Here is a 288,358-nt window from a genome sequence, read left to right as displayed (position 1 = left end):
AGACTAGCTGAATGGATACCAAAAAAAGACCCATATATACGTTGTCTACAAGAGACCCACTTCAGACCTAGGGACACATACAGACTGAGTGAGTGGATGGAAAAAGATATTCCATACAAATGGAAATCAAAATAAAGCTGGAGTAGCGATACACATATCACATAAAATAAACTTTAAAATAAAGACTGTTGCAACAGAAAAGAAAGGACACTACATAATGATCAAGGATCAATCCAAGAAAAAGATATAACAATTATAAATATATACGCACCCAACATAGGAGCACCTCAGTACGTAAGGCAAAGGCTAACAGCCATAAAAGGGGAAATCGACAGGAACACAATAATAGTGGGGGACTTTACACCTCACTTACACCAATGGACAGATCATTCAGACAGAAAATTACTAAGAAAACACAGCTTTAAATGACACATTAAACCAGATAGATTTAATTGATATTTATAGTACATTCCATCCAAAATAAGCAGAATACACATTCTTTTCAAGTGCACAGGGAACATTCTCCAAGATAGACCACATCTTGGGTCACAAATCAAGCTCTGGTAAATTTAAGAAAATTGAAATCATATCAAGGATCTATTCCAACCCCAATGCTATGAGATTAGAAATCAATTACAGGAAAAAAACTGTAAAAATCATAAACACATGGAGGCTAAAAAATATGCTAATAAATAACCAAGACATCACTGAAGAAATCAAAGGGGAAATAAAAAAATACCTAGAGACAAGTGACAATGAAAACACAGTGACCAAAAACCTATGGGATGCAGCAAAATCAGTTCTAAGAGGGAAGTTTATAACAATACAATCCCAGCTCAAGAAACAAGAAAAATCCCAAATAAACAATCTAACATTACACCTAAATGAACTAGAGAAAGAAGAACAAACAAAACCCAAAGTTAGTAGAAGGAAAGAAATCATAAAGGTCAGATCAGAAATAAATTAAAAAGAAATGAAGGAAATGATAGCAAAGATCAATAAAACTAAAAGCTGGTTCTTTGAGAAGATAAAAAAAATTGATAAACCTTTAGCCAGACTCATCAAGAAAAAGAGGGAAAGAACTCAAATCCTTAAAATTAGAAATGAAAAAAGAGAAGTTACAATGGACACCGCAGAAATAAAAGCATCTACAAGCAACTCTATGCCAATAAAATGGACAACCTGGAAGAAATGCACAAATTCTTAGAAAAGCACAATCTTCCAACACTGAACCAGGAAGAAAAAGAAAATATGAACAGACCAGTTACAAGTAATGAAATTGAAACTGTGGTTAAAAATCTTCCAGCAGACAAAAGTCCAGGACCAAATGGCTTCACAGATGAATTTTATCAAACATTTAGAGAAGAGCTAATACCCATCTTTCTCAAAATCTTCCAAGAAATTGCAGAGGAAGGAACATTCCCAAACTCATTCTATGAGGCCACCATCACCCTGATACCAAAACCAGGCAAAGATATCAGACAAAAAAAGAAAATTACAGACCAATATCACTGATAAATATAGATGCAAAAATCCTCAACAAAATACTAGTAAACAGAATCCAACAACACATGAAAAGGATCATACACCCTGATCAAGTGGGATTTATCCCAGGGATGCAAGGATTCTTCAAAATATGCAAATCAATCAATGTGATACACCATATTAACAAATTGAAGAATAAAAACCATATGATCATCTCAACAGATGCAGAAAAAACTTTTGACAAAATTCAACACCCATTTAAGATAAAAACTCTCCAATAGTGGGCATAGAGAGGAGGGAACCTACCTCAACATAATAAAGGCCGTATATGACAAACCCACAGCAAACATCATTCTCAATGGTGAAAAACTGAAAACATTTCCTCTAAAATCAGGAACCAGACAAGGGTGCCCACTCTCACCACTATTATTCAACATAGTTTTGGAAGTCCTACCCACAGCAATCAGAGAAGAAAAAGAAATAAAAGGAATCCATACTGGAAAAGAAGAAGTAAAACTGTAACTGTTTGCAGATGACATGATACTGTACATAAAGAATCCTAAAGATGCCACCAGAAAACTCCTAGAACTAATCACTTAATTTGGTAAAGTAGCAGGATACAAAATTAATGCCAAGAAATCTCTTGCATTCCTATACACTAAGGATGAAAAATCTGAAAGAGAATTTAAGGAAACACTCCCATTTACCATTGCAACAAAAAGAATAAAATACCTAGGAATAAACCTAAGGAGACAAAAGACCTGTATGCAGAAAACTATAAGACACTGATGAAAGATATAAAAGATGATATAAACAGATGGAGAGATAAACCCTGTCCTTGGATTGGAAGAATCAATATTCTGAAAATGACTCTACTGCCCAAAGTAATCTACAGATTCAATGCAATCCCTATCAAATTACCAGTGGCATTTTTTACAAAACTAGAACAAAAAATCTTAAAATTTGCATGGAGGGAAAAAAAGACCCTGAATAACCAAAGCAGTCTTGAGGGAAAAAAATGGAGCAGGAGGAATCAGACTCCCTCACTTCAGACTATACTACAAATCTACAGTAATCAAGACAGTATGATACTGGCACAAAAATAGAAATACAGATCAATGGAACAGGATAGAAAGCCCAGAGATAAACCCACTCACATATGGTCACCTTATCTTTGATAAAGGAGGCAAGAATATACAATGGAGAAAAGACAGCCTCTTCAATAAGTGGTGCTGGGAAAACTGGACAGCTACATGTAAAAGAATGAAATTAGAACACTCCCTAACACCATACACAAAAATAACTTCAAAATGGATTAAAGACCTATATATAAGGCCAGACACTATAAAACTCTTAGAGGAAAACATAGGAAGAACACTCTTTGACATAAATTGCAGCAAGATCTTTTTTGACACACCTCCTAGATTAATGGAAATAGAAACAAAAATAAACAAATGGAACCTAATGAAAATAACTTTTGCACAGCAAAGGAAACCATAAACAAGATGAAAAATCAACCATCAGAATGGGAGAAATTATTTACAAATGAAGCAACAGGTAAAGGATTAATCTCCAATATATACAAACAGCTCATGCAGCTCAATACCAAAAAGCAAACAACCCAATCAAAAAATGGGCAGAAGACCTAAATAGACATTTCTCTGAAGAAGACATACAGATGGCCAAGAGGCACGTGAAAAGATGTTCAACATCACTAATTATTAGAGAAATGTAATTCAAAACTACAATGAGGTATCACCTCACACTGGTCAGAATGGCCATCATAAAAAAATCTACAAACAATAAATGCTAGAGAGGGTGTGGAGAAAAGGGAACCCTCTTGCACTGTTGGTGGGAATGTAAATTGATACAGCCACTATGGAGAACAATACGGAGGTTCCTTAAAAAACTAAAAATAGAATTACCATATGACCCAGCAATCTCACTACTGGACGTATACCCAGTGAAAACCATAATTCAAAAAGACACATGCACCCCAATGTTCATTGCAACACTATTTACAATAGCCAGGTCATTAAAACAACCTAAATGTCCATCAACAGAGAATGGGTAAAGACGATGTGGTAGATATATAAAATGGAATATTACTCAGCAATAAAAAGGAAGGAAATTGGGTCATTCGTAGAGATGTGGATGGACCTAGAGACAGTCATACAGAGTGAAGTAAGTCACAAAATAAAAACAAATATCGTATATTAAAACATATTTGTGGAATCTAGAAAAATGGTAGAGATGAACCATTTTGCAGGGCAGGAATACAGACTCAGACATAGCGATCAAACGTATGGACAACAAGGGGAGAAGGGGGGTGGGATGAATTAGGATTAACATATATACACTAATACATATAATATAGATAACTAATTAAAACCTGCTGTATACCACAGGGACCTCCACTTCACTGTACAGTAGAAACTAACACAACATTGTAAAACAACTATACCCCAATTAAAAAAAATTTTTTTAATTAAAAATAAAACTGGGTACATGGAAAAATTAAAATAAAAAGATTCATAATCTGCTTTAAACAAAAAAAGAAATGCAATTGATTTTTTGCCTATTGACCTTACATTCTAAAACATTGTTAATTCACCCATAAATTCTAGCAATTTTTCTGTTGACTCCTTAGGATTTTCTATATAAGAAATTGGGTGGAGCCGGGTCTTAGTGTTGAGATGGAGACCTGGGGGAGAACTCTCACCTATTAATGTTCCATGGGGCCAGGAGTTCTCTTGTTGTCGAACAACCTCAACTCGGCTCTCCCACCTCAGAAACTCGGTCCCAACTCCTGGCCTGAGCACCAAGACCCCACAAGCCGCATGGCACAGAAGAAAAGGGAAAAAAGAAAATGAACAGACAAACAAAACAAAAAAAGAGAAGAATGGTAAAAGCAAAACTAAACAGACAAAACACACAAAGAAACACACACACACACTCACAAAAAGAAAAAAAAAGGTGAAAACAAAAAAGAAGAGAGCAACCAAACCAATAAACGAACCCCAAAACGAAAACAAACCCTAAAAACTAAAGTAACAAAAACAAAAAGCAAAAGCAAATCAAACGCAGAAAGCAAACTAAAAAAAGGCAAAGAAAGCATAAAAACAAACACACAAAAATGATCCAAAAAAAAAGTAAAAACAAAAGGAGAAAAATACAAAACAACAAAGAAGTAAAGTAAAAATAGAAAATATAGTTAAAAATAAGATAAAAACAAAGCAAAACGAAGGAAAAAAACAAAAACAAGGAAAAAAACACAATATAATGAAAAAGTACAGTAGATATAGGAAAAAATAAGATAAAAATATATTAAAAAGAAAAGTAAATAAAAAATTAAAAAAGAATAATGAAAAAAGAACAACAATAGAACAAAATGGCAAAAAAAGAAAAATATATATAATATTAATGATAGTAATATTTTCCTGTGGCCTCAGCTGTTAGTGTCCTTGCCCCCACAGTGGGCCACTGATATTCCCTGCCTACCCAGGAAGTCCTCCAATACTTCTAGGTAGGTCTCTGGACCTGCTGTGGGCACTGTGGGGCCAGCTCAGACTGTGATCTGGCCTTACTCCCACGTGTACTTGCCTCCAAATTCCACAGTTGTCCCCAAAGTCCACAGCTTCGATTGTGGGAACATTCATTGTCTATTCATATATTTCACAGGTGCAGGGTTTACCAAGCCAATTACAGGGGTTTAATCCACTGCCCCTGTGACTGCATGGAGACACTTCCCTCCGCCTTCTTTGGTTGCACTGCCCCTGGAGTTCAGCTTTAGTTTTGGCCCTGCTCCTGCCTGTTGGCCACCCTCAGCCATCTGTTCCCAGCCCAGGCAAGAGGGGGTGAAAGCAGCGGCTGATTAGGTCTCACTTGCTCACTCAGGCTGGGGAGAGGGAGGGATACGGCAGCCACAATTGGGATGTGCGGGGAGTGCCTGTAGCAGCAGAGGCCGGCAGGAAATTGCTACAGTCTGAGGGGCACTGTGCATTCTTCTCAGGAATTTCCCCAGATCGTGAGACCCTTGGCAGTGGTGGGCTGCGCAGGCTCCCAGGAAGATGTGGGCAGTGACCTGCATTTGTACACAGGACCCTTGGGGGCAGTGGCGGCAGCCATTGTCCACCTCTGGGTTCCAAGATAACAGCAACAGTTCATGCCCATCTCTGGAGCTCACATAGATGGTGCTCTGCAGTCCATGAGTGCACAGAACTAGAAGCTCCTATGATGGGCCTGCCCCTCTCCTCGCACACCCTGCAACAGTGGTCTCTTATCTCTCTGGCAGGCCCAGGCTTTTTCCTGGACTCCCTCCTGGCTAGCTGTGGCATACTAGCCCCCTCAGGCTGTCTTAATGCAGCCAATACCAGTCCTCTTCCTGGGGTCTGACCTCCAAACCCAAGCCTCAGTATCCAGCCCCCACCCACCCTGGTGGGCGAGCCGACAAGCGTCTCAGGCTGGTGAGTGCTGGTTGGCACTGATCCTCTGTGTGGGATTCTCTCCACTTTGCCCTCCGAACCCCTGTGGCTGCCCTCTCCTCTGAGGCTCCGAAGCTCCCTACCTTTCCCACCAGTGAGGGAACTGCCTAGAATGCGGAAACTTTTCCTCCTTCACAGCTCCCACCCAGAGGCTCAGATCCCATTCCGATTCCTTTATCTCTTTTTTTTTTTTCTTTTTTCTTTTGCCCTACCCAGTTACATGGAGAATTTCTTGGCTTTTTGGAAGTCTGAGGTCTTCTGCCAGCGTTCAGTATGTGTTCTGGAGGAGTTGTTCCACATGTAGATGTATTTTTGATGTATTTGTTCAGAGGAAGCTGTTCTCCATGTCTTACTCCTCTGCCATCTTGAAGCTCTCCACAATTGCATTTCTATACGCTAGCAACAAGCAACTGGAATATAAATGTAAAACAATACAACTTGCAAAACTTCAAAAAACATAAAAGATGTAAGAATAAACTTAATCCAAAAATGTGCAAAATCTCTATTCTAAAAACTAGAAAACATTGCAGGGAGAAATTTAAAAGAAATTTAATAAATGAGAGATACACCATGTTTATGAATTGAAAACTCATGAACTAAGATATTAATTCTCCCAAAGTTGATCTATACATGCACAAGCCAAATCAAGATCCCAGAGGCATTTTTTTGTAGAAATAAGCAGGTTGATTACAAAATATTATACAGAAATGCAAAGAATCTGGAATAGCCAAAATAATCTTTTAGAAGAACAAAGCTGAAAGACACTACCTGATTTCAAGACATATTATAAAACTACAATAACCAAGATAGTGTGGTATTGTCACAAAGATGGGCATATAAATCAATATAATAGGATAGAGAGTCTAGAAATATATCCCTGTATTATCCAAATGTATATATGGACAATATATACTTATCCATATATGATTCATTGGCTTTTGAACTATTTTTTTAACAAATGGTGCTGAAACAATTGGTTACCCATATGAAAAAAATAGTGAACCTCAATCCCTGTCTCACACCATATAAAATTAATTTGAGATAAATCATAAATCTAAATTAAAAAGACCCATAAACCTTCTAGAAGAAAACAAAGGGGAATAACTCTGCAATCTTGAGAAAAGCAAATATTTTATAGGACACAAAAATCACTAACCATAAAAGAAAAAATAGTGATAAATTAAGGTCTAACAAAGTTTTTTAAAATATTTCTGCTTTTTAAAGAAATCATTAAGAAAGCAAAAAGCCAAACTATACATATACATGTATATATATGGCAAAGTACTTGTATCAACTTTTTATCCTACAAAACAAAAATTTTTTAATGGAAAATATGGACAACAGAATCTTTAAAAAAGAAGATGTATGCATAATCAACAAATATATGAAAATATGTCAACATCAGGAAATACAAGTTTAAAACCACCATGAAATACAATTTCAAACTCATGGGTAAAATTAAAAGCCTAATAATATTGGAAAGAATTTAAAGCAACTGGAACTCTCATACATTGCTGGTGAAAATATAAACTGATACAATCACTTGAAAACAGTTTAGCAGTTTCTTTATGAGGTTAAATTTGCATTTACATGATACAGTAATTCTACTCTCAGATGTTTAACCAAAAGAAATGAAAACACATGTGCACAAAGCACTTAGACAAGTCTATTCATAACAACTTTATTGATATGAGTTTAAAAGAAAAACAGAAACAACCCACATATTCTACCAACTCTAGAATGGACAGATTTTGGTGCATTCTTTCAATGGAAAACTACTCAACAGCAAAAATGAACAAACTACCAAAACACATGAGTGTATAAATCTCAAAAACATCATATTGAAATTAAGAAACAATATACAAAAGAGAAAGGATTGACTAGAAAGAGGAAAGAGGAAATTTTATAGAGGTGTTGAAAGTGTCTGTTATCTTAATTGGGGTGGTTTTGTTGCATGGGTGCTTACATTTATCAGAACATATTGAACTGAAGGCTTATAATTTATATACAATAAAATGAACAAATTTTAACTCAAAAAAAAAAAAAAACTGGCAGCTTTAAGACTACCATCATTTCACATGTATGTTTTGTACACAAAGAGATAAGCCACCCAGATTCCCCTTGGAAAAAGAAATTGCTACCTAGCTGTGGAGAGTACACCTTCAAACAGTCTCCCAGCCCTCAGCAACCAGCCAATGCCTGAAGGATCTAACTTGCCCAAAGTACTGTCCTTTCTGAGGCAGCCTACGTCCCCTGGCAGAGGCCAAATTATAAAGGCCCAATCATTTTGGCCTGACCTGAGCCTCATCCTACCCCCTCATACCCCACCACCACCACCCATGCACCCCCTCCCCTGTGTTGGCCACTGCTTTGCTAACTGTGATGCAGGCTTTACTTCTCCCTCCACCCAGTACTGCTTCTTCACCCTTCCTTTTGCAGATATCGATCTCTGATACCTATCTTATGCCCTAAACTCCATCTCCTATCTACTTCCAGAGAACCCAACTTGTGACAACTCATGACACCTTGGCATTGCATTCCTGTGGAGTTTCTCCAGGAAGTTTCTTGGCCACATACCTCAAAATCCTTACCTTGGGTACATTCCACCTAGCTTCCCTTAGCAGAATGTGAACAGTCCTACAAGAGGGACTTCCTAAAAACTGATGCATAACAATTTACCTTTTCTGATGGCACATTTGAATCTTTTCTGGCTGCTCTGCTTCTATTCAGTCAAGTCAAGATAGCAGGAAATACATAGCACACTCAAACTGGGTAATTGGGAAAAAGAAGGAAAAAAAGTTAATTTATAAAGGTTGGGCAGGCTGTAGGGAAATCAATGAGGGATAATTCAGTACCTTGAGCCTAACACTAACAGGATGTCATAAAAAACCCCCACTGGGCCTGAAAGTGTGGAAAAGAGGCATGGTAATTGAAACCAGAGACAAATAGATTTGTGTGAGAAGGGCTGCTGAGATAATTTTGCTGGGAATTACCACATTTTGTTAATAATAATTTATAATTATTACATAATTTCAGTAAAATAATGAAAATAATTTCTAAATTTAATTCTACATTAACACTCCTAAATAATTACTTGGCCAGCAGTTTTATGCCAATTATTTTATTCATTCATTCAACAAATATTTATTGAATACCTACTGTGCCAGGCATACATATAGCCAAAAATTTATATTTATATTCAAACTACATTGAGGCTGCATTTAAAGTTTCCATAAGGTATTCTGTAATTACTGGATATTTTTACCACTTGACACATCCATACTACCTATACACATCATAGAAAGAAGGCACATTTACCCAGTAAGAATTTATATCATAATTAATTCCTTTTGGAATTGTTATACTAGGTCATTATTGTTGACACACTCAAATATATTTTTGTGAATGATTTGTGTGAGTACTCAAGTACATTTCATATATAGGGTGAGAAAAAGTACTATGTAATAAAATACTCAATGCAAAGAGGCAAACAACAAGGAACAGAACTATTCAAACGTGTACTTTGAAAATCAAAGTCATTATTACAATAATGAAAAACTGAAAAACCTCTGCCATCTATTGGGTCCTCTGGGAAGCAGATGACCAGGAGAAGGCAGATAAGCAAAAGGCTTACTGGAGATAGTGTCCATGAAAATAAAGCGGAAAGGAAGCAGAAGTAGACAAGAAAAGTCTTCAGACTGTGATGCGGTTCTGAAACTTGTGAAGAGATGGAGAAGGACTGAGCAGTGAGTAGGAAAAGCCTCAGGCTGAGGTGCGGCTCTGCGGAAGTCTCACTTTGCCCACGAAGAGCTCTAGAGCAGAGATTGTTGGTAGAAGAGTCCCGTGTTGGGCAGAAAGGGTCAAGCCATGTCACCCCCACTGGGTTCAGCCATCACCTGGGGCTGCCTAGGAAGACGGAGTGGCTGCAGTTCAAATGCTGTGATAGATTCAGAAGGTGCTACAGTTGGAAACTGTCAGCTAACTACGCTCTTCACAACTGATCAGCACATTTTTTTCTTAAAGGAATATCTAAGCAGTGGAACTCCATGGCCACCGCTCTCTATTCCACTCATAGAGCAATTGGTAAATGGGTTTCATGCTATTGATCCCATCTGCAGCCACTTCCCTGCCCCCCAGGACCACTCTATTTCAGTTCAGGGTGACCAATGGCAAGGCTGGCTAACGTCAAAACATTTTATCTACTCTATTATTCATTGCCTCACCCATGATGGGTACTTGCTTCCTGGTGGGCATTATCTGTGGTATAAAATCTTCATACTTTATACCCACTCCCATATATCCATTCACAATTCTATCTCAAACTTCCTTGTATACAATCTTTCAGTTCTTTTCCTTTTGGGCTTTTGACCAACCAGCCAGATCATTCACCACTGTCCAGATTTTCCCTGCCACTGTCTTTCAAGTCCACCCTTCAGTGTGGCTATAGTGTACCAGGCATCCATTTTTGGATTGCACCCACATACCACACCAACCAATCCATAAACCAAGCTTGGGCTCCTTTAACTAGTTATACATGACTCCCAACATGGCCACAAGTGCAAGCTAACAAATGATGCTAACACTAACCTTGAAAGTGACATGGGGTCTGGGCTACTGTTGATTCACAAACTGGCCCGCATACATGAAGGGCAAAGAGAGACCAAAGAAAGAGGCAGCAATGCCAGATTGATAGGTGGCAGGGCTGTTTTTTTTTTTTTAAGATTTATTTCTTATTTATTTTATTTATTTTTGGCTGCATCGGGTCTTAGTTGTGGCACGCAGGATCTTCGTTGAGGCATGCGGGATCTTTTGTTGTGGTGCACAGGCTTCTCTCTAGTTGTGGCGCACAGGCTTCTCTCTAGTTGTGGCATGCGGGTTTTCTCTTCTCTAGTTGTGGCGCATGTGTTCCAGAGCATGTGGCCTCTGTAGTTTGTGGCATGCAGGCTCTCTAGTTGAGGCGCGCGAGCTCAGTTTTTAAAAATTTTTTGGCTGTGCCTCGAGGCATGTGGGATATTAGTTCCCCAACCAGGGATCAAACCCATGTCTCCTGCATTGGAAGCACAGAGTCTTAACTACTAGACCACCAGGGAAGTTCTGATAGGTGGCAGTTTTAATCAACAAAGGAACTAACATACGACGCTTGTCTTGGGCAGCCTCAAGATGAGTATATCTCCACACCTGCCTGCCAGAATCTTAAAAGTTTATATAGAGGCCTTAACTGGATTCAGTCATGTATTCTGTCCAGATAATCTCAACAACACCTAACTCTCTCAAGGCTATGTCCTTGAAAGAGTTGCTAGCATAGGAATAGTAGGAGGAACATACACTCTAAGGACAGGGGAAAGGGGTAAGGAACCTCTGATTTCCCAGGTCCAGCTCACAGGTCAACCAGTGGTCACGTCCTTTTGATAACCTCCTCCAAATGCTATCTGCAACTGACTCATGTGCTCTCCAGCTTAGGATCAATCCTGGATGTGCCATTTCCATTTTAAGATAAACTGCTGCTGGGCCCACTCAATATTAAGACTTGGTAGATCCAAGAAAATCCATTATAATGGTAGACCCATTACAATCTTACAATGGCCAGTTGTGGAAGTATGGTCATTTGATGAAAACAATAAAGTGTTTGTACTTTACCAGTGTCTAGTAATACACCAGGAGATGTTTCTTGAAAGGCGTAAAAATGTCTGCTGCAGAAGACATGGTCCTGCTCCAGAAACCCAGGGGCTTGCATTTTAATTATCATACTGGGTTTGCCATAAACTCCATACTGCATCTTTTCCCACAACTGACATCTCCAGTATCATGGTGTCAGCCAAATCATATGGCCTAGGCAGCAGAGCTAATTACACCAGAGGCTGGTCCTAATGCAGAAACAATTCCAGCCCAGGCCCTACTCAAATCTGGAAGCCTTCTGAGTCATTCAGTGCATGGTCTAGAATACAACTACTAAGTATGGAATGTGTTGCCCTCAAAACCCTAAGAGACTCAACAGATACTATGCTTCTTTCTTTGTGGTAGAGGATGCAAGATATTCTGTAGGATGTTCAGATGGTACAGATCTCTTTTGACTATATTATGACAGAGAGCCCTATGGCAAAACTCATGTAAATTTTTGCCCATTCCATGTGAATGCAAATAGTTTCTGATGCTTTTTCCTGACTGGGATAGAAAAGAACGCATTTGCCAAATCAGTGTCTACATACCATATGCGGGAGGCCTTATTAACATAATCTAGCAATGATTCCACCCCCAGCACAGCAGCCACAATAGGGACTAATACTTAGTTGAGTTTGTAGTAACCTATAATCTCTTTTGAAGATCCATCCAGCTGCTGCAGGAAAGAAACAGGTGAATTAAAGACATAGATGATGGGAACCACCATCCCTGCATCCTTACGATCCTTAGTGGTGGGAATAATCTCTGCTATATTTCCTGACATGTGAGATGTAATATTGTTTTTATTTACTATCTTGGCAGAAAGTAGAGGTCAGAGAGGAATGTATGCAGTTTTAGAGGCTCTCACTTGGCCTTCCCCACTACAGGCCAAGGCCTAGTATGGTAGTTACACCAGCTGCTATGTATATCAAGCCATTAATACACTCCTGAACCAAGGAAATGGTCATAAGATTCCTCAGTCTTGGACTCAGTAGACCTACTGCAAGCTGAAACTTGGCCACTACTCCATTTATTACCCAATAGGGAGCCACAGTGGTGCTTCTGGTCTCCAGGTATCAATGTCAACTCAAATTCTGTGTCCAAGATTCCTCAGAACATCTAGTGCACTGTCATCCAAGTAAATAGCCGTAGGTCCCTTCAGGAAAAGATCAATCAAACAAAGAATCAACATAGTGTATATTTTATTGTGGTATTGAAGGATCCTTTTCTGGGGGTAGGGTGGCCAGATTTAGCAAATAAAATATAGGGCACTCAATTAAATTTGAATTTCAGATAAACAATGAACAACATGTAGCCTAAGTATTTCCCAAGTATCGTATGGGACATACTTACACTAACGATACTATTCGTTGTTTATCTGAAATTCAAATTTAACTGGGCATCCACTATTTTAGCTAGCAACTCTGTCCTGACCACCTCTTCAGTCAACAGATTCCAGGTCTGAGAAATGGATTAGGTCCAGGTCTTGGGCAAGATATTTTGTTGGAGCAGGGGTGACTGACTTCAGTCTCTTGCTCATGTATTCTTGCCTTCTTCTGCTTTTAGCATGTAGGGCAAAACCTGTTTTGCCCTTGGTGACACCATGTTCTTTAATCATCTCCACAATTCCCTCAAGGTCAAGCAATTTTTATTACTGCTCTTCAACCTTACTGACCCTTATGGTAATTGTGACCACTCAGCTTCTGGAAGCTAGGCACCACCAACCTCTATTGCTTTATGGCCCCGTCATTTCCACTGCAATTAATAAGTCCAGCTCTATGACCACTTTTCCTACTGTCAACCCTGGCCTGCAGAGAAGTCACCGCAACTCTTTTACATGATGCTGATTTCCTCTCATCAGTAGCTTCCTGATTGTTAATGCATCCCTTGGGCCCTTCAGTGAGATAAAATAATTCCCTGTTGGATCTTCTGGCCTCACATGACATATCCATTTGAGCATGTCTCTTTTCCTGCATCTTTTAATGCTTTCCTACAGATTGTCAATTACAAAATTGGATATTATGTATTCTATTATAAAACTGGGTAAACAGGTACATATATTTGCACTTCAAAGTTACTTAGGGTATGTTACCAAAGGTTGGCACTGAACGATGAGATTATGGGCGACTTTTTTTCCTTTATGCTTTTACATATTTTATAAGATCTTTTTTCAGAATAAGAAAAAATTTTTTAACACTTAAGTTTACCAGTTTTTTATAAAGGATATTATAAAAGATACAAATGATCAGCTAGATGAAAAGGCACATAGAGTGAGGTCTAAAAGGGTCCTGAGCACAGAAACTTCTGTTCCTGTGGAGTTAGGGTGCACCAACCTCGCAGCATATGGGTGTATTCACCAACCCAGAAGCTCTATAGTTTAGAAATTTTTACAGAGGCTTTGTCACATGTAGGCATGATAGTTTACTAACTCACTCTCCAGCCCCTCTCCCCTCCCCTGAGGGTAGGGGTAGGGCTGAAAGTTCACACCTTGTGCTTGCCAGTGACCAGCCCTTTTGCTGACACTAACTAGGGGCCCCCAGTCACCGGTCATCTCATTAGCTTACAAAAAGACATTCTTATCACTATGGTGATAAGAAAAATAACTTTTAAACAATAAAGGTGATGACAAAATTAAGAGCATTGGAAAGGATACAGAATATCCTTGAGCAGCATGAAGCATTTCTTTCCATTGTCAGTTTCCATGACTATGCTGAGTTTCAGGTACTATATAGACTGAAGCAGTTTGATGGGCATAAATACAATAGATGTCCAAAAAATAAAAAAACCTAGGAGACCATTTGTGGCACTGTTGTATAGGAGCTAAAAAATTAAAAGCCCACCAAACTGAAGCAGTATTTTAAAAATTAGAGCCAGGCTATAATTCTCAGAAAATTCCATCATGCCTTCTCCCACTTTAACAGGACTAAATTGGACTATGCAAGTAAAAAGTAGGTAGAGCTTTTTCAATTTTATGCAATATGAACAGATTCCCTATTATTGATTTTTTTTTCAAATTGCAGCTCTAAATTCATGATTTGAAAACATACTGGCAGGCACAAGTATTGACTGCGTTCTTCTTAAAACACTGTATTTAATTGGTTCAGAAAAATGGAGGAGTCACAAGACTCACACACCAAATATCAGCAGAAGCTCTTTTTTTTCCAGCCACTCATCTTTATTTTATAATGTGCCCGAGCTACCAGAAAATTACTCTAAGAGAACCAGAAAAACAATGAGGGGACCTGCACCAGAATCATATATAGCCACTGGATTCTCCATATTTCTCCTGGGTCATTCTTCCTGGGAGTTTGTAACCAAGATCTCGCATAGCCAGACCCGATCACATCAGCCTTCACCACATAACGGAATTCATTATCACAGCTGACACCAAAATGCATATAATCATGGTAATGCTACACAATATTATTTCTTCCTGCCTCACCTGGTTTTCAGAAACCTGAATCAGTCACTGCAGTGAGGAGTTAGTTCTCCTCAAAATAAAAATGTCTCTGGGAGGGAGGGAGATGCAAGAGGGAAGAGATATGGGAACATATGTATATGTATAACTGATTCACTTTGTTATAAAGCAGAAACTAACACACCATTGTAAAGCAATTATACTTCAATAAAGATGGTTTAAAAAAATAAAAAAAAATAAAAATGTCTCCAGAACCTGCCCTTTTTGCTCCATCCCCATCATTACTATTACTGCAGTGTAAGACTTTGGAGTTGGACAGTTTGGGGTTCAAGTTCTAGTTCTCATGTCTGACTTTTGACAAGTTACTTAACCTCTTTGAGAAGGTACTTAGCCTGGATTTCATCATCTATAAAATGAGAATATCTCCTATATGGCATATTTATAAATATGAAAGATTATGTATAGTAAGTACTTAGCATTATAAGTAGTACAAAGTGGCTGCCCAATAAAACGGTGGTTAACTTTGTTTCCTACCTTAATGTCTAATCCAGCCTTTATTATATGATATCCTCCTAATGGGACCCTCTGTCTTCTGTCTTTTTCCTCTTCATCCTCATCCTCTCTGTTTTTGCCAAAACTTCTATATTTAAAAAAACCAATCACACCATACCCCTATTGAAAACTTATGTCACATTGTTTGTAAGATCAACTCTCAAATCCTTAGGTTACCATAAAATATCTTTATGGTTTGACTCTCATTTTTTCCACTCCTCTCATTCTTTGAGCCAAAGGCAACATTTGAACATTCACTATATGCTAGGTATAGTGGATGTGGTGGGAAGCAAGACCCACATTCACCCATATTCACAGAGCATATTTAACAGTCACTATCAAGTATTAACTCTTTCCTGAACAGAGTATTTATCCACCACAATTTTACCCCATTCAAGGAGGCATAAATATTCATGCCTTCAAGTATAAAATAGGAGATACCCGCATACAGTCAAAGATGAGGAAAGGGATCAAATCTGATTGAGGGAGAACTCAGAGGAAAGGAAGACAAAAATTAAAATGTTAAATTTAGCCTCTGGTTTTAGTTTTAATACTAGCAGGAGAGAAGAGGTGATACAGGAGCCAGTAGAGCTATGCACAGCTGGAGGAGAGTTCAAGTCCATTAGAGGTGATTATCAGACAGACCTTCTAGACAAATTGTCATTAGGGCAGAGTCTTAAATGTGGGTAGAATTTCTACAACTAGAGGAGGTGGAAGGACTTTTCAACCAGTGGGGAGAGCATCAAGCCAGGCCAATCACCTTGCCAGCCAAGTTTAAAATTACTATCAGAGAAACAGATTGTTCAAGTGATAATCTTTAGGATTATTCAGTTACAAAAATTCTGATTGTCTTAAAACAGCCATCCTCAAACTTTGTGTGAGTCAGCATCACCTGCGTTCATTGAAGTATACTAAGGTCTGAGCCTGTTTTTACCAATTTTCCCAGGTAATTCTGATACACACAAAATATTGAGAACTACTGTCTTTAAAGAGCTAAGCCAATTCTTTTCAAAGTGTGGTCTATGATCAGCAGCAGCATCACCTGGAGGCTGGTTATAAATGCAGGAAATGAGAACCCACTTCACGCCTACTGAATGAAAATTTGTGTATTAACAAGATCCTCATGTGATTCATATGAACATTTAACTTTAAGAAAAACCGGTCTAAACCAGTGACTCTTAACCCTAGCTTCACATGAGAAGTTCGCACTAGGAACTTTAAAAATTACTGATACCTGGATCTCACCCTCAGATTTTTATTTAATTTGTATGGATGTGACCTGGATGTGAGTTTTAGGTGCATCCTAGGTGATCTTAATAGGCAGTAAAATTTGCAAATCACTGATCTAAGCAATTTCCAGGTGTTCCTGATTCTTTGTAAGTATACTAAACTAACGTGGGCTCCTTGATAATTTTTATAATTAGTCCCATAAAACCAAAGGAAATCTAACTGAAGAAATTTTAGTTAAATTATAAAATATTAGAATAAATTAATCTTTTCACTAACCTCATTTTACGAATACATATACATGCTTAGTTTATATGCTATAGAAGGAAGCAATAGAATACAACCATGTATCATAAATGGAAGCTCTTCAAGTTATAGAAGTGTTCAGGTCCAAAATTTAGCAGCTCGTTGCAAAAGTTTCTGTTGCTTAATTGGTTGGGGGAATTGGGGAAAAAAAATAGAAGGGGTCCCCTAATCAATAAGGTTCTGACATTTAAAAGAGGGTATTTTGAACCTTAGAAGTCAATAATACTTGCGTATAGACCATGTCTAAATTGTCATAAAATTAGAACTAGCACATATAATTTAGTTTGATTTTACAATTAAAGACTCATTCTAATGATACAATATACTTAAAAAGTCATAAAACTTATCATTACAATATTGAGTCTATCATTGATTAACATGGTTTCTAATAGTTTAAGGTTTTTTAATGTATTTAAATAAAATTTTAAAATTTATTTTAAAAATAAAATAAAAGTCATAAAATTAATGACTTTTTATAGCTCTGAAATAGACATAAAAAGACCAAAGTAAAGTCTTGGTGCAAGAAAATTATATGGGTGAAATTGAATTTAATCTATGGGTTTAATATGCTATTTCCATCTTTTATAAATTATTTAATCACCTATGACCAGTAATATTTATGATTATATTGCCATCTGCTGGTGAATAATTTAAGCTTATCCTATAATGATGTAACGCTTATTTTGTTTTAAAGTAAACTTGACTTTTTGCTATTGTTTTCAGTGAATGTATGTTTCACATTCAAATTTGAAACTTCATAAGAGAAAATCTTTGAACCATCATATAAACCGGAGCATAGTTAAGGCATATTACAAAATACGCTTTGGGAAAATTCACAAACTGAGGATTTGTGAGGAGTATTGATTTACATGCAGGGTTTGGTCCACTGTCATCCTCAGTTCTAAGACTGCAGGATAGAGTGCGCCTGGGCCGTGGGGCCAGGGTCGCCCTGAGCAGGTTCCTGGGCTCACGCTACCGCGAGCTGGCCAGAAACTGGATTCCCATGGCGGGCACATGGAGCCCCTGGGCACCATGGGGTGGTGTGGGCCACCGACTGGCGTCTGATCCTGGACTGGGTGTTCTACATCAATGGCAAGTTCAAGGATGATTAATTAAATCAATCCCCCTGAAGCCCTTCTGGTATCTGGTGGTGCTGCCTCCTTCCATCTGCCTCTGGAACAGCCCAACCTCTCAGGATGGACCTTGATGAAACCCACAGCGTGACTTAGACTTTCGAGGTTTTTGACAATAGCTTTGGTTTGTGAATGCACACAGCATTAAACCTCGCTCTGAAACTTGAAAAAAAAAAAGAAAAGAAAAGAAAAGACTTCTGGATACTTAAGCATGTCACTAAAGCCAAGGTTAGGTTATCAACAATCAGGAATAGAGATGTGTTATTTGGCAAAGGCACTAAGATCAGAGAAAGCAGACACGTCCAGAATTCTTGGGAATCTTGAAAGTGCAATGCGCACATAATTACAACCGGTGGCAAAACAGAAAGAAGGCAGAGAGAAAAGGCATGTGATTACACATATGATACACCTATATTAAGAGGACTGTTAAGACGTGTAGAGAAAAATATAGGTCATTCTACCCCTCTGGATGTGGTTGGACTTCCGCTCCTAAAGAAATAAGTATGTGGAATCCCTTCCAGTCTATTGTGGCTCTGGTGAAGAGCAATCTAATGCTTGAAATGGGAACAGCTTTGGGAGTGTGCCCTGACTTTTCTCCCTGCAGAGACCTTGGGTGTTTCTCCAGTTTCTGCCCTAACCCACAGGGGAGAGAGAACCTTAGCCAAGTCTTTAGGCTCAGGGCAGGGGTGCTGGGCTCCAGCTGAGTGATGGCCCTTCTGCACCAGAAGATGGTTGCCTGCAGAGGGGACACTGCTGCCTCTCTCTCCCTCTCCATACTGCATCGAGAAAGCGCTGTACACTCTACGCCTTCTCCTTTACCTGCCTCTTCCTTCCTGACCAAAAAAAAACTGTATGTGGAACCCAAAGAAGGGGCCAACATGTGTCTCAGCTTCCTAAAAATAGGACCACTCTTTTGGACCTCCACTTATCTCTTAGACAAGGCACTTCCAGCATTGCTAGTGGTACAGAGACACCTACACAGACTACATTGCATACCAAGTGCCACCAGTGTAACATTATGAATAACGAATTATCTTTAGAAACAAAGCATGGGCAGCTGCTAGTGTTTATGACCAGTTTTTATACCAATAGTTTGCAGTATAGTCTGATGCAAGTCACTTCATCTCTGTTTTCTGTCTATGAAATTAAGGAGTTGACCAGACTAAGAAAGGCAACTAGGTTTCATGGTGTGATGGTTAATTTTATGTGTCAACTTGGCTAGGTCACAGTACCCAGATATTTGGTCAAACTTTATCCTAGATATTTGTGTGAAGGTATTTTTTAGATGATATTAACATTTAAATCATTCAAACATTTTGGATAAAGCTCATTACCCTCCATAATGTGGGTGGGCCTCATCCAATCAGTTGAAGGCCTTAATAGAAAGCGAGGGAGGTCTCCTAATGGCTCTGTTTCTCTGGGGAACCCTGAGTAATACACATGGTAATGGATTTATTTTAGCTTAAGTTATAAAGAATGTTCATTTATAGGTTAAAATGAGACTTATTATTCCCTAATACTATTCCCCCATCAAGGGGAAATGACAAGCCAAATTAGTCATCAGAAAGGTAGATTGATGGCTTTGAAGAATAAAATATTCTTGGCACTTGATATTATGCTGAGGTTATTCTGCTATATGGTACACATTTGCCCTTTTTTTGTTAGTTGATCAGCATCTGGGAGATTGTGGCCAAGAACCCTAAAAGTCACCTTAAAAGTCAGGTTCTTGTAGCCCTGCTATAGTCTTCACCTGCTGAGGGTAGGTGTGACTCACACTTTTTTTTTAAATTTAATTTAATTTTTTTATACAGCAGATTCTTATTAGTTATCTATTTTAAACATATTAGTGTATATATGCCAATCCCAAACTCCCAACTCATCCCACCACCACCACTGCCCCCCGCTTTCCCCCCCTGGTGTCCATACATTTGTTCTCTACATCTGTGTCTATTTCTGCCTTGCAAACCGGTACATGTGTAACATTTTTCTAGATTCCACATATATGCCTTAATATATGATATTTGTTTTTCTCTTTCTGACTTACTTCACTCTATATGATGGTCTCTAGGTCCATCCACGTCTCTACAAATGACCCAGTTTCGTTCCTTTTTATGGCTAATATTCCATTGTCTATATGTACCACGTCTTCTTTATCCATTTGTCTGTCAATGGACATTTAGGTTGCGTCCATGACCTGGCTATTGCAAATGGTGCTGCAATGAACATTGGGGTACATGTGCCTTTTTGAATTATGGTTTTCTCTGGTTATATGCCGAGTAGTAGGATTGCTGGGTGATATGATAATTCTATTTTTAGTTTTTTAAGGAACATCCATACTGTTCTCCATAGTGGCTGTATCAATTTTCATTCCCACCAACAGTGCAAGAGGGTTCCCTTTTCTCCACACCCTCTCCAGTATTTGTTGTTTGTAGATTTTCTGATGATGCCCATTCTAACTGGTGTGAGGTGATAGCTCATTGTAGTTTTGATTTGCATTTCTCTAATAATTAGTGATGTTGAGCAGCTTTTCATGTGCTTCTTGGCCATCTGTATGTCTTCTTTGTAGAAATGTCTATTTAGGTCTTCTGCCCGTTTTTTGATTGGGTTGTTTGTTTTTTAAATATTGAGCTGCATGAGCTGTTTGTATATTTTGGAGATCAATCCTTTGTCTGTTGATTCATTTGCAAATATTTTCTCCCATTCTGAGGGTTGTCTTTTTGTCTTGTTTATAGTTTCCTTAATTTCTCTTTCTGATCTTTTGTTATTAGTGTATAAGAATGCAAGGGGTTTCTATGCATTAATTTTCTATCCTGCAACTTTACCAAATTCATTAATTAGTTCTAGTAGTTTTCTGGTGGCATCTTTAGGATTTTCTATGTATGTGATCATGTCATCTACAAACAGTGACAGTTTTACTTCTTCTTTTCCAATTTGTATTCCTTTATTTCGTTTTCTTCTCTGATTGCCTTGGCTAAAACTTCCAAAACTATGTTGAAAAATAGTGGTGAGACTGACACCCTTGTCTTGTTCTGATCTTAGAAGAAATGCTTTCAGTTTTTCACAATTGAGAATGATGTTGGCTGTGGGTTTGTAATATATGGCCTTTATTATGTTGAGGTACGTTCCCTCTATGTCCACTTTCTGGAGACTTTTTATCATAAATGGGTGTTGAATTTTGTCAAAAGCTTTTTCTGCATCTGTTGAGACAATCATACGGTTTTTATTCTTCGATTTGTTAATATGGTGTATCACATTGATTGATTTGCATATATTGAAGAATTCTTGCAGCCCTGTGATAAATCCCACTTGATCATGGTGTATGATCTTTTTAATATGTTGTTGGATTTTGTTTGCTAGTATTTTGTTGAGGAATTTTGCGTCTATGTTCATCAGTGATATTGGCCTGTCTAGTTTTGGTATCAGGGTGATGGTGGCCTCATAGAATGAGTTTGGGAGTCTTCCTTCCTCTGCAAATTTTTGGAAGAGTTTGAGAAGGATGGGTGTTAGCTCCTCTCTAAATATTTGATAGAATTCACCGGGAAGCCATCTGGACCTGGACTTTTGTTTGTTGGAAGATTTTTAATCACAGTTTCAATTTCATTACTTGTGACTGGTCTGTTCATATTTTGTATTTTTTCCTGGTTCAGCCTTGGAAGCTTATACCTTTCTAAGAATTTGTCCATTTCTTCCAGGTAGTCCATTTTATTGGCACAGAGTTGCTTGTAGTAGTCTCTTATGATCCTTTGTATTTCTGCTGTGTCCGTTGTAACTTCTACTTTTCATTTCTAATTGTATTGATTTGAGTCCTCTCCCTCTTTTTCTTGATGAGTCTGGCTAAATGTTTATCATTTTGTTTGTCTTCTCAAAGAACCAGCTTTTAGTTTTATTTATCTTTGCTACTGTTTTCTTTGTTTCTATTTCATTTATTTCTGCTCTGATCTTTATGATTTCTTTCCTTCTTCTAACTTTGAGGTTTGTTTGTTCTTCTCTCTCTAGTTCCTTTAGGTATAAGGTTAGATTGCTTATTTGAGATTTTTCTTGTTTCTTGAGCTGGGATTGTATTGCTATAAACTTCCCTCTTAGAACTGCTTTTGCTGCATCCCATAGGTTTTGGATTGCTGCATTGTCATTGTCATTTGTCTCTAGGTATTTTTTTATTTCCTCTTTGATTTCTTCAGTGATCTCTTGGTTATTTAATAACGTATTATTTAGCCTCCATGTGTTTGTGTTTTTTACGTTTCTTTCCCTGTAATTGATTTCTAATCTCATAGCGTTGTGGTCAGAGAAGATGCTTGATATGATTTAAACTTTCTTAAATTTACCGAGGCTTGATTTGTGACCCAAGATGTGAGCTATCCTGGAGAATGTTCCATGTGCACTTGAGAAGAAAGTGTAATCTGCTGTTTCCAGATAGAATGTCCTATAAATATCAATTAAATCTATCTGGTCTATTGTGTCATTAAAGCTTGCATTTCCTAATTAATTTTCTGTCTGGATGATCTGTCCATTGTTGTAAGTGAGGTGTTAAAGTCCCCCACTATTATTGTGTTACTGTCAATTTCCTCTTTTATAGCTGTTAGCAGTTGCCTTATGTATTGAGGTGCTCCTATGCTGGGTGCATATAGATTTATAATTGTTATATCTTCTTCTTGGATTGATCCCTCGATCATTATGTAGTGTCCTTCCTTGTCTCTTGTAACATTCTTTTTTTAAAGTCTATTTTATCTAATATGAGTATTGCTCCTACAGCTTTCTTTTGATTTCCATTTGCATGGAATCTTTTTCCATCCCCTCAGTTTCAGTCTGTATGTGTCCCTAGGTCTGAAGTGGGTCTCTTGTAGACAGCATATATATGGGTCTTGTTTTTGTATCCATTCAGCGAGCCTGTATCTTTTGGTTGGAGCATTTAATCCATTTACATTTAAGGTAATTACTGATATGTTTGTTCCTATTGCCATTTTCTTAATTGTTTTGGGTTTGTTTTTGTAGGTCCTTTTCTTCTCTTGTGTCCCACTTAGAGAAGTTCCTTTGGCATTTGTTGTAGAGCTGGTTTGGTGGTGCTGAATTCTCTTAGCTTTTGCTTGTCTGTAAAACTTTTGATTTCTCCATTGAATCTGAATGAGATCCTTGCAGGGTAGAGTAATCTTGGTTGTAGGTTCTTCCCTTTCATCACTTTAAATATATCATGCCACTCCCTTCTGGCGTGTAGAGTTTCTGCTGAGAAATCAGCTGTAACCTTATGGGAGTTCCTTTGTATGTTATTTGTCATTTTTCCCTTGTTGCTTTCAATAATTTTTCTTTGTCTCTAATTTTTGTCAGTTTGATTACTGTGTGTCTCGGCATGTTTCTCCTTGAGTTTATCCTGCCTGGGACTCTCTGCGCTTCCTGGACTTGGGTGGCTCTTTCCATTCCCATCTTAGTGAAGTTTTCGACTATAATCTCTTCAAATCATTTCTCTGGTCCTTTCTCTTTCTCTTCTCCTTCTCAGACCCCTCTAATGCGAATGGTGGTGCACTTAATGTTGTCCCAGAGGTCTCTTAGGCTGTCTTCTTTTCATTCTTTTTTCTTTACTCTGTTCCACGGCAGTGAATTCCACCATTCTCTCTTCCAGATCACTTACTGTTCTTCTGCCTCAGTTATTCTGCTATTGATTCCTTCTAGTGTAGTTTTCATTTAAGTTATTGTATTGTTCATCTCTGTTTGTTTGTTCTTTAATTCTTCTAGGTCTTTGTTAAACATTTCTTGCATCATCTAGATCTTTGCCTCCATTCTTTTTCCGAGGTCCTGGATCATGTTCACTATCATTATTCTGAATTCTTTTTCTGGAAGGTTGCTTATCTCCACTTCATTTAATGGTTTTTCTAGGGTTTTATCTTGTTCCTTCATCTGGTATATAGTCATCTGCCTTTTCATTTTGTCTATCTTTCTGTGAATGTGGTTTTCGTTCCACAAGCGGCAGGATTGTAGTTCTTCTTGCTTCTGCTGTCTGCCCTCTGGCGGATGAGACTATCTCATGACTCACTCTTATACCAATAGAACATGGCAAAGGTGTTGGGAAGTCACTCTCTTGATTAGCTTAAATTATATAAGACTCAGAATCAGCAAACTGGAGAGATTCTGCAGCTGGCCTGAAAGAAGCACCTTATCCAGTCCAACACCTCTCAAACTTGATTATTCTGTGATTTAATAATGATAGGCCTACTGGCCAGGACAAGGGTTTGGGAGCAGGTTCTGAGGGGACATGTTACTGTGCAGCAGAAATGCCTACGTATTGTCTTTCAACACAAGAAGCCACTAGCTCATAATAAGAAGACATGGGCCATTTCTGCATATTCAGAAAATTCTGGGAAGCCAAAATTTAGGGGACATCTACCCAGATAGCCCCATCTCAAGTGTTAGGGGTCCAGATTCGCTCAACCAGGGCCCTCAACTTGATATAAAAGATCTACTTTGATTGGGCTCTTTAACCATCTTTCACATTCTATCACTCAGACAATTGGATCCTGTTTGGGGTCATCTTTTTCTGCCTTCCTGATGCAGGAAATAGGCATTTCTTCATATACAATTAAATAGGCCCTCTGGCTTTCACATCTAATTTCAATTGCCCATTCATTATCTTTCTGAAGCGGGAAGATGTTTAGCAATAACCATCCAATTCATTCATTCTTGTAGTTTCTATTTCCTCCATGTCTCAAACATCTGACACATTGCACCCACTAGTGCTATCCTTCCGTATGGTAGACCATCACCATACACCACCAGTGAAAGTTTGCATGTTCTCCTCTTACCAACAGTGATGGGGTCCTCATTACCTGTGGGGCAGTGAGTAACCCAGATCCAAAACCCCATCTTATCACCTATTTTTCAGTCCATACCACTTCTGGTACCAATTGTTGCAGGTTGGATTTTCCAGAAGTGAAATCTGAGACGGAATATGGGGTGCAAGCCCAGCAAATCTTCTAACAAAACAGGAGGGAAGCTCAAGAGTGAGTACTGCTCACCAGAGTTGTCCTGCTTCAAGCTACAATGCCCAGCCTTTTTACCCTGCCCGATTCAGTCACTGGACATGAGTTTCCCCAACAAGGGAGTGACCTTGAGTGAGGAAGGTGACCACTGAGGCAGACCCTGAGGTATCTGGCAGCTAGAAGCTGTCTGTGTCCTGAACTCCCCACACGGGCTGGAAACCCCTACATCAAGTGATCTGGGCAGCACATCTCTACGTCTACCACAGGGTGGCAGTAGAGGAAGAACTGGGCTGAGATTATGAAAGGAAAGCTTATCTGCCAAAACAATTGCAGAATATTGCTGCCTTAAGTTGGCTAAATATGGGGAACACATAACAGACTGGTTTGGAAAATTTGAAGCTGCTAGACCAAGCAAGTTCTAAATTTTACCTTGGGGTTTATTTAGTGATATGGATATAATTACCAGATTATGGATTTAACTATAAAAGCTGAAGTAGCCAGGAGTTGCTCTCTTGCTTCTGAACTAAGTCATAGAAATTTGAACTCAAAGGTGGTCCTAGCTAGGTTCTGGCTTCTATATTGTAAACAAAGAATTTCTGTCAATTAAGGACTTCACAAGATAGAAATCCTGTGTGGTTTATAATATATGAATTAGAGAATCACTCTCTATTCAATTATATCCTATTAAAGGATGCAGAAGGCATACCCTCTCCATCAAGACTTAGGAAAGGAGCATGCCAGGATCTTTAAAGTTCTAGAGTGGTGGTTCTCTGTAGATCAGTTATGCTGATGGAAGATGCTGTAAATTAAATGACCTCCCTAATTTCAATGTTAAGAAAGTCATTCTGAAGTGGCAAAATCAGGTAAAAACACTTCACCAGAGAGCCCTATAGTCCAAACCATTCTGTATCAGAAAATTCAGCTTTCTTTTATAAAAATTATGCTATTTTTGACTCTGCTAATTGTTATTTAAACATGAGATCAATAGGATCAAAATATATGGGCAGCTTAGTAATGTTCAACTTTATTTGTATAACAAAAATTCTATGTCTTGAGAACAAGGGTCTAATTTAAGCCTTCAGTGTGGAGAGCCATGGGCCTTCACCAAATTCCTAGAACTGTTAGTTCACAGACCAAGAACTTTTCGAATACAAGGCAGGCCAGCAGGAACCACCACATACAGTCAGACAAATTGTGCGTTGCACAACTTTAGAGGATACCATTCACAGTTATAATGATTTTGCAGCATAAGACAATAAGGTATCTTGAAGACCAAGTGCTGTTTTCCAACCTATCCAAAGTCAGTACTGAAAGAGAGATATGCCTGATAGCAAATTCTATCTCAACATCATAAACAGATATGATATTGCATCCTCCTAGCTCTCTCCAATGGAAACTGCTGAAATTTTCAAGGCTAAATTGCATTGGAGAAAGGAAAATACCCAAACCTTTGAGGAATTATTGCACATTGGTCCTGATGATTACTTCCTGGGAAACCAAAATGCTACTATGGTCTTCTTTCCATTATGGAGACTTATAGGGATAAAAATATAAGTGGATATTTGACCCAAGACTGCTCTATTATAAGCCCACTGGGACCCAAAGGCACCACATGGTTATTTCCCCAGTTCCCTAATGTTTTATTGAATAGATATCCTCAGCAACTAGCAGAATCTGCACAATAATTTAGTAGGAAAAGCCAAATAGAAGCCCATTTAGCTCTCCAACTCTATCAAGAATAAATCATAAGCAATGCTTCATCCATATTAGCACCTCTAAAATCTTGAAGAAATTCAGGGTAAGAATTCATACCACATTCCTACTTGGTTTCCTAGTTTGGCCACTGCTGAATGTAGATAATTCTTAGAAAATGAGAGAGAAATATTTTAAGCTTAATCAGGTCTAGACTCCCTTTACCATTCTTATGCATGAAAATCTGATTGAACTGCAAGTGTCTGCAACTCTTTGTCTAAGGCCTTTCTTGACTGAGTACAGAACAGACCAGAAGTACCAGGGAGTAGCCACCAATCAATGACTTATGGGAGCCCTTTGTTGGGTTAAGTCTTAGAGGATTTCTTCACTGCTTCCCAGAGTTTCCCAGAAGGATTAAGACTCAGTTGATCATAGAAGTAACCTGCTTAAAAACACACCGTATTTGGCTTCCATTCTTTTCCTGTATCATTCACATCTCTACTCCCTTATTGGTGCTTTCTGAGATTATCTCCTAAATAACCACTTATGTACAAGTCCTTGTCTCAGGGTTTTCTTCTGAGGGAACCCAGTGTAAGAGAAATCTATGTCAGGAACAATGGATTTTAAGTTAGTTCCTTTATAATTAAAGGGAACTTTATTTAGAAGGAGAACACTTAGGAAAATCCTCACGATTTCATTTACAAAATCAGTCTATGACAGAAATCCAAAAATACTGACATCAAGGAAAAAAGCATAGAAAGATATCCTCAGTTTGTGAGCCCTCATTCCCAATTTGTAGTCTCAGGACTGTTTTCAGCTTCCAATCCTCCCAGAACTATCACTGCTACCATGGTCCCTGGGGTCCACAGTATCTGAACCTTGTTCCCAGCTAATCTCAGGTTCTTATAGGACTATTCTTTCTGTCAGCTTCCCTTCCTGGACAAAAATGCTGACACACACCAAAGGTTGACTTCTACCAAAGTACTATGTGACACTTTCTGTCTCTTCCCCTTAATCACATCTGCTTCTCCTCTGTTCAAACCCAGACATCTTATGACACTAGTCACTCCATAACAGGCCCAAATTTCATTAGCCAGCTTGGGGAAGCTAGATGCTCTGATATTGAAGGTAATCTGAAAGTCTAGGAAAACCCATATATCCACTTCCTTATGGGGCAGGGAGATGGACATAATGTATATAGACCCTGAGCAACTAATAAAGGAAGCAAAAATTAAGCTGCAACATGGATTAGCTTTAATGGGATGTTAAGAACGACGACTGCATTTCATCAGCATCTACTATCTGAGCAAATTAATTGCTTGCTCTCTGCTCCACCAGGGCTCAGAAGTGTGGTACAGTGATATTGGGGGAGTGTTAAATAACCTTGTCCAACTATAGTAATGGGCTTAGAGGACACCAACATGAGGGGTAAAACTTGAATTCTTATTTAAAAGTAATAAAAACTCAAACTCATCTAAGCTAAATGGGGCATTTATTTTAATGATAGTTTCTATGAGCTCTGAAGGGAGATCAAGAATCTTGTGATAACTGAAATTTATGCTGCCCATCTTCAAGAGGAAAACTGAAAGCCTATGGTCTTTACATACACATGCTCCTGAAGGTCAGACTCCAGCAGTGCAGTCCTATCAAAGAGGATGGGTTCATTACAAAGAGATACAAATCTGTCCCTGGCCCTTAATGACATATTAAAATGGACTCTCCATCACAAGCTTGTACTTTAATGTTTGTAACTATGTCATCATAACTCCACCCCAACTGATAAAGCAGCCCTCTTAAAAGGAGTGAAGATATATAAAGCCTAGACAAGTATTAGAAACAACACTTTGAGCACAAGGAGAACTCATTAACCTCAACCTTTTTCTCTAAAACTCCAAATTCAGGATGCATTTCTATTACCTGAACAAGTTCCTAGGGAAAACATGGGGATGAGGAAGGACACAAGGCTAGCTGGAGGCTGCAAGAGAAAAGAAAATAAGCATTCTCCAGCCTGTGATGCAATTCCAAGCCAAACCACCTATGGACAGGAACCACTAAACAGGCTCTGGGGAAAATTTAGACTGTCAGAGGCAGATGTGACACAGGGTCCAGCCTGAAGAGAGCTGAGCCCAAGGTATCGTGGCCTCCAGGAAAAGAGCGCTTACATAGAACCATCATAATGGAAACTCAGGAAAAATAATAAAGAACAGAAAAGAAGAGACCTAGCAATACTGGGGATCAGAGCTCTTTCCCTCACTACAGTAGCAGAATATTGCTTCAATACAATGAGGCATTGGTTCCAGAGTTCATTACTGTTTGGTTCCCTGTTCTGTAAGAATATTTGATTGAGGGAATGAGACATGTGCCGTTCATCAGGGAGGATCAGGGAGTCTATCTTCAAGTAAACAAACTTGGAAGTCCCAGGAATGGTTTTGAAATCAAAAATCAATGGCTAGGAATGACCATCATTAAAAACTCTACAAATAATAAATGCTGATGAGGATGTAGACAAAATGGAACTCTTTTGCACTATTAGTGAGAATGTAAATTGGCAGAGTCACTATGGAAAACAGTGTGCATGTTCCTCAAAAAATTAAAAATAGATCATATGGTCCAGCAATCCCACTTCTGGGTATATATCAAAAGGAAATGAAATCACTATTTCAAAGAGATATCTGCACCCCATGTTCACTACAGCAACCTAAATGTCCATTGACAGATGAATGGATAAAGAGAAAGAAAAGAAATGTACATAATGGAATAATATTCAGCCATAAAAGAAAAGAAGGAAAAACTGCCACTTGCAACAACATGGATGAACCTGGAGGGCATTACGCTAAGTGAAATAAGTCAGAGAAAACAAAATACTGTATGATCTCACTGTGGAACCTAAAAAAAAACCAAACAAACAAACAAAAGAAGCCAAGCTCATAGAAACATAAAGTAGAATAGTGATTGCCAGGGGATGGGGACTGGGGGAAATGAGGACATGTTGGTCAAAGGTACAAACTTCCAGTTAGAATATGAATAAGTTCTGGGAATCTAATGCATAGCATCATGACTATAGTTAACAATACCGTATTGTATACTTGAAAGTTGCTAAAAGATTAGATCTTAAATTTCTCACAATAACCAGAAAAAAAGATAATTTTATGAGAAGAAGGATGTGCTAACTTACTTCATGGTGGTAATCATTTTGCAATGCATATATGTATCACATAATTATGTTGTACACCTTAAATTTGCACATTATATTTCAATTTTTTCTCAAAAACTGGAGAAAAAAAGAATCAATGGCTAGAGTGACATCAGCAAAATGATGGAGCAATAAGCCAAAAAAATTGATATAAAACTGAATTATAAAAAGGACTCAATTAATCCAAAAATGGAGAGGTAGAAAAAACAAAGAACACATGAGACAAATACAAAGAGCAAGATAACTAACTAATCATATCAATAATTACATTAAGTGTATATGGTTGAAAATCCTCAATTTAAAGGTGGAGATTTTAAGATTGGATAAGAAAGCAAAACTGAACTATACACTACCTACAATAAACACATTTTAAATATAAAGATACAAATACATATTTTAAGCATGGTATATCTTTTTCCATTCCAACACTAATCAAACAAAAGCTGGAGTGGCTACCTTAATAACCAACACAGTACCCTTCAGAGAAAAGAGTATTTTCAGAAATAAAGAGGGTCCTTTTTTTATAATAGAGTAGTTAATTTATCAAAGGACATAAGCCTTTATCTGTCTAATAATCTAGTTTATAAATTATCTCAGCAAAATAGAAGGGAATTTTTTCAACCTTATAAAGGGCATCCACAAAAACTTACAGCAAACATCATACTTAATGGTGAAAGATTGAAGGCTTTCCCTAAGATTATTGCCTAAGACTCCAAATTGGGAAGAAATAAAATTATCTTTATTCATAAACAATGTGATCATTGATGTAGGAAATCTAATCAAATATATTTAAAAATTACTAGAACTAATAAGTAAGTTTATCAAAGTTACAGGAAACAAGATCAATACAAAAATCAATTTTAGAATGGTGAAAGAAATGGTGATAGATCCAACCATGGAATACCACTTAGCAAGAAAGAGTAAGAAACGATTGGTATACACAACAATTTGGATGAAACTCAAGGAAATTATGATGAGTGAAAAAAGCCAACCTCAAAACTTCAAAACAATACACTGTACTGTTTCATTTATACAACATTCTTTAAATAACATAATTAAAGATGTGGAGAGCAGACTAGCAGTTGGGAAGAGAGAGAGAGCCTGCTGCAGGGAGCACAGTCAGGAAACCCACAGCCTTCAATGCCAATTCTTTCAGGATCCCTCAGTGTTTGACTTGAAGCCACAATCTTCCTGGGCAGCTCCTGCCAGTGATTGATCATGTGGGGAATAATAAGGCCTGGTAATTTCTGCCCAATATTGGAAACTTCTAACAGAGAATCTTTGCTCTAGAGTTCCCTGATAAGCTAGCCAAATCTTTCTCAAACCTAAGAAATCTGAACCACAATCTGAGCTTCTTCTTATCTAATCTTCCTTCTTTTCCTTTCATGGGTGTCAGACATATATCACATTCTTATTCCATTTCTATTCCTGCTCTGCTCCCATTCCCTTTACCTTCCACAAGTATTGCCCCCAATTAATTTATTACAGAAGACCCTTTCAGAGGTGACAAGGAGGAACTACTGCCCCTCAAATGCCAAAGAAAGACTTTGTTCAATAACAGAACCACAGGTCACTGTATAAGTATTACCTTATTTGATGAATTACATAGAAAAGTGTCCAGATATAATGGCTTGGCTACATGCCCAATTTATCATTGTATCATGTGCCCTAATGCCTGTAGACCATGTTTTTGTGGATGAAGGACAATAATCAAGGTAAAGAATGCTAGGCAAACAAACCAATGTCAGTTGAGGTGACTTGGTGGGCTTATATACCTACTACCAATAGCCCATTGTCTGCTAAAAGCATCTATGGGAAGCTCTTGGCATAATCACACTATATTTTGGCCCACTGCTACCCATGTGGCATTATTCTGTGAAACTGAACATTTTGGAGTCCAAACTATACAGTCAAAACTACCCAAGAAATAAGTACTCTATGGTAACAACACTTTGGGTGACTAAACCAACATTGGTCAAAACACCGTATAAGAGCCCTGGGTGAAAATGGTCTAGGAGTCCTAGAACAAGCCAAATTTATCTTTAAAGAAGAGAACCATACTGAGGAAAAAACGCATTGGCCCATGTTTTATGCTTAGCAGAGATGTTATTTCAGGAGGAATGGAAAGAGTGAAAGGAGCCTGGACAGGTAGTAGAGCTTTTCAGAAGTGAATAGGAGGCTCAACAGATAGAATGCTAAGGCTCACACTGACCCAAGATGGACGAGTAAGCATGTTCCTCCAGATGGAAGAAGAAAGAGGGGCATTTGTTGAAAACAATTAGAAGCAATTGTTTAACATTGCAGCTGTCTAAAGTAATAGATAAGAATTGGGAAACACAATAGATAAATCAGAAAATTTAAAAGGAAAAGCTGGCAAATAAAATGTCAATAGAGGCTTTAAAAAGCTGCATATCTTTCAGTATAAAGCATAGGAATCTTCCTGGGATTTTTCTAGATTCCTGAGAATCAAGAAGGCCATTTGAATGTGTAGAGCTGTGTGAACTCACAGGGCTATGTGCATGCTCAGGAAAGACCTAAGAAGGCCCTAAACTCTTGCCTCTGGCTGACCTTAAGTTTCTGCACAAGGAGAAAGTGAAGGCTAAGCCAGTGTTGTCAAATGCCTGACTGAGTGTTGAAGGCATGTCCCCAACACACATACAGAGGCCCTTAGTAGAGACTGGAAACCTTATTGATTCCAGACACTTAAGGAAATCTGTGTCCAACCATTAACTGACCACTAAGCTAACCAAGTAGACACTTCAGTGGTCATACATGAAAAAGAATAAGGACTTTACAAAATTAGTTCTGAAAACTCACTGAACAAAAATGCAAATAACAATAAAAGCATCAAAAACAAAAAGCCCCAAAGAATGGAGAAGAATCTGAATTCCAGAGTTGCCACATTATATTATTTTAAATATCCAGTTTTCAACAAAATATCATAAGACATGCAAAGAAACAAAAAAGTATGGCCAACACACAGGACAAAAACAGAATAAAACCAACAAATAAAAACAACCAATCAATAGAAACTGGCCCTGAGGAAGCCCAGATATTGGACTTAGTAAACAAAGACTTTAAATTCACTGTTTAAATAAAGAAAAATAACCATATCTAAAGACTCATAGTATAAGAATGATGCCTCATCAAATAGAGATTATCAATTTAAAAATAGAAATTATTTAAAAGAACCAAATATAAATTCTGGAGCTAAAGAATATAATAACTGGATTAAAAAACTCATTTGAGGAACACAACAGCAGATCTGAGCAGGCAGAAGAAAGAACTAGAAAACTTGAATATATGTCAATTGAGATTACCTAGTCTGAGGATAAAAAGAAAAGGGAATAAAGAAAAATGAATAGAGCCTCAGAGTCCTGTGGGACACTATCAACTGTACCAACATATTGCATAGTGCGAATCCAAGAAGGAGAGGAGAGAAAGAAAGAAGCATTAAAAAATCTGAAGAAATAATGACCAAAAACTTCCCAAATTTGATGAAAATCATTAATCTACATATTCAAGGATCTTAAGAAACTCTAAATAGGATACACTCAAAGATCGGATTAAAATGTTCTAACATTGATTATGGTGAGGGTTGTACAACTCTGGACATACTAAATGCCATTGAATTGTACTCTTTAAATGTGTAAATTTGGGTAGTATATGAATTATAGTTTCAATAAAACTGTTTTTTAAAAAGAAGGAAATGAGGTACTGATACATGTTACAACGTAGATGAAACTTGAAAATATTATGGTAAGTGAAAGAAGCCAGTTACAAAAAAGTCACGTATTGTCACATTTATATGAAATGTTCATAATAAGCAGTTCCATAGAGAGAGAAAGTAGATTCGTGGTTTTGCAGGGGCTTGGGGAGAAGGCAAATGAGGAATGACTGCTAATGCGTACAGGGTTTCTTTTGCGAATGATGAAAATTTTCTTCAATTACATAGAGGAAATGGTTACACAATTTTGTGAATATACTAAAAATACTGAACTATATACTTCTAAGGGGTGACATTTATGGTTTGTAAATTATGTCTCAATTCTTAAAAAAGCAACTCCCTCTCCTCCAAATATTTCAGTGGTGGAAGGAGATAAAATTATTGTTAAGTTTGTAGATGATTATGCTGGAAATCTGGCAAACTTGGTTTAAAAAGACATTTAAGCAATACCTATTTAAAACAATATTCATTGGGAAACTGTTATTATTTTGGAAAATGTCCTTTTTTGTTTTGTGTTCTGTAAATAGCCCAAGTTTCAGGGAAAAGAATAATATGCAATATACAATTTAAAAGGCATGACCAGTAGTCAGAGTGTTGATTATATAGGATACTTATGTTACACCTGGACCAGAACAACACTGCTTATCTCTGGGAATGCCTGGGATTCTGGCACTGACTCTTAGCCAAGATAAGGGCAGTGAGCTAATGATTTATGATGTGCTGTTTAAAGTTTGAACTCTCCTGGTGTCAACCAGGACCAGCTTTTTTATTGATTGCTTGTACCCAGTGTAACCAGTTGGACAGCCTGGTTTGGCTATGTGACCAAGAGACTCATAAAAGACCAAGATGGAAACTTAAATTCCTCTCCCAAAACAAAAATCTATCATCACACAATTCTTGGTAATTCAATCTGGAGACAAAATACATCCTTGTGCAAATAAGAACACTGGGGAGCTACACTGGGATGTTTCTTGGGCTCCAGATGCTTGCTTGCACTCTCTTTCTCCTGCTGTTCTATATCTTTTGCCTTTATTGATCATGATCTGTGAGGCCTTGTAAGTCTTTCAATTATCCAACCTAAGATACTCTGTACTAGTAATGCATTCCATAAGGCAAATCTTTTTTATAAAAAGTAAAGGAGGGCAAGCTTCAGAAATTCTATTCCAGTGAAGCTCTTACAGTGTGAACAAATATAAGCAGAGTGTAGTCCCATTCTTGGGGCAGTGCCAACATATCCAGCAGTTGTTCATGAAAAGAGATGCCAAAGAGAATGTAGCTCCTTCCATACCTCGAAACTCAAACCTGGTTGCCGAATTCAAACCACCAAAATTGGTGCATTTGATAGACACAGGTACAGGAGTTATATTTGTGAAAGAGGAGCTTATGCTGCTGAAGAATTTTCTCAGTGAGTCAAAGGACTAAGGGTCAGGCAACCAACCCCTGAATCTAAGAATCTACATTTAAGTACCAACCCACCTCATATCATCTAGCATCTAGAACATGGTCTAGGTCAAAGACTCTCATAACCTTCCAGAGTACTTCAGCAAACTTATTACAAACATCCTCTGATCGTGTCTAGGTTGGAAAAGGGTTGGGGTTAAAATTTACCAGAACAATCCTGGAACCCAAACATCCAGTTCAGGAGGACAAGATCCCCCAAAATCCCCCACACAATTCACTGTCAGGTCCTCTAGACTCACCAGAGCCTCCCTCACATACAATCCTATCTCTCTGGCACAGGTGTTCAAATTTCTCCAAATTCCACCATTGATAAAGTATCAGGGGTGCATGGTTCCTTATCCTCACAGCTTTGGAGTAAGCTTTAGATGCTTCCCTCTGCTTTTCCTGAGTTCACACTGTCAAGAAAGTACCCAGGGAAAGGCCTGACTCACCGATTCTAATTACCAGACCCACACCCTTTTGGTTGCTATTTAACCACTCTCATTCATTCTATCATGATGACCTGTCATCCTTTTCACCCAAAGTGTAACGAGCGGACAGCCTGACTTGCTGCCACCCCAGAGGATTTCAACAATTTGCTGGTTCTCAAGATACTGGCTTGCATTTGTCACTCACTCTCATGGCCATATCCTAGACCTCACCATCTGGAACCATATGGCTCTAAGATCTATGCATTCAGACAGAACCCTGGCCCCAGCAGCCAGTTCCTTCCACTTGCTTAGGTGATAAAAAGGACTCCCATGGCCTGCAAGAGCCCTAATGCAGGAATTCCTTCAAGAGAATAATCAAGGTCAGTGTAAACCCCTCTGAGCCATGGATTCACTTGTCCTCTTTGAGATACCTTTGAGTATTTCTTTGAAAGCTGACAGCACAGGGGAGGAAATGGGTTGTTTTTGTTTGTTAATTTTTGGGTGTGAAGGAAGCCAGTTAACCTTTCCTTCAGGACCCCCTATTTCCTAGGGGAGAGAGTGAACACTGAGGAACAATTCTCTAAAGACTCTCCCAGGAGAAGGCTCTGATCTTAGTCCTAGTTCCAAGGAGAATGACTCTACCTCCCAAGGCAAATTGAAAAACAGTGAAGGACTTTTTTTAAACACACACACACACACACACACACACACACACTACAAACTGCTGACTTTATTGTTCCTCACACATTTGCTTAAGGCAAACATAAATCATTATTCTGCCTAAACTGTTTCCATTTTAAGCTCAATGTTGGCTCTGTTAAGCCAGTGCATCACCAGCTGAGCACCTAAGAAGAAAAATGTGCAGCCTAAGCCATGAGGTGTCATCTGGCTGCTCTTATAAGTGTCTGCCCTCAGTGCCCAGAACACTTATAAACACCCATGGGACACAGACACCTAGCAGGGAACTGACTGAATTGGAAACATTTGACCTGAGACAAGACAATGGTTCACATATACAACAGTTGCACTATAAAGAAATTTATAACTTTATATTCATACTCATTTAGAATTAATAGTTAAGTTTAAGCACTGCTGTCCAGATGATAGACTTGTCAGATTATCAGCTGTTTTGATATTTTTAATTTAGGATACTAAGTCTGTTTACTTCTTGCATATCTGGCAGATTTTAGGTGTCTTATTTGAGATATTTATGAAGTTTTACCACCCCAAAAAATGTATTTTTGAATAAAATACTCCAAGTGTGAAATTATAGTATTGTTAAGATGTAAATTAATTGTGTTTTCAAACGTGTTTCTAAGAAATCTGTATAACTTATAAGAAATCAAAGTTCTCCTTAAACCATTTGTTTCAGTTTCGAAAGACTAGCCTTCCTGAAATACAAAATGCCTTGGGCATTAGTGGAAAATGAAATACTTTGTCTTATTCCAGGCTGTTTAATGCATTAGATTCTTAAATGCCACGTAACAAGTATTTGATTTCTTAAACTCTGCTTTTATAGAAAACAAAAAGCATGACTATATTAAATTATAATACTAGGAACCATAAAATGAAAATAGCCTTTTATATGCTTCAATATTACCAATATTTCTCATTTCTGTTTCTCAACATTTCTAGTTACGCTTGTTTATTTGAATTGAAAGCACAGGTCCTGTGAAGCTCTTACATCATTTCTTGGATTGTAAGCAACCACTATGAGACTGATGGCAAGCCTGGTTGTGGCTGATTTCAATAGAAAATATAGTTCTGTTTTTGTTTTCTCCTATCTACCTTCATATCTCCTATTACATCAACAAATGGCTTTCCAAATTTTTCTTTATAAATCACTGAAAATTTATTTCAGACTAGCAAAGGGATTGACTTTTCCTTAGTTATAAGAACATTCACTGCACAGTAGTACAATGTGGACAAGAAATATATTGGGGGCAGGGCTAGACGTATGTAATCCTCCATATGTCACTACATCCAGCTGTTTTGTCATGGTGGAAGGGGTTCAGAAGACCTGTGTTCAGGAGGGAGTGGCCAAGATAGTGGAGTAGAAAGACCCTGAGCTCACCTCTTCCTATAGACACATCAAAATTACAACTATTTAAAAGCAACTATTGATGAGAAAGCCTGGAAGACTAGCAGAAAAAATCTTCTATACATAAAGATATAAAGAAGGAACAACAACTAGATGGGTAGGAGGGGTAAAGACACAAAATAGTCAAGACCTATAACCCCAGGTAGGCAACCCACAAACTGAAAGATAATTACAATTACAGAGGCTTTTCCCAAAGAGTGAGAGGTCTGAGCCCCACATTGGGCTCTGTAACCCAGGACTCCTGCACTGGGAAGACAAGCCCCCAGAACATTTGGATTTGAAGGTCACAGGGCTTACTTTAGGGAGACCCTGAGTGCTGTGTGAAATAGAGACTCCACTCTTAAAATGTGCACACAAAAATCTCACATGCTCTGGGATCCAGAGCAGAAGCAGTAATTTGAAAGGAGCCTGGGTCAAACCCATCTGCTGATCTTGGAGACTCTTCAGGATAGGTAAGAAAAAACTGGAGCTCACCCTAGGGACATAAACACTGGAGACAGCCATCTGGGGGAGCTTGTTCTACCACAAGGACACTGGCACTGACAAGTGCCATTTTGGAATCCTCCCTCTAGCTTATTAGCACCAGAACCAGGCCCTACCAATGAGCCTATAGCATCAGTACTGGGATACCTCAGGCCAAGCAGCTAACCACAAGAGAATCCTATCCACCAGCAGGCCAGCTTCCTTAAGACCCCCTAAGGCCACAGCAGCCCCAGGACCCAGCCCTGCACACCAGTGCATCAGCACTAGCCCCAGGACCTGCAGGGCCCTGTGGCCAGAGACTCCGGGACCCAGATCCACTCACCAGTGGGCCAGCACTAGCCCTGAGACAAGCCTTATTCACCAGTGGGCATACACCTGCCCCAAGACACACTGGACCCCAGCCCCATCCACCAGCATGCTGACACACCAACTGTGGGACACCCAAGGCCGCACAGCCAGAGACCTTGGGACATGGCTCTGCCCACAAGTAGACCAGCACTATCCTCAGACCCCAGCTTCACTCACCAGTGGGCAGCCCCAGCCCTGAGATTCCTTGAGCATCAGTCCTGCCCAACAGTGGGCAGACATCAGCCCCAGGATCACTGCAGCCCCACAGACTACAACGTTAGGATGCAGCCCACCCACTAACAAGCCAACACCAGTTCAGGGACACCATAGGCCCCTCAGCCAGAAGCACAGGAAAGCAGCCCCATGCATGAGTGGGCTGACACACCAACTCTGGGACCATGAGGGCCCTATAGCCAGAGATCCCAGTACCTGGCTATGCCCACCAATGGGTTGCTACTAGACCTGGAACCCCAATTTGCCCTGACCCCACCCACAAACAGGCCAACAATAGCTCCCAGTTGCCTTGGCCCCTCAGCCTGCTGCCGTAAAATCCAGCTTCACTCACCAGTGGGCCAACATAAGCTTTGGAAAACCCCAGACACTATAGCCAGCCATGTCAGAAACTGGTCCCACCCACCAGCAGGCCAACACTAGGTCCAAGACCCCTGGCTTCACAATATTCACCCCAGAAACAGGCTCATCCAGCCAGTTGGCCAGCTCTAGCCCTGGGACACCCCCTCCAGGGCTCTGCAGCCAGCTGCCTCATGACCCAGCTTGACATATCAGTGGCTGGCAGCCTCCACACAAGGCAAGCCCTGACAACCAACCAGACTGAGGGCCAGCCATGCCTACCGGACCACACACAGTAAGAAGTAAGCATGCCACAACAGAGGAAAACACACAGCCCACATAAGGGGCACCTCTGGAGCATCTAGCTCTGGTGACTAGAGGAGAGTATGCTGCTGGGACACATTTGTAGGATGTCTCCTACAAATGGCCACTTCTCCAAGGTCAAGAAACCTAACCAACCAAATACATTAGAATAAAAACAGCAAATTAGGTAAAATTGCAGAGGAGTATGTTCCAAACAAAGGAACAAGATAAAACCCAAGAAGAAGGACTAAGTGAAGTAAAGATAGCAATCTGATAAAGAGTTTAAGGTAATGATCATAAAGACACTCAAAGATCTCAGGAGAAGAATGAATGAATGAACACAGTGAGAACTTAGAGTTTGCTAACAAACAGTTAGAATATATAAAGAAGAAACAATAAGAAATGAAGAATGTAATCACTGAAATAAAAAGAAAATACACTAAAGGGAATAAACAGTAGATTAGATAATACAGAGGAACAGATCAGTGTGCTGGAGGACAGAGTAGTGGAAATCATTGAAGCTGAATAGAAAAAAGAAAAAAGAATGAAAAGAAGTGAGGACAGTTTAAGAAACTTCTGGGACAACATCAAGCATACTAAGTCACATTATAGAGGTCCAAGAAAGAGAAGAGAGAGAAAATGGGACAGAGAACATATGTGAAGACAAAATAGCTGAAAACTTCCCTAACCTGGAAAAAGAAACAAACATCTAGATCAAGGAAGTACAGAGAGTACAAAACAGGATTAACCCAAAAAAGACCACACCAAGACATGCTGTAATTAAAATGGCAAAAAATTAAAGATAAAGAGAGTTGCATACCAGCGAATTCCCATAAGGCTATCAACTGACTTTTCAGCAGAAACTCTGCAGGTCAGAAAGGAGTGGCACATATATTTAAAGTGATGAAAGGGGAAAACCTACAACCAAGAATACTCTACCTGACAAGGCTTTCATTCAAATTTGAAAGAGAAACAAAAGTTTTATAGATAAGCAAAAGGAACAGGAGTTTGGCACCACCAAACCAGCTTTACAAGATATGTTAAAGGGACTTGTCTAAGCAAAAAAGAAAAGGTCACAATTATAAATATAAAAATTATGAAAGGAAAAAAATCTCATTAGTAAAAGCAAATATAAATTAAAGTTAGTAAATCAACCACATATAAAGCTAGTATGAAGGTTAAAAGACAAAAGTAGTAAAAAAAAAAAAATAGTGTATATCCACAATAAGTAGGTAAGGGACACAAAAACAAAAGATTGTAAAATATGATGTCACAAATAGTAAACGGAGTGGGAGGAGTAAAAATGCAGGGTTGTTAAAATGTATTCAAACTAAAGAAATCAACAACTTAAAATAATCATATATAGTATGTCTATATCTATAGATACAGAAATGATATTGATACATAGGCCTCATGGTAACCACCAACCAAAACTCTATAACAGATATACACACACAAAAGAGAAAGAAATCCAAACACAAAACTAAAGATAGTCATCAAATCACAATGGGTAAGAGCAAAAAAAGAAAAGAACAAAAAAGAACTACCAAAGCAATCCCCCCCAAATTAATAAAATGGCAATAAGTACATACCTATCAATAATTATTTTAAATGTAAATGGATGAAATGTTCCAATCATAAGACATAGACTGGCTGAATGGAAACAAAAACAAGACCCATATAAATGCTGCTTACAAGAGACTCACTTCACATATATGAGACAAAGTCTGATTGAAAGTGAGGAGATGGAAAAATGTATACCATGCAAATGCAAATGAAAAGCAAACCAGGGTATCAATACTTACATCAAACAAAATAGATTTAAAAACAAAGACTATAACAAGAGACAAAGAAGGACATTACATAATGATCAAGCGATCAATCCAAGAAGAAGATACAATAGAAATATATGTACCTATCATAAAAACACCTAAATACATAAAGCAAATATTAACAGACATAAAGGGAGAAATTGACAGTAAAATGATAATAATAAGAGACTTTAACACCCCACTTACTTCAATGGACACATCATCCAGATGGAAAACCAATAAGGAAACGCTGACCTTAAACAACACATTAGTTCAAATGAGTTTAATAGAAATATATATAGAACACCCCATCAAATGCAGCATACACATTCTCTTCAGGTGTTCATGGAACATCCTCCAAGATAGATAACATGCCAGACCACAAAATAAGTCTCAGTAAATTTAAGAATATTGAAATCATGTCAAGGAACTATTCCAAAAAAAATGGTATGAGACAAGAAATCAACTACAATATTAAAACTTCAAAAAACACAAAAACATGGAGGCTAAACAATATGCTACTGAACAACTAATGGGTCACTGAAGAAATCAAGAGAAAATTTTAAAATTCCTGGAGATAAAAGAAAACAGAAACACAATACTCCAAAATCTATAAGACACAACAAAATAGTTCTAAGAAGGTAGTTTATAACGATACAAGCCCACCGCAGGAAAGAAGAAAAATCTCAAATAAACAACCTAACCTTACACCTAAAGCAACTAGAAAAATAAGAATAAACAAAAGCCAAAGTTAGTAGAAGGAAAGAAATCATGAAGATCAGAGCAGAAATAAATTAAAAAGAGACTAAAAACACAATAGAAAAGATCAATGAAACTCAGATTCTGGTTCTTTGAAAAGAAAAACAAAACTGATAAAAATTTAGCCAGACTCATCAAGAACAAAAAAGAGAGCCCAAGTAAATAAAATGAGAAATGAAAAGGGAGAAATAGACGAGCCTCCCTGTCCCGGAGAGGGCGGGGAGGTGTCACCTTCGCCGCCTTCCTCCCTTCACCCCTTCCCCCTGTAGGGAGATGCTGAAGGACCCTTTTGTGCACTCCAAGCTCATCTCAACGCCTATCAACTTCAACCACCTGGTGCACGTGGGCTCTGCAGATGGAAGGCCCAGTGCCAGGTACCTGCCTCTGGTGAGTGTGAGTCCTCTGGAGCCAATCCCAAGCCTCCCTGGTGAGGCTGAGCCAATCACTGGCGTCTGTTTACCTGGGACCCGGGACCTCAGGGCATCCAGGCGGTATGCAGTTCATTTGACTTGGTTCCAGCCTTCCACACTGTCCCCAACAGGCCTCAGAAGAGAAAGGCCGAGGTGCCCGCAGCTCTGGCCCACAGTGGCCCCACAGCTTCTCTGAGGCCTCGCGGCGCCCAGCTTCCATGGGCAGTGACGGCCTTGCTGGAGATGCAGACCACAGTCTCAGAATGGCCCCGGAGCCTCCCCCCAGCCGCTGAATCTGAGAGCTCCCCTTGACACCCTCCAGTGGGGCCCAACCCCCAATCCCAGGACTGAGAGATGTGAGGGAGCAAAGAGCTTGAGGAATGTCCTATTCCAGCTGGTACAGGACGTGTGGAAATTCGGACTCAGGGAGGGTCTGGGCTGGGCAGCCATGCCTGGGTTGCCAGGACAGGGCCGGGGGGGTGGGGTCTGACTCCCAGCCCTCATCCCGCCCTTCGCTCTGCTCCCAGCCCCAGCCTGTGCTAGCCATGGGGAATAGGATGGCCCCCTTCTGCCCTGGGGGACCCTTGCGCCAGTGTCCAGGGGTGATTTTGCCAAAGCTCTCACTTCAAGGACCAAGCCCCAGGAGTCCTGTGAGCAAGAGTCCAGAAGAGGGACAGAGAGGGGCCGGGTTCCTGGGAGCAGTCTGGGGTCTTGGCTGTGGACGGTCTAACCCCCAAGGAGGTTGAGTTGGGACATATCTCAGTCTCTGCTCAGGGCCAGGGCAGGAAAGACAGTCTCTAATCCAGAGGAAGAGGTAGAGAAAGAGGGAGAGGATGTCTTTGAAGGAGGTGAGAGAAGCAAGGGGGAGGAAAGGAAGTGCAAGAAGAGGGGATAGTGATTGGAAGGAGCTGAAAGCCATCCAGAGGAGAAGGAGGCAAGGATAAAGGAAGAGCAATGGAGAAGAGAGAGGCCAGAGGAGAGGGGTGGAGGGAGAGGGAGCTGGGAGAACACACGCACAGGCACTTTCTGTCTGGGGGGAGCCGGTGGGGTTGGGAAGATGGAGGAGCTCCCTGAGCCAACTGACATTATCATCTAATCTGTCCAGGAGGAAGATAACTCCGAGCCAGGGATGGGATGGGGGGGTATTTATAAGGGCTGCTTGGTGGGAGATGGGCACCCTACGGGTTTCCAGGCACACTCTGGCCATTCACAGAAAGGCGGGGGGTCCTTTTTCTCAAAGCTTCAACCACCTGCGTATTAGGGGATCATAGGGGCGTTTTATTATTGATCACAGTCATTATTATTGTTATTATATTACTATTTTTATTAAACCTCCACCTACTGATGAGTAGGGAGCAAAATAAGTATTTATCTCCTCAAATGCCATTTTCCTGGGAGGGATAGACACTGACACTCTGTGAAGCAGTAAGAAACCAATAAAGACAACTTTGTAAGCTAAAAAAAAGAAAAAGAAAAAAAGAAAAGAAAAAGGAGGAACAACAACCAATACCACAGAAATAAAAAGAATCATACAATATGACTATGAACAATTATATACTCATAAAATGAATAACCTAGAAGAAATAGACAAATTCCTAGAAATGTACAAACTCCCAAGACAACCAGGAAGAAATAAAAAATATGAACAGACCAGTTACCAGTAGTGAAATTGAAACAGTAATAAAAACAACTCCCAAAAAACAAAAGTCCAGGATGAGACGGCTTCACAGATGAATTCTACTAAACATGTAGAGAAGAATTAACACTCAACTCAATACCAATAAAGTGGACAACCTGGAAGAAATGGACAAATTCGTAGAAAGTTATAACCTTCCAAAACAGAACCAGGAAGAAATAGAAAATATGAACAGACCAATCACAAGTAATGAAATTGAAACTGTGATTTAAAATCTTCCAACAAACAAAAATCCAGGACCAGATGGCTTCACAGATGAATTCTATCAAACATTTAGAGAAGAGATAATACTCATCTTTCTCAAATTTTCCAAAAACTTGCAGAGGAAGGAACACTCCCAAACTGATTCTACGAGGTCACCATCACCCTGATACCAAACACAGACAAAGATACTACAAAATAAGAAAATTACAGACCAATATCACTGATGAATATAGATGCAAAAATCCTCAACAAAATTCTACCAGACAGAATCCAACAACACATTAAAAGGATCATACACCATGATCAAATGAGATTTAACCCAGGTATGCAAGGATTCTTCAATATACGCAAATCAATCAATGTGATACACCATATTAACATACTGAAGAATAAAAACCATATGATCATCTCAATAGATGCAGAAAAAGCTTTTCACAAAATTCAACATCCATTTATGATAAAAACTCTCCAGAAAGTGGGCATAGAGGGAATATGCCCACTTTCAACATAATAAAGTCCATATATGAAAAACCCACAGCAAACATCATTCTCAATGGTGAAAAACTGAAGGCATTTGCTCTAAGATCAGGAACAAGACAAGGATGTCCACTCTCACCACTATTATTCAACATAGTTCTGGAACTCCTAGCCATGGCAATCAGAGAAGAAAAAGAAAAAAAAGGAATCCAAATTGGAAAAAAAGAAGTAAAACTATCACTGTTTGCAGATGACATAATACTATACATAGAGAATCCTAAAGATGCCACCAGAAAACTACTAGAGCTAATCAATGAATCTGGTAAAGTTGCAGGTTACAAAACTAATGCACACAAATCTCTTGCATTCCTATACACTAACAATGAAAGATCAGAAAGAGAAATTAAGGAAACAATCCCATTCACCATTGCAACAAAAAGAATAAAATACCTAGGAATAAACCTACCTAAGGAGGTAAAAGAACTGTACTCAGAAAACTATAAGACAGTGATGAAAGAAATCAAAGATGACACAAACAGATGGAGAGGTATACCATGTTCTTGGATTGGAAGAATCAATATTGTGAAAATGACTACACTGCCCAAAGTAATCTACAGATTCAATGCAATCCCTATCAAATTTCCAATGGCATTTTTTACAGAACTAGAACAAAAAATCTTGAAATTTGTATGGAGACACAAAAGACTCCGAATAGCCAAAGCAATCTTGAGGGGGAAAAATGGAGTGGAGGAATCAGACTCCCTGACTTCAGACTATACTACAAAGCTACAGTAATCAAGACAATATGGTACTGGTGCAAAAACAGAAATATAGATCAATGGAACAGGATAGAAAGCCCAGAGATAAACCCACGCAGCTGTGGTCAACTAATCTATGACAAAGGAGGCAAGGATATACAATGGAGAAAAGACAGTCTCTTCAATAAGTGGTGCTGGGAAAACTGGACAGCTACTTGTAAAAGAATGAAATTATAATACTCCCTAACACCATATACAAAAATAAACTCAAAATGGATTAAAGACCTAAATGTAAGACCAGACACTGTAAAACTCTTAGAGGAAAACATAGGCAGAACACTCTTTGACATAAACCACAGCAAAATCTTTTTTGATCCACCTCCTAAAGTAATGGAAATAAAAACAAAAATAAACAAATGGGACCTAATGAAACTTAAAAGCTTTTGCACAACAAAGGAAACCATAAACAAGACAAAAAGACAACCCTCCGAATGGGAGAAAATATTTGCAAATGAAGCAACTGACAAAGGATTAATCTCCAAAATATACAAACAGCTCATGCAGCTCAAATTAAAAAAACAAACAACCCAATCAAAAAACGGGCAGAAGACCTAAATAGACATTTCTCCAAAGAAGATATACAGATGGCCAAGAAGCACATGAAAAGCTGCTCAATATCACTAATTATTAGAGAAATGAAATCAAAACTACAATGAGGTATCACCTCACACCAGTTACAATGGGCATCATCAGAAAATCTACAAACAACAAATGCTGAAGAAGGTGTGTAGAAAAGGGAACCCTCTTGCACTGTTAGGTGGGAATGTAAATTGATACAGCCACTATGGAGAACAGTATGGAGGTGTCTTAAAAAACTAAAAATAGAATTACCTTATGACCCAGCAATCCCACTACTGATCATATACCCTGAGAAAACCATAATTTTAAAAGAGTCATGCACCCCAATGTTCATTGCAGCACTATATACAATAGCCAGGTCGTGGAAGCAACCTAAATGCCCATCGACAGATGAATGGATAAAGAAGATGTGGTACATATATACAGTGGAATATTACTCAGCCATAAAAAAGAACGAAATTGGGCCATTTGTAGAGACGTGGATTGATCTAGACAGAGTGAAGTAAGTCAGAAAAAGTAAAACAAATATCGTATATTAATGCATATATATGAAACCTAGAAATATGGTACAGATGAACCAGTTTGCAGGGCAGAAATAGAGACACAGATGTAGAGAACAAACATATGGACACCAAGGGGGGAAAGTGGCGGGGGTGGTGGGGGTGGCTGGGATGAATTGGGAGATTGGGATTGACATATATAAACTAATATGTATAAAATAGATAACTAATAAGAACCTGCTGTATAAAAAATAAATAAAATAAAATTCAAAAAAAAAAGAGTTAACACCTATCCTTTTCAAACAATTCCCAAAAATGGCAGATGAAGAAACACTTACACATTCATTCTGCCAAGCCAGCATCACACTGATACAAAAAAAAAAAAACAACAAAGATATTACAAAAAAAGAAATTTACATGCCAATATTACTGATGAATATGATGAGTATGGATGTAAAAATCCTCAACAAAATATTTGCAAACCAAATTCAACAACACATTAGAAGAATCATACACCATGATGAAGAGGGATTTATCCCAGAGAAGCAAGGATGGTTCAATATCCACATATCAATCAATGTGATACACCACATTAATAAACTGAAGAATAAAAATTATATGTCCATCTCAATAAATGTTTTAAAAAGCTTTTGATTAAATTTAATACTCATTTATGATAAAAACTCTCAACTAAATGGATATAGAAGTAACATACCTCAACATAATCAAGGTCATATATGACTAGCCCACAGCTAACATCGTATCAGCTGAAAGCAGTGAAGCTGAAAGCATTTCCTCTAAGATTAGGAACAAGACAAGAATGCTTATTCTCACCAATTTAGTCAACATAGTATAGTCCTAGCCACAGCAATCAGACAATAAAAAGAATTAAAAGAATCCAAATTGGAAAGGAAGAAGTAAAACTGTCACTGTTTGTAGATAACATACTATACATAGAAAATCCTAAAGATGCCACCAAAAACTATTAGAATTCATCAATGAATTCATTAAAGTTGCAGGATACAAAATTATTACAGAAATTTGTTGAATTCCTATACACTAACAATCAGAAAGATAAATTAAGAAAACAATCCCATTTACAATCACATCAAAAAGAAAGAAATACCTAAGAATAAATCTAACCGAGGTAAAAGACCTGTACTTGGAAAACTATAAGACATTGATGAAATGAATTGAAGAAGACACAAATGGATGGAAAAATATACCTTGTTCATTGATTGGAAAAATAAATATTGTTTAAATGACCATACTACCCAAAGCAATCTACAGATTCAATGTAATCTCTATCAAAATACCAATGATATTTTTCACAGAACTAGAATAAATAATTCTAAAATACGTATGGAAATACAAAAGACGCCAAATAACCAAAATAATCTTGATAAAGAAGAAAAAGCTGTAGGTATCATACTCCCTGATTTCAAACTATACTACAAAACTACAGTAATCAAAATAGTATGGTACTGGCACAAAATCAGACACATAGATCAATAGAACAGAATAGAAAGCTCAGAAATGAACCCACACTTATATGGGCAATTAATCTATGACAAAGAAGGCAAGAATAAACAATGGGAAAAACAGAGCTTCTTCAATAAATGGTGTTGAAAACTGGACAGCTACATGCAAAAGAATCAAACTGGACTACTATCTCACATCATGCACAAAAATAAATTAAAAATGGTTTAAAGACTTAAATGTAAGACCTGAAACCATAAGACTTCTAGAAGAAAACATAGACAATAGCTTTTTGACATTGGTCTTGTTAATATTTTTTTGGATATTGTTCCTCAGGCAAGGGAAACAAAAGCAAAAATAAACAAATGGGACTACATCAAATGAAAAAGCTGTTGCACAGCAAGGGAAACTATCAACAAAACGAAAAGGCCACCTAATGAATGGGAGAAGATATTTGCAAATGATATGTCTGATAAGGAGTTAATATCCAAAACACACAAAGAACTCATACAACTCAACATCAAAACACAAACAACATAATTAAAAACTGGGCAGAGGATCTGAATAGACATTTTTCTAAAGAAGACATACAGATGGCCAACAAGCACATGAAAAGATGCTCAACATCACTAATCATCAAGGAAATGCAAATCAAAACCACAATGAGATATCACCTCCCACCTGTCAGAATGACTATTATCAAAAAGACAACAAATAAGAAGTGTTGACAAGGATGTGGAGAAAAGGGAACCCTCATTCACTGTTGGTGGGAATGTAAATTGGTGCAGCCACTATGGAAAACAGCATGAAGATTTCTCAAAAAATTAAAAATAGAACTACCATATGATCTAGCAGTGCCACTTCTGGCTATTTATCTGTGAAAAACAAAAACACTAACTGGAAAAGATATATGCACCCCAATGTTCATTGCAGTATTATTTATAGTAGCCAAGATACGGAAGCAACCTAAGTGCCCATCAATAGGTGAATGGATAAAGATATATATGTAATGAAATTTATACTCAACCATAAAAAAATGAAATCTTGCCATTTGGGACAACATGAGTGGACCTAGAGGGCATTATGCTAAGTGAAACATCAGACAGAGAAAGACATACTGTGTAATTTCACTTATATGTGGAACCTAAAAAACAAACAAATGAACAAACATAACAATACAGAAACACAGTTATAGATAGAGAGAAGAAACAGGTGATTGCCAGAGGGGAGGGAGGTGGGCGAAGGAAAGAAATAGGTGAGGGAGATTAAAAGGTACAAACTTACAGTTGCAAAATAAATGAGTCACAGGTAAGAAATGTAGTGTGGGGAATATAGTCAATAACCATGTAATATCTTTGTATGGTGCCATAAATAGACAATCATGGTATAGAAATATTGAATCACTATGTTGTGTAACAGGAACTAACATAGTGTTGTTGATCAATTATACTTCAAAAACAAGCAAAAATTATACTTCAAAAACAAGCAAACAAACTCACAGAAAAAGAGAAAAAATTCGTGGTTATCAGAGGAGGAGGTTGGAGGGAGGGGGAATTGGATGAAGGCAGTCAAAAGGTACAAATTACCACTTATAAGACAAATAAGTAGTAGAGATATAATGTACAACATGATAAAGATAATTAACACTGCTGTACGTATATATGAAAGTTGTTAAGAGTAAATCTTAAGAGTTCTCAACACAAGGATAATTTTTTTTCTATTTCTTCAATTTTGTACCTATATGAGATGATGAATGTCCACTAATCTTATTGTAATAATCATTTCATGATGTATGTAAGTCAAATCATTATGCTGTATACCTTAAACCTATACAGTGCTGTAAGTCAATTATATTTCAATAAAACTGGAAGAAAAAAAAGAAACCCCCCACCCAAAATAAGACCTGCATTCAAATTCCAGTTCACCTACACATAAGTGGTATAGTTATGGGAGGTATATACTGGATTTAAATTTCTTCATCAGTAACTCATAGGATTTTTATAAGGACTAAATCAGATCTGTGAGTAAATACTAAATGTTAGCTATGACCGAATATTCATAACTGTGTATGTGGATATGTTATGGAATTGGGAAAAACTGGATCCTTCTGACTATTCCTCAGCTCTAGATGAGTATTATCAAAGATATGCTCCAACAAGTTTATGTCAATTTACACTAAAACAAAACATATGGTTAAGCCCATTTTCCAACTTCTGTACAAACACTGAGTAGTGCTACCTCATAAATGCTGACAGGTCCAATATTAGGTCTTAATTTTTATGATGATTCATGACATAATTTCATGTTTATTGACCATTTATATTCTGCGAATTGCTGTTCATGTCATTTGCCTATTCTATAAAGATTTCTTTTATTTTAGAATGCATCATACATAAGAAATAGAATTTTTCATTTGCTGAAATACTTTTTCTAGTTTTTCACTTGTCTCTAATTTTGCTTCTGGTGTTGGGGGTATATGGAACATTCAAGTAATCAAATGAAATATTTATGCCAAGCCTATAGAGAGACCTTCAAGATGGCAGAGGAGTAAGATGTGGAGATCACCTTCTTCCCCACAAATACATCAGAAATACATCTACATGTGGAACAACTCCTACAGAACACCAACTGAACGCTAACAGAATACCTCAGACTTCCCAAAAGTCAAGAAACACCCCACGTACCTGGGTAGGGCAAAAGAAAAAAGAAAAAACAGGGACAAAAGAATAGGGATGGGACCTGCACCTCTGGGAGGGAGCTGTGAAGGAGGAAAAGTTTCCACACACTAGGAAGCCCTTTCACTGGTGGAGTTGGGTGGTGGGCAGGGGGGAAGCTTTGAAGCCATGGAGGAGAGCACAGCAACAGGGATGCAGAGGGCAAAGCAGAGAGATTCCTGCACAGAGGATCAGTGCCGACCAGCACTCACCAGCCTGAGAGGCTTGACTGCTCACCCGCCGGGGCGGGCGGGGGCTGGGAGTGAGGTTCGGGCTTTGGTCGGATCGCAGGGAGAGGACTGGGGTTGGCTGTGTGAACACGGCCTGAAGGGGGCTAGTGCACCACAGCTAGCCAGGAGAGAGTCCAAGAAAAAGTCTGGAACTGCCTAAGGGGCAAGAGACCATTGTTTCGGGGTGCGCGAGGAGAGGGGATTCAGAGCACCGTCTAAACAAGCTCCAGAGACAGGCGCGAGTCACGGCTATCAGCACAGACATCAGAGACGGGCATGAAACACTAAGGTTGCTGCTGCAGCTACCAAGAAGCCTGTGTGCAAGCACATGTCACTATCCACAACTCCCCTCCTGGGAGCCTGTGCAGCCCGCCACTGCCAGGGTCCCATGATCCAGGGACAACTTCCCCAGGAGAACACATGGTGCACCTCAGGCTGTTGCAATGTCACGCCAGCCTCTGCCGCTGCAGCCTCGCCCCGCATTCCATACCCCACTCTCCCCCCAGCCTGAGTGAGCCAGAGCCCCCTAATCAGCTGTTCCTTTAACCCTTTTTTTCTAGGCAGGAACAGATGCCCTCAGGCAACCAACACGCAGAGGCGGGGCTAAATCCAAAGCTGAACCCCAGGAGCTGTGCGAACAAAGAAGAGAAAGGGAAATTTCTCCCAGCAGACTCAGAAGCAGCGGATTAAATCTCCACAATCAACCTGATGTCCCCTGCATCTCTGGAATACCTGAATAGACAACGAATCATCCGAAAATTGAGGCGGTGGACTTTGGGAGCAACTGTAGACTTGGGGTTTGCTTTCTGCAAATCTAATTTTTTCTGGTTTTATGTTTGCCTTAGTTTAATATTTAGAGTTTATTATCATTAGTAGATTTGTTTGCTGATTTGGTTGCTCTCTTCCTTTTTTTTTATATGTAGAGATATATATAGATTTTTTCCTTTTTCTCTTTTTGTGAGTGTGCATGTGTATGCATCTTTGTGTGATTTTGTCTGCATAGCTTTGCTTTTACCATTTGTCCCAAGGTTGTCTCTGTCCCTTTTTTTAATTAATTTTTTTACTTTTTTTATTTGTAATAATTTTTTATTTTTTATTTTAATAATGACTTTAATTTATTTATTTTTTCTTTCTCTCTTTTTTTCTCCCTTTTCTTCTGAGCCGTGTGGCTGACAGGGTCTTGGTGCTCTGGCTGGGTGTCAGGCCTGTGCCTCTGAGGTGGGAGAGCCAAGTTCAGGACATTGGTCCATCAGCAACCTCCTGGCTCCACGTAATATCAAATGGCAAAAGTTCTCACAGAGATCTCCATCTGAATGCTAAAACCCAGCTCCACTCAAAGACCAGCGAGCTCCAGTGCTGGACACCCTATGCCAAACAACTAGCAAGATAGGAACACAACCCAAACCATTAACAGAGAGGCTGCGTAAAATCATAACAAGGTCAGGGACACCCCAAAACACACCACCAGACACAGTCCTGCCCACCAGAGAGACAAGATCCAGCCTTATTCACCAGAACACAGGCACTAGTCCCCTCCAACAGGAAGCCTACACAACCCACTGAATCAAACTTACCCACTGGGGGCAGACACAAAAACAAGGGGAACTACTAATCTGCAGCCTGTGAAAAGGAGATTCCAAACAGAGTAAGTTAAGCAAAATTAGAAGACAGAGAAACAGACAGCAGATGAAGGAGCAAGGTAAAAACCCACCAGACCAAACAAATGAGGAGGAAATAGGCAGTCTACATGAAAAAAATCAGAGTAATGATAGTAAAGATGATCCAAAATCTTTGGAAAAGAATGGAGAAAATAAAAGAAACGTTTAACAAGGACCTAGAAAAACTAAAGAGCAAACAAACAATAATGAACAGCACAATAAATAAAATTAAAAATTCTCTAGAAGGAATCAATAGCACAGTAACTGAGGCAGAAGAACGAATAAGTGACCTGGAAGATAAAATACTGGAAATAATTACTGCAGAGCAGAATAAAGAAAAAAGAATGAAAAGAATTGAGGACAGCCTCAGAGACCTCTGGGACAACATTAAACACACCAACATTCAAATTATAGGGGTTCCAGAAGGAGAAGAGAAAAAGAAAGGGACTGAGAAAATATTTGAAGAGATTATAATTGAAAACTTCCCTAATATGGGAAAGGAAATAGCTAATCAAGCCCAGGAAGCACAGAGAGTCCGATACAGGATAAATCCAAGGAGAAACACGCCAAGACACATATTAATCAAACTATCAAAAATTAAATACAAAGAAAAAATATTAAAAGCAGCAAAGGAAAAACAACAAATAACATACAAGGGAATGCACATAAGGTTAACAGCTGATCTTTCAGCAGAAACTCTGCAAGCGAGAATGGAGTGGCAGGACATATTTAAAGTGATGAAAGGGAAAAACCTACAACCAAGATTACCCTACCCAGCAAGGATCTCATTCAGATTTGACAGGGAAATTAAAAACTTTACAGACAAGCAAAAGCTAAGAGAATTCAGCACCACCAAACCAGCTTTACAACAAATGCTAAAGGAACTTCTCTAGGCAGGAAACACAAGAGAAGGAAAAGACTTACAATAACAAACCCAAAACAATTAAGAAAATGAGAATAGGAATATACATATCTAATAACTACCTTAAATGTAAATGGATTAAATGCTCCAAACAAAAGACATAGACTGGCTGAATAGATAAAAACAAGACCCGTACATATGCTGTCTATGAAAGACCAACTTCAAACATAGGGGCACATACAGACTGAAAGTGAGGGGATGGAAAAAGATATTCCATGCAAATGGAAATCAAAAGAAAGCTGGAGTGGCAATACTCATATGAGATAAAATAGACTTTAAAATAAAGAATATTACAAGAGACAAGGAAGGACATTACATAATGATCAAGGGATCAATCCAAGAAGAAGATATAACAATTATAAATATATATGCACCCAACATAGGAGCACTTCAATACATAAGGCAACTGCTAACAACTATAAAAGAGGAAATCGACAGTAACACAATAATAGTGGGGGATTTTAAAACCCCACTTACACCAATGGACAGATCATCCAGACAGAAAGTTAATAAGGAAACATAAGCTTTAAATGACACAGTAGACCAATAGATTTAATTGATATTTATAGGATATTCCATCCAAAAACAGCAGATTACACTTTCTTCTCAAGTGCACATGGAACATTCTCCAGGACACATCGTATCTTGGGTCACAAATCAAGCCTTGGTAAATTTAAGAGAATTGAAATTGTATCAAGTATCTTTTCTGACCAAACGCTATAAGACTAGATATCAAATACAGCAAAAATCTGTAAATTATACAACACATGGAGGCTAAACAATCACTACTTAATAACCAAGAGATCACTAAAGAAATCAAAGAAGAAATCAAAAAATACCTAGAAACAAGTGACAGTGAAACATGACAACCCAAAACCTATGGGATGCAGCAAAAGCAGTTCTAAGAGGGAAGTTTATAGGAATACAATCTCAGCTCAAGAAACAAGAAACACCTCAAATAAACAAGTTAACGTTACACCTAAAGCAATTAGAGAAAGAAGAAGAAAAAAAAAAACCCAAAGTTAGCAGAAGGAAAGAAATCAAAAAGATCAGATCAGAAATAAAGGAAAGAGAAATGAAGGAAATGATAGCAAAGATCAATAAAACTAAAAGTTGGTTCTTTGAGAAGATAAACAAAATTGATAAAACATGAGCCAGACTCATCCAGAAAAAAAGGGAGAAGACTCAAATCAATAGAATTAGAAATGAAAAAGGAGAAACAACAACTGACACTGCAGAAATACAAAGGATCATGAGAGACTACTACAAGCAACTATATGCCAATAAAATAGACAACCTGGAAGAAATGGAAAAATTCTTAGAAAAGCACGACCTTCTGAGACTGAACCAGGAAGGAAGAGAAAATAAAAACAGACCAATCACAAAACTGAAATTGAAACTGTGATTAAAAATCTTCCAACAAACAAAAGTCCAGGACCAGATGGCTTCACAGGCGAATTCTATCAAATATTTGGAGAAGAGCTAACACCTATCCTTCTCAAACTCTTCCAAAATATAGCAGAGGGAGGAACACTCCCAACCTCATTCTATGAGTCTACCATCACCCTGATACCAAAACCAGACCAAGGTGTCACAAAGAAAGAAAACTACAGGCTAATATCACTGATGAACATAGATACAAAAATCCTCAACAAAATACTACCAAACAGAATCCAACAGCACATTAAAAGGATCCTGCACCATGATCAAGTGGGGTTTATCCCAGGAATGCAAGGATTCTTCACTATATGCAAATCAAACAATGTGATATAGCATATTAACAAATTGAAGGAGAAAAACCATATGATGATCTCAATAGATGCAGAAAAAGCTTTTGACAAAATTCATCACCCATTTATCTTAAAAACCAGAAAGTAGGCATAGATGGAACTTATCTCAACATAATAAAGGCCATATATGACAAACTCACAGCCAATTTCGTCCTCAATGATGAAAAACTGAAACCATTTCCTCTAAGATCAGGAACAAGACAAGGTTGTCCACTCTCACCACTATTATTCAACATAGTTTTGGAAGTTTTATCCACAGCAATCAGAGAAGAAAAAGAAATAAAAGAATCCAAATCAGAAAAGAAGAAGTAAAACTATCATTGTTTGCAGATGACATGATACTATACATAGAGAATCCTAAAGATGCTACCAGAAAACTACTAGAGCTAATCAATGAGTTTGTTATAGTAGCAGGATACAAAATTAATGCACAGAAATCTCTTGCATTCCTGTACACTAATGATGAAAAACCTGAAAGAAAAATTAAGGAAACACTCCCATTTACCATTGCAACAAAAAGAATAAAATACCTAGGAATAAACCTACCTAAGGAGACAAAAGACCTGTATGTAGAAAACTATAAGACACTGATGAAAGAAATTAAAAATGATACAAACAGATGGAGAGATATGCCATGTTCTTGGATTGGAAGAATCAACATTGTGAAAATGACTATACTACCGAAAGCAATCTACAGATTCAATGCAATCCCTATCAAACTACCAATGGCATTTTTCACAGAACTAGAACAAAACATTTCACAATTTGTATGGAAACACAAAAGACCCCGAATACCCAAAGCAATCTTGAGAAAGAAAAATGGAGCTGGAGGAATCAGGCTCCCTGACTTCAGACTATATTACAAAGCTACAGTAATCAAGACAGCATGGTACTGGCACAAAAACAGAAATATAGATCAATGGAACAGGATAGAAAGCACAGAGATAAACCCACGCACACATGGTCACCTTATTTTTGATAAAAGAGGCAAGAATATACAGTGGAGAAAAGACAGCCTCTTCATTAAGTGGTGCTGGGAAAACTGGACAGCTACATGTGAAAGAATGAAATTAGAACACTCCCTAACACCATACACAAAAGTAAACTCAAAATGGATTAAAGACCTAAATGTAAGGCTAGACACTATAAAACTCTTAGAGGAAAATTTAGGCAGAACACTCTATGACATAAATCACAGCAAGATCCTTTTTGCTCCACCTCCTAGAGAAATGGAAACAAAAACAAAAATAAACAAATGGGACCTAATGAAACTTCAAAGCTTTTTCACAGCAAAGGAAACCATAAACAAGATGAAAAGACAACCCTCAGATTGGGAGAAAATATTTGCAAATGAAGCAACTGACAAAGGATTAATCTCCAATATTTACAAGCAACTCATGCAGCTCAATATCAAAAAAACAAGCAACCCAATGCAAAAATGGGCAGAAGACCTGAACAGACATTTCTCCAAAGAAGATATACAGATTGCCAACAAACATTTGAAAGGATGCTCAACATCACTAATCATTAGAGAAATGCAAATCAAAACTACAATGAGGTATCACCAGTCAGAATCGCCATCATCAAAAAATCTACAAACAATAAATGCTGGAGAGGGTGTGGAGAAAAGGGAACACTCCTGCACTGCTGGTGGGAATGTAAATTGATACAGCCACTATGGAGAACAGTATCGAGGTTCCTTGAAAAACTAAAAATAGAACTACCATATGACCCAGCAGTCCCACTACTGGGCTGAGAAAACCATAATTCAAAAAGAGGAGTCATGTACCACAATTTTCATTACAGCTCTATTTACAATAGCCAGGACATGGAAGCAACCTAAGTGTCCATCGACAGATGAATGGATAAAGAAGATGTGGCACATATATACAATGGAATATTACGCAGCCATAAAAAGAAACAAAATTGAGTTATTTGTAGTGATGTGGATGGACCTAGAGTCTGTCATACAGAGCGAGGTAAGTCATAAAGAGAAAGACAAATACCTTATGCTAACACATATATATGATATCTAAAAAAAAAAAAAAAAAAAGATTCTGAAGAACCTAGGGGCAGGGTAGGAATAAAGATGCAGACGTAGAGAATGGACTTTAGGACACGGGGAGGGGGAAGGGTAAGCTGGGACGAAGTGAGAGAGTGACATGGATTTATATATACTACCAAATATAAAATAGATAGCAAGTGGGAATCAGCCACATTGCCCAGGGAGATCAGCTCGGTGCTTTGTGACCACCCAGAGTGGTGGGATAGGGAGGGTGGGAGGGAGACACAAGAGGGAGGGCATGTGGGGCTATATGTATATGTATACCTGATTCACTTTGTTATAAAGCAGAAACTAACACACCATTGTAAAGCAATTATACTCCAATAAAGATATTAAAAAATAAAACTATTTATGCCTTTGAAATAAAAGATTTACTGTTACCTTTGCCTTTTATCCAATAATTTGGGCTTTTTAATGTATTTAATGAATCTGTAATCAATTTTTGTACAATTAGATGTTCCTTTTTATTTTCAAACTGTGAGTAATTTTCCCTCTTTGCCATTTTTCAATCTGTCTCCTCCCCCACTAATATAAAACTCTACTTTTCCTGTATACTACATTATATATTTTTTAATAATTATAGAATTTGTACTCTACTGACCTTTCTGCTTTCCTCATAATAATTATTTTGTCACTTTATTGCAGTAGGCAGAGTTCTAAGATGGCCCCAAGGTTCCCAGGCTCTTTTTTACATATACCTTCTCCTAGTTATTCAATTAAACACTAATTTATTTACGGCTTCAAAAAGATTTTGCAGATGTAATTAAGGTCTCAAATCAATTAACCTGAAGATAAGATTATTCAGGTGTGTCTGACCTAATCACATGAGCTCTTTTTAAAGCAGTGAGTTTTCTGTGGCTGGTCTAGCTGGCTGCAGAGTAGGAAGTTAGAGAGCTGTTCTGGCTGCCTTGGAAGAAAACAAATATCCACCCTATACACTGCACCTCGGACCACATGGCAAGGAACTGCAGGCAGCCTCTATGAGCTGAGAGTGGTCCCAGCTCACAACTAGATGGACAACTGGGGCCTCAATCCTACAACCACAGGGAAATGAATTCTGCCAACAACCAATGAGTTTGGAAGAGGTTCCTGAACCCAGAGGAGATCTCAGCCTGGATGACATCTTGATTTGAGCATCATAATACCCTGAGCAGAAAGGTGAGCTGGTAAATGAGTGTCATTTAATTTAAAGTCACTAAGTTTGTGGTAAGTTGTCCCATAGTAATTTTTTAAAACTAATATATTTACAATATCAATTCTTTTTCAAACATTATCTGTTCTCATTCATTACACTTCCAGAAGCGCTTCAAATTTTCTCAAGTAAAAAAAATCGTATTGACAATTCATGGGGTCCTTATGTTAAATTTATGGATTACTTTGGTGACAGATCCAAATAGTCTCCCTCCCTTTGGTATGAAGGAACAGGCTCAGAGGATCTGCAGTGGCTCAATGGAAAGAACAAGCTGGTACCAGCTGCTGAGTGAGTGAGCTCCCCCTTTCAAGCAAAGCCACTTTCTCAACCATGAAATTGTACTGTTACAAAAATGCCCTCCCATAATGCACTATTCATTAGCATAAGTAGGCTCTCCTACCTGCCAGCCTGTACATTTTTTCCCAATAAACACTATTTCATATATGCCAGTGAAGCAGTGTGTCAGTGATCTCCTTGGCATGACCTAAGTCCTCCTCACATATTGTTCTTGCAGCTCCAAACTGCTCTTGGCTCTCAAACCCACTACTCCACTCATACATCTGGGGATATTTGCACCAAGTCCTCTATTCAAAGAACATGAGTGTGCTGCTATTTAGAGTCATTTATGTTTCTTGGTAATGTTTTATAATTATTTTTAAATAGATTATTAGCCTACTTCTATAGCTCTCAAAGCTATTATGAATGTTAACGTTTTTATTTACAACTAATATATGCTGGTATAGAGAGAAGCTTTTGGATCTGTATAGTTTAACTGGACACAGTTTCAATTTTGCTGATAATTAAATTGACAAAATAATAAATTATTTGTATTTTTAAATGAGACCATTTATCCAGAGAAGTCCTCAGATTCTGAAAGAATGAATCTACAATGATGTCATGCAGACCTTGGGTATGTTACTCCAATCTTTTATGCCTACTTCTAAGAGATGTAGGCATGGTGTTGGGATAATAGAGAGCAAAAAAGGAACCGTTGTCTTGATACCATAACTTCTCCCAAGGTTAAGGTCACTTCATTTCTGGAAGTCTGAAGCTCAGGATTATTAACCAAAATATACCTTCTCCTTTGCAGTGGGGGTTGAGGCCTCTTAATACTTTCACACCTTCTCATAAGGCATCCTGGGGGCCATTGTCTCTTACCCATTCAAAGTCAAATACATCTTCCTATTCCCAAACCCAGAGAAATTAAAATTTCTTGCTTTTGTCTGGGTCTGTCATTCCATTTGTTCCCATTCTGCTTTTACCCTCAGTATTTCCATTATCTCCATAACCTTTATGGTAGGGTAAACATTTGAAGCCCTTAGACCTTGCAGTACAATAAAGGAGATTCCCCTGTATAGCACCAAGAATTTCAAGGTCCAGAATCCACACATTAGAAGTAGCTTGCTGAGTAGCAAAATTATTTCCTTAATTGTATACAAATTTGTTTCTGGTACTCATATCACTGCAGGCAGTGAACCTACAGTTCTCTGCTCCTACAACCTAGTAGACATCTTACCTCACTGTCAAGACATAGAGCCTCAACTGCACCTTTATGAGATGGATGGGAAGCCATGGGGAACCATGCTCAACCATTTGCAACTGTATCCCATCTATATACTGTACATGGCTTATTCACTGCTTGGTGAGGAGATCAAAGTGAAAGCAATCTTGAAAGGTGACCATGTCATTTTTGCTCATCCCTGAACTCAGATCAGGTTCTATGTTCTGATGAAACTAAGCCCTCTGCTGTACTCAGATAACTCACCGTGATCTCTGTACCCTCATATGTATTTTTAATTCAGACCTCCTCCCACCTCACTTTTCAGCTACTTCTACCCATTGTATAACCCTAACTCTGGACAAAGTACTTTTCTGTTCAACCTTAATTTTCTTAATTAACTAAACATGGTCTAGCACATTCCTTGCTGTGTTTTCCCATGGAAGCCTTGCCACTCCAACTCCTTCCAACTTCCTAAAAAAAGCTTGCTCCTAGAGCCACCTCTAGACCACTGATTCATTGTTCTTTCTCCTTCAATTAAAGCTCATACCATTCCTATTGCCTTAAAAAGAGTTAGGATATAAATGTGTTTTAGAATGCAACTGATCAGTATGCAAACATATAGTAAGTTCATTACAAATAAGAATAAATTTATTAACCACAATAAAATAGGAAAACAAGAAGGACTTTATTTTTGCAGCAAACTCTTATTACCTGCAAAATATTATGGAATCACCTGGAAATAGTAAGGTTTTTAAACTATGTGAAGTTTATATACTAATCTGCACAAAATTATTCCTTGTAATTGTCTTCAATAGAAATTATCTGTAGATTATATATTTAGCCATTTCAAATAAATATAGAAATAAGTATAACACTTTCTTTAATTTTCCTAATAATGCACTATGGTTTATATGCTTTAAAGAAAAGGGAAAATTCTTTAAAAGGACAACAGACTCCAGGTAGACAGGTTGCAATACACTCAAAACAAATTTTATTATATATCGTTAATATAATTAGTAGTAAAAGCATACGTTGAACCATGTTTTCCTTTATAAAACTCTACAAAATTAAAGATTTCTATTTAGACTCATAATACCTAGGTGTCACCTACGGTTAAATTTTGGCTAATATGCTTGAAACACTCAGTAAAAAGAGAAACTATGTAAAATTGTTTATATATTATCAAAAACAACTGTGGAACACTCATTACAATTTAAAATGAGATTACTTAAAATATGGATTGTAAATTCTTCTAATTTTCATTGAAACAGATTTAATCTTGACAGGTGAGTTGTTTTTGGTCCATGTGCCCCATCGAATTCCAGTTGCAAGCAATTTTCCAGGGAAGTAATGAATGCCATTCAGATTTGCGAGACCACACTGGTTGAACCACCAGCCGGTATTGTTACTGAGGTGGCTGCAGCTCTTCACAGACTGACCATTGATGAAGCATGCAGGGCGACATCCATCATTATCAACATCTGATGTGCTAAAAGGCATTGCATTTTGATTATCTTCTTTTCTGAAACCCCGGAATGCATCACCTAGGTAAAATAGATTTTTTTAATGACGAAATTTAAAGGCATTTTTTGTAATTTTAATCAACATTTACCAACCCATTATGCAAAAGCATTACATCCCAGAACTAAGGTTTAAATTATATTTTACTAGGTGTTATATTAAAATCTCTCCTCCGGGTGCAATATGCCAAAATCTGGTAATGAATTCCTCAACATGATAGGCATGTTTAAGTAGACATTTGTTGGAACAAATTATGGTGGTCTGTGATGGCCCAGGAAAACTTTGCATATTATCAGTTAATAAATTGAAAACTATTAAATCGTTGCATAATTGTATGAAAGGACCAAACAGTAGCAGTATAAATTGAATAATAGTTTCCTTCGTATGTTTTAAAAACTAAATCCCATACCTTACCCCTGGTAACCACTAATGTGCTCTCCATTTCTACAATTTTGTCACTCCAATTATTTCATATAAATAGGCTCAGAATACGTAAAAAAGAATAAGTAGACATTCGATATAAAATCACAAATCACAAAATGGAAGCTTGGCTGTGTAGAGAGAAGCAGATAATTTAGGTCAAAAATATGGTGTATATACCTGTCATACTTTGGGGAAGAGTAATATGGTAATTGGTAATTTAGGAAAAGAAAATAATTTACACACAAATTTTTATACCAGTACCATTTTACATCACTTTAGATAGAGAGGTATGGATGAAGGTGAAACCTCTACCTTTAAGGAACAAATTTATAACTGCAAAAGTTGTTTGATTTTATTTAGGGGCCACCAATTTATATTAAATGCCCAATGCCCTCAAGAAAAAAATCAGCTATACCACTGAGGTATGCCTTTTCTTCATGGCTCTCCACATGATATGCATACTAATTGGATAGTAGTTAAGACACCACCATATTTTAAAGACTTACATTGGACATTCTATGTGTGGTATCCCTGATAGTCACAGTAATCTTCAAAGATTAAGTATCTTGGCAAGGCAACCTGGCTAACTAAGTAGCAGGGGTAGAAGTCATGTTTGTTTGTTTCTTTTAAACCACATAAATAAAAGATTCTAATTAGTCCCATTGTACTTAGATTTCACATATAGATAAAATTTGCTAAAATGTTTGAAACACTAAGTAAAAGTGAAGCTATGTAAAATCTTTGAAGAATTCAAAGCCCACGTTTGTTTCATTATGTTCCAAATGTTTGGCATCTTTTGAGATGTCTTTGAGGAACCTGGAGAACTTCACTAATGGTAGTGGCCTATCCTGTACCCCAGCCCTGTCTCTGACCATGTACTTCATAGGAACAAAATGTCAAAATTGCACATATTTGCAGGGAGAATATCATTTTCAATACCACATGGTGCAAAACCTTTCAGAAGTTCAAATGAGAAAGACAACACTTATGGAGCATTGCCTAAATTATATGATCCCTCCACAGATACTCTCCCTGGTTAAGTCCAACCATCAGAAGGATCATACATTATATGAGCTCCTCACTGGATTATATTTAATAATTTACTCTAAAAATATAATGCATAGGTCTATTTTTAAAGAAATGGCCCATTAAAACTCACTGTTACGTTTTCTGTCCGAGTGTAATTAGAAAACATGACACTTTGTTTTCTCTAAGAACCCAGAAAAATGTCTCTCAAGTTTTAAAACCAGGACAATGTGTCCTCATGGAACAACTGTGCTCCTGAAATGTTCAAATTTCTATTTTTGCTCTGAGCTCAAAGTCAAATGTCTGGCTCACCTCTACCAAATACCTGATCATACTTAACTATACTGCTATCTTTACATTCTTTTGACATCTTTTTCTTTATTTTGATTATATTATGTGGTTAACATTTGAAAGTTACTTAACAACTTTATTGGGAAAAGGCAGAATAGGGCATGACAAAATTTGAGGCTTCCAAGATGAAAAAATTCTTGCCATTATAAATTGTATCCTCTAATGAGATCCTAGTCATCTTCTAGAGAAATCCCACATAAACTTTTCCTATCATTGTATGTTCCATATTTAGATAGTTCTTTACTCTTTTAGAGATGAAGCCTCAAAAATTATATAACTCCTTAAAATTGTCCCTATATGTCAATATTTAAATTTCAGACTTTTACTTAATATCTTAAGTCTAAACCCCCTCAGATATCAGAGATTCCATCCATACCAGACAACTTCTCATGCCCAGTAATTTTCCTCCCTCTGTGCCTTGACTCAAGCTGCTCTGTTTGCCAACATTCATTTGCCAAAAGCCTATCCATTCCTCCAAGTACAGATCAGTGATTCTCAACTATAAGGATGCCAACATATCCATCTAGTGAATACAAATACCTGGGCCCAAACTTACTGAATCAGATTCTGCATGAGTATGTACTTTCAAAAAGCATCCCAGGTTGACTCTAACATTAATTCTTTGTTGAAAACTACCCTTCCATGAAGATTTTCTGGACGCAATCCATTGGAATCATTCTCTCTTTCTCTTTAGCCCCCAAAGCTCTATCGGTATTCTGTGTTTTCAGTTTCATTTAATCTCCCCCTCTATATTGTGATCAGTTAAAGAACTGGGAACATAACTCATTCATTTTTGGATTTCTAACACTAAACATACCTAATGAACAAGTACCATGATGAGCAATGAACAGGAGAGCTGAATTTAGTATTAACTCAAGTTTAAAATATCAGCATCAAAATATGAATTTAACATCAAGTATTTTGAAGTTCTAAAAATTTAACTTATTTGGAAATGAGTAGATGTACTGAGATATAGCCAAAAAAAAAAAAAAAAACCCACTAAACTAGTTGTTCTATCAGCCTGGCTCCTTGCCCTTGCTCAGATGTGATGAGCTGGGACTCTTGGGCAAGTCACTTAATCTTTCAGGTTTCTTCACTTGTAAAGTGAGAAGAGTGAAGATCAGCTCTAACATTCTATGACTTCTAAACACCAGCCTCTCAGTACATGAAAATGTAAATAATGCCTTCCCAGCCTGCCCCACAGATTCGCTATCTAAAGAATCAATTGTGATTACATATGGCAAAATTGTTTTAAAGTGTATAAAGCACTTCAAAAGCACGAGGTGATGCAACCATCATAGCGGAGTTTCAAAACTCAAGACTTAGCCAGTTTTCTCATTCCTAACCTATTCTGTTATCAGTTTTGTGTCATATACCAAAAGAAATGCATTACTTTTATCTTCATCTAATATTGAGTCAGCTATATTTAAATCTTTTGGATAATTTTAGGAATAAAAAACTTACCAGCATTTCCCGAATATCGTCCTAAGTGCATTTTAAAAAATCTTGTTTCATCCTCTAGCCAAAAATTATCATATGATGCATAAGCGAATGTGTCATCTTCAGATTCCAGTGCCACATACAGCATAAAACTGGTATTCTTCTGATTCACTATGTAAAAAATCTTTTTCAGCCCTAGCCAAAATTCACCTGTTTAAAAAAAATGCTTTTTAAAATATATTTTAATACCAGTTAGAATAACCCTTTGTTATTAAGTGTCTGATTTTGCTTAGTGTTTCAATAACTCCAAGATGGCACACATAAATTATTTGAGAGACTAGATTGCCCCTGGTTCAAATTATCAGTGTTTGCCTAATTTACCAAAACATATATATATGTGTATCTTCCCACTTCTACTTTACTAGACTTGGGATAACTAGTCTCTCTTTCATTTTTTTATCTCCCCAAATTAAATTCAAAAATTCATTTAAAGATCACGTAAAAAGTCAAGTTTTACCTTAAGGCATGTCAACAAAAAATGAGTTCATATATTATGGCAGATAACAAAACGATGTGTACCAGTAAATATAAGAGGTTTAACCTCCAAATCAGCAACTCCTAAAGAAATATTTTCTGAAAATGCTCAGTAGAAATTATTTTTTCTGTCTTTGAGAATAATGTTTTGTGAACAAATATTTCTTTGTTATAATGCAGCTCGTCAGTTACCTATGAATGAAGACATAAGGTAGCAACACTGGAGCATACCCAGGTTAAGGGTCAATATTTCCAAGATGATTATAGATCCAAGATGGATTATTGAGCTCCCTAATTCAGACTGCATTCTTCTCGCATGTTCTAGCCAATGGCTTTCTACCTCCCTCTCCCCACTGTGGCATAACCTAAATGTGGACACTCCTGCTCTGAAGTATATCCCTCTGCTTGAATCATGAAATTACTGAAGGAAGTAAGGATCTAGTCAGAGCAAACTTCAAGAATTGGGGGACAATGTGACAGCATTCAAATCTTAAAACTATAGCTAAGATACTAAGTCACTCTCCAGGCCTTACAGGGGCATTTTGGCTACATACCCACTTAGAACTGAAAAGTATTCTGAAGAAATACTGGAAGAAAGGGAGTATAGGAAGTAAAAAAGAAGTGCAAGAAGGAAGGTGGGCCTGCTTAGTTTCTCACAGTCTGACACTACAATTTAAGTGTCCTTGCCATCTTTCCCCTCTACCCCAACTTCAGATTTAACTGAACAATACATTTTCCTTAATCCCAAGTTTATTTTTTTAAATAGGCCAAGTACAAAGCAGTCTGCTTATGTGAAGTATACCTGCCTGAAGACATTTTTTGTCAAAACTCAGATAATTTTCCCATGGAAATAAGCATTAAGTAAGGAAGATAACAACTTAGAGCCTGCAGATCTATGACAGCTCAATTCAGAGGGCAGCCCTTACTGGAAAATTGGAGGTAATGCTGAGAAAACACAAGTATATCAACTGCATTCCATAGCATGGCAGCTATTTGGCCTTACTTATGACATTTTATTACATTTCATGTCCCTTCTAACATCATTGGCATGCTGTAGGGTTTTTAGCAGTAGGACAAACACCACCACTTATTAAATCCTTGGATGACATTATTATGGGATGTTAGAGACTTTAAATTATAACAACAGTAACTTAAAATAATAGCATAAAAATGATCAAAGTCACCTGCAAATGTTCCAATTAATGTAAAATTCTGCAGGGTTCAGAAATACTGGTGCTTCTATTCACCAGCAAAAGTTGATGCTGCCATGTGGTAATAACGTGAACAGATTTTACAGTTCACCTGGGGTTTACATTTTCCAAGTTTTGAGCATAGTGATTTTTACTGACATTTACATAATTTGAATTCCTACAGCCATGGACCTCAATTCTCTATTTCATTTGCTTGTGTAGACACAGCACAAATCTCAAGAATTTCAAGGTCCCTGCTCATTCAGGTTTTCATTCTACAAATAGTTATTGAGTATCTGCCAGAATTCTGCTGGGTGCATAGTCAATACTTAATAAATAACACAATTTAGAATTTTCACTCAAATCACATTTCAACTAAAAATAAAGATTTTCATATCTCAACTGAAGACCTATTTAAGTAATTTGGCATATAACCAGAGGGTAATTTGTCATATTTTTATATTCACAAGGATTTGCTATTTTTACTAACAGTTTGACCAATAGAGACAGAGTCCATAAGCATATTATCAAAAAGGAGAAAAAATAGGAGAAATAAATAAAATTTGACCTAAAAGGTCACCAAATCCATCCAGATAATCACACCATAACCTTTGGAAGTCAATTATCCCATCAATCCTTTTCTGTATCACAGTCCAACCACCTCCTCTGTAATCCATGTCACACATTACCTAAAATAAACCCAGAAAAGACAAAAATAACATAATATTATTTTCATTCTTTGATATAAAATTCATACTTCACTCTTAAAGCCTAGAGAAAGAGAAGATACTTCCACTGAAAGTTTCAATGCAACTGTATGTCATTAATGTATTCAGATATTTTTTAAATCTCTAGAAATAATACTGTTTATTATAAAACAAACCTAATTGCGGTCCCTGTATCAGTCATTTTTTTAACATATGTGTTTGTAGCATTTTAAGGTTACCCTCTTATTCCTCAACTCCATAAATATTTTTCAGTTGAGTAATAACTGTACCAATCTGATGTGGCAGAGTGATGTATTTCTTTATAAATTAACTTTTCCTTTTAATTAAAACACTGATTTTTTAAAAACAGCGTTAAATATGCCTGTGTGCCTGTCTTTGATTGCTTTTTTTCCTCCAAAAGCCTGGAAGACTGTGTTCAGACTGGGATTTTCAGACAGAAAGGCATGATTTGTGTCCCATCTCAGCAGGCACTCATAGGTGCATCTGTGGTGCTCTGTTAAATGCCTCTAAGAGGACAACCGTAGGGGACCCATAGAAGTGACACAGCAAGAAAATCAGAGCAGTCCTGCCCATCAGAAACTTCCCACACACAGACAGAAAAAAGCAGTGTGGAGGAAGTTAGGGAACCAGAACTTTCCCACCAAAGAGGTAATTATGCATCCCACTCTTCACAAAATTAGAAGCCTTCCCTTTCCACATCTGTTCAGGCCCATTTTTGAATCTGTAGGTGAAGTAATTTAGGTAATTTAAAATTATTTCCCACTTAATTCCCAATTTTTGACATCCTGTCAATAGATGTCAAAAAATAATGTTAGTAACTCTGAGATGAGAAACTGGTTTAGAAAAAAAAAATTTTAATAAAGACTATCAATAAGGTATGATATTGGTATTATAAATTTCTTATGCACAAAAAAGTAACCAGAAAATCATACATATATAATTTTATATATTATATAGACTATATGTAATATAGTAATATTATAATACATAATTTTAATAACACAATTTCTAGTAGAAATTTCTTCTAGAAATCATGGTATAGAACTACTAAGAATAAATATAAGAGTAATTTATTTTATTTGATTTAAGAAATGGATCAGCTTCTCAATCTGTCTCACAATTCAGTGAAAGGTTTTTTTAATTATTAATTTCTTATACAATCACAAAAAAATCACTTATCATCCAAAGAAAGTATAACCAAGTGTAGGAAGAGAAACTAAAGTATTTTTAGCAAGCCCCAAGGCAAAGCACACAATTATTTTTTAATATCCATAAGCTAATTCAAGCAAGTAAGTATTTATTTTGCATAGTTCTGCCTACTGTAAGGATAATATAAGATCTTGCACCAAATGGATTTACTTTAAAGAGTGTAACCATGAACACTCAAATAGAAAAGTGAAAGACCCTCTAGTTCTTTCATTGGTTTGTGGTTTGGGCAAAGAATTCCAGAAAACAAAAATTTTGAAACTGGAACTTATACTGATTTATTTTAAAATTTTTAAGAAAAAATAAAATATTAAAACAATTAAAATTCTAATATTATTTAAATAAATTAGATGCCTATCCTATTCCATATAATAAGGGAAAACTTTACCTCAAATGGGTAACTAGATCCTTCTGGGTGGATTATATACAAACCACTTGGTGTTTTAGTGACAGAACCAATGGTATCTTTAATATCAGTACAATCTAAACCTAGAAAAGTAAAATTAGTTATTTAGGATTATTTCCACATATACATTTAAGACAATCATTTTATAACAGAGAATTGACAGTGCTATCTGAAATTATTATTATTAAAATGTTCAGTAATGACGATGATTTTAACTTTTTGAAAATGAAAAATTATCTCAACTTTAGAAATAAGAAGAAACTAGATAGATAGATGTAGGAACTGGGATTGAATAAGTTATGCTGCAATAAACCTTCACTAATAACTAACTCACTGTTATTGATTAGTATTCCATTTGGTATCAACATTTATTTAATATATTTTATGATTATGCATTCTCTTGTCCAATAAATAATGCCCTTTCAGAAATCTAGGCTTATTTTGGGAACATAATGTGTAACAGAAATCTGTGTGAATGAGGAGGAGAAAATCCAAAGGAATAAGTAGATTAATTACTATTGACACATCCTTTCTCCACTATTTGAAATTTCAGAGATTCTGGTGTTTGGGGGCCCACCATTACAAACAGGCAAAGGGAGAGGAGGGGGAAATCACTTTCTTCACCAGAGAAAATGATGCTGAGGCTAGAGCCTGCTCTGTTGACAATAGCTAGAACTGTAGCAGTCTATAATCACCTTCTCTTAAGCACTCCCCTTTCTAGGGGATTGTAAATATATTATGTAGATACGATATTATAGTTTACTCTGATATACTTTACTTTGTGTTATCTTTTATAAATGTGATAAAACAAATTCAACCCTTACAGCATCAGTTACCAAGAGAACAAACACATGAAAGCCTGAGACTTCAGAGCCAGAAGCTTGGGTTAGATTCCTAGTTCTACTATTTACTAGCCAGAACCATTAGCTAAGTTACTTAACTACTTTTCTTCATGTGCAATATTGTTATAATAATAATACTATCTACTTCATAGTGTCATTCTGACGATTTACATAGTAAGACATTATATCAATATAAAGCACTTAGCACAGTGCCTAGCGCACAGTAAATATGCAGAAAATGTCATCTACAAAAAGTTAGCTATAAAAAATTGTTTGCTTTCCCCTTCACTTCTAGAAGATATAGATTTGTTACCTTTCTTCTGAATTGCTAAGAGACATTTTCATAATAACTTTATGCTCAGAGATATGATAATAGAAGTTTACAATGAAGGACTAATCTGAGTTGGAATATCTGCTTTGCCATCACCATCCAAATAAATATGAACAGGTTATTCAGATGTTTCTGGGCTCCATATTCCTTATCTGATGATGGTGATCATCATAGCAAACACTTATATTGTCTTACTATGCATCAAGCAATATTTTAGGAGCTTTTGGTGTATTTATTCATTTAATCCTCGTAAGAACCATATGAGGTAGGTACTATCAGTTTACTGATGAGGAAACTGATAGCAAGGAAACAGTGGATGAGGGATTTGAAGACAGGTGATCTGACACCAGAGTCCATGCTCATAACCACCATGTTACACTACCTACACTACTCACTTATGGGAAATAAATGAGATATAATAGAATAACAAAAAGTAACATGTGAAAGTGCCTGTCATAGTACCTGACACATAGGTGATTCTCAGTAACAGTTTATTTCCTTCTCTTTGTAAGGAAAAAAAGAAAGATCATTCATTAGGCTGTCAATAAATATTTACTTGCTTGGAACTTTTTGTTATTAATTCACAACTGTAAGATATATAGGGCACTTTTCTTAGAAACCCATGACTTTAGGAATTACTATACAGTGTTTTAGTATAAACAGTGCTAAATTCCAGTTTCTTTAAGTTTCTTTTTCTTTTCAAATTTTATGTCCCAATTTGAAACATCTCAAACACGTCAAAAATACTTTTTACAGGTGGGAGGAATTCTGAGACCTTCTTTTCTTCTAACTGAAGATTGATTATTAATATTAATATGTAAAAGGAGAGCCTGAATTCAGTTACATAAAACTATGCAATTTTCAACAGATTCAGAATATCTGTATACAGCCATAGCTTTCAAATGGTCAGAAAAGCTTCCCAATTCAGGAAAGTACACATTGTCTGGGTTGAAATTTGGCAGGTATTACTCCTCCAGTCTGTTAGATGATAATGAGCTGTATTTTTTAAACAAAAGTTCTAAATGCATCAACCTGTCCAGGAAATTTTTAAGCAATAAAAGACAAGTATGAAAAGGGTGAAATACCAAAGTTCTCACCATGTGACTGAACTGGTCTGTGAGGAAAAGTATCCAGCTGTTTTCTAAAAACTTCTGTAGTCAAAAGGAGAACTCGATTCATGAGCTCATTAACCTAAACACACATGCATACATTTAAGCAAATTTATATTTGAACAAAACTCTCTTAACTGAATTTTATAAGTGATATCTCTAAGCCTCTTATAAATCCAGCTTTGAAATATATATAATGCCCATTTTTCTTTTGAATTCCTTACTGCTCTAAGCAGTAAAGAAAGGCATTACTAAATAGCAATCATTAAATTGAGTACTGTTTTCCTCCTACACATTGCTTTCATCTGCCCAATTCTGCATTTGACTGCTCTTGCAGATCTGTTCTTTGTATCTTGCCTGCTCCTTTGCTGTAGTTTCTTATCTGATCTCCCTGTCTCCTCCCTCTGCTCTTCCTCAAGTCATCCTCCACACTAGCTGTCAATCTAATCATCGCATTTCCCTGCTCAGACACTTCGATGACTCCTTGGTGTGGCATGAGTTAGCTCCTATTTGTTTAAGTCCGTTTTCCTTATACACCTCAACCTCACCAGCCACTCCACCCCTGCACCACTTCAAGCAGTTCCCCAGAATGGAAGGTCCTACTCTTCTTACCCAACATTTGTGACCTTTGAAGCATTTATCCATCTTTCATGATTCAGTTCATAATCTCTGTCATCTGGGAACACTTCTCATAGCTCAGATATTGAATTTCTTTGGTGCATCTCTCTGACAGCATTCACAACATTTTCAATACATTTTTCTGCTCCCTTAGACTGTATAAGCTTTAAGTGAAGATCTTTTTTTGTTGTTATTGCTTTCTGTTTGCCTGAGGCTTACTGTGGTGCCTCTAACATAGTAGGCACTAAATAGATGTATGGACTTTAATGCATTAAAAAATTAAACAATTATACCTCTAGCTAAGTATGTCAATGTACACATACAATAACAACACAATTCTAAAAAATCCATACCTGATTAGATAAATAATCCAAGGAATCTTGCTGCTCATCCATCATATTTCTTAGTAGTTTTTTGGTACTTCGTGTATAAGAAACAATAGAATTTTGCAAATTTCCTTAAATCATAATAAAATGTGTTTGCTAAATATTATTTTGTTATAGAAAACAATTACAGTGAAAAATAATTTCAAAATGATTTTGGATAAATATGTAACAATAAAGCTCAATCTAATACATAGAATTGCATATTCTAGTTAGTACTTTTTTGTTCAACCCAGGATTATCCAAGAAAACAATTGTTTCAATACCTCCCAATGAAAGTATGCTTCCTAATAATTTAGATTACTCCCAAATAATTTAATCTGATATAAATGAGAGACAACATGCTGAATATCAATTCTCACTTTAAGATGAGAGGTACAGAAGCAGGAGGTCCAAGACTCATCAATTCTTACTACATAAGAAAGTAAAAGGCAATAATTCCATATCATGTAAGTTAATTTTAAAAGTAAATCTTTCTTTAAATTTTTTTCTATTAATGTTATATTTTTATATAAACAAATTACAAACACACATACATATATACCCATAATAAATCTTAGTCAAAAGTTTTAGCTGGTTGGTTTCTGGTTAAACTTGTACTATGTATTTTTGTTTTTATTTTAAAACAATCTTACTTATAGAATAGTTTCAAGAACAGTATGAAGAACTTTTTCTTAATTCTTTTGAGCATGCCACCATGATGCCCCTGGATACTTCAGTGTGTTTTTCTTACACCAAAGACATTCTCCCCAACACAGCCATCAAAATCAGGAAATAAACATTGACTACCATGTACTTCTCAGATTTTATCCAAGTTTATTCAGTTATACTGATGATGTCCTTTACAACAAAAGGAGTCACACATTATGGCATACATTATTTTTTTAAAAATTATTTATTTCTATGTTCCTAACTTTTACTCTAGCAGTAGAATCATATTAATAATTCGTGATATTTTAAAATCTACCTCACCCAGCTTCATCTCTCATTTTTACTTTCAGTCTCTCACTTTCTATTAGACACTCCCTGGATTTAGACATCTGTCTTAATGGATCTAAAGCCACACTCATAGGTGTGAGAAGCCTGAGATACCTGTGTTACACATAGAATTAAACACAATAAAGTGAGCTTTTTATACTTTCTGACCTAGGAGTTACAGTCCTATAAGAACTGGATCAGAACCTCCTCCATTTCTGATCCCCCGTCTCATTTCACCGCCTATGTACATATAAATAGATCATGAAAATTACTGCACTGTTACTAGTTTTAAACAAAAATGGAGATTTTAAAACTTTTTATTTTTTATGCTTTGCCACATAAATTCGCTGTGAATTTGTATTATATCTATTGTAGAATTTACTCAATATTAGTGAATTCCCCCTCAAAACTCAGGTGAAATTTGCCATTTGTTCAGACGGAAGTAAGAAAATAGTGCTAGGCGAATTGATACTATCAGTTCTTTCTGGCTCGTCCCTTCCCTATGTGGCTAGTTGGTGTCACTGGGCCATATTATATAGAAGAAGGATTTGTTCATTTACCAAACAATAACGAAGCACCTACTATGTGCCAAACACATAAAACTCCTGGCCTAGGATGATCAGGATATATATAAAATGACCCGCACAAATGCTAAGGTATATTTTTCCATCTCTACCCTAGAAATAATAAATCATATACCTGTATAATTGTGGTTATTTTTAATACTTACTACACATGAAATGTTTTTCTTCTCGTGTAATCTTAGTTTTAACATCACATGATTCCTCACAATCTTCTTTATAAACAGTAGCATTACTTTTACTTTCACCTTTTGCATTAGATTCATCTTCTACAATGTTAACTACTGGAGAATCCTTTATATTAAAAAAATAGAAATAAGAAAAAATATATGAAATATGTTATATTACCTAATATGTCATAAATAAGAAGAGTGTAGAAAAAAAGATGAGATTTCAGGACATATACAAGGATGATCATTAGAAAAAAACATAATTAACTGGTTAGTTCAAACTTCCACAAATAAACCTTATGGGTAAATTTTAGGCATGAACAATAAATATACGTTAATTCATTATTTTTGCTCTCCTTTTTTCTTCTCCAATTCCAAAAGGAATCATTTAGGGTCTACGTTCTAGTGTGTGGCTCTATGGCCTTGACCTTTAACTTTTACACATTTCCATGTGCGATATAGTTCTGACCACCCCTCTTCCAGGAATTGTGCAATTTGAAGTTCTTTGAATGGGTACTAAGAAGGTTCCCTGAGATGCCTACAACATTTCTATGCCAAAAACACTTTTTGCCACTAGTTATTAGGAATCGTGGTTTGGGGGAAATGTGCAGGAGAATTGTTGCTTTTGTATAAGCTAAAGTATTTACAGATTTGAAAGGTAAAGTATGCATAGATTTAAAAGGTACCAGTGAATATTTAAAAAGGATAAACAACAAGGACCTACTATATAGCACAGAGATCTCTGTTCAATGTTATGTGGCAGCCTGGATGGGAGGGGAGTCTGAGGGAGAATGGATACATGTATATGTATGGCTGAGTCACTTTGCTGTGCAACTGAAACTATCACAACATTGTTAATTGGCTATACTGTAATATAAAATAAAAAGTTAAAAAAATAAAAAAATAAAAGGTAGCAGTGATAACAGAAAAAAAGCATGGAATTTTGCTTTGCAAAATCAACAACAGATATCATTTTAAAAAGCCAGCAACCTTATATATAGAATGGATAAATAACAAGGTCCTACTGTGTAGCACAGGGAACTATATTCAATATCCTGTAATAAACCATAAAGGAAAAGAATATGAAAAAGGATATATATATATTCAGTTACATATGTATAACTGAATCACTTTGCTATACAGCAGAAATTAACACAACATTGTAAATCAACTACACTTCAATAAAATAAAGTTTTAAAAAATTAAATTTAACTTAAATTAAAATAAAAAGCCAACAACCAACTACAAACCTGTGATTACTAGTGGGGAGAAGGAAGGAGAAAGGTGCAAGATGGGGTAGGAGATTAAAAAGTACTAACGACTATTCAAAAAGAAAAAAGAAAGAAAGCCAATTACAGATGTCATTCTAAAGGTATCTGTTCTTGTTGGCACACTACTGGTTTTTTTTAATGTTAAAACATTCTTTGGTAGAAGTTATGTGATTTAAAATAACTCTGTAATTTAAAGAACATAATAACAAGTTTTGTCCTCTTTGACCTGGATATTGAGAGAAAGGTAAAGAGCTAATCACAATATAAAAGATATTTGCCCAAAAAGATGCTTACATTTTGTTACATAGATCTACTTTTAACTTTTTGCTCTTTCCCCTAAACTCCTATAATAATTGACATAGTAGATGTTTTAAAAAACTTAGGTTACAACTATATTTTTTAGATCTAAATAAGATTCTTAAATTTTTAGTATAGAGAATTGTTATTAATATTTCTGTAGCTTTTTTAGAATTTATTCTTGCTTCAACTTTAGAATTTAGTATTGATACAGTGGTAAATACATTTTATAACATTTAAAAATTATAAGCCAACATTTAAATGTATAGAGATCCAAATCACCATCTACTCATAGTATTGCATACACTATCTTAGCTATCAATCACTCTGACATTGTTTTGAATAAAATTTTCTAATTTTAAATTTTAACATTTCCTAGGTAACCAGTCCCAAGACTATATTTGAAGTATGAAAGTTTATAGAATAGTGTTTTTTAAGCAAAGTGAATTTTTTTACTACCTAACAGATATTTCATTATTAAAGTTAACTGGAAAGTTGTTGGCTAGTTTTTAACCAAGGCCTGCAATTTCTTTAACAATTTTTCACAAGAAATGTATTAAGAGTCAATCTTCAGTTTATGGTTTCCTAAGTTTAAAAGTAATATTATTTAAGCATAAGTCTCAGCATTTCTAAATAAACACTTTAATTTTCCCATAAATTATATTGAGTACTGTAATTAATCTTTTCAAACATCTAATATATATCTTGAAAACTATATAATCATGCTTTCCTAGCTGAAATAATATTGCTGAAATTCTTACCGTAGAATGATGCACACAGTTACCTTGTATAACTTCTCCACAAGTAAAAATACATAGATTTAATAACAAGAGTGAAGCTTGGAAAAGATAAATCATATTTTTCTTGGTTGGAGAAATGAAAATTTTCTTCAAATATCAGTCAGCTCTGTGTGGAAAGAAATCTAGTACACAGAGTCTTCAGTCAAAAATTTCTGGAAGGTGTACAACAAAAACAGAAGCCAGTACTTACTAGTTTCCATGCCCTCGTTTGAAACACCCTTCATATGAGAAACAAGGTAGCCTCTAGAGATCCTGTCATTTTAAGTTATACAAACCCTTTTTTTATCACTACATGCCTGCATTGCAAATCCATGCTTTTGGAATACAGGCAGTAGCCAGCCAGCTAGCTAGCTAAATCAAATAAGCAAGCAAGAATTTATAGCATCATCTAGTTTTTATGTCAGATTTTTTTTTCCCTTAGAAAAAATGCCTTTGATAAGGTATAACTCTATAATTGCGAACCAGTTTGCATAAAAATAGTAAGAAAGTAGAAATGAGTGATGTAGAGGGAAGAATATTGCATTGGAACTATTTCTACAAAATACTAAGTAGAAATTTAATCAGTGTGGACACCCAGAGCAGATAATTCAGACTTAAAATATGTTTGCAACTGAATTTAGCTATCAGTGATGGTCACATTAACCACATAATGCCAAATTTCTAGGACTCTAATTGATTTGTATGTTTTACATCAATAGTGTTAAAACTTCAAAAATTGTGAATATAAGGGGACTATTGTTATTGAAAATTACCACTCTTTGAAAGTTGATAGATCAATGTCTGTGGTGAATTTTCAAATTCTCCATGATAATGGCTCCTGTCTTTCACCACTTAAACATGCCTAAGTCTTCACTATCCTAAAATTAAGATTTTCCTGAGTCTTGTTTCCTATTCAAGGTATTATTTTCTCCATTTCCTTTCCTAGCCCAAGAACAACAGGGCAGAGATCATAGTTTTTATGGTACTTGCATAGTGATTGGTATGGTATAGGCACTAAGATATCAATTAATGAAGTAATATCTTAAACAAATTATCTATTTTCTGACTTTACATCCTCACCACGCACTATTTAAATGCAAACACTCTTATCTCTTATTCTACTGAAAATTTCTCATTTTCTCCAGTGAGGCAGCGTGGGGTGGTTGGGAGTGCTGGCTCTGGTACCAGAATGCCTGGGTGAATCTTGACTCACCACTCCCTTGCTCTGGAAACTTGGGCAAAATTACCTAATATCACTATAGTTTACTTTCTTTGTAGAACGAGGATTGTCGTGTGGATTCTGTTATTTAATATATGTAAGCACTTAGCACAGTGCAAGAGAAACGACAAGTACTTAAGTGTTAGGTGGTATAATTATTATTTTTATTATTTTCATCATTATCATTTGACTTGTTCTATAATACAGTTCTAACATTGCTGGCAATACTGATGACCTTTAAAATCTATATTAGAACTAGATGAGTATGTATCTTTAATCTTAAATTTCTAGTTGACGTCTCATAAAATTGAAAAGAAGATGGCAGAACTTTAGCAATTTTAAATCAGCCAGACGTTAATATACTTTGTTCTTTCACAGCTTGCCCGGAGACAAATTCAGGAAATTCTTACTTGAGCAAGAAAATACTTCAGCAGAAAAAGTAATAGCCTCAGCAAGAAAATACTTCAGCAGAAGAAAAAATAGCCTCAGCCAAGATGAAAGTGAAAGCTCAAGAAATTGTCCATCACACGCTGCCTCACATAATTCACAAGGTTATAGCGGTATCCAAATTAGATAAATTACGTGAACATGTTTTGTAGCCATAAAGTGGTTATTATATTTTCTTTTGTAAATAGAACATAATTAACAATTTCTGAAACCATGTTAATGAAGTTGGGTGTCTAATAGGCATCTCACATTTAACATATTTGAAACCTAAATCTTATCCTTTCTCCCACCCTCAACCTACTCCTCCCCATTTTAGGAAACGGCAATACCCTTTATGCAGTTTGTTCCAGCTCCAAATCTGAGAATCACATTTGACTCTTTTTTAAAAAATTCCACTCACTTGCCACAACTATGCATCAACACATCTTACTGGCTCAAGTTTAAAATCTGGAAGACTTCTTGCCACCTCTATTACTACCATCCTAGTCCAAGCCGCCATAATCTCTCACCCAGCCTACCGTAACAACGTTCAATCTAGTCTCATTGTTTCTAGCATTATTGACTGTAGCCTAGTTTCTCCATAGCCACTAGAGTGATCCTTTTGAAAGATTAAATTACATCTTACTCTCCTACTCAAAAGTCTCCAATGGCTTTCCCTCCACTGGAAGCTGGATTTCATATTAATTCCTTGTATACTACGTAAGTCCCCACTGCACTAGAAGGACATCCCCCATGCACTGCTCCAATTTCGAGTCCTAGCACACTTCCCCTACCCCACTCTTTTCTAGATAACAGTGGTCTTCTTGCCGTTCCTTGAACATATCAAAGAAAATTCTGCCCTCAGACCCTTTTGTATTTAAAGTACCCACTGCTTCTAGATAATATTCTTCATCCGAATATTTGAGTGGCAACCTTCTTTCTTCATTCAGACCTCTGCCCTAATTTCCCTTCCTTGGAGGCCTTCCCTGAGCACCGTATCTAAAATAGAACTGACATCAGTCTCTATCCCCCTATACTACTCCATTTTTCCTCATAGCACTTTTCACTACGTCATATATTCTAGTAGGAAAGAAAAATAAATGCAAGCTTAATGAGCATAGGGACTTTGAAGTTTTGCTCGCTACTGTATCCCAGCACCTAGAAAGTGCTTGGCACATAGTAGGTGCTCAATATTTATTTCCTTCATAAAAGAATGAATTATTTTATGGTTTTTGAAGTGTGAAAAGTTAACCATTATATTTAATTCATATGTCTCTTTTAACAAAATAGAGAGACTTTAGTGTAATACTCTTTTTTATTGCTTAAATCATACTTATCTTTCCTGCCAAGAGATAAAACTTATAAATGTCTCAAATTATCTTTCTATTATCCAAATATCTAATCTTAAAGCCTTTTTTTTAGAATCAATACAACTTAATAAAGGACTGTACAACTTAAATAAAACATGAAAAACTTGCTTAACATTTTGAAGAAAGGAATAAATAATTTAAAGGTGAAAAAATAGATCTGTAATTTTTTAAAAAGCTGGTAACATTGTGTTTAAATTTTCTTTCCTTCTTGGGTATCATTGTAAAGCAACATTTGAATGAAGAATGCTTATGTGAGTAAACATCTGTAGGCAACTAAGAAACCAAGTTATGCTTCTTAATGCTAATACACCATGTGACAAAGCAATAAGGTGCCTATGAGTGATGAGATATCAAACTAATAATACAGAAAAAACTAGACTTTCAGGAAGGCTAGCCATGCCCAAATACTTCAAACAGTAAGCACAACCTTCTCATTTTTATTTGCACTTTACACTGCCCTCCTTTGCTTACTCTCTCTCAAATTGGCCCTGGAGAAACAGACTTGTGATGATAGCAGTGGGAATAGAATCAACTTAAATTCCTGTGACTAGGCCAGTTAAAAATTTGCAAAGATAGCTAATCATCCCAGTATACACATTTAGCCTTTCTTTGTCAAGATTATCTATTCTACCCTCTTGGTATGGTCCTGAAGGGGGCTTATGTGTTTTGTGTTTTAACTCAAAACTGGATTTGTTGTGGCACTTCTAAATCTCAGACACCAGAACACATTCCAGTATGAGTCATTGTATCCAACTTTGCAAAAACTCTGTTTTAAATAGCTTCAACTGGAAAAGTTTATTATTTGAACTCTAAAAATGAACAAATTGATTCACAAAGACAGAGGTATTTGAATGGTGGGCAAGTGATTTTTATTCTGTTTGTACATTCTGCTTCCAATCTGGGAGTTTCTTCCACACAAAAAGAAAGAAAAAAAAAAAAAAAAAAACCTGGCTGAAATACAGTCAGAATTTATATGTACTTTTAAAATGAGCTCCAACAAAGAGTTTCAGCCTTTTTTCAAATTTTTACTTGCAAAACCACTAAACCTGGTGGCTAAAAAATCCAATTTTCCATAAGAGCTTGAAACAATTTCAATATGATGATCTCTTTTGGCATATCTTCCCAGGAGATTACTAAATTAATCTGCACTACTTTCCTGGCCGCCGATGCTTTGATGGTCTATTTCCAGAATCTGGCAGCAAGGCTGGCACCATTAAAAGCCTTTGCAATGCGACGTTATAAGTAGGGAAATGGCAAGGAAGACGACTTGCAGACGGAATGGCAGAAGCGTCAGGGAGTGGGTGAGAGAATGCAGAGAAAGGAAATTTCCACTCCACAAAGCCTTTTAAAAGAGATGGTGTTTGGGGATAGTGATGCTCCAGAAAGACACAACCCAAACCCCACAGCAGGACTCGGTAGTTAAACAACAAATCCTACCCTGAATTATCCCCGAGGCAATCATTTCAGAATCCCCACGGTGGCGTTTGCCTGTATCTGAAGATTTTGCGTCTCACTGTCTTTCATCACTCTCAATACCCTCACGAAAACATCATCATTAAAAAGGGAGGTAGAACGGAGTCAGGCTCCGAGGCACAAGTCAGCTCCCCATTCCTGCGAAGACTCGGGTCCCTGAGGATGATGCCAGGGTTCCCGGCCGCCGCCCGCAGTCAGCTCAGTGTGGTGGGGGGGAGTAGGCGGGAGTCCGCGCCTCCTATTGGCTGCCTCGGGCGCCCCGCCCCCACACCCTGGTAGCCGTCGCGAAGGACGCGGTGTCGGTTGGTTGTCAACATGGCGGAGGCGTTGGGGTCGCGGCCGCCACCTCTGCCATTGCCAGGCAAGGTCGCCGCTGCTGCAGCTGCCGTCGCCACTACAGCCAAGAGCGCCGCTGTGCGGGAACCAGAGCTGCCGCGGCCAACCTTCCCGCCGCAGTGACGCGGGGCCTGAGAGACGGAGTGCAGGGAGGGGCGGAGGAGGAGGAAGCCGGAGCTGCCATGAGGGAGGCGCTGGGGGCGAGCCGAGAGGCGGCGCTGAGGTGAATGAAGGATGATGACCGGGAGGCCCGGAGCCCGGAGCGCGGTCGCGGGACTGGGCACTGAATCCTCGGACACCCGCGTCAGAGCCCCCCTCAGCCCTCGGTTGAGCGGCGGGCGTCACCGACCTGGCGCTTACCTGTATCCTTCCAGCCGTGGCTGCCGGGGTAGCGGTGTTGGAAGCGGGGCCCATCTTTTTTCCCATTAGATTCCCATTATCACAGATGCAAGGTGATAGCAACTAGCTAGTCATCTTAGTGCGGATATTTGTTTAAGTAACTGTCGTTGCTCCCCTTAAACCTGAAATACCATTTTATCCTAGTCTAGGACCGTTTTCCCTGCCACCTTGTTATCTCACCCCCATTCAACTTTGGTGTAAATTTTTTGTGAGTTTTCAAATAGATCAACCGTGTGTTCTACGGGGATTGTTTTGTCTTCTCGAGTTATGCCGTTATGCCCTTTCCTTCATATTATCCACCCCCTGATTAATCATGCTGCTTGGAGAAAAGAATTCCACAAATAGGTAAAATGTTTTGCCCTCCTGAAACAGTCCGTTTTAACAGTTAACCTAACACTTCCCTAATTTATTTACCAGAGCTGCTAAAGCCTAACACAGTTGGTTAATTTGTTTTGTTTTCCATCCTCTGCCCAGGCTGTTGTCAGAGAGACAACAGACAGAAAATGAGAAGCAAAGGGCCCGGAGGCTTCGCACTGGATTATCTCTGACCTGTCCCTAAGAATTAGTCTAGCCCACCTTTGATATTGCTGTTGGTTGCATTGTAGAAAATTGAAAGAGTGAAAGAATTTTGTTTTCAAAATTTGTAAATCACGTTTATTCCTTCAGAGAATGTTATGATAATTAGAGTGTAACCTTTGTATTCTCAAAGGACTTGATTGGTAGTGATGGTGCTGTATAATCATCTTCATTCTTGTCAGAGAATGGAGTGTCTTCAGTTTTCAAGTTAAACCCCATTTTCTTATCCTTATTGTCTTCCACTTCTGGGATGTTGCACTTTTAAAAGCAAGTCAACAACCAATTTTCATTTAGTGTCTGCTCTTTGACTAGGTGCTTGGGATACAACTCTAGTGAGGAAGACAGATATGTACAAAGCTTAACTGATGGTAAAATATCCCCCCTCTGATCATGCTTTCCTCAAGCTTTTAACCCTTCTGTCTTTTCTTTCTTTAGTCAACTTCTCAGAAACCCTGACCTGCAACAGCAGCTTCTAATTCTTTTCATCTATTCATTATTAACTCCATTCACTTTGGCTTTTGCCCTTACTACTCCTCAAAATTGTCCTCGCCCAAGAAGTAATCTGAAATAAACTGTATTGCTTTCTGTATGGATTTGATTCTGTCCCCTTGACATTGTATTTTCTTGGACCCCGAACTCCTATTACACTGACCCTGATTTATAGCTAAATCAGAAAATAGGGAAGCACTGTAAGTGGCTCATTGACAAAGTGTATCTTTCCATCATTTTCATAAGTGAAATGGTCAAAACTTAATATTTTTAAATTTATGAGGTATGAATATTGATACAACAAAGGAAATATTTGTAAATAAATTCAGCAGTACCTCAAATGAACAAAACCAAATAGACATAATTCCAGAATTATGTTGGTTTCCTATAAAGAAATGTATTACTAAAAATATACTTGAATTCTAAATATATAGTTAAAATTAAGAAAGTTGTAGATGATCATTTCAATAGAGGCCCAGAGCTTTGCTAAAATCCAACAACTTTTGCTAGTATGTGTGTATACATATATATGCATCTGTATGTATATATACTATATAAGTATATATAATATACTTTTTGCTAGTTTATATACATATATTTGCTAGTATATATAAAATTAGTATATATATTTAAATTGGGGTAGAGGAATTCTTTTGAACGTAATAAAGACTATGACACTAAATCAAGAATATCATTATGTTACTAGTTGGAGAAACACTTAAGCACCTTTTGTATTATTTTGGATGTTCTTCGTATCTGTAATGTTTCATATTGGATACCTGGTACAAAGTAGGTATGCAAATTTATTGAATTAATGACTAAATTAAAAAAAAAGAACTGCAGACTTAAAATAAGCAAGTGGCTTGGTAAAATTTCTACATGTGACTTCCAAATATTAATTCAATACTCAGAGGCCATCCAGCTTTCTGTTGAAGTTCTCTCACTCAAGTCAGAATTTCCTGACTCTAAAGGCAAGGAACAAAACCTTATGAAGTTCATCTAATTAAAATTAGCTGAAGTTCTATAATTTCAATTTCTTAAAATAATTCAAATAGAAATAGAATAAAGAAGTGAAGGTCTTTCATGTCCCCTTCACACTATGCCTCTTGTTTTCTCATAAATATCTCCAGTCTTTTCCCCTTCCATTTTATCCTAGCCCCCACCTTGCCTCTCTTTATTCCCTACCCAGTTTATACCCTATTCTTAATTATCTACACATATTCTCTCACCAACATCCTTGGTTCTTTGCATTCCTATTCTTCCTCAACCACCCAGTAACTACTACAACCCTATTTCTCTACTCCTTCACTCAACAATAAAAATGCTGTCAGAGAAAAACATCACAAAACCGCTACAGCTTGATGGTTTCCAGCTTCACCAGAACAAGAACAGGGTCCTCTCTTGTTCCTCTTAATTAGTTTCTGTGCCAGGTCTTGATCACCTCCCGTCATTTGCAGGAGACTGTCTTACTACAATACTTCATAAGAGAATGGATGCCATGAACTCCCTCAGGTCCCTCCCAACAAACAACACAAACCCTCTTACTCCCATCACCACCCTCAATCCCCTACCCTGCTCTTTTATTCCAGGCTCGCTGATGGGATATCACTTTTACTGTAAAAGGTGAATCCATTCACTTGTGCCCTATTTTCATCACCTCTCTTCTCAGTAACCCTGGATTGTAAATTATCCTAACTCTCCCTTACAATTTACTTCCAACTTTTGTCAAATAGCCTTCTTTCCCTACAGCCTGTAAACATGCTCTGGTCTTAATTATCCTTAAAACTAACAATCAAACCCTTTTAACTGTGTTCTACTATCTCCTGTCTCCTTAGTCAAACCTCTAAAAAAGCATAGTCTAAACTCACCATCTCTACCTTGAGTCACATTTTACACTACATTCCAAAATATGCTTGAACTGATAAAAAGGGTAAATATAAAAATAAATAAAAAATCATAAAGGAAAACTGACAGAAAATAGAACTTCACCTTTTTCATAGTTTGAAGGTATAGTAACTTTACCTTTTGAAAAGAAAGAATCAATTTCAAGTGAAAAATATCTCAAAGATATCTCATTAATTTAAAACTTCAGTGTAAGGGGGAATTGTATAATTAAATAAAACAAATTATCTGGGGAAAATACTTATAGTAACTATGATAGAGGGTTAATATTTACACTATTCTATCTCTATTGAATTTACTGAAATTGATTTTTTAATTGACGTTCTCAATAGATAAATGTCCAGTGACTCTGAATTAACAATTCACCAAAGAGGAAAATAAAAATTAGTGGCCCAACATGGCAATTATTCTATTTTGCTAATACATACATAATAAAACATGACTTTCCATTCAGTCTTTCTAAAAAAAAAGTACTACCTTATGCTCATGAGGTGTAGAAACTCATGTTCATATATTTCTAATGACATGTAGATTTATAGAACCCTTTTAGAAACCAATTTGTCTGTGAGGCACTAAAAGCTATAAAAATGTGTATACCTTTTGTCCTAGTTTATCTACTGAGAATTTTCTCCAAGGAAATCATTCAGTAAGCTTTTATTAAGCTATTACCATATTCTAAGCACCATGCCAGGCATTGGAGTTACAGAAATATAGAGGAGACACATATGACGTACCCATGAGGGTGTCAAGTCATCCAGTGAGGGTTAGAAAAAGCTTCATAGGGGAGGAACTGCTTGAGGTGTCCCTGAAAAGATGAGTAGAATTAGCCAGCAAGTGCCAAAAATAATGGCATACTACATCATGGCTTGTTCTGTTAATAAGTATCTTAGTGTGGCTGGACATCGGAGTCATGCAGGGAAATGTTGAAAAATGAAGTTGAAAAAACAGACCAGATTATAAAATGCTGTATATTCCAAGAAATTTGTAATGCATCATGAAGGTGATAGGGAGATTTTAGAGAACAGCAAAGAATGAGAAACCCAATGAGATTTGTGTTTAGCTGGTTTTGTGGAGGTTCAAATGGAGGACGGCAAGTTTAGGAGTACTGTAATAAGATGAGTTAGAAGACTACTGAAGTAGTCCAGGCAAGGGATTTAGAGCATCTGAGCCAAGTCTGTGGAGAGGTACAGAGAAGAAGAGAAAGAATCTGGATGGCTCTAATAAACTTGACAAGAGTATGGGTTATATGATTCATAGTTATTAGTGATGGTAACATATTTAAAACAACCTAAATGAGCTACAATTAGAAAAAGACTAAATTGGGAGAGGAAGAGATGAGGATGAGGTGGGGTAGATTAGGCTATGCTTTAAACTATAATCATTATGTATTACGTGCCCGTAGTATTCTTGGGTTTGTTGTTGGTTGGTTTTTTTACTGTTAAACATATAAAAATTACCTTCCTTTGAACAAGTATTTAACAGTGATTCTTATGGAAATATCTTACCTTTACAATACAGCTTGTATGAAAAATAAAAGTTTAACCAGCCATCTAATATTTTTTAAATTTGGATACCATACTTTGAAGAGATACAAAGGCAGCAGTATTTTTTACAACTCGGCAGGCAATATTATATATGTATTATATATAATACATATGTATATTATATAGAGAAAGAGACATTTAATTAAATCTAACAATATATAGTTATCAGAACATTATTACAAACATTACATTTGTGATTTTCTTTATGTTCCTGTGGTGAGACTTCAAGCATGTTAAACAGAGAACAGAATTATCTCCACATGCATCATAGTCCTGCATATTTCTCACCTGAGTCAAAGCAAATTCTCCCTTTTCTCCCCCCACAATGTTACTCTTGGGTACCCTGAAAGGAAGTTGCACTTTCCTCCACTGCCATGTTGTGACTTCGTAGTTAGCCATCTTGTTAAAGTCTGACTCCTTCTAATAAAGTACTCTACTAGAAAAGAACAAGCTAAATCTTTAGCTGTTTCTGTGCTAACAAAAAAAAAAAAACAGGTTGCTTCCCTTTCTGTTTCATTTTTATAAATCCTTCAAAAGAAACTTTAAGTAAAAATATTGTGTGTCTGTGCGTGTATTTGTTTATGGTGAGGTAGTGCAAAATTTTATAATACAGGTTAATTATGAACAATGGCATAAAAATGGTTAAATATTAACATAATTGAAAGCTCCCATTAGCAAAGTTTCAAATGACCAAAAAGTTCAAATAAACGTGCTTGTTTTGAAATATATAAGGTTTTTTTTATTATGTTAATGTTGAAGCACTGCAGGATCCTAAAATTAACACATTTTGAATTAACAACTTATGTACAGCATAATTTATTATTTAATGTATTTCTTATATTCTGTTTTACCATTATTATTTATGGCATATAAAAAAATCTTGATTAAATAGAACTCTTAAAGAGAATTTCAAACCTTATTTTGAGGGGGGAAAATTTAAACACACTGTTTATTCTAAAAAGACAAATAGGCATGCCCTGCAATAAATAACTTCAGTACGATCTTGTATGCATCTACATCTAATGATGAGGTACTGAAAATGGTAATTGAATGACCACTTTTTAAAACTTAAAAATCATTAAAAACAGAAAAATACTGTGATAAATTTGATAAAGGCATTCAATAATGCCAGTTGAAATGTAACTAAATAAGCTCAGACATCAATTAACCATATCAATTCAACTTATTTAAAGAAAGTTTAATTTTATACAGTAAATTTCAAATGAATGGATAATTAGGATAACTAAAATACTCCGTATCTGGCAAAATTCTGAGTAAACATTACTGTGTATGGTTTTCCTAATGGTTTGTTTTTTAACTTATGGGTAAATCACTAAGTAAACTATATTCCCAAACTTTCCAGTTATATTGCTATTTGATTTTTAATACTTGAATATGACTTTCATGCTATGGATTAAAGGATCTACTGAAACGTTTAATTCATCTGCTTTCTATTAATGAGATATAACCTTCTTTCATTTTTCTATATACATGCCTGAGACAGTAACTTGTTAATAAGTACTCAAGTATCTGTATAATGAATGAAAAGATATGTAGTCTCCTTATCTGGGCTCATGATGTCTAAAAGTAATTAATTTTTCCCCAAAGAAAGTAAGATGTATCTTCAGTTCTAATACAAAGTTGAGAGTTCTTTTTACATAAAACATGTGCCGGTCATACACTAACACTGATGTGTACACATACTAATTGTTCCACAAAAAATCATTACATCATTAGTATGAGGCTGTAATTGTATTTATCAGATAGCACTGATACTCATCCACTAAAGACATAAACCACTGTCCTTAACTTTATGCTGCCATTAGAGATATGAAAATCCATTTTGAGAAAAATTTAGAAGAAGAGCGCCAAATATTACTGCAGCAACAAAAAATATGTCGAAATCAAGCACATAAATATTTTGTGGAGTCAAACCGGAGAAAAAAGTAAGTAACTGTATTTTATTCAGAAGCATAGAAACTCAAAGTCATAAATTAATCATTTCTCTACTTTGTAGCATTTTATGAACCTAAGTCATGACAGTGATTTATATATATAATTGATCAAGATTTTTGTGGCTTTTAAATTTTATTGTTTTTCTGCCACAGCACAAAGATAGTGATGTATCATCTAGTTTACTTACCATGACTGTAGCAGTCTTTTCTTGTCATAGAACTTATTAGTGTCATATTCACTTCTTAAAATGACTATAAAAAGTATTCTTCATTTTTTGTAACATTTTATGGTAAAAGGTTACTAATTAGCATTTAGGCTCTAATAGAATATATTTGATTTTAATTCATTATTCACTTATGTATAATTTTTCTATATGTGCTACCCTCATTCATCCAGTCAGAAAAATGGGGGAAATATGAATAATTGTGGAAATATGATAAAAAAAAATTTATAAATGATTGCCATTAAAAAAAATGCTTTCTTGTATAAACTGGAAACTAAATAAAGATGCAAACCATCCTATCCCTGCTTGACATTCTTCAAGATGTGTTTGAATTATTAGATTTTTTTAATACAGAGTGGTTATGCCATTTTTATTGTTGTTTTTGCTACCTTGTTCATAGTTCTACAATAGGTGAATAGTAGAAAAGCCCTAGAATTTATTACTACATCATTGGGCATATGTTGCAAATCCCATTTGGGGAATACAAAATTGTTTATCTGCAATTTTTTTCTGGCACTGTATTCTCTTTAGATTAACTCTATATTGCCTGGAGTAGTTGAAAGTATTTAATGAAGCTTGTTTTTGTTTTGTATTTGTGTATTTCTGTTTTTCTCCTACCTTTCAGCTCCTGAAGCTTATAAAAGGCACATGATAGGAGTTCAATAAAAATGAATAATCATATGTTGAAAGGGTCATGGGCTTTGGAATCAGAGATCTAGGTTTAAATCCTAGCTCCATGAGTTAGAGCAAGTTATTTAATCTCTTTGAGCTTCAGTTTCTCATTTATGATTGGAATTAATACAATCTTTTTCAAGGAATTGTTACATAGAGCAAAAAAGGTAATATTAGAGATGAATAGTTGAGAACGCATGTACAAGTATTTGTCACATAGTGCTCTTCATTAAACTTATTTTATTGATTAATAAATTAATATTTGTCAATTGTATATTTTCTAATAATTGTCTTGCTGTATGAAATAGCAGGCTTTATATGTGGAATTTGATTCATAAAGTTCCTACCTCTCTTCTCTCATCAAACACCCATAAGAATTCTGATGTAGAAAATATAGAAGAAAATTTTTGGTTTAAAATTCTAAGAGGCAGAACATTTTCCAATACAATTTCATTATGTTTTATTTTTCTGTCACCCTACAGAGGGGTAAAAAAAAAAAAAAAAAACCCTTTTTGTTTTTGTAAAGCCACATAAAAATTTATTTTAAAACACTAATCTTTTGTTTCTATATTTTACCTTTTAAAAGGGGACCAAATTATTTGTGCACTTCTGAATTTCAGAATATGTCTATCATTATGGATTTTTTGGCCTATCTATCTATGCTTAACCTCATCTAAGTTTATGCTGTCTATTCATATTATGGTCATAGAGTATAGAAAAAAATATTTTTCCTACAAGTAGAGATATTCTCCTAACACTGTTTTTTTCTACAAAAAGAGACAAATTTATACTTTGACATTATCAGTACTGTTTCCCCAATAGTACTCAAAAGATGTTCATAGCACCAAGTGCTCTTTGTTTACTTGCATTAATCGCTTAAAATCACACACATTTAAATTTTCTTGTTATTTATTATTTTTTGCATTTCTATTGCCAGTATTTTTCTTGTATGTTTTTATCACATTCTTAAGTTTTCCATTCTGTCACTCAGTGTCCATACAGTGGAGTCCCCTTTGTTTCCCTCCAAGTCCTCCTCCCTTCATCACTAGGTACTGCTACAATAGATACCGGTTACCTTTTAGACCTAATGCACAACGGGCATCTGAAACTTCCCTTTATTGGTCTCAGGATTGGAGCCACAGTTTCTTGCCTCATAGCGTCCCTTTTTTTGTTTTGTTTTATAACATTAGTTTGCTGGATCATATCCTCAGGTAACTTTCTAGTAGGCTGCTTTGTGGACCAAGTAATTTTAATATATACACACATAAAGAAAATTAACTTATTTCCTACATTGTTTTTAATTTTCAACTTTAGAACTATCTTTTGAAAAATTAGTGAATAGGCAGCAAGCATAGCTAATTGAGTACCAATTATTAAACATCATATTGGGAGAAAAAAATAATTTTGGTTAATCTATTTTATCACTAAACGTTAGAAATGTCAATAATCTGACTTAACGTGACTTCATGAGGAAAATAAATTGAAATAAATTTTAGGAAGTAAAGAACTCAAAAGGAACCTTCAGATAGTTTTAAAACAATATAATATAAGCATGTAGGCTTAAAAGTTCAGATGATCAGACAAAACTATGGAACTATATAACTAACTCGCAGAATAAGAAAGAAAAGGACAGAATGGGGAAAACTGCCCAAATAAAGAGAAGAGGAAACACTACCAAGTGGTGAGAGACAAGCACTTAGGAAGAATCACTAAAATCTATAATTAAAAAAGATTCCTTACATATCCTATAGGCAGAAAAAAAAATTACCTAGAGAATCACGGAATGAATTACTTGGTGAACATGAAGTATGGGGTAGCTGCATTATCTATTTGTGAGAATGATGGAGTTTGGAGTTCCCCATGAAGCAGGAAAAATGTACCTTAGAATAAATAAGAAGGAATTATACTTTAAGCAGTAAGTCATATTAATCAAACCTGCATATATAGAACTTTGGTATAAGCTAAAAAATATAAACAGATTTAAATAAATCCAGATATCAGTAGGTTTAAATATCCATGGGTATATTATCCATAATATATTCATAATATATTAAAGGAAAATTAAAGGAATTTAGTATATTTAGAAGTTATCTTTGACCATTTAAAATGTCATACAGGACAGCATTTATTCATTCAACTAACATTTACTGGGTTTCATATACTAGAGGATAAAAATAAAATGTATGATTCTTGCCCTCAATTTACTAATAGTGAAGTAATAAAGGATGGCAATGCTATGCAATAAATACTATGATTGAGTCACCTACAAGGTGCTGTAGAAGTACATCTCATATACTGCAGGACAAGGAAGAACTCCTGGAAGAGTAATGTCTTGTTAGATAACCAGGAGTTAGGGTACTTAAGAGATAAAGGAGGACAATATGTGAAAAAGCTAATGTTATGAAATAAAAGACAAAAGTTTTATGTGATTTAGGCACAGCAAAATGTGGAAGGGTATCAGGAAAGGAAGCTATAGAGTTGATAGGAGTCATTTCATAAAATAACTTCTGTGTCAATCTAAAGAAATTAAACCCTATCCTTAGGACTCTGAGATGTTGTTGAAAGAGTGAAATCAGAGAAGTATCATGATCATGTTTATATTTTATCTCATTGTAGCAGAGGAGTAGAGGATGAATTGAAAGCACAGGCTGGAGGCAAAGAAGACAGGTAGAAAGCTGTTATAGTGATCTAAGCCAGAGAAGGTATGAAGGTAAAGTATGAAGGTAGAGTAGGGATTGAGTAGGTAGGGTCAATAGGAGTCAAAGGTCAGTTATGTGTGGTGCATGAAGAGCATTGTCAGAAATGGAATACTTATCAATTATGCAAATGTTATTGACATTTTTAATATAAATCTTTCTAAATTGCAATGCATATTTCTGTAATCTTTTATACAAATTATGATAAATGCAGTTTATTCTTTATACCTTAGAATCATTATTATGGGCATCAAATATTCTACTCTGTTATATTACTGTATTGTCCTTGAGCTATTAAGCTTTATTTAGTTTACAGTACTAGCCTCAACTGGCAAGCTTGGTGAATTCTTTTTTTTTTTTTAATTTAATTTTTATTGAAGTATAGCTGTTTTACAATGTTGTATTAGTTTCTACTATACAGCAAAGTGAATCAGCTACATGTATACATATATCTTCTCTTTTTTGGATTTCCTTCCCATTTAGCTCACCATAGAGCATTTAGTAGAGTTCTCTGTGCTATACAGTAGGTTCTCATTAGTTATCTATTGTATATGTAGTATCAATACTGTATGTAATCAATCCCAATCTCCCAATTCATCCCCCCCCCACTTTTCCCCTTGGTATCCATATGTTTGTTCTCTACATCTGTGTCTCTGTTTCTGCTTGGCAAATAAGATCATCTATACCATTTTTCTAGATTCCACATATATGCGTTAATATACGATATTTGTTTTTCTCTTTCTGACTTACTTCACTGTGTATGACAATCTCTAGGTCCATCCACATCTCTACAACTGACCCAATTTCATTCTTTTTTATGACTGAGTAATATCCCATTGTATATATGTACCAGATCTTCTTTAACCAGTCCTCTGTTGATGGACATTTAACTTGCTTCCATATCCTGGCTATTGTAAATAGTGCAGCAATGAACATTGGGGCACATGTGTCTTTTTTAATTATGTTTTTCTCTGGGTATATGCCCAGTAGTGGGATCGCTGGGTCATATGGTAGCTCTGTTTTTAGTTTTTAAAGAACCTCCATACTGTTCTCCATAGTGGCTGTACCAATCTACATTCCCAACAACAGTGTAACAGGATTCCCTTTTCTCTACACCCTCTTCAGCATTTATTGTTTGTAGATTTTTTGATGATGGCCATTCTGACTGGTGAGAAGTGATACCTCACTGTACTTGTGATTTGCATTTCTCTCATAATTAGTGATGTTGAGCATCTTTTCATGTGTTTGTTGGCCATAAGTATGTCTTCTTTGGAGAAATGTCTGTTTAGGTCTCCACCCATTTCTTGATTGGGTTTATTTTTTTTGACATTGAGCTGCATGAGCTGTTTGTGTATATTGGAGATTAATACCTTGTCAGTTGCTTCGTTTGCAAATATTTTCTCCCATTCTGAGGACTGTCTTTTCGTCTTGTTTATGGTTTCCTTTGCTGTGTAAAAGCTAATAAGTTTAATTAGGTCCCATTTGTTTATTTTTGTTTTTATTTTCATACTCTAGGAGGTGGGTCAAAAAAGATCTTGCTGCAATTTATGTCAAAGAGTGTTTTGCCTATGTTTTCCTCTAAGAGTTTTATAGTGTCTAGCCTTACATTTAGGTCTTTAATCCATTTTGAGTTTACTTTTGTGTATGGTATTAGGGAGTGTTCTAATTTCATTCTCTCACATGTAGTTGTCCAGTTTTCCCAGCACCACTTATAGAAGAGAGCATCTTTTCTCCATTGTATATTCTTGCCTCCTTTATCAGAGATTAGGTGACCATAGGTGCCTGGGTTTATCTCTGGGCTTTCCATCCTGTTCCCTTGATCTATATTTCTGTTTTTGTGCCAGCACCATACTGTTTTAATGACTTTGTAGTATAGTCTGAAGTCCGGGAGCCTGATTCCTCCAGCTCTGTTTTTCTTTCTCAAGATTGTTTGGGCTATTCGGGGTCTTTTGTATTTCCATACAAAATGTAAAATTTTTTATTCTGATTCTTTGTAAAATGCCATTGGTAATTTGATAGGGATTGCATTGAATCTGTAGATTGCTTTGGGTAGTATAGTCATTTTCACAATATTGATTCTTCCAGTCCAGGAACATGGTATATCTCTCCATCTGTTTGTGTTGTCTTTGATTTCTTTCATCAGTATCTCATAGCTTTCTGATTAAGGTCTTTTGCCTCCTAGGTAGGTTTATTCCTAGGTATTTTATTCTTTTTGTTGCAATGGTAAATAGGATAATTTTCTTAATTTCTCTTTCTGATTTTTTGTTATTAGTGTATAGGAATGCAAGAGATTTCTGTGTATTAATTTTGTATCCTGCAACTTTACCAAATTCATTGATTAGCTCTAGTAGTTTTCAGGCAGCATCTTTAGGATTTTCTATGCATAGTATCATGTCATCTGCAAACAGTGACAGTTTTACTTCTTCTTTTCCAATTTGGAATCCTTTTATTTCTTTTTCTTCTCTGATTGCTGTGGCTAGGACTTCCAAAACAATGTTGAATAAAAGTGGTGAGAGTGGTCATCCTTGCCTTGTTCCTGAACTTAGGGGAAATGCTTTCACTTTTTCACCATTGAGAATGATGTTTGCTGTGGGTTTGTCATATATGACCTTTATTATGTTGAGGCAGGTTCCCTCCATGCCCATTTTCTGGAGAGTTTTTATCATAAATAGGTATTGAATTTTGTCAAAAGCTTTTTCTTTTTTTTTTTTTAAACATCTTTATTGAAGTATAATTGCTTTACAATGGTGTGTTAGTTTCTGCTTTATAACAAAGTGAATCAGTTATACATATACATATGTTCCCATATCTCTTCCCTCTTGCATCTCCCTCCCTCCCACCCTCCCTATCCCACCCCTCTAGGTGGTCACAAAGCACCGAGCTGATCTCCCTGTGCTATGCGGCTGCTTCCCACTAGCTATCTATTTTACATTTGGTAGTGTATATATGTCCATGACACTCTCTCACCCTGTCACATCTCACCCCTCCCCCTCCCCATATCCTCAAGTCCATTCTCTAGTAGGTCTGTGTCTTTATTTCCATCTTGCCACTAGGTTGTTCATGAACTTTTTTTTTTTCCTTGGATTCCATATATATGTGTTAGCATACTTTATATGTTTTTCGCTTTCTGACTTACTTCACTCTGTATGACAGACTCTAACTCCATCCACCTCATTACAAATACCTCCATTTCATTTCTTTTTATGGCTGAGTAATATTCCATTGTATATATGTGCCACATCTTCTTTATCCATTCATCCAATGATGGACACCTAGGTTGCTTCCATGTCCTGGCTATTGTAAACAGAGCTGCAATGAATATTTTGGTACATGACTCTTTCTGAATTATGGTTTTCTCAGGGTATATGCCCAGTAATGGGATTGCTGGGTCGTATGGTAGTTCTATTTTTAGTTTTTTAAGGAACCTCCATACTGTTCTCCATAGTGGCTGTATCAATTTACATTCCCACCAACAGTGCAAGAGTGTTCCCTTTTCTCCACACCCTCTCCAGCATTTATTGTTTCTAGATTTTTTGATGATGGCCATTCTGACCGGTGTGAGATGATACCTCATTGTAGTTTTGATTTGCATTTCTCTAATGATTAATGATGTTGAGCATTCTTTCATGTGTCTGTTGGCAATCTGTATATCTTCTTTGGAGAAATGTCTATTTAGGTCTTCTGCCCATTTTTGGATTGGGTTGTTTGTTTTTTTGTTATTGAGCTGCATGAGCTGCTTGTAAATCTTGGAGATTAATCCTTTGTCAGTTGCTTCATTTGCAAATATTTTCTCCCATTCTGAGGGTTGTCTTTTGGTCTTGTTTATGGTTTCCTTTGCTGTGCAAAAGCTTTTAAGTTTCATTAGGTCCCATTTGTTTATTTGTGTTTTTATTTCCATTTCTCTAGGAGCTGGGTCAAAAAGGATCTTGCTGTGACTTATGTCATACAGTGTTCTGCCTATGTTTTCCTCTAAGAGTTTGATAGTGTCTCGCCTTACACTTAGGTCTTTAATCCATTTTGAATTTATTTTTGTGTATGGTGTCAGGGAGTGTTCTAATTTCATACTTTTACATGTACCTGTCCAATTTTCCCAGCACCACTTATTGAAGAGGCTGTCTTTTCTCCACTGTATATGCTTGCCTCCTATATCAAAGATAAGGTGACCATATGTGCGTGGGCTTATCTCTGGGCTTTCTATCCTGTTCCATTGATCTATATTTCTGTTTTTGTGCCAGTACCAAACTGTCTTGATTACTGTAGCTTTGTAGTATAGCCTGAAGCCAGGGAGCCTGATTCCTCCAGCTCCATTTTTCATTCTCAAGATTGCTTTGGCTATTCGGGGTATTTTGTGTTTCCATACAAATTGTGAAATGTTTTGTTCTAGTTCTGTGAAAAATGCCAGTGGTAGTTTGATAGGGATTGCATTGAATCTGTAGATTGCCTTGGGTAGCAGAGTCATTTTCACAATGTTGATTCTTCCAATCCAAGAACATGGTATATCTCTCCATCTATTTGTATCATCTTTAATTTCTTTCATCAGTGTCCTATAATTTTCTGCATACAGGTCTTTTGTCTCCTTAGGTAGGTTTATTCCTAGATATTTTATTCTTTTTGTTGCAATGGTAAACGGGAGTGTTTTCTTAATTTCACTTTCAGATTTTTCATCATTAGTGTATAGGAATGCAAGAGATTTCTGTGCATTAATTTTGTATCCTGCTACTTTACCAAATTCATTGATTAGCTCTAGTAGTTTTCTGGTAGCATCTTTTGGATTCTCTATGTATAGTATCATGTCATCTGCAAACAGTGACAGCTTTACTTCTTTTCCGATTTGGATTCCTTTTATTTCTTTTTCTTCTCTGATTGCTGTGGCTAACACTTCCAAAACTATGTTGAATAATAGTGGTGAGAGTGGGCAACTTTGTCTTGTTCCTGATCTTAGTGGAAATAGTTTCAGTTTTTCACCATTGAGGACAATGTTGGCTGCGGGTTTGTCATATATGGCCTTTATTATGTTGAGGAAAGTTCCCTCTATGCCTACTTTCTGCAGGGCTTTTATCATAAATGGGTGTTGAATTTTGTCGAAAGCTTTCTCTGCATCTATTGAGATGATCATATGGTTTTTCTCCTTCAATTTGTTAATGTGATGTATCACGTTGATTGATTTGCGTATATTGAAGAATCCTTGCATTCCTGGAATAAACCCCACTTGATCATGGTGTATAATCCTTTTAATGTGCTGTTGGATTCTGTTTGCTAGTATTTTGTTGAGGATTTTTGCATCTATGTTCATCAGTGATATTGGCCTGTAGTTTTCTTTCTTTGTGACATCTTTGTCTGGTTTTGGTATCAGGGTGATGGTGGCCTCGTAGAATGAGTTGGGGAGTGTTCCTCCCTCTGCAATATTTTGGAAGAGTTTGAGAAGGATAGGTGTTAGCTCTTCTCTAAATGTTTGATAGAATTCGCCTGTGAAGCCATCTGGTCCTGGGCTTTTGTGTGTTGGAAGATTTTTAATCACAGTTTCAAATTCAGTGCTTGTGATTGGTCTGTTCATATTTTCTATTTCTTCCTGGTTCAGTCTCGGCAGGTTGTGCATTTCTAAGAATCTGTCCATTTCTTCCAGGTTGTCCATTTTATTGGCATAGAGTTGCTTGTAGTAATCTCTCATGATCGTTTGTATTTCTGCAGTGTCAGTGGTTACTTCTCCTTTTTCATTTCTAATTCTATTGATTTGAGTCTTCTCCCTTTTTCTCTTGATGAGTCTGGCTAATGGTTTATCAATTTTGTTTATCTTCTCAAAGAACCAGCTTTTAGTTTCATTGATTTTTGCTATCATTTCCTTCATTTCTTTTTCATTTATTTCTGATCTGATCTTTATGATTTCTTTCCTTCTGCTAGCTTTGGGGTTTTTTTGTTCTTCTTTCTCTAATTGCTTCAGGTGCAAGGTTAGGTTGTTTATTCGAGATGTTTCCTGTTTCTTGAGGTAGGCTTGTATTGCTATAAACTTCCCTCTTAGAACTGCTTTTGCTGCATCCCATAGGTTTTGGGTTGTCGTGTCTCCGTTGTCATTTGTTTCTAGGTATTTTTTTATTTCCCCTTTGATTTCTTCAGTGATCACTTCGTTATTAAGTAGTGTATTGTGTAGCCTCCATGTGTTTGTATTTTTTACAGATCTTTTCCTGTAATTGATATCTAGTCTCATAGCGTTGTGGTCGGAAAAGATACTTGATACGATTTCAATTTTTTTAAATTTACCAAGGGTCGATTTGTGACCCAAGATATGATCTATCCTGGAGAATGTTCCATGAGCACTTGAGAAAAATGTGTATTCTGTTGTTTTTGGGTGGAATGTCCTATAAATATCAATTAAGTCCATCTTGTTTAATGTATCATTTAAAGCTTGTGTTTCCTTATTTATTTTCATTTTGGATGATCTGTCCATTGGTGAAAGTGGGGTGTTAAAGTCCCCTACTATGATTGTGTTACTGTCGATTTCCCCTTTTATGGCTGTTAGTATTTGCCTTATGTATTGAGGTGCTCCTATGTTGGGTGCATAAATATTTACAATTGTTATACCTTCCTCTTGGATCGATCCCTTGATCATTATATAGTGTCCTTCTTTGTCTCTTGTAATAGTCTTTATTTTAAAGTCTATTTTGTCTGATGTGAGAATTGCTACTCCAGCTTTCTTTTGATTTCCATTTGCATGGAATATCTTTTTCCATCCCCTCACTTTCAGTCTGTATGTGTCTCTAGGTCTGAAGTGGGTCTCTTGTAGACAGCATATATATGGGTCTTGTTTTTGTATCCATTCAGCCAGTCTGTGTCTTTTGGTGGGAGCATTTAATCCATTTACATTTAAGGTAATTATCGATATGTATGTTCCTATTCCCATTTTCTTAAATGTTTTGGGTTTGTTATTGTAGGTGTTTTCCTTCTCTTGTGTTTCTTGCCTAGAGAAGTTCCTTTAGCATTTGTTGTAAAGCTGGTTTGGTGGTGCTGAACTCTCTCAGCTTTTGCTTGTCTGTAAAGGTTTTAATTTCTCCATCAAATCTGAATGAGATCCTTGCTGGGTAGAGTAATCTTGGTTGTAGGTTTTTCTCCTTCATCACTTTAAGTATATCCTGCCACTCCCTTCTGGCTTGCAGAGTTTCTGCTGAAAGATCAGCTGTTAACCTTATGGGGATGCCCTTGTGTGTTATTTGTTGTTTTTCCCTTGCTGCTTTTAATATGTTTTCTTTATATTTAATTTTTGATAGTTTGATTAATATGTGTCTTGGTGTGTTTCTCCTTGGATTTATCCTGTATGGGACTCTCTGTGCTTCCAGGACTTGATTAACTATTTCCTTTCCCATATTAGGGAAGTTTTCAACTATAATGTCTTCAAGTATTTTCTCAGTCCCTTTCTTTTTCTCTTCTTCTTCTGGGACCCCTATAATTCGAATGTTGGTACGTTTAATGTTGTCCAGAGGTCTCTGAGACTGTCCTCAGTTCTTTTCATTCTTTTTTCTTTATTCTGCTCTGCAGTAGTTATTTCCACCATTTTATCTTCCAGGTCACTTATCCGTTCTTCTGCCTCAGTTATTCTGCTATTGATCCCATCTAGAGTATTTTTAATTTCATTTATTGTGCTTTTCATCATTGCTTGGTTCCTCTTTAGTTCTTCTACGTCCTTGTTAAATGTTTCTTGCATTTTGTCTATTCTATTTCCAAGATTTTGGATCATCCTTACTATCATTATTCTGAATTCTTTTTCAGGTAGACTACCTATTTCCTCTTCATTTGTTAGGTCTGGTGTGTTTTGACCCTGCTCCTTCATCTGCTGTGTGTTTTTCTGTCTTCTCATTTTGCTTATCTTACTGTGTTTGGGGTCTCCTTTTCACAGGCTGCAGATTCGTAGTTCCCGTTGTTTTTGGTATCTGTCCCCAGTGGCTAAGGTTGGTTCAGTGGGTTGTGTAGGTTTCCTGGTGGAGGGGACTAGTGCCTGTGTTCTGGTGGATGAGGTTGGATCTTGTCTTTCTGGTGGGCACGTCCACGTCTGGTGGTGTGTTTTGGGGTGTCTGTGGGCTTATTATGATTTTAGGCAGCCTCTCTGTTAATGGATGGGGCTGTGTTCCTGTCTTGCTAGTTGTTTGGCATAGGGTGTCCAGCACTGTAGCTTGCTGGTCGTTGAGTGAAGCTGGGTCTTGATGTTGAGATGGAGATCTCTGAGAGATTTTCGCCGTTTGGTATTACGTGGAGCTGGGAGGTCTCTTGTGGACCGGTGTCCTGAAGTTGGCTCTCCCACCTCAGAGGCACAGCCCTGATGCCTGACTGGAGCACCTAGAGCCTTTCATCCACACGGCTCAGAATAAAAGGGAGAAAAAATAGAAAGAAAGAAAGTGGATAAAATAAAATAAAATAAAGGTATTATAATAAGAAATAAGAAAAAAATTATGAAGAATAAATGTATTACGAAAAAAATTTTTTTTAATTTTTAAAAATAGATTTATTAATTTTTTATAATAAAAAATAAGAAAAAAATTATTAAGAAAAAAATTTGTTAAGAAAAAAATTTTTTAATTTTTTAAAATAAAAAATATGAAAACACTTATTAAAAATTTTTTTTTAATTTTTTAAAAATAGAAAATGAAAAAAATATTAAGAAAACATTTATTAGGGAAAAAAAAATTTTTTTAAGTAAAAAAAAACGGACGGACCTAACCCTAGGACTAACGGTGAGAGCAAAGCTATACAGACAAAATCTCACCCAGAAGCATATACATATACACTCACAAAAAAAGGAAAAGGGGAAAAATTAATATATCCTGATCCCAAAGTCCACCTCCTAAATTTGGGTTGATTCCTTGTCTCTTCAGGTATTCAACAGATGCAGGCACATCAAGTTGTTTGTGGAGCTCTAATCCGCTGCTTTTGAGGCTACTGGGAGAGACCTCCCCTTCTCTTCTTTGTTCGCACAGCTCCCGGGGTTCAGCTTTGGACTTGGACCCGCCTCTGCATGTAGGTCGCCCGAGGGCGTCTGTTCCCCACCCAGACAGAACGGGGTTAAAGGAGCAGCTGATTCAGGGGCTCTGGCTCAGTCAGGCCGGGGGGAGGGAGCGGTACGGAGGAGGCAGGGCGAGCCTGCGGCGGCAGAAGCCGGCGCGACGCTGCAGCAGCCTCAGGCGCGCCGTGCGTTCTCCTGGTGAAGTTGTCCCCAGATCACGGGAGCCTGGCCGTGGCGGTCCGCACCGGCTCCTGGGAGGGGCGGTGTGGAGAGTGACCTGCGCTCGCACACAGGCCCCTTGGTGGCGGCAGCAGCAGCCCTAGCGTCTCACGCCCGTCTCTGGGGTCCACGCTGATAACCGCGGCTCGCGCCCGTCTCTGGGGTCCGCGCTGATAGCCGCGGCTCGCGCCCGCCTCTGGGGTCCGCACTGATAGCCGCGGCTCGCGCCCTTCTCTGGAGCTCGTTTAGGCGGCGCTCTGAATCCCCTCTCCTTGCGCCCGCGAAACAAAGAGGCAAGAAAAAGTCTCTTGCCTCTTCGGCAGCTGCAGACTTTTTCCCGGACTCCCTCCCAGCTAGCTGTGGTGCACTAACCCCTTCAGGCTGTGTTCACACCGCCAACCCCAGTCCTCTCCCTGCGATCCGACCGAAGCCCGAGCCTCAGCTCCCAGCCCCCGCCTGCCCCGGCGGGTGAGCAGACAAGCCTCTCGGGCTGGTGAGTGCTGCTCGGCGCTGAGCCTCTGTGCAGGAATCTCTCCGTTTTTCTCTCTGCGCCGCTGTTGCTGTGGGATCCGCGCTGACAGCCGCGGCCCGTGCCCATCTCTGGAGCTCGTTCAGGCGGCGCTCCGAATCCCCTCTCCTCACGTGCCGCGAAACAAAGAGGCAAGAAAAAGTCTCTTGCCTCTTCGGCAGCTGCAGTCTCCCTCCCCGGACTCCCTCCCGGCCAGCACCGAAGCCCGAGCCTCAGCTCCCAGCCCCCGCCCGCCCCAGCGGCTGAGCAGACAAGCCTCTCGGGCTGGTGAGTGCTGGTCGGCACCGATCCTCCGTGCAGGAATCTCTCCGCTTTGCCCTCCGCACCCCTGTGGCTGCGCTCTCCTCCATGGCTCCGAAGCCTCCCCCCTCTGCCACCCGCAGTCTCTGCCCGCGAAGGGGCTTCCTAGTGTGTGGAAACCTTTCCTCCTTCACAGCTCCCTCCCACTGGTGCAGATCCCGTCCCTATTCTTTTGTCTCTGTTATTTCTTTTTTCTTTTGCCCCACCCAAGTACGTGGGGATTTTCTTGCCTTTTGGGAGGTCTGACGTCTTCTGCCAGTGTTCAGCGGGTGTTCTGTAGGAGCAGTTCCACGTGTAGATGTATTTATTTCTACTGTATCTGTGGGAAGGAAGGTGATCTCCGCGTCTTACTCTTCCGCCATCTTGCCCAGACCCCCCAAAAGCTTTTTCTGCATCTATTGAGATGATCATATGGTTTTTATTCCTCTATTTGTTAACATGGTGTATCACATTGATTGATTTGCATATATTGAAGGATCCTTGCATCACAGGGATAAATCCCACTTGATCAGGGTGTATGATCCTTTTAATGTATTGTTGGATTCTGTTTGCTAGTATTTTGTTGAGGATTTTTGCTTCTATTTTTATCAGTGATATTGGCCTGTAATTTTCTTTTTTGTGATATCTTTGTCGGCTTTTGGTATCAGGGTGATGGTGGCCTCATAGAATGAGGTTGGGAGTGTTCCTCCATCTGCAATTTTTTGGAAGAGTTTGAGAAGGATAGGTTTTAGCTCTTCTCTAAATGTTTGATAGAATTTGCCTGTGCAGCCATCTGGTCCTGGACTTTTGTCTGTTGGAAGACTTTAATCACAGTTTCAATTTCTTTACTTGCGATTGGTCTGTTCATATTTTCTGTTTCTTCCTGGTTCAGTCTTGGAAGGTTGTACCTTTCTAAGAATTTGTCCATTTCTTCCAGATTATCCATGTTTTGGCATATGCTTGTAGTAGTCTCTTATGACCCTTTGTATTTCTGTGGTGTCAGTTGTAACTTCTCCTTTTTCATTTCTGATTTTATTGATTTGAGTCCTCTCCCTTTTTTCTTGATGAGTTTGGCTAAAGGTTTATCAATTTTGTTTATCATCTCAAAGAACCAGCTTTTAGTTTCATTGACCTTTGCTATTGTTTTCTTTGTTTCTAATTCATTTATTTCTGCTCTGATCTTTGTGATTTCTTTCCTTCTACTAACTTTGGGTTTTGTTTGTTCTTCTTTCTCTAGTTGTTTCTAATGTAAGGTTAGGTTGTTTATTTTAGATTTTTCTTGTTGCTTGAGGTAGGATTGTATTGCTACAAGCTTCCCTCTCAGAACTGCTTTTGCTGAGTCCCATGGCATTTGGGTCATCATCTTTTTGTTGTCATTTGTTTTTAGGTATTTTTTGATTTTCTCTTTGATTTCTTCAGTGATCCATTGGTTATTTAGTAGTTTATTGTTTAGCCTCCATGTGTTTGTGTTTTTTATAGTTTATTTTCTGTAATTGATTTCTAATCTCATTGCGCTGTGGTTGGAAAAGATGCTTGATATGATTTCAATTTTCTTCAATTTACCAAGGCTTGATTTGTGACCCAAGATGTGATCTGTCCTGGAGGATGTTCTGTGTGCACTTGAGAAGAAAGTGTATTCTGCTGCTTTCGGATGGAATGTCCTATATATATCAGTTAAGTCTATCTGGTCTAATGTGTCATTTAAGGCTTGTGTTTCCTTATTAATTTTCTGTTTGGATAATCTCTCCACTGGTGTGAGTAGAGTGTTAATGTCTCCCACTATTATTGTATTACTGTCAATTTCTTTTATGGCTGTTAGCATTTGCCTTATGTATTGAAGTGCTCCTATGTGGGTGTATAAATATTTGCAATTGTTATATCTTCTTCTTGGATTGATCACTTTATCCTTATGTAGTGTCCTTCCTAGTCTCTTGCAACAGTACTTATTTTAAGGTCTATTTTGTCTGGTGTGAGTATTGCTACTCCAGCTTTCTTTTGATTTTCATTTGCATAGAATATCTTTTTCCATCCCCTCACTTTCAGTCTGTATGTTTCCCTAGGTCTGAAGTGCGTCTCTTATAGACAGCATATATATGGGTCTTGTTTTTGTATTTATTCAGCCAGTCTGTGTCTTTTGGTTGGAGCATTTAATCCATTTACATTTAAGGTAACTATCGATATATATGTTCCTATTACCATTTTCTTTATTGTTTTGGGTTTGTTTTTGTAGGTGTTTTTCTTCTCCTGTGTTTCCTGCCTAGAGAAGTTTCTTTAGCATATGTTGTAAAGCTGGTTTGGTGGTGCTGAATTCTTAGCTTTTGCTTTTAAAGCTTTTAAAAAGGTTTTGATGTCTCTGTAGAATCTGAATGAGAACCTTGCTGGGTACATTGTTCTTGGTTGTAGGTTTTTCCCTTTCATCACTTTAAATATATCCTGCCACTGCCTTCTGGCCTGTAGAGTTTCTGCTGAAAAATCTGCTGATAACCTTATGGGGATTCCCTTGTACGTTATTTTTGCTTTTCCTTTGCTGCTTTTAATATTTTTTTCTTTATATTTAATTTTTGTTAGTTCGATTAATATGTGTCTCGGTGTGTTCCTCCTAGGGTTTATCCTGTATGGGACTCTCTGGGCTTCTTGGACTTGGTTGACTATTTCCTTTTCCATGTTTGGGAAGTTTCCCACTTTAATCTCTTCAAATATTTTCTCAGACCCTTTCTCTTTCTCTTCTTCTTCTGGGACCCCTGTAATTTGAATATTGGTGGGGTTAATGTTGTCCCAGATGTCTCTGAGACTGATCTCATTTCTTTTCATCCTTTTTTTCTTTATTCTGTTCTGTGGCATTTATTTCCACCATTCTATATTCCAGCTCACTTATCCATTCTTCTTCCTCAGTTATTCTGCTATTGATTTCTTCTTGTGTATTTTTCATTTAAGTTATTGTGTTGTTCATCACTGTTTGTTCTTTAGTTCTTCTAGGTCCTTGGTATCTTCTCAATCCATGCCTGCATTCTATTTCCGAGATCTTGAATCATCTTAACTATCATTACTCTGAATCCTTTTTCAGGTAGATTGCCTATTTCCTCTTCATTTATTTGGTCTTGTGTATTTTTACCTTGCTCCTTCATCTATAACCTGTTTCTCTGTTGTCTCATTTTATCTAACTTACTGTGTTTGTGGTCTCCTTTCCGCAGGCTGCAGTGTTGTAGTTCCTCTTGTTTCTGGTGTCTGCCCCCTGGTGGGTGAAGTTGGTCCAGGGGCTTTTGTAGGTTTCCTGTTGGGAGGGACTAGTTCCTGAACTGGTGGCTGGAGCTGAGTCTTGTCCCTCTGATCAGCAGGGCCTCATCAGATAGTGTGTTTTGTGGTGTCTGTGAGTTTAGTACAACTTTAGGCAGCCTGTCGGCTAATGGATGGGGCTGTGTTACTGTCTTGCTGGTTGTTTGGTGTGGGGCGTCCAGCACTGGCGCCTGCAGGCAGTTGGGTGGAGCCGGATCTTGCTGTCGAGATGGAGACCTCCAGGAGAGCTCACATCGCTTAATATTCCCTGGGGCCGGAAATTCTCTGGCGTTCCAGCATCCTGGACTCAGCGCTCTTACCCCTGAGTCTCAGGCATGACCCCTCGTTGGAGAACCATGACCCTGCAAGCTGTGTGGCACAGGCAGAAAAAAAAAAAGAAGACCAACAAAACCCAAGACCAATGATAAAAACAAAACGAAAGAAAGAAAGAAAGAAAACAAAACAAAACAAAAAAAGAAAACAAAAATTCAGAGAACAACCTAACAACCCAAAAACAAAAACAAACAATAAAAACAAAACTAACGAAAACAAAGAACAGAACAAAAGCAAAAAGAAAACATTAAACACACAAAAATGATCAAAAACAAAACAAAAACAAGAAATATCACAAAACAAAAAAGTAAAGTAAAAATTTAAAAATATATATTTAGAAAAATTTTAAGTTAAAGCAAAAAAAGAAAAACGTAAAGAAAAAGTAAGTAAAAAATAAAATATAATTAAAAAACAGAAAACAAAAACAGAACAAAATGAAACAAAAAGGAAAAAGAGAGAAAAAGATAATACTAGTAATAATATTTTCCTGAGTCCTTCTCTGTCAGTGTCCTTGCCTGCCACTAACAGCAAGCCACAGTCAACCCCCACCTCCCCAGGAGGCCCTTCTGTACCTCTAGGTAGGTCTCTGGACCCACCATGGGCACTGTGGGGGCAGCTCAGATTCTGACCTGGCCCAACTCCCACATGCACTTGCCCCCAAAGTCCACAGCTGCCAAAGTTAGACCAGTCTCAGTTGTGGGAGTACTCAGTGTCCATTCAGATATTCCACAGGTGCAGGGTTTACCAAGCAGATCACTGGGATTTAATCTGTGGCTTGTGCAGCTGCACAGAGAGATTTCCATTCCTCTTCCTTAGTCAGACAGCCCCTGGGGCTCAGCTGTGGTTTTGGTCCCACCTCTGCATGAGGGCCACCCTCAGGTTTCTGTTTGCCACCCAGGTGAGAGAGAGGCAAAAGCAGTGGTCGATTGGGTCCCTCAGTCTGATTGAGGCACTTATTCGCTCAGGCCAGGGAGGGAGAAGGAGGCCACAACTGTGGCACATGCAAAGTGCTTGCGGCAGAGACCAGCAGGAAGATGCAACAGACTGGGATGTGTCTGGTGGGAGTCCCTCCCAGTGCCCATGGAGGCAGGGGCCAGCAGGTGGGGAAGGGTTTTGCAATGGTGAGCCTGCCCCTTGCACACCACTCAACAATGACACCTCATTTCCAAGGCAGACCATGCTTCCTCTAGCAGCATTCCCAGCCATGGAGCCCCTCACTCCCATCTCCTCAAGTTGTCTCTGCCCAGCCAACAGCAGTCCTCTCCCCAGATCCACTCTTCTAACACCACACTTTAGCACTCAGCTCCCACCAGAATTGGCGGCTTCCTGTCTCAGGCTGGGGTGGCCAGGGCTGATTCTGGATTAGACTTTGGCATGGGCATCATGCGCAGGCCCCATGTGCAGTCAGATGAGGCTTTGGCAGTGGTGTAGCTCAGGACTCTGGAGCCTGTTCACCAAGGAGACCTTGGCTTGAGGGGCGGGTGGGCCTGCTCAGACAGATGCCCCTCCCAGTGCCCACAGAGGCAGGGGGCTGGTGGGTTGGGAAGGGAGTTGCAGTGGCGGCCCCACCCCTTGCATGCCACTCAACAATGGCGCCTTGTTTCTATAATGCTCCCGGATTCTTCAGAAAACTTTCCAGGTTGTGAAGCTCCTTACTCCTGTCCCTTCAGGCTGTCTCTTCACAGCCAGCAACTGTCCCCTCCCTGGGTCCACTCTCCAAACCGCACTTTCCAGCACCCAGCCTCCCTTAACCCCTGGAGACACACAACTCAGGCTGCAGTGTGCAGAGCAGTGGCGTGGGCCATGCACACAGTTCTTACTTTGTCCTGCCTTCCACAGACCGGTTGTTGCATTTCCTTTCAATCCCCCAAAGGTCCCTTTCTGCCCCAGCTGATTTCCCTGCCATGAATGGGCTTTTGTGAGTGCAGGAACCTCTCCTCACCTTCAGTTCCCCGCCAGGGGTGATGGTTCCTTCCTGTTTCCTTTTTTTTTTTCTTTCTTTCTTTCATCCGTCCTGGTTGTGTGGGGATTTATCTTGTCCTTTTAGGAGTCTGGGGGCTTCCACTAGTGTTCAGCAGATGCTCTGTGAGAATTGATCCATTTGTAGATATATTCTTGATGTACTTGTGAGGAGAGGCAAATTCCGAGTCCTCCTATTCTGCCATCTGACTCCTCCCCCACAAATTTATTCCTTTTTGATGTTAGTCTTTCTTTTTCTAGAAGCTCCCTCACCTTTCTTCTTTTATATTTCTAATACATTATTACCTAAGTAAACAAAGGATTTTGTTGGAACTGAATCTAATAAGAATTCATGTGACTAAGGACCTAAGAGACTCTTATGATTAAAATTTATGAGCTTCAGTTAATTGATATTGACATGTTTATTTTGGCTGACACCTCAACCTTTAGAGAAATGAGGTGCTATTATATTTTGCCTTTGTAGTATGTACATTACTAATTCTCTGTGTTAAATCAGAATATGGATCTTTGTTGTTTGGGTATTTTCCCTTCCAATAGTGTGTTAAGGGTCATTTTTAATTTTTTATTTGTTTTCTTTTCCAGCAAAGTGACAGACAATAAGTTGGAAATATGATATTCAACATAGATTGGAGATTTCAAATAAGTTTAAGTCTTGGCAAGTACAGGATTAATAACCTCTGGGACATATGTGTTTCTTTGCCAAGCAGTGAAAACTGACAGTGTATTCTTCAGTTGTTTTATTTCTTATAGAATGTTGGCATTATTGTTTGTTTAAAATGTTATTCTTTATTTTAAAAAATTATATTTCTCCAATTGCATTTTTTAATTTAAAAGTGTAATATTTTATCCTATTTTAAATGTCTTTAATTTCTATCTATCTCAAAATAGTGCTGAGTTTTAAACTTAAATGTGATCATATCTCTAGAAAGTTATATCTATATAAATCTGAATTATGGTTCCAAACAGGAAAAAGAAATGCATCACAAATGGCCGGTCTCCAGTTCTAGTGGTGTCCCTTGTGACCTCAGTTACTCTTTTATTTTTTTTTAACATCTTTATTGGAATATAATTGCTTTACAATATTGTGTTAGTTTCTGCTGTATAACAAAGTGAATCAGCTATGCGTATACATATATCCCCATATCCCCTCCCTCTTGCATCTCCCTCCCACCCTCCCTATCGCACCCTTCTAGGTGGTCACAAAGCACTGAGTTGATCTGCCTGTGCTATGCAGCTGCTTCCCACTAGCTATCTATTTTACATTTGGTAGTGTTTATATGTCCATGCCACTCTCTCACTTCGTCCCAGTTTACCCTTCCCCCTACCCGTGTCCTCAAGTCCATTCTCTACATCGGCACCTTTTTTTTTTTTTAAACATCTTTATTGGAGTATAATTGCTTTACAATGGTGTGCCAGTTTCTGCTTCATAACAAAGTGAATCAGTCATACATATACATATGTTCCCACATGTCCTCCCTCCTGCGTCTCCGCCCCTCCCCCCCTCCCCATCCCACCCCGCCAGGCAGTCACAAAGCACCGAGCTGATCTCCCTGTGCTATGCAGCTGCTTCCCACTACCTATCTACTTTACATTTGGTAGTGTATATATGTCCATGCCATTCTCTCACCCTGTCACATCTCACCCCTCCCCCTCCCCATATCCTCAAGTCCATTCTCTAGTAGGTCTGTGTCTTTATTCCCGTCTTGCCTCTAGGTTCTTCATGACCTTTTTTTTTCCTTAGATTCCATATATATGTGTTAGCATACTGTATTTGTTTTTCGCTTTCTGACTTACTTCACTCTGTATGACAGACTCTAACTCCATCCACCTCACTACAAATACCTCCATTTCATTTCTTTTTATGGCTGAGTAATATTCCATTGTATATATGTGCCACATCTTCTTTATCCATTCACTCGATGATGGACACTTAGGTTACTTCCATGTCCTGGCTATTGTAAATAGAGCTGCAATGAACATTATGGTACATGACTCTTTTTGAATTATGGTTTTCTCAGGGTATATGCCCACTAGTGGGATTGCTGGGTCGTATGGTAGTTCTATTTTTAGTTTTTTTAAGGAACCTCCATACTGTTCTCCATAGTGGCTGTATCAATTTACATTCCCACTAACAGTGCAAGAGTGTCCCCTTTTCTCCACACCCTCTCCAGCATTTATTGTTTCTAGATTTTTTGATGATGGCCATTCTGACCGGTGTGAGATGATATCTCATTGTAGTTTTGATTTGCATTTCTCTAATGATTAATGATGTTGAGCATTCTTTCACGTGTCTGTTGGCAATCTGTATATCTTCTTTGGAGAAATGTCTATTTAGGTCTTCTGCCCATTTTTGGATTGGGTTGTTTGTTTTTTTCTTATTGAGCTGCATGAGCTGCTTGTAAATCTTGGAGATTAATCCTTTGTCAGTTGCTTCATTTGCAAATATTTTCTCCCATTCTGAGGGTTGTCTTTTGGTCTTGTTTATGGTTTCCTTTGCTGTGCAAAAGCTTTTAAGTTTCATTAGGTCTCATTTTTTTATTTGTGTTTTTATTTCCATTTCTCTAGGAGCTGGGTCAAAAAGGATCTTGCTGTGATTTATGTCATAGAGTGTTCTGCCTATGTTTTCCTCTAAGAGTTTTACAGTGTCTGGCCTTACATTTAGGTCTTGAATCCATTTTGAGTTTATTTTTGTGTATGGTGTTAAGGAGTGTGCTAATTTCATTCTTTTACATGTAGCTATCCAGTTCTCCCAGCCAAAGTTATTGAAGAGGCTGTCTTTTCTCCATTGTATATTCTTGCCTCCTTTATCAAAGATAAGGTGACCATATGTGCGTGGGTTTATCTCTCGGCTTTCTAACCTGTTCCCTTGATCTATATTTCTGTTTTTGTGCCAGTACTATACTGTCTTGATTACTGTAGCTTTCTAGTATAGTCTGAAGTCAAGGAGCCTGATTCCACCAGCTCCATTTATCTTTCTCAAGATTGCTTTGGCTATTCGGGGTCTTTCGTGTTTCCATACAAATTGTGAAATGTTTTGTTCTAGTTCTGTAAAGAATGCCATTGGTAATTTGATAGGGATTGCATTGAATCTGTAGATTGCTTTTGGTAGTATAGTCATTTTCACAATATTGATTCTTCCAACCCAAGAACATGATATATCTCTCCATCTGTTTGTATCATCTTTAATTTCTTTCATGAGTGTCTTATAGTTTTCTGCATACAGGTCTTTCATCTCCTTAGGTAGGTTTATTCCTAGGTATTTTATTCTTTTTGTTGCAATGGTAAATGGGAGTGTTTCCTTAATTTCACTTTGAGATTTTTCATCATTAGTGTATAGGAATGCAAGAGATTTCTATGCATTAATTTTGTATCCTGCTACTTTACCAAATTCATTGATTAGCTCTAGTAGTTTTCTGGTAGCATCTTTAGGATTCTCTATATATAGTATCATGTCATCTGCAAACAGTGACAGCTTTACTTCTTCTTTTCCTATTTGGATTTCTTTTATTTCTTTTTCTTCTCTGATTGCTGTGGCTAAAACTTCCAAAATTTTGTTTAATAATAGTGGTGAGAGTGGAAAACCTTGTCTTGTTCCTGATCTTAGAGGAAATGGTTTCAGTTTTTCACCATTGAGAACTATGTTGGCTGTGGGTTTGTCATATATGGCCTTTATTATGTTGAGGTAACTTCCCTCTATGCCTAATTTCTGCTGGGTTTCTATCATAAATGGGTGTTGAATATTGCTGAAAGCTTTATCTGCATCTATTGAGATGACCATATGGTTTTTCTCCTTCAGTTTGTTAATATGTTTTATCACACTGATTGATTTGCATATATTGAAGAATCCTTTCATTCCTGGGATAAACCCCACTTGATCATGGTGTATGATCCTTTTAATGTGCTGTTGGATTCCGTTTGCTAGTATTTTGTTGAGGGTTTTTGCATCTATATTCATCAGTGATATTAGCTTGTAGTTTTCTTTCTTTGTGACATCTTTGTCTGGTTTTGGTATCAGGGTGATGGTGGCCTCATAGAATGAGTTTGGGAGTGTTCCTCCCTCTGCTATATTTTGGAAGAGTTTGAGAAGGATAGGTGTTAACTCTTCTCTAAATGTTTGATAGAATTCGCCTGTGAAGCCATCTGGTCCAGGGCTTTTGTTTGTTGGAAGATTTTTTTTTTTTTTTTAAACCCAGTGCCTGGGCCTCATGCCTAGAAATTCTGTTTTTTAATTGGTGTGAAGTGGGGTTGGGATCAGCAGTTTTTTGTTTTTTGTTTTTTTTTCACTGCATATTTTTTATTATTTTTTTTTAATTAATTCATTTATTTTTGGCTGTGTTGGGTCTTCGTTTCTGTGTGAGGGCTTTCTCTAGTTGTGGCAAGCGGGGGCCACTCTTCATTGCCGTGCGCAGGCCTCTCACTATCACGGCCTCTCTTGTTGCAGAGCACAGGCTCCAGACGCGCAGGCTCAGTAGTTGTGGCTCACGGGCCCAGTTGCTCCACGGCATGTGGGATCTTCCCAGACCAGAGCTCGAACCCGTGTCCCCTGCATTGGCAGGCAGATTCTCAACCACTGTGCCACCAGGGAAGCCCCTGTTGGAAGATTTTTAATCACATTTTCAACTTCAGTGCTTGTGATTGGTCTGTTTATTCTTTCTATTTCTTCCTGGTTCAGTCTCAGAAGGTTGTGCTTTTCTAAGAATTTGTCCATTTCTTCCAGGTTGTCCATTTTATTGGCATAGAGTTGCTTGTAGTAATCTCTCATGATCTTTCGTATTTCTGCAGTGTCAGTTGTTACTTCTCCTTTTTCATTTCTAATTCTGTTGATTTGAGTCTGCTCCCTTTTTTTCTTGATGAGTCTGGCTAATGGTTTATCAGTTTTGTTTATCTTCTCAAAGAACCAGCTTTTAGTTAAATTGATCTTTGCTCTTGTTTTCTTCTTTTCTTTTTCATTTATATCTGATCTGATCTTTATTATTTCTTTTCTTCTGCTAACTTTGGCGGTTTTTTTATTCTTCTTTCTCTAATTGCTTTAGGTTCAAGATTAGGTTGTTTATTTGAGATGTTTCTGGTTTCTTCTGGTAGGATTGTATTGCTCTAAACTTCCCTCTTAGAACTGCTTTTGCTGCATCCCATGGGTTTTGGGTCATCGTGTTTTCATTGTCATTTGTTTCTATGTATTTTTTGATCTCCTCTTTTATTTCTTCAGTGATCTCTTTGTTATTTAATATTGTATTGTTTAGCCTCCATGTGTTTGTATTTTTTACAGAGTTTTTCCTGTAACTGATATCTAGTCTCATAGCGTTGTGGTCAGAAAAGACACTTGATATGATTTCAATTTTCTTAAATTTACCAAGGCTTGATTTGTGACCCAGGATATGATCTGACCTGGAGAATGCTCCATGAGCACTTGAGAAGAAAGTGTATTCTGTTGTTTTTGGATGTAATGTCCTATAAATATCAATTAAGTCCATCTTTTTTAATGTATCATTTAAAGCTTGTGTTTCCTTATTCATTTTCATTTTGGATGATCTGTCCATTGGTGAAAGTGCAGTGTTAAAGTCCCTAGTATGATTGTGTTACTGTCAATTTCCCCTTTAATGGGTGTTAGCATTTGCCTTATGTATTGAGGTGCTCCTATGTTGAGTGCATAAATATTTACAGTTGTTATATCTTCTTCTTCGACTGATCCCTTGATCATTATGTAGTGTCCTTCTTTGTCTCTTGTAATAGTCTTTATTTTAAAGTCTATTTTTTTCTGATATCAGAATTGCTACTCCAGCTTTCTTTTGATTTCCATTTGCATGGAATATATTTTTCCATCCCCTCATTTTCAGTCTGTATGTGTCCCTAGGTCTGAAGTGGGACTCTTGTAGACAGCATATATAAGGGTCTTGTCTTTGTATCCATTCAGCCAGTCTGTGTCTTTTGGTGGGAGCATTTAATCCATTTACATTTAAGGTAATTATCGATATGTATGTTCCTATTATTATTTTCTTAATTTTGGGGGTTTTGTTATTGTAGATGTTTTCCTTCTCCTGTGTTTCCTGCCTAGAGAAGTTCCTTTAGCATTTGTGGTAAAGCTGGTTTTGTGGTGCTGAATTCTCTTACCTTGCTTGTCTGTATACGCTTTGATTTCTCCATTGAATCTAAATGACATCCTTGCCAGGTAGAGTAATCTTGATTGTAGGTTTTTCCTTTTCATCACTTTAAATATGTCCTACCACTCCTTTCTGGCTTACAGAGCTTCTGCTGAAAGATCAGCTGTTAACCTTATGGGGATTCCCTTGTATGTTATTTGTTGTTTGTCCCTTGCTGCTTTTAATATTGTTTCTTTGTATTTAATTTTTGATAGTTTGATTAATATGTGTCTTGGCATGTTTCTCCTTGGATTTATCCTGTATGGGACTCTCTGTGCTTCCTCGACTTGACTGACTATTTATTCTCCCATATTAGTGGAGTTTTCAACTATAATCTCTTCAAATATTTCTCAGTCCCTTTCTTTTTCTCTTCTTCTTCTGGGAACCCTATAATTCGAATGTTGGTTCATTTAATGTTGTCCCAGAGGTCTCTGACTGTCCTCAATTCTTTTCATTCTTTTATCTTTATTCTGCTCTGTGGTAGTTATTTCCACTATTTTATCTTCCTGGTCACTTATCTGTTCTTCTCCCTCAGTTATTCTGCTATTGGTTCCTTGTAGAGAATTTTTAATTTCATTTATTTTGTTGTTCATCATTGTTTATTTATTCTTTAGTTCTTCTAGGTCCTTGTCACACATTTCTTGTATTTTCTCCATTTTATTTCCAAGATTTTGGATCATCTTTACTATCATTATTCTGAATTCTTTTTCAGGTAGACTGCCTATTTCCTCTTCATTTGTTTGGTCTGGTGGGTTTCTACCTTGCTCCTTCATCTGCTGTGTGTTTCTCTGTCTTCTCATTTTGCTTAACTTATTGTGTTTGGAGTCTCCTTTTCTTAGGCTGCAGGTTTGTAGTTCCCGTTGTTTTTGGTGTCTGCCTCCAGTGGGTAAGGTTTTTTCAGTGAGTTGTGTAGGCTTCTTGGTGGAGGGGACTGGTGCTTGTGTCTTTTGAATGAGGCTGGATCTTGTCTTTCTGCTGGGCAGGATCCTCTCTGGTGGTGTGTTTTGGGGTGTCTGTGACCTTGTTATGGTTTTAGGCAGCCTCTCTGCTAATGGGTGATGTTGTGTGCTTATCTTGCTAATTGTTTGGCATAGGGTGCCCAGGACTGTAGCTTGCTGGTCTTTGAGTGCAGCTGGGTCTTAGCCTTGAGATGGAGATCTCTGGGAGAGCTTCTTTTGCTGTTTGATATTATGTGGAACCGGGAGGTCTCTGGTGGACCAATGTTCTGAACTCAGCTCTCCCACTTCAGAGGCATAGGCCTGACACCCGGCCAGAGCACCAAGACACTGTCAGCCACACGGCTCAAGAGAAAATGGAGAAAAAATGAAAGAAAAAAAGAAAAGAAAAGAAAGTTATTAAAAATTTTAAAATATATTAAAAATTTAAAAATATTAAAAAGTAATATAAAAAAAGACAAACAGAACCTTGGGACAAATGGTAAAGGCAAAGCTATACAGACAAAATCACACAAAGATGCATACACATGCACACTCACAAAAAGAGAAAAAGGAAAAATATATATATCTATATATTTTTTTAAAAAAGGAAGAGAGCAACCAAATCAATAAACAAATCTACCAATGATAATAAACTCTAAATACTAAACTGAGATGAACATAAAACCAGAAACAAATTAGATGCAGAAAGCAAACCCCAAGTCCACAGTTGCTCCCGAAGTCCAATACCTCAATTTTCGTATGATTTTTTGTCTATTCAGGTATTCTGGAGATGCAGGGTACATCAAGTTGATTGTTGACATTTAATCCACTGCTCCTGAGGCTGCTGAGGGAAATTTTCCTTTCTTTTCTTTGTTCGCACAGCTCCTGGGGTTCAGCTTTGGATTTGGCCCCACCTCTGCATGTAGGTCACCTGGGGGCATCTGTTCTTCCCTCAGACAGGATGGGGTTAAAGGAGCAGCTTATTAGGGGGCTCTGGCTCACTCAGGCCAGGGAGAGGGAGGGGTATGGAATGCAGGGCAAGCCTGTGGTGGCAGAGGCCGGTGTGATGTTGCAACAGCCTGAGGTGCGCCGTGTGTTCTCCTGGCAAAGTTGTCCTTGGTTCATGGGACCCTGGCAGTGGGCTTGCCAGGCTTCCAGGAGGGGAGTTGTGGATAGTGACCTGTGCTTGCACACAGGCTTCTTGGTGGCTGCAGCAGCAGCCTTAGTGTTTCATGCCCGTCTCTGGTGTCTGTGCTGTTAGCCACAGCTCGCACCCATCTCTGGAGCTCATTTAGGCGGTGCTCTGAATCCCCTCTCCTCACACACCCTAAAACAATGGTCTCTTGCCTCTTAGGCAGTTCCAGACTTTTTCCCAGACTCCGTCCAGCTAGCTGTGGCACACTAGCCCCTTTCAGGCTGTGTTCACACAGCCAACCCCAGTCCTCTCCCTGGGATCTGAACTCTGAAGCCAGTGCCTTAGCTCCCAACCCCCACCCATCCTGGTGGGTGAGCAGACAAGCCTCTTGACCTGGTGAGTGCTGGTCAGCATTGATCCTCTGTGCAGGAATCTCTCCGCTTTGCCCTCTGCACCCCTGTTGCTGCACTGTCCTCCATGGCTCTGAAGCTTCCCCCCTGACCACACGCCACCTCCACCAGTGAAGGGCCTTCCTAGTGTGTGGAAACTCCCTCCCAGAAGTGCAAGTCCTGTCCCTATTCTTTTGTATCTGTTTTTTCTTTTTTCTTTTGCCCTACCCAAGTACGGGGGGAGTTTCTTGCTTTTGGGAAGTCTGAGGTCTTCTGCCAGCATTCAGTAGGTGTTCTGTAGGAGTTGTTCCAAATGTAGATGTGTTTCTGATGTATTTGTGGGGAGGAAGGTGATCTCCACATCTTACTCTTCCACCATCTTGAAGGTCTCCCCCTCAGTTACTCTTAATTACTACTGCTTGGGTTCTATTGTTAAAGAAAGTTATTGCAATGGTGGTTATTTGTTCTCTTCTTAAGAGTATTTCCAACAGAAGAAAATTATATGCCATAGTTGTAAATTCCCAGGGAACCAGAACAAACAGTTTAGCATATGGCCATCATTTTATGAGGTGTCTTGCTTTGAGCCAAGTGTTCTACATCTTTCATGAGGCAAGTTGTACATGTTAAATAGACCCTTTTAAAGTTGCTAAGGCACATTATTCACAGTACGCAATCTAAAAGTCTGTTAATGGATGAATGGATAAAGAAAATGTGGAATATATATACCATGGAATATTACTCAGCCTTAAAAAAAAGGAAATCCTGTCATTTGCAACAACATGAATGAATCTGGAGGACATTATACTAAGTGAAATAAGCCAGACACAGAAAGACAAATATTACATGATCTTTCACTTATATGTAGACTCTAAAAAAAAAAAGTTGAATTCATAGTAACAGAGTGGAATTGCGGTTTCCAGAGGCTGGTGGGAGGGTGTGGGATAAAAGGAGAGAGATTGATTAAAGGATACAGACTTTCATTTATAAGATGAGTAAGTTCTGGAAACCTAATTCACAGTGACTGTAGTTAGTAATAATGTATTATATATTGGAAATTTGCTAAGAGGGTAGAGCCCAAGTGATCTCACCACACATATAAAAGAAGTAACTATGAGAGGTGATCAATATGTTAATTAGTTTGATTGCTGTAATCGTTTCATAATGTATACATATATATCAAAACATCATGTTGTAAACCTTTAATATGTATACTTTTTATTTATAAAAAAAAAAATTTTTTTTCTGTTGCCTAGGCAGACCATGTTTCTTCTGTGAAAAAGGCTAATCCCAGGGTTAATGGGATGCAGCAACATACTCTTCCAACTCTGAATTCTACAATGGCAGAGAAGCTATCTTTCTCATTTTTATCACCAGATCCTTCTATTCCCACAGCACTTACCACAGTGCCTGGCACATATTAGCATAAAAGAAAATCAGTAACTAGTCATTAACTGAATAACGAAGGAGCTACAGTAATCATGACTACAATTGCTTATCAAAACTTTTTATTATTGGCCCTATTAGTTTAGTAGTGGAAACGTCTGCTTTTTGATCACATTCCATCTCTGGTTTAATTTGATTCAGTCTATCACAGGCTTTATTTCCTATGGTCCAAGAAAGGGCTGTGTGAAATTATTATTACTATCTGTATACGTTTTATCCCAGAGAACAGGGCCACTGTGGAACTATATAAAAATATAGTGATGGTAATTTGCTATCAAAATGACTTTCTGATTATAGCAAGGAAAATATCACTCTTAGCCTTGGAAATCCATCATCCCTCATTGCCAAACTTTGCTAAACTGGTGGCATTTTCTCAATTTCTGAAAAATTGTTAATTTTTTTTCTTTTTCTCAGCATAGGACCTTTGCATGCTATTTCTTCTGCCTAGAGCATTTTCCTCCCCCCATTCTTTTCATGACTGGCCTCCTTTTTCTGAAAATTTTTGCTTAAATGTCATGTCTCCAGAGAAATGTTCCCTGTTTACCTTATTTAAAGTGAGTTTCCTTGGTTCCCTATCATGGACTAAAGTTTCTTTACTTCATAGCATTTATGACAATTAGGAATTCTTTGTTTACTTGGTTTTGTTAGCTTGCCTCAGTAGATTATAAATAACTACATAGACCATATCTGTTTTACTTATCCCCAGCAGATAAATTATTAAGTTAAAATAATAGATAACTGCTTTTAAAAGTGCTCCAATCTATTTGAAGTTAACATATGGTCAGGCATTCATTCAATTGTTAAAGCATTTACCAGGTGCAAGGTTTGTGTTAGGCCCAGGAATTCCAGAAATTAAATTTTCAGTCCCTGTACTCAGTGAACTTAGAGACAGACAGTTAATATGCAATTAATTCTTTAATTCAACAATGAATATTCCAAGCGCGATGTTATGTGCTGACACAGACACTGTTCTTCTCATGATACTTAGAGTCTAATAAGTAATACAGAAAAGTAAATAAATAATTATAGTTTAGTGAGCAAATACTATGATAAATTTAAGCTTAGAGTTCCTTGGGAAGACAAAGTTTTGTTACATGTGCATGTTGCAGACAGAAGTGCTTTGGAAGAAAAGAGAAAAAATACAAAAAGGCTGTAACATAGTGTATAGTATAGTGGTTAAAAACCAGGCAAAATCAGACTGGCTAGTTTAGACTATCAGTTCTTGCACTTAGTGATTATGTGACCTTGAAAAAAAGTACTTAACCTTTCTAAGGCTCAGTTTTTTCATCTGTAAAATATTCAACTCAGAAAACTGTTGTGAGATAAAACAAGATAATACACATAAAATACCTATCATATACAGTGCCTGACCATAGTAACACTTGTAATAAATGATTGTTTTATTATGTCATTTTCAGAGGTCACCTTATGTGTAGTAATTAACTTTTCTTTCCCAGCAGGCTTCCCCCAAACTTTCTAAATCAGTCTCTGGAATCCTGATCGTATCCCCTGTCCAGGGGATTATATAAACACTTACCCACATGTGTAGTGCCTTTCAGAAGAAAGTAAACATGGAAAACGTTTACCCCCTCCAAAACGAAATTAAGACTTAAAGCAGTTGAAGATGTGATTATATTAGAAACTGTTCCTAGAACCTCAAATTTAGGTTAATATGGATAAAAGTAAAATTTTAGGTGTATAACAAATTCTCTGCTTATAGCCTCTGTTTTTCTCTATGATAAAGTACGTGAGAGGAAGGTAGAAGGTGATATTGTAGAAAGTATGAAGAAACTAGTAGATATTTGATAAGTATAAAGGATGAGGTATAAGGAATCATTATTGCTCCTCATTATCACTTCTAACAATTGCTCTCTCTTTTCTTTAAAATTCCCCAGTTCTTCTGAAGCAAATCCCATCAATCTATGTTGCTCACCACTTCCTCTCTGATTGTAGCCACTTATAGATCCTCTATGTCATCCCTTGAAAGTTTTAGCACCTGGCTCTTTTTGTCTCCCTACCACTATTCCAGTGATTGTTCTTTGTAATTTTAATATTTGCCTAGACCATCCATCCAACCTGGTGACCTGTTATTTTCTTGAACTTCACCCAGTCAACAGCACCTCACCTCAGCTATTACCAATTACTCCTCCACCTCCAAAACCTAAATTTCAAGCATCTCAGTCTCTAATCTATACCTCCTATCTTTCCATATCACTTCCTCCTAGTATTCTGAATTCAGCAATTCTAAGACTACACCCCAGTCCACTTATCCTATCACCCTTTCTCTGTTCATTCCATGCCTCATATCTGCACTTTTATTCAAACTGAGCTTCTCACTCCATGATTTGTCATTATCATTCCCTTGCATATACCGTCAAATCCCTTGTAGTTAATTTCTACCTTTATAACAACCACTGTTCTGATTTCTGTCATCAGAATTCATTTTGCCTGTTTTTGCACTTTTGTTTCTGGCTTCTTTTTCTTAATGTTGAGAGTCATCCATGTCATTACATATATCAGTAGTTCATTCTTTTTTATTGCTGAGTGGCATTACATTGTAAGAAAATACCATAATTTGTTTATCCATTTTCCTATTGATGGACATTAGGTTTTTTAAATTTAGGACTATTAATAAAGCTGCTGGCTGAAAGATAATTCACATGAAAGAATCAATAATTAAGAAAAATTTTTTGTGGACATGTGTTTCATTTCTCCCAATAAATACCTAAAAGTAGAATTGCTGGGTCTTAGGGTATGTGTGTGTTTATCCATATATGAAGCTGTGAAACGGTTTTACAAAAGGGCTAACCATTTACACACCCACCAGCAATGTACATGAGCCCCAGTGGCTTTTATAACCATCCAACCCAATCTGTTTCATTTGAGCCATATAATAGGTTTTAAATGGTTTTATTTTGCACTTCCTTGACTAGCCATTCCTGTATGGTTTTTGTGAAGTCTCTGTTCTAATATTTTGTTCATTTTTTAATTGGGTTGTTATTTTCTTCTTGTAAGATTTTTTTATGTATTCTGGATACAATTTCTTCATATCATAAACATAAACCCCCTAATTCAAAGACAAAGAGTTTCCATAGGAAAAGCAGTAGCCAAAGCAATATCTTGTGTCAGTTCCCCAACCTCCAGTCCCCAAAGGGCAGTGCACTGAAGGCCAGACAGCAGTTACACATGCAGTGCATTTCATTACAGATTCGGAACCACACAACTGGGAAACTCTGATCTTATACATGGCTGCTGCCCATCCTCCCCTCCAGAGAGGGAGAGAGAGGCATCCTATCTTTACTCTGGAATGTAAGCAAGGAGAGATCTCTATCTTTACTACCCCAGGTTGTCTCCAGGAAGAGAGACCTCTCTAAGCTTTACTATCCTGGAATGTCTCCTTATACAAACATTTTTAACTGGGCTGTAAATGCCTTCACACAGAAGACCCGGACTGTGTGGAAACGTGAAATATTCATAGAGAATTATCTCCCAAAACCAAGACTCTGCCTTTTAAATGGAGTGTTTTGTCCATTTCCATTTAATAATTATTGAAATGGTTTGATTTAGGTCTATCATTTAACTTTGTTTTCTATTAATTCTGTATTTTTTCTACTGTTTGTCTTTTCCTCCTTCCCTGTCTTACTTTGGCTTAGTAAAAAAAAAATTTGTTTTCAACTTTCCTTTTTTCAGTGGCTCCTCTAGGAATTACAATATTCATTCTTAACTATTTAGAGTTAATATTGGATCATTTCACATAAAATATGAGGATCTTTTAACATTATAATTCTGTCTACCCCACCCCAACTCTGGCATCGTTTGTGCTATTATTGTCATTTCTTTTACATCTTTACATGTTATAAACCCAAAATACAATGTTGTATTTTTTGTATTAAACCCTCAGTAGTCTTTTTAACAGTTAGAGAAGAGAGAATTAACATACTCTTTTCCATTTACCCATAAATTTATTTTTCCAGTGCTCTTCATTCCTTTGTGGAGATCCATGTTTCCATCTGGTGTAATTTCCCTTTAGCCTGAAGAACTTCCTTTGGCATTTCTTGTAGTGGAGGACATCTGGCAACAAACACTCTCAGCTTTTGTTTATCTGAAGATAACTTTATTTTGCTTTCATTTTTGAAAGATAGTTGCACTGAATATACAATTCTGAGTTAAGAGCTATTTTCTTTTAGCACTATAAAAATGCCACTCTCTTGCCTTCTGACCTTCATGTTTCTCACTGAGAATTAGCTGTCATTCATATTGTTGTTCCCCTATATGTAATGTGTCTTTTTTCTGTAACTACCTTTAAGATTTTTTTAAATCATGCAAGTAATATATGTTTAATATAGAAATTTTTAAAATTTAACTTTTATATTATAGTTTATCTGCAATGATGTGTTAGATTCAGGTGTACAGCAAAGTGAATCCATTATAAACATATATCCATTCTTTTTCAGATTCTTTTCCCATAGAGGATATTACAGAATGTTGAATAGAGTTCCCTGTGCTATGCAGTAGGTCCTTGTTGATTATCTATCTTACATATAGTAGTGTATGTATTAATCCCAAACTCCTAATTTATCCCTCCCCTGTACCTTTCCCCTTTGGTAACCATAAGTTTGTTTTCTAAGTCTGTGAGTCTGTTTCTGTTTTGTAAATAAGTTCATTTGTACCATTTTTGAAGATTCCACATATAAGTGATATATATATTTGTCTTTATCTGTCTGGCTTACTTCACTTAGTATGATAATCTCTAGGTCCATCCATGCTGCTGCAAATGGCATTATTTCATTCTTTTTATGGCTGAGTAATATTCCATTGTATACTTGCACCACATCTTCTTTATCCATTCCTCTGTCGATGAACATTTAGCTTGCTTCCATGTCTTGGCTATTGTAAATAGTGCTGCAGTGAACATTGGGTTGCATATAACTATTCAAATTATGTTTTCTCTGGACATATGCCCAGGAGCGGAATTGCAGGATCATATGGTAGCTCTATTTTTAGTTTTTTAAGGAACCTCCATACTGTTCTCCATAATAGCTGTACCAATTTACATTCCCACCAACAATCTAGTAGGGTTCCCTTTTCTCCACACCCTCTCCAGCATTTGTTATTTGTAGACTTTTTGTTGATGGCCATTCTGACCGGTGTGAGGTGATACCTCATTGTAGTTTTGACTTGCATTTCTCTAATAATTAGTGATGTTGAGCATCTTTTCATGTGCTTATTAACCATCTGTATGTCTTCTTTGGAGAAATGTCTAGTTAGATCTTCTGCCTATTTTTTGATTTTTTTTTTTAGTTGAGCTGCATGAGCTGTTAGTATATTTTGGAGATTAATTCCTTGTCAGTTGCTTCGTTTGCAAATATTTTCTCCCATTCTGAGGGTTGTTTTTTCATTTTGTTTGCCGTTTCCTTTGTCATGCAAAAGCTTTTAAGTTGAATTACGTTCCATTTGTTTATTTTTGTTTTTATTTTCATTACTCTAGGAAGTGGGTCAAAATATCTTGCTGTGATTTATGTCAGAAAGTGTTCTGCCTATGTTTTCCTCTAAGAGTTTTATGGTTTCTGGCCTTACATTTAGGTCTTTAATCCATTTGGAGTTTATTTTTGTGTATGGTGTTAGGGAGTGTTCTAATTTCATTCTTTTACATGTAGCTGTCCAGTTTTCCCAGCACCACTTATTGAAGAGACTGTCTTTTCTCTGTTGTATATTCTTGCCTCCTTTGTCATAGATTAGGTGACCATAAGTGTGTGGGTTTACCTCTAGGGTTTCTATCCTGTTCCACTGATCTATATTTCTGTTTTTGAGCCAGTATCATACTCTTTTGATGACTGTAGCTTTGTAGTATAGCCTGAAGTCAGGGAGCCTGATTCCTCCAGCTCCGTTTTTCTTTCTCAAGATTACTTTGGCTATTAGGGGTGTTCTGTGTTTTCATACAAATTATAAAATTTTTTGTTCTAATTCTGTGAAAAATGCCATTGGAAATTTGATAGGGATTGCATTGAATCTGTAGATTGTTTTGGGTAGTATAGTCATTTTCACAATATTGATTCTTCCAATCTGTCTGGTTTTGGTATCAGGGTGATGGGGACCTCGTAGAATGAGTTTGGGAGTGTTTCTTCCTCTGCAAATTTTTGGAAGAGTTTGAGAAGGATAGGTGTTGGCTCTCCTCTAAGCATTTGATCGAATTCACCTGTGAAGCTATCTGGTCCTGGACTTTTGATTGTTGGAAGATTTTTGATCACAGTTTCAATTTCATTACTTGTGATTTGTCTGTTCATATTTTCTGTTTCTTCCTGGTTCAATCTTGGAAGGTTGTACCTTTCTAAGAAGTTGTCCATTTCTTCCAGGTTGACCATGCTTCGGCATATAGTTGCTTGTAGTAGTCTCTTATGATCCTTTGTATTTCTGTTGTGTCCGTTGTAACTTCTCCTTTTTCATTTCTAATTTTATTGATTTGAGTCCTCTCCCTTTTTTTCTTGATGAGTCTGGCTAAAGGTTTATCAATTTTGTTTATCTTTTCAAAGAACCAGCTTTAGTTTTATTGATCTTTGCTATTTTCTTCATCTCTATTTCATTTATTTCTACTCTGATCTTTATGATGTCTTTCATTCTGCTAACTTTGGGCTCTGTTTGTTCTTTCTCTAATTGATTTAGGTGTAAGGTTAGGTTATTTATTTGAGATTTTTCTTGTTTCTTGAGCTGGGATTGTATTGCTATAAATTTCCCTCTTAGAACCGCTTTTGCTGAGTCCCATAGGTTTTGGATTGTTGTATTTTCATTGTCATTTGTCTCCAGGTATTTTTTTTTTATTTTCTCTTTGATTTCTTCAGTGATCCATTGTTTATTTAGTAACATATTGTTTAGCCTCCATGTGTTTGTATTTTTTACGGTGTATTTTCTATAATTGATTTCTAGTCTCATAGCGTTGTGGTTGGAAAAGATGCTTGATATGATTTCAGTTTTCTTAAATTTACCGAGGCTTTATTTTTGACCCACAATATGATCCATCCTGGAGAATTTCTATGTACACTTGAGAAGAAAGTGTATTCTGTTGCTTTTGGATGGAATGTCCTATAAATATCAATTAAGTCTATCTGGTCTAATGTGTCATTTAAGGCTTGTGTTTCCTTATTAATTTTCTGTCTGGATGATCTGTCCATTGCTGTAAGTGGGGTGTTAAAGTCCCCCACTATTATTGTGTTACTGTCGATTTCCCCTTTTATGGCTGTTAACATTTGCCTTATATATTGTGGAGCACCTATGTTGGGTGCATATATATTTACAATTGTTATGGTTTCTTCTTGGATTGATCCCTTGATCATTATGTAGTGTCCTTCCTAGTCTCTTGCAACAGTATTTATTTTAAGGTCTATTTTGTCTGGTGTGAGTATTGCTACTCCAGCTTTCTTTTGATTTCCATTTGCATGGAATATCTTTTTCCAACCCCTCACTTTCAGTATGTATGTGTCCCTAGGTCTGAAGTGGGTCTCTTGTAGACAGCATATATATGGGTCCAGTTTTTGTATCCGTTCAGCCAGTCTGTGTCTTTTGGTTGGAGCATTTAATCCATTTACATTTAAGGTAATTATTGATATGTATGTTCCTATTCCCATTTTCTTAATTGTTTTGGGTTTGTTTTTGTAGGTCTTTTCCATCTCTTGTGTTTCCTGCCTAGAGAAGTTCCTTTAGCATTTGTTGTAAAGCTGGTTTGGTCATGCTGAATTCTCTTATCTTTTGCTTGTCTGTAAAGCTTTTGATGTCTTTGTAGAATCTGAATGAGATCCTTGCCGGGTAGACTAATCTTGGTTGTAAGTTTTTCCCTTTCATCACTTTAAATATACCCTGCCACTGCCTTCTGGCCTGCAGAGTTTCTGCTGAAAGATCAGCTGTTAACCTTATGTGGATTCCCCTCTGTGTTATTTGTTGCATTTCCCTTGCTGCTTTTAATATTTTTTCTTTGTGTTTAGTTTTTGTTAGTTTGATTAATATGTGTCTCGGTGTGTTCCTCCTTGGATTTATCCTGTATGGGACTCTCTGGGCTTCTTGGATCTGGGTGACTTTCTTTTCCCATGTTAAGGAAGTTTTTGACTATAATCTCTTCAGATATTTTCTCAGACCCTTTCTCTTTTTCTTCTTCTTCTGGGACCCCTCTAATTCAAATACTGGCACGTTTAATGTTGCCCCAGAAGTTCTGAGACTGCCCTCATTTCTTTTCATTCTTTTTTTTTTTTTTTTTGTTCTGTGGCAGTTATTTCCACCATTCTATATTCCAGCTCATGTATCCATTCTTCTGCCTCAGTTATTCTGCTATTGATTCCTTCTAGTGTATGTTTCATTTAAGTTATTGTATTGTTCATCTCTGTTTACTTGTTCTTTAGTTCTTCTAGGTCCTTGTTAAACATTTCTTGTATGTTCTCGATTTACGCTTGTATTCTATTTCTTATATCTTGCATCATCTTTACTATCATTACTCTGAATTCTTTTTCAGGTAGATTGCCTATTTCCTCTTCATTTATTTGGTCTTGTGGATTTTTACCTTGCTCCTTCATCTGTAACTTATTTTTCTGTCATCTCATTTTGTCGAACTTACTGGGTTTGTGTCTCCTTTCCACAGGCTGCAGGGTCGTTGTTCCTCTTGTTTCTGGTGTCTGCTCCCTGGTGGGTGATGTTGGCCCAGGGGCTTGTGTAGTCTTCCTGGTAGGTGTGACTAGTGCCTGTGCTGTAGTGGGTGGTACTGCGTCTTGTCCCTCTGGTGGGCAGAGCCATGTCAGGGGGTTTGTTTTAGGGTATTTTTAAGCTTAGTACAACTTTAGGCAGCCTGTCTGCTAATGGGTGGGACTGTGTTCCTGTCTTGCTGGTTGTTTGGGCTGAGGAGTCCAGCACTGGAGCTTGCAGGCTGATGCGTGGAGCTGGGTCTTGGTGCCAAGATAGGGACCTCTGGGAGAGCTCACATCATTTAATATTCCCTGGGGCTGGGAATTCTTTGGCAGTCCAGTGGCCTGGCCTCAGCCCACCCATCATGGGGGACCAGGCTCAACCCCTGGCTTGGGAATCAAGACCAAGATTTAATTTTTATCTTTGCTTTTCAGTAGTTTGACTAAAATTACCTATGTCTGTGTTTTTGGTATTTATCTTAATAGGAGTTCACTGAGCTGCTTTTATCTGTAATTTAATATATTTCACCAAATTTAGGAAATTTTAGGCCATAGTTCTTCAAACGTTTTCTGCCTCATTCTCTTTCTCTTCTGTATCTGGGACTCTGACTACACATGTATTGTACCACATACACATAATAATTACTGCTTACTATTTAGTGACCCGCAGGTCACTAAAGCTGTTACTCATTCTTTTCCCATCTCATTCGTTCTGTTCTTCTGACTAGATGATTTCTAATTAATCTGTCCTCAAGTTTACTGACTTCTGATATCCATAATCTGCTACTAAGCCTACTAGTAAAATTTTTATTTCAGATATTGTACTTTTCAGCTCCAAAATTTCCATTTATTTATTTTTTAAATAACTTTCATTTCTCTCCTCACTATGTTTTTATTTTCCTGTAAGTGTTTAACCTATAAAAGGTTCTCACACATTTGCTATTCTGTATCTACTAATATAAAACCAATGTAAACATCAATTATATTTTCTCTCTTATAAGAGTAATAATGGATAATGGGTAACAAATTCTCAATTATTATTCCTTGCTCACTAGAATCTTTTCAGTATCATCTATCTTTACCATAACAATAAAATGGTTATAATTCATTTTTCCTGTTTTGAGATGCTAAACAACAAATAACTTGTTTCCTTGTTGTTGTAGGTGTCTGCTATACCAAATAAAAATTCAATGTCTTATTTGATGATTCAGATATGAGATATTATTGAGCCACTTTACATATTTGAATTACAGGAAGTTTATTTATTTTATTTATTTAAAAAATTCCCTTAAACATCTAGACAGCCATGGATTTCTCAAGCCAACTCTCAGATGTACAGTTTTGTCTAGAATGAGCTTCATGTTAGCCAGATTAAAGGACAGATCATCAATGCATTTGCCCAGGAAAAAATATCTATAAGTATCACTGAAGCATCACTAAATTAGTAATATATTGTAGCTAAGGTTTCTTCCTTATCTGACTAGATAGTTATAAATCGTTCTCATTACCAGTGAAAGAGACAGTGCTTTAGAAGAAAAATACAAATATTTTAAAAATCCCTAGAACAGACATCTCTGTTTTTTTTAAAAAGTAGTAGTAAATGTAAGTTGTTTTGTTCAATTACATGCTACACTGTCAGCCATGAGACATAAAAATGACAGTTGCCTAAGTTGGCAGTTGCAAACTACTGATACTCTGAAACTGAACAATTCATGACATAGTGCTGTTTACTGAAGATATTTTATTAGCAAAACACTAATTTCCAGTATGCTTCTTAACTTTTCCTAGTCATAAAAGCTTGTATAATAGATGGACTAATAAATCCTTTATAATTAGTATAAATAAGAAAGTAAAGAATATTTACTAATAAAAATTTATTCCCATCCCCACTAAATAAATGTTAACTGGTTTTTAAAAAATATTGGTTTAAAGTTATTCTGATCATTTCCTGCTATTAAAACAGACAACCCTAAAGCTTAGTGGCTTAAAACAATTTATTACACTTCTGTTTGTTGGCTGGTTCAGGTGGTTAATTCTCACTTGGGAATCTCATGCTGTTGACTCAGATTTTGGTGGTGGGTGGAGTTATCTGAAGGTTCTACTGAGCTAGACATCCAAGACGGCTTCTTGTAACATATTTTGTGCTTGGGCTGGGATGGCTAGAACAGCTGGAGGCTAGCCAGGAATCTCTCTCCATGTGCTCTCTCTCCATTTAGCTAGTTTGGACTTGTCCACATGGTGATCTCAAAATCATTCAACTTCTTACATGGAGTCTGTCTTTTCCTAGAGCAAGCATTCCAAAAGAACAACTTGGAAGCTACAGAGTTTCTAATCTCACTTGGGATGTCACACAGCATGATTTCTATAACATTCTGTTGGTTATAAGAGAGACACAGGGCCAGACTGATTCAAGCAGAGAGGACTACATAATCATGGTTCACTGGAGACTATCTTTGGAACTTTCTGAATTGACTCTATCAGCTTCTGCCAAGCAAGCCTCCTAACAAAAGTAGAATACTCTTTAATGCCTCCATTTAATTACCTCTGTTTTCTTTATCTCTTTTCAAAGGCTGCATTATAATAAATAAACTGGCATTCCATATGTTTTATTTTTCTTTTTTAAATTTCCAGTTCTCTCTTTATAGTTCTGTTCAATTTAAGTGTCTTAAGATTCACGTGTGACTTGAACCTCTGCCTTCCTCTTTCCTCAAAGGTGTCCTTCCTCTAAATAAGTGGAAATCAGGGATAGAAGTAGTGAAGTCGGTGTTTATCTTACCTCTCACCCTCATTGTTCACCTAGTGAAAGCTAGTAATATTTCTCCATATCAACTGACCCTCCCCATCCCCAATTTTGTTGGGTCCTGCTGCTGGTTATTGCCAAAAAGTTTTGGACCTAGTCCCCTCGATACAATTCTGTTCAGCCTGCACTTGTGACAGTAGAAGTGTAAATATCTTGCAGGTCTGCCATTCTCAGGATTCCACCACACAAGGCTCTAGGGGTATATCACACTAGAAGGATTTCCCAGTGGGTGGGCCTTTAGTTTTGGGAGTAGAATAATTCTTTTTTGTATGAAATTGTCTCATGCATTATATGACATTTAGCATTCTTTGTCCTAGGGAACTAAAATCTGGGAGCCCACCCCAATTATTGTGACAATCAGACTCCTCCACAAATTCCCAAGCACCCTGAGGGAAAGGGAAATGTTGAGAATCACGGGATTAGAATAATTAAAGGAAACTCTGTTTAAAAACAAAATTTTTGTAAAATTAAATGACAACTGTGTGTTTTTCTATGGTATAAGAGAAAATTATTTAAGAAGTTAAATTAATCCCTTTATAGGCCTTCCTAGTTTTTAACCTCACTTCCTTGTCCTCAAGTCTTTGCCTGCTACAAAAGCCCTTCCTTCTTCAGAAAACCACACGGCCTACCAGCAAAGTCTATTAAGATAGCTGCTAGTCTGATGTGTCCATTGAGCACTTAAGATGTGACTAGTCCCAACTGAAATGTAAAACAACACTTAGTACAAAAAGAGAAATAAAATATTCCAATAATTTTTTCATTGATACATGTTGAAATAATAATATTTTGGATATACTGAGTTAAATAAAATACTGAAATTCTCCTGTTTTTTAATGTGGCTACTAGAAAATGTAAAATTATATATACAGCTTACACTTTATTTCTAGTGGACAGTGCTGATAAATTATATCTCAGTATGGAGAGGCTTAGGGGTTCAATCTGGTTGCACAAAGGAGCTTACAGGTGCACTTGCACTGTACATTGCATAAGGTTGAGAAAACATCTTCAATATCAAAGACCTGGGGGGATGCTTATTTTTTATTGTGATAACTTATGAATAACATAAAATTTACCAGTTGAACCATTTTTAAGTATATAGTTGTGACATTAAGTACATTCACACTGTTGTGCAACCACCACAATCATCCATCTCCAGAACTTTTTCTTCTTCCCCAACTGAAACTCTGTGCCTATTAAACACTAACTAACTCCCCATACCCTCCCTTCCTCCAGCCCCTGGAAACCACTACTGCATTTTCTCTCTCTGTGAATTTGACTACTCTAGGTACCTCATATAAGTAGAATTATATAAGATATTTCCTTTTGTGACTGGCTTATTTAACTTAGCAGAATGCCTTCAAGTTTCATCCATGTTGTAGAATGTGTCAGAATTTCCTTATTTTTAAGGCTGAACAATATTCCATTGTATGTGGATGTTACATTTTGATTATCCTTTCATCTGTCAATGGATGCTTGAGTTGTTTCCATCTTTTGGCTATAGTGAATAATACTGCTATGAACATGAGTGTAAAAACATATGTTTAAGCTCCTGATTTCACTTCTTTTGGTTATATTCCCAGAAGTGGAATCATGGTAATTCAATGTAATTTTTTGAGGAATCACAGTACCATTTTCTACAGCAGCTGCTTGTTTTACATTCCCACCGGCAATGAATAAAGATTCCAATTTCTCCACATCCTCATCAACAGTTGTAATTTTCTGTGTTTTTTATAAATATAATAGTCATCCTGATGGGTATACAGTGGTATCTCAATGTGGTTTTGATTTGCATTTTCCTAATGATTAGTGATGTTGAGCATCTTTTCATGTGCTTTGTGGCATTTGTATATCTTCTTTGGAGAAATGTCTGTTCAAGTCCTTTGCCCATTGTTTAACCAGGTTATTTTTATTGTTGAATTGTAGGAGTTCTTTATATATTCATGATATCAATCCCTTATCAGATATATGATTTGCAAATATTTTCTCCCATTCCGTGGGTTACATTTTGACTGTTAAAAATGTTCTTTGATGCATAAAAGTTTTTAATTTTGATAAAGTCCAATTTATTTTTTCTTTTGTTACCTATGCTTTTGGTGTCATGTCCAAGAAATTGTTGCCAAATCCAGTGAAGCTTTTTCCTTATGTTTTCTTCCAAGAGTTTTATAGTTTTGGCTCTTATGTTTAGGTCTTTGATCTATTTTGAGTTAATGTTCATATATGCTGTAAGATAAGGGTCCAAGTTCAGTCTTCTGCATACGGATATCCAGTCTTCCCAATAGCATTTACTGAAAAGACTATCTTTTCCTCAGTGACACAAGGTTTTGGCACCCTTGTCAAAATCATTTGACCATGCAAGGGTATACTTCTGAGCTGTCTAATCTACTCTGTTAATCTATGTGTCTGTCTTTATGGCAGTACTACACTGCTTTGATTACCATAGATTTGTAGTAAGTTTTTAAATCAGGAAGTGTGAGACTTCCACCTTTGTTCTTTATCAAGACTGTTTTAGCTATTTGGGGTCCCTTGAGATTTTATATGAATTTTAGGATAGATTTTTCTATTTCTGCAAAAAAACACCATTGAGGTTTTGATAAGAATTGTCACTTTGGATAGTATTGGTATCTTAGCAATATTAAGTCTTCCAATCCATGAACATGGTATGTCTTTCCATTTATTTGTCTTTTAAAATTTCTTTCATCAATGTTTTATAGTTTCAGTGTACAAGTCTTTCCACTCCTTGGTTAAGTTTATTCCTATATATTTTGTTATTTTTGATAATAATGAAAATGGAATTTTTTTCTTAACTTCATTTCCATACTGTTCATTATTAGGTATAGAAACACAAATGATTTTTGTGTGTTGATTTTGTATCCTGCAACTTTGCTGAATTTGTTTATTGGTTCTAACAGTGTCTTTGTGCAGTTGTTAGGGTTTTCTACACATATCATGTTATCTGTGAATAGAGGAAAGTTTACTTTTTCCTCTCCAATTTGGGTGCCTTTTTTTTCTTGCCTAATTACTCTGGCTAGGACTCTCAGTACTATGTTGAATCAAGTTGTGAATGCAGCTTTCCTTGACTTGTCCTGGGGGATTTCATTTTTTCTTCTTCTTCTTCTTTATTGCAGTATAATTGCTTTACAATGTTGTGTTAGTTTCTGCTGTAAAACAAAGTGAATCAGCTACATGTATACATGTATCCCCATATCCTCTCCCTCTTGAGCCTCCCTCCACCCTCCCTATCCCATCCCTCTAGGTCATCACAAAGCATCGAGCTGATCTCCCAGTGCTATGCAGCAGCTTCCCACTAGCCATCCATTTTACATTTGGTAGTGTATATATGTCAATGCTACTCTGTCACTTTGTCCCAGCTTCCCCTTCCCCGCCATGTCCTCAGTTCCGTTCTCTACATCTGCATCTTTATTCCTGCCCTCCCACTAGGTTCACCAGTACCACATTTTTAGATTCCATATATATGTGTTAGCATACAGTATTTGTTTTTCTTTTTCTGACTTGCTTCACTCTATATGACATAACTCTAGGCCCATCCACCTCACCACAAATAACTCAGTTTCGTTTCTTTTTATGGCTGAGTAATATTCCATTGTATACATGTGCCACATCTTCTTTATCCATTCATCTGTTGATGGACAATGAGGTTGCTTCCATGTCCTGGCTATTGTAAGTAGTGTTGCAATGACCATTGTGGTACATGTATCTTTTTGAATTATGGTTTTCTCAAGGTATATGCCCAGTAGTGGGATTGCTGGGTCATATGGTAGTTCTATTTTTAGATTTTTAAGGAACCTCTATACTGTTCTGCATAGTGGCTGTATCAATTTACATTCCCACCAACAGTGTAGGAGGTTTCCTTTTCTCCACACCCTCTCCAACATTTATTGTTTCTAGATTTTTTGATGATGGCCATTCTGACTAGTGTGAGGTGATACCCCATTGTACTTTTGATTTGGATTTCTCTAATAATTAGTGATGTTGAGAATCTTTTTATGTGTTTGTTGGCAATCTGTATATCTTCTTAGGAGAAATGTCTATTTAGAACTTCCACTCATTTTTTGTTTGGGTTATTTGGTTTTTTTGATATTGAGCGGCATGAGCTGTTTGTATATTTTGAAGCTTAGTCCTTTGTCAGTTACTTTGCTTGCAAATATTTTCTCCCATTCTGAGGGTTGTCTTTTCATCTTGTTTATGGTTTCCTTTGCCATGCAAAAGATTTTTATTTTAATTAGATCCCATTTGTTTATTTTTGTTTTTATTTTCATGACTCTAGGAGGTGGATCAAAAAAGATCTTGCTGCAATTTATGTCAAAGTGTGTTCTGCCTATGTTTTCCTCTAAGAGTTTTATAGTGTCCAGCCTTATATTTAGGTCTTTAATCCATTTTGAGTTTATTTTTGTGTATGGTGTTAGGGAGTGTTCTAATTTCATTCTTTTACATGTAGCTGTCCAGTTTTCCCAGCACCACTTATTGAAGAGGCTGTCTTTTCTCCATTGTATGTTCTTGCCTCCTTTATCATAGATTAGGTGACCATAGGCTTGTCTCTGTGGTTTCTCTCCTGTTCCATTGATCTATATGTCTGTTTTTCTGCCAGTACCATACTGTCTTGATTACTGTAGCTTTGTAGTATAGTCTGAAGTTGGGGAGTCTGATTCCTCCAGCTCTGTTTTTCTTTCTCAAGATCGCTTTGGCTATTCGTGATCTTTTGTGTTTCCATACAAATTGTAAATTATTTTGTTCTAATTCTGTGAAAAATGCTCTTGATAATTTGATAAGGATTGCACTGAAACTGTAGATTGCTTTGGGTAATATAGTCATTTTCACAATACTGATTCTTGCAATCCAAGAATATGGTATATCTCGCCATCTGTTTATGTCATCTATGATTTCTTTCATCAGTATCTTATAGTTTTCTGCATACAGGTCTTTTGCCTCCTTACGTAAGTTTATTCCTAAGTATTTTATTCTTTTTGTTGCGACGGTAAATGAGACTGTTTCCTTAATTTCTCTTTCTGATCTTTCGTTGTTACTGTATAGGAATGCAACAGATTTCTGTGTATTAATTTTGTATCCTGCAACTTTGTATCTTGCAGCTTAAATTCACTGATTAGCTCTAGTAGTTTTCTAGTAGCATCTTTAGGATTTTCTATGCCTAGTATCATGTCATCTGCAAACAGTGACAGTTTTACTTCTTCTTTTCCAATTTGGATTCCTTTTATTTCTTTTTCTTCTTTGATTGCCATGGCTAAAACTTCCAAAACTATGTTGAATAATAGTGGCAAGAGTGGCCATCCTTGTCTTCTTACTGATCTTAGAGGAATTGCTTTCAGTTTTTCACAACTGAGAATGATGTTTACCATGGATTTGTCATATATGGCCTTTATTATGTTGAGGTAGGTTTCCTCTATGCCCACTTTCAGAAGAGTTTTTATCATAAACGGGTGTTGAATTTTGTCAAAAGCTTTTTCTGCATCTATTGAGATGATTTTATCGTTTTATTCTTCAATCTGTTAATATGTTGTATCACACTGATTGATTTGTGTATATTGAAGAATCCTTGCATCCCTGAGATAAATCCCACTTGATCAGGGTGTATGATCCTTTAAATGTGTTGTTGGATTCTGTTTGGTAGAATTTTGTTGAGGATTTTTGCATCTATGTTCATCAGTGATATTTGCCTGTAATTTTCTTTTTTTGTTATATCTTTGACTGGATTTGGTATCAGGGTGATGGTGCCATTGTAGAATGAGTTTGGGAATGTTCCTCCCTCTGCTATATTTTGGAAGAGTTTGAGAAGGATAGGTGTTAGCTCTTCTCTAAATGTTTGATAGAATTCACCTGGGCTTTTGTTTGTTGGAAGATTTTTAATAACAGTTTCAATTTCAGTGCTTGTGATTGGTCTGTTTATATTTTCTATTCCTGGTTCAGTCTTGGAAGGTTAAGAATTTGTCCATTTCTTCCAGGTTGTCCTTTTTTTTTTTTTTTTTTGGCATCTAGTTGCTTTTAGTAGTCTCTTATGATCCTTTGTATTTCTGTGGTATCAGTTGTAACTTTTGTCCTTTTTCTTTTCTAATTTTATTGATTTGAGTCCTCTCCCTTTTTTCCTTCATGTTTCTGGCTAAAGGTTTATCAATTTTGTTTACCTTCTCAAAGAACCAGCTTTTAGTTTCATTGATCTTTGCTATTGTTTTCTTTGTTTCTATTTCATTTATTTCTAGTCTGATCTTTAAGATTTCTTTCCTTCTACTAACATTGGGTTTTGTTTGTTCCTCTTTCTCTAGTTGCTTCAGGTGTAAGATTAGGTTGTTTATTTGAGATTTTTCTTGTTTCTTGAGGTAGGATTGTATTGCAAGAAACTTCCCTCTTAGAACTGCTTTTGCTGCATCCCATAGGCTTTGGGTTGTCGTGTTTTCATTGTCATTTGTTTCTAGGTATTTTTTTATATCATCTTTGAGTTCTTCAGTGATCCATTGTTTATTTAGTAACACATTGTTTAGCCTCCATGTGTTTGTGTTTTGTACAGTTTATTTTCTGTAATTGATTTCTAATGTCATAGCATTGTGTTCAGAAAAGATGTTTGATATGACACGGGGAGGGGGAACGGTAAGTTGGACAAACTGAGAGGATAACATTGACACATATACACCACCAAATGTAAAATAGATAGCTAGTGGGAAGCAGCTGCATAGCACAGGGAGATCACCTCGGTGCTTTGCGACAACCTAGAGGGGTGGGATAAGGAGGGTGGTAGGGAGATACAAGAGGGAGGGTATATGGGGATATATGTATGCATATACCTGATTCACAGTTATACAGCAAAAACTAACAAAACACTGTGAAGCAATTATACTCCAAAAAAGATGTTTAAAAAACAAATTTTGAGTTTTCTTAAATGTACCAAGGCTTTATTTGTGACCCAAGATGTGATCTATCCTGGAGGATGTTCCATGTGCACTGGAGAAGAAAATGTATTCTGCTGCTTTCAGATGGAAGATCATATAAATATCAATTAAGTCTGTCTAGTCTAATGTGTCACTTAAGACTTGTGTTTCCTTATTAATTTTCTGTCTGGATGACCTGTCCTTTGGTGTAAGTGGGGTGTTAAAGTCCCCCACTATTATTGTGTTACTGTCGATTTCCCCTTTTATGGCTGTTAGCTTTTGCCTTACGTACTGAGGTGCTCCTATGTTGGGTGCATATGTATTGACAATTGTTATATCTTCTTCTTGGATTGATCCCTCGATCATTATGTAGTGTCCTTCCTTGTCTCTTATAACAATCTTTATTTTAAAGTCTATTTTGTCTGATATGAGTATTGCTCCTCCAGCTTTCTTTTGATTTTCATTTGCATGGAATACCTTCTTCCACCCTCTCACTTTCAGTCTGTATGTGTCCCTAGGTCTGAAGTGGGTCTCTTGTAGACAGCATATATACGGGTCTTGTTTTTGTATCCACTCAGCCAGTCTGTGTCTTTTGGTTTTAGCATTTAATCCATTTACATTTAAGGTAATTATCGATATGTGTATTTCTATTGCTATTTTCTTAATTGTTTTGGGTTTGTTTTTTTACGTCCCTTTTCTTCCCTTCCTCTTTTGTTCTCTTCTCTTGTGGTTTGATGACCATTTTTAGTGTTGTGTTTGGGTTGCTTTTTCTTTTGTGTGTGTGTATCTATTGTAGTTTTGAGTTTGCTGTTTCCATGAGGTTTTGATTTACAGTCTATATAAGTACAAGGGGTTTTTTTATTTTTATTTTTTTAGCTGCTAGTCTCTTTCCCACCTAGAGGAGTTCCTGTAGCATTTGTTGCAAAGCTGGTTTGGTGCGACTAAATTCTCTTAGCTTTTGCTTGTCTGTAATGCTTTTGATTTCTCCATCAAATCTGAATGAGAGATTTGATGGATAGAGTGTTCTTGGTTTTAGGTTCTTCCCTTTCATCACTTTAAATTATTGTGCCACTCCCTTCTGTCTTGCAGAATTTCTGCTGAGAAATCATCTGATAACTTTATGGGAGTTCCCTTGCATGTTATTTGTCCTTTTTCCCTTGTTGCTTTTAATATTTTTTTTTTTTGTCTTTAATTTTTTTTTCAATTTGATTACTATGTGTCTCAGCATGTTCCTCCTTGGGTTTACCCTGCCTGGGAGTCTCTGCACTTCCTGGTCTTGGTTGACTGTTTCCTATCCCACGTTAGGGAAGTTTTCAGCTGTTGTCTTTTCAAATATTTTCTCACGTCCTTTCTCTCTCTCTTCTCCTTCTGGGACCCCTATAATGCAAATGTTTGTGTGTTTAATGTTGTCCCAGAGGTCTCTTAGGCTATCTTCATTTCTTTTCATTCTTTTTTCTTTATTCTGTTCTATGGCAGTGATTTCCACCATTTTTTCTTCCAAGTCTCTTATCCGTTCTTCTGCCTCAGTTATTCTGCTATTGATTCCTTATAGTGTGTTTTTCATTTCAGTTACTGTATTATTCATCTCTGTTTGTTTGTTCTTTAGTTCTTCTAGGTCTTTGTTAAACATATCTTGCATCTTCTCAATCTTTACTTCCATTCTTTTTCTGAGATCCTGGATCATCTTCACTATCTTTTTTCTGAATTCTTTTTCTGGAATGTTGCCTATCTCCACTTCATTTAGTTGTTTTTCTGGGGCTTTATGTTGTTCCTTCAAATGGGGCATAATCCTCTGCCTTTTCCTTTTGTCTTTCTGTGATTGTGGTTTTCATTCTGCAGGCTGCAGGACTGTATTCTTGTTGCTTCTGTGTCTGCCCTTTGGTGGATGAGACTATCTAAGAGGCTTGTGCAAGCTTCCTGGTGGGAGGGACTGGTGGTGGGTAGAACTGGGTCTTGCTCTGGTGGGCAAGGGCTCAGTAAAACTTTAATCCACCTGTCTGCTGGGGGTGGGGCTGTGTTCCCTCCCTGTTAGTTGTTTGGCCTGAGGCAATCCAACCCTAGAGCCTATAGGCTGTATGTTGGGGCTAATGGCGGCCTCCAGGAGGGCTCATGCCAATGGGTACTTCCCAAACTGCTGATGTCATTGCCCTTGTCCCCACAGTGAGCCACAGCCACCCCCTGCCTCTGCAGGAGACCTTCCAACACTAGCAGGTAAGTTTGGTTCAGTCTCCTATGGGGTCCCTGCTCCTTTCCCCTGCATCCTGGTGCATCCAAGACTTTGTGTGTGCCCTCCAAGAATGGAGTCTCTGTTTCCCCCAGTCCTGTAGAAGTCCTGCAATCAAATCCCACTGGCCTTCAAAGTCAGATTCCCTGGAGATTCTTAGTCCCATTGCCAGATCCCCAGGCTGGGGAGCCTGACATGGAGCTCAGAATCTTCACTCCAGTGGGAGAACTTCTGTGGTATTATTGTTCTCCAGTTTGTGGGTTGCCCAACTGGTGGGTATGGGATTTGATTGTATCATGATTGCACCCCTCCTACCATCTTATTGTGGCCTCTCCTTTGTCTTTGGATGTGTGGTACCTTTTTTCTTGGGTTCCAGCGTCTTCTTGTCAATGGTGGTTCAGCAGTTAGTTGTGATTTTAGTGCTCTCGCAAGAGGAGGTGAGCGCGTGTCCTTCTACTCGCCATCTTGAACCTTGGGTTTGGTTTTGTAGGTCTTTTTTCTTCCCTTTCACTTTTGTTCTCTTCTCTTGTGTTTCTTGCCTAGAGAAGTTCCTTTAGCAATTGTTGTCAAGCTGGTTTGGTGGTGCTGAATTCAGTTAGCTTTTGCTTGTCTGTAAAGCTTTTGATTTCTCTGTCAGATCTGAATGAGAGCCTTGCTGGTTAGAGTATTCTTGGATTTAGGTTTTTCCTTTCATCACTTTAAATATATCCTGCCACTCCCTTCTGGCCTGCAGAGTTTTTGCTGAAAAATCAGCTGAAAATCTTATGGAGAGTCCCTTGTATTTTATTTTTGCCTTTCCTTGTTGATTTTAATATTTATCTTTGTGTTTAATTTTTGTTAGTTTGATTAATATGTGCCCCTGCATGTTTCTCCTTGGGTTTATCCTGTATGGGACTCTCTGCACTTCCTGGACTTGGATGACTATTTCCTTTCCCATGTTAGGCAAGTTTTTGACTATGATCTCTTCAAATATTTTCTCAGGCCCTTCTGTTTTTCTTCTTCTTCTGGGACCCCTATAATTGGAATGTTGGTACATTTAACATTGTCCCAGAGGTCTCTGAGACTGCATTTAATATTGTCCCAAAGGTCTCTGAGAACAGAATAAAGAATTTTTCTTTATTCTGTTCCATGGCAGAGATTTCCACCATTCTGTCTTCCAGCTCACTTATCCATTCTTCTGCCTCCATTATTCTGCTATTGATTCCTTCTAGTGTATTTTTTATTTCATTTATTGTCTTGTTCATCTCTGTTTGTTTGTTCTTTAGATCTTCTAGTTCTTTGTTAAACTTTTCTTGTATCTTCTTGATCCATGCCTCCATTCTGTTTCTGAGATCTTGGATCATCTTTACTATCATTACTCTGAATCCTTTTTCAGGTAGATTGCCTATTTCCTCTTCATTTATTTGGTCTTGTGTATTTTTACCTTGCTCCTTCATCTGTAACTTATTTTTCTGTCATCTCATTTTGTCTAACTTACTGTGTTTGTGGTCTCCTTTCTGCAGACTGCAGTGTTGTAGTTCCTCTTGTTTCTGGTGTCTGCCCCCTGTTGGGCGAGGTTGGTCCAAAGGCTTGTGCTGTTATCCCCTTGATAGTGGCTTTGATTGGTGTTGTGGTGATCAGAGCCTGCCCTAGATATTGAGCAGGGGCTCCCCTTTGCTCTGTGGTTGTCACTGCCCTGTCAGGGGTGGAGTCTGCTCCCTAGTTGTTGGAGTAGAGGCCCCCAGATCTGTTTCTTCACTGTGATTCTGATCTGTGGTGCAAGGTAGGCAGAATTGGAGCATTCCCACTAGGAGAGAAGCCACCGAGTTTTCCTCCTTTAGAGCTGTTCACCTGTGTATGTGCTCTGTTGTGTCCACTTTCACCCATTGTGTGAGCTCACAAAGTATCTGTTGTTGGCACTGCTCTCAGTCCCACCTTAACTGTGGGTATGCTGGCAATTGGCCCTGGTAACTCTCGGACATTCTTTTCACCCAGCCACCAGCGCAGGTCTACTGAGGTTAGGTCCCAGTACTGCAGTAATCATGCACCTGGACCCGCTGTGGGAGCTATGGAGGCAGCTCAAACTCTGGTCTGGCCCTACTCCCACATGTACATGCCCACAGAGCCCACAGCTGGTAAAGCCAGACCCGTCCCAGATGCAAGAACACTTGTCCTTTCAGATGTTTCGCAGACACTGAATTTAGGAAGCTGTCAGCCGAGGTGTAAGTCCACAGTTTGTGCAACCACGAGGAGAGATTTCAGCTCTTCTTTCTTAGTCACATAGCCCCTGGGGCTCAGCTGTGGTTTCAGCCCCTCCTCTGGGTGAATTTCCTAGTGCAGGGAGCTATCTGTGCCCTCCCGGGACACCAGGGCAAGTCCTGGCACCCACTAGCAAATTTCCTATTGGGAGGAGTTATCCACACACTCCCAGGACAGCTGGCTGGTCCTGGAAGCCACTGGCGGATTTCCTAGTAGTGAAAGGTTTCCATGCGCTCCTGGGACAGCAGGGCCGGTTCCAGTACCCACTGATGGATTCTGGGGGAATTCTTGAAGGAGATTGTTTTGAGAAGTAAAAATATCCTCTCCCACCTGTGGCACCACACCACTACCTCATACCTACCTCAGAGATTGAACCACTTGAAGATCTGTGGCCCTACTGCCCAGAATTATAGTTCCTAAAATCTGAGTTAATAAACTAGAATAATGCTCCAGCCAGTGAAGGTCTTTGGAAAGATGGTTAATAGTAACCTATGGCACTGAAAAATTTAAAGAGTTCTTACCAACCGCCTCCCAACCCCATGTATTCCAAAGAGGTACTTGGAGGTTTCTCTACCAGTGAGTTGTAGACTTGCTTCTTCGTTTTTCTCATTATCCAGAAGATAATAATTGAGTCACTCAAACACACACATTCTTATGAACATAATTAATTCTTTGAAATTAATTCTTTGAATATAAATTCAAATGCCTAGGGACAATCAGAAATAAATGAAACAGGAAAGTTAAGAAAAATAGAGATGGTAAGAATTATGGGCAGGTGTTTATAACCATGTGTGAATAAGAGTCCAGGGTTGCCAAATCTTTCATATTTTCAAGAGAAATCGAGAATCAAGATTTTTATGTAAATTGTCCAGATTTTTAGCACAATTCAGACTCAACATGACTGCCAATTTTGAGCTTTTGGCTAAAAGAAAAAGAGAAATATACAATATTTTCCTGGTTACTCCATAATTTGCAAGACTGATTCTTTTACCAATGAGTTAGTTCTTCACATTATAGAAAATAGTGTAGCTTTTTAGAAAAGACTTTTTCCACAGCAGGGCTTGGGAAGTGGAAGTGGGACGTGTGTACAGGCCTGCCCAAAATTAGAAAGAGCTTCATTAAAGGCCTTCTCTTAGTTGCAGAAGACCTAGATAAGGTTCTGAAATTACTATTTGCAAAGGTATTTAAATTCTTAGCAAAGGACCTTTTTTTATTTAAAACTTGTTGTTTCTAAGTAATTAAACTTTTGAAATATGAAAACACTCATATAATAAATGCATTGTTTTGGAACTATTTTCTGTGTTGTGATTTTATAAACTTATTTTCTAATTCTGTTGTCTACCTTGTGTTTTAAATACAGAGCTTTTGAAGAGAAACGAAAACAACAAGAAGAAAGAGAACACCAAATCAGAGAACAAATACTTCAACAACGAAAACAAAAGTTTGAAGAAGTTACTGAAAAATTCCAGCGTGCCCATATTCCTCTTTCACAGCGGAAGAGAACAGGTGCCTTAATTTCTAGAACAATATAAAAACAAAAAATGAAAGTTATAATCACATTCAGCTTGAGTAGACAATCAAATAAATTAAGAAACAAAGTGGAAATTCAGACTAAAAAGACTACTATGCCTTTTGAATAATAGGACTTTAACCAAATGAAAAATTGCAATTTGATATAGGTTTAATTTGGAGAATTAATATTTTGTTGGCTCTATTTATAAATTTGGAAAGCACACAAGTTTGATTCTACTTAATACTGGCTTACAGTGTTTTGTCTTTTTAAAACTGATTTAATAAATAGCTTAACATAAAAAGAAAATTTAACATTTAGTTTTAGTAAATTTATATATATATACATATATGTATATATATATACATCTACATATATGTGTGTGTGTATATATATATATATATATATACTTTTTTTTTTTTTTGGCTGCACCACACGGCATGTGGAATCTTAATTCCCTGACCAGGGATCGAGCCCATGCCCCCTGCAGTGGAATCATGGAGTCTTAACCACTGGACTGGCAGAGAAGTTGTTAGGTTTAGTAAATTAATGTCAGATTCATTTTGGCATTTTGTCCACATTTTTGCTCAAATTCATATTTGAGAGACTGGCAAAGTAAAACAAAAGTACAGAGTGACATAATCCAACAATCTAAGACTGAAACCAATTCAGAATTTTTAAATGATTATGTTTGATTCTTCAATATCACATCTACATTTTTTTATGCCTTAAATAGTAACACAGAATTAGCAACAAAATGTCAAAGCTTCAAAAAAAAAGGAGAAGCAAAACCTTTATGTACTCAGCAAACATATGTTGTGCTGCATTGTACACAGCCCTGGGCTAAGCTATGATGCTGAAATACAGAGAAGTCTAATTGTACTCTACCATTAAAGACCTCACAGTTTATTTTGGAGATGAGAGTAATATAAACAATTAATGTCAATAAATATAATTGCTATGGTAGCAGAATGTGTAAAGTACTATGAGAGCACAGAGGAAAGAACACTAAACTTATACAGGGATATGAGGGATATCATCCCTGGAAAAATTTGAATCTTGAAGAATAAGCATTTTGCCAAGCAAAGAGACAATTTAAAAACATCCCAGACATAAGGAACAGCTTTTGCAAGTAAATTATATATTGCAAATACAAAGTGTATCCAAAGCATAGGATGGGGAAAAAAATGGATATAAGGCTAGAAAAATGAGTTGGAACAATTCTCTAAGAACTTTGTATGCCATGCTAGGAATTTTGTCTTTATCCAATATGCAGTCCACTTAAAGTTTTTTAACTGGAAAGAAGCCAGTTAACTAGGTCAATAAGAGATCTTACTGAAAGTAAGGGCAGCTAGTAACACTGCTAAAAATAATAATATCTTAAACATCATAGGGGTTTATTTTTCTCTAGTGTAATGTGAAGTCCTCAGTTTGGCAGTCAGGAGCTGTTTTGATGATTATGCAAAGTAACTGGGAACACAGACTCCTTCTGTCTCTCAGCTCAGCTGCCCTCAGTATGTGATTTACATAGCTTCACCCTCATGGTCATATGGTAGCAGCTGAAGCTCCAGACATCATGTCAGTGTTGTAGACAGGAAGAAGGAAGAAATGTAAAGGAAAGAAGGGTATACCTCTGAGCTCCCTTTAAATTGTTTTCCTAGAAGCCCCCATCTATCTGCTTATATCTAATTGGCAACTCCAACTGCAAGGGAGACTGGAAAATATAGGTTTTTTTTTTAATGTGGCTATATTGCCACCCCTAACAATATAGGGTGTGTTACCAAGGAACAAAGGGAAAATGGATATTAGGTAGGAAACTAAGAGTCTGTGCTAAAATTAGATTTGTTAGAAAGATAATTATCCATACAACATGGAAGGTGAATTGAAGTAGAGACATATTAAAGTAGGTAGACTAGTAGTAGACTATTTCAGTATTTGTGGCAAGAAGTGTTAAGCTGCTAAATTAAAGCACTGCACTGGATATAGAGACAGGAGGTAATATATTCAAGAGATATAATCAATAGATTCAGCTACTAATTTATCAAGATGGCTGGAAGAAAGACTAGGAAAACAGTGCCCCTAGGAACTAGCGCAGAGCCTCACAAATTTTTATCACTCAATAAAGGCTTTGTTAATGAATTAATTATTTTGGTGGATGATGATATTAATCAAGGTTGCAAGTAAAGAAGAAGAATCAGGTTAGAGATATGAAAGATTATTTATTAATTTTAAATGCATTGATTTTGAGCTTCCCATGACTCATGCAAATGGGGAAATCAAATCAACAACTAGAAATATGTATCTGAAACTTAAGAAAAAGGTATGGAATAGAAATTATATTTAAGAGTCACTGATGAATAGATATATAGTTGGTAAAGGAAGCCATGTGGAAAGGTAAGGTAAATATTGGATATAGACGCAGATTGAAGATAGGGCCTAAAATAGAACCTTAGTGCACACTAGCATTTATTATAAGTAGAGAAATGAAAACTAAAAATGGATTTTGAGAAGTAGTTATCAAGAAAGCAGGATGGGAAACAAAAGCAAACAAAGAAAATTGTTATAAGACACAAAAGAAAAGGTAGTTTTAAGAAAGCGGATGTGGTCAGTTGTATTAAATGCTTCAGAGTACTCACCACTCATGAGTATCATTTGCCCCAGAGAGGGTGCTGACTACCCAAGGGCCTACGTACAGAAAGTGAGGAGTTTTAGTAAAAACAAATGATGTACACATTCACTCAATGGAATATAATGCAGCTATTAAAAAACTGGGAAATTCTTTATGGACTTAAACGGAACAATCTCCAGCAGAGATAGATTTACCATAAAGCCAATAAGGTTTAAGTTTCACTGTCATGGCCTCTACATCTAATTTTATATTAGTAGTTTTGCAGTATTTTTTCTTAATGAAGCCCCCCAAATTGTATAGATTCATATCAGTATACATAATATTCTACCTTCTGTGTAAGACAAGAGGGAAATTGGAATATATATTAAGGGAGAAGATCAAGATGGTGGAGTAGGAGGACATAGAACTCACCTCCCCCAACAAACACATCAAAAATACATCTACATGGGAAACAGTTCTCACTGGAAACTGGTAGAAAGACTCCTGTGCAACCAAGGCTGAAAGAAAGATCCACATGGAATAGGGTAGGAAAGAAAGAGAAGCGATCAGGTTGGGACCTGTGCCCCAGGAAGGGCACTCAGAGGAAAAGGGAGATTACACAGGCAGAAATCCTCCCTGGGGAGTGAGTGATTCTGTTCCAGCCACATATTGGGCACCCCAGTCCTGGGCTCCAACACAGGGAAGATGAGCCCCTAGGCTGGTTGGAGGGCTGGTAGGACTAACAGGAGGGCTGTGGGAAGCCTGTACTCGAGCTTGGGAGGAGTACGCGCACACTTGCTTACTCCCAAAAGAGGGCAGAGAGGCAGATTGAAACTGCGCAGGTGGCTGACTGGTTTCCTGAAACTGCTCTGGAGCACACCGCAGCCTGAGCCAAGTGAATGCTCAATCCCTGCTTACTTCATGTCACAGCTCCACACTGGAGCGAGGGCTGCCACAACCAAAGAAAGAGCTCAGCCGTGAGACACAGAGGCAATTCAAAACCGAAGTGGTATCCTTTGGGTGAGGGCATGGACGCTTGCACAGGCAGCGCATCAGAAGCAGCCCAAACTCTTTATGTGGCCAAACTGTTGCAGCCTGCACCTGGTCACACACCAAGAGCTCACACTGGCCCCTCTTGTTCCAGCACTGCTCACCTCAGGGGCAAGAGTGCGGTGCTGGGAGAGGGGAAGCTCACACTTAAATGGAACAGAGCTAGCTCAGACCCAATCCTTAGGGCTTCTGCTCCAGCAACTTGGGACCTGACCCTGGCCCCAATAAGGCGGTGACAGTCCCTGAGCAGAGAGAAAGCCCCAGCTCACTCCTGGCTCTGGCCCTAACCCCTCCTTCTCCAGCCTCACATCCTTCCAAAGTGATAGCTGCCAGCACACCCTGAGGAAAGACATGACTTGTGTTCATGTCAAATCCAGCTCTCCCACCAAAACCACTGGACACACAGGCTGTATAGGGATGCTCCCACATAAGGACACCCCTTCAAGACAGCAATAGGTAGCTGTTTCACCTAATTTCATAGAGACAGAGACTGTTAAGCAAAATGAGAAGACAGAAGAATTGGTCTCCATTGAAAGAGCAAGAGAAAAACACAAATAATGAAACAAATAATTTACCAGATAAAGAATTCAAAGCAATAGTAATAAGAATTCTAACTGAATTAGGGAAAATATATACAATGGAATATTAGCCACAAAAAAGAATGAAATTCTGCCATTTGCAACAATATGGATGGACCTATAGAGTATTATCCTTATTGAAATAAGTCAGAGAAAGACAAGCTCTGTTATCACTTATATGCAAAATCTAAAAAATAAAACAAATGAATGTATATTTAAAAACAGAAATAACCTTACAGATACAGAGAACAAACTAGTGGTTACCAGTGTAGAGGGTGAAAAGGGTGGGAAAAGTAGGGGTATGGGTTGAAACAGGGGTCCCCAACCCCCAGACCGTGGACCACCAGTGGTCCGCAGCCTGTTAGGAACAGGGCTGCACAGCAGGAGGTGAGCAGTGGGCGATCGAGCGAAGCTTCATCTGCCACTCCCCATTGCTCCCCATCACTCCCCATCGCTCGCATTACTGCCTGAACCATATCCCCCACCCCTGTCTGTGGAAAAATTGTCTTCCACGAAACCAGTCCCTGGTGCCAAAAAAGGTTGGGGACTGCTGGGTTAAAAGACACAAACTACTGTGTATAAAATAGGCAAGCAGCAAGGATATACTGTACAGCACAGGGAAATATAGCCATTATTTTTTAATAATGTTAAATGGAGTATAATCTATAAAAATATTGAATATCTGTGTTGTACACCTGAAACTAATATAGTATTATAAATTAACTATACTTCAACTTTTTAAAATAGAATATATACTTATGTATGTTTGTATTTGCATAAACAGTGATAGAATACACAAATGACCAATAAGAGCAAGACTTCCAAATGTGTATTTTATTTTTTTGATTTCTGAACATGAATATATTACCTGTACAAAATATTAAATTAAAATTTTAAGAAAATGTAATGCCATGAGTGAAGAGCAACAACAAAGCTATGGTAAATAACTGTGTATTTAATTGTCTATTGGTTTAGTTTATTCCCAAATTATGAGAGTTAAACCAAAGGTTCACCCGATGTACATGATAGCTGATGCTTCCCCTTGCTTCGAAAAAGGGATTGGGAGTTTCGATGAGGTCAGAAAATTGTTGGAGTCAGAGAATTGTTGGAGTTAGAATATTAGAGCAAAAGAACTGGAAGGAGGAGGCTAGTGGTTTAAATGAAATAATAAAGCCCGAATACACCGTAAGTACTCAAAAAATGTAAGCTTAAATTTTCATCAGTGAGTATGAGGTAGTGACTAGAAGGTCATTAGACAACAGCAACAAGAAAGAGTAATGGATGTTTTTAAACTGTTTGTAAAACTACCTTAGTTTTAAAGGTAGTTTTTAAGTTCTCTTTGATAGACAATAAGTGGTGAGTGTTAATAAAAGCGAAGTCTCAGACTATAGTCTAGCACAACTAAACATTTTTAGTAAAGCAGACACAAAACGATTGGTACAACTTGTTCTCTAAGCTCAGTAAAGTCCCAGTTCTCTATCCTTTTAGGTGCTCTGACTACACTTTATGTGAAAGATCCACTCAGATTTATGCAGTCACATTCCAGAGACAAAATTTTTGTGCCTTCTGGTATTGGACCATCAGAAATGTTCCTGTTTAACAGCTGGAGCCAAGACTAATCAGAGATCAAACCTCAATACCATCTGTAAGGGTATAGGGTATAGACCTCCCTAGATTCTTATTCTCTGTTCATGCAAGGGTAGAGAGTGATTACAATATTTTAGGAAAGTCCACTTGTCTTAAATATCTTCAATTTCAACAAAGAAAGTCCATTTTTAACATTCATCAGGCTGTGCAACTGGCCATTAGTTTTCCCAGTAAGCAACCATTTGGGACATTGATTATGCTAATTAGAAAAACAATCAAAATCTAAAGCTTGATAGTTTCTGCCTCAAGAGGATTGGTCCTTTATGATTAGAATATCCAGCAAACCATCTTATAACTGTGCATTTTTCACTAGTATTTTATGCAATCACCCCTTGACTCTAGAGTTCAAGTTTGAACTAACCCATTCATAAAAATATACTGGTTTTGCTTAAACATTTTAAGGTAAATAACAAACATTATAATAGTGGAAAAATCTGAGGACATGGGTTTTTTAAAGGAGAAAGGAGGAAACAGTTTGGTAGTGTCATTGGAGAGCTAGAAAGTCACCTACTCTACCTTCAGACCTTGAGTTATTTTTAGTTATTTGTGCCTCCCCATAAGAGGGCTGAAGGAAAAGCAATATCCTTTAAAAAGCAGCTATGTTTCAACTGAAACAAGAAGGTGTGTACCAAAGTGTACAATGGAAATTCTCGGGAAAGTGGATACTTATGGGAGCTAGGGTTGGATTAGAGGTTGTGCAGAGTGGTATGTGGATGAGTGTCCATATAATGTATGACTTTGAACAAGTTACTTAGCTTCTCTATGCTTCAGTTTCCTCAGATGCAAAATGGAGATTCAAATAGCATCTGTCTCAAAGGCCTTAGTAAGAATTAAATTAATTAATACTTATACAGTGCTTAAAAATAATGTCTTTAACAGTAAATTCTCAATAAATGTTAAATGGTGTTTTTATATCTTCCCCTTTTCTTCATAAGAATATTTGTAAATTTTGTCAGAAGTTTATGGAACTATGAAATCAGATATAATGGAGTTTCCATGCCAGACTAAAAAGGCTGGACATTTCTCAGCATTTCATTTTTCCAAATAAATATTCTTAAAATTGGTGATGATAATTTTGAGGTAACTGTTTCTTATTAGGGAATTGGGTGTCTAAATTTAAAATATTTACACTATTCTAAAAAATATATTTTTACAAAAGTTTTAAGGTAGTATTTTATCATTGACCAATTAAATTATATATAAGGAGAGTGTTGAAGATGAAGTGATTCTGTACTATTTGACCTTTATTATCCCCTTAGTTTTTCAAAAACCAGTTCCTCCAATAGAAGAGGCCCTCAAACAAATTCAGGAATCCAACTTAAAATCAGAGGTAAACCTTCCCTCTTCCCACAGACCAATAATAGACTGGAGGTAAGTAATTTATGATTATCATGTGTAATTACTAATATATAATAATTAAATAGCTCTCTAGTTGCTGAGTTTGTAGGTCTTTTCATCAGTTACTCCTTACCTCTGTTTTAGAGTTTACTATTTTATTTTCACACATTGAATTGAGGTAGAGTACAATATAAGCTGCTTCAAGAGTAAGTAGGAATTTTAATTTGTTGTCTTTGGTATTACAATGCTGCCTATGTTAGTAATTTTCTATGGGAATTATCTTAAAAACATTGATATTGGTTTTACTGAGAGAAAAAAATATTTTGAGTTGTAATGATATAAATTTAGGTAAAAGGAGTAACTTTATAGTAGAAATGAGTTTTTCCTCACTGAAAATCTTTCCTGGATATCTTTAAAAAGCTACAGTGCCTCCTGGTTCCTCTCCAGGTTAGTTTAAATGAATTATCTTGAAGCAATAGGATGGACCAACCAACCAGAGTACCCTCTGACATCCTGTATTTTCCATTTATTTATTATAAATGTTTCTTGAACCTACTATGTGCATAGCATTATATCAGGCATTGAGAAGGGGATATGGAGAAGTGTAATATTCAAAAATATAATCCCAAGAGTATAATCTAGGAGAGAAGTAAAATAATGCTTCAAAAAGTATAGAACAGTACCAAATGGATAATGATAATAATATTTAACATTAATTTATGTAATGATGTCTACAATTCATATGTAATTTATGTTAATATTTTACCTGTTTATAATGTTATTTACTAAAGTACTTCCATTTTTAGAATACCTGTGGCAAATAGTTCCCTTGATCAGATCTAAGAACAATTAAATTCATTCTCTCAGTCTTTATGATAGTTCAAGAAAGACTTCATGGAATAAAAAACTCTTCAGCAAAGCTTTGAAGAAAATAGAAGTTAATCATGAAACAAGTGGGTAGATGGTATTCCAGACAGAGGGATGAGCATGTGGAAAGGCCAGGAGTAACAGAAGGAATGATGTGTTCTAGGAGTCAGAGATGGCTGAATAATAGAATGCAGGATACCAATAGCTCACTAGATGTGAGATTGGAGAGGTAAATGACCTACATGCTAAAGAATATAAACTTTATCCTGAGCATTTAGGAGGAGTCAATGAAGGATTTGAGCAGATGGGAGATAAGATCAACTTTTCTTTTTTAACATATCATTCCAATCTATTGTGAACAAGTGTGGATAACTGATTGAAAGAGGACAAAACAGGAGGCTATTTCAATATATGTAATTGAAATTACATGGGTCTAGAGCTCAAGAGAAAGATCTAGGCTTAAGACATTTGAAGCCAAAACAGTGGATGAGATCAGCTGTGGAGATTATATATTATGACAACAGAGCTAGGTTAGAACACTAAAGAACAGCAACATTTAAGGAAGTGAAAAAAAGAGAAGCCTACAGATAGGAACAGAATGGTTGATACCGGACTATATAGAGAGAGAAGGTAGAACTAAGGAAGTACAGGCTTTCATGGGGGAAAAAGCAGTTTACAAAGATCAAATGGCTTCTAGAGAATCAGTAAAATAAAAAGTTTGTATCAGTCAGGATACTGGCAGAAAACATGTAACGTTTAAACGGGGTAATGAAAAAAGGTTAGTAAAGAGACTGGGAAGCCAACAGTGAATGATGAAGCAACCCCAGAACTGACAACAAAGTCAGTATTACCACCACAGACCTGAACTGAAAAGAGCTATAGCTATACGAGAGGGCTGCTAGGTAGAGGAACATTGCCACTACTAAACCAAGCCCAACAGAGAGGAAGCCAGAGGAACAATTATCAAAAACTTCTTTCTTCTGTCACTCTCCCATCTCTTCCTAGTACCTTTCATTGGTCAAAGTCAGCCATAAATCAAAAGGCAAGGGATCACTTGGTCTCTGCCTAGCAGAGACAAGTAGAGAAGTATGGAAAGTGAATCTGGAGGGGTAAAGAGAAAATAACCAGCTTAGAGGCGATGTGTCCACTGTACTTCACAACAAAAAAGTCACACTGGCAACTTTTGTCAGAGAAATTTCAGTGGAGGGATAGGGACAGAAAAGAGATTGAGATGAGTTGGAAAGAAATGGAGAGCAAGAAAGAAAAAATACCAAGTGTAGCTTGGCTGTGAAAGGAAAAGAGCGGTAGAACAATAGCCAGAGGGGATGTAGGGCCAAGATATGGCTTTTTCCCTTAAGATGGAAGATATGTTATCATGTTTAAATATGGATGTCAAACTGATGAGTAACAGAATTGCAGTCTAGAAAGGTAGAGAATAAAAATGTGAAGTGTCTTAAGTACCTATTATTTGGACATTGATTAACAAGGGTTATACATATGAATGAGATATGGTTCTCTGCCCAAGAAGGGTTTTCAGTTACATTATAATACTGTTTAATGGTGGTTACATCATAAGACAAGTAATACTGCATTATGGGGGCAGTTACAGAAATACTAGCAAAGTGATAAAGAAGTACGAAATTTGAAGTTGGAGAGGAGACTTAAAGGATGAGTACCAATTGTCTACTAAAGTAGCATAGGTTGATTTTAGGCATGTTCAGGCCTACATTGTTGTAAAGGGCAAAGACACCTAAGGAAATAGAACTTGTTCAGAGTGGCAGGACTGTAGTATGTGTTGTTGGTAGGACAGGAGATTATCTAGAAATGTAGATTGAGATCAGATATGAAATGCTTGTATGTCTAGGAACTTTTAATTTTTATCCTATAACTAGCAGAGAACCAGTGGAGGTTTTTAAGCATGGAGTGATATAATCCTCTTTATTATTATTGAAAGATAATTGGTATGAATGTTGGAGAATGAAAAGAGTGGAAAGAAATTGGAAGCAAGGAGACTAAAAAAACTTAATGGACTAATCCAAGGGATAGATCATTACTGCCTAAACTAAAATAGTACTATTTTGTATAGTGAGAAAAGGATAAATCTGACAAAGAATAAAAATATTTTGAGTGGTTAGAAGGAAAAGATGAGAGAAGAAAAAATGAAAATGCCTTTTCACAGCAGAGAAGAAACATAAATAAGAGTTTAAGAATGTTGATCAAATAGAAGTGTAAGAATTGGAGTATGGAAGGTGGGAGATGAAGAGGATGTGAGCTTACCTCCCCTGACAAAGAATTCAAAAATACATCCACATGTGGAACAATTCTAATGGAAAACTAACTGGAAACATGCAGAAGGACTCCTATACAACCAAGGCTGTAAGAAAGATACACATGTAATTAGCTAGGATGGGAAGAAAAGCATCAGGTAAGAGGCCTGTGCCTCTGGGAGAGGACTAAGAGGAAAAGGGAGCTCACACAGGCAGACATTCACCCTGGGAAGTGAGTGGGTCAAGCCACAGACTGGACGTCCCCCTCCTGGGGTCCTACATATAGGAGACAAGCCCCTTTGGCTGTTTGGAGAACCACTGAAAGGCTAGAGAAGCCTAGACTCCACTCATGAGGAGTGTGCAAGTGTTAGCTTACCACCAGACAGGGCAGAGAGAGGTGTGCCCTAGTTGTTGCCGCCTTGCCACACACCCCAGTCTGAGCCGAGTGAATGTCAAGCCCTGCTAACTCCAAGCCACAGCTTGGCCCTGGATCTAGGCCAGACAGGACCTGGGAAAAGACTCAATCTAAAGATGCAGAGGCTACCTAGGGGCCTGGGCTGTGGTCTAAGTGGAGCAGTGTCCATTGTTGGCAGTTATTTAAACAGTACCCCAGAAGCAGCCCAGACTTCTGATGGCAGTGCAGGTGCTTGAACTCCCATGACCACCATTCCATGCTCCCCAGTTCCAGACAAGCAAACACTCCAACCCCTCCCACTCCATGCCATAGCCTTACACTAGATCTGGGGCAATCACAACAGGGGAAAAGATGCAAACTTAGGCTGCATCTGAGTGGAGCCACAGATGCCTACAGGGCAGCATATCAGCCCTCTGTAAGCACATGAGCCCCACTTGCTTCAGCACTCCCCGCCTTTGGGTCAAAGGCCCAGTGCAAGAAGAAGGAAAAACACACACTTAAAGGAAGCAGAACCAGCTTGAGCCCAAATCTCAGGGCCTCTGCTCCAGCAACTTTGGATCAGATCTCACTCCTGACAGGGCAGTGATGGCCACTAAGCAGAGAGGAAGTACATCTCACACCTCACACAGGCTCTAACTCCTCCATTACTAGCCACATTCCCTACCAAGGTGATACAGGCCAGCATACCATGAGGAAAGATATGACTGGCATCCACATCAAATCCACCAAATTCACTGGGCACACACAGTCTGCATAGGGACACACCCACATAAGAACACCCCTTCAAGACCACAATAGGTAACTGTTTCACCCAAAATCATAGAGATACAGAAAGTTAAATAAAATGAAAAGGCAGAGGAACCTGCAACCTAAGATTGTCTACCCAGCAAGATTATCATTTAGAATAGAAGGTGAGATAAAGAACTTCTCAGACAAGCAAAAACTAAAAGAATTCAGCAATACTAAACCTACCTTAAAAGAAATGTTGATGGGTCTTCTCAAAATGGAAAAGAAGTAAGAATCTATCAGAAAGGGAAAAATCCCAATAGGAAAGACATATGTATGGGGATTGAAGATCACTTAAATAAGCCAGTACATAGATTAAAAGACAAAAAGTTGTAAAAGTAACTCCTACTACAATAAATACTTATGTGATAAACATGAAGCTGTAAAAAAAATACATCAAAAACAAAATATGGGGGAGGGGAGTAAAAACCGTAGATCTCTTAGAATGTGTTTGAAGTTAAATGACTATGAGTTCAAAGCAAGTAGATATAATTATGAGTTAACAATATATGAACCCCATGGTAACCACAAAGCAAAAACCTACAATAGATACACGACAACCAAAAAGATAGGAACTCAAGTATACTACAAAAGAATATCATCAAACCACAATGGGAGAAACAAAAAGAAGAAATCAATGGAGGAAAAAGTACAAAACAACTGGGAAACAAGTAATAAAATGGCATTAAGTACATACCTATCAATAAATTACTCTAAATATCAATGGATTAATGCTTTAATCAAAAGACATAGGATAGCTGATTGGTTAAAAAAAAAAAAAACAAGACCCTTCAATATGCTGCCTACAAGAGACTCACTTCAGGGCATAAGACATACACAAACTGAAAGTAAGGGGATAGAAAAGGATATTTCATGCAAATGGAAATGACAAGAAAGCAGGAGTAGCAATACTCATATCAGACAAAAAAAAAACAGAGACTATAACGAAAGACAAAAAGAGCATTATATAATGATAAAAAGGGATCAATACAAGAAGAGGATATATACTCTTTAACATATACACACCCAATACAGGAGCATCTAAATGTATAAAGCAAATACTAACAGACATAAATGGAGAAACTGCCAATAGTACAATAATTGTAGGAGACTATAACACCCCACTGATATCAATGGACAAATCATCTAGAAAGAAAATCAATAAGGCAATAGTGGTCCTAAATGGCACAGCAAGACTAGTTGGACTTAACTGATATCTTCAGGACATTCCATCCAAAACCAGCAGAATACACATTCTTTTCAAGTGCACATGGAATGTTCTCCAGGATATATCACATACTAGGTCACAAAACAAGTCTCAACAAATTTAAGAGGATAGAAATTATATCAAGCATTTTTTTCAACCTCAGTGGTATCAATTAGAAATCAACTACAGAAAGAAAAGCAGAAAAGAACAAACACATGGAGACTAAACAACATGCAACTAAAAACCAAGGGTCAATGATGAAATCAAAGAGTAAATCAGAAAATACCTCAAAACAAATGAAAGTAGAAAACAACTTTCCAAAATTTTGGGGATACAGCAAAAGCAGTTCCAAGAAGGAAATTCATAGCAAGACAGGCCTTCCTCGAGAAATAAGAAAAATCTCAAATAAACAACCTAACCTACCATGTAAAAGAATTAGAAAAAGAAGAACAAAGCCCAAAGTCAGCAGAAGGAAGGAAATAATGATATCACATACACATGGAATCTAAAAAATAATACAAATGAATCTATGTACAAAACAGAAACTGACAGAAAGATTGGTTCAAGATGGTGGAGTAGAAGGACATGTGCTCACTCCCTCTTGCGAGAGCACCGGAATCACAACTAACTGCTGAACAATCATTGACAAGAAGACACTGGAACTCACCAAAAAAATACCCCACATCCAAAGTCAAAGGAGAAGCAACAATGAGACGGTAGGAGGGGCACAATCACAATAAAATCAAATCCCGTAACTGCTGGGTGGGTGACCCACAAACTAGAGAACACTTATACCACAGAAGCCCACCCACTGGAGTGAAGGTTCTGAGCCCAACGTCAAGCTTGGACCTGAGGGTCTGGCAATGGGAGGAGGAATTCCTAGAGAATCAGACTTTGAAGGCTAGAGAGATTTGATTGCAGGACTTTGACAGGACTGGGGGAAACAGAGACTCCTCTCATGGAGGGCACACACAAACTAGTGTGCACACTGGGACCAAGGGGAAGGAGCAGTGACCCCATAGGAGACTGAACCAGACCTGCTAGTGTTGGAAGGCCTTCTGCAGAGGTGGGGGGTGGCTGTGGCTCACCGTGAGGACAAGGGCACTGGCGGCAGAAGTTCTGGGAAGTACTCCTTGGCGTGAGCCCTCCCAGAGTCCACAATTAGCCCCACCAAAGAGCCGGGTAGGCTCCAGTGTTCGGTCACCTCAGGCCATAAAACCAACAGGGAGGGAACCCAGCCCCACCCATCAGCAGATAAGCTGATTAAACTTTTACTGAGCTCTGCCCAGCAGAGCAACCCCCAGCTCTACCCACCACCAGTCCCTCCCATCAGGAAACTTGCACAAACCTCTTTGATAGCCTCATCCACCAGAGGGCAGACAGCAGAAGCAAGAATAACTACAGTCCTGCAGGCTATGGAACAAAAACCACATTCAGAGAAAGATAGACAAGGTGAAAAGGCAGAGGGGCTATTTACCAGATGAAGGAACAAGATAAAACCCCAGAAAAACAACTAAATGAAGTGGAGATAGGCAACCTTCCAGAAAAAGAATTCAGAATAATGATAGTGAAGATGATCCAGGACCTCGGAAAAAGAATGGAGGCAAAGATCTAGAAGATGCAAGAAATGTTTAACAAAGATGTAGAAGAATTAAAGATAAAACACCTACAAGAATTAAAGAACAAAGAAACAGAGATGAACAATGCAATAACTGAAATGAAAAATACACTAGAAGGAATCAATAGCAGAATAACTGAGGCAGAAGTATGGGTAAGTGACCTGGAAGATAAAATACTGGAAATAACTACCACAGAGCAGAATAAAGAAAAAAGAATGAAAAGAAATGAAGACAGCCTAAGAGACTTCTGGGACAACATTAAACACACTACCATTCTCATTATAGGGGTCCAAGAAGGAGAAGATAGAGAGAAAGGACCCGGGAAAATATTTGAAGAGATTATAGTTGAAAACTTCCCTAACATGGGAAAGGAAATAACCACCCAAGTCCAGGAAGCGCAGAGAGTCCCAGGCAGTATAAACCCAAGGAGAAACACACCAAGACACATTCTAATCAAATTGACAAAAAATTAAAGACAAAGAAAAATTATTGAAAGCAACAAGGGAAAAACAACAAATAACATACAAGGGAACTCCCATAAGGTTAACAACTGATTTCTCAGCAGAAACTCTACAAGCCAGAAGGGAGTGGCATGATATACTTAAAGTGATGAAAGGGAAAAACCTACAACCAAGATTACTCTACCTGGCAAGGAACTCATTCAGATTCAACAGAGAAATCAAAAGCTTTACAGACAAGCAAAAGCTAAGAGAATTCAGCACCACCAGACGAGCTTTGCAACAGATGCTAAAGGAACTTCTCTAAGTGGGAAACACAAGAGAAGAAAAGGACCTACAAAAACAAACCCATAACAATTAAGAAAATGGTAATAGGAACATACATATCGATAATTACCTTTAACGTGAATGGATTAAATGCTCCAACCAAAAGACACAGGCTCGCTGAATGGATACAAAAACAAGACCCATATATATGCTGTCTACAAGAGACCCACTTCAGACCTAGGGACACATACAGATTGAAAGTGAGAGGATGGAAAAAGATATTCCATGCAAATGGAAATCAAAAGAAAGCTGGAGTAGCAATACTCATATCAGATAAAATAGACTTTAAAATAAAGAATGTTACAAGAGACAAGGAAGGACACTACATAATGATCAAGGAATCAATCCAAGAAGGAGATAGAGCAATTATAAATATATATGCACCCAACATAGGAGCACATCAATACAAAAGGCAACTGCTAACAGCTATAAAAGAGGAAATCAACAGTAACACAATAATAGTGGGGGACATTAACACCTCACTTACACCAATGGACAGATCATCCTGACAGACAATTAATAAGGAAACACAAGCTTCAAATGACACAATAGACCAGATAGATTTAATTGATATTTATAGGACATTCCATCCAAAAACAGCATATTACACTTTCTTCTCAAGTGCACATGGAACATTCTCCCAGATAGATCACATCTTGGGTCACAGATCAAGCCTCAGTAAATTTGAGAAAACTGAAATCATATCAAGCATCTTTTCTGACCACAAGACAATGAGATTAGAAATCAATTACAGGGCAAAAAACGTAAAAAACACAAACACATGGAGGCTAAACAATACGTTACTAAATAACCAAGAGATCACTGAAGAAATCAAAGAAGAAATTTAAAAATACCTAGTGACAAATTACAACAAAAACACAATGATTCAAAACCTTTTGGATGCAGCAAAAGCAGTTCTAAGAGGGAAGTTTATAGCAATAAAAGCCTACCTCAAGAAACAAGAAAAATCTCAAATAAACAATCTAACCTTACACCTAAAGGAACTAGAGAAAGAAGAACAAACAAAACCCATAGTTAGTAGAAGGAAAGAAATCATAAAGATCAGAGCAGAAATAAATGAAATAGAAACAAAGAAAACAGTACCAAAGATCAATAAAACTAAAAGCTGATTCTTTGAGAAGATAAACAAAATTGATAAACCATTGGCCACACTCATCAAGAAAAAGAGGGAGAGGACTCAAATCAATAAAATTAGAAATGAAAAAGGAGAAGTTACAACAGACACTGCAGAAATACAAAGAATCCTAAGAGACTACTACAAGCAACTCTATGCCAATAAAATGGACAACCTGGAAGAAATGGACAAATTCTTAGAAAGGTATAACCTTCCAAGGCTGAACCAGGAAGAAATAGAAAACATGAACAGACCAATCACAAGTAATGAAATTGAAACTGTGATTAAAAATCTTCCAACAAACAAAAGTCCAGGACCAGATGCCTTCACAGGTGAATTCTATCAAACATTTAGAGAGGAGCTAACACCTATTCTTCTCAAACTCTTCCAAAAAATTGCAGAAGAAAGAACACTCCCAAACTCATTCTATGAGGACACCATCACCCTGATACTAAAACCAGACAAAGATACTACAAAAAAATAAAATTACAGACCAATAGCACTGATGAATATAGATGCAAAATTCCTCAACAAAACACTAGCAAACAGAATCCAGCAACACATTATAAGAATCATACACCGTGATCAAGTGGGATTTATCCCAGGGATGCAAGGATTCTTCAATATACGCAAATCAATCAATGTGATACACCATATTAACAAATTGAAGAATAAAAACCATGTGATCATCTCAGTAGATGCAGAAAAAGCTTTTGACAAAATTCAACACTGATTTATGATAAAAAAAAAAACTCTTCAGAAAGTAGGCATAGAGGGGACCTATCGCAACATAATAAAGGCCATCTATGACAAACCCACAGCAAACATCATTCTCAATGGTGAAAAATTGAAAACATTTCCTCTAAGATCAGGAATGAGACAAGGATGTCCACTCTGACCACTGTTATTCAACATAGTTTTGGAAGTCCTAGCCACGGCAATCGGAGAAGAAAAAGAAATAAAAGCAATACAAATTGGAAAAGAAGAAGTAAAAGTGTCACTGTTTGCAGATGACATGATACTATAAATAGAGAATCCTAAAGATGCCACCAGAAAACTACTAGAGCTAATCAATGAATTTGGTAAAGTTGTAGGATACAAAATTAATGCACAGAAATCTCTTGCATTCCTATACACTAATGATGAAAAACCTGAAAGCGAAATTAAGGAAACACTCCCATTTACCATTGCAACACAAAGAATAAGATACCTAGGAATAAGCCTACGTAAGGAGGTAAAAGACCTGTATGCAGAAAACTATAAGACACTCATGAAAGAAATTTAAGATGATACAAACAGATGGAGAGATATACCATGTTCTTGGATTGGAAGAATCAACATTGTGAAAATCACTATACTACCCAAAGCCATCTACAGATTCAATGCACTCCCTATCAAATTACCAATGGCATTTTTTACAGAACCAGAACAAAAAATCTTAAAATTTGTATGGAGACACAAAAGACCCCTAATAGCCAAAGCAGTCTTGAGGGAAAAAAATGGAGCTGGAGGAATCAGACTCCCCAACTTCAGACTACACTACAAAGCTACAGTAATGAAGACAATATGGTACTGGCACAAAAACAGAAATATAGATCAGTGGAACAGGATAGAAAACCCAGAGATAAACCCACACACCTATGGTCAACTAGTCTATGACAAAGGAGGCAAGGATATACAATGGAGAAAAGACAGTCTCTTCAATAAGTAGTTTTGGGAAAACTGAACAGATACATGTACAAGAACGAAATTAGAACACTCCCTAACACCATACACAAAAATAAACTCAAAATGGATTAGAGACCTAAATGTAAGACTGGACACTATAAAGCTCTTAGAGGAAAACATAGGAAGAACACTCTTTGACATAAATCACAGCAAGATCTTTTTTGATCCACCTCGTAGAGTAATGGAAATAAAAATGAAAATAAACAAATGGGACCTAATGAAACTTCAAAGCTTTTGCACAGCAAAGGAAACTACAAACAAGACGAAAAGACCACCCTCAGAATGGGAGAAAATATTTGCAAATGAATCAATGGACAAAGGATTAATCTCCGAAATATATAAACAGCTCATGCAGCTCAATATTATAAAAATAAACAACCCAATCAAAAAATGGGAAGAAGACCTAAATAGACATTTCTCCAAAAAAGACATACAGATGGCCAAGAGGCACATGAAATGCTTCTCAACATCACTAATTATTAGAGAAATGCAAATCAAAACTACAATGAGGTATCACCTCACACCGGTTAGAATGGGCATCATCAGAAAATCTACAAACAACAAATGCTGGAGAGGGTGTGGAGAAAAGGGAACCCTCTTGCACTGTTGGTGGGAATGTAAATTGATACAGCCACTATGGAGAACAGTACGGAGGTTCCTTAAAAAACTAAAAATAGAATTACCATATGACCCAGCAATCCGACTACTGGGCATATACCCAGAGAAAACCATAATTCAAAAAGACACATGCACCCCAATGTTCATTGCAACACTATTTACAATAGCCAGGTCATGAATGCATCCTAAATGCCCATCGACAGATGAATGGATAAAGAAGATATGGTACATATATACAATGGAATATTACTCAGCCAGAAAAAGGAACAAAATTGGGTCATTTGTAGAGACATGGATGGATCTAGAGACTGTCATACAGAGTGAAGTAAGCCAGAAAGAGATAAACAAATACCGTATGCTAACACATATATGTGGAACCTAGAAAAATGGTGCAGATGAACCGGTTTGCAGGGCAGAAATAGAGACACAGATGTAGAGAACAAATGTGGACACCAAGGGGGGAAAGTGGCGGAGGGGTGGGTGGTTGTGTGATGAATTGGGAGATTGGGATTGACATATATACACTAATATGTATAAAATAGATAACTAATAATAACCTGCTGTATAAAAAAATAAATAGAATAATATTCAAAAATTAAAAAAAAAAAAAGAAACTGACTCACAGGCATAGAAGACAAACTTTTGGTTACCAAAGGGGAAGGAGAGGATAAATTACAAATATGGGATTAACAGATACAAACCAGTATACATAAAATAGATAAACAGCAAGGATTTACTGTATAGCTCAAGGAATTATATTCGATATCTGGTAATAACCTATAATGGAAATAATCTGGAGATATATATATATATATATATATATATATAAAACTGAATCACTTTACTGTATACCTAAAACTAACACCGTATTGTAAATCCACTATACTTCAATTAAAAAAAAAAAAAGGTCATTTCCTAAGAGAGAAAAAAATAATAGAAAATATCAATGAGCTGGTTTTATGAAAAAATAAACAAAATTGATAAATCTTTAGCCAGGCTCAACAAGAAGAATAGAGAGAGGATCCAAATAAACACAATAAGAAAAGAAAAAGGAGAAATAACAACCAGTACCACAGAGATACAAAAAACCATAAGAGAATACTATTATCAGTTATATGCCAACAAACTGGACAACCTAGAAGAAGTGGACAAATTTCTAGAAACATACAGCTTACCAAAACTGAGTCAAGAAGAAACAGACAATTTGAACAGACCAGTCACTAGAAGTGAAATCAAATTTGCAATTAAAGAAAAACTCCCAGCAAACAAAATTCCAGGACGGGACAGCTTCACAGGGGAATTCTATCAAATGTATAAAGAAGAACTAATACCTGTCCTAATCAAACTATTCCAAAAACTTTAAGAGGATGGAACACTCCCAGATTCATTCTACAAGGCCACCCTTACTGTGATACCAAAACCAGGCAAAGACACTACAAAAAAATAAAATTACAGGCCAGTATTTTTTATGAATATAGATGCAGAAGTCTTCAACAAAATATTCACAAGCTAAATCCAACAATACATAAAAATGATCATATATCATGATCAAGTTGGATTTATTCCAGGGTCACAAGAATAGTTCACATACACAAATCAATCACTAGGATCCACCACATTAACAAAAGGAAAGATAAAAATTACGATGTCTCAATAGATATAGAAAAAGTATCTAACAAATTCAATATCTATTTATGATAAAAACTCTCATCAAAGTGTGTATAAAGGGAACATATCTCAACATAATAAAGGTCATTTATGACAAACCCACAGCCAAATCATACTCAATTGTGAAAAATGAAAGTTTTCCTTTAAAATCAGGAACAAGACAAGAATGCCCACTTTTGGTGCTTCTGTTTAACATAGTATTGGAAGTCCTAACCACAGCAATCAGACAAGAAAAAGTAATAAAAGATATGCAGATTTGAAGAGGAAGAGGTAAAACTGTCACTATTTGCAGACGACATGACACTCTATATAGAGTACCCCTAAAGTCTCCACCCAAGAACTATTAGAACTAATGAATTCAGAAAAGTTGCAGGATACAAGAATAATATACAGAAATCTGTTGTCTTTCTATACACTAGTAATGAAATATCAGAAAGAGAAAGTAAACAATCCTGTTTATAATCACATAAAAAAATAAAATACTTAGGAATAAACTTAACCAAGGAGGTGAGAGACCTGTACTCTGAAAACTATAAAACACTGATAAAGGAAATTGAAGATGATCCAAAGAAATGGAAGGATAGCCCATGCTTTTAGATTGGAGGGAGTGATATTATTAAAATAGACATACTGCCCAAAGCAATCTACAGATTTAATACACTCTCTATCAAAATACCCATGACATTTTTCATAGAACTAGAACAAATAATCCTAAAATTTATATAGAATCACAAAAGATGCTGAATTGCCAAAGCAATCCTGAGAAAAAAGAACAAAGCTAGAGGCATAACCCTCCCAGACTTCAGACTATACTACAAAGCTACAGAAATCAAAACAATGTGGTATTGGCACAACAACAGACACATAGATTAAAGGAACAGAACAGAGAGCCCAGAAATAAACCCACACACTTATGGTAAATTAACCAATGACAAAGGAGGCAAGAATATACAATGGAGAAAAGACACATGGTCCAGGGAAAACTGGACAGCTACATGTAAAAGGATGAAATTAAAACATTCTCTAACACTGTATACAAAAATAAACTCTCAGTGGATTAAAGATCTAAATGTAAGACTGGAAACCATAAAACTCCTAGAAGAAAACGTAAAGGTAACGCTCTTTGACGTAAATTATAGCAATATTTTTTTGGATCTGTCTCCTAAAGCAACGGAAATAAGAGCAAAAATAAACAAATGGGATCTAATTAAACATAAAACCCTTTGCACAACAAAGGAAACCATAGACAAAGCAAAAAGACAACCTACTGAATGGGAGAAAATATTTGTAAATAATATGACTGATAAGGGGTTAATAGCCAAAATATATAAACAGCTCATACAACTCAACTCAATACAGCAAAAAGAAACAACCCAATCAAAAAACAGACAGAAGACCTGAATGGATGTTTTTCCAAAGAAGACATACAGATGGCCAACAGGCATATGAAAAGATGCTCAACATCACTTTCAAATTAGTAGAGAAATGCAAATCAAAACCACAATGACGTATCACCTTACACCTGTCAGAATGGCCATCATCAAGATGTATACAAATAACAAATATTGAAGAGGATGTGGAGAAAAGGGAACCCTAGTACACCATTGGGGGGAATGTAAGTTGGTGCAGCCACTATGGGAAACAGTATGGAGATTCCTCAAAAAACTAAAAATAGAACTACCGTATGATCCAGTAATTCCACTATTGGGTATATATCTGGAAAAAATGAAGTCACTAATTCGAAAACATACATGCACCCCAATGTTCATAGCAGCACAGTTTACAATAGCCAAGACATGCAAGCATCCCAGGTTCCCAGATGATTGGATTAAGAAGATGTGTTTTGGGGGCTTCCCTGGTGGCACAGTGGTTGAGAGTCTGCCTGCCAATGCAGGGGACACGGGTTCGAGCCCTGGTCTGGGAAGATCCCACATGCCGCGGAGCAACTAGGCCCGTGAGCCACAACTACTGAGCCTGCGCGTCTGGAGCCTGTGCTCCACAACAAGAGAGGCCGTGATAGTGAGAGGCCCGCACACCGCGATGAAGAGTGGCGCCCGCTTGCTGCAACTAGAGAAAACCCTCGCACAGAAACAAAGACCCAACACAGCCAAAAATTAGTAAATAAAATAAAGAATTATTAGGAAAAAAAAAAAAGAGATGTGTTTTTATATATATGGTGGAATATTACTCAGCCATAAAAAATAATGAAATTCTGCCATTTGCAGCAACATGGATGGACCTAGAGAATACAATGCTTAGTGAAATAAGTCAGACAAAGACAAATACTGTATGATTTTACTTATATGTGGAATCTAAATAATAATACGTATGAATGTACATGCAAAACAGAAAGACACACAGATAGAGAAACAAACTTGTGGTTGCCAGAGGGGAGGAGGGGAAGGACAAATTACGGATATGAGATTAACTGATACAAACTACTATATATAAAATAGATAAACAACAAGAATATACTGTATAGCATAGGAAATTATGCCCATTATCTTACAATAACCTGTAATGGAGCATAATCTGCAAAAATACTGAATCAGGTGCCATATACCTGAATTTAACACAATATTATAGATCAACAAAAAATAAATTAATTTTTAAAAAATAAGAGTAATGTGATAGGTTTCATATAGAATAAGATGTCCCTTGATAGTAAAAAAAAAATTGGAGTATGGACAGAACAGTGCAGGAAAATCAAGAGGTATCCAGCCATGAGTTTAAAAGGACTTATGTTAAAAGGGTGGTAGTGAAATAGAAAAGAAAGACAGAAGGAAAAGATATTTCATGGAAAGACTAGATTATGAGTTTGGTGTATGGTGGAATAATGAAAATGAAAAAAACAGAAAAATCAAAAGAAGCTGAAATTTTGAGTCTTTGATAATTGAGGGAATTTGGTGACTTTAAAAATTAAAAACGTAATGAAAGGGTACAGGTTTGGCAAGATATTATTAAACTTCATTTGAGCCTTCTGAGTTTAGGGAGTAAATATCCAAGTAGAAATGTATAAAACCAGTTTGACCTAAGATGAAACAAGAGGTCAAGGCTATAGAAATAAATTTTAAAGTCCTGATTGTGTATGTTGCTCAATTTTTATGTGTACTTATGTCTCCCCAACCAGATTGTAGTATTGTAGAGAACAATGGCTAAATCTTACACATGCAGATATTCCCTATGGTGCTTAGCTCAGTGCTATGCATGTTGGAGGTATTCAATAAATACTTTGAATAGAGATACATCACTGGCATAATGAAAACTTCTCAGAGGATATAAACTTGACCTGAAGTTTAATAGATGAGAAACATATTCATCAGAGACATTGAGAGGGAACTCCAGAGAGAGGGAACTCCAGAAAGAGGGAACAAGTAGTGTGTGAAAAGGAATGAAGGTGTGAAAGGACATGTTGTATTAAGGGAGCTGAAAGTAAGTAGTTCATTTTGTGGGGGTTTTTTGTTTGTTTTTATTTTATTTTATTTTATTTTATTTTGGAGCATAGTTGATTAACATTATTGTGTTAGTTTCAGGTGTACAGCAAAGTGATTCAGTCATACATATACATGTATCTATTCTTTTGCAATTTATTTTCCCATTTAGGTTATTACAGAATATTGAGCAGTGTTCCCTGTGCTATACAGTAGGTCCTTGTTGGTTATCTATTTTAAATAAAGTAGTGTGTACATGTCAATCCCAAACTCCCAGTCTATCCCTCCCCCCCACCCTTCCCCGCTGGTAACCATAAGTTCATAGGTAGTTCATTTTGACTAGTGTGTACAGTGAGAAATTGTAGGCAGTTAAGTTGTTTAGAAAGGAAGCCATGAGTTAAATCATGAGAGCCTTGTTAAGGAGTTTGTCCTAAAAACAATTGCTGAAAAATTTGAACCAAGCATATAACATTTACATTTTAGGAATATTGCCAGAATGAGAATGAGCAAGGTAAGACTAAAAGTGGGAAAATCAGATAAAATGATACTTTATTTAATGAAAACAATGGTTTCTTAAGACCTGTTTAGGAGGTAGGATCAATGTGATTTGGTAATTTTTTAAGAACTGAAAGGTGAATGGGAGGAGTCAAGGATGACTCTGGAGATGGAGTTTGGTCAGTTAATGGATAGTGAAACCATTTATCAAAATAAGGACCATTCAGTACAAAGAGGTTTAAGGGAGAGAGTAACTGGAAGGATGATGATAAACTGTGAGTTTGAGACACTTATGGGCTATTCTGGAGTCAATTTCTCATTTGTAAGATGTCTGGGCCATGAATATAGATATGATAGTTGTCAATGAATGAATGAAGTTAAAGCCATGGTTCAATACCCACCAGTGAGGGTCTTGGTTCAGCTAAACAATCAAACTCCCATGACTACAATAGACCAGGTTTGGCCTCAATTAGAAGACATAAAACATTGCATGATAGGCAACATTCTTCAACAGGAGGACTTTTCATGGCATGCCACGAAACAGTCAAAGGGCTGATCTTTGCTGTGCCCGTATTCCCACAAGTGATGACATCACAATGTGCAGACAGCCACCCTGGGTTAGAAATCCCATGTTCCAAAAAGAAGCCAATATTTCTTGTAATGGCTCTATATGAATAGTTTCCATGCAAGAGATATGTCCAGTTATAAGAATTACCACACTCAGGGAAACCTAAAGCTATAGCTTCCTACCAGGTATCTACGATTTATTCACAGTCGTCCCAGTACAGATACAGTTTACCAATGAAGGGTCATTTTTTACATAGTCAATGTGCCTGAAACACAGTTCAAGGCCTGCTAATAATCCAGGGAACAGAGTTAGAAAATTAACCCAAAGTTGAATTGGTCCACAGAGGATGGATTTTATTAACCCTTCACTCACATACAGATACAGATAAGATCACACAGACAGTATAAATAAGATTACACACAGAGTATGGATAGATAAGCAAAGAAGAGGATGACATAACTCTCAAAAATTCCAGCATATCCAAGCAAAGAAAGAGGAGCTCAAAAAATACCCTGAGAAGAAACAACCAGAGAAGTCAGAAAATAACTAGAAATGTATGATGATATGGAAATAAAGGGAATTAAAGTCAGGAAAGATAGTGGTCAAGAAGTGTCTAGGTCTGCAATTAGGTCAATTAGTTAATCGCTAGCAAAATCAGTACATTGGAGCAGTAGAGGTAGAAGCCAGATAGCCGTATGTTAAGGAACAAATGGAAGTTGCGGCAGTGAACACAGTATAATTTTAGAGTACTCTGTGGAAAGTTTTGTCTGAAAAGGAAGATTACAGACAATTAGTGGGGGTGGGGGGTTAGGGTCAAGGGGAATTTAGAGTGATAAAAAATTCCAAATCATTTAGTATAGAAGTAATGTGCATTTTTGTATATAGGTTTTCTTCACTATTAGGTTTCTTTTTCTGTGTATTATTACCCTTTGTGTTATCAGATATTTTCAATTAAAAAAGCTCTTTTGCATTATGAATGAAAGGATAGACTTATTTGTTCAACAATGTACAGTTCCTTAAAGTCTTAGAAGAGATAACGTGTCAGACAACTTTGATTTCCCTGTAGCACAAACATATAGTTATCATTATACCAAATCTTGCTAAGACCATTATATCAACTTTGTTTTATGAGAAATTATCTCCATTCTAAATTAGAACACAGAGTTTTCAGTTATTATTGTAATATACTATTATGACTATGACTTCATGATATTTATATCTACCTATATGTACACACACATAAATTTTATGTGTTTGGAAAACAACAAATGTATACAATTTATAGAGAGAACACTATTGTTTACTTATTTAAAAGTTGAACTCCTCTCCACAGATAACTAACAGTATTAAATAATGTATGTGAAAATGCTTTGTAAACTATAAAATGCTATACTATAAATATGACAGCTTGGAATATTAAAGATCAAGTATTAGGTTAATAGAAATATTTATATGTACTGTTATTGAAAATATAATTAAACTACAAATACTTATAAGCTATTCTCACATTAAAAATACATTTTCTGTACAATATAAGCCTAAAATGTGTTAGAGAATAAAGTAATGTCACGAAACAGGGAGCTTCCAAAGAAGGGGAGGTATATCAGTACTCACAAATGATTATTCTAACGTAGAAAATATTAGTGGTAGATTAAAATAATTTAAGATGTTGTAATGTGATAATCTAAAGGAGAAAAAAATTGTATGAAAAAAATGGAGAGCAGTCAATGCTTAAGCCTCAAGAAAAATCAGAGACTTATGTCCATATGAAAATAAAAGCTACTTAGGAAATAATGAGATATAAGAATATTAATAAATGACTAATAAAAATAAAAGCCTTCCATCACAACCAAATCCTTATCACAAAGATAATGTACTTGACCGTTCTGGTAGACGTAGGGTAAAATAAGCTATATTTTCCCCATATTTTTATACTTTAAAATGATGTTATTAGATATCTATCTCCAATATCCATGTATTTGTGGTGAGACAGTTGATCCTGAACCACAGGCTACCCTGAGAAATCTGACCAGAGCTGAGCAGTAATCTATTTGACCTCTTTTTGCCCTTTGTACCAGTACTTTAAACCAGATTTTCTAGCCCATATTCATTATCTGTATGACTATCAGACTTCTGAGAGGTGAAAATACTCTAAGTGCAAGGAATGAGAAAGGGGAACCTGAATAAGTAAGCTATGTACATTTCTCAGCTCATGAGAGGACACTGGTTGATCAGAAGAACATCATGCATGGACCCTCAGAACAAAACATAATATGAATTGAAAGCCTCGAGGCAGCCCAATAAATCAAAAAACCATCTTAATAAGGCTGTCTCTCTGCTTCCTGTTCAAATGCTTTTCCACCTGTGCAGATCCATTCCTGCCTGTCCAGCTGTCTCCATACCTGATCCCCACTTACCTGATCAGCTGTCTCCTTTAAGAACCCCATTGCTGTCCCACCATTCCCAAATTCTTCCTAGCTATCCAACTGTTTCTCCCACCCACCAGCCCCATACCCTGCCTATCTGTCCATCTGCCCCCTCTACTCTTCCAAAGAACTTCTTACCAGCCCCATTACTGTCCTACCCAATCAAATATCTTCCTCGCCCTCCATCCCCAGTTACTTCCAGCTTTTCTAGCAGTTTCCCTCATCTACCAGCCCCAATTCCTTCTGGTCCACCTGACTATTTACCCCACCCACCCCGAGGTTCACCAGTCATTCCTGATTCTGACTCACAGAGTAAGTTATTTTACAAAACTTTCAGACCCAAACATTTCCTTCCAGCACAACGTTCTACCCCAACCACTCTAATGCCGGCCCTTGTTCATCGTTCCCTTCTAGCTCAACTGATTGTTTCCCCAACCCCTTTGGAAGGTCTCCCTGTTTTGAAGCCTTCCTGTTTGTCCAGTCATCCCCCTCATCAACCAATCCCCACTCTTTCTTCTATCACTCCATTGCCTGAACATCCTGCTAGCTTAGATCATTTTCAGTCAGTCCAGCAATCTGTCCCACAAACCATAACATTGTCAAATCTGCCCCAGGCCTTTGTAGATCATCCACCTACATCAGTTTTCTCCCATCCACCTCCCTGTCATTCTCCATCCTCTTCTTTGTCTTCATCTCCTTCTACTTCCGTATCCTCTTCTTCATCCTCTATACAGTTTTCTTCCTCTTCATCTGTTCTTTCCTCTTCTTCACCTTCCTCTTCTACCTCTCCATTCTTACCTCCTTCATCTATCCCTCTTTTTTCCTCTCCTTTGCATTCATCTCCCTCTCTGTATTTGCCTCCAACAAATTTAGATTTCCCATCTCCAATTCCTCCTGTTTCTTCTTCCTTTATGACTTCTTCTTCCTTTCCCCCAATGCTTCACTCTTCCTCTCTTTCTACCTCCCCATCTCCTTTTATTCCTATCCATTCCTTCAATCCTCCTCACGAATTGAAAGTAGAGAAGAGAAGAGAAGCAAGTGGAGTAGAGAAGAAAGAAATAGAGAAGAAAAAGTTGACAGACGACAACTTTAAAGGTAAATAAATTTAGTTTATTAGATATTTTGTAGATTTAGCAATATTTCATTTGGGAAGGATGACTGAAGGGGAAGGAATATGTAAGAGTAGGAAACCTAAAACCGAGAGAGAGAAACATATTCTCAGTGTTCAGGAACTTGTATTAGGTACCTTTTTGCTCTTGTTGATCCCTCTGTGGTCACAAAGTTATAGTCAGGAATCTAGTAATCATTGACTTTGACTATTCCAGTCTGTCCAAATAAAGATATATATGGGTATTGGAGATAGATATATGTCACATGTGGCCATGTGTCACCTTCCAAAACATTTGAATCCTCATTGAACTGGGAATAATTCCAATGAATTGGGAATAAATACCCTTGGGATTCACACTACTGGCCCTAATGCAACAGCAGTCAGCTATTTGATATACTTCACCCCCCCAAAAAAAAATTCTTCCTTTGTTCTTTTCTTTTCACTTTGTACATATATTGAAATGTTACATGCTATAAGTTTCCAGAAGATTCGAAATTCTAAAAGAAGATGATATCATCCACAATAATTTGGGGATGGCACTTTAATACACTAAAAATAAAGGTACCCCCCTCTGTGGCATGAAAACCATGCTTATATTTGTGGTACAACTGAAAACAAATATGTACACTCTCCTCCATGCAATAAAATCCAAGCTTCCAAACCTAGTAAAGTTAGATGGAAATTCCTGTCTACCCTAACAAGAAATTTTATTTTCTATCTGCTTGAATCTTCAACCAACTCTATTAGGGTTATAGGGATACCTACCATCCATGACATCAACTCAGAACTAAGGGTATGCAGCATATCATTATCCAGATAGGAATTCTCTTAAAGAACTGAGGACTGACTCTATACATCTACAGGAATTACTTCTATATCTATCCCAAACAATATATAGAGGAATAGGATTTAATAATCAAAGCCATGAATAATTGGATATTCCTACATGAAGACGGAGTGCTTTATTGGCACTGTAATCTCACATCCATTTTTATTCTACTGTTGACTCCTTGAAATTCCCATTCTAATATGTCTATATATTTCTCCAATATCCTTATATGTGATTATCTGGACACACACACACACACACACACACACACACACATACATATGAATATGTCATATGTATGCTAACTTTATTTAAATGTACTAAACATTTTTTATGTATGGTTCACAGAGTTATAGATAATTCCTTGCCTTCATCATTGTCAAAAAATGATCACAAGCAACAGAAACATCTCCTATCCAAAATCAATTGTGATAAAGAAATGAAGGAAAACAGCAAGGCAAACTTGACTACTAACAAAGATGCATTCCAGCTTAAACTGGAGGAAACTCGGAAACTCCTAGAAGATCAGCATCTAAGCAGTTTGCAAGTATGAAACTCTAAATACATTATTAATATTTTAATATCTAGCAATAATTCTGTCCCATTTTTGCAGTGTTCTCCACTAAAGAAATGTATACCACTAGCCAAGGGTATGTTTGGATGAATCAGCACAAATTCATCACATAGTGAAATAAGTTTTTAGTATTTTTTTTAACCGTTTACTCCATTTTTCTCTCTGCTTTTATTCTTATTTTTCCATCTCTCATATTTAGAAAAATATGCTTCATGGATGCTATTTTCTGAAAAACACGAAAGCTATTTGAAAGTGTAATGTAATATAAGTAACATTGTTAAAGACTGGATTATAAAAAGCAACTTGAAAATTATAATACATATGGACATTAGGTTCTTAATGAAAATGTGGCACATTTAACTAGAAATGGTGTCTCTACTCTGACTCTAATATGGTATTTACTTTGGTTTTTCCCACAAATGATTATGGAGTTCATACTAAATTTCCTGAAATGTTCATGCACTTTATTTTTTATGAGTAATTACACACAGGTATGAGATTCTTAGTAGGCTGATACCAAGATTAAATTCATAACCTTGGCCTAATTTATCCAATAACTGAGCAATTGTGGCAAGACTAGAAAAGCAAAGCAGGAGACTTCTTCTGGCTATGATGAAGTGCCTTCCTGCCATAAACAACTATAATTCTGAATAAATAATATGAAACAATTATTTTTAGACAGTATAGAACAGGTGGTATAAGATATGATCATGAAAAAAAAGGGAAACAAATGAGGTAAGCCCTATGATCACATAAGCTTTTTACCTGGACATGTCCTCTGGACAAGCCTAAAAAAATTCCACAAGTATTCCAACTACCTGTCAAAAAAAACCCCAACTCTTTCTTAAAGAAGATTGAAATCTAGACATACAGCATAATGTTCACAACGTCCAACACTCAATCAGAACTTACTAGACATGTGAAAAAGCAGAAACCTATATGGCCTATAACCAGGAGAAAAATTAGCCAATATAATCAGACACATAAATGACAGAGATAACAGAATTATCAGGCAAGAATTTAAAATAACTTTTTAAATATTTTCAAGGAATTAAAGAAAAATGAACATAATGAAAATGAAATTTTTGGAAGAACCAAATAGAACTTCTAGATCTGAAAACATATTATCTGAGATTAAAATTACACTGGATGGACTTAACAGAGCAGGCATTACAGACAAAAAGATCAGTGGACCGAAATCATCCAAACTGAAGCACTGGGAGAAAAAAGACGGAAAAATATATAACAAAATGTTAGTGACCTGAGGGACAATATCTAAATCTAACATACATTTAATTTAAATCTCACAAAGGGGAGAGGGAATGTTTAAAGAAAACAGTGGCTGAAAATGTATCAAACTTGATGAAACTATAAATCCACAAATCAAAGAAGCTCGACAAACTCCAAGAAGGATAAGTACGCACCCATGTGCATGTGCACACACCCCCCTCACAAAAGCACATGAAAATTAGATTAAGCTAGAGGGGGAAAAAGATGTATTACGTGCAGGTGAACAAAGATAAGATGGACCATACTAATTTCAAGCCAGAAGACAGTGAAACAATATTTTTAAAGTTCTGAGAAAGAAAAAATACAACGAACTTATAATCTATATCTAACTAAAATGTCCTTCTAAGTGTCCTTCTAAAATGAAGGCAAAATAGGCATTTTCAAACAAACATCAGCTGAACACCACTATATTACACCAGTATCTGCACTATAAGAAATTCTCCCAGAAGTTTTTCAGGCAGAATGAAAATGATAACAGATGAAAACTCAGATCTATAGTGACAGAAAACAGATTAGTGGTTGTTAATGGGTAAGTATTGACTACAAAGAAGCATGAGGGAAATTTCAACAGATGGAAAGGTTCTAAAATATTTCAGTATGATGGTTATGGGTAAATAATTTGTCAAAACCTATTGAACTATACATTTTAAATGAGTGCATTTTATTGTAGATAAGTATATCTCAATAAAGTTGATTTAAAAACTAAAACACAAGGCATGTTAAGTCTAGTACAGTTTATATCAGTAACTTACAAGCAAAACTTGAAGCTGATCATAATGTTTCATTTTTTAGTGTAAGAAAAATTCTGAGGGAAATAATAGTATAATTTAGTGAAATCAGAAGTTGCTGAACTTCTTCTGAGGTGCTTTGGGAAATGAAGCCATCACAGACCTATGCAAAGAGAAATCTTAAAGCCATGAACATCACACTTAAAGCTAGAAGGACCTTCTAACCCAGATTTCTGTATCTCATTAGATGCACTCTCAAAGAAATTCATATTAGAGTCATAGAGCTTTTAGGAGCCTCATTATCAATTAATATAACTCAATTCCAAAAACAGGCACTGAAGGAGCTGTGCTTTGATTTGTTCTAGTTAAGTTGAGTGACCATCTCTTTAAAAAGATATCACAGTACTGAAGGATGTGACAGGCAGGGAGTAAATGCTAGTAATAGCAAACTCTTATGAATCATTTTCAAAACATTTCACAATAGTATATCAATAAGCATGAACTATACAAACTAAAATATTTTATCTGTAACTGATTTCATTGGTTTCTCAGTTTATTTTGGGGGCTAGAAAAATAATAAATTTTTGTTTAATACCAAAATATTTAAATTTTCTAAAATTTGTGTAAAATTTTAAGAGAACTAATTTTCTTTGAGTCCATTTAACTTCTTGACTAGATTAACAATTTAAAGTCTTCTTGAATTTATTTCTACATATGTGATACAGATTAATGCATTCTAAACATATGTTATATATGTGAGAAATTAGAAATAGTTTTAAACATTGACTATACTTTGAAGTGATCATGAAATTTTATTAAAAACTGATAATTTCCATGAAATTTCATTGAAGTAGTGATGAGAACATGTAAGGAATTCATAGAAATTATTACTGTGCTAAATCTCCAAAAACAAGTCATTAAAATCAATCCTAAATCCACATTAGAGTTACCTGGGGAATTTAAAAATAATAATAATACCACGAGTACCTGGACCCCATCCAAGTATTCAATCAGCAGGACCTGGCATGTTTTTACAAAGCTTCTTATGTGGTTCTAATATGCAGCCAGAGTTGAGAACTCTATTATACAGACCATAAGATTAACTTTTATAAAAAGATGTAGCCTTACCAATAGGAAGCTCATATTAGAGTCATAGGGCTTTTAGGAGCCTCGTTCAAGTCCAGTGAAGGTTTCAGGAAAAAAATACCATTTGTAAATAACTATTTTTCAGAATTTCACATGCCGTTATGAAATCTTCAAGAAACTCTATTCTCTGAATGGAATAGCAATAGCAAAATTATTTTTTAAGCTATAACTATGGCTAGGATAATTGAGTAATTATCAGTACTTTAAGGTGAAGAAATTAAGGCAAACACACTTTACTGTAAGTCTTTGTTGGCTCCCTCTTTTTCACTGTGAGGACTGCTCCAGGGATATAGATTATTTATATACCTATACTGTTTGCAGTCGTACTACTCTATTTTATATGCCAAATAGAATTGGGCTCAGTAACAATGGTGTGTTGAATCATTAATTTTGGCGCTTAAAATTTTCTAAGCTATAAAACAATGTTCTTTTTTTTCTTTCAGAAATTTTGTGATGAAGTTAATCGGATAACAAATTCTGAAACCCTCTCAAGTATAGACAGTCTTGAGGCTGGGGAACATGAAGAAATATATTTAACACTTAATAAGGAGCCTTCCACATCAATCCAGCAGCAGAATTCTATTTCCCTCAAATCTGCAAATCTGCAATCAACTAATCTAAGCTGCTTTGATGAAGATAAGCTGTCATTCTCTAAAACTCAACATATAAATAATTGGCTTATAAATTTAGATAATCCAAACACTCAGACTGTCACACCTTTCTCAGATATTTTAAGTAAACCTAATGTTCTACCTTCACATAAATGTCTTAACAGTGAAGAACAAAATTCATCTGCTCTGAGTAGAACTGTGGAAAGAGCCACAAATACTGCTAACAATTCAGTAGCCTTTGTATATAGTCCCCCCGTATTTGTAAAAGATAAAAAAAGCAAAAAGACCTCTGAAACTAGTGCTATGAGGACAACTGACACCACTTCTGGAGCATTCAAAAGGGAGAGACCATTAGTTACTGAGAGCCCAACATTTAAATTCAGCAAAGCCCAGGCCACTCCAGATTCTCCAACCCAGGAAATGGCAACAATTTCAGACCAAGAGAAATATTCTGAATTGACTCAAGAAAATAGAACTACTTCAGTTCCCACTTCATTTGTACCTGTGGCAACACCTTTAGTTTTGCCATCGAATACACAATCAGCTAGGCCTTTACCAAAAAACAGTATATATATAAAAGAAATCGACCCAGTGCAGTGTTCTGATAAGTTAGGGGAAATGAAAGACATTAAAGATGAAAAGATGAGATATTTTAACTGTAATGAGGAAGAGTTGTCTTTATTTTCAGATAATTTTCAAGCTGGCTGTATACCTTACAACTCTGACTCAAAAGATAAAAAACAGAAAATAGCTGAAGCATCAACATCATTGTATAGTATAATTTCTAATTGTGACTTAGTTGGTCAGCACAAGAAAATGAAATGCAGTATTCATGAGAGAAATGGTGTGAGGTTTCTTAAAAGTATTTTAAAGAAAGAATCTAAATACAAACATGATTATTTTAAGGCACTAGTTACAAACCAAGGCTTTAAGTTAGGAAATCAAAAAGCAGCAGATATCAGAGATAGTATTGAATTAACAAAAGAAAAAGGGAAAAGTGCAGAAATTCCAAAGACTATTAAAAAACTGAGATGGTTTGATGAAACTGAAGATACAGAAAAAAATGTTGAAGATAATCATTCACTGAAAAATATAATAGGAATAACTCAACAGTGGTCTCAACCATTCCACATTCAAACTAAAAGTGTTGCTGCCAGCAACATAACTAGTATTATTCCTGCTGCTTCTGTGAATTCTGCTGATAAGAAAAAGCCCAAGGATGATTTTATCTCTGAAAATGTCACTGCTTTAGGAGGATCTGGAATAGACCATGTGCCTTTGAACTGTTTTATACCTTCAGGTTATAACATTGCTAAACAAGCCTGGCCAGACTCAAAAGAAGAGGAAAGTAAATCCCCTGTAAATAGTGGTGGTTCTAAAACTCAGAAGACTAATCCACAAAAGGGTGGAGCAAAAGTAATTAGAAGAACAAGATCTGCTAAAGTCCAATCAGGCTTTATATATACGAACAGAAAAGGCGCTGTTATTCGACCACATTCTGCGAGCAAAGCCAACACATTTTTACAAGCTCAGGGTAAATTAATTGTACCTCATCCTCCTCCTAAATCTCAATTAAATATTAGAAGTTGTAAAAATATACAAGTATCTCAGTATCAATCTGTAATGCCTGAAAATTCTCAAAACATCAGTACATGTGACTATGTTAATTCAAAACATGTGCTTCCAACAGAACACAAGTTAAATCAGTGGAATCAAGAAAGTAGTCTTCCACTCTCACATGTTTGTCCTGACTTAGTCATTGTGATGCCATCTCTACCATATTGTTCTTCTGAGTGCCAAACTTTAGCAAAAATAAATCATTCAAATGGCAATCAAATGGTTGCCCAGCAAGGTGGGACATTATATTGCACCCAAAGATGTCCAACATATGAAGAAAGTCATTCCTCTGTGACTCTTAAAACTACTAAAGAAGAATTTGTTCCCCTGTGGAAAATACAGCATAATATTCTGGGTCAAAATGAAAAGGCCGCTGGTAAGAATAAATTTACATATTTTTATAGGTAAAAAGTACAAGTTTTTAAATTCATGTGAACTTTCTCTTATTGAGATATGGCAATGTGCACCTTATAAGATATTAATATTAAATAATAACAGCTTTATAGAAATAACTTATCACCCTTAATATTGTACCCTTGTCTATCTAGTAGCTATTGCTTTTAAGCGAATGACCCAACCTTTGCTCAACTAAAACTAGAAACTTTTGCCAACCTCCATTTTTTCCATGACTTTTCTTGTTAGTTTAAAAGAGGGAAGACAAAGAATGCGGTTTTATTCTTGTCCCATATCATTCTGTTATTACCCCAATATTACAGTCAAAATTTCTGTCAAAGTAAGCACAGTGAAAAATGTTGTTTAAATTATTCTAAATAGGTGAATAAATGTGATTATAATACTTTTCTTTATTCTTCTTTAAAATGTCTGTTAAATTTAACTGTTATAAGCTAATAATAGGTGTGCCTAACCCTCTCATTCCCTTTCCAAAGAGTGGCAACCCTACTTTTATCTGTTATGTATGTAGGGTTTCATATGGAGAAGAAATGATAGCATTCCTTTAAACATTTTTGAAAATTAATTCTCTATATTGTGCCTTTGCCCTTAGTAGCTGGTTGACTCCTCATGAAGCTACTTTCCTCTAAGGGAATGGACTATAGGCCCATAAATCTTCCTACCAGTAGAAATTAATTGCCTATTCAGAAATAGATAAGACTTGGGAAATATCAGAAAAGCAACTCTTTTCTTCTCCCAAAGGTATGAATAAATATAGAGAGGATATAATGAGGGAGTTAGTTTAAATTTAAACTATTTAAAGCTCAAGCATAAAAGGGTAACATATGAAAATTATGATCTTCTTCTCTGATTAAAAAAATATATATATATATATATATATATATATATATAAAATCTAAAAAACCAATATTTTTCTAACATTTAATCAAAGTAGTTAGTAGTTCTTAGGGGTCTTTGTATGAGGAACACTGGAAAATGTAATGAATTTTAACATTTTTTGCCATGTTTTTAAAGAGAGAAATATTGAAATTGTTATATATGTCTATACTTATTTTTTTGTTCATTGTTTTGCTTTTACTGAAGTATAGTTGATTTACAATATATTAGTTTCAGGTGTACATCATAGTGATTCAATATATTTATAGATTATACTTTATTTAAAGTTATTGAAAATGATGGCTATATTTTCCTGTGCTGTACAATATATCCTTATTGCTTATCTATTTTATACATAGTAGTTTGTATCTCTTAATTCCATACCCCTGTCTTGCCTCTCCCCCATTCCCTCTTCCCACTGGTAACCACTAGTTTGTTCTCTACATCTGTGAGTCTGTTTTGTTATATAGATTCATTTGTTTTATTTTTTAGATTCTGCATATAAATGATAACATAGAGTATTTGACTTTCTCTGTCTGGCTTATTTCACTAAGTATAATACTCTCTAGGTCCATCCATGTTATTGCAAATGACAGAATCTCATTTTTTGTGGCTGAGTAATATTCCGTTATGCATTGCTTCCATATCCTGGCTATTGTAAATAATGCTGCTATGAACATTGGGGAGCAAGTAGCTTTTCAAATTAGTGTCTTCACTTTCATCAGATATATATCGAGGAGTGAAAGTAGTTCTATTTTTAGTTGTTTGAGGAACCTTCATGCTGTTTTCCATAGTGACTGCACCAATTTACATTCCCACCAACAGTGTATGAGGGTTCCCTTTTCTCCACATCCTCTCCAACATTTGTTATTTGTAGACTTTTCGGTGATAGCCATTCTGACAGGTGTGAGGTGATACTTCATTGTGGATTTGATGTGCATTTCTCTACTAATTCTAAAGTGATGTTGAGCATCTTTTCATATACCTGTTGGCCATCCATATGTCTTCTTTGGAAAAATATCTGTGCAGGTCTTCTGCTTGGGTTTTTTGTTTTTTTTTTTTTGATTGGGTTTTTTGTTTTTTGCTGTTGAGTTGTATGAGCTATTTATATATTTTAGATATTAACCCCTTATTGGTCATATCATTTACAAGTATTTTCTCCCATTCATGAGGTTGTCTTTTCATTTTGTTGATGGTTTCCTTTGCTGTGCAAAAGCTTTTAAGTTTAATTGGATTCCATTTGTTTATTTTTGTTCTTATTTCCTTTGCTTTAGGAGACAAAGCCAAAAAAAATATTGCAATGATTTCTGTCAAAGAATGTTATGCCAATGTTTTCTTCTAGGAGTTTCCAGTCTTACATTTAGGTCTTTAATCCATTTTGGTTTTCAGTCTTACATTTAGGTCTTTAATCCATTTTGATTTTATTTTTGTATATGGTGTTAGAGAATGTTCTAATTTCATTCTTTTACATGTAGCAGTCCAGTTTTCCCAGCACCACTTATGGAAGAGACTGTCTTTTCTCCATCGTACATTCTTGCCTCCTTTGAAGTAGGTTAATAGACCATAAGTGCATGGATTTATTTCTGGGCTCTCTATTCTGTTCCATTGTTCTATGTGTCTGTTTTTGTGCCAGTACCACTCTGTTTTGTTGTATATGTCTATACTTCTTAATACTGTAATTATACTTGGAAAATCTAATACTAACAGGATTACATCTGTTCACTATTACATTACTGAACATCTTTGTATGTTCAGTCATTCAAGCTTTTATTTTCAAAACTATTTAAATATTAAACATTTCAAGTGAACCCTTTGCTAATACTGGATTATAGTTCAGTGAGCATCTATTCATTTTTTTTTTCAACTCTCCTATTTGCCAGGTCACTTTTATTCTCACACTCAGTGTAACCAGAGTTGACAATTGTGGAGGGCATCTTGCTCTCCATTAGCATATCCAGAACTCTCCAGCAAAACTCTCAGTAAAAACTCTATTCCCATGAATAGAGTTAGAACCTCTACTGTTCCTCCAAGATAACTTTGTTTACTGTATGCAATATATGACCATCTACCTTGCAAACTGACAAAGATGCCAGTGTCAATCATATATTACCACGGTAAAGTTTAAATTTCTAATTTTTAGATAATAAATTTAAACTGGAATTTTAATCTGTTCTTCCTGTGCAGCAGTGATTTATTCTGGTGCTCTACCACCACCTTTAGAGGTCACTGCTCTAAACTGTAAACCCCTCAAAAACAGAGATTTTGTTCAATTCTTTATTGTAACTGTGCCATGCACAGTACCTAAAAGAGAAGCTCAATAGAAGTTTGCCAACTGAATGAAAGAAACAGGGTTTTCTGTGATGTTTGAAGGTAACTTGGAAGTTTACAGTGGGTATATACTGTCTACTCAACATGTGTAAATTTTGACATTGTCCTGGCATTTGTTTAAGATTCTACTGTTACAAGAAGAAAACAAATTGTTGAAAATAAGCATAGAAGTCTTTTAGAGCAAAAAAGACAAAACCCTGGATCTGTAGGACAGAAGTACAGTGAGCAGATGAATGTAAGTAGAGTGTTAGTAAAAATCTTTATTCAATAGTGAAAAATTGCTTGGAAAACAGAATATTCTTACAGGATTGTGCTTTTCCTGTAAACTGTGCACCACAACATAAATGATATAGCCAAAGCCATTGTGAAGCAGCCCAGACTCTATGCTAGGGGCTTACTGCACTAAGTACTAATACGCTATATTCTAGTTAGCCTAAATGATCAGTTACTAATGAATATTTTAAACTAACTTTAAGAAATCACATTATTTTACTTGTTATTATTTATACTCAACTCTGGGAAAAAACTGAGGTTATTCGCAACAAAGTTATTTAAATATACATTAAAAAATGAAAAAAAAAGAAAAGTAAATTAGAGCCATGGAAACAGGAAGCAAGTATGCTTATCATGAAGACTAATATAGTTCCGTGTGTTTAAATATCCTATATCCTATTGGTATCTAAGCTTCCTGGAAGACATGGCAAGAAGGAAAATAAGGTGTTACATAGTTGTCAGGGGATATCAATAATGATTTCGTATGAGGTATACTGTACTAAAAGACATTTTCCATTGAGAATCCTCTATAGGGGACCTTGAAGTTCATAATAGATATATCCCTATTAACAGTCAACAACAAATAAATAAGGAGTTTCATGTGCTGTTTGAAATAGAGATCTTCAATAAAGGTCAAAATCATAATAATGTTGATTTAAAAATTAGTGGATGTAATTCTGTGAGAGCTAAGTAAATGTGACCTAAATATGACATTTTCTAGAGGTCTAGCATGATCCAAGGGTTGAATTTAAAATATTAAAAAATCTTGGGGACTTCCTTGGTGGCGCAGTGGTTAAGAATCCGCCTGCCGATGCAGGGGACACGGGTTCAAGCCCTGGTCTGGGAAGATCTCACATGCCGCAGAGCAACTCAGCCCATGCGCCACAACTACTGAGCCTGCGCTCTAGAGCCTGCAAGCCACAACTACTGAGGCTACGTGCTGCAACTACTGAAGCCTGCACACCTAGATCCCATGCTGTGCAACAAGAGAAGCCACTGCAATGAGAAGCCCACTCACCGCAATGAAGAGAAGCCCCAGCTCGACGCAAGTAGAGAAGGCCTGCATGCAACAATGAAGACCCAATGCAGCCATAAATAAATAAATAAATAAATAAATAAATAAATAAATAAATAAATAAAATTTACAAATATTAAAAAATCTAGATGGATGAGTGAATAGCATTTCACTTGAAGTTTCTACCTTAAATACCACTTCTGATTTTTAATAGAACTGGAAATAGGGTGTTTTATGAAGACTTTATACTCCACGTCAAAGGTTGAGGGTCCTATTATTTGTATACTGTAGAAACTATTGATTTTTATATGGATGATTATTAATATGAAGAATTATCAACAATGATTTCATTTTATCAGCAAAACAAGTCATTTAATTTTTTATTTATGTAAATATAGTTGTCTCATTATCAATATATTTTTACTGTTTAATAACAAACTTAATTACAAACATAACTTCCTGATTACAAATAGAATAATGCCTAAGTCCTTCCTTTTTAAGTTCCATGTTGTCCACATCAAACATCTCAAAATCTATAAAGTGAACAAATTTTATCTTTATTTTTTCTTTATTTTTATTAATGTATATTAAATTTAAAAGTAATGTGTAGTTGTTATAACAAAAATTGAACAAATTAAATTTTAAATGCCATTATTAGTGCCCTTTCTAAATTCATCTTTATTTTTCTGTGTCTTATTCTGTTCTTCTGTGTCTTGTTCCTTTGCATACTATCTTGCTGTCTTTAGAGTCCATTTCTATTCTTTCCAGAAGCTTCACTTCCACTTTCACATAATACACATCTTCCACTCACACACCACTTATACATCTACCAAAGTCTTGTTAGTTTTAAAATAGGTCAGTGTTCCTGAATCAAAACAAAGTTTTGAAGTTTATTTTTTTTCATCCTTGTTGTTTTGTTTTGATATTTGGTTTTGGGTTGGGTTTGATCTTGTTTTTACTCAAGAGCTTAAACAAGCATTCAGTTATTATAGCACCGGCCCTGTCACCTTGTAATAGGAAATGTATTTTATCACAATGGATTTTTTCCCAGACACTACTTCTATGTGGAGAGAATCTAAAAGAGGTCGGTGAAAAACGGGTAAAGCACAATTGCCACTTTGTGTCAGGGTCTCAGTCCAGGTTGTCTCAAGTCTATAATGGAGTTTAGGCAAGGCTATGACAGCTATCAAAGCAGGGCTGTTGAAGAAACCTGCATCGGTTACTCTTCAAATTAGACTGAACAAAAGCTAGGTATAGTCATAGCCAGGCAATTTTATCTAAGAGAAACAGTCATTTCTTAAGAGTGGAACAGAATGGGGGTAAAGAATCAAAGTAGACCATATCCAAGGAAGGAGAGTTGGTATCACTCAGAGTGTTGAATGGGAGTGCTAATTGCCAGTGCTCTGATATTTTTCATTTCCCAGTACTGTGCAACATCGAGGCAGCTATTTCTGTTTTAAGTTTTGTCATCTAAGACACTTACCTGTCCTTGGCATTAGACATAATCAGAGGCTTTTGGCTACTATCGATAATTGTGACTTACCCTTACAAGGATAAACCAGCCTTAAGGTAATTTTTTACCTTTCCTTTAGTTAGCACTTCTGATTGCCACCCAACTTACTTCCTTCTTTCAAATGTCCAAGACAATATTGCAATCTGAAAATTTAGCAAAATCTACATAAAACATTTTTCTAATCTTTAGGCATCATAGAAAGGTCTTATTCCAGTAATTCTTGATTTCTGCTCCAAAAAAAAGAAAATATATATTATATGAACAGTGACAGCTGAAAATATAAACAGCAAGTAAAAGTCTGTTAAGTCAATATATCATTAATTTTAAATATGGAATTATATTCTGATTCAATATTCTATTTTTATAGAATTTTGGACAAAGTGTCCAGCTAAGTTCAAGTGTGCCAAAACAAACAACAAGGGCTACTTCTAATATTGAAGAAGGTATGTTTTAGTTTAAACATTTTCCTCTTAGCTTTGTTCCCAATGATTTCTTTTTTGTTGTTCTTATACATATTTTCCCAAGTACTTAAATGTTACATGACTGTTAAACTACCATTTGGGGACCTGAGTTCTCCTCACCCTGCACATTTAGATTGTTGGCAGTTTTTTTATTTATTCTAAATAGTAATGTACTGAACATCTATCTACATCGTTTTTACAGACTTTTCAATTATTTCCATATTTAGATTCCCAGAATTAAAATTACAGTACTTGGCGTTAATTGGCACCCAATTAATATTTGTTGAATGAAACTCTGTATTAAATGAGTACTGGATCAAAGGAAATAAACATTGTTAGAGGTTTTTATACATATTCCTATAGCATTTTCCTGAAAAGTATTATCATTCAAAATTCTTCTGGGGTGTATGCCAACGTGAGGTAGAATCACTTCTATTATTTACTTACAAGACAGACAAAGAAATGGTATATAATTAGTTTTTATTTGTACATCTTTTATTAATAATAGGCTTAATTGTTTATGTATATTTATTTTGGTGAATTATTTCTTCATATTCTTTTTCTCTGTAAATATTGGAGTTTTAGTATTTTCTTAATCATTTCTGCGAACTCTAAATATCAAGGATTCTGATCCTTATGTTAGTTACAAATGTTTTTACCACCTTACTATGTGCATTTTATTCCACTTATGTTTTATTTTTACATATAGAAGTCTTACTTTACATTTTTTCATTCAATAAATAATTATTGAGAGCCAATTTCCTGCTTGCAACTAAATATTTTGGATATACAATAATTAACAAAACATACAAAAGTCTTGGCCTTCAGAATTTAAAATCTATTAGGTAAGACTGACCTTAAATAAACATGTTTTTAGTCTTTTCTTAGTGATTTGTCCATTACTCAAAGAAATTTCCCAATGCAGAAAATTAGAAATGTTTCTTTTCCTCTAGATTATTTAATGGTTTGATTCATTAAATTTAATTCTTTAATGTCTTTGGAATTTGTTTAAATAGAGGATGTGAAGTGATACTCCAAATTGATTATTTTATAAACAACAAACTAATTTATTGAGTCATCTTTCCCTTCTCTCACGTCTTTGATACTTCTTCGATCATATGTTCTTTTATTGAATTTGGTCAGTTTCTAGGCTTTCAGTTCTGTTCAGCTGATCATCTAATTTTCTAAAATTTCCGTAAGTTCCTTTTCTCTTACTCTTATTTATAACTCATCATAATTGCTATTATAAAGACAATCTACTTCACCTTCTCCTTGAACTACCAATGAATAACAAAAGCAAAACAGAAATAATCTACATATACATAATGTATTTTTTTCCTTAGTTCAGGTAACACTCTAGAAATTACCTCACTGCCATCATTTTGAGTATTTTTTTTAAATTAGAGATGGGAAAACGCTAGCTATAGAAGATCCTGGTAAATAAAATGCAAAGTAACAAAAGATTTACTAGGTTTCTGTTTGTGAAATGAATACATACAGACATATGTCAGTTAAGTATGTATAAGGGCTAATCCCAAAGACAAAAAGGGATCAAAGAATAGTTAATGTAAAGTTTCTATAGTTTCAGGCAGTACTTCTGAATTTTTGATGGCTGAAAACCTAGTGAAAGCTTCAGTGCCTGAGGATGAAATTCTAACTGTCATGAATAGCAAGCAGCTACAGAAATCAAATCTGACTTTAAATAAAACCCAGCAATTTAACATCTGTGCACTATCAGCTGAAGAACAAAAGATCCTACAGTCCCTTAATCATCTCAATGCAAGGTTACACTGTAAGTATGGAAGAACACCTTTTGTAAGAAATGTTGAATTTTATACTTAGACAATTTTAATTTAAAATTTAATTTAAAAATTGAAAATAAAAATACAAAATGTATCCAGATTATCACCTACTTGAATCAAGTATATAACAAAAATTTATTTGAATATACCATACTATTTCAGGTATACTGTACTCATTTCATTTATGCTGATGCCAATTTCATTGGCAGGCTTAACAGTCTTTTGGGAATGTATGACTAGACTTCATTTCAGCAGTGTGACAGGCTATCTGTACTGACCATCCATCAAAAACAACCATAAATTCAGGATTAAGTACTTTAAAAATCTTAAATATAGCAATGAGCTGGTAAGAATATAAGAAATTCTTAAGACCAGGAAGTAAATATAAATAAGAACCTAGAATGATAAGGAGAGTGCTGCTGCTAGCTTTTCTCTTGAGAACATTTAACCCACAGAGTGAAATTGAGCTTTGCTTTTCATGGCCTCACAGAAAAATGGGAACAGAAGACAAAATCCATGGCCTACTTAAGATGAGTAGTCTTGTAGAAGATCCTCCCACCCTAAAGTTGGGCTTCCCAAAGAGCTACGTCTTATACAGACTTACACTGCCAGAGAAACAGAGAGAGGGGTAAAAAAAAAAAAAAAAGCTTACATAACTTAAGTTTCCGTATTAAGCAGATGAGGGGAGAAGACATGCAAGCTTTTTTCACCTCTCTGTATGTCTGTGTAGGATGTAACTCTTTAAGAGGTTTTGTCAACAGCAGTCTCTTACTAAAGGAAATTCTAAAGAATGTACTTCAGCAAACCAAAAGTAATCTCAGATGGACAGTCTGAGAGGGTAAATTTGAACATTGTATAAAACAATAAATGTAATTTAAAAGTAGTATGTTGTTCAAAGAGAAAACAGAATTTAAATACCTATCAAAAATAATACATAAGTTGGAGAACATAAATGGTGTTAAAGTGTGCTAGGATTCTTGTATTATTAAGGAATTGAGTAAAGATATGGGTTAACTTTAGATGTTGATAAATGAAGCATGTCTATGGTAATTACTAAGGTCACAACTAAAGAGTCAGAAATAGAGTATACAAATTCCAGAAAGTGACATGCAAAAGAAAAAAATCAAATCATACAAAATTAACACAAGAAAGGAGATAAAAATAATCATAGAAGAGATAGGACAAAAGGACAAATACAAATACTATACTATAAGATGGTGTATACAAATGTATATAATAAATGTAAAAATATATGTGTATTTTCATATATACAGTATTCATATATAATGCATATATATAAATAAATGTGTATTTACTGCGTGTGTGTATATATTCCACGTCTGCCTAAAATGTAGAAAATTATAATATAGCAATCACACACTAAGAATAAGAAAAAGCAGATAAACAACAAAAGTATAGGTTTTCTTAAACCCATTAGAGAGCTGAGGTTCCAGCACAACCAAGTAGCCTGACAGCCAAGGAAAGACAGGAACTTCCAAGGAGAGACATGACATGACAATTGGCTCACCTGTGGCTGAATATGGGAGAAAAAAATGCCAGGTTCCATACAAGCTGATATTAGGAATTATTCATAAATTTTTAGCAAATTGCTAAAGGATAAATGTGAACTATTGTGAGAACATAAAACCCCCAGGAGCCTAGACACTCTTCTTGTTCACACTACTCACAGATTCTTCTTTATGAACCTACACTGTGTGTTCATGAGAAAAAGAGGGGGCAAAACAGGAAACCAGAGAAATCCTCTCTCAGTGGTGCAGGCTTGGAAAAGGGGAGCAGCCACCACTGTAGGAATGGTATGAAGCCCCATGCAGAACCTTCTCTCCTACAGAATAAAGGTCATAAAGTACTGGGACAGAGGCAGCAAACTTCGTTGATTGACCCCGGGGCACCAATGAAGACTTACTCTGGGTAGGGGAAAGGTAAAAGAAGTAAGCTTCTACTTCTGGAGAAGGGGCAAGAAAGAGGCATGGGCCCAGATTATTAGAGGTATCCTGCTATAGGAGGAGGGACACAAAATTGTCTTGTGCAAAACCTGCCAAAGATACAAGGCAAAGTTGACTGCCATGGGAAGGAGGAGGAGGATGACTAAGAAGGCATAGAGGACATGCCTAAGACTGAGCCTCGACCAGGACAACAGAAAAATCCCCCTACTCCCCGACCACAAGGCCAGCAAGTACCAAAACACAAGCAATAGAAATCAGCTGGAGAAAGGCAAGGGCATAGAGAGAATCTAGTGGTATTGTGCAGACACACAGGAAGGCCAAAAGCTGAAAGTAGAGCAGGAAAATTGAAGGAAAAAAACCTCCATGACTCCTGCAGAAGCACAAAATAACACTAGAGGATTTTGAAACCATTGGTGTACTGAAGGTAACCATAGCAACAATAAAACCCAAACCTAGCTAAATTCCTATGTTGATTAACTACACACAGACACACACACACAGAGACACAGATACACACACACACACACACATACATACACACACCAATTGCCTAACGGAAAAGACATGCCCATTTCCAGGCACAAACACTATTTACCTCAGTATCCACTATTCTAAACAAGAAGTCCAACATTCAATCAAAACTTACAAGACACAAAGAAGCAAGGAAAAAAACTCTGTCAAGGGACAAAGCAATTAACAGATTGAGACACAGAGATGACCCAGATGTTGGAACTATCAGATAGGTAATTTTAAATAACTATGACTAATATGTTAAAGGTTATAGTGGAAAACGTGGACAACGTGGGAAAGAGTCCGCAAACATGGACAGATACAGAATTTCAGCAGAGAGGTGGAACCCATACAAAAGACTCAAATAGAAATGTGAGAAATAAGAACACTGTAACAGAAATGAATAATGTATTCTATGGGCTTGTCAGATTCAACAGAGATGAGGAAAGAATCAATGAATTTGAGGATAGGTGAGAGAAAATTTCCAAACTGAAACACCAAGAGAAAAAACAAAAAGGTTGAGGGAAAATACAAGAACAGAGGATCTAAGAGCTGTGGGACAATATAAATCAGTCTCACAAATATGTGATTGGGATCCCAAAGTGAGAAATTGCAGCCTTTCTTGCTGGGAGAAGGAGCTACTGATTGGGTTTAGGTAAAACCCCTTTCACATGAGGTGAGAACATGTTCTTGGGTCCCAGGTAACTATGAAGAACTTCTGGGGTCATTTTGAGACTTCATATTGTAACAATTGGATACCAAATAGAAAGAAATTAAATTGAACCCCTACAAAATAACATATATAAAAGTCAGTTACAAGGTGATTAAAGATTAAATGTGAAAGAAAATATATAAAGCTTTTAGGAGATAATATAAGAAAGTATTTTCTAGCCTCAGGGTAAGGAAGGATTTCTTTTTCTTTTTTTTTTTTTTTTTTTAAATTTCTTTTCGGCTGTGTTGGGTCTTTGTTGCTGTGCGTGGGCTTTCTCTAGTTGCGGCGAGTGGGGGCTACTCTTCATTGTGGTGAGCGGGCTTCTCACTGCGGTGGCTTCTCTTTTGTTGCAGAGCACGGGCTCTAGGCGGGTGGGCTCAGTAGTTGTGGCTCGCGGGCTCTAGGCATGCAGGCTCAGTAGTTGTAGCACACGGGCTTAGTTGCTCTGCGGCATGTGGGATCTTCCCGGACCAGGGCTCGAACCCGTGTCCCATGCATTGGCAGGCGGATTCTTAACCACTGTGCCACCAGGGAAGCCAGAAGGATTTCTTAAGTAGAGTACAAGGATCAAAATCCATAGAGGAGAAAAATAATAAATTTGACTATATTAAAATTACAAACTTTTCTTCATATCAAAACATCATTAAAATAATGAAAAACAGGCCACAAAATAAGAGAATATATTTGTAATACATAGGAAAAAGACTCTTGTCCAAAATATATAAAGAACTCCTACAAATCAATAAGGGAAAAGGCGACTTAGTAGAAAAATGGGGGGGGTGAGGGAAGACTTGAACAGGAATTTCACAACAAAGGAAATGAAAATGACAATAAACATTGATAGATATTCAACATTATTAGTAATGCAAAATAAAACAATGCGATATAGTTATATACACATCAGAAATACATGACTTTATTATTATTATTTTTTGGTCACCACGTGGCATGTGGGATCTTAGTTCTCCAACCAGGGATCGAACCCATGCCTCCTGCACTGGAAGCATGGAGTCTTAACCACTGGACTGCTAGGGAAGAAGTCCCAAGACATGACTTTAAAAGCCTGGCAATGCTAAGGGTTGGCAAAGACATACAGCTATTAGAGCTCTCTTATAATGCTGGTAGGAATGTAAACTGAGGCAATCTTTTAGGAAATTTTTTGCCACCACCTAATAAATTGAACATGAACATACCCTACAATCCAGCAATTTTACTTCTAGATGCATACCTAGAGAAAACCCTGCACATGTGTATCAGGAGACATGTACAAGTATATAGAGATCATCATTGTTACAAAATCCAAAAATTAAAAATATGTAAATGTGGTATATTCATGTGCTGGAATACTAATCAGCAAGGAAAATGAATAAACTACAGCTACACACAACATCATGGATGAATCCAAATAACATATAATTTTGAGCAAAATAAGACAAATCACAGGAGAATAAAGACAGTACAATACTATTTATGTAAAACTCAGAAACATGCAAAACTAAACAATGTTGTTTGGTGGATATACACATATGTATTAAACCTATAAAGAAACAAAGTCAGTTTAGAGAGTTACCTCTGTGGAGAAGGGAAGGGAGTACAATCCGCAGGGCAATATTGAGGTAGGGAGCTCCAGGATGCCTCCGAAGTGGTGATAATGTTCAAATGTCTTAGCCTAGGTGGTTACACGAGACATTAGCTTTATTATTACTAATTAAAATATGCATATATGTTTTATATACTCTGTGTTAATTTCAGAATTAAAATGTTTAAATAATATATTAATAAAAGGCAGGGTGCTAAAACACAAAGCAATACAGAACTAAAGCTGTAAGTTTAAGATGTAAAATTATGAAGATAAAGAGTAAAAACCTCAAGTCAGTTTTTTTGGAGGGTTCTTTTTTTCCATTAGATGTTTCCACATATCTTAAATGCTTCATGTAAAAGATTCTGCCTGAATTTTTTTCTTTTACCCAGACCCTTGCTATTATATGGACAAAAGCCGAAACATTAAAAAGGCAAGAGCTGATCAAATTACTAAACATTTTTGTGCCTCAGTAGTTAAAAAAAATCTCCTCCTTTTTCCTGAGATGCTCCAAGAATGAAATTCACTTTTGGTTTAAAAAGAAGAAAGAAAAATTTAAAAGAAAAGATAATCTAGCATTTGAACAAAGATTGGTATAGAATAGTCAAAGTACTAGGAATGCCTTTTTAGCAACATAAATTTTATGTAATTGTTTTTAATCAAATTAACTATATTTCCTCACCTAATATAAGTATAAAGACTGTTTCTGGGGACAATAGAAAAAAGTCTCTTACTCAATTATGAATATTTTGACATATCAGAATTTAATATTTGATTCTGTAGTCATTCTTCTCTTTCAATATACATAACTAAATTATTTGTATATCATGGTATAATTATTTCAGATGTACAAGAAACTATTTGCAAAAATCCATCCATCAAAAAGTACTTTACAAATAATACCACTTTTGGTAAGTATTTTCAGAGCTTTTTTTTTTTTTTTCTTGTTTTAGGAAATTTCATGAGTTTATATGTAAGAATCCTGTATTGATATTAATTTTTCTTGAGATTGGCTTTTAGGGAGTTTTTCTCCCCAATCAACTTTTAATTATATGATGTTTTATTAGAATCAAGCAAAATATCCTCTCATTTAAAAAATCATAATATAAAGATTTCTACATTGAGAGTATTTCATCAGTCGTGGGAACAGAAACAAGCATCAGTGCACTACTCTTCAAATAATTTTAGATATGTAGCCTAATTAGAAGATTGTTAAGGAGTTTACGTTAATAATGAGCGCATCCTTGCTCATATCCCTTCCATGTCTTCAGATTTCAAAACTGGACATTACTAGTTTGAATTTTTTTTTTTTTAAGTTTTGCCTTGATTCTGGATTCTGTCAGAGACACACATATAAATGAAAAACAGTCATTGCATTCAGGAATTTTCAGTCCAACAGGGATAAAGACATAAATGCATAGTATAAACAAATAGCTGTAATGTAAGGTAAGATAAGACTATGTGAGGCACGATCTTAGGAAATCACAAAAGGAAAAAATCATATCTGGCCAGATGTGATCAGGAGACATTCAGGTCTATGGAAAGGGCATCCTCAAATTAAGATATTATCTGTACTCTCACAATCCTCAATTTAAATGTTCAACAAAGAAATGTTATTTTAGAGAATTAATAGGATGCTTGCTCAATTGATTTTCATCATGTGCCCTCAGTTATGAAATCGCGACAGGAGAAAGTAAGTTTATGCAAATACACTTCATTTCTTGTTATTTGGTTTTACATAAATAAAGTTATACATGTCTTACTTATGTTTCATATTTCTGCTATGCTCTGGGCATAGTAATGAATAATAGTAAGTAAGAAAGAGGCTGTCCCTGCTCTCATGCAGTTTATTATTTACCTCTGAGCACATGGTTCTCAGAAGTGACCTTTCTGGTGTGGCATTTTTAATGCTATGATTTTTAGACGGAACCATTGGCAAAGGTCACTTCGATTCCTGATGTATTTTTTCATGGTTACTTTTTACATCCTAGTTGTGTTTTTTGCTTAATTTTTCATCTCCACCAATTCAGCCATTTAAGTAATTTTTGCAGTGTTAATTTTTCTGGGTCTGAATTTTGATTGTGACAATGTTTTGTCATTTATGATATTTGTGATTCTTACTTAAGTGAGCTAATACCTACAGTGACTGAGATCACTCTTCTATACACTCCAACTCAAGTTGAAAACAGTTTACTAAACACAAATGACTGAGCATGAATTGTAAATACTACTCAACAGGAAGAGAAAGTTACCTACTCAGCAAATTACTGTCTTGTGCACATTGGTGCACTGTGTCATGTTGCTAGAGTATCTACTAACTGAAAAGTTAATGGTGTGGATTAGGGTTTGGTAGGATTGAAATCATTTTTATCTCATATCTTTTTCATTCTTTTTGACAGGTGGTAACCATTAGCTTTCTTAGTCTCTTTATCTCCAACATGTTACTCTTCCATATTTTAACATCACTAACATAGTTCAGCAACCTTCTTTTTTTCAGGGAAAATGGTATAAATTCACAGAATTATTAACTCCCTGTTTAAGCAGCTGGCATCAAAATTACTTCATCCCCCTCCTCCATCAATACTGCTTCATTTGCCATATTCTGCTTAGGGATTTGAACATTTTTATTCTTGTTTGCCCTTTTGTCTGCTATTTTTATTTTATGTTACTTTACTCTTTACTTAGATTCACCAATTGTTGACATTTTGCCATACTTGATTTATCTGATAGAGGGATGGATGGATGGATGGATGAAAGAGTAGAATAAAATACGTAGAATGGGATAGGATAGGATAAGACATACTTACACACACACAAACATACATTTTAATCAACTGCTTAAAACTAAATAACAGACATGATGATACTTCCCCTCTAAATACTTCAGCATATATCCTGTCCTAAGAACAGATATTCCCCTACATAACCACAATACCATCATCACACCTAAGAAATTTAATATCAGATATGATATTATCTGATACCCATTCCATATTCAGAGTTCTTCAGTTGTCTATAAAAAAGTCTTCTGTGGCTATTTTATTTCTCTGATCCAGGATCAAACCCAGGATTATACATTGCAATTAGTTGTCATGTCTTTTAACCTAGAAAAGTCTCTTTGCTCTTTTTCAATCTTTCATGCACATTGACACTTTCAAAGAATCCAGACCAGTTATCTTGTTGAATATCCTGTAATCTGGATTTGTCTGATTGTTTTCTCATTATTAGATTCAGGTTAATATTTATGGTGAATGCAGAGTTTCAAAGTTTATGTTTTTATAGCCTGTTTGTTTTCTTTTAATCACCTGGACTTACTTCTACCTATATATTGCCTTCAAGTCTTCTAACTTCTAACTTCTAACTAATAACTGCTTGTTATTTAGAGTCCAGAAAACAGATATCCAAGCTTTTAGAGTTACGTTAAAGCAAATAAATAGGTACTTAGTGCCTCCCCTGGGAATAAAGTGCATGGGCTTTAGATATACTTTGGTCTTTTAAAAGATTTCAAAATTTGTTCCTGGATCTCCATTGTATTTTATATACGTAAAATTATTTAATATGCAAGTTCTAGAAAGGCAGTATATAACCATATTCTTACACCTTCTGTATGTATGACACAAGAGACCATTAAAACTATTGTATTTACCAGGACAACTGTGGTATAGCCTATTTCTAGTCAATAGAGATTTTTCTAAAAAAGATTTCCATCTCTTCAAACAATGGCAAAAATATCTATTGAGGAGTATTTGTTATTTTGGAGATGTTGCATGTAAGCTTTTTATCAATGTTTTTTATTTTACGTGTCAGTTCCAATGTTTTCATACCCATATGAACTTAACAAGAATTTTGTTTTTAAATTATACTGTGTTATATAACAACTTTACAATGTACAAGTATTATGTAGTTAATTCAGAAACTGAATTTCTCAGCCTAGCAACATTAATTATATAATATCAGGTACCCCAATACTGAAAACCCAAATGTCATTGGTTTAAGATTTGAGAATTGGGCTTCCCTGGTGGTGCAGTGGTTAAGAATCTTCCTGCCAGTGCAGGGGACACGGGTTCGAGCCCTGGTCCAAGAAGGTCCCACATGCCGCGAAGCAACTCAACCCGTGTGCCACAACTACTGAGCCTGCACTCTAGAGCCCATGAGCCACAACTACTGAGCCCACCTGCCACAACTACTGAAGCCCGTACACTTAGAGCCCATGCTTCGCAACAAGAGAAGCCACCTCAGTGAGGAGACTGCACACCACAACGAAGAGTAGCCCCCGCTCACTGCAACTAGAGAAAGCCCACACGCAGCAACAAAGACCCAATGCAGCCAAAAATAAAAATAAATAAATAAGTAAATTAAAAGAAAAAAAAGATTTGAGAATTGATGTTTAATTCCCAGAAATTGTATCTCTCTCTGGAAAATTCACAACTTGGGTGAAGTTTATATATTAATCCACTACTCCCCACCCCACACATGTGTGGTTTTGTTGTTGTTGCTGTTTGTGTATTTACCCCATTCTATTGCCCTTTAGGGTTTGTTCTCCCACACCAGTAATTGATGGTGTTGATTTGGGTTTATCTCAGGCATAGAAGTAAACTGATGTATTCATTCTTGCTAAGGTGTTTAGAATGAATTTTAAAAGACACTTTACCATTTCAAAAAATCATTTTAAAAGATCTAAAACCATTGCAATCATTTAAAACCATTATCTGGAAAGAACAATAATGAATTTCTAATAGTGGGATTTCAGGCACTTTAACACTTGAGTGAGAGGAATAATTTGGAGCAGGAAGACTTCTCAGTATCTTTCATAGCACAGGCAATCTGCTGCTATTTCTTAGAGCGAGTGCAGTTCTGAGATTTTCAGAAGAAAAGTATTCAACCCACTCTTTCCTGTATCCCTTCACTGAACACTCATAATCAACTTAATAATTATAGTATCTATCCCCATGGAGCACCTGTGAGGATTATGTGAGATAATCACCCATGTAAAACACTTAAAACAGAGCCTGTAACATAATGTATGCTAAATACATGTTAAGCTAAATTATTACTATTATTGCCACCATAATGATTATCTTAATAAGTTTAAATTGTCTCAAAAAAAAGTAACATTCCAGAAAGTACTTACATGAAATTTACATGCAAAGTATAACTTTCCCTTCTAAAAAATAGGAATTATTCTAACAATTTGTAGTCCCACCTGCCTTTCCTCTTACAGTGTCAATCTTCCATTCCAGCCAAACACATTTAGAGTGTTTGGCTGGAATCAGTTTGCAACACTCTGTTCTGCCTTCATGTTTTTCTCATACGTCACTTATGTTCATGCCCAATTCCTATCTACACTATATTTTTGCTCTGCTCTTCAGGTACAACCATCAAAGCTCCAACTTAATGTTAGTTCTCCCATGAAGTCTCCTGTGACCAATCCAGCTATGATACTCTCACCCTCCTCTGAACTTTTTACTGTAGTATTTCTATTTTTATACATATATTCCGTAGGCACTTTTTTTTTAACATCTTTATTGGAGTATAATTGCTTTACAATGTTGTGTTACTTTCTGCTGTATGACAAAGTGAATCAGCTATATGTATACATATATCCCCATATCTCCTCCCACTAGCGTCTCCCTCCCACCTTCCTTATCCCACCCCTCTAGGTGGTCACAAAGCACCGAGCTGATCTCCCTGTGCTATGCAGCTACTTCCCACTAGCTATCTATTTTATAATTGGTAGTGTATATATGTCAATGTTACTCTCTAACTTCGTCCCAACTTACCTTTCCCCCTCCCCGTATCCTCAAGTCCATTCTCTATATCTGTGTCTTTATTCCTGTCCTGCACCCTAGGTTCATCAGACCCATTTTTTTTTAGATTCCATATATATGTGTTAGCATATGGTATTTGTTTTTCTCTTTCTGACTCACTTCACTCTGTATGACAGACTCTAGGTCCATCCACCTCACTACAAATAACTCAATTTCATTTCTTTTTATGGCTGAGCAATATTCCATTGTATATATGTGCCACATCTTCTTTATCCATTCATCTGTCAGTGGACACCTAGGTTGCTTCCCTGTCCTGGCTATCGTAAACAGAGCTGCAATGAACATTGTGGTACATGACTCTTTTTGAATTATGGTTTTCTCAGGGTATATGCCCAGTAGTGGGATTGCTGGGTCGTATGGTAGTTCTATTTTTAGTTATTTAAGGAACCTCCATACTGTTCTCCATAGTGGCTGTATCAATTTACATTCCCACCAACAGTGCAAGAGGGTTCCCTTTTCTCCACACCCTCTCCAGCATTTATTGTTTGTAGATTTTTTGATGATGGCCATTCTGACCGGTGTGAGATGATATCTCATTGTAGTTTTGATTTGCATTTCTCTAATGATTAGTGATGTTGAGCATTCTTTCATGTGCTTGTTGAGCATTCTTTCATGTGCTTGTTGGCAATCTGTATTTCTTCTTTGGAGAAATGTCTATTTAGATCTTCTGCCCATTTCTGCATTGGGTTGTTTGTTTTTTTGATACTGAGTTGCATGAGCTGCTTGTAAATTTTGGAGGTTAATCCTTTGTCAGTTGCTTCATTTGCAAATATTTTCTCCCATTCTGAGGGTTGTCTTTTAGTCTTGTTTATGGTTCCTTTGCTGTGCAAAAGCTTTTGAGTTTCATTAGGTCTCATTTGTTTATTTTTGTTTTTATTTCCATTTCTCTAGAAGGTGGGTCAAAAAGGATCTTGCTGTCATTTATGTCTTAGAGTGTTCTGCCTATGTTTTCCTCTAAGAGTTTTATAGTGTCTGGCCTTACATTTAGGTCTTTAATCCATTTTGAGTTTATTTTTGTGTATGGTGTTAAGGAGTGTTCTAATTTCATACTTTTACATGTACCTGTCTAGTTTTCCCAGCACCACTTATTGAAGAGGCTGTCTTTTCTCCATTGTATACTCTTGCCCCCTTTATCAAAGATAAGGTGACCATAGGTGCATGGGTTTATCTCTGGACTTTCTATCCTGTTCCATTGATCTATATTTCTGTTTTTGTGCCAGTACCATACTGTCTTGATTACTGTAGCTTTGTAGTATAGTCTGAAGTCAGGGAGCCTGATTCCTCCAGCTCTGTTTTTCTTTCTTAAGATTGCTTTGGCTATTTGGGGTCTTTTGTGTTTCCATACAAATTGAGAAATTTTTTGTTCTAGTTCTGTGAAAAATGCCATTCATAGTTTGATAAGAATTGCATTGAATCTGTAGATTGCTTTGGGTAGTATAGTCGTTTTCACAATGTTGATTCTTCCAATCCAAGAACATGGTATATCTCTCCATCTATTTGTATCATCCTTAATTTCTTTCATCAGTGTCTTATAGTTTTCTGCATACAGGTCTTTTGTCTCCTTAAGTAGGTTTATTCCTAGGTATTTTATTCTTTTTGTTGCAGTGGTAAATGGGAGTGTTTCCTTAATTTCTCTTTCGGATTTTTCATCCTTAGTGCATAGGAATGCAAGAGATTTCTGTGCATTAATTTTGTACCCTGCTACTATAACAAACTCATTGATTAGCTCTAGTAGTTTTCTGGTAGCATCTTTAGGATTCTCTATGTATAGTATCATGTCAGCTGCAAACAGTGACAGCTTTACTTCCTCTTTTCCGGTTTGGATTCTTTTTATTTCTTTTTCTCCTCTGATTGCTGTGGCTAAAACTTCCAACACTATGTTGAATAATAGTGGTGAGAATGGACAACCTGGTCTTGCTCCTGATCTTAGTGGAAATGGTTTCAGTTTTTCACCATTGAGAATGATGTTGGCTGTGTGTCTGTCATATATGGCCTTTATTATGTTGACGTAAGTTCCCTCTATGCCTACTTCCAGGAGGGTTTTTATCATACATGGGTGTTGAATTTTGTCAAAAGCTTTTTCTGCATCTATTGAGATGATCCTTCATTTTGTTAATATGATTTATCACATTGATTAATTTGCATATATTGAAGAATCCTTGCATTCCTGGGATAAACTCCACTTGATCATGGTGTATGATCCTTTTAATGTGCCATTGGATTCTGTTTTCTAGTATTGTGTTGAGGATTTTTGCATCTATGTTCATCAGTGATATTGGCCTGTAGTTTTCTTTCTTTGTGACATCTTTGTCTGGTTTTGGTATCAGGGTGATGGTGGCCTTGTAGAATGAGTTTGGGAGTGTTCCTCCCTCTGTTATAATTTGGAAGAGTTTGAGAAGGATAGGTGTTAGCGCTTTTCTAAATGTTTGATAGAATTCACCTGGGAAGCCATCTGGTCCTGGACTTTTGTTTCTTGGAAGATTTTTAATCACAGTCTCAATTTCAGTGCTTGTGATTGGTCTGTTTATATTTTCTATTTCTTCCTGGTTCAGTCTCAGAAGGTTGTGCTTTTCTAAGAATTTGTCCATTTCTTCCAGGTTGTCCATTTTATTTGCATATAGTTGCTTATAGTAATCTCTCATGATCCTTTGTATTTCTGCAGTGTCAGTTGTTACTTCTCCTTTTTCATTTCTAATTCTATTGATTTGAGTCTTCTCCATTTTTTTTCTTGATGAGTCTGGCTAATGGTTTATCAATATTGTTTATCTTCTCAAAGAACCAGCTTTTAGTTTTATTGATCTTTGCTATTGTTTTCTTCATTTCTTTTTCACTTAATTCTGATCTGATCTTTATGATTTCTTTCATTCTGTTAACTTTGGGGGTTTGTTTGTTCTTCTTTCTCTAATTGCTTTAGGTGTAAGGTTATGTTGTTTATTTGAGATGTTTCTTGTTTCTTGAGGTAGGATCGTATTGCTATAAATTTCCCTCTTAGAACTGCTTTTGCTGCATCCCATAGGTTTTGGGGCGTCATGTTTTCACTGTCATTTGTTTCTAGGTATTTTTTGATTTTCTCTTTGATTTCTTCAGTGATCTCTTGGTTATTAAGTAGTGTACTGTTTAGCCTCCATGTGTTTGTATTTTTTACAGATATTTTCCTGTAACTGATATCTAGTCTCATAGAGTTGTGGTCAGAAAAGACACTTGATACGATTTCAATTTTCTTAAATTTACCAAAGCTTAATTTGTGACCCAAGTTATGGTCTCTCCCAGAGAATGTCCCATGAGCACTTGAGAAGAAAGTGTATTCTGGTATTTTTGGATGGAATGTCCTATAAATATCAATTAATTCCATCTGGTTTAATGTGTCATTTAAAGCTTGTGTTTCCTTATTTATTTTTATTTTGGTTGATCTGTCCATTGGTGAAAGGGTGTGTTAAAGTCCCCTACTATGATTGTGTTACTGTCTATTTCCCGTTTTATGGCTGTTAGCATTTGCCTTAATGTAATGAGGTGCTCCTATGTTGGTTGCATAAATATTTACAATTGTTTTATCTTCTTCTTGGATTGATCCCTTGATCATTATGTAGTGTCCTTCCTAGTCTCTTGTAGTAGTCTTTATTTTAATGTGTATTTTGTCTGATATGAGAATTGCTACTCCAGCTTTCTTTTGATTTCCATTTGCATGGAATATCTTTTTCCATCCCCTCACTTTCAGTCTGTATGTGTCCCTAGGTCTGAAGTGGGTCTCTTGTAGACAGCTTATGTATGGGTCTTGTTTTTGTATCCATTCAGCCAGTCTATCTCTTTTGGTTGGAGCATTTAATCCATTTACATTTAAGGTAATCATCGATATGTAGGCTCCTATTACCATTTTCTTAATTGTTTTGGGTTGTTGTTGTAGGTCTTTTCCTTCTCTTGTGTTTCCTGCCTAGAGAAGTTCCTTTAGCATTTGTTGTAAAGCTGGTTTGGTGGTGCCTAATTCTCTTAACTTTTGCTTATCTGTAAAAGTTTCAATTTCTCCATCGAATCTGAATGAGATCCTTGCTGGGTAGAGTAATCTTGCTTGTAGGTTTTCCCCTTTCATCACTTTAAATATGTCCTGCCACTCCCTTCTGGCTTGCAGAGTTTCTGCTGAAAAATCAGCTGTTAACCTTATGGGGATTCCCTTGTATGTTATTTGTTGCTTTTCCCTTGCTGCTTTTAATATTTTTTCTTTGTATTTAATTTTTGATAGTTTGATTAATATGTGTCTCGGCGTGTTTCTCTTTGGGTTTATCCTGTATAGGACTCTCTGCGCTTCCTGGACTTGACTGATTATTTCCTTTCCCATGTTAGGGAAGTTTTCGACTATAATCTCTTCAAATATTTTCTCAGACCCTTTCTTTTTCTCCTCTTCTGCTGGGACCCCTGTAATTCAAATGTTGACAACACGTTTAGGGTTGTCCCAGAAGTCTCTGAGACTGTCCTCAATTCTTTTCATTCTTTTTTCTTTATTCTGCTCCCTGGCAGTTATTTCTACCATTTTTTCTTCCAGGTCACTTGTCCGTTCTTCTGCCTCAGCTATTCTGCTATTGATTCCTTCTAGAGTATTTTTAATTTCAGTAATTGTGTTGTTCATCACTGTTTGTGTGTTCTTTAGTTCTTCTAGATCTTTGTTAAATGTTTCTTTCATTTTCTCTATTCTGTTTCTGAGATTTTTGGATCATCTTTACTATCATTACTCTGAATTCTTTTTCAGGTAGGTTGCCTCTTTCATCTTCATTTATTTGGTATTGTAGTTTTTTACCTTGCTCCTTCATCTGTAACATATTTTTTCGTTGTTTCCTTTTTTTTTTTTTTTTTTTTGATGGGTGGTGCTGTATTCGTGTCTTACTGGTTGTTTGGCCTGCGACGCCTAGCACTGGAGTTTGCAGGCAGTTGGATAGAGCCAGGTCTTGGTGCTGAGATGAGGACCTCCAGGAGGCCTCACTCCAATTGATATTCCCTGGGGTCTGAGGTTCTCTGTTAGTCCAGCAGTTTGGACTTGGAGTTCCCACCACAGGAGTTCGGGCCCGACCTCTGGCCTGGGAACCAAGATCCCTCAAGCTTCATGGAGTGGTAAAAAAAAAAGTAAGAAAGAAAGAAAGAAAGAAAAAAGGAGCAGTACAATATCAGAGAATAAAAAGCAAAATAAAATTAGAAAGATAAAAAATATATTAGGAGAAATAAAACTATATTTGAAACAACCGGTCACTGGTGGTTCCTCCCATCCCCTTAGGTGTCCATGGTCCCCCATCGGTGCCTGGTAGGTGTCCTAGTTGTGAGGAGACACGAATTCCACATCCTCCTAGTATGCCATCTTGACTCTGCCCTCTCTGTATGCACTTTTGTTAGTTGTCTTTATATGTGAATAATCTTCTTTGGAACTATAATCTGAGAGGCTATTTTTCACTTATCTGCCTACTTCATAGAAACTTGCACATACTAAATACTTGAAAATATTGGTTGAGATTTTATGATTTTTTATTCATGGCCTTTGAATATATAAATTATCCACATTTTTCAGACTGCAATAAAATGCAGAGATTTATTTGAAACGGAAACTTTTTTTAATATTCTGACCATTTTATACTCCATAAAAGTACAACTGTTTCTAGAGTTCTTCCAAAGCCCTTTACTGAGTGTTAATATTTAATCAATTAATACTCTTTGTGGCAACTGAACATTGTTGAGATATAATTAGAAGAAAGGAAACTCACACTTACTGGGTTCCTATCCTTAAAAAGCACTGTGCCAAATGGTGTCACTCATATTCTTCTGTTTAATCTTCTCAGCTAAAGACATCAAGTAATTTTCTCAAGTCTCAGAACTGTTCAGTGGCGAACTAGGGTTTACAATTTCCCATCTTCCCCCCAAAATCTGTTCTACCTTTTACAATTCTTATTTCAATTAATGACACCATCATATACCAAATTTCCCAGAGAGAAATTTGTATCTCATCCAGGCTTCTCATTCTCCCTTACCCCTAGTCAATAAATCCTATTAATAATAAAGTACATCTCAAATCCACTCACTCCTCTCCATTTCTACTGATAGTATCTTGGTTTAAGAATTCATCATGTCTCATCTAGACCATTTCAACAGCCTCCCTGTTTGCTTGCTCCACTGCATCTTTCACACCACCACTACCAGAGTAATCTTTTTAAAGCACAAATGTGAACATATCACTCTCTCTCTTAAAACCCAACCTCAGTAGTTACACATCACCTAAAAGATAAAATTAAATCTCCAGAGAACTACATTCAAGACCTTTTCACCCTCATCTCCAGTTGCTCCACAGCTCATAATTTACACACTCTTGAATAACAGGCAGGTCTCCCTGGAACTTCTTGCAGCTTCCAAGGCCCACACTTCTCCCACTGCCTCACAGGACTTGCTCGTAAATGCCTCTCTCCTACTATCCTTTAAGACTTGACTTCAGTGTCATCCCCTTTAGATGGGCTTATTCAGCCCAAACTTTGTCCTATCCAAAATTTATAATTTCTTCTTTTTGGCAAACCATAGCAGCCTGATTTTCTTCTTCTTGTAAAAACTATCATATTTGTCTCTTTTTATTCATTGAACAGATATTGCCTGAGTTCTTACCATGTGCCAGGCTGGGACTAGAAAGAGGAAAACACTTTCCTTTCCTCAAATAGTTTGCATTATAATAGAGACAAAATGCAAACAATATAGGATAACAGGGTTACTGCAGGGCATCCTCAAGACACCTACCATGATTTTTCAATGTAAAAACTAGGAATCTAAGAAGCAGAATTTTTAGTTTGGAATATTTTATTTACTTTTTTAAATGAAATAAATTTAATGAATTTTTAACAGTTACCTTCCCAAGCAACTTCTTTAGCCCAATATGTTGTTAAACTATTCCTAGGGTATTATATGGGCTCCAAGTGTCTCCTGTAGAAAATGAAATTATTAAATTTTGACCATTTACACAGCAGATTATGATTTTAAAAAGCACATCTTAAGCACATCTTACCAAAGAGTAAAGATTATGAACTATTATGATTAGTATGATGCCTTATATAAAGTGGCAGTCACTATGTTGAGACTGATGTATATGTAGCATTTGAGAAATTGAATTATGAGTTTAGTCTTATTAAAGTCTGTAATCTGTAAGGAGATCCACGTTACAGATTTTACCTTAAAAAAGTCTATGAATACTACAGTTAAAGAATATTCTGAAATTATGTTACAGAACAGCCAGCCAAGGACCAATCCATCCTGATGTTGGATCCGGATCACAGAGAAAACCCTGATGATATATAACAGTAACTATTAAAAGGAATCATTATTTTTGAGACTCTCCTGTAAATATATCATATATTTATGCATTTGTTAATTATTAAAACACTATAACCATAAAATAAAAGTAAATCATAACATGGGCAATGGAGATAAATTGACTAGTTTATGTTTATGCTACAAATTATACTTTATTATGTTTTTATTGATAAATACATTTTTAACAAATGAAAATACTTCATTGTTTTTTTTGTTTTTGTTTTTTTTTTTTTTATAAATTTATTTATATATTTTTTTTTAGGATTTTTGGCTGCATTGGGTCTTCGTTGCTGCGTGTCAGCTTTTCTCTAGTTGCGGCGAGAGTGGGGGCTACTCTTCATTGTGGTGCGCAGGCTTCTCATTGCGGTGGCTTGTCTTGTTGCAGAGCACGGGCTCTAGGCGTGCGAGCTTCAGTAGTTGTGGTGCGTGAGCTCAGTAGTTGTGGCTCGTGGGCTCTAGGGCGCAGGCTCAGTAGTTGTGGTGCACGGGCTTAGTTGCTCCGAGGCATGTGGGATCTTCCCAGACCAGGGCTCGAACCCGTGTCCCCTGCATTGGCAGGCGGATTCTTAACCACTGCGCCACCAGGGAAGCCCTACTTCATTGTTTTTAATGAGAATGCTACTAGAAATAAAGTTATTGTATTTAAAAAAAATAAGATATTTTATTATTCAAATTATGTATTAACTATAGTACTGAAGCTTGTTTTTCTGAAATTCCTAATAAATTCTACAAAATTTTTGTACAGCAGTTTAAAAAGTTTATTATTAATAATTCTTCTCATAAATAGTAATGCTATTTATTTAAGACTTTGAAGGATCTCTGTACTTTGGAGATGTTACCAAGGGGTCTTGTTCTCAATTCTGCAGGTTCAGAAATTAAAGTTATCACTTTATCCAGGGCTGATGGGTCTCTAAAAAACTGACTTTACTAGCAAAGCTCACAAGGTAAATGGTAAATATAAAAAATAAACTGCAATCCCAACTGGATTACTTGAATTGCCTGATCAGTATGTTCTTTTCCCAATAAGAATGTCTGCTGGAGAAAACAGATATATATTAGAAATTTGTTTTTTTCAGTATAGAAACAAAGCCGAAAGTTGTATGATCATAAAAAAAATTTTTCATAGAATTATGACAGTCTCATACATCCTTTTATTTTCCATCAACTATTTCTACTTCATGCTCTCATCACCTCTCATCTGGACTATTTCAAGATGAATTTCTTACCTCTGGCACCAATAAGGCTGCTAGAATGGCGTTTCTAAAGTGTGAGTGAAATGACCAGAATGAAAATTATATCAATCCCATCTTAAATGTTTTTAGAGCTTCCTCTCTGGCTACTAGAGAAAATTTACACTCCTGAGCGTGACATGTAAGGCTCTTCATATTCTGAGTCCTCCCTCCTTACCTACATCATCTTTAACACCTTTCTCACCACACCACTTATTCCAATATATTGAACTCTTTATAGACCCCCAAATACAACCTGCTATTTCATGCCTCTCTGCTTGTACATATACTACTATCTTGGAATGCCTTCCCTTTCACTCTACTTACATCTGCCTAATAAAATTTAATCCATTCTTTTAAATTCTGCTTAGGTTGAATTTTCTCCAATTTTTCCTAATAATCATCTCTACTGCCTCCTGTATATAAATTATGTACTTTGTACCCTGAATTGTAATTATTTGTGTGTATAAATGTCTCTTCTTCTAAATCAAGAGCTCCTGGAAACTAAAGATTGTCATTCGTTTGTGCCCTTAGGAATTAAAAGAGGGTACATAGTGGCAGATCAAAATAACAAATAAAGGAAAAAATATTCAATTGTTCAACTTATTGAGCCCCTACTATGTGCTAGGTACTGCTCTGTGTGTTAGGGATACAATAAAAGACAAAACTTATTATTTGCCATTATGGAACTTAAACTTTAGTGAGGATTACAGATTTTAAAACATAAAACTATAACATCAGATAGTTATACAGTATACCAAATGAAAACCAGAGCACGGTAAGGGACAGAGAATGATGGGAGTACTATTTTAGAGAGAGAGGTAGAGTGCTCAGAGAAGGGCTCTGAGAAGGTGACATTTGAGCAAATATCTGAGTGAGTAGGAGAGCTAACCTTGGTGGTAGTAGGAGAATAGAATTCTACATAGAAGGGACCTTCCACAGGAGTGTGCTTAACATGTTTAAGGAATAGAAAGACTAGCATGGCTATTGAGCAGCGAGCAAGGCAGAATTACTGGGAAATAACGTAAGACAGGTAGCCACAGGCAGGACCATGTAGGGCTTGTAGGCCATGGGATTTCAGTCTAGATTTATGTGAATGAATCCTTTGCAGGGTTTAGGGTAAGTGAGGAACATGATCCTTCTAAAGGATCACCCCGGTGTCTGGAACATATATTTAGGAGAAGAAAGAAGGTGACAAGTATTTAAGGACGGGGACCAATTGAAGAACTTTTGCAATAGCCTAAGTGAGAGAAGTTTATGGCTTGGATCAGGTTAATAATGGTGGCAGTAATAAGTGGTCAGATAAAGAATATATTTTGAAATATTTTATGATGGAATGGATGTGAAATAAAGAAAAAAAGGAGAAATCAAGGATGATTCCAATGTTTTTGGGCCTGAGTACCTGTGTGAATGATGGAACCATTTCCTGAGATGAAGAATACAGAAGGAGAAGCAAGTTTTGGCTGAAAATCACTTTTTAGGTTTAAGATGTTTATTATCTCTCCAAGTGGTGATACTAAATAGACAGTTAAATACACAAGTCTGGAATTTGGGTGTGTGGCCCTGAGTGAACATGTAACTTGTGAATTGCCAGTGTGCAGATGATATTTACAGCTGTGAAATTAGATGAAATCACCTGGAGAGAGAATGTAGCTAGAGAAGAGATCTGAGCAGCGAAGAAAGAAATTGTCTCAAGAAGGAAGGAGGAATCAACTGTGTCAAAGCTGGTAATAAGTTTGGGTTAAATTAAGACTGAAAAACTCCTGCTGGATTTGGCTACCTGGAGGTCACTGGTGGTTTTGACAAAAATGGTTCAGCAGAGTTTTGGGACAAAAATCTAATTGGAATGGGTTCAAGAGGGAGTTTAAAAAAAAAAAAAAGATAATAATAAGGTATTATCAGAAATTTTATAATAATAAACTTAAAAGTTAGACAAAATGGAATTGGTTAGCAGAATTATGGTCCCCCAAGATGTCCACATCCTCCTCTTCAGGACTTGTGAAGATATGACCTTAGATGGCAAAAGGAACTTTGCAGATATGACTAAGTTAAGGATATTAAGATGGGGATGTTATCCTGGGTTATCTGGGTGGATTCAATGTAACCATAAGGGTCCAGATAAGTAAAAGAGGAAGGCAGGAGGGTCAGTGTCAAAGTCAGAGAGAGATATGCATATTATGCTAAACTGCAGGTTTTGAAGATGGAGGAAGGGACCACACCCTTAGGAATACAGGTGGCCTCTAAAAGCAAGAAAAGGTAAGGAAACAAGTTCTGCCCTAAAGCCTACAGAAGTAAGAGTCCTATGAACACCTTGATTCTAGCCCACAGAAACCCATTTTAGATTTCTGATCTTTATAACTAAGTAACTAATTATATTGTCTTAAGACACTAAGTTTGTGGTATTTTGTTACATCACAATAGGAAACTAATACACCATTTTACATAACATAGTCATGAGTTATGGGGATTAGAATGTGACTATTTTTGGTGAACCATTATTCTGTTACCATAATCCAGAGACAGTTAAAGCCACCCAAGGTCATGACCAACTGAAAGAAGCATTTTGTACCATCTTATTTGGGGTGTATAAGAGCAGAATTTAGGAAGGCAAGGGAAAATTTAGAGCTCAGATTTTAAAAAATAGAAAGTTGCATGCCTCTACTAGTAAATATCTTGGGACATTTTTTTATGCCATCAATACAATTTTGTGAATTGTGATGTCATTTATTAAATGACATTCCTCTCAGTCCCGGTAATGTATGGAGGTAGAGGGAAAGGGCTCCGGCCTTCCCGGTGTCACATCTTCAGCACGGAAGGCTTCCAGTCCGTGGGTTCTAACCTCAAGTGCCCGGACACCGGGCTCCAAGGAGCAGGGCAAAACCAGGGTTCAGCAGGCTCCTTCCTGGGGTACTCACGCCTTCTTTGATTTCAGGTCTGTGGAGCTGCCCTAGGAGCCAGAGTTGTGGTATCCCCTCCTCTTCCACATTGCATTGCAAACAATAAAGGTTGTTCTACAGTAAATAAATAAATAAATAAATACAACAAAATGATATTCCAATGGGGTAAGCAGGCCAAATGGGTGTGCCATGATGTTTGTGAAGTATTCCAAACATCTCAAATGAAAATTTGTGGGTTTTTTTTAAAGGCAAAGATTTGTATTTATATGCTACTGTAGATGTATTCAGCAGCATCCTACATGCCAAACCAACTCCACATTTAATAATCCCTAACTTTAATTCCTTTCATTTGTGCATCAAAGAATGCCTCTACAAACAAGGATAGTTAAAAATAGTTAAAAATCCAAAGTCAGGCTAGGCCAAAACAGCCTCACTAGTAAGCTGGTAAAGCAGGATAAGATTTGTACTTTACTAATACATTATGACATTGTCCTTTTATGAAACTGCAGTACAACTAGAATCACTGTGCAATATTAGCCATAACTCCCCCAAAAATAAATGTTAGAATTTTAGATTCAGAGTGGGTTCATTAAAAGTGAGAAAAGTAGAAAGACAAAGAGTAGAGGTTCCTTTTGAATTAAAGTGAAAGAGAATAGCATTTTGCATGCTACAGAGGTGAAGACTAAGTGAGAATGTGATAATATATATATATTTTTAAATAATGTAAGAAAGAAAAATGCCTTATCACACTGAGTTTTAAGTTTTAGGGAAAAAGAATTCTCTTTCAAATTGAGAAAGTAAATTTAGAAGAATCAAAGAAAGCATCACTTTCCTCAATGAATAAACTTATAAAACTCACTACAAGATATAGTAATCTCTTAGGCAAAGGATATCAAAAAATCAAAAGAGGGACTTCCTTAGTGGTGCAGTGGTTAAGAATCCGCCTGCCAGTGCAGGGGACACAGGTTCAATCCCTGGTCCAGGAAGATCCCACATGCTGTGGAGCAACTAAACCCGTGCCCCACAACTACTGAGCCTGCATGCTGTAACTACTGAAGCCCGCATGTCTAGAGCCCATGCTCCACAAAAAGAGAAGCCACCGCAATGAGAAGCCCACACACCGCAACGAAGAGTAGCCCCCACTCGCCACAACTAGAGAAAGCCTGCATGCAGCAAAGAAGACCCAATGCAGCCAAATAAATAAATAAATTTAAATAAATAAAGGGATTTGAAAAAAATAATCAAAAGAAAATTTAGGCACACTTGTAGGAGGCAGAGCTTCTAATAACTGATAAGGAAAATTTAGACAGGTTTATCTTTAAAATCACCATCAGAGAGGATCACTTGCTTACAAGAGCATGGAAACACATTTGGATGTTTGAACTGTCCAAGCATGAGTCTGGAAATTTTTTAAGCAAATGTTTTAATTAAAATATAACACATATATAAAGGGGGAACAAATCATGTATATATCATATATATCTTGATAAAATTTTATGAAGTAACCACCACCTAGATTAAGATATGGAACATTACTAGCACCCCAGAAGTATTACACATTACCCCCCAAAGATAATTGCTATTCTGTCACCAGAGATTTAATTAGCCCATTTTGAACATTTATATAAATAAAATCATACTGGGAAGTATATATATGTAATATTAAAACAAAATTGGCATCAAAGAGGATTACCATAACCTCATTTTAAATCCATGTTGGCAAAGCACATTAAGAGATGCTCAACATCACTAATTATTAGAGAAATGCAAATCAAAACTACAATGAGGTATCACCTCACACTGGTCAGAATGGCCATCATCAAAAAATCTACAAACAATAAATGCTGGAGAGGGTTTGGAGAAAAGGGAACCCTCCTACACTGTTGGTGAGAATGTAAGTTGGTACAGCCACTATGGAGAACTGTATGGAGGTTCCTTAAAAAACTCAAAATAGAACTACCAAATGATCCAGCAATCCCATTCCTGGAGAAAATCATAATTCAAAAAGATACATGCTTGACCACCTAGAGGGGTGGGGTAGGGAGGGTGGGAGGGAGACACAAGAGGGAGGAGATACGGGGATATATGTATATGTATAGCTGATTCACTTTGTTATAAAGCAGAAACTAACACACCATTGTAAAGCAATTATACTCCAATAAAGATGCTTTTAAAAAAAAAAGATACATGCACCCCAATGTTCATTTCAACACTACTTATAATAGCCAGGACATAAAAGCAACCTAAATGTCCATCAACAGAAGAATGGATAAAGAAAATGTGGTATATATATATATGTATATGTATATACACACACACACACACACACACACACACACACACAATGGAATATTACTCAGCCATAAAAAAGAATGAAAATGCCATTTGCAGCAACATGGATGGACCTAGAGATTGTCATACTGAGCAAAGTTAAGTCAGACAGAGAAAGACAAATATCATATGATATCACTTATACGTGGAATCTAAAAAAAATGGTACAAATGAACTTATTTACAAAACAGAAATAGAGTCACAGATGTAGAAGCAATCTTGTGGTTACCAGAGGGGAAAGGGGGAGAGGGATAAATTGGGAGATTGGGATTGACATATACATGCTATTATATATAAAATAGATAACTAATAAGGACCTACTGTATAGCACAGGGAACTCTACTCAATACTCTGTGATGACCTATATGGGAAAATAATCTAAAAAAGAATGATGTATGTATATGTATAACTGATTTGCTTTGCTGTACAGCAGAAACTAACACAACATTATAAATCAACTATACTCCAGTAAAAATTTTAAAAATAAATAAATCACATTGGCAATAAAATGCACCAACACGACTCAATACAAGAAACATAGAGGTAAATTTTTGTTTCTAATAAGAACAAAATCTCATTAGTTTGAGTCAGAATGGCAATGCCTGTGTTCCTACAAATGTTGATGCTTTTAGAGAAAACTACATTGTATACATATATAAATACACACACACTTGCATATATTTTAATAGCTTGTAACATGTACCAGATTTTCTCAATTTCATGTAATTTTATCCCTTTCAATTAAAAAAATTCTTTAAATGTGTAACTAAATATGATTTAGTTTTTATATCTCTATAAACATTTTATATAAAAAATTCCAAAAATGTTTATTCTTTTATTTATTCAAAAATGTTTATTTCTTTCTTCTTTCTTTGGCATTAAGAAACCTGGCTCTCATTATCCACAATGAGTGCATTAATTTGTTTAACCCTGGTACACAATGAAAAGTAGTTTCATAACTGCTAACCCATATACCTATGAGAAATTTACCAACTAAAGTACAGTATTTATACCATTCTCTTTGTCTTTAGTCTTACTGATTCACTCAATATACTGTTTTCCAAAGTTATGTGGGTCAGCTCCTTTCTTCCCCATCCCCTTCAGTGTGGTTATGTCCTTAATTTTAATAGTTAGATTTATTCGTCACGATCTGCATTCCATGTTGAGTTCTTCCAATGTTCTGGCTAAAGTTTTTTCTAATTTACACACAGTAAAATTCACTTTTTGTGGTATGCAATTCTATGAGTGTTGACAAATGCAGAGAGTTGTGCATCTACCACCACTGTACCATGAAGATTTGTCAAGCCAAAATTTCCCTTGTGCAGCCCTGAGCAACCACTGACCCATTTTTTGTTCTTATGGTTTTGCCTTTTCCAGAAAAGGGGAAAGCTAGAATAAAACCTGTGGTGCTGGATGGGAGTCAGAGTCAGCATGAATTCATGCTGTTTTAAAATATATACACAGATAGATGGATACAAAAATATAGATATGTATGTGTACATCGGTCAGCACACATATGCATATCTCCTTGCTCTGTCTGCTGAGAGAACCTGAGACTCAGATCCTGGTTTCTAAAAACTATTCTCTAATAGAAGGAACCAGGGCTTTGGGGGAAGTAATTGATTCTAGAACTGGTACAGGGAAAATACAAGATAGGTCTGGAATAAATAAAAATGGAAATATTTTAAAAGGACACAGGAACTAACCTAAAAGTGCTTCCAATAGCCAAAACTGGAACAATTTGACCAAAAAAATAAATAATGATAATACTGTATTATAACCCAAAGAATAAGACAAATATCCGTAAGTCCATACTGACATAAATGATTGAATAAATAGATGAGAGGGAAGAAACAACTCTTCTTTACAAAAGAATTCCAATTAATAAATGTAGGAGAAATGAGGGAAATAGAAAAATCACCATTAGAAAATTGTTACAAGCAAGATCCACAAATGAATGCTAAAATCAGCTGGAAAGTTTAAGGAGGAGCAGAATATTTACATAGCCTCAAAGTATCTCACCCAAAGTATTTATTCATCTCAAAGGGGAAAAAAGTAATCTTATAGGAAAGGAGACCCTGGCTGCTGTCACTTGAACCAAGTGATGAAGGTTAAAATTACTAGTAAGAGAATATGTCAATATGTTATACTCCCTAATATATCACACTGAGAAGGGTACATTACTTCTGTGGCACCCTTCCCCAAAATCTATAAACTCAATAATCTGGAGAAACACATCACACAAACTCAGACAAATTGAGGACATTCTGCAAAATGCCTGACCAGTACTTTACAAAATTATCAAGGTCATGAAAGGAAAGGAAAAACAAAGGAACTGTGACAGATTAGCAGAGACTAAAGGACAGAACGAAATGTAACATGATTATCTTGGGTTGGACCCTGAAACAGAATAAGGACATTAACGGAAAAAACTGTTGAAATCCTAATAAAATCTGGGTTTAGTTAATAGTATTGTACAAATGTTTGTTTCTAAGTTTTAACAACTCTACCATGGTGATATGAGATGTTAACATTAGGGAAAGCTGAGTAATGGGTATGTAGGAACTCTCTGTACTGTCATGACCACTTTTCTGTAAGTCTAAAATGATCTCAGAATTAAAAGTTAAAATGTTTTAAACTCTTAAAATGTTTAAAAATTTTTGTTGTACCATACATCCCAATTTTTGGTTCAGAACAAATGTCACTATAATTATATAAAACATTAAAACATATGTTTAATAGTTTGCTTAAAAACATATTAATCACTTATGTATGTATGCCATTTTGATATGGATTATACAGAGTAACATTCCTACCCATAGGAACTGATCATATAGATAATCTGCTTGAAAGCCATATTACAAGCCCAACATCAGTGACACTGTAGAAGAAAAATCTCACTCTTGCCAAAGTAGTACAAGACCCTCAAGGTGTTTAATAACAAGGCTGTATTCCCCACTGCATCTGCAGGGGCAGCAAAGGTAAGAACTCTTTGGATGGGAAATACTGTGAGAGACTTTTTGAGGCCCGTGGAGTCTGATCCCCACCAGCCCAGGCTATCGCATCCCACAGCAGGGGCTTCACTTTACCTTCACCAAGGTCCTCATGCTCTCAAGCCCCCATTTGCTTATGCCATATGTCTTATCAAAATGGCAAGAATAAACTTCTTACAGCCATAGTGGGGGAAAAAAATCCATTAAGCGCTGGTTATTTGAAAGAAAAAGAAAAGTCTACACGCCAAGAAAAAAATGCTTTTATCTTTCAGTAAAGATCTTTATCTTGTAATAATAGCTAACATTTATTGAAAGCTCACAATATGCCAAATCTTGTGCAAAGCTCTTTACACGCAGGACCTCATCTAATCCTCCTAGCAACCCAGTGAGGGAAGTACTGTTGCTGTGTCCATATTTCAAACGAGGGAACTGAAGTGGTAAGGTTGAGTAATGTGCCCAAGGTCACAAAGCTAGAAAAACATACCCAGGACTCAAACCAAAGTCTATTTGATTTTAGACCTCACTTAACCCTTTTTAATGTACAACCAGGTCTCTTTACTGAGCAGAATTTCCTAGATGATTATGAGTATGGGCATATCTATAAGATTTAAAACAAGCTAAAAATATTTTTTAATCTTTTTGCAAGCATATCTAAAGTGAACATATAACAAAAACTTTTATAAAAAAATACATATACCACTTGGATGGAGAATTGTTTAATTTGCCACATGAGTACTTGGGGCATGTTGAAACTTGACTCTAATTCCTTTAGCTTTTGTACATCACAATGGAATGTACTAGGCACCCTTGTCTTCTTAATGCTAAAGGTGTCAAAGTTGTTAACTGCTAGCCAAACGACAAACATAACCACTTTGCCTACTCGGCTACTGTAAGATAGGCACAGAAGAACAAAGATTATTTAGTCTCAGCTGTGTATTGCTAAAGTGAAGATCATTCCCCAAGGTGTCATGGGGGAAATATCAGGGAAAACTAAATTATCCTCCAAAATTCATCTCCCTTTCCTTTTCTTATTTGGCAAAGCCTAACTCTACCTCACCATCAGCAAGTCAAAGCAGCCTGTCTTTCGTTTGCTATGGAGACTGAATAGATGCTTTTTAGTGGCATGTACAGAAGGAGAGCATAGAAGGATCAATGGAGAGATTATGGAGGAAATTATCTCATTACAGCATCTATTCATAGCACTTTTATTTGCTCATTTATTAAATATGCATTTTAAGCACTGTCTACGTGATAGGCACAACCACAGCAAGAGAAACAAAAATGAACAACACATCCCTTGCCTTCCAGCAGCTCAGTTTCCTAGCGAAAAGAGACATAAGTCATCAACTCTAAGAGGAATAAACTTGGTTCCAAAGGAGTGGAATGGAGAAAGCACATGCTTGCACTTAACTTTGCCTGGGAAAGTCAGGATTTTGGCGTTTGAGGTGTAAATTGGGGTTCAACAGGCAGAGAGAAGCACAAACAATATTCCAGGAAGAGAGAACAGCGTGTGCAAGACAATTAGGAGTAGTCAGCATGACCGCAGCTCAGCTTGCAAGCTGGGGAGTGGCAGGACATGAGGCTGGAAAGGCAGACACAAGCCAAACCGAAGTGAATAACTAACTGCTTTGTGTTATCACCCTTGTCTTCTTACTAAATTATAGAACATGTCTTATTCATCAGTATATCCCTAACTCAGTGTATGCCATGTGGTAGGTCCTCACATACCATTAAACTAACAGTCCAACATAAAATTACGTGTAATTTTATGTTTCTCATAATCAGTTGTAAAACTAGGTCGAGCTGTATTAAGTTGTATTGTCTGAGATTTTTTTTTAAACTAATGTAATATACTGCCCTCTAGTGGTTAGGAGACAATGGGCTTTCTATCACAGTGAATGCCAGTAGCTTTTACCCTTTAAAATCGGGTGTTGGTCGTTTTCATGTCTTGGCTATTGTAAATAATGCTGCAGTGAACATGCGGGTGCAGATATTTTTTTGAGATAGTGATTTCATTTCCTTCACATAAATACCCAGAAGTAGAATTGCCGGATTGTTTGGTACTTCTACTTTTTATTTTTTGAGGAATTTAACAGTTGCTTGGAAGTTAACTAAATTTATTGTGGCAATCATTTTGTAATATATACATTATTTTGTATACTTAAAACGAATACAATGTTATATGTCAATTATATCTCAATTAAAAGAACAAAACAGTGCTGGTTACAACCAATAAAATATCTTCACTCACTGATATCTTGCAACCTAGTTTGAAGATCAGTGGTATCTGACAACACTTGTTTTATGTTAATATATTGTTTTATATAGAGAAAGAAAAACCAGGAAATCTATGCAACAGAATATTAGCAGTGGTGGTTTCTCAGTAGTATATTTTTCACACTATATTTTTCACACTATCTACTTTGTACATTTATTTTTTTATCAGATAAGCCAAAAAATTAAGAGCAAATGAGAATGTCTTCTTTGATAAAAGTGTACACATGAGAGGCTAAAGAATGCCCCTTAAAGTCTGCCTTTCCAGAGTTCCGATGAAGCTGAATTATAGATCCTATAACAGTTTTTCCACATTGGTGACTAAGTTTGCTTGTCACAAAAGCAACTTCCAGGGCATTCTTTAAACAAATATTCCTGAAAGGGGCTCCTGTAGCTTCAGAATCAGAAGAGGAGTAACTAATCATAAACTTGCTTTATTTCTTCCTGTATATGAACATCAATGAAATAAACTCTCCAAGGACTTCCTTGAAAATGTTAGATTAGAATGACTTTTGTTCTGTGGTTGGTGCTTTTGAAAACAAAGTATAGTAAAGCACTATTAGTATTGTACTACAGAGTGATAAACTATGTAAGCAAAAATACAATATTGAAGGGTTGCCTTAATGATTGTTATTGCTTATATTTCCTAAAAGTTGGGTTATGAGCCAAAAAATACTTATTAAACACTTAAAATATTTTTTAAATCTCTTCTCCATTTTTAATATTTTATCCTCATACTTTATTGTTTATGTAGTAGTTGTCATAATGCCTTTCTTCTAGAGATTTTTATAATGCCTAGATACTAAAATTAGAAGTTTGAGTACTAAACATTTAAAGAACTTAAGAGAGAGAGAGAGAGAGAGAACATTACACATCATCTACTCCTAACCCATATTAATGATAAACTCAAGTACTTTTAAAATGGCATTGGTTAAGACATTAACATCTACGAGTCTAATGACCGTCGAAATGAAACTAGTATTGCCTTTTTGGTTTCTAGAGTCCAGCAAATAAAGAAAAGAAAAGATATTTATCTACAGAAAAGTGAGAGCTTTGTAAGTTGCTGCATTTATTGGAAATCAACTCAAAGCTGTGTGATTTATTTATGTATCAATATATATTCACTCAGTATAACTCTGTTGAATACCTCTTAAATCACCTCTGTGCTTGGGACTGGGGACTCCAATAGAGATCAAATACAATCCCCATCAATAAATGTGTAGCCTATGAGATGTTAAAGGCTGGTAAACAAGGATTTAGCACAAAGTGTGATCAATGTTACAATAAGAGGAGCAAAGTTTATACTGCAATCACATAGAAGGAGTATCTAACCCAAACTTGGGCTGTGAAGGCAGGCGTCCTGGAGAATGTGACTACTACTTTGAGACCTGAAGGGTGGGTTACGCAAGCAAAGATGGAGAAGAAAGAAGGGGTAATTCGGGCCATGAGAAACAGCCTATGTCAAACTCCGCCCACTTTACCTTTGTTTCATAAATCTCCAAATCCAGATACTGAGAGAGCTTCCAGGCAAGAACAATTGAACACACAATTTACCTCTGCTCCTTCCTGAACCCAACTTAAATGACAATTAAGGGATAAAAAAGAGAGACCAGGGGAGAAGACAGCATCAGACCTTTGAAGGTCAGAAAGCAGGTAGTCAAGTGGTAACTGACTTGGATGACCAAAGAAAGCTAAAACCTATGCTGCAGTGGGAGAAGCCTAAGAGCAAGCCAGTCTGTCCTGCAGAACCACAGAAAAAGCTCGGGTTACCCGGGGTAAAGTTGAGGCCGATGCAGGACGAGTTGAAAGTTTGTTTAAGAAGCAGTCATATATGGAATCTAAGGGAAAAAAAAAAAAAAAGGTCATGAAGAACCTAGTGGCAAGACGGGAATAAAGACACAGACCTACTAGAGAATGGACTTGAGGATATGGGGAGGGGGAAGGGTAAGCTGGGACGAAGTGAGAGAGTGGCACAGACATATATACACTACCAAACGTAAAATAGATAGCTAGTGGGAAGCAACCGCATAGCACAGGGAGATCAGCTCTGTGCTTTGTGACCACCTAGAAGGGTGGGATAGGGAGGGTGGGAGGGAGGGAGATGCAAGAGGGAGGAGATATGGGAACATATGTATATGTATAACTGATTTACTTTGTTATAAAGCAGAAACTAACACAGCATTGTAAAGCAATTATACTCCAATAAAGATGTTAAAAAAAAAAAGAAGCAGTCAGACCCCACATCCAATTCCCCACACCGTACAGGTAGGCACCTCCTCTCCTTTTGCCAAAGCAGGAGCATTTAACAAAACTAAGAATAAAAGAGAACTCTTCAATCTGTTAAAGGACATTTAATAGTTGCTCTGATACTCGGCTGAGACTCCCCTTTCAGGCCTAAGTAGTATTTCCCAGCTGGTGGGAATGTCGACAGCTGGCAGCTCTCATTTGAGTCATTCTCCAGACAATGGCCTCAGGCCAAGAGTCTCCTCCATAGGGTCACACCCAGTCCCTGAGGGCAGCCCTTAGCCAGTAACTGGTAGATGTGCGATATAAAGGCCAGGCCTCTTTGCCTCAAAGTAGGACAATTCTGAAAGGCATGACTATACACCAGCAAGAAACAGAAAATATAACTTTTTTGAAGAAAAGATGCCATTTACAACAATGACAAAAATTTAAAGTACCAATGATGAATCTTTAAAAAGATATGCAAGCCTTTTCTGGAAAAATATATATATGTAATATTGAAAGACATTTAAAAAGAAATAAACAGAAGGATATACCATGTCATTGGATTTGAAGACACACTACCATACAGATGTCAGTTCTTCCCAATGATCTTAAATATTCAATGCAATTCCAGTCAAAACACTAAAGGGCTGTTTCTGGAACTTGACAAGCTGATCAGAAAATTCATGTGAATGAGGAAAGAAACAAGAATAGCTCAGATACACCTGTATAAGTAGAAAAACATGGAGATACTTGCTTTACAAATAACAAGACTTAATAGAAAGTTCTTATAATTAAGACAATATGGTATTGGCACAGGGATACATATAAAATCAGTGTAACAGAATAGAGAACCCCAAAATAAACCCATGCAAACAAAGAGACCTGATTTACGACAAAGCAGGCATTGCAGATCAGTGGGGGAAGGATAGAAGTGACAGTCATGGGTGTGCACTGTTTAGATTTCCCTTTGTAAGTAAAAAGAACAAAGACTGTTGCTCATCATCATACAAAGGGTTAAGACGCAACACAGCAACAGTGCACCCTGAGTGAAATTCAGGATGGGAAAATCAAGATGAAAGTTCTGTGCTTTGGATATTCGGACCCCTAGATAGTTAAGGTGCATATCTAAGGGAGAATTTCAACGACCGCAGATTCTTGCATCTTCCTACAGCAGAAAAGCACTAAAATCATTAACTTGAGATGTCTGTATTTGTGAATAGCAGTAATGTTTTATCAAAATGTATGCATGACTACATGTATTTTCCAGCCAAAAAATTCATGCGTATACTAACTGGCTCCGCCCCCACCTCTTTGGAGCAGTCCCCTCAGACCTACTGAGAGGCTGTTTCCCGGGCTATAGTTCTCAGTAAGATCCCTGAATAAAACTTAACTCACAACTTCATTTTTCTTTAAGTCAACACCTTTGACCCAGGGAGGATATTGGCTGAAGCCTCTACCTGTGATACCTTCAGCATCCTCAGTGTTGAAACCAATGCCTCACTCCCCCAGGCTCTTCCCTGTGACTGAGTAGTGAGTGAACTAGAAGAGGACTGTTCTGGCCCAATGGGGACTCGTCCAGTGGGCAGTCTTTGCTGACAAGTGACTCATTAGCCTGGGCAAGACTTTCTGAAAGCTGCTTCTTCCTTCCTTCTTTCCACATCATAATATCAAAACTTTCCTAGCTAACCCCTGCTCCTACCCCACATTAGCCTTCACAGGTGTTTCCTGCTAATAAATCTCGTACGTCTCCAATTCCATCATGGTATCTGCTACTCAGAGGAACTGAACTGAATAGTTGGTACTGGGAAATGGTCCAAGAAAGCAGCCTGTAGAGGGCAGGCCAGATCACTCACTGGCTGGCAAGGAAAACCCCAACTTGAGTGGAATGTTGGCCGCAGATCATCCCTGGCACAAGATGGTGGCTTAACTGCTGAATATTTCACAGATAACGGCCTGGGGAAACATACCCAGTGGAGAAAAACAGGCTTACCAGTGCAATAATTCAGGCCTTTAAAAGACACAGGGGGGGCTTCCTTGGTGGCGCAGTGGTTGAGAATCTGCCTGCCAATGCAGGAGACACGGGTTCGGGCCCTGATCTAGGAAGATCCCACATGCCGCGGAGCAACTAGGCCCGTGAGCCACAACTACTGAGCCTGCGTGTCTAGAGCCTGTGCTCCGCAACAAGGGAGGCCGCGATAGTGAGAGGCCCGCGCACCGCGGTGAAGAGTGGCCCCCGCTTGCCGCAACTAGAGAAAGCCCTCACACAGAAACAAAGACCCAACACAGCCAAAAATAAATAAATAATTAATTTAAAACTTTAAAAAAAAAAAGACACAGGAGGGACCATACCTGCAAGGACGGTGACTAGTTTTTACTAAGTGAATGGAAGCCCTTCAGAGGGTTAATGAGAAACTGAGGGCAGCTGGCAAACAGTTAAAGGCTAAGTGTGAGAACCAACGTGGGCTTGTTGTGGTACTTCTTACAAAGAGGTCCTTCTCTCCCTGCAGTGGAAGAGAACACAGCTAAGGAGCAATCACAGGACTTAATATGTAGAATGGGGAGCTGCAGAGGTCATTAAATGCTATGTTACACTAAAGTATCAGAGCATTTAGTGAAACATGGGATGGGGGACATCTGGGTGGATGTCCCCCAGTATTTAGGCTCAACAGACCCCCAACTCTGTGCCCATTCTCTTACAATCAGCCCCAGACTACGGAGGGGAACCAGCACTGAAGTTCTTAGTAATGCTGGTCCCTCTCTCACCAGACAGATTCTTCTGGCAGATCCTTCAGGCCTAGCACGTCCCTAGCGATATTGTGCTGGGATTTCATAATAGGTATCTGTCTGGCAGACAGAAGAGGAAGTGGGGACAACTCTGAGGCATACTCATTGCTTTGTGGTGGAGAGGCCTCAGTAGGGCCTTACAAGGGGTGAGTGCTAGCTCTTACAGAGGCAGGTGCTATCACTAAGAACTTCAGCGCCAGTTCTCCTCTGAAGTCCAGGCCTAAATGTAGAAGAGGATGTCATAGAGCCGGCCTCATTAATAGTGATGGACATGATGAGCCCCCAAAGTAAGAGAAACCAGGTGGCAGCACTTAACTGCCAGAAGTCAGGGGACCACAGTTACCATAAAACCAGCAAGGTTAAAGAGGCAGCTGAGAGAACTTAACTCGCAGAGAGAGAATTAATAGAAATTTGGAGTTCCTAAGGACAAAATACCCAGACACCCTTCAAGGGTACTACTTAACATCTTCAATTAGGGGTAAGAATGGAGGAGCAGGAGGCTGAGGACAGTGGTCCCAATAAAAAGTCACAATGCCTTGCTCAGTTCCCAGACCTGAGCCAATTTTCAGATCTGGAACCACTGAGTGAAAAGATGGCCAGGTCCCCAGGAAGAAGGACCCTGCAATACATCCAACAAATATACTGTAAAGATTCCCTCGGTCCTTGTCTAAAGGGACCATTTCAGTGAATATACACTGAGAAAAGGGGAATCAACCAAATATTAAGGAATATTGCACAGGATATGAGTGTACCATGATCTTAAGCTACTAGAGGATGTGATCTACTAAAACAAAGGAGTAAACTAAAGAAAAAAAGATATGAAATCTAAGAAACAGGTGGCCATGAGAATGTACCTGACAGCCCTCCAACTATAGGAGGATATTGACCAAGGGCCCTAGATGCTGTGCTCGGAAATCCAGCCCAGCCCACACTTTCCATGCGGTGGTCCCAGTGAATGACTCCATTGCTAAGGCAGGCTTATTCCTGGGAGACACAGGGCTCTTCTGATGGGCCACTTGAAGACTGGTTTAACCTTCCTTCCATCTAACCATCCTTCCCTGAGGGTCAGACTTGTCTTCTGTTTTGATGGATCCCCTCAGCCTCTCCCAGTTCCCTCTCTGTTTTTGCTCACAGGCATTTCATTAATAAATTATTGCTCATTTAACCCCATCTTGGCATTTAGTTCTTGGAAGACCCAGTGCCAATACAGGAAAAGTCTAAAAAAAAAAACCTTAGGATGATGGTAAAGGAAGATTCCAGCTGTGCACCAAGCATAGAAAGCAACCATTAAGACAAATGCAGAAGAGGTGGCTACAAAAACATAAAAAGAATAGAAAATCTACTATGTTTGATGTTATTTATTACTCTGCACTCTGGCAGAGTTAGAATTAGCAATAAATTACATAAAAAACTGAACAGAAAGTCATGATTTTTTAATAACAACCCAAACAAAAAGTTGAATAAGAAATAAATATGTTCATTGTATGCTGCATAACAACAGCAAAATATTGTATTTACATAGTAATTTATTAAATATTAATATAACAAATTATAATATATTGGTAAGTACTTTACAGGCTGAAAGGAAAGGTGGTATGGGGAGAAGGGTAGAGAATGCTATAAGAACTACTGTAGGAGGTGAATATATCACATATAAAACTGAAATATCAAGAATGACAGTATAAGCATGTTGCTTAGAAATATTGAGGTAAATACTGAAAGAAAGAGCTAAAAGAATTAAAAGTGATTATCACTGGGAAGAAAGAATGGAGATGGGTGCTGGTAATTATTTCATAATAACACTTGTAGATTTTTAAGCTATGTGTAGCTTTGGTAAAGTTTAAATTAAAAATAATTATTAAAAATCAACAATTTGACAATTATATGTGGAATATATAAAGAGTTATTAGAAATCAACAAAAGGCAAGCACCACAATGTGAATAAACAAGTGATTCATAAAAAAACTGAAAATGTGAATTAAATGTAAAAACATTTTATTTCAGAATTAATTTAATTAACTAAAGTTTAACAAAGGTTATGAAATGACTTCTAGATTTATACCCAAGAGAATGTAAAGCATATGTCCACATAAAAACATGTACACAAATATTTGTATCAGCCTTATTCATAATAGCTTAAAAAAAAAGTTGATGGACCCAAATGTCCATCAGCTGATGGATAAATCAAATGTGATATATCCATATAACAGACTATTATTCTGCAATTAAAAAAAGAATGAAGTACTGACACAAGCTACAACACGGATTATGCTAAGTGAAAGAAGCCAGTCAAAAAAGGTCACATATCATATGATTCCATTTATATGAAATGTCCAGAATAGGCAAATCCACAGAAGCAGAAAATAGTTTAGTGGTTGCCAGAGACTAGTGGAGGGGGAAATAGGGATTTTCTGCTAATGGGTATGGAGTGTTTTTATGGGATTGCGAAAATATTCTAAAATTAGATAGTGGTGATGATTGCACAACTCTATTAAAAACCACTGAATTGTATACTTTATAAGGGAAAATGTTATGGTATGAGAACATATCTCAATAAAGCTGTTGTAAAATTAAAATCACAAACCCCCCCCCGAAAAAAACACAGAGAAATGCACAGCAGAAAATAGTAAGATTGAAAGAGAAAGAAACAGAAGAAAAGCTGAAAGCCACAATTCAAGCGAATGTGTTTCATGGTTAAATAAGTGAGTGATAAATTATAGAGATCCTCACTCATGGAATCACACATGGAAATTTATGTCTCAAATTTGGACACAATAAATAATATTCTTTCGGATGTGTCATTTCTGTATACAAAATATTTTATTTTACATACTGATTACCACAAATAAATGTTCAAATAGCTCAAGATATTTTTTTAAACGTCTTGATGGGCTAAGGATTAGAATAAAAACCTATGACAGAATCTATTTCATCAACAAAGAGAAGTAAGATTGTTTTCTTCTTGGCCTGAGAAGAAAAACAAAGAATAAATGAATTTTTTAAATAAACTGTTAAAGCCACAGGTTTAGCAAGGAGATTCCGCATTTCTAGGAGAATCTAGTTGAACTACCCCAATGCAAAATATTCCATTGTGTTTACTTATGTTGCTTTCCAAGTGTGCATATTGCCTGAAGTGGGTAAGGTCTTCACATGGCTTTTTGCCAAATGAATTGGGAAGGCAAAAATATCATCAAAGACCCAGAGATTCTATCAGAGTATTACAAGAAAAGACCTGGAAGGAGTGCCTGACCAGGAAGCCAAGAATTCATTCATCCAAATGAATCATAAGCCAAAAGCATCATTTTCAATGGGAAAGCTTCTTCCATAAAACCATCTCCTCACTTCCCAGTTTATTTTCATGACAAACAAGCTAGAAATACATGGGATTTAATTGGCAAGGTTAGTTTTTTAATCGTTTGAGACATATTTATAAGTTTGATATAAACAAAAGGTAATCTCCTCCCAGAAACATCTGCTAGAGTATTTCTCATACACGGAGCTTCAGTGACACATATTCTCCACCAGTCAAATCAATTCTTAAATAATTCATGTAACTTAATCTTTCATCTTGGGTACCTAAATAAACATCAAATAAAACACAAACACTTTGGATTTTTTTAAAGAAAATATAACAAAAAAAGAATCATTTTAAGGAATACGGTATTCAAGCACAGCATTTCCTGCCTTTGGAAGGCAGGAGTGTATGTAAGCCTTCTGAATAAGCCTAGCTAATACATCTGTCAAGATCGTGGGTCTATTTTTTATTCCTATGAATTAGAAATGCTATAGCAATATTAAAATCTATATATTATGACCACACTACTATTAAAATCTTAAAATAATTTTAAATATTTATATTCAGGTATGCTATTTTGAGACTTCCTCATTTTCAAAAATACTGATTGTTTTCATGTCCCACAATTTCCAGGATATATTTAGTTTTAAGGTAAAATTCAAACTTTCTATTATTGAAATATTTTGATATGCCTTCTTTTAAGATTAAAGGAATCAAATAAAAATAATTCAAGTGCCAGTTGATTTAACATATATGACCCGACAATAGATTCATATACCCCATAAATGGAAAGGCAAGAAAGCTCCAACTAAATTTTCAGTCAGCTTTTATTGAGGACCCACTTTATGTCAAGCCCTCATAAACTAAGTTACTCCAGATAATTTTTCAGGCGTAAACAGTGGTGTGCAGTCATGGGCAGCTTTTGGATGAGTTACTGTAATGATAATTTATTGACATTTACAACTGATGTCAATTGATATTGCCAATGATAATTTAAGGACAATTTATCACGCACTTACAATGTGCCAGGCATTTTGTTAGACACAGTACATGATCATTTCATTTAATACTCTCAAAACCTTATGATGTAGCTGGGACAGTTTTACCCCTTTAAACAAATGGAACTGTGAAGCATAGAGAAGTTAAGAAACTTTCCCAAAGCCACACAGGATGTGTGACAAGCTGGAATTCTAAACCACGTGACCTGACCCCAGAACCTACACTCTTAGCTACTGTACTATCTCTTGAAATTCAGAATGAATTTTCCTTTGGAACTATATTGTAACTGTAATTAGTTTCACAAGCTAGTCTATAAAAGCCTAGAAACATATTTAGACAACAGACTATACACACATAACTGGACTGTTCTGACTGATGGGCCAATTCAGATGGAGAAGGAATTGATAGCAAAAGGGGTGTTTTAGCTCTATTTTTAGCAATAGTCATTACCTAGAAAAAAAAAGGATTTTGAGCATTTTAAAGCCAAAGAATCCTCTTTGCAAATGAGATCTTACCCAGCACTTTAGTTTCTAAAACACATCAAAGTAGGGCTGCTCTAACTGAAGCAGGAAAGGAAAAAACCATACTCTCCTTCCTCCACCCCCCAAAATAAACTTCAAGCACTTTCCCAAAATTTCAGGGCTCCAAGGAATACAGCCTGAAAAACCACTGAAGGAGATGAGATTGCCACAGACCCAATGGATTTTATTTTCCAGAAATCACTGGAGAAAGTATCATGATATTCTCATAGACAAAACAGACAAATGTAAATTGTGAAATAGCTATGGTTATATTAACAGTAGATCTGCCCATCTAATGGAAGGTCTTTCTTTAGTGTCATGCCAGAGGATTTTGTATCTGGTCCTATTCCCGTTCAACATTTTTCATCAATAACTTGGATGAAGTCACAAAAGGTATGCCTATGAAACAAAATAGAAAACAGTTGTAAATTATCACCAAACATAATCAAAGAGAGTGTAAGCTGCAAGCAGCTCAGGAATACACATTTTAAAACGCTGAATATTTTACACAGAATTCTTTTTACGAGAGACCTAGTGTAGGAGCAGACCCTTGAAGGAGTCAAAGCATTCAAGACTCCATCTTAAACCTAAACCCCAAGGTGAACTCACCTCCTTGCACAGTTAACTTTCCAGCTGTATGAATTCCTGCCCTCCTCCCCAGGCTACAGGAATGGATTGTTCACAAGAACACAGGCAATGCCAAAATCAAAGAACAGAAAACTAAACTTCAAGGAGACAGAGTGACGTATAAATTAATTGATCCAGAAACAGATTCTAAAACCAGTGTAAGGAGCCAAGAATACAAAAACCAGGGAGACAAGCAATAACTGATCCATGGATCACAAGGAGTGGTCTGGGTCAAATGTTGTTCTTTTGTTTTGCTTGTGTAAACCCGCCAGGGTGTGGAGCAGGGGCTGACAGCCAAGTTTAAAGGTCCAGAGTCGAAACAGACACAATTCTCTCCAAGGTAGGGTGGAATAAGTATTTTCCTGGTTAACCCAATGGGAAGTTATGATAAGTTCCAGGCTATCCTTGAGGTGAATGCATATACACGTGACCTCTTGCAACCCCAAAGCACTCTTACAGATATACTAAGTATTTGAACTGAGTTGGTCTCAAAAGTAATCTAATGCTTTTCCACTCTGTATTTAGTTCCCTGTCTCAGATAACAGAGTGTGGGGTAGAGGGCAACATTTCAGCTCGCCAGGTGAAGCAAGGAAGTGGTGGAAGATGGGGTAGATAACCATGGAACAGTGTAATGACTGTGGGAATATCATAGCATTAGTGAATTCCACAAAGATGAAAAGCCCAGTCTCTGGTCATTTACTGTCTTTGTCACTGTTTTATCGGAAGGCAATGTATGTATGTTGGAAAGAGAGATAGTGTCTCCCTTATTGCCCAGTAAAAATAGGTCTATGCTTTGTACTACTATAATACCCACATAACAGTGTTTCTGAGAGAATTAAAGGAAAACCCATAGAGAATGTTTAGAACAATGCCTGATAAAACAGTACATGCTTAAAAGTATTAGCTATTCTTTTACTATTATATTACTCATCACTATGATTATCATCCTGGCATCTATCAGTCCTCTTCAACAGCCTATAAATCCCCCAGGTACTGACCAGCTGCTTCGGGTAGCGGTATAGAGACATCATGAAATTGGGAGCGTTTTAGCCCAGATCTGGGATAAGGGCAAGGCTAATTCTAGCCTTGTTTCAACAGCCTCCAGTGTATCTTCTATTAATTGCCCTCTCTGGACCAGATGAGTGGTGATGCTTCCTGTAGGCTAGGCTCCAGGGAGTTTGCCTAGGTGGGAAATCAGAAAAAGTAAGAACAGATAATGATCTGGAACGCTCATTAAACTAGTGCTCAGTAATGGTGACACAAAAAGAGCACTAAGGAGGTAGAGAGTCTGATGAAATCTCTACAAGTTGGCAACTACATAAGTGTGGAGAAAGTTTTGTTTTGGACTTGAATGGGGAATATACAACTCGGACCCCGGCCACAAACTCTGTTTTGAAATGACATCAATTTAGGGGATCCCTTCCACTCCCAGGTTTGCCTGAAAATAACCTCTGGGAGGTAACCTTTGATGAGGATTCAAGACCCATGTGGGGCAGGAAGCTGGGATGGAGGGAGGTTTTGTATGGAAGGACTTTGTGGAGGTCATAGATAATGGTATGACAGAATTCAGAGGTAAAGGAAGTTGCAGAGTGTGGGTTTCCAGGCAAAAGAGACTGAGAGCTAGAGAGAGAGACACATGTAACACATGAGCAAAACTATCGGTCCTCAGAATCCAACCCCAGGTGTAATTCATGGGACAGTTTTACAGATCACCATGAGGCCTAGTAGAAAGTGTCCACCACAAAGGCTACCTCTTCCAGAGAAGATTTTGCTTTGATGAGAAGTTGGACCAAGACTTGAAGTATATTCTAACCTTTTTTCCTTATGTATGTATATGTTTTGTAAATAATGGGCTCATCATTACACAGCTTTTCTTAGCTGCTCTTTTTTGCCTAAAAATATAACAAGAAGCTCTTTTCAAATAATGTTTTATCAACTCTTTCATTCAGCAAACGTTTACTGAGCACATACTACGTGTCAGGTGCTTGTCCTTGGCACCAAGGATACAGTGGTGACTATGACAGATTAAGTCCTCAGTCTCAGGAGATTTCAGCCTGGTGGAGGAGAAAATAAATAAATGATAAACGGAGACTCAGAATGTCAGGGCTTGATAGGAGCTACATAAAGAATTCAGCAGGGTGATGTGATTGAGTGTCTGAGACTACTTTCCATTGGACGGTTAGAGAAGGCCTCAGTGAAGAGGTCTTACACTGAGAATAACAAGAGCCAGCTATGCAAAATGAGCGTAAGGAATCACAGACAAATGGAAAGCTAGTGCAAAGGCTTAAGGCATAAAGAAGCTCAGCCCGTGTAAGAAACAGCGAGAAGGCCAGTGACTGAGTGTAGTGGGGAAGATAGGCGAGGTCACAGCAGTTAGGAAGGCCTAGATCTCCCAACAGAAGTGAGAGGGGTTTGGAGCTCTGTTCCAAATGTGAAGGGAAGCCATTGGAGGTTATTTTATATAAAATGTGTGTGTGTGTGTATCAGCTTTTCTGAGGTATAATTTACTTACAATAGAATTTCCCAAGTTTAAATCTACAACTTGACTACTTTTCGTAAACATATACAGTTGTATAATCAATACCGCAATCTACTGGGTTGGCCAAAATTTCGTTCGGGTTTTCCCGTAACATATTACTGAAAAACCCGAATGAAATTTTTCGTCAACCCAATATGATATAAAACCTTTTCAACACTCCAAAAGGTTTCTTCTGTCTCTTTGCAGTCAATCCCCTCTCTCCTAACAACCACTGATCTGCTGTCACCAGAATTTTAACTTCCCTAGAATCTCATATCAAAGGAATCATGCAGTGAATACAATTACATAATTTGCAGGGCCCTCATTAAAAAAAATATTAAGAATTTCAAGGCAGCAAAAACAGAGCGTTAAACCAAGCACAGGGCCCTTCTGAGCATGGAGCACACAGGTCAAACACCCCTGAAGCCAGCCCTACATTCACTATGTAATTTCTTGTGTGCCTGGCTCCTTTCACTTAGCACTGAGATTAATTCATGTTGTTGCATGGGCCTGTGGTTTGTCCCTTTCTGTTGCTGAGTAGTATTCCATTGCTTGAGCATGCCACAATTTATTTATCTGCCAATGAAAGAACATTTGTACTGTTTCCAGTTTAAAATGCTATAAACATTTAAATACAAGTATTTGTGTGAAGTCTTTTGAAGAGAAGTTTTTAATTTTAATGAAGTCCAAATTATGAACCTTTTTCTTTTATGATTCATACATTTTATCGCCAATCTAAGAAATATTTACCTAACCCAAGCTAACAAAGATGCTCTCCCAACTTCTTTCAGAAGTTTCACAATTTTAGATTTTAAATTTAGGTCTATGCTCCATTTTGAGTTAGTTTTGTATGTGGTGCAAAGTATGATTCAAAGTCCTTTTTTTTTTTAATTTAATTGATTTATTGGCTAGCTATGAGAAAGGAACTAACAATGTGCAAATATCCTGGGAGTCCTAAATTTGGTTAGCTGTTTTTTCTTTTTTTTTTTGCTTTTTTTTTTTCAATTTATTTAAACTAAAACAAAACAAAACAAAAACAGTTCACCCATTTCTCCCACCCCCTTCATCCCCCACCTCTTGTCAACTGTCCTCTGCATCTATGAGCTTGGGTTTTTTTGTTGTTGTTTTTTTTTAAGATTCCACATATATGAGATCATACAGTATTTGTCTTTCTCTGTCTAACTTATTTCACTTAGCATAATGCCCTTGCATTTTCATTTTTCATTTTTTGAGAAACATCTGTACTGTTTTCCATAGTGACTGCAACAGTTTACACCCTCACCAACAGGGCACAAGTGTTTCCTTTTCTCCACATCCTTGCCAACACTTCTTCTTTCTTATCTTTTTTATACTCACCATTTTAACAGGTATGAGGTGATAGCTCATTGCTGTTTTGATTTGCATTTTCCTGATGATTAGTGATGCTGAGCATCTTTTCATGTACCTGTTAGATATCTGCATGTCTTCTTTGGAAAAATCTCCATTCAGATCGATTGCCCATTTTTTAACAGGATTGTTTGTTTTTTGACATTGAGTTGTGTAAGTGATCTATATATTTTGCTGAAGGTTGAGGTGGCTGTAGCAATTTCTTAAAATAAGACAACAATAAAGTTTGCCACATAGACTGATTCTTTCTTTCACAAATAATTTCTCTGTGAAATGCAATGTGTTAGATAGCGTTTTACCCACAGTAAAACTTCTTTCAAGATTGGATTCAATCCTCTCAAACCCTGCCACTGCTTTAGCAACTAGGTTAATGTAGTATTCTCAGTGCTTTGTTGTCATTTCAACAATCGTCATAGCATCTTCCCTAGGAGTAGATTCCATCTTAAGAAACCACTTTCTTTGCTCATCCATAAGAAGCAACTACTCACCCACTAAAGTTTTATCATGAGCTTGCAGCAATTCAGTTACATCTTCAGTCTCCACCTCTAATTCTAGTTCTTTTGCTATTTCCACCACGTCTGCAGTTACTTCCTACACTGAAGTCCTGAACCCCTCAAAGTCATCCATGAGGGTTGGACTCAACTTCTTCCAAACTCCTGTTAATGTTGTTATTTTGACCTCTTCCCATGAATCATGAATGTTCTTAATGGTATCAAGAATGGTGAATCCTTTCCAGACGATTTTCAGTTTACCTCGCCCAGATCCGTCAGAGAAATCACTGTCTGTGGTGGCTGTAGCCTTATGAAATGTATTTCTTAAGTAACAAGACTTGAAATTCAAAATTACTTCTTGATCTATGAGCTGCAGAATGGATGTTGTGTTAGCAGGCATGAAAACAACATTAATCTCATTGTACAAGTCCACAAATCCATCAAAGCTCTTGGATGACCAAGTACATTGTCAATGAGCAGTAATTTTTTTTTTTTTTGAGCTGTAGGTCTCAACAGTGGGCTTAAAATATCCAGTAAACCATGTTGTAAATAGATGTTCTGACACCCAGGCTTTGTTGTTCCATTTCTAGAGCACAAGCAGAGTAGATTTAGCATAATTCTTAAGGACCCTAGGATTTTCAGAATGGTAAATGGGGATTGGCTTCAACTTTAAGTCACCAGCTGCACTAGACCCTAACAAGAGAGTCAGCCTGTCCTTCAAAGGTTTTGAAGCCAGGCATTGCCTTCTCCTCTCTAGCTATGAAAGTCCAAGATGGCATCTTCTTCCAATAGAAGGCTGTTATGTCTACATTGAAAATCTGTTGTTTAGTGGAACCACCTTCATTAATTATTTTAGCTAGATCTTCTCGATAACTTGCTGCAGCTTCTCTATCAGCACTTGCTGCTTCACCTTGCACTTTTAGGTTATAGAGATGGCTTCTTTCCTTAAAACTCATGAACCAACCTCTGGTAGCTTCAAACTTTTCTTCTGTAGCTTCCTCACCTCTCTCAGCCTTCAGAGAATTGAAGGGAGTTAGAACCTTGGTGTGGATTAGGCTTCGCCTTAAAGGAATGTTGTGTTTGGTTTGATCTTTTATCCAGACCACTAAAACTTTTTCCATATCAGCAATAAGGCTATTTGGCTTTCTTATCATTCCTGTGTTCACTGGAGTAGCACTTTTAATTTCCTTCAGGAACTTTTCCTTTGTATTCACAACTTGGCTAGAGGCCTAGCTTTGGGCCTATCTCAGCTTTTGACATGCCTTCCTCACTAAGCTTAATCATTTCTAGCTTTTGATTTAAAGTGAGAGTTCCTATCACTTGAACTCTTGGACGTCATTGTAGGGTTATTAATTGGCCTAATTTCAATATTGTTGTGTCTCAGGAAATAAGGAGGCCCAAGGAGAGGGAGAGAGATGGGGGAATGGCTGGTCCCTGGAGCAGTCAGAACACACACAACATTTATCAGTTAAGTTTGAAGTCTTATGTGAGTGTGGTTTATGGGTCTCCAAAATAATTACAATAGTAACATCAAAGATCACTGATAACAGATCACCAAAACAAATACAAGAATAATGAAAAAGGTTGAAATATTGTAAGAATTACCAAAATGAGACACAGAGTCATGAAGTGAGCAAATGCTGTTGGAAAAATGGCACTGATAGACTTACTTGATGCAGGACGACCACAAACCTTCAATTTGTAAAAAATGCAGTATCTGTGAAGTGCAATAAAATGAAGCGAAATAAAACAAGGCACACTTGTATGACGGAAGCAAAAGTGGAAGCAGAGAGATCAGCTGGAAGACTATTTATAGTACAAGTGAGAAATGATGGACGCTGGGACTGGTTTTGAGCAGTGGAATGACAAGATCTCACTCTGGTTTTGGTTGTCATTTCCCTAATGGCTAATGATACTGAGCATTTTTCATGGGCTTATTTGCCATTTATTAATCATCTTCGGTGAAGTGTCCATTTAAACCATTTGCCATTTTGTTTTTGCTGTTGTTTTACATTTAGGTCCAATACTCACTACAGGGTTTTAAGCAGAGGAGTGACAAGATCTCATTGTAGTTTTAGTTGGCATTTCCCTAATATCTAATGATGTCGAGCATTTCTTTGCCATCCATTTAACATCTTTGGTGAAGTGCCCATTCAAATCTTTTGTCTATTTTGCTTTTACATTTAGTTCTATGATCCATTGGAGGATTTTATTTATTTATTTATTTTTAGTATTTATTTATTTATTTATTTATTTTGGCTGTGCTGGGTCTTAGTTGCGGCACGCGGGATCTTCGTTGCAGAATGTGGGATCTTTTAGCTGCGGCATGCAGACTTCTTAGTCACAACACTGGAGGATTTTAAAGCAGAGGAGTGACAAGATCTTTTTACAAGATCATTTAGCTACTATGAGAATGGATTATAATGAAGCAAAAGTAGAATCAGAAGGATCAATTAGGAAGCTATTGTCCAAGGGAGAAAAAATGGAGACTTGTACTGGCCTGGGAATAGGAGACAAGAAGAGAAATGGACAGATTTGGAAAGTTTTAGAAGTAGAATTGATAGAAACTGCTGGTACATTGGCTGTGGAAGATGGGGAAAAGACAGGAATTCTTATATTTGGGGCTTGAACTACAAAGAAGATGGAGAGGCTATTGACTAGGATGGAAAAAACTAGAAAGTGGTGGAAGAAGCAGGAGAGGGAGGGGGCCTGTTTTGGCCATGTTAAATGTAGGTGCTTTTAGATATCCATGCAAGATGTTAAGGAGGCATTTGGAGATAAAAGTCTGGAATTTCAGAGAGAGGTCCGAGTCAGGGAATTTTTTTTTTAATGGCCTCTAGATGGTATTTAAAGCTAAAATAACTCTTATGTACAAAATTGTGTGTCTCACTCCAAATTTCATAGGTTGAAGCCCTAACCCACAATGAGGTCGTAATTGGAGATAGAGCCTTTAAGGAAGTAATTAAGGTTAAATGAGGTCATAAGTGTGGAACTCTAACCCACAGGACTGGTGTACTTATAAGGAAAGGAAGAGACACCAGGAATACACAGCTACTAAAAGATCAAGTAAAGAATAAAAAAGAAACAGTAAGATTTAGAAACACTGGCAGTCACTAATAACCTTGAAAAGACAGTCTTAATGGATTAGTGCAGACCCAAGATTAACTAGAGCAGCTGGAGGAGAAAATGTGAAGTAAAACAGTGACTAAGACAAGTTTTCAAGATACTTTGCTGTGAAGGGGAGCTAAGAAATGGGGTGGTAGCCAGAAGGTCATATGGAGTCCAAAGAAGTTTTTATGGGTTTGTTTTTGTGTTGTTTTTAGGATGGGAGATAATGGTGTACATTTGTGTGGATGATCAAGTAGAGAATCAAGTAGAAAAAAAAAAAAGAATCAAGTAGAGTGAAAGAGCTAATGCAGGAGAGAAGGAAACAAATGCAGGAGGTAAGTCCTTGAGGAAGTCAAAGGGGTAGAATCCAAGTGAAGGGTTTGAAGTTTGATGGGGGACAAGGCAATGGTGCTTCTATTAGGTTGACAGAGTTGATGGTGTGAAAATGAAGAGATTCTCTCTGATTGCTTCTTTTTTTCTCATTCAAATACAAGGCAAGGTCACCAGCTCAGGTGGGAATGCAAATGTAGAATTTAGGGGCTATCGGAGAAGGTGTGGTATAATTGTCTTAGAAAGTGGGAAAGTGAACATACTGGAGAAATTTCATAGGAATGCTCAGCAATGTTGAAAGTCCAGGGAGGAGTTTTTCCTGGAAGTCTTCTAGCTGACTTACCCTTCTATTTCAACAGCCTAAATAGACCTCAGATTTACCCTTAAACTAGGGACTGGAAGTGCCTTAATTGAAAACGTTAAACCTCTACCCAATTTGAAAACATAGCTATGATTCTGTTAGCAAGTAAGAAGACTGGGTGGTGACTTTGGGGTAAGCAACCAACAGTATCTGCCATACATTGCCAGGTTGATAAGTGAAAAAAAAGGACATCATTGTTTTAATTTATACTTACTTCTTTGATTATTAGAATTTTTTTTTAATTTTGGTTGGTCATTTAATATTTTTTCTTTTGTGAATTAGGTGTTCATATAATTTACCCAATTTTTCTATATTTAAGTTGATTTTTATGAGCATTTTATGTATTTTTTAAAACATTTTTTTATGTGGACCATTTTTTTAAAGTCTTTATTGAATTTTTTATGATATTGCTTCTGTTTTATGCTTTGGTTTTTTGGCCACAAGGCATGTGGGATCTTAGCTCCCTGACCAGGGATCGAACCCGCACCCCTTGCGTTGGAAGGTGAAGTCTTAACCACTGGACCACTAGGGAAGTCCCATGAGCCTTTTATGTATTCAGGATAGTAATCCATAATCTATTTTATTTATTTCAAAATATATTTTCCAATTATCATTTGGCTTTCTTTCTTACATGTACAGACGTTTCTAATTTTTCATATAAATCTGTCAATCTTTTTCTTTCTTTCTTGAGTATCATACTTAAAAAGAAGGTCCCCACATTGGTTCAACATGGCAGAGTAGAAGGACGTGTAATCACTCCCTCTTGTGAGAGCACCAGAATCACAACTAACTGCTGAACAGTCATCGACAGGAAGACACTGGAAACCATCAAAAAAGATACCCCACATCCAAAGACAAAGAAGAAGCCGCAGTGAGATGGGAGGAGGGGCGCAATCACAATAAAATCAAATCCCATAACCGCTGGGTGGGTGACTCACAAACTAGACAACAATTATATCACAGAAGTCCAACAACTGGAGTGAAGGTTCTGAGCCCCACATCAGGCTTCCCAACCTGGGGGTCTGGCAAGGGGAGGAGGAATTCCCAGAGAATCAGACTTTGAAGGCTAGCGGGATTTGACTGCAGGACTTCGACAGGTCTGGGAGAAACAGAGACTCCACTCTTGAAAGGCACACACAAAGTAGTGTGCACATCAGGACCTGGGGGAAGGAGCAGTGACCCCATAGGAGAGTGAACCAGACCTACGTGCTAGTGTTGGAGGGTTTCCTAAAGAGGTGGGGGGCAGCTGTGCCTCACCCCAGGGCCAAGGACACAGGCAGCAGAAGTTCTGGGAAGTACTCCTTGGCGTGGGCCATCACAGAGTCAACGATTAGCTCCACCAAATGGCCTGTAGGCTCCAGTGCTGAGTTGCCTCAGGCCAAACAACCAACAAGGAGGGAACTCAGCCCCACCCATCAGCAGACAAGTGGATTGAAGTTTTACTGAGCTCTGCCCACCAGATCAACACCCAGCTCTACCCACCACCAGCCCCTCCCATCAGAAAGCTTGCACAGTTCTCTTAGATAGCCTCAACTACCAGAGGGCAGACAACAGAAGCAAGAAAAACTACAATCCTGCATCCTGTGGAAAGAAAACCACATTCACAGAAACATAGACAAGATGAAAAGGCAGAGGACTGTGTACCAGATGAAGGAACAAGATAAAACCCAAGAAAAACAACTAAATGAAGTGGAGATAGGCAACCATCCAGAAAAAGAATTCAGAATAATGATAGTGAAGATGATCCAGAACCTTGGAAAAAGAATGGAGGCAAAGATGGAGAAGATGCAAGAAATGTTTAACAAAGACCTAGAAGAATTAAAGAACAAACACCTAGAAGAATTAAAGAACAAACACCTAGAAGAATTAAAGAACAAACAAACAGAGATGAACAATACAATAACTGAAATGAAAAATACACTAGAAGGAATCAACAGCAGAATAACTGAGGCAGAAGAATGGGTAAGTGACCTGGAAGACAGAATGGTGGAATACACTGCCATGAAACAGAATAAAGAAAAAAGAATGAAAAGAAATTAAGACAGCCTAAGAGACCTCTGGGACAACATTAAACACCCTAACATTCACATTGCAGGGGTCCCAGAAGGAGAACAGAGAGAGAAAGGACCAGAGAAAATATTTGAAGAGATTATAGTCAAAAATTTCCCTAACATGGGAAAGGAAATAGCCACCCAAGTCCAGGAAGTGCAGAGAGTCCCAGGCAGGATGAACCCAAGGAGAAACACACCAAGACACATAGTAATCAAATTGACAAAAATTAAAGACAAAGAAAAATTATTAAAAACAACAAGGGAAAAATGATAAATAACATACAAGGGAACTCCCATAAGGTTAACAGCTGATTTCTCAGCAGAAACTCTACAAGCCAGAAGGGAGTGCCATGACATATTTACAGTGATGAAAGGGAAGAACTGACAACCAAGATTACTCTACCCTGCAAAGGTCTCATTCAGATTCGATGGAGAAATCAAAAGCTTTACAGACAAGCAAAAGCTAAGAGAATTCAGCACCACCAAACCAGCTCTACAACAAGTGCTAAAGGAACTTTTCTAAGTGGGAAACACAAGAGAAGAAAAGGACCTACAAAAACAAACCTAAAACAATTAAGAAAATGGTACTAGGAACATACATATCAATAATTACCTTAAATGTAAATGGATTAAATGCTCCAACCAAAAGTCAAAGGCTCTCTGAATGGATACAAAAACAGGACCCATATATATGCTGTCTACAAGAGACCCACTTCAGACCTAAGGACACATACAGACTGAAAGTGAGAGGATGGAAAAAGATATTCCATGCAAATGGAAATCAAAAGAAAGCTGGAGTAGCAATACTCATATCAGATAAAATGGACTTTAAAATAAAGACTGTTGCAAGAGACAAGGAAGGACACTACATAATGATCAAGGGATCAATCCAAGAAGAAGATAGAACAATTATAAATATATATGCACCCAACATAGGAGCACCTCAATACATAAGGCAAATGCTAACAGCTATAAGAGAGGAAATTGACAGTAACACAATAATAGTGGGGGACTTTAAAACCTCACTTACACCAAAGGATGGATCATCCAGACAGAAAATTAATAAGGAAACACAAGCTTTAAATGACACATTAAACCAGATGAAATTAATTGATATTTATAGGACATTCCATCCAAAAACAGCAGATTACACTTTCTTCTCAAGTACACACAGAACATTCTCCAGGATAGATCACATCTTGGGTCACAAGTCAAGCCTTGGTAAATTTAAGAAAATTGAAATCATATCAAGCATCTTTTCCAACCATACGCTATGAGATTAAAAATAAATTACAGGGAAAAAAATGTAAAAAAGACAAACACATGGAGGCTAAACAATACGTTACTAAATAACTAAGAGATCACTGAAGAAATCAAAGAGGAAATCAAAATATACCTATAGACAAATGACAATGAAAACACAAAACCTATGGGATGCAGCAAAAGCAGTTCTAAGAGGGAAGTTTATAGCAATACAATCTTACTCAAGAAACAAGGAAAATCTCAAATAAACAATCTAACCTTACACCTAAAGGAACTAGAGAAAGAAGCACAAACAAAACCCAAAGTTAGTAGATGGAAAGAAATCATAAAGATCAGAGCAGAAATAAATGAAATAGAAACCAAGAAAACAATAGCAAAGATCAATAAAACTAAAAGATGGTTCTCTGAGAAGATAAACCAGCTTGATAAACCTTTAGCCAGACTCATTAAGAAAAAGAGGGAGAAGACTCAAATTAATAAAATTAGAAATGAAAAAGAAGTTACAATGGACACCGCAGAAATACAAAGCATCATAAGAGACTACTACAAGCAACTCTATGCCAATAAAATGGACAACCTGGAAGAAATGGACAAATTCTTAGAAAGGTATAACCTTCCAAGACTGAACCAGGAAGAAATAGAAAATATGAACAGACCAATCACAAGTAATGAAATTGAAACTGTGATTAAAATTCTTCCTACAACCAAAAGTCCAGGACCAGATGGCTTCACTGGTGAATTCTATCAAACATTTAGAAAGGAGTTAACACCCATCCTTCTCAAATTCTTCCAAAAAACTTCAGAGGAAGAAACACTCCTAAACTCATTCTACAAGGCCATCATCACCCTGATATGAAAACCATACAAAGATCCTACAAAAAAGGAAAATTACCAACAAATATCACCAATGAATATAGTTGCAAAAATCCTCAACAAAATACTAGCCAACAGAATCCAACAACACATTAAAAGTATCATACACCATGATCAAGTTGGATTTATCCCAGGGATGCAAGGATTCTTCAATATATGCAAATCAATCAATGTGATACACCATATTAACAAACTGAAGGATAAAAACCATATGATCATCTCCATAGATGCAGAAAAAGCTTTTGACAAAATTCGACACCCACTTATGATAAAACCTCTCCAGAAAGTTGGCATAGAGGGATCCTACCTCAACATAATAAAGGCCATATACGACAAACCCACAGCAAACATCATTCTCAATGGTGAAAAACTGAAAGCATTTCATCTAAGATCAGGAAGAAGACAACGATGTCCACTCTCACCACTATTATTCAACATAGTTTTAGAAGTCCTAGCCATGGCAATCAGAGAAGAAAAAGAAATAAAAGTATACAAGTTTGAAAAGAAGAAGTGAAACTTTCACTGTTCACAGGTGACATGATACTATACATAGAAAATCCTAAAGATGCCACTAGAAATGTACTAGAGCTAATCAATGAATTTGGTAAAGTTGCAGGATACAAAATTAATGCACAGAAATCTCTTGAATTCCTATACACCAACAACAAAAGATCAGAAAGAGAAATTAAGGAAACAATCCCATTCACCATTGCAACAAAAAGAATAAAATACCTAGGAATAAACCTACCTAAGGAGGTAAAAGACCTGTACTCAGAAAACTATAAGACATTGATGAAAGAAATCAAAAATGACACAAAGAGATGGAGAAATATACCATGTTCTTGGACTGGAAGACTCAATATTGTGAAAATGCCTTTTCTACCCAAAGCAATCTACAGATTCAATGCAATCTCTATGAAATTACCAGTGGTATTTTTTTACAGAACTCAAACAAAAAATCTTAAAATTTCTATGGAGACACAAAAGATCCCGAATAGCCAAAGCAACCTTGAGAGGAAAAAAAAAAACAGAGCTGGACGAATCAGACTCCCTGACTTCAGACTATATTACAAAGCTACAGTAATCAAGACAATATGGTACTGCTGCAAAAACAGAAATATAGATCAATGGAACAGGACAGAAAGCCCAGAGATAAACCCAAGCACATTTGGTCAACTAATCTTTGACAAAGGAGGCAAGGATATACAATGGAGAAAAGACAGTCTCTTCAATAAGTGGTGCTGGGAAAACTGGACAGCTACATGTAAAAGAATGAAATTAGAACACTTCCTAACACCATACACAAAAATGAATTTAAAATGGATTAAAGAGGGCTTCCCTGGTGGTGCAGTGGTTGAGAATCTGCCTACCAATGCAGGGGACACGGGTTCGAGCCCTGGCCCAGGAATATCCCACATGCCGCAGAGCAAGTAGGCCCGTGAGCCACAATTGCTGAGCCTGCACGTCTGGAGCCTGCGCTCCACAACAAGAGAGGCCGCGATAGTGAGAGGCCCGCGCACCGCGATGAACAGTGGCCCCCACTTGCCGCAACTAGAGAAAGCCCTCCCACGGAAACGAAGACCCAACACAGCCATGAATGAATGAATAAATAAATAAATAAAATTAAAAAAAAAAAAAAAAAAGGATTAAAGACATAAATGTAAGGCCAGACACAATAAAACTCTTAGAGGAAAACATAGGAAGAACACTCTTTGACATAAATCACAGCAAGATCTTTTTCGACCCACCTCCCAGAGTAATGGAAATAAAAACAAAAATAAACAACTGGGACCTAATGAAATTTAAAAGATTTTGCACAGCAAAGGAAACTGTAAACAAGACGAAAGGACAACCCTCAGAATGGGAGAAAATATTTGCAAATGAATCAACGGACAAAGGATTAATCTCCAAAATATATAAACAGCTCACGCAGCTCAATATTAAAAAAACAAAGAACCCAATCCAAAAATGGGCAGAAGACCTAAATAGACATTTCTCCAAAGAAGACATACAGATGGCCAAGAGGCACATGAAGAGCTGCTTAACATCACTAATTATTACAGAAATGCAAATCAAAACTACAATGAGGTATCACCTTACACCGGTTAGAATGGGCATCATCAGAAAATCTACAAACAATAAATCCTGGAGAGGGTGTGGAGAAAAGGGAACCCTCTTGCACTGTTGGTGGGAGTGTAAATTGATACAGCCACTATAGAGAACATTATGGAGGTTCCTTAAAAAACTAAAAATAGAATTACCATATGACTCAGCAATCCCACTACTGGGCATATACCCAGAGAAAACCATAATTCAAAAAGACACATGCACCCCAATGTTCATTGCAGCACTATTTACAATAGCCAGGTCATGGAAGCAACCTAAATGCCCATTGGCAGATGAATGGATAAGGAAGATGTGGTACATATATACAATGGACTATTACTCAGCCATAAAAAGGAATGAAATTGGGTCATTTGTAGAGATGTGGGTGGACCTAAAGACTGTCATACAGAGTGAAGTAAGTCAGAAAGAGAAAAACAAATATCGTATATTAACGCATATATGTGGAACCTAGAAAATGGTACAGATGAACTGGTTGGCAGGGCAGAAATTGAGACACAGATGTAGAGAACAAACGTATGGACACCAAGGGGGGTAAGGGGGGTGGGATGAATTGGCAGATTGGGATTGACATATATACATTAATATGTATAAAATAGATAACTAATAAGAACCTGCTGTATAAAAAAAGTAAATAAATAAAATTAAATGTTAAAAAAAAAAAAGAAAAATAAAAGACTGCCCCCAGGTAACTCCTGTGGTATCATGTTTTTAAGGAAAACCCCAAGATTGTGTAAATATTTATATATTTTATAGGAATTTTATGACTTCATTACATGTATGTATTTATTCCACCTGGGAATTGTTATATAATGTGAGGTAGAGATTTCTTTTTTCCCCTTACGTTTAGCCATTTGCCTCAATGCAGTTCTGATCATGTTAGCCCCTTAATCAGATACTGTCAATACTCTCCATACCCTCCTACCCTCACCTCCAGAATAATGTTCAGATTTCCTGTCCTGACATCCAAAGCACTCAATGGCCTGGCCCTGTTTTCTTTCCTACCCTGTTTCATGGATTCTGTGATTTTCCTACTGCTTTTTGAACTGTACAGAGATGAGACCTGTGGGTGTGTAAAGCCCTCTGAGAACCATCTTGGCATAGAATAACGGAGTCAAAAGAGGCAAAGACAGTATCGCTCACTCCCACTTCAAGTACAGAAACTCCCCTTTCACCAGATTTACATGATGATGCTTCCAGACAAGAATTTTATTGAAGATATTCAACTGCTTTAAAAGGAAAAAAAAAAAAAACCAAAAAACCCACTCTCTAGACCAATTGATCCTCCTATGTGAGCCTCACAATATCTGCTTCTTATAGATCAAAATCCCCAGGAAACAGACTTTGAGGCAGAGATCTGTGCACAAGAGTTTTATCGAGGAGTGCTCTCCTGTAAAAGAGTGAAGGAAGTAGGATGAAATAGAAAGAGATGTTAGAACTCTGAAACAGTTACAATAGAGATTCCAGACAAAGCTAGAAAGATCTCTGAAACTTGAATGAGATGTCCCAAATTGAGGTAAGGGGCAGTGTTGTCCAGCCGTTGGATTGTGGCTGCCCTGAGGAAGTAAACTTGGGTGAAGAGCTCTCTTGGGTTGTGGGCCTTTCCTGGAGAAAGACTCGGTTATTAGCCACCCACAGACCACAATTCCATCAGTTGGGGGAATGAGTGCCTCAGTTCTGCAAGGGTTTCTGGGCGGTACACACATCTACACCATTTCCATGCACTGGCTCAGGCTATTTTGGCAAGGGTGACATTTCTCACCACCTCCATATCCTACCTATCCATTAAGCCTAGCTCTAATACTATAGCCTCCATTGAACATTCCCTGATTCTTGTCATTGTTAATAATATTTTTCTCCTCTAAATTTCAAGCACTTTATCTATATTCCTCTTCTGGCACTATAGCATTTATCTTGGTCTACCTTCCATTAGAGCCAATTTTTACTTGAATTAATTAAGAACTTTCAATGATCCAGGCAATAAACTAGGACCTGGGGATATAGCGTGACTAAAACAGATATGATTCTTTCCATACTTTAAACAAATAATTGGAAGTTTTAAAGTTCACAGTAGTAAAAGAGCGTGTAGCACAAAACTTAATTCAAACAAGGGTGTCAGGGAATGACTCTCTAAAGAAGTGATATTAAGCACAGGCCAAAAGCATAAGTAGAGACTGCCTTAGTGAAAGAAGGTGATGGGGATAAGAAGTGGGTTGTATTCAAGTAAGAGAGAGTCGCAAATGCTAACACTGACATTTATTCAACAAATATATATATATCTTCCTGTGTGCCAGACATAATTTTAGGTGCTGGAGTTCCATCACTAAACAAAACAGAAGAAAATTCCTTCCTCTCATGGACTTTGCATTCTAGGAAATGAAATAATCCAATATAGCTAGAGTTTAGAGAACAAAGGAGAAAGTGGTACAAGAGGTGCAAGATGTGACTGTATTGGTAGGTAGAGGCAGACCTACCTACCTATTAGAAGCCTGATAAGAATTTGAAAATTTTTATACCATAGGATATGGTCAGATTTTTTTAAAAACAATAACTCTAGCTGCTATGTACATGTCCTGTCTCTCCTACTATACTGTAAGCTTTTAGAAGACTGCTCTCTAAGAAGCACATAAAGCCCCTTTGTAAATAATGGGCACCCAATAAATAATAACAATAGCTAACACTTGAGTGCTTTCTGTGTGCAGGAGACTGGTCTAAGCACATACCATGTGTTAAATCATTAATCCTCACAATCCACCATCTCAGTTGACTGGCTGAATGAGAGGAGGTATGTTTATTCCTTTGCAACACTGGAACCTGGATACACCTGAAAATCTACAGATATGTGCAAGGTAAGGGGAGAAGGAAGTGGCAGAGGAAAAAAAAGGTCAAAATGCCACATGCACAGCTCCATACGCCTTAGCATCTTATTCAAACCAAATCATTTTAAAACATTCACAGTGAACTACAAAGATAAGAATACAGGGACAAGAAAACAGCATGATCCTATGGCCAAGAAAGACTGGCGTACACACTGGCACATCTCTAGGACCCTCATCGTATCCTCTGTATTAATAACTGCTTAAAAGCGTGTCTAAAGAACATGATACGCTGGTTTAACAAAATCATTGTGCTTTCTGAGGAGCCGTTTTTTACAAATCATAACAATCTCTTAAAGCATCAACACACACACACAAACACACACACACACACACACACACACACAAAAGCATCAACAGGTTAACTCATAAAAAAAAAAAAAGCATCAACAGTAGCCCATCCCTCTTGTAAAAAAGTTTAAATTTTTTTTTAATAAATCTTGAGAAATTGTCTCCTGGAGTCTGCAAAGAGACCTGCCCTGACTGGGAGACCCGCCCTGATTGGGAGACCCCGACCCACCCACCCCCATCCCTGGAGTTCCCTGACATTGCAACACACAAAATGAAAGCGTCTCCTGTAGCCTTGGAAAAGGGGCCGCACCTGCCTGCATGAGAAGCTAGATAAATATTACCCTTACGAAGAGGCACCCAGGAACAGAGCCTCACAAGTATGTTCCTATTTCCAAATAGGAAACAACACAACGAGCCAGGATATCTCAGAAGGTGAGGAAAGGCAATTCAGGTGGGCGGATACGGTTGGGTGGTGAAGGGTGGTCACGTTTAATAGGTTTACAGGAGGATCTTTGACCAGAATTCCATTCACACACAAAACAAATGTGAAGCAGCTCAGCGGTCCTTTCCTTCAAGCAATCCCGAGTTCTTGGATTAAGTGTAGGTTTATCTATGTAGGTTTACCTGTAGATTTACCCATAAAGAAGAACGTATAAATAATAATCAAGAGCCACACCCTCCCCGATTGGAGCTTTATTTCTGTGTGCCAATTTCCCGAAGATTCGATCTCCTGCTTGATTTCTTTAGCGTTTTCCTCCATTGCAGCAAGAGTTTCAGCCCCTCGCTGGCCCTTGTCCCTCTCGCAGTGCTGGAGGCGTGGCGGACTGATCTGAGTAGGAAATCAAGACACCTTAACTTTATAACATTTCATAAATTTTGTTTAAACAAGTGCAAACCAAAACCAGGATTTTGCAATAAAAAGTATTTTTATAGAAACCAAACAAGACTAACAGCCATTAGAAAGGCAGAGGAACTGCTTTTTTTGACAGCCCTGAAAAGCTTTAATGTCAAAGACAGGAGCCCTGTCACAGAACAGAGACAAGTTCTACCCCCTACTTGTTTATATTTTCCTGAGGCCCTAACTCCACCCCAGCCCACCCCCGCTCCGCACCATTCTCTAGGCAGAGGTCTTCCGGAAATAGAAGGCGTCAGGTTTAACCCTTTCCTTTACCACAGGGCCTTTTAACTGCCCGGAGACATATGACTTGATGAACTACAGGCTGCAGCTGTGCTAAACGTAGTCAAAGTCAATACGTAAGCAAATAACGATAACGTTCTGTTAGCACATACAGGCACAGTGTTAAGCGTGTATATTATTGCAGCTATCCAGACGAGGAAACTGAGGCTTAGAGATTAGTACCTGGCAGAATAAAGAGCAGATCGCTTGATCTAAAAAAATCTATGCTTTACCCACAGTGCTACACTACCTATAAATTAAATTTATAAAATGTTATCTTTAAATAGACTTCTTAATCCTTAAGTACTCAAAATTGTTTTAAATTAAATAAATATAGCCGGGCAGCAAGTCTGCCTGTGGCTAAATTTAATGCTTAGGACAAAAATACAACTTAGTCAAATTATTTGCCTTTTTCATATATAATATGATATAGCTCAGAAAAATCAGAATCATTGATTCATTTACTCAACAGATTTTTTGGAATTTCCTTCTGTGCGCCAGTGACCAAGAACATGTGTTGAACAGTCTCTGACCTCTTGAATTTTACTGGCTAGTGAGGGAGACAAACATTAACTACGGAAGCACACAAATATTTAAATAACTGTACATTGTTATAAGTGTTGTGAGGGACAAGTATGTGTTATGAGAGAATAACCAGGAGAACCAGTATTAACTGGGCTGTCAGAAAGGTCCCTCTGGGGAAGCAATTAATAATTTGAAATGTGAAGGATGCATAGGAAGTAGTTAGGCTGAAAGTAAAAGGAAGGAAGGTGTTCCAGGCAAAGGATATACTTTTACCAAGGCCCTGAGCAAGAAAAGAGCTTGGCTCTTTCCAGACTAGTGCTCCCTGAGTAAGGATCCCAGGAAGGAGGTAGGAAATGAGGCTGAAAATGACGAATATAGACCATCAGGAGTTGGATTTTACCCTAAGTGCAACAGAAACCCATTAAAGGATTCTCAACAGGATAGTTTTAGAATCTGATGTATTATTTTTAAAAGCTCATATCTGGCTGCTGTGTACAAAATGGATGTCAGGAGGGCACAAGTGAAAGAGGGAGATGAGGTAGGAAGTCTTGCTTACAGTCATCCAAGCAAAAAGATTGGTGGTGGCTTGGACTAAAGTGTCAACACTGGAACCTGAAGAGATGTAAACAGATTGTAGTATATACATTTAGAAGATTATAAGATTTAATGATGAGGTTTATATGGGAGAGGATAAGGGAGGGGTGAGATAAGGTGGGGTCAAAGATAAGTCCCAGGTTTCCGAATTGAGCAATTGGGTAGATGGAGGTATAGAATAACTTGAAAATAAGAGTAAAAGGGGGTAGGGCTGGTAGATGGGTATCATCTAGACCAGCGTCTCTAATTTAATGTGTATATGAATCACCTGCAGAATCTGATTCAGTAGGTCTGGGGTGGGGTCAGAGATACTGCATTTCTACAAGCTCTCAAATGATGTGAATGATGTTTGTCCATCGACCACACTTCGAGTAGCAAGGCTCTACTCTACCAACCCAACATAGGGTTATAAAATTTTTATTTAATTATGATGATTTCCTAAGGAAAGGAGATTTTAATTACAAAAAAGAGAGCATAATTTAAAAATAAAGTTCTTTAATACGAAGTGATTTAATTTTATGAAAAAGTACACCACCCTTAGTTTGTCCATTTGGCCACAGATGAAATTTTTATTATGAACTGACTTTGAATAGCCACTGATCTAAACAAAATAACTTACTGATGAACAACATTTTTCAAATTTCAACTACTTGTGATCACAGCTACTATTTCATTCCTCCATAAAGTAAAAATTCTATCCTTATCTATCAGGAACACACAACCACTAGAATCAGCTTAATATTGTTCTTGGCTTCTAACTGTGTTCAGTAAATCTTTTTCAAATCATTAGAATCATAGAAAATTCACACCAAGTAGAACCACAGAAAGAAAATAAGTGCTATTTTGACACATTGATATAAGTCAATATTAGAATTAGCTCCCTCCTCACTTTATTGAATGTTTTTAGTCAGACTTACTTTAGGTAAAATATATGTGTATTGTAAATTATCAGATAAAAGCTGGTAGTTTGGCAACTTTAAACAGTGACTAGAGGGCAAGTAAATGGTCAATAAGATTAGATTGAATTTTAGAAGGATGAGAGGAAGCCAGTAGAGTTTAAATACGTGAAATAGCAAGATGACAAGTATTGTTCAATAATTTCCAAATAATTTGTAAGGGCTTTGAAGGCAGGATCGATATTTTATACATTTTGGAATTCCCATAGTGCCTAGCGACATTCAGGGTATGTGCTAACTAGCCAAATGAAAGGTATGTAAAACCTGAAAGAATAATAACAGTTAATGACCAAATATTAGAACAACGGTAATGTTTCACTTGGTAAACTTTTACAGTTAAATGAAGCGAATGGGAGCCAGTAGTAATAATTAACACCTTCATCTTGTAGCAACAACTTACAATCCAATGAGGCAAAGTCCATATTTTAAGGATGTAAAATTGAGATTCATAGCAATTAGGTGATGAAAAACTAGAAGAAGCTAAAGGAGAGAAAACAATAATTTCTAACCCAGCGAGTCTCTAGGAGAGAGCCATAAATTAAAATATGTCAAGTCAAACCTTATTTCCTGTATACACAAACTATATATTGAGATTCTGTTCCTAGAAGCCCACATGAAAATAACCATTAATATTAAGAACTACCATACATTAGAATTTTAAGTGTCAATCATTGTGATAAGCACTTCACACAACTTAACTAATTTAATCTTTATGATAACCCTATAAAGTAAAAAAAAAAAATTATGTTCTATTTACAGATGAGGAAACCTAGACACTAGAGCTAGAGTTGGATTTCTGATCTGACTTCACTGTCCATGCTGTTAAACATATCTATACTGAGACAGGCTGGGACCTGGGGCCTGGGACCCTTTGCTGCAGTGCTTGCATGTGGACATGCATCTCCTAGAGCAATAGAAACTGTAACTGCACCCATTCCCTGTTGTGACAAATTATGAACAACAAGATACAAAGAGGCCAAAAACAACACGCCACTTCTGAGGTGCAGGGAGCAATAGCAGGGTACTGCACGTGATCCCTGCACACAGCACCACCAAGGGGGTGTGCAGACCACCTAAGCCACCCCTCCAGCCCAATCCACCGATCCACCCCCATCCACCGATCCACCCCCACCCTCACCCTTTTTAAGGGACCAGCTAGCAGCCCCTCAGGGAGTGAGCAGGGGAACCTGTTACTTGTTTTTGCTCCCTCGTGGCTGCAGCACGAATCCCAGTAAAGCCTTGTCTGAATTCCTCATCTGGCCTCTTACAATTTCTTTTGATTAAAGAGTCCAAGGGGGCTTCCCTGGTGGCGCAGTGTTTAAGAATCTGCCTGCCAATGCAGGGGGCACGGGTTCAAGCCCTAGTCCAGGAAGATCCCACATGCCGCGGAGCAATTAAGCCCGTGCACCACAACTACTGAGCCTGCGCTCTAGAGCCCACGTGCCACAACTACTGAAGCCCACACGTGCCCTAGGGCCCGTGCTCCGCAACAAGAGAAGCCACCGCAATGAGGAGCCCGCGCACTGCAAGGAAGAGTAGCTCCCGCTCGCCGCAACTAGATGAAGTCCGCGCGCAGCAACAAAGACCCAACACAGCCAAAAATAAATAAATTAATTAATTAATTAATTAATTATTTTTTTTAAAAAAAGAGTCCAAGGACCCTAATCAATAACAATCCTGTACTGTGAAAATACTGAAACTGACCATAAAAATAAAGATAAAACAAACCATAAACATACATAAAATTAAACACAATATGAGAACTGTTTTGTAAATGTGGGAGGGTATTTTTCCACATATACTTGTCCGGCCAAGACTCCTTAAAGTGTGAGTCAATGAAATTTAGACTGAAAACATCTTTTTTCTGGAAAATCTCCCTATGGAAAATGTTCTTCATTGATCCAAGAAGTTGAAAAATCATAGTTCTGGGATTATGGGTATTTTTATTCTTTTTGCTTACTTGTTTCTTTCCTGTGTTAAACATGTGTTACTTATGCAATTTTTTAAAAAAAAGAAAAACTTAAAGATAATTGGGAGATAAAAATAAAAAACTATTGTCAAGACCGAATTAATAAAGGTTGTATAGAACATATACCAATCATGCATATTTAAGTGACAAACAACAACTAGAAAACTATCAATTTCCAAGTAAATATTGAACTTAAGACTATATAGTCAAAGTATAATCACTGATTACAGGGTTGAAAAAAAGAGGGTGAATTTCATCAACAACACAATAAAAATGATTACTTTTGAGTAATGCAAAACATAAGCAAAAATTCCTAATTTAAATTAGCATCCTAAATCCAAAATAAGTATAATTGTATCTTTATTTTTATTGGGGGATTTTTTTAAAAATTTAAGGAACATTATGGAGGTTCCTTAAAAAACTAAAAATAGAATTACCATATGACCCAGCAATCCCACTACTGGGCATATACCCAGAGAAAACCATAATTCAAAAAGACACATGCACCCAATGTTCATTGCAGCACCATTTACAATAGCCAGGTCATGGAAGCAACCTAAATGCCCATTGACAGATGAATGAATAAAGAAGATGTTGTACATATATACAATGGAATATTACTTAGCCATAAAAAGGAACGAAATTGGGTCATTTGTAGAGATGTGGATGGACCTAAAGACTGTCATACAGAGTGAAGTAAGTCAGAAAGAGAAAAACAAATATCGTATATTAACGCATATATGTGGAACCTAGAAAAATGGTACAGATGAACCGGTTTGCAGGGCAGAAATTGAGACACAGACATAGAGAACAAACGTATGGACAGCAAGGGGGGAAAGCGGCGGGGGGTTGGGATGGTGGTGTGATGAACTGGGCGATTGGGATAGACATGTATACACTGATGTGTATAAAATGGATGACTAATAAGAAAAAACAAACAAAAAAACCCACAAAGATCACATATAGCAAATCTCATGACACTGTACACTTTAAATACGTGCAGTTTATTGTATGTTGGTTATACCACAATAAAACCAGAAAAACCTAGAAAAAAATTAAACAAATACTACATGCTTAGGTCATGTGGAAAATGTTTTTATAAAATGTCAAGCAAATTCCCCCATGTTGAACAGTATGTAATCTATTTGGAAAGATGTTCACAAAAAATCAGAAAAATAAAAGTACAATATAGTATATGACCAAATATTTGATTGTCTAGCAGAAACTAAATGTATACGAAGTCAGACAGAAGTATTGGAATAAATTTCTTCATGAGATGGGATTTAAGATAAATTGTAAAGAAAGTGTGGGAAAGTTTTTCTCAATGAATAGTGTAGAAAACCTGCATCGAATTCATCCAAAGAGCATATTAAAAATACAAGTTCCTAGGCACCATGCAAGACCTGTGGAATCTCAATCTCTGGTGGTGAAATCAAGGAATCTACATTCTAATACTTCCCCCAGAAAATCCTTCCAAGATGAGCTGATGTTTACAAGACCTTTCTTTCAGTAGTCTCATTTACTGGCTGATACGCAAAGTAAAGATTGAATGACTTTTGGTGGTCATGCAAGGAAATCTGAAGGGTCAAACATGGCTACACTTCCAAAGAAAATTTGCTGAGTTTGGGTACTATGTGTAGGATGCTGAGTTGCTCTGCAAAGGCTTCTAAAGCACAGAATGAGATTTTCCATAATGTCATGGTGCTTAGAAAACAAAGTCCTACTGGAAGGATGGGGCCTGCCTCAAACACACATTCAGTCTCCCCATTAAGACATTTGCTAGATTTCAGTGCTGTAGGATGTGGGAAGCTAAAGAGCAAGCTCAACACCTCTGAAAGGAAAACCTGAATTTTCTCATCTTTGGGGGCCAAGAAGATAGAGATCTGTTAGATTTTCAATCAGGCCTGCTCAAGGTATAGGAGAAAAGAGGTGGACTGCGGTTCAGTCCTACTAAAACTAAAACTCAGCCTTGACCCACTGAATCCCTGATTATATTAAAGTTATCGGCTATTCACCTTCAAATAGTGAATACTTTCCAGTGGAAGATAATGTCTTCTGAATCTCTTACACTTTTCAAACACACAATGTTGTACCTAAAACAAAAAGTTGTTAAATGTGTGAGAAGGCAGAGAAACATGATTTATAATCAAGAAATAAAACAGGCAAAAGAAGCAGATCCAAAAATAATTCTCCTATTGAAGCAAAGATTTAAATATAACTTTAACCTGTTAAATAAAGAAAAATGTATACTAAATGAATGGAAAAATGGAGATTTAAATAGAATATATTAAACAAGATTAAGATGGGCATTCAAGAACTAAAAAATAAAATATCTGAAATTAAGAGTTAAGCAGAAAAGATTAGTGAATTCAAAGTCAGGTCAATAAAGAATGGAAAAGATGAAGCACAAGAAGAAACCAAGAATTGAAAAAGATATAACAGAGAAATATGGGAAAGAGTTAAAAGTTCTAATATACATGTAATTGGAGTCCAAGAAAAAGAGAAGAGTGAGAACAAAAGTGGAAGAAATATTTGAAGAGATAATAGCTGAGTTTTTAAAAACTGATTAAAAGGCATCAGTGAAAGAATTCAAGAAGCTCAGCAAATCCCAAACAGGATGAAAACAGAAGACACACACAAAAGCACACATACACACACACACAACAGATAGAAGAGGATAGCCAATCTACTGAAACCAAAGGCAAAGAAAAAAATTTTAAGCAGGAAGAGAAAAAAAAAGACATATGACTTTGAACGGAGCAACACTAAAACTAATGTTTGACCTTTCAACAAAAATTTGGAATCCAGAAGACAACAGAATACATTTTTACAGTGCTGGAAAAAAGTTGTCAACTTACAATTCTGTACAGTCTGTTGTAAGATATCATTTAAAAATGACGATAAGGACATTTTCAGACAACAAACTCTGAGAAACTTACTCATCAGAAGACCTGAATTACAGGAAATACCAACAGAAGATGTTCAAACTCAATGAAAATAATCCCAGATTATAAATTCAGAACTGCTGGAAGGAATAAGAAAAATGTAAAGGGTAAATATACTAGTAAATATGAAATATTACTGGCTGTTTAAAATAACAGTAACAAAATAATGTATTTTAGACCTATGTAGAAGTAAAATATTGACCAAAAAAACCCAAAAGATGAAAAGTGAATAAATAGATTTTACCTGTTGTAAGGTTCTTGTTTGAAACATAGTGTAAGTGATGGGTTAAGGTGCTATGTAATAAATCAAGGAGTCATATTTTATCTTGAGTAACCATTAAAAATTATACTAAAATGTATAACTAAAAAGCTAAAAAGGAGAAAAATGGAATAATAAAAATATTATTCCTTCTTTCTTGCCTACTTTTGGATTAAAGGAAAAAAGAACAGAATTAGAAAACAACAAACAAGATGGTAAGCTCAAACCCAACCATGTCCATAACATAAAAGGACTAATCTACTTAGAAGACAAAGGCTTGATGAAAAAATAAAATCAACAACGAAAACGAATATTCTGTGTGTGTGCGTTTCCCTCCCTCTCTCCTACTGCTGTTGGCTGAATATGGAATAATCAAGATCAGTTTTTGGAGGACTAGGGGAAAAGGAAAGGGAGTTAGCAAGGAGGTGGAAAAGAACGACATTCCTCTCTCCCCCTTCTGAAGCTCAGATACACAGCTATTAGACAAAACAAAACGACAACAAAACTATAGATACAAAAGGTAATTTTCAATAGGAAATAAGAAATATGTGTTTCTATTAAACAGCACGTTGTACTGTAGTGTATATGGAAAAATTTTTTTAGCCTTCAGATGTAACTTTTAAAGAAAAAGAAAAAAGCCGGATGGTAAAAGAATAGTTTCCCAAGTAGTCATAATAGATAAACCTAATTAATTAACCTAATTAATTCAGAATAACTTTTTATTCAGAAATGTTTGCGTCACTAAACTTACATAGCTATAAATCTAAGATTACAGCGTTTGCGACTAAGAAATTAACCCACGCAGCGTAATTATTATCGAGTTAATTTCAACAAGTATGTACTGGCAATTTTTCTCCACCCCCGACCCCTAGTTTCCAGCACCGCTAAGACGGCGTGAAGGAGCGAGAGTGACGATACGCGCGGGAGGAGCTGCGATAGCGGCTCCCCGAAACCCCAAGGGGGATTCTTCCTCCGCCAGCTGCCGCGGGGCCGGGAGGCGGATCTTCTCGGCCTAGGTAGACCCGTGACCCCGCCCCACTCTGGCCCCGCCCCCGCAGCGTCTGGCCCACCCAACGGCCGCCGCGTTGCTATGGAAACGGCCCCGCGTTGCTATGGAAACGGCCCTCGCTCTGCGCCGCCAAGACAGAGATGGCGGCTGGGGAGCTGGGGCATTCGGGCGGCTACTACTTCAGATTCCTGCCTCAGAAAACCTTCCAGTCTCTGAGCACCCCGGAGACCACCAGCCGGCTCCGCCAGTGGTGAGAGGCCGAGGGGCAGGAAGAGAAGAGTCCTTCGGTCTTCGCGGCTGTGGAGACGCGGGTCGGGCGGCGAGGCGGCCCCTTCCTGAGTGAAACCGGGAGGCAGCAGTAACAGGGGCGAGGGGCGGACTCCGTGGGTGGGACGGGCTGAATGTGCTCCCCCAGAGGATGCTACCCCAAGTTGACTGTCTTTCTCTTCTCTGCCCCAGGTCCATGCTGGGTAGAATCAAGGCGCAGGCGTTCGGGTTTGACCAGACGTTTCAGGTTTATCGGAAGGATGATTTCGTTATGGTTGGTATGGGGGTTGGAGAGTTCCTTGGACCACTGCTGATTTTACATTTTTTCCCACTTCGGCATAAATTCTTGTGAAGACGCCATTACTTAGTGACGTCGTTTTCTTGGAGTTTGAGAATAATAAAAAGGTTCAAATGATCAGTTTTAAGAGGAACTTTTACATTTCATATCACCATAAATTAGCTCATCTTCAGTATCCTGCCATATAGAACTTTTCCATTTTGAAAAGTCAGTCTCTCGCTAGAAAATTGGTCTCTCTTTTAGTAGGTACACCTCATTTTTAAATATTATCCAGCTTTATCACCAGCTTTATTTACTAGGGTTAGCTTCAAATTACTTTTGGTTGTTTCTCGAAATCAAGTCTACCCTGTGAGTACAGGCTCTGTTAGCAGTTCCAGTGAAGAATTCCAGAAAAAGTCTTAAGCAGTGGCAGAGTTATTGGAATAAGTCTTTAGCTGGTAGAGGTAGCTGCTTTGAAAAGGGAAAAACTCATTTGAAGGTGCAAATTCTGGTGTGTTTGTTAAATTTCATTCACCTTATTTAAAATCCTGAAGTTTTTTAATCCTCAATTAAATGGAATATACTGTTATGGTTTGTGATATTATCTTTGCCATTCATGCCCTTCAGGCACTGACTGTAGCATAGTTGGCATAGTTTATTTACTCATTCACAAACACTTCCCGAGAGATACCATGTACTAGGAATTCTGTCAAGTGGTGGGGTTGCTAGAAGGAACAACACAGAAGGGAGCCTGGCTTTCAAGGATCTTACAGACCCATGGCAAGACTGCCAGCAAATTAAAAAAATCAGATCATCTCATACAGAATGATAGTGCAGTGAAGAAAATATTAGCCTAATTAACAAACCAAAATATTTACTGTGAGGGAAATTAGTTTCCCAGGGCTGCTGTAGCAAAGTACCACAAACTGCGTGGCTTAAAACAACAGAAATGTATTGTCTTACAGTTTTGGAGTTTAGAAGTCCAAAATCAGGGTGTCAGCAGGGTTATGCTCTCTCTGAAATCTATAGGGACAAATCCTTCCTTACCTCTTCCTAGCTTCTCATGGTTGCCAGCAGTCCTTGGCACTGCTTGGCTTGCAGCTGCAGAACTTGAATCCCTACCTCTGTCAAAGTCACGTAGCTCTCTCTCATCATGTGTCCATCATGTGTCCATGTGTTCTTCTCTTCTTATAACAACACCAGTCATATCGAATTAAGGGCCCACCCTACTCCAGTATAACCTCATTTTAACTAACTATATCTGCAACAACCCTGTTTCCAACTAAGGTCACTTTCTGAGGTTCCAAGAAGGACATGAATTTTGGGCAGAGGGTTGAGGGTGGAATACTCTTCAACCCTGAACAGAGGGTAAATTGGTTAAATGTCTATTTCCCTTTACCTAAGTTAGTGTTATAATGTTAATATAATATGCCACTGGTGATGGCATTAATGATATTTCTTAAATATTCATGGTTAGATTTGTATAGTTTTTAATATTTTTCATTTATGCCAGTACTGGCTCTCAAATTAATATTTTTTTAAAAGGAGATGATCAGGATTTTAATTTGCTGAATTTTAGAGTGCTGTAAAATTTTTAATATAAGTCATTTAGTCAATAAATATTTGTTGGATACTTACTGTATCCCTGCTGGGAGGTATTAAAAAGATGAAGAGACCTGATCCCAGCTTGTAAGTGATGTGTACAGTTTTGGAAGCTAGAAATGTAAAGAATTCTCTACAAGACAAAATAATTGCTATACTGGAGGATATATAAGGTACCCTAGGCACAAGGGAAAAAAAAGATCACTCAATTGGAGGGTCATTGGTGTCAGAAAAATTTCATAGAGAAGGGTGTAGAATTAATTTGGGTTGTTCAATAGACACAAAGTTCTTCAACAAAATCAAAATTCATCCATAAAGCACAACAAATTTCCATAATAGCAGGCAATTTTTTTCAAACTAATTTTCAATATCTTCATGTTTATTTATCCTAATTTTTTCCTGTGAGGTAGACAGTATTATACCCATATTTCAATTTAAAGAACTGTATTCATACAATCATTATTTTTACTCATGTAACTAATTTGGAGGAAGTAAAGCACTGTGGCTAAGAGCACGGCCCAGAAGGAGATTTACCTTGAAGCTAATGAATCTTCAGGGCCCCTCACTAGCTAAAGCTCCTCACTTAGAGAATCCCCTTCCAAGGTACTCTGAGATACTCCAGCAGTATGTTCACATGTTTTTGGAGTTTTTCAAAAGTAGATGTTTTGTATTCTTAGAGTCCCTAAAATCATTTATGCTTAGAGCCGTACAAAACCTGGATCCCCCACTCATTTGGCCTCAAGTTAGCTGTCTCTGTTCAAATTCCAACTCTTGCCACTTACTGGCTCTATGACATTGGGCAAGTTACTTAACCTTCTTCAGCCTCTGTTTACTTTTCTGCAAAATGGTCACAGTGCTTGTCTTTTTGAAAATGAAAATAATGCTGAATATCTGATGGGATTAATATGAAAATTAAATGAATTATATAAAATATTTAGCAAAATGCCTGGCTCATAATAAGTGCTGTTATTGTTATTAACATTTGTATACTACTTTACAAAGTGTTTTCCCAAAGCAGTAGTGACTCCTGTGTGCCAGATTTAGCTTTCAGCACTTTTTATCCATCTATCACTAATATTTACAACAATCTGGTAAATTTGGTATTTTGACCCCCGTTTTACAGCTGAGGAAACTGAAGCTCAGAATGGTTAAATAACTTGTGCAAGCTTGCCCAGCAAATGGCAAAACCCAGGCCTTTGACTCCAACTTCCATGTCATTTCTACTACAAAAACTATAACTGAACAAAGGGTACTGCTTAAACTAGGATTCCAGATTATGAATTTTCCCTTTCAATTTAAAAATAAATTATGTTCCAAAAGTGTATTTGTGAGGTAGTAAGTGGATGGAAGGAAGGAAGGAAATATTCATCCAGCAAATATTTCTTTAGTTCCTAAGTCTGTACAGATGAACAATACACAGTTAAAGAGAAGGAAACAGACCAAAAATTGCATTGCAGAATGAGAAGTGATATAAAACATAACATGCACAAGGTACTGTAGTGGCACAAAAGAGAAAGTGGTCATTTTTGACTGAGGTGGTTAAAGGAGGGTTTCCAAAAAGACAGGGCACTTGAGCTAGGGCCTGAAAGATGAGTAGGAGTTTGTCAGGTAGACAAAGTGGGATTATTTTAGACAGATGGGTGGGACGATATTGTATAAGATTTTATGTGCCATGCAAAGGAGTTTAGACTTTATCTAGCTGCTGAGGAGTTGCTGAAAGGTTTTCAGCAAGACAGTAAAATTTAAAGTACTGAGATCACCTGGCAGAAGTATGGAAGGTAGATTGTTAGGACTGAGTCTGGAAGCAGTGAGAACAAATTGGAAACTGTTATCCTGCAGACAGTATATGGTGATACCCTGAATTAAGACAGGGGCACCGGGATGGCCTGGAGAGACGTTTATGAGAAACGTAGTACTCAAGGACTGGTAAGATAATTGAGAGTTAGGCAAAGGGCAACATGCAGGATGACCAAGTTTTTGATTTGGTTGATTAGAGTGGCAGATTTAAATACACAGAAAGTGGAAAAGAATATATACTGAAAATGAGTTCAGTTTCAGGCATGCTAAATTTGAGGTGCATACAAATGGCAATATCCTAGATAGTTCAATATATTATCTCACTTTGAGTCTCAAGAGAGAGCTCTGGGCTTAGTATATAGTGTTGGCATCCTCACCATGGACTAAGGATAATGACAGGAATCTTCCATACGTCCTGCAAGGGAGCACCTTAATTTACAGAGTTTTCTGAAGATCCGCACAACTCATTATATCTCATGACCAGACTCTGCTTACATCTCAGGACCACATACCACAGAGACTGCTAGGAACTGAGCACATTGCTGTCCCAAATAAAATTGGGATTCCTTAAGGAAGAAGGAGAGATTTGATATTGGATCAGAAATCAGCAGTCTGCCAGATAGATGATAAAGTCAAACATCTACTTATATTTCATACGTGTGACATATAATAAACATACATTTAAACTGTTATAAAAAATATTAATTTAGAAATATGTTTCTACTCTCACATTTTATGAAACAAGTTTATGCAAATCTTCACATGCATTTGACATCAGTATCTTTGTTATCACTGGAACTAGTTTGTGAATCAAATATTTTTCCAAAGGATATCAGCTTTCCTAAAGCTATCTGAGATTCAGAGAATCCCTTCTAATGTCTCACTGGAAATTCTATAACCCAAAATACCATTTGTACACATTAGGGCAGGGTTTTTTGTTTTCTTTAAAAAAATTCATTCTTCAGGTACATAATTGTGATTTCAATAGAACAACTGTTGCTTTGAGGGGCCTTTATGAAGACTTATTTGCATTGGCTCCAGGCCAATTCACTGCAGGCCACTTAACCTACTTCCTTTCATTATGACATTTAAAATGTAATTGTAAGTGGATACCCCCCAGGGATGATTACTAAATCTGAATTAAATTCCCCCTTTTGCCGATTCTTCAGAAGACCTCTAAAAAGCATTCAAAATGAGTATTAATTGGGGTTAATTCCAGCATATGTGTATCTTTTCAAGATGTGTATTATATGAATTAAAATAATTGCACAAACACTATTTGACTTTTTAAAGTTATAAGGCAACTTCCCTTTTTTCTGAAGAATAATTTTGGGGAAGACTTTTGTAATTGGGCATATATACCTGTAAATTGTTTACCTTTAACCTCCACCATTAGAATGTAAACAACATGAGAACAGAGACTTTGTCTTGCTTGGCATAATGTAGACATTCACAAATACTTGTTGAATGTACTAATTTTCACCCACATACCTGGTCCTCTCCACTTTTGCCTCTCATTAAACGACATTCATTCTGCCTTATTATTCATGCAAAAATTCTAAGAGTCATCCTTGATTCCTCCTTCTCCCTTTGTCCCTTTCTTCTAAATATTCATTGAATCCATCCACTTCTCTCCCTCCCACTTGCTATCATTTTGACATGATAGCATTCTCATGTGAACATCAGACCTTTCTGGATTACAGTAGCACCATCCCTCCTAATCAGTCTCTTTACAGCCCCTCAATTCATCTCCACACTGCAGCAGGAATGAGCTTTTAAAAATATGACTCTAATCACATCTTTCCTCTCTTTACATCTCTTCAGGGTCTTCCAACTGCCCTTAAGCTCAAAATACTGATCAATCTAGATCAATATTAGATTAAGATAAAAATTTTTGACTTGACCTACAAGGTCGTATTTAACTCCGCAACCTCATCAGACCATTGGCCCATCAACTCTGGTCACACTGAACCTCATTACTTTTCTTCAATGGGAAGTCCCCTCCGTTCTTACCATGCAGACTTGACATTTTCTCCATCTTGAAAAAGTCTTTCCAGCGTCATGCTGGAACCAGCTCAGGACAGCCTAACTGCTAAATTTTCAGGAAGCTTTGCTGGTTGTTAAGCTTTGGGCAACTTGAAATCCACCCTGGAAATCAGCAAATGCTACAAGTCAGGGCTTTTGGCAGGGAGGAAGGTGTATCTGTTGTTAAGAATTTACCAGCATACCTTTTGCCCAGCTGACTCCTACTCACCTTTTAGATCTAAATCTAAACGTTCTTTCTGCATTAACCTTTCTTCCCAAAACCATTAGAGTAGATCTGCCTATTACGTACTTGCATTATAGCACCCTGCATTTCTTCATAACACTCATGGCGTGTTACTTAATATCTTCCCTTTTAGTCTGTAAACTCTATGAGAGCAGGGACTGCGTCCATTTGATTTTTGGAATTGTGATGTCGAGTGTACTTTCAGTTGAGTGATGGCAGCAGGAGCCAGATACAGAAGAATAACTGGTAGACAAAAAAGTGAAACAAGATAGACTCCTCTTTCAAGAAGCTATTTAGGAAAAGAGAGTGATAGCTTAAAGGGAGTGTCAGAATAAGATAAATATTTACTGCAACAATCTAAACAAAGAACAAAGAGTCAACAATCTTTCTGTATCAAATCCAACCCTCTCAACCCCTCTCTTCCCACAAGCCTACACAACCACCACTTCTTAGGTGACTTGTTAATGTTTGGTATATATTCTTCCATACTTTTGTTTATGTTCATATAAATAGAGGTTTTATTTTGTTTTGTTTTTTTGAACATATTACTTTTAAACTACTCTTTTTACTCAAAATACTTAACGGCTTTCCTTCAAATTCAATACGGTAAATGTTTATTGAATAACTGCTAAATGCCAGGCCCTGGGGATATAGCAGTGAATAAGAAAAAAAGCATATGGAGCTTACATTCTATTCTAATACTTTCTTTTCAATAACTGCATACCATCTAGTATAGATATACTGTGTTCAACCACTTTTATTATTATTCAGCCATTTTATTCAATCATTCTACTGATGGGCAGTGAAGTTTCCAGGTTTTGACACCACAAACAATACTATTAAAAACATTCCTTGCACATAAATCTTAACTATTGGTGGTTTCATTTTTATATGACACATACCTAAAAGTGGAATTTCTTGGCTCATAAGCTATACATGTTTTTAAAGTTCAAGATAGTATCCAATACTTCCCCAAAGGTGGTAAAAATTCACATTCCACCAGCAGTAGGTAAGAGTGTGTATTTTCTGGTACTCTGACCAAAAGTCTTTTTATTTTTTTTATCTTTCTGGCCGCACTGTGCAGCATGTGGGATCTTAGTTCCCCAACCAGGGATCAAACCCGTGCCCCCTGCAGTGGAAGCACAGAGTCTTAACCACTGGACCACCAGGGAAGTCTGTTACTAGTCTTTTAAAATCTTGCCAATATAATGAGTAAAAATGATATCTTCTGGATTTTATTTTCATTTCTCTCACTGCTCTTGAAGTTGAGCATCTTTTCATAAGTTTATTGGCTATTTGTAATTTTTACATGACTTTTTGTATCCTTTGGCTGTGTTTAAATCAGGCTGTCAGTTTTTCTTATAAGTATTGGGCTTTTTTAAAGCCATTGATGTCATCCTCCCCCACCTTTTTTTTTTTTAAATTAATTTTATTTATTTTTGGCTGCGTTGGGTCTTCGTTGCTGCACGCGGGCTTTCTCTAGTTGTGGCAAGCGGGGGCTACCCTTTGTTGTGGTGCGCGGGCTTCTCATTGCGGTGGTTTCAATTGTTGCAGAGCACGGGCTCTAGGCACGCGGGCTTCAGTAATTGTGGCACGTGGGCTCAGTAGTTGTGGCTCGCGGGCTCTAGAGCGCAGGCTCAGTAGTTGCGGCGCACGGGCTGAGTTGCTTCACGGCATGTGGGATCTTCCCGGACCAGGGATCGAACGCGTGTCCCCTGCATTGGCAGGCGGATTCTTAACCACTGCACCACCAGGGAAGCCCCCTCCCCCACCTTTTAAATCATATTTGTTGCAAATATTTCCTCCCAGTCTATTGTTTTTTTTTTCTTTACTGCTCATCAGGGACATCATTATGTTTTCTGACTGCCCAACACTTCTTGAACATACATGTGATTTGGAGTGATTTCCACCTTTCATTTTTTAGGAAGTCCGAAGTGGAATCCAAAACACTAGCCTGTTTTTAGATATAATTGACATTATATTATATTAGTTTCAGGTGTACAACATAATGATTTGATATTAGTATGTACTGCGAAATGATCACCACAGTAAGTCTAGTTATCATCTGTCACCATACAGAGTTACAAAATTTCTTGTGATGAGAACTTTTAAATTTTATTCTCTTAGCAACTTTCAAATATGCAGTACAGTATTATTAATTATAGTCACCATGCTGTCCATTACATACCTATAACTTATTTATTTTCTAACTGGAAGTTTGTACCTCTTCAGCGCCTTCACCTGTTTCATTCACCTCCCAGCCCTTCTCTCTGGCAACAACCAGTGTGCTTTCTGTATCTATTTGTTTGGTTTGGTTTGTTCTGTTTTTTTAGATTCCACATATAAGTGAAACGATGGAGTATTTGTCTTTCTCTGTCTGACATTTCATTTAACATAATACCCTCAAGGTCCACCTATGTTGTTACAAATAGCAAGATTTCATTCTTTTTTATGACTGAGTAGTATTCCTGTGTGTGTGTGTGTGTGTGTGTGTGTGTGTGTGTACAACACAACTTCTTTATCCATTCATTCATCTATGGACATTTAGGTCATTTAGGTTGTTTCCATATCTTGGCTATTGTAAATAATGCTGCAGTGAAATAGGGATGCATATAGCTTTTTCGATGTGGACCATTTTTAAAGTCTTTATTGAATTTGTTACTGTATTGCTTCTGTTTTATGTTTTGGTTTTTTGGCCCCGAGGCATGTGGTATCTTAGTTCCCTGACCAGGGATCGAACCCACACCCCCTGCATTGGAAGGTGAAGTCTTAACCACTAGACTGCCAGGGAAGTCCCTATAGCTTTTTGAATTAGAGTTTTTGTATTCTTTGGGTAAATACTCAGAAGTGGAGTTGCTGGATAATATGGTAGCTCTATTTTTTTATTTTTTGAGGAAGCTCCATACTGTTTTCCATAGTAGCTGCACAAATTCACATTCCCACCAACAGTGCACGAGGGTTCCCTTTTCTTCACATCCTTGCCAACACTTGTTATTTCTTGTCTTTTTGTTGATAGCTATTCTAACAGGTGTGAAGTGATACCTCATTGTGGTTTTGATTTGCATTTCCCTGATGATTAGTGTTGAGCATCTTTTCATGTACCTGTTCACCATCTGTTTGTCTTCTTTGGAAAAATGTCCATTCAGATTCTCTGCCCATTTATTAAACAGATTTTTAGGGGTTTTGTTGTTATTGTTGTTGTTATTGAGCTGTATGAGTTCCTTATGTACTTTGGATATTAACCCCTTATCAGATATATGATTTGCAAATATTTTCCCTGTTCAGTAGGTTGCCTTTTCATTTTGTTGATGGTTTCCTTCACTGTGTAATACTTGCCTCTTTTGCACTCAGAGCACAAACCTGGGATCTAGGGCTACCAACCAGATTTATCAGTGCAAAACCAGTTTTTGAAAAGTGAGCAACTTAAGGAAAGAGGTACACACAGAATCCTGAATTTTTATGGCAAAGGTGGTGGCAAAGGCATCCAGCTTTCAGTTAGGGCAATCCTGGCACAGCAGTAGCCTTGGTGAGGAAAGGATCATGGTATCTCTTTTTAGTGCTTGATGGGGCTATAGCAAGGATGACTGTTTCCTCATCAGGGCAGTTCTACATATGATTTTGTGTTATTCTGAGGGCCCAGCACTTAGCCTGATTCTCTACATCTCCTGATAATTATGTAGACTACCTAAGATACTTTTAATACGTTTCTCTTCAGATCTTTTCAGCCAGAGTCAACTGCTGGTGCCTGGAAATAAAACTGTTGGCTACTTTTCTTTCTTTTGCCATACAGAAAGTTTTCATTTTTTAAGAAGTGAAATTTATCACTTTTCTATGTGCACTTGGATAGAATTAAATTGACAATTACATTTAGATTTAGATTTAGTTGGGGAGAGTGGAAGCAGTGATTACTTACTTAAGTGGTGCTGGGAAAACTGGACAGCTACATGTAAAAGAATGAAATTAGAACACTCCCTAACACCATACACAAAAATAAACTCAAAATGGATTAAAGACCTAAATGTAAGACCGGACACTATAAAACTCTTAGAGGAAAACATAGGAAGAACACTCTTTGACATAAATCACAGCAAGATCTTTTTCGACCCACCTCCCAGAGTAATGGAAATAAAAACAAAAATAAACAAATGGGACCTAATGAAACTTAAAAGCTTTTGCACAGTAATGGAAACCATAAACAAGATGAAAAGACAACCCTCAGAATGGGAGAAAATATTTGCAAACGAATCAATGGACAAAGCATTAATCTCCAAAATATATAAACAGGTCATGCAGCTCAATATTAAAAAAACAAACAACCCAATCCAAAGATGGACAGAAGACCTAAATAGACATTTCTCCAAAGAAGACATACAGATGGCCAAGAAGCACCTGAAAAGCTGCTCAACATCACTAATTATTAGAGAAATGCAAATCAAAACTACAGTGAGGTATCACCTCACACCAGTTAGAATGGACATCATTAGAAAATCTACAAACAACAAATGCTGGAGAGGGTGTGGAGAAAAGGGAACCCTCTTGCACTGTTGGTGGGAATGTAAATTGATACAGCCACTAGGGAGAACAGTATGGAGGTTCCTTAAAAAACTAAAAATAGAATTACCATATGACCCAGCAATCCCACTACTGGGCATATACCCAGAGAAAACCACAATTCAAAAAGACACATGCACCCCAATGTTCATTGCAGCACTACTTACAATAGCCAGGTCATGGAAGCAACCTAAATGCCCATCGACAGACTAATGGATAAAGAAGTTGTGGTACATATATACAATGAAATATTACTCAGCCATAAAAAGGAATGAAATTGGGTCATTTGTAGAGATGTGGATGGACCTAAAGACTGTCATACAGAGTGAAGTAAGTCAGAAAGAGAAAAACAAATACCGTATATTAACGCATATATGTGGAACCTAGAAAATGGTACAGATGAACCAGTTTGCAGGGCAGAAATAGAGACACAGATGTAGAGAACAAACGTATGGACACCAAGGGGGAAAAGCGGCGGGGGGGTTGGGATGGTGGTGTGATGAATTGGGAGAATTGGATTGACATGTATACCCTGTTGTGTATAAAATGGATGACTAATAAGAACCTGCTGTATAAAAAAATAAAAATATTTTAAAAAAGAAGTGAAATTTATCACTTTTCTATGTGTCCCTTGGATAGAATTAAATTGACAATTACATTTAGATTTAGATTTAGTTGGGGAGAGTGGAAGCAGTGATTACTTACATCAGTTAATTGGGAGAACAAGGTTGAAAGAAAACAAAATTTTCAAACATTATTAACCTCTTACTTTTCACTGTAAATCATTACTTTCTATTTATTAAATTAGTCCCAAAGGTATCTACTTGGACATAACATTATTGTTCATACTGTTCCAACTTGAAGGTAACAGAACTTCATTTCTTTATGAAACATTTATTGCTTAAGACATTTTAGCAATTTAAAATTATCCTTCCCCAATTTAAATTAAATGAGATTTTACTATAGTTATTTAAGAAGTTAATTCTTATTACTGTTTATAATAATATATCTAACTTATTCCCCTCAAATTTGTATTTCAGGCTTTTTTTAAAGATCCAAATGTTATTCCCAATTTGAAGTTACTTTCAGATTCTTCTGGACAGTGGATTACATTAGGTAAACAAAATTTATTTTCATCTCTTCAGATTACTATTTTACTATTATAACAAAATTTTACCTCAGGAATTTTCATTATTAAAATATAAATTGTGAATAATGACTCATTTGCTTGACAACATCAACATCAAATATTATCAACTGTGCCAGGCCTGCCCTGCGTCTTTTTCCTGGTAGTCCACTGCTGCTATCCTGGCTTAACACCTAAGAGCAATTTTTCACTCTTTACATTTGTTTGGAAAGTATTTATTGTGCACCTTTCATGGACTCTGACAGATGCAGGTAACATAAAGGTGAGTAAGAGAAAACGTGTACTCAAGGAACTCACTGATATATTTTAAAATATGTGCAATAATGTATCACAGATGCTAACATAGCAATGGGAGCAAAAGGAGGGGAGTGGTCAATTCTATCCAGTGGGAAAGGGTCAGGTAAGATTCCACGGATGTGCGGATGCATGGGCAAAATCTCAGTTGGGTCAGGGGAATGGATTTCTGGCAGCCACCATGGAACAGTCTTTAAAAATAATGTATTAAAAAAAAATAATAATAATGTATTAAATCATGGAGGAGAGAGTCTTAAATTCTCAAAAGGAGAACTTCATATAGATAATATTTTCATAGTATGTTGAAACACAGCTAGAAATCTTTAAAGAAAATTACCCAAACATTTAAACACTTAATAACCCTCAAATCTCTTAAATAACTCTCAGGTCAAGGAAGAAATTAGAGAGTTAACAGAAGACTATTTTGAAAACAGAAACGTGAACACTGTATTTGAAAATTTAGGTTGAGCCCTCTTAACAATAGAATAAATTATCCTTCCAATTAGAAGGAGAATCTGGTTGGTAATGTGAATATGTGCTCCAGAAAATGTAAGTTGATTTTAAATTAGATGGGGTTGTTTTGGTAAATTCTTACAACATATTTTCATGGAACTCGAGTGGCCTTACACAAAAATAACTTTTCATAAACTATTAGTCAAGCACAAGTTTACAGACAGTTCATGATGTTGGACTTAGTAGGTCAAATTTTATTGCTTTTGGCTAAAGACCACTGCAAAATTTATAGAACAAAAAGTTAGTACAGTGTGATCTTCAGACTACTTACAAAGTTAAACTGAGTATCTAAGCAAATATATTTACCATTTCCAAATCTTCAAAAGGAAATAATCAGAGTCACTATCACGGTGTTTACAAACCATGTTTACAGTAACTTCAGTAAACTCGTTTACAAAAGATAACGTTCATTGAAATAGGCATTCTACCTTCCCCCGTTTTGGTACGTACTTCACAAAACAGCACTGACTTTTTTCTAATTTTTGTAAAAGGCATTGCAAAAAGAAAGGTTCTAAAATTCCACATGTACTTGACAGAATCAATTAGAAGTACTTTGAAAAATAGAAGAAGAGGTAGCACTCCATTTCAGAAACAGAAGTTTCTAGTGGATTGCTTGTACTCTTCCATTAACTTGTTTTTATCTCCTCCTATTTGCTTTTCTTCTTCTTTTTCTCATATATCGGCCATCTTCTCTCTAATTTTACTCTGAGGGCCTTTATAAGCATAAGAAATAGCTTTTGTTTAATGAGAGAAAAGACATTTTTCAAGCAAGTGAACCAGGTTTAAAGAGAGTGATGATGGAATCTCCTTCACTACTGGCTACACTGCCTACGTTGCCAATTGTTGGTGCTGATTTATCCTCTCAGCCAGCTGCCACGGCCCCCTTCTTTTAGACATACTTTGCCCTTCTTTGGCTGACGTGTAATGGGTGCTTCCTGTGTGCTCAGCTAAGGGCATTATGCACATTTACCTCCTTTAATTCTCAAAACAACTCTGAGAGAGGTATTGTTGTATATCCCTATTTCAAAAATGAGGGGTCAGAGGCATGAGCTAAGTAATTTGTGCAGTTTTACATAGCTGGCCAGGTGGAGTTGAGATTCAAATCCAGGCTCTAGAACTCATCTTGCCTCTGTCACTTCCACATTAATGGGGTTTCCAGAAAAGCACCGACTTGGACACTAAATAAAAAGGAGCTATCCAGTGTATTGTAATGCTAGTATTGAGGGGGGAAAAAACAATACATTCTTAACTTTCTGTGTGATCTTAGTGATGCATGTAAAACTTATAAATGCTGGAGACATAATTTAACCAATTTTCTACATAACAGAGAGTGTGTGCTATGCACTGGATTGTGTCCCCTCCCAAATTCTTATATTTAAGCCTTAACTCCTGATGTGACAGTATTTAGAGGTGAGGTCTTTGGGAGATTTTAGGTTTAGATAAGGTCTTGAGAGGCCCTCATGATGGGATTAGTGTTCTTATAAGAGTCTGTCACATGTGGACACAGCTAGAAGACAACCGTTTGCGAGCCAGGAAGAGAGTCCTCACCAGGAACTAAATCAGCTGACATCTTGATTTTAGACTTCCCACCCTATAGAACTGTGGAAAAATAAATGTCTGTTGTTTAAACTACCCAGTCTACAGTATTTTGTGATAGCAGCCCAAGCAGACTAATACAGATTTTGGTACCAAGTGGAGTGCTTCTGTAAAAATACCTAAAAATGTGGAAGTAGCATTGAAATTGTGTAATGGTTATAGTCTGTAAGAGTCTTGAGGTCCATGCTAGAATATGGATGTTAAGGTTGATTCTGGTGAGGTCTCAGACGGAAATGAGGAACATGGCATTAGAAACTGGAAGGAAGGCAGTCCTTGTTATAAAATGGCAGAGAACTTGGCTGAACTGTGTTCTAGTGTTTTTGTGGAATATAGAACTTGTAAGTGATAAAATTAATATTTGCTGAGGAGATTTCTAAGCAAAGTATTGATGGAGTGGCTTGTTTCCTCCTGAATGGTTATAGTAAAATATGGAAGGAGAGAGATGAATTGAAGAAGGAATTGTTAAGCGAAACGGAACCAGAACTTGAAGATTTGGAAAATTCTCAGCATATCCATATTGCAGAAAATGAGAAAGCTTGTTCTGAAGAGCACACTAAGTGTGTCCTTGAGCAACTATTTGATAAAGAGATCATGGGTGCAACTCATGGGCTTAATCAGCCATTTCAGCAGAAGCCAGAAATAGAGATGGGATTGTACCAGCAAAGACACTGCCAGCTTGAACTAAAGGGGACAGAAAAAAATGAGACAAAATGAAGGCTATCAGACTTTTTAGATCCTACAGGGCCAGACCATGGAGCCACTCAGCTGTAAGCATGTGCTAGTCTTCAAGAAAAGAGAAGAAGGACTGAGAAGGCAATTCAGAGATCGTCAGGGTCACCCACTCAGTTTCAACAACACACTTCCTTGGAGGAAGAACTGCCCCAGTAGGTATGGAAAGCAGAACATTGAACCAAAGAGGATTATTCTTGAGGCTTAAAGTCTAATGGAATTTGCCTTGCCAAGTTCTAGGCTTGCTTGGGACCATCACCCCTTTCTTCTTTCCTATTTCTCCCTTTTGGAATGTAAATGTCTATCCTATGCCTATCTCACCACTGTATTTTGGAAGCATGTAACTTGTCTTGTTTTGCAGGTTCTTAGCTGGAGAGGAATTTTGCCTCAGGATGAATTGTACCTCAAGTCTCACCCATATCTGATTTAGATGATATTTAGATGAGACTTTGGACTTTAGACTTTAGGGTTGATGCTGGAATGAGTTAAGACTTTTGGGGCTGTTGGGATAGAATCAATGTATTTTTCATGTGAGAAGGACATGAATTTGGGGGGCCAGGGGCAGAAGGCTGTGGACTGGATTGTGTCCCTTCAAAATTCATATGTTGAGGTCCTCCTGACCCCACCCATGACCTCATCTAACCCTAATTACTTCCCCAAAGACTCCATCTCAAAATACCATCACTTTGGGGGTTAGGGCTTTAACATATGAATTTTGGAGGGACACAATTCAGTCCATAGCAAGTTCTGTTTCTATGTTTCAGATTAAGTGGTTTAAATTCAATTACCTTCTCTCACCAGCCACACCCTCCTGCCACTCCCCAAATCAGACATAGGGTAGATTTATTAAAATGGCATGTTGCCCAATGTCAGTCCCTCACCCTACGACCACCAACCCATCTTTGAAAATTGTCTGGCTTTATACTGCTCTTGTTCTTTGGTCTTACAATATTGCTCAGACCTACTCTGTCATTTTCTACGGTCTTCTTTTTACTTTAATCCCCCGAAGGATTTTGCTTCTAGAACAAAAGGAGCTTTTCTTAGCAGCATATCTTTTGAAATAACTGAGGCATGCACAGTTCTTGGCTCCAGGCATTCTTCTTGCCTCCACACTAGCCCAGCTCAGGATCAGAATGAGAGCAACAGGTCCTAGCAAGACTCTGGGTGGGCAGCCAGAGGGAGGAAGTGCAAATAATCACCAACATTACTCTTCTCAAGCTCAAATTGCTTCTCAGGTCAGAGATCCAGCAAATATATTGGGAAGAGGACACACCATATCTAAGTCTGCAGTCGTCCTAGAACTTTGAACAAGGAGAACTCCACCCCTTTATATCTGAACGAGTGCGTGTGCGTATGTAGGTGCATAAAAGAGAGAAACCGATTGAGTGACTCACTGAGGCAATAATAAAAGTATTCACCTTAATCTTTATGTCTTTTTGCAATTTAATAGAACCTCTAGTAACAGAAAATCCATTCCTGAAAGACACATTCAGGAAATAAATTGGGGGGGGGTGGTGTTGGTGTGGAAATGGGAAGAACTAGAGCTACAAGAGAAAAATAGACAGAACAGCATGATTTCAAATTTCTCTAACACTTGTAATAACTTGATTAGGGCCTGGTTTGAAATTTACCTTGATTTGGAAAACCTTTTTTTTGTAATAAACACTATAAGTGAGATCACAAGGGAGAAATTTTTAAATGGAGAGAAACATTTTCAAAATACCCTCAGTGACTTTAGAAACATCCTTACTTAAGTTAATTAAAATTTTTGTAATATGAATTATAAAGCATTAAGCATAATACAAATCCAAAATCATATGAAGCAATTTCTATGTTTTATAGGCAATTCTGATATATACATTAAAACTGATCTAAGAACCTCCTACTACACAATAAATATTTCATTTTCAAGTATTTTCTAATTTACATATCCTTCATCTAGGCCTGAAATGGTGAAATTTTGTTATAAACTTTTGATAATTAATAAAAATAAACAACCTGCAAAATAAGAATTTAATAAAATCCCTAAACTAATGTGTCTTTTAAATATATCAAAACATATGTTGTATTTGGTTACTTCTTAGAATCTCTGCAGAGTGATATTTGTTTTGGAAATAATTGAGAGTACTAAATTAATTTTTATATCTCTTTATTCAGGAACTGAAGTGAAAAAAATTGAAGCTATAAACGTTCCTTGCACACAGCTTTCAATGTCATTTTTTAATCCATTATATGATGAAGATATTGTACGAGAGAATGGACATATTGTTAAATGTTTAGATTCTTTTTGTGATCCCTTCCTTATTTCTGATGAATTACGAAAAGTAAGTGTAGAATTTTAAATTTTCACAATAGAATTTCATTTCAGGAAATGCTTAATGTCAAAAACTTTTGCCTGCCTAAAACCCATAAAATACCTCTTATCAATGAATAATGATCAGTAATAATCATTATCCGGGTAGGTTTCTTCTTGGATGGCACTTTTCTTATCAACTTGATTATGTGTGTATTTCATTAGTTCTCAGTGGGCTTCTAGTGACATCTAATGGGTAGAGGCCAGGGATGCTGCTAAACATCATGCAATGCACAGGACAGTCCCTACAACAAAGTTATCTGGCCCAAAATGTCAGTAGTGCTGAGGTCAAGAAACTCTGGCCTATTTAATTGATGATTATTTTTCTTCAATATTTTCTCTTAACATGTCAAATGAATATTTAAAAACATCCCTGGTGGGAGATAATCTTTTAATCTCATTGCTGAGATCAAAAAGGCATTTGATTAACTAAGTTAGTTAATTTTTGTTTTAATGAGATGCATACTGAACTTGGCATCAGAAGACATGGATTATTTTCCTAATTCCTGATTTATTATTTACAAGATAATAATAACCTTAGGCAAGTCATTCAATATCTTGAGCCTCAAGATCTTACCTGTACAATATGGAAATTAAAATTCCCATTCTACCTTCTTCCTAAAATTGTTGAGAAAGCATTTTATGAAATGCTGTTAAAATGAAATATCATCATTATTATTATTTTAATTGATGAGAAAGAGTATTTACAAAGTGGTCAAAAATTAGGGCTATCAAATAGACGTAGGTTCAAATCTAGGCTCTGTCACTTTAATAACTGTCATACTTAACCTCTCTAAGCTTCAGTTTCTTCATATATGAAATAGGAATAATGTAAGAACTATGTGACATAATGCATTTAAAGTGCTTTACACAATGCTCAGCACTTAGGAAGATTTCAATAATATTAACTACTGCTAATTACTATTATTATTATTATACATTAAGAGAGAAGGAAGATGTACAAGTCTAATGTATTACAAATGCAGATAGAAATGAAATAGGGAGGCTACTGATATATCGTTCTGGACACAGGAATCTTGTCTGTAGGAGACGAGGGAGCATCCAGCCAGTCCACACGTTGATCTTCACTAGAACAATACCTAAAAGGACTCACTCCTACACCATCACTTCTACAGAGAGAGCCTCAGCAATGACTTTTTAAAAGGAGGATTTGTGGGACTTCCCTGGCTGTCCAGTGGTTGAGACTCCGTGCTTCCAATGCAGGGGGCATGGCTTCGATTCCTGGAACTAGGATGCAGCGCGGCCAAAAAATAAAAAATAAAAGGAGGGTTTGCTCTTCAACAGAATACCCTGCAAAACTGCCTCCTGCTTATTTATCGCCATGAGTAGCACCTCTATTCAGGAAGTGCTGGGGCTCGGTGTTTTTTGCCGATTGCCTGTATGTTTTGCTCTCGTGTTCTTTGCCACTCTGTGGCAACAGAGCGGGCTTTAACTTGGTTGCTTTCTGGCTGAAAAAAATATAAATAACTTTTAGCTTTAGCCTGAACTAGAAAGGGCCCTCCCACTGTGTAGCAACACAGATTCTGTTGGCACACTGTGTAATTAAGTTCTGATAATAGCCTCCTTCCTGACCGCGGCTCAGAAGTTGGACTCATTAACCATTGCGTATCTCCTCTCGGAGGGCTACACAACTAAACAGATCTGTATGTGAATAGAGAGGGAGATCAGACATAAAATGTTATTGTTTTAACATTCACTCCAAAAATGTTTTTAATTATAATTTTTTAATTGCACAGCCTAATCAATTCAATATATGAGTCCTTGTGTAAGGAATGTGTAAACTATTCATCCCTAAGGGCTTTTGTCACGCTTGTATTAAGCCAAATCTTTAGGTGGCTGCAAACTTGGGTTTTAATATCACATTATTTCCTTGTAGAGAGAGAGGGAGGGAGGGAGAGGAGATGTACAGGTGTTATATGTGGCACACAGAGAGCAGTAAACTGTGGACCACTTCCTCTTACCTTTTACTACATATAACTTCAGCTTTCATCAAGTCATTATAAGTAAACTACATATAGACTACACCATAGAGTTTATTGTTTTTTAATGCCTCTTATATAATGACCTTGTAATGATTTTCATTTGAGATTGAGGTAAATAAAATGTTAAGTTTAATCAATTTTCCTAATAAAAAGTGTACTTCTTACTGCTAGACAGTGATTGTTATATGACTCATATATCCTTCCTTTACCTATGTGGTAGCATTAAGTGTTATGCACAATTTTTATAGCTCTTCTCCATGTAGAGTTCCTTATGTGTTTTTATTTTCTCTTCCCACTTTATATCTTGGTTACATTCTTTTGTCTTTTATTATTTTTATCTTACTGTATCCATATTTTATTATTAGCTATTTCACATTCTTTTTCAAGTAAATGGGCTATAAGCAATTCAATAAAAGGAATATATTTTGTAGTATACATTCATCACCTGTTCATGTCCACTACAGTCAACAAATTAAGCAATTGTCTGTAATGCCCAATGGTGTAAGAAAATCCCCCACATCAGACCTAGTCAAACTATTTTCTGAAAGAGGTAGCAAGGTCTCAAGAGAGCAAGCATCCATGTAGCTTGGTGATGTGTAAGGTGATATTATTAGAGGAGAACAGAAGAAGAGATGATTATGAGGCTCCAGCTACCGGAATAGTTCAAAATGGTGTAACTGTGGGCATAAGGAAAATAGTAATCCAAACACTATGAGAGAGCTTAGAAAATGACCATTTGTGTTTAGCCTCTTGGTGGAAGCAAAGACTATGGACCTTATGGGATGGAGAAGTTTCTCCATTTATTTATACTCCCATTGTTTCCAAATGAGATTCACAGTGACTCAACTCTAAAATTTCAGTAGCACTAAAACGATTACTAAAGATATAAACTAGAACAAAGAAAGCAGAAGAAGAGAAGGCTTAGGTTTAGATTTATTCCTTTCACTGTCTGTACCTGGTAAAATGATAGAATGGAGGGACAATAAGCACAGATCTTGCAGATCATTTTCTCCATTGCTTCAGGATTGGTTCTTAAAATAGGTCTAAAATTACTTTTAAACATATAAACTGAAACTTTTGAAAACATAAAAATTAGAACCTCAAGTTATGTTACATTGAGATGAATTTTATCATCTTACATAGGTTTTGCTAGTGGAAGACTCAGAAAAATATGAAGTATTCAGCCAACCAGATAGAGAAGAGTTCCTGTTTTGTCTTTTCAAACATCTTTGCCTTGGTGGAGCCCTTTGTCAATATGAAGATGTGCTTAATCCATATCTGGAAACAGCAAAGCTTATCTATAAGGATCTAGTGAGGTAATGTTGCTCTATTACAATCTGTGAATCTCTGGTTAATAGAGCAAATTATTTGTTTAACGCTGGTAGGATTACCCAGCAACTATTTGTGGGTCTATTAACAACCAAAGTGAGTAAAAATAGCACCACCCTGACCCCCTCCTCAGAGCCTCCTTATTCTCTTCCAGGCTACAAAATTTCTCGATTTCCCTGACCCTATTTTAGTCCTCAGTCCTCTCAGCTGCCTCTTGTCCTTGTTTTCTCATCCAGACCTGTCACCCACTCCATCCCGTACTAGCAGCTGCCTTCTTCCAGGTCTCCCTTTTGTCCCTAGGCCTTCTTTTAAATCTCAAGGGGACACGAGCTCCCTCAGGGTGTTTGAACTTGCTTGACTAATACTAATGAATATAATAGTAAAAAAAATTATTACCTTTGTTCTAAAGAGGTAGAAGAATTTTCACCTAAGTGTTAATCTTTATCGTTTCAAAATTAATCCTAAATTTGTTTTAGGTATTCCACTAGGGCTTTTTTTTTTTTTCTTTTTGAAGACCAAGTAAGGATAAAGACTTTACAAGTCTTTTATTTATGCTTTTATTTTAACTGGAGTGAGCATTCTTTAGTTGGGTTTTTCAATGATGAAGATATTGGATCATCTTTATAGGCAAAGGGGATAGGAACAGTAAAAGCAAAGGTTCCCAGAGTTTAGTTACACAATTTTACTTTTTTAAAAAAATTTATTTATCTATTTCATTCTTGGCTGCGTTGAGTCTTCATTGCTGCGTGCGGGCTTTCTCTAGTTGCGGCGAGTGGGGGCTACTCTTCGTTGCAGTGCACGGGCTTCTCATTGCGGTGTCTTCTCTTGTTGCGGAGCATGGGCTCCAGGCGCGCAGGCTTCAGTAGTTGCGGCACGCAGGCTCAGTAGTCGTGGCTCACGGGCTCTAGAGTGCAGGATCAGTAGTTGTGGCACACGGGCTTAGTTGCTCCGTGGCATGTGGGATCTTCCTGGACCAGGGCTTGAACCTGTGTCCCCTGCATTGGCAGGTGGATTCTTAACCGCTGTGCCATCAGGGAAGCCCCACAATTTTACTTTAACAGGAAAACAACAGAATTAGATTCTCATCAAACTCTTGATTGTTACTTTACTTAGCCTTAGCACCTCAATTCTCATATCCATTACATGTGTCATACAGCTATACAACAAACTGCATGATTCAGTTATTCTACTGAGTTTATTTTTGATATAGTTTTAAAAACAGAAAAATATTTCTATAATCTGTCTCTGATTTTTATGAAAAAGTTATTGTGTCAATACATAAAGATTGTTGGAAGAGAAATTATAGAAACAGAATTTCAGAAACAGCATGCACATACCTACATCAAACATATTCTGTTTTTATAATTTGCAGCTCATGAAAACGTACAAGACTGCTTCTAGCACTCCCGCTAGATACTCCTCGATGTACCCTAAACACACACACACACACACACACACACACACACACATACACACAAACACACACACCACAGCCACCACAGTGTGTTGTACCTCATCAGCCACATGAACCTGTGGAATTCCTCACTACCATGTGCTGTGGAGGAAGAGATTCTATTAGAGATATTTGAAATAGAAATAACTTTAGAACCTAAACATTGAAGAAACTGCTATTTTTTCCAACATTCCCTTCCCTGAATTCTCACTTGTGATACTCTTCTATACTTTTTGGGTGCTAAGAAAAAGTATGACTCAAAGAGTAATGACCACTCATAAAATGAGTATCCAAAATTCATGACATCTTACAGAAAGGATAAGAATTGTGTCCATGGAATCACTTAATCAGGCAACCAGCAAGTGTTAACATTGGGCACTGAACTCGGCCAAGCACTAAAGAGTGCAAGAGGAGGCATCAGGCAGTCTCTGACCTTAAGGAAATTACAAGTTAACATAGTAAATAATAGTAAAGTAATTGTTTAAAATCTTTTATAAGTAAACATTTTTTATATAATCAAATGTTCAGTTATTTATAGGCAAATGTTTACAGCTCTTTATACTGTAAGAAAAACCCCGGAAGTTCAAAAGAAGAAATTGTCAGTGTGGGTGTGAGCAATCAGGGACATCTTGATGGAGTCAAGTCCACAAGGGCCAGCAAAGAGGAGGGCAGTCTGTTCCCAATTCAGGGGCGATGCATTACAAGTCTGTCATTCTAGGGGAGACTGGGAAGGAGACCAGCCCAGTTACAGCATTACTTTTCTCTGAGACCCATTAAATATTTCTCTCGATGATCCAAGTTAAGCCTGCTTATGAATTTCTTTGCTGAATGAGGGGAGGATATGAAATTGTCTTCCCAAAGCAACTCCAGTAGAAAATTATGATTACAATAAATATTTGCTTGAGATGGCTTAGGTGCCAACACAAAGCAACTGAATGCGTTAAATGACCTCAAAATCCCTTAGGAGCTATGTTGGTTTGCTTATCATATGCGCTACATGGGGCTTTTCTAATATTAGTCGTGCTGATTTGGGTCAGATGCTGTGTCAGTTGGTTAAGGTAAAGATACAGGTTGGTTCAACATAGCATTTATCAAGGGATGTACAAGTAGAGGAAGCACAAGTGGAACTTGAAGTATCATCAGTAATTTCTCAGAATTCTGAGCCATGTATCTAATCAAGTCATTTGTACAAGCTAACTTAACCAAGACGGATGTTTTTTCCTGTTCCTTTACTTGAGTTTTGGGTGTTTTTACATGCTTTAGAAAAACGTTTGCTATCTTTCTAATTATACATGCAGTAGCTACCTTACATTATCTAACCTGCACTTGCAGGTAAACATTGTCCCTGATTCATTCTAGCAAAGAAGTCTATCCCTTATGTTTGTAGATATTGAGGGCACATTACAGAGCCTGATTTTAGGGGTCTCTGACTCAAACAAAAAGGTAAAAACATTCTTAAGATATTTTCTCCCTCATCCATTATTACAAGTCCTATAAAAGACATCTTTTAAATGTTTTGGAAAATGCCTTATTTTCAAGGATTATGGTCCCTTTAAATCGCATAGGCAATACTTTAGAACCATTTTCTTGGAGAGCAAATGATCAATTGTTTCATTGCATTTCAAAAATAATTCTATAGTTACTAATGGTGCCTGTGTCTTTCCTACTTTAGACATTAAACACATGCTCTTGTCGAAGTTTTAGGAGATGTTCTGCAAAATACATATCTGCCCCCGATTTTATGATTTGAACAGAGAGGCTTAGATTATGACCTTCAGATGCTAATTAAGCGGTGGGGTCCTTGTGTCTTAAAATGAGCAGAGTTAGCTAGAATGGTCTGTACACCATAACGTTTAGAGTCAATATGGGACTGATCCTCAGAAATTAGCACAAATGATATTGATAAGAAACCAATCATTACACTATTTCTAAACCATTAATACAATCATACTTTTTAAAAGCACTACATGGAAATTATGTTCCAGCATCCTTAAAAACTATGGTTACCTGGAGAGTGAATTAGTGACTGCCAAAAATCTGATATAATGCAATTATTAGTAGAACACCCTAGGGCACAAATGAATATCACTTTACATTTCCTTTTCTTTTTTTCTTATGAGATATAGGTCAGGTGATAATATACTTTGCTTGACCTATAAAAAATTAGACGAATTGTCTTAGAGATATTTTAAAGTAACAGTAATACAGGATCAGCGGTAATAAAATGGAATAATATGATTTATTTCCATTAGGAACCAACTCCTAATAATGTACAAATGTAGTTTCTTTTTAAAAATAATACACCTATGGTATGTGTTTGTATGTGTTAAGTGATTATTATGTGAAGTATCAAATACTAAATTTCCTCTAAGTTTATTTGATAAGCACAAACTTTTATAGGGGCTCATTTTTTTAAAACTGAGGAGTAATTTACATACAGTAAACTGAATAAATCATAGTGTACATAAGTTCAGTGAATTTTTATATATGTTTACACCCATATAACCACCTCCAGATCAGTATTTAAAATTAGATATAACCATAGATATGTTCTGTATTTTGATCTGGGTGGTCATATAGGTGTATGCAAACGTTTTATATGTAGTGGTGATAGTCCTCTCTCAGATAAGCATGAAATTTTAAATGTAGTCTCCAACTTTCAAGCAGTGTATCTTACGCATTAGAGAAATAAAAGAAAATGACCTCAACTTATGGTATAGAAATATATGGAAATCAATTTAATTGCATGATTCCTGGGTTTAAATCTGAATGAAATGTTTTAAAGATGAAAACTGCCTAAGAATCTTGAACCCTGAACCCTGAAATGGCTTGCATCTGGTCATCTCTAACAGGTGCACAAGCTCAAACACACATGCATGCACACCCTCCCACAGAGTCCCCCTTCTTCCTCCTCCTCTCTCTTTCTCCCCATTTCTTTACATATGTAGTGAAGGGAAAGAAGTACTTTCACCTGATAAAGTGAAGAAGAGGGATATCTTCCTTTAAATTTAACCTGCACATGTAACACATGGACAATACCTTTGATGTATATGAATTTAGAGTAGGTACAAGATAAACAGGTGAGGTGTAGGGAAAGAAAACTGGACTCTAAATCACCTAATTCTATTCCCAGAAATACCACTTTTAGTTGGAATGTCTGAAATGTATCATTTAACTGCTCTACTTCTATTGTCTGTAAAACTGGCAAACTAATGCCTACCTCACTGAGTTGTGTGATCTTTACATGACGTAAAGTATATAAAGGTATTTTGCAAATTGTAAAGCATTATAAATATGTGTATATATTTATATATGAATTAATATATAAATATATATCTGTAGCTTATTTCCTCAATCCTCAGTTTGCTTCCTCACTATATATTGCCACAGATTATCTTTTGTGGGGAGAGTAACTGAAAGAGAGCTATGAGAGAAGGCGATTTTAATAGAATATAATTTAGTAATAAATAATTTAATAAATAGTTTTCATATACATTACCCCACCTAATTCTCATATAATCCTAAAGGGAACCATATCATACCCAGTCTGCATATGAGAAAGTTGAGGTTCAGAAAGGTTAATCTTGCCTAAAGTGAAATAACAAATCAGTGGCAGAACTGTCATTTATGTTCAGCCTGTTTAATTCTTTAAGTTTAGTATGTTTTTATCTACCCCTTACGGCTGTTTACACTTCAGTCTGACTTTAACCAATTCTTGTTTTTCCAGTAATTGTCTCTGGCCTAGGAGTCTTTTCATCATCTGAGTCTCAAACTGACCTCAAACCCTCTAACTGTAAAATTCAATTTTCTGCAATTTCAATTCAGTTAACATTGCCTCATCCTTTGATGAAACCACAGATGCCATTCTTTTCAAACAACTTAATTGGATATTCTATATTTCCATGTTATATATGGATAAGAACACCTGAATACTAAAAGGGATCAACATCTTAAATGTATTATGCCAGTGCTTGTTATATTTTAAAATGTTCCCTTTTCCTCCCTATTTTAGCGTTCGAAAGAATCCTCAAACCAAGAAAATACAAATTACCTCTTCTGTCTTTAAAGTTACAGCATATGTAAGTGTTGAGGGGAAATGTGCAACCAACCAATCTAATTATTTGTTATTAAGAGGATTGTAATAGCTGGAGATAGCAACTAGGACGATGTTATGCCTCTGAGAGGCATAGCTAACAGAACATATACCTGTATATACAGAACATAGTTAACATAAACTAAATAGTTTTCTGTTAAAATTAAAAGTTGATAAGGTATGCTTTTATTTGGAGAACAGTATGAACTTTTTTCCCCAGCTTCTTTTCTGTTATCCATGTCTAATAATAGTTCTTTCTTATTTTAGAGCTAAATCTGTGGCTCAGATGGGGTAGAACACAGTTCTTTCGACTGTCAAACGATAATTTTTGGGCAAATAAGTAAGAATGACGTAAATGTCTTTATATCACAGAATCTGATACTTGAATTTTAGTATCACACAAAAGATTGTTAATACATATGAAGCAGTTTCTAAGTATCTGTATTCAATCATTTAACAATTATTTTTTGAATATCTACTGTGTATCAGCTACTGTGCTGGACTAGAGCCCAGTGATAAACAAAAGAAACATAGTCCCAGCCCGCATAGTATGTATAGACCATGTTCTGTAAAAAACAAAGATAGAGGAAAAATGCAAAATAAATTTTTGCAATATTAGGACTTTTTTCAAAGATAGAATTTACTTTGGACTATAAATTTCTTAAGGTCAAGAATTATGCATGTTTGCATAGTACATATGTACTGTTAGCATAGTAAGTAGACTGTGCTGCCCACAAATATTTTAAAATAGTAGTTAACTGCCAACTTATTGTCAAAGATCTGATATATGTTTCATGACATTTTACCACAAAATATATAATAGCTAAATATGTTGATTATTATTTAAATGTAGTTGTATACTAAATAATTTAGGTTTATCTTTTTCAGGATTCTGTTGGTATGTGCTACCCTTCAACAAAGAGTCACGAACAAACATTTTCTTACTTTATTGTGGATCCTATCATGCGTCATGTTCATGTTTTATACCACTGTTATGGCGTGGGGGAAATGTCTTAATGTTTTTTCAGATTATCTATATTTAGATAATTTTTTATTACCAATTTTTTATTTACCAGTTTTTAACTTTAATACTGATTTATGGATAAACATTTACTTTGCAAGTTAATTCAAGTAAAATGTAAAGAAACTGCTTAGAGCAAAAGAAGACAAATACCAAGATTCCATTCTTTAAATTTATCTGTAATACTAACACAGGAACCAAATTTCATCCCTAGCATAATCTACACCAATACAGTTATGGAATTTTTACAGAAAGTTACAAAGAACTAAAAATCTAGTTCATATTTGTTGCGTTAAGATTCGAGTGAGTCCTCAATTTTCCATTTATTTTATTTTAGAACCAAATTAATTCTGGATTGAAATTGTGACAGAAAACTAAACATCTCTAACCACTGATCATTAATATGAATCGTTAGCTTTTAAAATTCGAGTTTCATTTAATTACGTTTCTTCACTGCATAAAGATTTATATCTCTGGAGCTGTGGAAAACATAACAATTCCTTTAATTCATTTATCCCACTTAAAATCCTCAATAAAAAAATAATGTTCTGAATATAATTGTAAACTCTTTTATCACATAATAAATTAAAACTGAGCTGCCCCCACAGCTAATACAAGAACTACTTGTAAACAAAGAGGGTTGTCCTGATGGTATTATTAAGTTGGCAAAAGAGTGAAGCACAGGGTGTCTTAGTATTGTCTCCTCGTTACCTTAGTAAAATGAATATATAACTTATATTTTTTTTAATGGAAAAAGTAATTGACATGTATGCCCAAAATGATGATGGAGACCTTAAAAGAAATGTTGAAGCCTTGAGGAAGGGGCAAGTTTGGAATATGTGTTTCTGAGTTGCAGGGGTAAGGATGATGATCTTGGATTTGAACCTGTGATTGTATCTGGAAGGCGGCTGGAAATTTAGGTATACAGCTCAGGAGAGAGAGTTTGTCTTACTTCTAATACTTAGCACAATGCTTTGGCACATTAATTGTTTATTGAATGAATATTTCCAGACATGGTCATAACATAGATTTTTTGTTAAATCATATAAAAAACATAAAATCAAAAACTAAAATGTCCATTTGCTACCAGTTTTGCCGCCTACCACACAGACCCCTACAAGCTGGGGACCCTCTCTTAATCAATAATTCTTTCTGAGTACCAGTTCTGTGCAAGGCACTGTGCGATTTACTTTGGGGAAACATACACTCTCTGTAAACCTAGTAGAGAACGTAATCTGTAAGAGTTTTTATAGACAGTAATTGTTACATGAATTCAGAGATGGAAGTGATCACTGTGAACTAGGCCTAGGAAGGGTTTCATTTGGCTTCTATAGAAGAACTAGTGGGGTTTCAACAACTAAGAAGGAGAGCAGTCCAGCCAAGTGGAGAAGCATGATGTGGCAGGGTGCTCTGAGCCTGGCCCTGGGAAGAACGTTCAGAGGCAGAAGATGGGAATGCACCTTTGAAGAAAGATTATGCAATTCTCTGTATTGAGAGGTATAATAGCATAGTAACAAAGACTTTGGGTTGCAGTCAGATTGCCTGGATTTTTAATTCTGCCATTACTTTCTGTGTGACTTTGATCTAGTTATAGTCTTTCTGTGCCTTAGTTGCCTCATCTGTGAAATGAGGAAAATAATAGGACTCCTTCATAGGTTATTGTGAAAATTATATAAATTAATATGTATATTGGGCTTAGAATGGTGTCAAGCACAGTTTAAGTGTTCGTGCATTTTGGCTCTTTTCATTCTCTGTGGAGGAAATATAAAAAAAAAAACCTAGGAGCTAAACTGTCTGCATAATAATGTAAAATGCTGTCTTCCTAAAGGTCAAAATTGCTTTTCTACAGATTATACCATTATTAATGCGGTTAGATATCTGTAAGAGATGGGAACACTGTTTTTCCCCCCTCTCCCTGGGCCACAGAGAATGTAGAGGACCTAAAATTGTACTCCAGGTATTTCTTTGGCAGCATTTTGCATACTTAGAATTATTTTCTCAACTATTTGTAGTAATTTATGTTATGTCTGTCTTGAAAACAGGAACTGTGTGTATTTGGTTCATCCCCAGTGCCTAGCACACTGCCTGGTACTTAATTGACACTCAGTATCTGTTCCCTGACTGACTGAGCCCACTTGCTGGAAAAAAGCCGGCCCTTGAAGTGTGACTGCAGGTGTGGAGAAAGAGAGAGAGAGAGAGTAGGGAAGGGTGGGCGACTAAGGTCCAAGAGTATTAGTAGTGCAGTAGTTTCTCTAGCTATCCCTAAGCCTTGTGTAAAATTTTGCAAACTATTATACTGTAATCTGAATTTAGCTGTACTGTGTGGGATTAGATTTGCAGCCTGGGAACATGCCTGGGACAAAATTGTCTCTGGAGAGCAGCAGCAGCCTGTGAATCCAACTTTGAAAGAGCAAACTGTGATCAACTGAGGGTGAGGATTTTTCTGGGGTGAAAAATCAACCATGGTGACAAGTGACAACAGAATGGTCTTCTGGAATTTGAGAGCATTCTTCAGAAATTCTGATAGTTACTTAAGGAGAGAAGGCTCACTGAATTATAATTTGGACATCCAAAAAAGGGACTTAGGCTGAAGACCAGAGAACTTGGAACTTTTAGGACCCATGAGCAAAAAAATAAATACAGAGGCATAGAAACACAAGGTGGTTTGGGGAAGACATAAGTACACCTGACTAGTTGGAACTGAGGAGTTCTGTCCAAGAATTCTGGGTAATAACACAGGGAAGAGAGATGAATGGGGTCCTGGTCACCGAGGGCTATAGGTACAAAGCTAAGAAATTTAAATCTTTTAAGTAGATGATGTATAGGAGTCAAAAACTTTTGAGCAGGGTAGTAGCATCATAAAAGTGATATTCTGGAAAGATTAGACTGGCAGTGATAAATTGGGGTGAAGAAAGACCAACGTCCAGAGATTAAATAGAAGATTAGAGTAATTGTCAAAGCACAAAACTGAGTGATCTGAGTTAAATAGCAATGGAAACCTTTCTGGGCATCATGAAGTACATGACAATGGAGTACTCATTAGGAAAAAATCAAATATGGCCCCCCAAATGGTTAGCTACTGGGTAAATTATGAAGTGTTGGCTATTTGAGGTACTAAGAACTGGGAAGTGGGAACTGTGGTAGGAAGCTGTGGTCAGAGAGGGGAAATCCCTCGTTCTGCCTTTCATTCCTATCCCAGCCCATGCTCAACCAACTTTGATCCTTACAACTTTGAAAACCTAGGTCTGAAGTTTCTGAAAACTGACTGAAGGCTTCTCAGTCATCCAATAAATCAGCAAGTATTGCTAAGAACTAATATCCTTCATTTTTCCACAAATATTTATTGATTACCTACTATGTATGTGCTGGGGGGGCACTTTCTAGGTACTGCAGATACAGTGATGAACATAAAAGACAAAAATGTCTATATTGGGGAGTTTATATTCTAGAGCCCATAACACTTATTAGGCGCAGTGAGAGATAGAAAGAAATACCCAATTACTCTTAAGAAACTTGAAGTTTTGTTGGAGAATGAAACACTCATAATTTTTAATTTTTTTCAGTCTGACGGGTATGAAATGATATTTGTTATTTTAACTGTTCTGACTTTTTTATGAGGTAGAGCATTATTTTGCATATTTCCTCAAACACATATATTAATTCTGGTGGGCAACTCCACAGTTGGGAACCACTGCTCTGCTCTCTACTTCTCTAGTTTAAAAAAAAGAGAGAGAAAGAAAGAATAGATGAAAACAAAAGAACAAAGGGAAGAATAAAAGACAGGGAAGTATGTTGTCTCTTACAGTAAAAGCTGCATTAATCAGCACTAAAAAGCCGCATTTAGAGCCACATTTAGCAGTGTCCAACTGGCAAACTCCAGCAGATGGTATACCTGATATCCTCTAATGTAAGTCTTCAATCTCCTGACTTGGCACACATGTTAAAGTTCATTAGGATAGGCAGGCTGAACTGGGTTTCAGTAAGGTTGAAACTTATCATTCCTGTTTATCTTCTTTTTTTTGTTGTAAAAAGAAAAAAAATGTCACTAGGCTTTAACAAACACTAAGAATCTGTAAATTATTTTTCTTTTTTGTTACTAGAAAGGTGTGTGAGAGAAAGTAAAATAGAAACCACCTATGACAATATAAATTAACTTTTATTCAACCAAATTTTTGATCAGGTGTCACCTTTCATCCCTTTAACATGTTGTAGAATAAAATGCTTATTTTGCTTAAAACTACTTACTTCCTACATATAAAATAACTAGTTACTTCATACATATAAAATATAAAACTTACCACTGAAGTTCTGAGGGAACCTAGAGAGATCAGAGTCAAGGATGATCCATAATGAAAGGCCTCCTTGAGAAGGGGATTGAGGTACATTTTAAAAGAAAGGACATCCAGCAATCCCACTCCTGGGCATATATCCAGAGAAAACCATAATTCAGAAAGGTAAATGCACCCCAATGTTCATTGCAGCACTATTTACAATAGCCAGGACATGGAAGCAACCTAAATATCCGTTGACAGATGAATGGATAAAGAAGATGTGGTACATAGATACAATGGAATCTTACTCAGCCATAAAAAAGAATGAAATAATGCCATTTGCAGCAACATGGATGGACCTAGAGATTGTCATACTGAGCGAAGTAAGTCAGACTGAGAAAGACAAATATCATATGATATTGCTTATATGTGGAATCTAAAAAAATGGTACAAATGAACTTATTTACAAGCATCACAGATGTAGAAAACAAACTTATGGTTGCCAAGGGGGAAAGAGTTTGGGGGGGTGGAAAAATTGGGAGATTGGGATTGACATGTACACAGTACTATATATAAAATAGATAATTAATAAGGACCTACAGGAAACTCTACTCAATACTCTGTAATGACCTATATGGGAAAAGAATCTAAAAAAAGGGTAGATATACGTATATGTATAACTGATTTACTTTGCTGTACAGCAGAAACTAACACAATATTGCAAATCAACTATATCCCAATAAAAATTTAAAAAAAGAGGGGGCTTCCCTGGTGGCGCAGTGGTTGGGAGTCTGCCTGCCAATGCAGGGGACACGGGTTCGAGCCCTGGTCTGGGAGGATGCCACATGCCGCGGAGCAGCTGGGCCCGTGAGCCACAATTACTGAGCCTGCGTGACCGGAGCCTGTGCTCCGCAACAGGAGAGGCCGCGATAGTGAGAGGCCCGCGCACCGCGATGAAGAGTGGCCCCTGCTTGGCGCAGCTGGAGAGAGCCCTCGCACGGAGGCGAGGACCCAACACAGCCATAAATAAATAAATAAATAAATTAAAATTAAAAAAAAAAAAAATTAAAAAAAGAAAGGACAATTATGGATTGGCTTAGGGGAGGAAAGATTTCTAGGCAGAGAAAATGTTTCAGTCTGTGGTATAGAGGTAGAAAGTATCAATACATGTGGGGTTACAAACTTCCTTGAATAGAGCAGCAGATATGCGTAGAAAAGTAGATTATTCACCTAATGTCCACTGTATACCAGGCACAATGCTAAGCCTGTGGACACAGTGTAAACAAAACACAAAATCGCTGCTTCCAAAAAACAATCTAGTGACAAAAAATATGGTAAAATACATAAAGTAATTATAAATTATGTTTTTTCTAGGGAGTAAATCAAGAGTAGTTAGTCTGAGAATGTTCTCAGGAAAAATACAGCATATGTGAAGGCCCTGGAATGGAAATGAGTTTAGTGTGTTCTAGGAATTGACAGAAGTCATTGTTAACAGAGCATAGCAGGCAAGAAAGAGTGACATGAGTTGAAATTGGGAAAATAGATCATGCATATCTTATAAGCCAATAAAATGAGTGTGGAATTTAACGGTAGTGCAATGGGAAACTACTATAAGTTTTGAAGCAAGGGAGTGATGTATATTTTCAAAAGATCAAAAGATCACCATGGCTATTGAATGGTAAATGAATTTGATAAGAGGTGGGGAAACTACCACCACGGTCTGATGAGAAATGAAGCAGTGTGGGCAAGGATGGTTTTGGTGAAGATGGAGTGTTATGGGCTGAACTGTGTCTTCCCCAAAGCTTATATGTTGATGTCCTAACCCTCAGTACCTCAGAATATGACTGTATTTGGAGATAAGGCCTTTAAAGATGTAGTTAAGGTAAAATGAGGTCATATTGATGGGCCCTAATTCAATATGACTAGTATCCTTACAAGAAGAGAAGATTAGGACACAGAGAGACACCAAATGAAGACCATGTAAAGACTCCAGAAGAAGACAGCCATCTACAAGCCAAGGAGAGAAACCTCAGAGGAAACCAACCCTGATGACACCTTGATGTTAGACTTCTAGCCTCCAGAACTGTGGGAAGATAAATTTCTGTTGTTTAAGCCATACAGTCTGGAATACTTTGTTATGGCAGCCCTAGCAAACTAGTATATGGAGGGAAGTGGATATATTCCAGATGTTATTCTGGACCCAGAACCAACATTACTTGCAGATGGATTGAACTGGGGGATGGGGAATGGGAATTGGAAAAGTCAAGGATGACTCTCAAGTTCTTCTTTTAGAAGAAATCTACTTAAAATACTTAACAAGAAACAATCTTTTGAAATAAAAGGGCTTGAATTCTAGAAAGATGGGAATAAATTAAATGGGATAATGTGTGGGGAAGTTTTTGTGTATGCAAATGTAAGTCATTGACTGTATCATAGTTGTTGTTAGTGTATGATACACACTAGGAATCTACTACAGTTTTGAGTAGGAGATCAAGGGTGGAAATGGCACTTGAGGGAAATGGGTTTTGAATTATAGAAAATTGATTGAAGCAGGAAAGGCCAAATGGAGCCTAGGAGATCAGCCAGGAATGGGCTGCAGGAACTGAGGTGTGAGCTGAGAAGTGTCCGATGTCTCTGGGAAAATCAAAGGGACTGAAGATACTTCAGTAAACATTCAGTGAATGCACATTTGCATACATATACAGTGGACCCTTGAACAACACAGGTTTGAACTGCTTGCGTCCACTCACACCCAGATATCCTTCACTAAATACACACCATGGTATCGTACAATCTGAGATAAGTTGAATCCTCAGATGCAAAATCAAGGGACAAGTGTAAAGTTATATGTGGATTTTTGGACTGCCCCTCCCCCCACGTTTTTCAAGAGTCAACTGTAGACATTAAATAGCCAGAGGCCAGAAGGGAGATGTAACTAAACCACCTGCCATTTTCTATATAGGCAGTAAGCCCACCTAAAGTAATTTCCTTCAAACCTTCTTGGGGTCAGGATCCATGCCTCCCACAATGCTTTTTATAAAACTTAATAAGCGTTGTAGATAGGATAAGTAATCTATTATATTTTGTCCTTTTAAAATGGTAGTAGTATGGTGGGATATCTCGGGACCAGGAACTAGAAGCTGTGGCTCTGTCACACAGAAGCTGTATGGCTTTGGGCAAGTCGTTTACCCAGTGCTAGCCAGTAGAACTTTCTGAGGTTAGGGGAATGTTCTATATCTGTTCTGTCTGATCCTGGAGCTGCTAACCACATGTGTAGCTATTGAGCACTTAAAACGTGGCTAGTGTGACCAAAGGAACTGAATTTTCTATTTAATATGCAGCTAGTGGCTACCATTTTGGACAGTGCAGAATAACTTTTCAAGACCATAAGTTCTTGTGTAAAAGAAGGGAGTTGGGCTAAGTGATCTCCTTTGCCTTTTAGTTCTAAAATGCTGTCATTCTAATTCAGCATAAAAAATTCATGTGCATGTTATAAGGGTTCAAATTTTGACTTCCTAAAACTATATTTCTAAAGAATAAATTATACCCTTTTACACATAGAAAATATGTAAATAATGACCTTCACAAATTTAAATCAAATGTGTATAAATGATGTTTGGGACACTATGTAGCGTATATAGTGTCTTAACAACTGAAGAAGAACATGGGGTACTTGGAGAAGAGTCAGAGGACTACAAGAGGAGAATAAAAGAGTTGAGAAACAAGACATTGAGTAAAGGTTAAGAAACTGGGATTGTTTAGAAAAAAAAAGACTGTCAGGAGACTTAATAAATGTATTCAAGTATATGAAGAATTATTAGAGATGGTATCCAGATATTTTCCATTAGATAAGACACTAGAAAATTAAGTTAAAGAGGAAATAAGTTATAAATTAAGAGGCACTTTCAGAGTTTGGTATATCAAACTCTCAAAAGAAATTTAGATTTTAATTTAATTGTTTTAAAACAATTTTGTGCCACATCGTTGAAGGTATGCATATGTCAAAGTAATAGTCACAA

General features: G+C 37.0%; 3 protein-coding genes and 1 non-coding gene across 5 annotated transcripts; 3 read left to right on the top strand and 1 right to left on the bottom strand.

Annotated features, from left to right (window-relative positions):
* Positions 1–61,545: 61,545 nt before the first annotated feature.
* ANGPTL5 (angiopoietin like 5) lies at positions 61,546–76,583 on the bottom strand. The gene is made up of 8 exons (XM_061202649.1): positions 76,488–76,583; positions 74,138–74,282; positions 72,400–72,503; positions 71,417–71,510; positions 69,129–69,229; positions 67,375–67,495; positions 65,107–65,292; positions 61,546–61,865 (listed from the first exon to the last, which is right to left on the bottom strand). The coding sequence occupies exons 1-8, from the start codon at positions 76,581–76,583 to the stop codon at positions 61,546–61,548; spliced, it is 1,167 nt and encodes a 388-aa protein (XP_061058632.1).
* Positions 76,584–81,397: 4,814 nt separating this feature from the next.
* CEP126 (centrosomal protein 126) lies at positions 81,398–252,781 on the top strand. Its single transcript, XM_061203698.1, is given in 12 exon segments — positions 81,398–81,691; positions 88,066–88,185; positions 141,603–141,748; positions 148,895–149,006; positions 171,277–171,475; positions 175,110–177,270; positions 180,632–180,744; positions 183,678–183,753; positions 185,354–185,563; positions 191,184–191,218; positions 191,220–191,249; positions 252,638–252,781. Coding segments are annotated over 12 exon segments (3,474 nt in total). The 5' UTR covers positions 81,398–81,563.
* LOC133100157 (small nucleolar RNA SNORA57) lies at positions 207,458–207,576 on the top strand. Its single transcript, XR_009702400.1, has one exon. It is a non-coding gene; the product is annotated as a small nucleolar RNA SNORA57 (small nucleolar RNA).
* Positions 252,782–252,914: 133 nt separating the features above from the next.
* Positions 252,915–280,064, top strand: CFAP300 (cilia and flagella associated protein 300). 2 transcript variants are annotated; one of them, XM_061202647.1, is made up of 7 exons: positions 252,915–253,024; positions 253,234–253,315; positions 264,578–264,653; positions 269,974–270,140; positions 273,316–273,488; positions 278,967–279,033; positions 279,936–280,064. In XM_061202647.1, exons 1-7 carry the CDS (start codon positions 252,915–252,917, stop codon positions 280,062–280,064), a joined length of 804 nt encoding a protein of 267 aa, XP_061058630.1. The 2 variants fall into 2 exon arrangements, with proteins under 2 accessions (XP_061058630.1, XP_061058631.1); XM_061202648.1 differs by lacking the exon at positions 278,967–279,033 and having other exon boundaries at positions 273,316–273,483.
* The last annotated feature ends 8,294 nt before the right edge of the window (positions 280,065–288,358 follow it).

The sequence above is a fragment of the Eubalaena glacialis genome, chromosome 10 (assembly GCF_028564815.1).
Source record: "Eubalaena glacialis isolate mEubGla1 chromosome 10, mEubGla1.1.hap2.+ XY, whole genome shotgun sequence".
Lineage (NCBI taxonomy): Eukaryota > Metazoa > Chordata > Mammalia > Artiodactyla > Balaenidae > Eubalaena > Eubalaena glacialis.
Note: the sequence above shows the minus strand (reverse complement) of the source record. Positions and strands in the feature narration are given on the sequence as shown.

Bases quoted from the DNA above. Each gene is read 5' to 3' on its own strand.
- ANGPTL5 (XM_061202649.1), bottom strand. From the start codon at position 76,583: ATGATTTATCTTTTCCAAGCTTCACTCTTGTTATTAAATCTATGTATT. The intron at 74,283-76,487 runs GTAAGAATTTCA...TTTAATATAAAG, and splicing joins ACTGTGTGCATCATTCTACG to GATTCTCCAGTAGTTAACAT. The intron at 65,293-67,374 runs GTCAAATTTTAT...TTTTTTAAACAG, and splicing joins TGGATTTGGTGACCTTTTAG to GTGAATTTTGGCTAGGGCTG.
- CFAP300 (XM_061202647.1), top strand. From the start codon at position 252,915: ATGGCGGCTGGGGAGCTGGGGCATTCGGGCGGCTACTACTTCAGATTC. The intron at 253,025-253,233 runs GTGAGAGGCCGA...TCTCTGCCCCAG, and splicing joins ACCAGCCGGCTCCGCCAGTG to GTCCATGCTGGGTAGAATCA. The intron at 273,489-278,966 runs GTAATGTTGCTC...TCCCTATTTTAG, and splicing joins ATCTATAAGGATCTAGTGAG to CGTTCGAAAGAATCCTCAAA.